We start from the raw sequence: 288,358 nt of genomic DNA, 5'->3' as shown, positions 1-288,358 counted from the left end.
AATGTTTAAAAGATAATTTTCAACATTAAACCTCAGTTATGACATCAATGAGTTTTCTCTAATTATATAGAGAATGAAATATAGTTACAGCTGATCTCATTTTTTCTTGGTTCTGCTTACCCAAAGAAGTAGGCTGTGTAAACTCTAAAGGCACCTCAACTTCTCTGAGGCCATGCAAAGCCCTCTTACCTCAGAGCCCTTGCCTTGTTGATACACGTAGTTATTTCAGCTTTTTAGGCTTCCTGCATTTCTCGGCACTCTTTTCCTGCTGCTAACTCTTTTCATACTACTATGGCCTTACTTTATACCTTTATACCTACTTAAGCAGCAAAGTCATTGAACCCACAATAAATTAGCCTGGAATAATATTCTGAAACATTCAAATAACTTATGGATCAATTCTGCTGCTGTCTTGAGTTCATTCTTACACTTACCCCTTATCAATCCCTGTCTGTTGCTTTGAAACTATGTTTTACTTCTGGAGCACAATCCTCACTCTGTCAGTTACAGGTCCATGCTTCCTCTGGTAACTCAGATTACTCCTGGCCATGTGTACGCCTCTTCTTTTTACCTCAGCACATTTGATATCAGAAAGATACAATGTAAAACTAGATTATCCATGACCCCAATATTATAAATACTACATAAGCAAAACAGTGAGTTTTGGCAGGATAAACTGAGCTTTATTTCTCTACATCATCTGTCCCATGCTACCACCCCATCATTCACACCATCTTCCTCTCTTACAGGTGGGTTGGTCATGGGAATTCATTGTAAATATAAAATGCTTTGTAATATTCTTCTAAGGAGGGGGAATACTATTCTGAGAGGAGGAGGAAATAGTGATTGGAATAAAACCAGAGCCCAAATTATTTGCTTGCAAAAAATTAATCCCAGTTAAGTTTATGGCACCACAAGGATTTAGGAAAAAATTTATTTGGGATTCTCTAGAGCAGTGTGGCCGCAAACAGGTTTTCTAATTTTTCTCTAAATCGCATTTGAAAATTGTGTACCTCCTCACATTTACTAAGTTAAAATAAAATTTGTTTCATTATAGGTTTATGAAGTTCCAAGTAATGCAATTTTTCAAGTTTTTGTAAACTTAAACATTAAGTTGTTTTTGCTTTTAAAGCTGATGAATAGAATCTAAATATCATACAGCTTTCAGCATTCATTTAAAATAGCTGAGTAAGCTCTTTTTAATATTAATTAAAGTAATTTACACTGAAAAATTAACTTTTATTTCCATACCACTTCCCTCATGAAATTTTACACTGCATAAGTTATTTATTCTATGTCGTATTCTTTTATTGATCTCTCCTTAATATTTCTCTAAAAAAACATGCATATAAGTTAATTTTTTAAAAATTTCTAATCAAAATTATAGTGTGTGTGGCAGGGTGTGGTTATTGAACACTTCCTTACTTTTTGAAAACAAAAGGTGTTCTAGGCCCTCGTCCTAGAATTAGTCATTTCTCCAAGGAGCTCTGGCCTCTTTTCTTGAAGAATGGAACCAAATTCTGAGTGCTAGGGACACTGTTATCGGAGTGTCCTTGATTCTTGACCCTCTTAGTTTAGAGCAAAAGAAAATACAGGTGTATGTGATAATTGATTTACATGCATGTACTTATAAATATTTCTATATGTAATTCTCTCTCTCACTCGCTCTCACTCTATTAAGCAGGTGTGAAAGTAATTGCAGTTTTTGCCATTATAATGGCAAAAACCGCAACTTAATGGCAAAAACTGCAGTTACTTTTGCATCAATTTAATATCTATCTATATTATGGTAAACATGAGTTCATACTGATGTTGCCAGCTCCAATACATTACCACATAAATTATTCTAGCATCTTCCCCTTGAGTCTCTGTAACCTCCTATTCCAAGAATAAGAAATCTGTTTTTTGCCACCTGCCATCAACACACTTAATTTTTTATTTACAGTATACACGCATAATTCCAGAATTGTTATTTTATACACCAGCGAAAGCAACTTTATCAACTAGATTATGGGACTTGTGTATAGTTGCATGCTTTTTAAAATGTTTTAAATTAACAGACTTTTAGAGCAGTTTTATGTTTACAGAAAACTAAAAGAACAGAGTTTACATGTTCCCTCTCTCCCTCCACACTTAGTTTCTTCCATTGCTAATGACTTGCATTAGTACAATACAGCTGTTATACTTGATGAACCAGCATTGAATACATTATTATTAACTAAAATCCATAATTTACATTATCATTAACTCTTGGTGCTGAACATTCTATGAGTTTTGACAAATTGATGACATCAATGTACCGTGACAATAATATACAGAATAATTTCACTGTCTAAAAATCCCTTGTGCTCCTATTATTTCTTTCCTCTGTGCTTTAAACATCTTGAATCCACAACCACAGAGTTTTTTCTGTCTCCACAGTCTGCTTTTTACAGATTATCAAATAGTTGAATAATACAGTATGTACCCTTTTTAGACTGGCATCTTCCAATTAACAATATGCATTTCAAGTTCCTCCATGTCTTCACTGCTGGATAGATCTTTTATTTTCATGGCTGAATAATATTCCACTGTATGAATGTATCATGGTTTGTTCATCCACTTATCCACTGAAGGACATCTGGCTGTTTCCAAGTTTTGGAAATTATGAATAAAGCTGCTATAAACATATGTGTGCAGGTTTTTGTGTGGATATGAGTTTTAAACTCATTTCGATAAATACTAAGGAGTGTGATTGCTGGATTTGTATGGTAAAACTATGTTTAGTGTTATAAAAATGGCTAAACTCTCTTCCAAAGTAGCTGTACCATTTTGCAGTTCCAGCAGAAATGAGAGTTCTTGTTGCTCCATATTCCCACCAGCATTTGTCGTCATCACTGTATCAAATTTTATCTATTCTAACAGGTGTACAGTGGTATCTCACAGTTGTTTGAATTCTCAATCCCCTAATAACATATGATGCTGAGCATCTTTTTATATGCTTATTTGCCGTCTGCTATTGTTTGTTTGTCCCTCATGAATCTCATGTTGAAATTTAATCTCCAACGTGGAGGTGTTGGGAGGTAGGGTGTAACTGTAGGTGTTTGGTTCTTGGGGATGGATCTCTTATGAATAGATTAATTCCCTCCCTCAGGGGTGAGTGAGTTCTCACTCTAATAATTCCCAACAGAGCTTGCTGTTGAAAAGAGGCTAGCACTTCTCCCCTCTCACTCTTGGTTTCTTTCTTGCCATGTGATCCCTGCACACAGTGGCTTCCCTTCATCTTCAACCATAATTGGAAGCAGCCTAAGGCCTTCACCAGATGCAGATGTTCAATCTAAAATCAGAATCATGACCCAAATAAACCTTTTTTTTAAAAAAATGAATCACCCAGATTCAGGTATTTCTTTACAGTAAGACTAAACGAACTAAGACATCATCTGTATATCTTTTTTTGTGAGCCATCTGTCTAAAATCTTTTACCCATTTTTTCATCAGAATTCTAGTTGAGTTTTAAGATTTCTTCCTGTGTTTTGGATGTGAAGCATTTTTCAGATATGTGTTTTGCAAATATTTTATCCCAGTCTGCAGCTTTTAAAAAATTCTCTTTACAGTGTCTTTTGCACAGCACAAGCTTTTAATATTTAGTAAAACCTACCAATTTATTTTTCTTTTCATAGATCTTGCTTTTGGTGCTGTATCTAAAAAGGCATTGTGAAACACAACATCACTTAGACTTTCTCTTATGTTGTCTTCTAGGAGTTTTATTGTTTTGAATTGTACATGTAGGTCTGTGTTGTATATCAAGTTAATTTTGTGAAAGGTGACAGGTATATTGTGTGGGCCCTTTATTGTTCCATATATCTTTTAACAATAACACAGTCTTGATTAACATAGTTTAATAGTAATTTTTGAATTACTGTATCTAAGTCTTCCAACTTTGTTTTTCTTCCTCTCCATATGAATTTTGTAATACATTGTAGGTATCCACTAAATAACATGCTAAAATTTTCATTGAATCAATACATCTAATTGAGAAGTATGAACAATCTTAACCATATTGACTCTTTCTAGTCATGAATATGGAATTTAACTCCAGTTGTTTAGATCTTAGATTTCTTTCGTCAGAGTTTTGTCTTTTTCACATAGATATTCTTCATATTTGTTTTTCTATACCACACTAAGTATTTTATTTCAGGGTGCTATTGTAATTCTTGTGTATTTAATTTCAAATTCTAGTTGTTCATTGCTGGTGTATAGGAAAGCAATTGACTTATGTATGTACCCATACCTCAGAGATATTGCAGTTCTGGTTCTTCACCAAGGCAATAAAGGGAAATGCAATAAAGAAAGTCACAAATTGTTTGTTTCTCAGTGTGTATAAAACTTATATTTAGACTATACTGTGGTTTAAGTGTGCAATACTATTATATCTCAAAATAATGTGCAGGCCTTATTTAAAATATACTTTATTGCTAAAAATGTGTTAACAATCATTTGAACCTTCAGTGCATTGTATTCTTTTTTTAGTGGAGGGTCTTGCCTCAAAGTTGATGGCTGCTGACTGATTAGAGTTGTGCCTGCTAAAGTTTGCAGTGGCTGTGCCAATTTCTTAAAGTCAGACAACACTGAAGTTTCCCATATCAATTGACTCTTCCTTTCATGAAAGGCTTCTCTGTAACATATGATGCTGTTTGATAGCATTTAATTAACAGTAGAACTTCTTTGATAATTTAAGTCAATACTCCAAAACCTTGCTGCTAGTTTATCAATTAAGTTGATATATTTTTATAAACCCTTTGTTGAGATTTCAAACGTATTCACACAGCATTTTCACCAGGAATATATTCCATTGCAAGAAACAACCTTTTCTTGTCATCTGTAAGTAACAACTCCTCATTGAATCCAATTTTCTCATAAGATTTCAGCAATTCAATCTTCTAATTGCCACTTCTACTTCTAGTTCTCTTGCTATTTCTACTATATCTATAATTATTTCTTCCACCAAAGTCATAAACACCTCAAAGTCATCCATGAGGCTTGAAATCAACTCATTTCAAACAATTGTTAATATTAATGTTGATATTTTGACCCCTTCTAATGATTCATGGATGTTCTTAATGGCATCTGGAATGGCAAATTGTTTCTAGAAAGTTTTCAATTTACTTTGCCCAGATGCAATAGAAAAATTACTATTTATGGAAAAACAGCTTTATAAAATTTTCTTAAATAATAAGGCTTGAAAGTCAAAATTACTCTGTGATCCATGCACTGCACAATGGATTTTATGTTGGCAGGCATGAAAACACTATGAGCCTTGTATATCTCCATCAAACCCCTTCACTGACTAGGTTTATTGTCAATGAGTAGTAATATTTTAAAAGCAATCTTTTCCTCTGAGTAGTAGGTCTCAACACTGGGCTAGAAATATTCAGTAAATCATGGTGTAAACAGATATGCTGTCATCCAGGCTTTGTTATTTAATTTATGGAGCACAGGCAGAGTAGATTTAGCATCGTTGATAAGGACCCTAGGATTTTTAAAATGATAAATGTGTATTGGCTTCAACTTAATGTCACCAGCTGCATTAGCCCCTAACAATTGAGTCAGCCTGTCCTTTGAAGCTTTGAAGCCAGTCATTGACTTCTCCTCTCCAGCTGTGAAAGTCTTAGATGGAATCTTCTTTCAATATAAGACTGTTTCATCTACACTGAAAATCTGTTGTTTAGTGTAGCACCCTTCATCAACTATCTTAGCTCGATCTTCTGGATAACTTGCTGAAGCTTCTATGTCAACACTTGCTGCTTCACATTGCACTTTTATTTTATGGAGATGGTATCTTTTCTTAAACCTTATGAAACAACCCCTATTAGTTTCAAACTTTTGTGCATCTATTACCCCTTTCAGCCTTCATAGAACTGAAGGGGCCTTATTCTAGATTAGTCTTTGGCCTATAAAAAAGTTGTGCTTGGTTTGATCCTTTATCCAGGCCACTACAACTTGCTCCGTATCAGCAATAAGGCTATTTTGCTTTCTTATCATTCATGTGTTCACTGGAAGCAGTGCTTTTAATTTTATTGAAGAACATTTCTTTTGCATTTACAGCTTGGCTAACTGATGCAAGAGGCCTAGCTTTAGGCTTATCTCAGCTTTTGACATGCCTTCCTCACTAAGATTAATAATTTCTAGCTTTTAGTATAAAGTGAGAGATGTGTGATTCTTCCTGTCACTTGAATATGTAGAGGTCATTGTAGTGTTAATTTACCTAATTTTGATATTGCTATAGCTTAGGGAACAGGGAAGCCCGAGGAGAGGGACAGAGATGGGGGACCAGTCATTGGTGAACCAGTTGGAACACACATAGCATTTTTTATTAAGTTCTCCATCTTATATAAGGATGATTCATGGAGACCCAAAACAACTACAATAGTAGCATCAAAAATCACTAATTGCAGATAAGCTTAAAAGATATAATAATAATGAAAAAGTTTGAAATATTGTGAGAATTTCTAAAATGTGATACAGAGACATGAAGTGAGCACATGCTGTTGGAAAAATGACAATGATAGACTTGCTCAGTGCAGGGTTGCTACTAATCTTTAATTTGTAACAAATACAATATCCATGAATCATAATGAAGCAAAGTGAAATAAAACAAGGTATACATGTATTAGCCTTATAGCCTACAAACTTACTATAATTGCCTATTAGTTCTAGGAGTTTGTCATTGTTGTTGAATCTTTGTGATTTTCCACAAAGACAATTATGTAATCTGCAAAAAAATACATTTTCATTTCTTCTTTTCCCATCTGTATGCAATTTTAATTACTTTTATTGGCTTGTTGCATTAACTAAGACTTCTGGTAAGATGTTGATAGAAATGGTAGAGGCAACATCTTTGTTTTGTTCCTGATCTTGGAAAAGCATCTAGCCTCTCACCATTAAGTATGATGTTAGCTGTAGTTATCTTTTGGACACAGTCTGTATTACATTAATGAAGTTCCCCCTATTCCTAGTTTGCTGAGTTTTTTTTATAATGAATGAATGTTGGGTTGTATCGAACATGTTTTCTGTACTTATTGATATGATAAAACATTTTTTGTCTTTTTTAGCTTGTTGATGTAATGGATTACATTGACTTATTTTTGAATGTTGATTCAGTTTTCCCTACTTGGAATGAATCCTACTAAGTCATGGTATATAAATATTTTTATATATTGTTAGATTTTATTTGGTAATATTTTGTTGAGGTTTTTCACATTTAGGTTCATGATTGATATTGGTCTATGGTTTTCTTTATTGTAATATTTCTCTCATTTAGTATTAGGTTTATGCTAACCCAATACAATGAGTCAGGAAGTATTCCTTCTGCTTCTATTATCTGGAAGACATTGTAAAGCAATGCCCTGATTTCCTCCTTAAATGTTTTGTGGAATATACTGGTGAGTCCATCTGGGCCTAGTACTTTCTGATTTGAAAAGTTATTGACTCAATTTATTTAAGAAGTACAGATATATTCATTTTATATATTTCTTCTTTTGTGAAATCTGAAAATTGTGAGATTGTTTCTTTTAAAAAATTGGTCCATTTCATCTAAATTATCAAATTTGTAGGCATAAAGTTGCTCATAAAATCCCTTTTAATATCCACAGATTCAGGAGTGAAGGTTCCTCTTTTATTTCTCATGTGATTAATATTTGACCTCTTTTTTTTCTTATATAATTCTTAACTTGAAATGGATTGTAGGTGTAAATTTAAAATCCAAAACTAGAAACTTCTAAGAAAAAAATAAACATAAGTAAAAATTGGTGTGATGATTTAGGCATGTTTACTGTTTTCTATAGCTGTAAGTTTCAGAGGCTAAAATGTATTCTGTTGTCATTATTTTTGTTTTTCTTTTCTTTGTGTTTCTTTAGATCCTCCTTCTTAAATAATGCTTTAAGTTTTCAGTTCTCTCCATTGTAATTGCCTATTATTATGCAGGAGTCCTAATTGATGTGGTGGTAAGGTATGGGGGGAGAGAAAGTTTTCTATTGTCCTATGATTAGATTGCAATCTTTTAATGAGCCTGTGACCCAGGGCTGTGATCTTCACAAATTCTTGCTAGTGCTTTTCCCCTCAGGAAGGAACTGGAATTAAGTATTCCCATTCCCCCATATCAGGCTCCTGTAAAACCCACAGTGGTTAGGTTATGGTAAAATAGTGTGACTTGAGGGAGGGCTTTTGTTAAGGAGAACAGAATCCTCTGGTTATATTTTTAAATGGTTACTTTTCTTCTTCCCCTGCCAGGGAATTTCCTCAGATCTTTGCCCTGAGAATTTGCTGGGACTTCTGGGGGTGAAACTTATGAAAATGTGGGTCCCCGCACAAGGCGGCTCTCCCTCTAGTTCTTAAGTCTCAAAGTTGTGCACATTGAGCTGCCAGCAATTCAATGATTACTGTTTAGGTTTCCCTATCCCAGAGCTAGCTGTAGCAATAGGTTCCTGCTCCTGGGCTTCTTTTCCAAAAAGCTGTGATTCTCTGTAGTTGCCTATGTCTCTAATTTGAAGGACAGCAGCTTGCCTTTGATGGATTTAAGAAAAGTTGAAGACATTAAAGTTTTTAGCTCTTTTTTCTTGTGAAGATGAGAGTGATGACTTCTAACTTTCTTAAGTGTCTGACCTGAGACACTTAACATTTTGGATCTCTGATTGGTTTCATTTATATTGATTCATTTATTTGCCTTTAGTCTTATAGACTCTATTCATTTCCAAAATTATGCAGGCCAGTATCTTATTCCCCATCATTCTCAGTAGATTGTTTCAAGCATTTGTAGTACAATGAATGTCTTTCATCATATTCTACATTCCATCCTATGATCCCCTGACCTCCTAAGTAATCTGGCATTCATCTGTATACATTAAAGTTCACTCATTATTCTATAAAGCTCTATGAGTTTGGACTAATGCACAGTGATATATATCCACCATTACAACATCACAAACACCAGGTTCACTACCCTTAGTAATACCCTCTGCTTCACTCATCCAACCCTTCCCCATCTGAACCCATGACAACCACTAATATGTTTACAGTAACTATAGTTTTGCCTTTTTCATAATGCCATATAATTGAAATCACATAGTATGCAGCCTGTTTAGATAGGCATCTTGCATTTAAAATTCATCCACGTCTTTTGGTGGCTTGAGTACTCATTTTTAAAGCACTTAATAATATTTCATCTATTACAGTTTTCTTAGTTCAGCTAGGTCTAAGTTCCTGTCCCATTACTGAGAAGAGGCATGTAGACACTGGAGAGTGAGTAAGGCAGAGTAGGATTTCTTAAGCGAAAGGAAAGCTCTCAGCAAAGACAGGGACCTGAAGTGGGTCACTGGAAATGGGCCTGAGTTCTGTTTTTTTTTTTTCTCATGTAGCAAGAACAAGGAAGTCTTCTGTGGGTTCTTCCCAAATGGGAAAGGTAAAGTTCCCTCCTAGGGGTGTTGCATCTGTGCATGCCTGGGGTTGGCCATAGTGTCTACATCTTGGTTATTATCCATGAGTGCATAAGTGAAACCTACAGGGGGGCTAAAGCCACAATGCTGATGTCATGTTAATGATATTATAATAAGCTGGGTCCAGTTAAAGATATTTAGGTTGATTTATTTCACCAGCACCTAAGTTGGGACAGTCCCTTCTGAGAAAACATCCCGGCATAAGAGGAAGTTCTTAATCAAATTTCTTCCCATTATCTACATGGGCAATGCAGGTGTGGTCCCAAAGTGTTTTTCCACTCCCAAGACCCTCCCTCTCTATCTACATAACTGGCCTCTAACTGCCTCCTCTGTCACATGGATGGATATGCCATAGTTTATGAATTCACCTATAAAGAACATCTAGGTTACTTCTAGTTTGTGGAAATTATGGCTAAAGTATATGTTATAAACATTTGCAAGCAAAGTTTTGTTTGGAGATAAGTTTTTAAATCAGTTGAGTAATTACCTAGGAGCATAAATGCTACATGTTATAGTGAGACTATGTTTAGCTTTGTGAGAATCTGCCAAACTGCCTTCCAAAGTGGCTGTACAATTATGCATCCCCAAGGGCAACAAATGAGCAGTATTCCTATTGCTTTACATCCTCACCAGCATTGTCAGTTTTTTGGATTTTAACCATTATAGTAGGTGTGTAGTAAAATCTAATTTTATTTAAATTTGCAGTGTCTTAATGATATACGATGGTGATTATTTCTACCTGTGTTTCTTCTCTAGTGATGTGTCTGTTCAGAGCTTTTGCCCAGTTTTTTCTTGGGTGCTTTGTTTTGTTATTGTTAAGTTTTAGGACTTCTTTATTTTGTATACATGTCCTTATGAGTTTCCCACATATATTCTCTGATATTGGGCCTCGTCTATTGATACTCTTCACAATGTCATTCCCAGATAAGTTTTAAAATTGATAAACTATCAGTTATTTTTTCTTTCATGAATTTTGTTTTTGATGTTGAATCCAGCAACTAATTGCCAAACTCATTATCACACCAATTTTTACTTATGTTTATTTTTTTCTTAGAATTTTCTAGTTTTGGATTTTAAATTTAAGCCTACAGTCTATTTCAAGTTAATTTTTGTGTAATTTATAAGATCAGGCTAGATTCTTTTTTTTTCCACACAGAAGTCTAATTGCTTTAGCATCATTTATTGAAAAAAAACTATCCTTCCTTCATTTAATTGCTTCTGTGACTTTGTTAAAAGCTACTTGACTATATTTGTTCAGCTTCATGTCTGGGGTCTCTATTACATCTCTATTCCATTGATTTATGTGTCTACTTTTCTACTAATATTCTGCAGCTTCTAATTCTGTAGCTTTATAGTAAGTCTTGAAATTGGATAGTATGAGTCCTTAAATTTTGTTCTTCTCAAGCTTTTTTTTTTTCTTTTTTTTTTTTTTAGCTATTCCAGTTCTTTTGTTTTTGGGGGAGAATTTTTTAAATTTATTTTTAAATTTTGATTTTATGGGTATGTAGTAGGTGTATATATTTGTGGTGTGTTAGGAGTATAAGGTATAATAACGTTGTGAACATGTTTTGGCAAAGGTCAAGACATGGTAAAAAAAGATAAAAGTGTAAGCATGTGTTGATCAAATAGTCAGGACATGTAAAACAAGATAAAATAGAAAGATGTTGACACAGATGTTGCCAAACGTATCTGGGACTTTGGATTTTGATAAACAAGTTTCGTAAGGAGTCATGGACATTGCAAAATGTTTTGATTTTGGACTTTGGCAAACAAATGGATCAAAACAACAAGGGATTACCACGGGCATAACCAATCAGGAAGAAGGACTCAGGACTACACTTAAGGATGAAGCACAGAAAAGAAGGACTTCACGACCAGTTGTCTGTGGCAAATCCCCAATCAATCTCTATGCCCCTTGCTGCATGCTTAACGGCAAGAGCTAGCTGTGTGGAGGCCCTCTGCCCATTCACTCTGACATCCGACAAGACCAGGATGGACAGACTGGAGGTTGTTTGATCCTCCAAGGGTACACTTGAATGTTGAATGGAACTTGGATTGAATGATTTTAACTGCCGTGGTGAGGCTGGCCCTTAATAACCCCCTTTGATTGTGTTTTTGCCTGTGCTGAGAAATGGCAGTTGGTTATAGTAATTAATAAATCATGTGATTCAAGCATCTAACTCAAGTCGCTGGTTGTTGTCATTTCCTGTGCCATAAAACCCTGGAGAAAGTACAAGTTATGTCCTCGTGACATGGTGCATGTGAGATGTTTTGACACAGGCATATAATGTGTAATAATCACATCAGGGTAAATGGGGTATTATTCCCCTCGAACATTCTTCATTTCTTTACATTATAAACATTCTAATTATACATTTTTCTTATTTTAAAATGTACAGTAAAGTATTGTTTACTGTAATCATCCTATTGTGCTATCAAATACTGGATCTTACTCATTCTATCTATGTTTTTGTATACATTAGCCATCTCCACTCTATCCCTCACTACTCTTCCCAGCCTCTGGTAACCATCATTCTACTCTTTATTTCAATGGGTTCGATTGTTTTAATTTTTAGCTCCCACAAATGAGTGAGAATGTGCAGTTTGTCTTTCTGTGCCTGTCTTATTTCACTTAACATAATGTCTTCTAGTTCCATCCATTTTGTTTAAAATGACAACATCTCACTCTTTTTATGGCTAAATAGTACTCCATTGTGTATATGTACTACATTTTATTTGTTTTCTTTTTTTCATATAAACTTTAGAATTATTGTCAACATCTACAGAGTAGCTTGCTGGAATCTGGATTGGGATTGTGGTGAAACTATTCTGCAAATTGAGAAGAACTGACATTTAAATAATATTGATTCTTTCAATTCACAAACACCAAGTATCTTCCTCACTTATTTTATTCTCCTATGATATTTCTCATCAGTGTTTGGCTGTTTTCTACAAATAGATGTAATATGTATTTTGGTAGATTCATACAGAAGTATTCTATTTCTTCTACTGCTTTTCCACAAAGGTCAAAAGTAATTAAATGAAGGAAGAATAACCGTTTCAACAAAGGGTGCTAGAGCAATTGGTTATTCATAGACCAACAACTGAACCTCAATCTAAACATCTAAACCTTACACCTCATACAAAAATTAACTCAAACGTATTACAGACTTAAATGTACAATGTAAAACTACAAACTTTTAGAGACCACAAGGGATATTATCTTCAGGATCTCTAGCTGAGCAGGGAATTCTTATACTTGATGAGAGTAAACATGACACAGAAAAAAAGAGTTAACAAATTGGATACATCAAAATTAAAACTTTTTTTCTCTAAAAAATACCTTATTTAAAAAGTGGAAAGACAAGCTGTGGACCAGGAGAAAATATTTGCAAATCACATATAAAATAAAGGACTGAAATATAGACTATACAACAGACTGAAATTCAACAGTAAAAAAGTAAACAATCCAATTAGAAAATGGGCAGAAGACACGGACAGAAATTTTATTGAAGAGGACATATGAATGGAAAATAAGTACGTAAAAAGTATTCAATAATGTTAGCCATTAGGGAAACACAAATTAAATCAACCATGAGATATCACTAAATACACATACGAGTGATAAAAATTAAATTAAAAAACGTTGACAGCAGCAAATAATGATCAGGATGCAGAGAAAGCAGATTACTCCTATATTGCTGATAGAAATATAAAATGGTACAGCCAGTCTGGAAAACAGGATGGTAGTTTTTTACATGACTAAACATGCCACTGCCATATGACCCATAATTGCATTCCTGAGTATCCCGGAGAGATGAACACATACATTTACACAAATACTTGTACACTAATGTTTACAGAAGCTTTATTTAAAACAAATAAAAGTTGAAAATGACCTATGTCCTTCCATGGATTACTTGTTATATAAACTATTATGCATAGACACCATGACACACTGCTTAGTAGTAAATACATGGAATTATTGACGTGTGATAACCTGAACAAACTGTGAGAAAATTATTCCAAGTGAAAAAAGACAATGCCCAAATCTTATGTACTGTATAATTTTATTTAACATTCTTTTTAAATTTGGGTTTTGTTTTTTTTGTTTTTTTTTGGCAGAGTATTGCTTTGCTGCCCAGGCTAGAGTGCAGTGGCACATTCAGGGCCCACTGCAACCTCTGCCTTTCCGGCTCAAGTGATCCTCCCACATCAGCCTCTGGAGTAGCTTGGACTACAAGCCCATGCCACTATGTCCAGCTAATTTTTGTATTTTTAGGAGAGATGAGATCTAGCTATGTTACTCAGGCTGGTCTAGAACTCTGGGCTCAGGTGACTCTCCTGCCTTGGCCTCCCGAAGTGCTGGGATTACAGGCATGAGCCACCATGCCTGGCCTATTTAACATTCTTGAAATGACAAAATTATGGACATTTCCAGTTAGGTAATCTTAACCACACAAGAGATGCTATCTGGAGATGGGGCCTTGAGAGCTAATTAGGTTTAGATGAGGTCATGAAAGCAGAGCCCTCATGATAGGATTGGTGCACTTGTGCAAAAAAAAAGACACCAGAGAGCTTGCTGTCTCCTGTTTCTCTCACTGCTGTACGAGGATACAGCGAGAAGGCAGTCATCTACAAGCTATAGCCTGACCATACTGGCACCTTGTTCTTGGACTTCTAGCCTCCAGAATTGTGAAAAAACAAATCTGTGTTGTTTAAACCACTCAGTGTATGATAGTTTTGATGGAAACGCAGGTGGACTAAGACATACGGTTTTTATTCTTTTTCTCCTTAAGCCAAGGAAGTTGCATTGTTCAAAGTTTTGTAATGTGTTTAAGAACTTGCTGATATCACTTACAAGCTATGTTATAGCTTTTAGAGTACATAAATACTAATTTCAGAAGCTATAAGAAGATATATTTTAAAAGAAGAAAACATTCCTAAAGTGCCCCATTTGCTTTTAGTTCATTCCACCATTAACTTTTTGAGTTAACTTGGGTTTTATTTTTCTTTTTATTTCCCTCCTTTTTAAAATTAGAACACTTTTTGCTTATTAAGAATCACCTCACAGATGAAAGAAAAATGCTCCAATTATCTTTTGGGAATGAGTTTTCATACTACATGCACATCAATTCTTCTCAAGAGGAGACATACCTATTTCAAGACTTCTTTTAAAATTACAATTTAAGCACCTCTTATTTGTGTCAAAATTATTTAGTCTGTTTGAATTGCCCCAAGAAAAAAATATTCTAAGAGGCTTTATAAAGGGAAAACTTCTTGTTATTCAACTCATATGTTCCTCCTGAGAATTTTTTAAAACACATCTATTTTAAGAACCTGCGGGAAAATTTACATTTTACCCAGAGTTGTTGTAAACAACAAATATAAAAAGATTCAAATAGAGTTGCTGAAGCAGGAGTGTGTTGAATTACTCTAGTAATTCTTTAGCATCTATTTATATATGTTTCTAATAGTTCCCTCAGAAATATTCACACAAAAAAAGAAATAGGATGTTAGAAGCAACAACGTAATGGTCCACTCATACAATATGTTCCAACAGATAAGTTATTGTAACACAAATACAAGTAGAAATACATCTAGGCATTATAGATCTGAGCCTGTTTTTATAAGACATGCTTAAATAATGTATCGATGATCAAATCACTTATGTGATATAACAACTATGTCCTGGCCCATAGTGGGTACTCATACATATTAGTAATTAAAGGAATGAAGGTACTTAGTTGTTATAAAATAATGGAATATAAGCACGACCTAAATACATTCTATATATAAGTGTGTGTATATATAGATGTAACATGTATATACTATATATTGATCTATATACATACTTTCAAGCACATATGTAAACTTGTGATTTATACAAGTTTACATATACGTAAACTTGTGATTTATACAAGTTTACATATACATAAACTTGTGATTTATACAAGTTTACATATATGTAAACTTTTGATTTATACTCTGATTTTTTTATAGAAGCACTGAATTCTCCTTACTGCCTTCATATAAGAAAACAGAGGCATTCATTTTTCTCTCTCTTTTATAAGCTTGCATGATGAATCTGATTCCTCTACCTTGGCACAGTTGAACATCATGCATTGAGATGCTGTGGTGGCATCTCAAGATCAAGGAAACTTGAATCTCTAAGTATCTGGATGTAGAAAAATTCTAACCAACCCAAATCAGCAGATTTGAAGGCTGGGAGATGTTTGGTAATACCATATAATCCTTGACTAATATACTCAGTGTTATTGTTCCTTAAATGATCCATGACTTATTCTGTTTACTTTGTTAATATAAATCAAATTTTATATAAACATATGCCTTTGTTTAGACAGAAAATGCCATTTTTAATAATAGTTCTTTATGTAGACACAGCTTAACACTGGTTTTCATTTCAAATGATATTATGAAATGATGCTGGTCCTGAATATCTGTGTGCTCTGAGCTAGAGTAAAATTAAATCTCATTTGATTTTAGCCATATGTACCTTGAGAAGATACTACTAGATAATCATATGCTATATTATGTATTATGGTTTTCCTATACCAGTTAGCTGCCATCCTACTGAGGAAAAAGACATCATTCTAATGTACTGTAATAAATTCTGATCATGAAATCAGCCTATTAGGAAGCACCTCTTGGAGATCATGGATAACATGCTAGGAAAATGCATCCTTTTTTAGTGGTGAGTGCATGAAGTCCTGTAAGTAACATTCATGTATACTATTAACAATTTGATCCAAATTATATTGTTTTTACTTTCCCTCATAGGGAAAGAAAAATAGGCACTGAGTCAATAATATCAACAAAATTGTTGTCTCTTAGAGTTAAAAAGAAATATAAAGATTCTTTACATCAAAGCATCAATTAAGAAGAAATAGAAGGTCTAAAAACTAATATTCAAATTAAAACTACCTGGAGATATCCATTCATTTGTAATATGTGGCTCTACCAGTTCTCTCAAAGTTATTTTCAGTGCCTCCCCGCTTTCATTAAGTTTAAGGCATCTATTTAATCAGAGAAAATGTAAAACTTTACTGAAAGATTACACAGAGGAAAAAAACTATATTCTGCTTTTGAGATTTTAAGCAATATTTCAAATTCATAATAGAGACAATGGTTTGAAAACCACAGCTTTTGTTTAGAACAAGTGCGCATTTTGTGGGAAAAAATAGATTTTAAGATTAAAAGGGCTGAAATTGAGAGGAAGGAAGACAGAATTTATTTAGACAAAAATAAAGGGGTAAGAGATTGGGGAAAGATTCAGATGATCCGGACCAGGTAGTCTCCATTGGGGTTTCTAGCGCTGTCAGTGAGAAACGGGCTTACTTCAGGAGGGCTGAGCGGTGCTCATCTCACAGGATGTGCACATAAAGGTGTGCAAAGTTGACCTCCAGCAGTTGGTCAGTCTCTGCCAGAGCAAAAACTATTTTTAATATCCTGATGAGACTGCATGAGAGGCCCTCATGTCCACAGTGCACATAGTCTACAGAATGGAGAGAAAATTGCACTCCCTCTCCTTGTCATATGTGGAGAGCTTCACCTTACCCAGGACCTTACATGCCTCCATGCTTATTTAATAGAATTGATACACTTGTTGAGCTCTGCCTTATTATACCAAATCGATAAACCCTTCTTTGCAATGCCCCAGATGCTCATATCTCATTGAGTGCTCCTCAAGCCTTATTGTGCATGCATTACGGGAAGATATTGTAGAAATGCAAATTCTTATTTCATAGGCCTGGAGTGCAGTCTGAGATTCAGTGTTTCTAACAAGCTGCCACATGATGGCAGTGCATGTGTCCAAAGGCCATAATTGCCCTGGACGGTCACATATGTCTCAACCCTGGATGCACATCAGACACACATGGTAAAAAGATAAAAACACCAATACTCAGACCTCAACACCCCTTTGCTAGAAGGATTTTGTTGTAATGGGTCGGGAGTGGGGACAAGACATCAGTATATCTTAAAAGCCTCCTTATGATTTCTAATATGCAAATTGGGTAAGAACACTGGAATAGGGAGTTAAGAAGTGAAATCCTCCAGCACCTACTTTTGGGTGAGATTGGAAATAAACTAATGGAGATAAGACTATTCTGCCAATTCAAAAGTAGTGAATGTAAAACCCAGTCCTGTTATATGAAGATAAACACACACACACACATTTTGATTCACAGGAAAGAATCAGATTTGCTATTTTTATTTTTATAAGATGCTTATTAATTTTACTTGCTGATAAAATATCCATAATCAATGTTTAGACTTAAAATGTCTTAGTAGATGCCAAAGTCTTTTTGAAACTAAATTGCCCTGGGATTGACATATAGAGTTTCCTAAATCTTTCAGAATCACAAAACAAAATAAAAAATGATCAAATGACAAGCAATGCTTTATAAAGTAGTAAATATATTTGTGAGTGTGTTTTGTTTTGTTTTGCTTAATGCTGACATATAAGTGATAATATTACTCTAAAGCAAAGCTTTTTAATGGACATTTCAATTATGACTTATATCTTAATTTTATGGACCATTGAGAAAACATTTGACAAAAAGTAACATTTTTAATAACATGGATTATAAATGACAATCTGGGGGATTCTTACCTTTACTTATATCAAAGAGCTTAGATAAAGCATCAAATTCTTTTGTTATGAATTATTTCAGAATTGATTCTTTTAAAACACATACTACAAAAATAATCATATATTTTGGGAGAATCTTTGAATATAGAACTTTAAGACTTTTAAGAGGTTCTTTGTTCTATATCCCTATGCTACATCAAACTACTCCTGCCAGGTGGCAAGTTAGTCTACTTTAGCACCAGAGAAATCAATTCATAATCTTCCCACACCATAATCAATTGCACTTATTAATTCTCCAGAACTATGTCTTTCTGTGTAATCTAAATATGTTTCATTTAACCCAATTTGGCCTTAACATAAGAGAAGAAATATATATGTTTTTTCTGAGTACTAAAACTAATTACAGACATTAATAATGCCGTGAAGTCATCTTTTAAGAATTTGTTCCACTGTAGAATGATTTTAATTCCCAAATGAAATGTGCACTTTTTTTTTTCATTTGGTTGCTCGGTGTCTGTCTCCAATTCTGAATAACATCAATTTCCTTTTAGGATGTACCATTTCTCCCTGACTGAGTATAGTCTAGGTGAAACTCACTAGGCAGCACTGCCCTCCTCTAGCTTGGAATTTTTGTTTTTAATTGCACAATTTATTTGGTTATTTTCAGGACGAATTGCTGTGCTAAATATCTTCTATTATTGTAAATTCCATTTTTCAAAGTGCCAGAACAATGGGACCTCCTTCAAGAGGTCACTCTTTATACAAAAGTCTGTTCACAAAACAGCTTATGCTCCTGAGCTTTTATTTCTCATTGAAAGTGAATCCATCATTCAGCCCCTTTCTTGGTAGATGATAGATGGATGGATGGATAGATAGATAGATAGATAGATAGATAGATAGATAGATAGATGGATGATAGTCATAAAGAGATATTCATTTAATTAGATATACAGTTTTATTCACACAAGCATATGTTAATTGAAATTTATTGTAATTGTACTAACTACAAAGGAATTCATTTTCAGGATTTTTATAATCAAGGACCAGTGAATATGCTAAAATCTCAAGTGTATGGATGCATCATTGTACTTATGTTCTTCCTTTCCAATTAAAATAGCCTAAAATTTGTCAACCCTGTAACAGTTACCATATACCTGAGAAACAGTCAGATTAAGGCTGCCATAGGAATTGACTAAAATGATCAGATTTTCGTATGTTATTTTAAAATACATAATTTTACATTTTAGTTTAGATTCAGGGGGTATAAGCCCAGGTGTTTCATCTGGGTATATTGCATAATGCCAAGATTTGAGTATGATTGATCCCATCACCCGGATGCTGAGTATAGTACCAAATTCTTAGTTTTTCAATCCTATTTGCCTCCCTCCATCCCCCTTTAGAAGTCCCCAGTGTCTATTGTTGCCACCTCTTTGTCCATGAATAGCCATTCTTTAGCTCCCACTTATTGTGTGTGTTTTTAAATAAAGCATTTTTTTCCTTTGTAAAAGCAAGTAGTATCCTAACTTAATAATATGCTGTGTCCTTGCAAATATCAAACCCTATTTTTATCATTTGAACTGGAGATGCTCCTTGATCTTTCTTCCTATAAAATTAAAATAATTTCTGTCTTTAGTGGTGATGCTATTTTTCTTTTAAATGCTTTAATATTTAAGAGGAAAATAAATTACCATAATGATTTTCCAAATCGATGTTATTCTAGTAGTTATGTGAGAAAAAAAATTAAAGATTTTCTTCTTAAATTTAGGCAAGGCTGATTTAAGCAAGTATGTTGATCCTTCCCAATCAAAATGCTGATCCCCAGAATCTTGGGCATGCTTTAAATTATTCCTAGGAATACACAGAAAATAGCTGGCAGAGTAACCAAAGAAACATATGGCCCAGGTCTCCACTTTCTTGCCCAATCCGTTGCCAGCTGAAATGTCACTTCTTCATCAATGCTCCCATCACAAAATGCTAATTTTCTTCAGTTATTTTCCACTATGTTTTCTTTTCTTAATAGCATTTACCACAATTTAAAAGTATTTATTCACTTTTTATGTCCTTCCTTCCTTCAATAGAACAAAAACCTTATCTATCATACACTTATTTCTACCTATATATCTTGCTGTCACCAACTTCTCTCTTCTCATAATCTTCTTAATCAACTCTAATTGAGCTTTATCCTATTTTCTCTCCTAAAACAGGGCTTATCAAAAATAGTGATGACGTACATCTTGCCAAACCTATTGCAACCTCCCCTTAGGTAAGTTCAGTCTCATTTCTTAATATATTTTTGTTTAGTGACTCCGTGTCTACATTTTTACTGCCTTACTCCTGCATTTCACTTATATCTAGTCAGTTTAACATTTACACATACATTTCTGAAAAAAAAACCTTGATTTTCCCTTTTGTCTCACACTCTTCATCCAGTCTATTAGTAAATCATGTCTATATATTTTTCAAAATACAACATAAATCTAATTTTTAAAAAATAATAATATCCTAATACCCAAGTGAAAGATACTATCACTCACTCCTGTAATACTACAAGTCTCCTCATTAGTTGCTTTGCTCCTAGTCTTGCTCCTTTCCCTAATAGATCATTTTTCACAGAGCAGCCATTATCAGGTCAAAGTGTAGATCACATTCTCACTTCACTATTTATATAACATTAAATTTAAATTTAATTCAGGCATGTTAGATACATCAAGCAAATAGTTATTAGTAATTTATTAAGAAACATTTTCAGATGAGTCAAATAAATGGGTTGGTTTAAGGAGGTAATGAGAAGTGAGACAATATACACCCATGCCATATGCTTTATTAGTGAAGAAATGGAAGAAAACAGTGATGTTTTGAAGAAAAAATGAGGGTTAGAAGTAGTTTATATTACATATTTTCTTAAGTGGCAGATAAAGAAGTGAGAGATTGAAGATGAAAGAGAAAGAGAGTGACTGGTTGTGCAAGGTCCCAGATGAGACATGAGATTGTGGCTTCCATTATGTCTGTCTCTGTCTATCACTTTATAGAGGCAGTTGAGAAGCAATTCACAGAGAGAAAAAGTGTTTAGTGATTTTTGTCATTGAGGCATGCAGATATAGAGATAGAATAAGAATTTCCTAGTGCCTGTCTCTTCAATTTAACTCAATTTTAAAATCCAATTATGTGTTTAAAAATGCATATGAAATATAATGCCTAAGAATGGATTACAAATGTTACTTTGACCTATGAAATGAGCTTAATCTAAGATATTGGTATCAATTAAAAGGTTATTCTGTGGAGGACAAAAATCCTGTGGATTAACAAAAGGCCCAGAACAAAGGGACAACAGCAACATCACCAACAAATACTAGCAAAAGCTTTAACCAGGAAAAGACTGAGCACAGGCTCTCTTAGGTATAGCATTAAAACAAGCATTTCTTCCCCTGAAATTCAAGATTAACACAATAAGCATAAAATATTGTATATTGAAAATGTTCTACTTTTGCAAGGAGAATATGCAAATTGATTGGTTAGAATACTCTACCATTTTTTCTCTCCTCTAAAATCATCATGGTTTGTATGGCTAAAAGGAAAGAGGTTACTATTGTTGCATGGATATTAACCAGTCTCTGCTATCATCTGAATATAACTTCAAAGTAAACTTTGAAGTGATTGATATCGTGGGTGAGACGAGCAAAGTATAGTACTTGCCAAACATATTGAAACCATACTTGCTTGAAAAGAGGAGAATGTAATTGTACTTTACAGTTCTGTACTATTTTTTATATGTTGACAAACATTTTTGTCAAGTTCAAGAGCCTTTCTTTACTAACTTCAAAAAGGAATGTCATTTTAATAATCCCAGTACGCTCTGAAATTCACACCTGCAGCATAATGTATGCATTCAAATCTAACTACATTTTTTGTAATTACTCTGTCAGTCATTTGATGTTTTTAAGTCTTTTTTTAAATGTGTGTATTACAGTTCCCAAAATAAGAATTATTTCTAATAATAAGCCTTACATTAAATTTTCCTCTAATTATTACTTTTGGAATTGAAATGTTATTAGTTTAGTGGCTCCACTATAATTATATTTGCCTCATTATCCAGTTGACCTTTATTAAAAGTTTAATAGAAAGGATATTTTAATAGGAGGGGTATTTTTCAACACAATTTGGTTCCAATTTTGTATATTTTTTGTAGGGATAGGTCCTATTGTATTAATCTGAGAAGAGAGATATTGTATTATAACTATGATATTTAATATAAAAATGTTCTGTATATGATAAAAGTAAAATGTAATACACCATTTATTTTATTTTATATAAAAACAAATACTGTAAATTATCTCATTCAAGTAGGTGTCTTGTTGCAATAACATTATCATTTATATCTTCTATATCTCATGAAAATAACTGATTCTAGATACCATTATTCATGTTCCAAAATAAATAGCCTTTATTTGGATTTTGAAGAAAAATCCAAATAAAAATTTGTTTATGCATCATCATGCCATTAAAAATATATTTTAAATTGTGCTAAAAATACCACAATGTTGGACGAAATATTCTCTAAAATCAGTACTCATGCTTAAAGCCTGATTTTTTTCAAAATAGAAAACTTAAAATAATTAATTAAAATAACTTAAAAGCTTAAAAGAGGCTGGGCACACAGAACCCAGGAGACAGAGGCTGCAGTGAGCTGAGATCGCACCACTGCACTCCAGCCTGGACGACAGAGCGAGACTCTGTCAAAAAAAAAAAAACAAAAAAACACTTAAAAGAATGAATGTTAAGATTAAGCAACATATGACTACTTGCAACTAGCTGTTCTCATGCTATTTTCTAATCTTAACCTTCAGCATTTGACACAGTTCACTTGCTCCTCCTTCACATACTTTTGCCACCTGTCTCTCCCAAACCACAGAATCATACTGAGTATTCTGTCACCTCTCACTTCCAATCTATCAAAAAATCCTGTTACCTTGCCTTCAAAATATATCAGCTTTCTGACCACATCTTATTCCTTCCATTGGTCTTAGATACCAACATCTCTCAACTGGATTAATGCAAGCATATTCAAATGAGTCTCTCTTGTCCACTCTACCCCAACCCCGCACCCCACTCTACACCCAGTCTAGTCTCAACAGAGCAGCTGGATTAATCCTGTTAAATCTAAATGTATCTTGCCACCCTTCTATTCACAATCCTGAAGTGACTCCCCATTTATTTTATACTTAAATGTAAATGTCCTTAAAATGCCTTGTAAGACCCTACATAATCTGGTTTACCTTTAATTTGCTATCACATCTGTATTAAGCTTTGTGCTCCCTGCTCTGGCACACCAGCCTCCTTGCTCTATCTCAAATAAACCCAGCACACTTCCTCATTTAGACGTTTGCCATATCTGTTCTCTCTTCCTGCAGTGCTGTTCCCTTAGATATTTGTTTGGCTAACTTGTCCATATCCTTCTGTATTTTCTCAAATGCACCCTTTTGATGTGATTGACTCTGACCACACATTAAATATTTCAATGAATTTCCCCTGCACTCATAGTTCTTCTTACCTTGATCTGCTTTGGCTTTTCTCCGTCTAAGTTAGCACCTGCTAATATATTTTTCAATTTTATTATTTGTCCTGTCTGTCTTGCTCCAGAAGAATGTAGGCTACATGGGGGCACACAATTTTGGTCTTATTTGTTTGTTGATATATCCCCAGCACTTAGACAAGTGAATGGCACTAGTGAGAAATTGAAAATTTGAGAGTCTGAATGATTGAATAAAATATATGTTTCAATTTTAATTAATGCATTTGACTTGTTTAGGCACAAAAATGGTGACTTTTTTCTGTCATGTAAAATTTGAAACTCAGATCTACTTTGTACATTTAACACGATGGTGAATACGGTGTTTTGTTTTAATTAATTAACTTACTTATTTGGTAAGAAACTCTGCATGGTGTTTTAAAAAAAATCTGGTTACAGAGTAATTTTGTAAGGATGGAAGAGAGGTAGAATGATCATTTGGTAAAAAATAATAATTCAGGATTGACATATTTACTTAAAATCACTCATCTATAATATTTAGGAAAAGTATATAAGATTGGGTCTCTCTACATATACATGTAGCTGATTGATAGACAACCTTTTGCCATTTCTAAGCTCTTGAAATTCTGTACTTAGTGTTCAATTTCCTGTTTTTTACATGAATAAAAATTTTTATTTTGTAACAAAGCAGTATTTCGATATACAATATTTGATCACAAATATTGACATGCAATATCTGGTATCAATTATTTATTGTAGCTAAACATAAACAAAAAATAGGATATTTCCTCTCCCATGTCAATAATATCTCCATTTGTAAAAAATAACTTCAATAATATCTGCTTTAGGGGAATAAGGTAAGAACAACATGAGTTCTTGCAAGTTAAATATTTGCTAGTGTTCTTGACATTTAAAAAATGTTTAAAATGTTGGCTATTATTTTTTATTATTATTACCAATCCAGTCCCAAAAGAATTAAAGTTCATAGAAATGCTTCATTCTATATCTTTATTTTCCATAAATATTACATAACAACTTTTTGGCTACTATTATACCTAGGAAGATAGTAAAGTTTAAATTATATAAATTGATTATTTTATTTAGAAATATGCATTTTTGTAATTGAATGTACACTATAATTATCATGCTTCACTTGAAATTATTATCTAATAAAGCATGTTTGGATTTACAAAGTCCCACGTTTTCTTTAAAGAGATTCATATGATATCACTGATTGTCATCACTAATCACATTTGGAAACTAGGAATTAAATGAAGGAATGCGTTTGTTTGGATATAGTGTTACATATACAGATCTCTTGCATTGTGAATTAGTCTAAAGTTGTTAGAGGAATAAATTGAATATGTGTGTGTGTGTGTGCACATATATGCATGTGTGTTATATAGTTATATATTGGAGGTTATCTGAAGTTTACACAAAATTTTAGTTTTTGGAAAGATTCTAAAATAAATTATTAATAATGGCAATATATAAAGATGCAATATGTTAGCACTTAATAGATCTGTTCAATAGTATCTTTCTGTTAGAACCATAAGGAGCAAAGACAGAGAAGACTGAGAGAGGTGCCTTATAAATTTTGTAGTTTATGGGATCCATACTAAATTGCATAATAGTCCATTAGTAAGATTATTATGAGAGAGACATTTAAATGCTTTTAAGACAATTAAGGTTTTAGTTTTTTTCCTGTAAGAAAGATAATTACCTATATCTTTGTTATGTATGAGTAAATAATATACTTTAAAGTTCCCCAAGATTTAGTTTTTTTAAAAAAAACTTAACTAAAGTAGAAATTGTAATAGTTTTATAGACAAGTTAGATAACAAATGTCATAAAGATACGCAGGAATTGATGTTCTTGAATAATAATCTCAGTGTACTTAATGAAAAGTAGAATATATTTTTCTCTTCTGACTTTGATTTTGAAGTAATTACAAAACACAGAGAATTTCAAAAATAGTACGGAGATGTATCCGTCATTCAATTTTTCCTCACTGGTTATGTCTTAAATATAGTACAATATTAAACTAGAAATTTTCCATTGGTATAACTTGTGTGTATTTACTTGTCTTTTAGATGTTAATATTATTGCTGGAAGTTGGACTTTTCATAGAACGTGAGAGATTAGGTGAGGTTCTCATCATATTAAAAAAAAAAACACAGATTTCTGCTAATTGTGACAAATTGCTTTGAGGATGATCCTGTGTTATCTTCTGTAAAACTTTTCTTTCGAGAATGCTAAAGGATTCGAATTCAAGTTTCATGTGACATCTTCTACTCTCTTAGGCTTTACATCTTACACCATTTATTAGGCTATAGTGGTGCGTCAGAGGTCTATTAAGGTTCAAATTACTCAAAAGATAGCAAAAGACAAGATGATATCACCTATCTTGTTAAACTTGGTCTTTCCCCTTTAAAAGGAAGTTGTAAATGACATACTCAATCTGATTTTAGAAAAATGGTACAATATACATGTATTGCACAGTACAATAATTAAAATATATTTGTGAAATATTTGCTTTTAAAGCCTTAATCAGGTTTTTCTAGAAATTCTTTTTTAGTAAACCTATTATCTCTAGATGCTCATCAATACAATCTTAAAATAGTATTAAGGTTAATTTTCTTTTACCTTTTATTCCCACCACTATCAAGGAAAGATATTATGTATCCTCTTGAGGGAGGTCCAAATAGTCATTAAGGAAGTTGAGTAGTTTGGCTTGAGAGTTATTATTTATCATTTATACAGAGCCATATATATATACAGTGCAAAAGGGAATAAAGAAATGCATTAAACTAAGAGATTTGCTTCCAACATAATCCAGTAAGGAAAAATAAAAATCCAACATTGATAGTTTTGTAATACAGGAAGATTTTATAACAATGAAAGCCTTTGAAATATCAAGAAATATTAATATAAGAGAGAATAAGATCTTAAAAACAATTGATATTGTGACATTTAAGAAACATAAAAGTAGCAGAGGAAGAATATAAAGACATCACTCCATAGAAAGGTCAAAACAGAGCTATCTAGGAATGTGAATTTAGAAAAATGTAGCCCAGTAAAGAGTATTGCATTTCAGGGAAGTCTAAGAATATGTCTCTGTGTCTCTCTATATATGGAGAGAGGGACACAATTATAAATGTGTGTATTTGCAACTACATGAAGGTTTATATATTAGTAGATTAAAAAGAGAAATAAATACAAATCTCCAATGCAGATTTGAATTAGGTGAGAAAAAACTTAAGATCCATTGTTTAGAATGAATTATTATGTCTCTACAAAATAAGAAAAGGTAGTTTCTTTTAATACTAACATTTATAAGAAACATACAACTCATCCCCAAAGCAATCAACATATTTAAAGATGCAGTAGGATAATATCTACTACATTCAATGACTTGAAATAATGTTCGTTATCACTACTAATACATATAATTAATCTGAGAATTTCATCTGGCTCTTTCCTACCTCCCAAATTTCACCCAATATACCTCTTTTCTTTTCAAATTATGTTCCTGGAACACAGGATTTTTAAATGCTCAGATAACAAGTTCTGTTCTGTATCACATTCTACTTCTTCCTTTTCAACTTTCAGGTTTCTGACAGTCTACCTAAAGTATTCCTGTCTGCTTGTTATTAACTACCACATCACTCTGTTAATTTCTCCCATAATGCAAGCATTACTTACATTTTATTATTTATTAATACTCAAATTTATTTTGTGCATTTTAATCATTCCCAGATTAAAACATATGCATTTTGAAGAAATTATTTACATTTCTTTCCTACATATTTTCTCCCTCCATCAAATATTCTTCCATTTTTATTTTACCTTTGCTTCTGTAAGGGTCAGGTGCACCTGGGATGTGCAAATTAGGATTCTAGCATGATTCTCTATCAGTTTTGCATGTAAGGTGTCGCATTCTTTATCTCAATCATTCATCATTAAAAAGTTGCTTACATGTGTGCATTGAGGTCCCAGGTAGAATAATTATTTTAGAAGCTTAATAAATATAAAATTAATAACAAACAGCATGCCTTGTGATTATCCCTTTTTCTGCATTCCCTGGGCTTAGAACTTTACTTGAAGAATACAGTCATTTATTAAATATTTTAAATGAATAAATTAATTCATTTTTGAGAATAAGATTATAAACATTCTTAACTGGTCTAAGGTTTCACAGCAATTCCTGTAAAAACCTCAGCTTTTTACTTTACATACAGACAATCTTACCCTAAACTTATATGAAAAAGGAAAGGAAATAGAATAGCTAAAACAGTACGGAAAAGAACACAATGGGAGGAATTACATTCCTCAATTTTATTTAATTATATAGCTATTGTATTCAAGACTAAGAGTTAATGGCAAAGGAATTGACACTGATTGATGAAACAGAACAGATAGCCAAGTAAAAGACCGAGACAACTACACCTCCAGCCAACTGATTTTTAACAAAAGTACTAGTGCAATTCAATGAAGGAAGGTAGCCTTTTCACAGATAGTCCTGAAGCAACTGGATACACACAGCCAAGAAAATGCATCAACATAAACCCAATACTTTATACAAAAATTAATACCAAATTAATAAGAGATTTAAATGTAAAACTACTGTAAATCTTTTAGAAAAAATAGAAAAATCCTTGGGATATAGGGCTTGGTAAAGAGTTTTTAGACATTAAACCAAAAGCTTAATCCTTGAAAAAAATTGATAAATGGGACTTCATAAAAACCAGAAATTTTAACTCTATGTAAAACTTTGTTAAGATGATACAAAGATGAGTTATAGACCTAGAAGATATATTTTCAAGCCACATCTGACAAAAGACTTGTATGTAGACATTATAACGTCCTCTCAAAACTGAACAGTATGCCGATTTTGCTGAGGGTCTTAATCACAAAGGGATGCTGGATTTTGTCAAATGCTTTTTCTGCATCTATTGAGATGATCATGTAATTTTCATGTGGTGTATCACAATTATTGACTTGTGTATGTTAAATCATCCCTGCATCCCTGGTTTGAAACCCACTTGATCCTGATAGCTTATCTTTTTGATATGTTGTTGGATTTCGTTAGCTAGCATTTTGTTAAGAATTTCAGCATCTATGTTCATCAGGGATATTGGTCTGTAGTTTTCTTTTTGGTTATGTCCTTTCTTGGTTTTGATATTAGGGTGATACTGGATTCATAGAATAATTTGAGGAGGGTTCCCTCTTTGTATGTCTTGTGGAATAGTGGCAGTAGGATTGGTACAAATTATTTGAATGTCTGGTAGAATTCTGCTGTGAATCCATCTGGTCCTGGACTTTTTTTGTTGTTGGTAATTTTTTTATTTCCATTTCAAACTCGCTGCTTGTTAATGGTCTGTTCAGAGTATCTAGTTCTTCCTGATTTAAGCTAGGAAAAATGTATCTTTTCAGGAATTTATCCATCTCCTCTAGGTTTTCTAGTTTATGTGCATAAAGGTGTTCATAGTAGCCTTGTTTCTTTTGTATTTCTATGGTGTCAGTTGTAATATCTTCCGTCTCGTTTCTAATTGAGCTTATTTGGATTTTCTGTCTTCTTTTCTTGGTTAATCTTACCAGTGGTCTATCAATTTTATTTATCTTTTCAAAGAAGCAGGCTTTTGTTTCACTTATCTTTTGTGTTTTTTTGTTGTTTCAGTTTCATTTAGTTCTACTCTGATCTTGGTTATTTCCTTTCTTCTGCTGGGTTTGGGTGTGGTTGGTACTTGTTTCTCTAGCTCCTTTAGGTGTGACCTTAGATTGTCTGTTTGTCCTCTTTCAGACTTTTCAATGTAGGTGTTTATTGCTATGAACTTTCCTCTTAGCACTGCCTTTGCTGTATCCCAGAGGTTTTGATAGGTTGTGTCACTGTAGTCATTCAGTTTGAATAATTTTTAAATTTCCATCTTGATTTCACTTATTTAATTTCCATGTATTTGTATGGCTTTGAAGGTTCCTTTTGGAGTTGATCATCAGTTTCATTTCACTGTAGTCTGAGAGAGTGCTTGATGTAATTTCAATTTTCTTGAATTTACTGAGGTTCATTTTATGGCCCATGATAAGGTCTATCTTGGATAAAGTTCCATGCGCTGTTGAATAGAATGTATATTCTGTGGTTGTTGGGTGGAATGTTCTGTAAATATCTGTTAAGTCCATTTGTTCCAGGGTATAGTTTAAATACATAGTTTATTTGGTGACTTTCTGTCTTGATGACCTGTCTAGTGCTGTCAGTGGAGTACTGAAGTCCCCAACTATTATTGTGTTGCTGTCTGTCTCATTTGTTAGGTCCATTACTAATTGTAATATAAATTTGGGAGGTCCAGTGTTAGGTGTATATTATTTAGGATTGTGATATTTTTCTGTTGGAAAAGGCCTTTTATCATTATATAGTGATCCTTTTTGTCTTTTTTAACTGCTGTTGCTTTAAGGAGATCCAAATACAAAATGGCCAAAAGATATAAACACGTATTTCACAAAAAGGATATGTGAATGGTAAATGACCATATGAAAAGATGTTCAACACCAGTAGCCAGTAGGGAAATGGAAATTAAGACTACAATGACATATTACTACACACCTACTAGAGCAGATAAAATATATTTTTAAAATGTGACAATATTAAATTCTGAGGAGGATGACAACCTAGATCTTGTATACATTGCCGGTGGAAGTGTAAAATGATATACTCATTCTCAAAATAGTTTGACATTTTCTTTAAAATTTAACAAAAACATGTACATGCCATATACCTAGCTGTCACATGGCTCTTATTCAAAACAAACACCTAAACAAAACCTGTACAAGAATGTTCATAGCAGCTTTATTTTTAATAACCCAAAACTGAAAACAACCAAAACTCCTTTAAAAGGCAAATGGCTAAGCCAACTGTGGTATATCCCTGCTGTAAAAACTTATTCAGCAACTTAAAAAGAATGGGCAAATTCTTCTAATTTTGGTCTGTCCTTCAAAGAGCTTAGAAGTCACCACATGATCCTAACAACAAATGAAAAGCTAAATAATTTTTTTAAAGTCAATAAAGCTTTTTAGGTATTTTGGAGAAGTGAGATCACAGGGCAAACCACTGTGCCCAAAATTGAAGGAACAGGTAGGTAGACAGACACACACACAAAAACACCACTTATCAGAGCAGGTGTCCCCACAGGAACCAGTTATCATAGTAAGGAAACCTAAATGGTAATTGGGCAACTGCTGGAGGCTCAGGATGGACAAGTCTGAGAGCTAAAATCTCCAGGGGGACTCAGTTATAGGGAACCCTAATGCTTTTGTGGGTTTATTTCCAGGAGTTATACCAGCTCATCACAGTGAATATCAGAGAAAAATCCCCTCCTGCTTTGAGCAGAAGAGGGGAGAAGTAACCCCTTTGAAATATACTAGAGCACTCTGTTCTTCTTAAGAAGGCCTTCCCTCAGGAGAAACTGTTTTTATCAGGGCCTTAATCTGCTAGAGCTTTACCAGAGTCTAACCCACCCAGGGCAAGTAAAACACCCTACTTTAGTTACCTCTAGCCTACTAAGTGGAGGAAGAGAAATACCCAAAATCCAGCCCTTTTACTTATCTTGTCCCACCTAAGTGGGATGGGAGGGAATAAAGAAGCACTGGTGAAATCCATAGGCCAGGAGCACAAACTCACCAAAAGACTAAGACCTAATAATAAGACTACAGATTGCTTTCCTCCTCCTGTCCCCACATTACAGCTGCATTACTAAAGACCAATTTACTGCCTTTTTTTAAAATTACCGAGTACATCATATTTATCTTCCAACAAAAACTAGAAGGCATACTGAAAGGCAAAACAAAACAAGCCCCAAACAGTTTGAGAAAGCTAAATAAGTGTTAGAACAGTGTCAGATTTGGCAGGAATATTAGAATTATCAGAGCAGAAACTTAAAATAAATCTAATTTAATTTCATTTAATTTAAACAAATCTTACAGTTAATATGCTGAGGGTTTTGATGAAAAAAGGAGACAACATGTAAGAACAGGTAGATAAATGTAAGTAGATGGAAAAATTCTAAGAAAGTATCAAATAGAAATGCTGGAGATGGAAACACTGTAAAAGAAATGAAGAATACCTTTGATAGGCTCATTAGTAGATTGGAGGAGATGAGGAAAAAGTCTCTGACTTTGAGAATATAATAATAGAAACTTCCAAAATTGAAAAGCAAAGAGAAAAAAAAAAAACTAAGAGAAAAAAAAAACTAAGAACTAACAAACAAAAAAACAAAAAACCCCTGAGAACAGAATACTCAAGAACTCTGGAACAACTAGTTCCAGAGTTACAAACAGTGTAACATACACATATTGAGAATACCAGATGTAGAAGAAAGAAACGAACAGAAGAAATATTTAAAGCCATAATGACTAAAAGTTTTCCCAAAATAATGTCAGACACCAAATCACAGATCCAGAAAGCTCACAGAATACCAAGCAGCATAAATACTAAAAAACCTGCACCTAAGTACAGCATATTCAAGCTTCAGAAAATCAAAGATTAAAAAAATTTGAACAAAGCCAGGGGAAAAAAATACCTATAGAGGAGCAAAGATAAGAATTACATCCAACTTCTCAGAAACTATGCAAGCAATTATTGTAGTAAAATATTTAAAGTGTTGACAGCTTATGTATGCTTTTGTACAAGTGAAATGAAAGACAGCAATGATATAAGAAATGAGAAGAATTAGGAATATTTTGTGAATGTAAGATACTTATGCTAATTGTGAAGCAGTACAGTGTTATTTCTAAAGTGGACTTTAGAAGTATAATTGATGTGAAAAGAAGATAAGAAAGAAGAAAAAAAGGAATTATATAAAGTGCACAATGTTTAACCAAAAAAAAAAAAACAGAAAAAGTGTGAACAACAAAATAGAAACAAAGAATAAAGGCAACAAATAGAAACCAGTAACAAATATAGTAGATATTAATCCAACTGTATCAATAATTAATATATGTGAATTAAAAGACAGAGATTTTTAGAGTGCATGAAAAAATAAGACCCAATTATATACTTTCTACAAGAAACTCACTTTAAATCTAAGGAACCCTATAGAGGAAAAGTAAAGGATGGAGAAAGATATACCATACTATCTCTAATCAAAATAAAGTGGGAGTAGCTCTGTCAGTTGCAGACAGAGCAGACTTAAGAACTAAGAATGCCATCTGGGATTATGGACAAATTTGATAATTTAGATAACGGGATTGCTGGGTCAAAAATTTAGAAATAGCTCAATTTAACAACCTAACATTACAACCAGAAGAACTGGAGAACCAAGAGCACACCAACCCCAAAGCTGGCAGAGACAAGAAATAACCAATATCAGAGCTGAACTAAAGAAGACAGAGACATGAGAAACCATTCAAAAGATCAATGAATTCAGGAGTTGTTTTTCTGAAAAAGAAAAAAATAATAATAAAATAGACTGCTAGCTAGACAAATAAAGAAGAAAAGAGAGAAGATCCAAATAAACACAATTACAAACAATAAAGGGGACATTACTGCTGACCCCACAAAAATACAAATAACCATCAGAGAATATTATGAACACCTCTATGCAAACAAAATAGAAAATCTCAAAGAAATGGGTAAATTCCTGGACACATATGCCCTCCCAAGACTGAACCGAGAAGAAACTGAATCCTGGAACAGACCAATAATGAGCTCTAAAATGGAATCAGTAATAAATAGCCTACCAACCAAAAAGAGCCCTGGACCAGACAGATTCACAGCCAAATGCTATCAGATGTACAAGGAAGATCTGGTACCATTCTCACTGAAGCTATTTTTTAAAATCTAGGAGGAGGGACTCCTCCCTAACTCATTCTGTAAGACCAGCATCATCCTGATACCAAAACCTGGCAGAGACATGATAAAAATTAGAAAACCTCAAGTCAATACCTTTGATGAACCTCAATGCAAAAATCCTCAACAAAATACTAGCAAACCAAATCTAGCAGGACATCAAAAAGCTTATCCATCATAATCAAATAGGCTTTATCCCCGGGATGCAAGTTCAATTCAACCTCCGCAAATCAATTATTATGATTCATCACATAAACAAAACTAAAGACAACAACCACATGATTATCTCAATAGATGCAGAAAAGGCTTTTGATAAAAATCAACACCCTTTCATGTTAGAAACTCTCAATAAACAAGGTATTGAAGGAACATTCCGCAAAATAATAAGAGCTATCTATGACAGACCCACAGACAATATCATACTGAATTGGCAGAGGCTGGACATATTCCCCTTGGAAACCAGCACCAGACAAGGATGCCCTTCTTACCACTCCCGTTGAAGGTAGTATTTGAAGTCCTGGCCAGGGCAATCAGGCAAGAGAAAGAAACAAATGTATTCAAATAGGAAGTGACTAAGTCAAACTATCCCTGTTTGCATATGACATAATTTCATATCTAGAAAACATTATAGTCACAGCTCAAACATCTCCTTAATCTGATAAACTTCAGTGAAGTCTCAGGATACACAATCAACGTACAAAAATTAGTAGCATTTCTGTACACCAAAAACAGCCAAGCTGAGAGCCAAATCAGGAATGCAATCACATTCACAACTACCACACAAAGCATAAAATACCTAGGAATAGGGCTAACCAGGGAGGTGAAAGATCTCTACAATGAGAACCACAAATCACTACTCAGAGAAATCAGAGATGACACAAGCAAGTGGAAAAACATTCCATGCTCATGGATGGGAAGAATCAATATCATCAAAATGGCCATACTGCCCAAGGCAATTAAATTTGTAAAAAGGAATAGGCTACTGATACAGGCAGTAACATGTTTAATCTCACATGAATTACTATATAATAAAAACCAATCCCAAAAATGTCACACTCCATATGATTCCATTTATATAGCATTCTCATAAGGACAAAATAATAAATATGGAAACAGATCAGTGTTTCTACTGATGATGGGGGTGGTGGTAAGAAGGGAGTTACATGTGACTGCAAAGTGGGCAGCCTGAAGGGGAACTTTGTGTTGAAGAAATAGTTCTATAGGTTGATTGTCATGGCGGTTACCTGAATTTACACTCACACAGAACCACACGCACACACTATACCAATGCCAAATCCCTTCTTTGATATTTTGTTATAGTTACGTAAAATATAATCACTGTAGGAAACTTGGTACAAGGTACATAGAGCTCTCTGTCCTTTTTTTTTTTTTTTTTTGCCATTCTCGTGAATTTACAATTATTTCAAAACAAAAAGTAAAAAGAAAAAGGTAATTTCTGACTATGTATTTCTGACTACTTTCAGTCTAATGAAAGGAAAAAAAAGATATAATTTTTAAAACTCTCCTTAGAGGTGTTCTGTTTGCAGGTGTGTCAGAGGTACCCAAGACTATTGGTTTGATGATTCCCTAGGGGGAATTATCACAGAATTTAGCACAAGTTTTACTCACAGCAAAAGGATACAGGACAAAATTAACTAGTAGAGAAGTTGTATTGAGCAAATCTGGGGAAAGCAGACAGTTTCCCACGGGTCCTCTCCCAGTGGAATCACACAGAATGTGCTTAATTTCCCCAGCAAGAACATGTGAAATGTTTTCAACTGGGAAGTCGGATACAGAAACATCATCCACAGTTTTTATTGGGCCGAGTCAAATAGGGGGCCTCTACCTGGTATGTACAAAAATTCCAGACTCTTAGAAGGAAAGTAGGTGTTCAGGATATACCATATTGCTTACCCAAACAGTTTAGACACAGTGAGCAATTCTTACCAGTTAGGAGTGTAGGAACATTCTTGAAATCCAAGTTCCCAGATGCCAGCCAAGAGCTCATCTTACAAGCAGAACTTTTCAAGGGTAGCAATTTAAACCCACTGTGTTAATACTTTTCTGTATAGTAAGGCCATACATATTGTAAAATTAAGCAAATAAATAAATATACGTCAAATACAAATGTATGACATTATGAGAAGCAAGTATTCATGCTATGAAAAAACAAATATGGAATGGGGGGTCTAGTAAGGCAAGGATGAAATCTGTGTTGTTAGTTGAGTATTGAAGATAACAACATAAACATGATTTTTAAAAATCTATCTATCAATATATCTATCTACCCACCCTCCTACCAACCTACTAAATTATAGTTCTCTTTGTTAAAAGGATCCAAGTGCAATATCAACCCAATAGGCATTAAGGCATCAAGCAATTATATCTGGCTCCTCAAAACTATTATTCACTTAAGGGAACAAGTAATTTTTGAAGAAATAGTTGATTTAAAGGATGGGGCAGAGAAAGTACAAAGTAAACTCGTAACACTTCATTTGCCAGAAAGTAAGAAAATACTATTAAAGGGGGAGGGACTCAAGTCAATGTGAAAATGTTCGCACTAGCCAATTATGGGACAATTTCAGCATGAAACGTATTGTAAAAAGAACGGATTATAATCCACTGACTATGAACCCATAGTGATTACAAGTAAGTATATTAATAAATAAATAACGTAGGTGTAAAAACAATAGATTTTAAAAATAACTCCCAGCACCAATTTTTTATTTATATTTCAGCCAAGAATAGTCCATGACTGCCAAAACTATCAGTTAAAATGTGATGGAGAATGGAATACTTACATAGTCTCAGAGAATCTCAACAGGCTGCTTTTTTAATATACTGATATAAAAGATGCCACCTAAATTAAATATGTCAAATTAACATACAACAACTAGGACTCATGGACATTATGCCACCCACAATGTGTTGTACTAAAAAAAATTGTGATATTATATATGTTAAATTTTTGCCAAAAATGCGTAATCTGAATCTAATCATGTGAAAACAAAGAAAAATCCATATATTCTCCTTAAAGTGCCTGTGTTATGAGATAAAAAGAAAAGGTGAGCAATTGTTTATGTCTAAAGGTGGCTAAAGAGACCCACAAATTAATAAAAGCATTATCTTGGATCAATTAAAAATATTATCTATATATATATATCTGGGACAATTGAAAGAATTGGAGTATAGATAGTGTATTAGATATAATTATTATATCAATGTTAAATTTTCTGAACATGTTAATTGTACTGTGAACATGTGATCGAATGTCCTTGTTCTTACAGGTTGAATTATTAAGGGATAATTGATCATGTCTGTAACTTGCTCTCAAATGGTTCAGCCAAATGTCAGAAATGTCAGAGAGATAGAGAGAAGGAGACAGGAGGAAGGGAGAGAGAAAGAGAAAAAGAGAAGATATAGTAAAGGTGACAAAATGATGAAAATTGGCAAATGTACATAAAGGCATACAGAACTTCGATGAACGATTCTTGCAACCTTTATATAATTCTGAAGGCTTTTTAAAAAATGGCAAGCTTTCAAATAAAAGCAATTTAGGAATTGTTTTCTATATACATGGTAAATTAATGAAAATAAAGCTACACAGTTTTTAAATGGCATTAAACACTGAATATATTGACTGGGCCTAATTTATGGGAGTGAAAGTCAAGTCATGTGGAATTTTCATATCTTTTTAAATTATGTAAATTAAATTAGAAAGTTAAAATGTTAAGCTACCACCTGGCACAGTTACTTAAAAATATTTTCATTAACTGATTAAATTAAATTACTTTATTACTTTTATATAAGTAGCTTTTGCTTTTATAATATATACAGCTGAATCAGATAATCAAAGTCCTACTGGAGTATAAGCATTAAGTCACAAGAAGGCCTAAAGAGGGCCCCATTGAGAATCTAAACCAAACCATTCTCTTGGCATCTCAAGGTATCTTAGTGCTGGATTAAGGTTGACGTCTAGGAATCTACACATAATTCACAGAAAACAAATTGTCTCATTCCTCGTTGGTAAATTTAGTACTCTTCCCATTAACTTCTTTGACGAGGATTGTAATTGGAGACCAGTGCGTGTTAAAGGGGCTCCTTAGGCAAACCCAGAGAGTGCCACAGGTCAGAATTAGCACCTTTCATAAATCTTGATATAAATGTAAAAGCATATTTTTCAACATATTCAAATGTATTATACTCTCACATTACCTCTCTAAGATTTCTCATCCAAAGTGTTTCCTATAGGAGAGAACCAAACACATTGGAAAGAACGATAGGAAAGTTCACTTGCCAGAGTTTGGAAGGGAAGTGTGCTGGAGATAGAGGGTCTGTCAAGCCCTGTGTATCCAGACTCTTAGATCTCCAGCCTGGCCTGCCAGCCTGGATCTAGTATCTAGTCTCAGAGAACATGAAGTACTTAGGTTACCACATTTTTCCTGTTTAGGGGGTCACAGCTCTGCCTATAGATTCTCCAGCTCAGACGTTTGACATTACAAGCAGCTAACAATGCGTACATATCATGCTTTAATAGCACATTTAGGTACCATCCTACTATCCTGTGTGGAACACTGGAATCGGTGGCTAGAGCATCTTAGAGAGCTCCATTTGCACACAAAGTGAGTGCATAAGTCAGGGTAACGTCTTGGCACCCCAGTCTACCCTCCATATCATTTACATGTGACAGGGAGAGCAATGCAGCAACCACCTTAAGATTACACAACAAAGGACAAACATAGAATCCTAATGAATTGTGTAATGCCAAAAGCCAGTATTTCTTAAGAAGGTATAAGTCCCAGTTAATTTCTTCACACCTAATACAGTGAAGATTAGTTTGAGGCAATCAGTGCACAAGCCTAGACAACATGATTTGAGCACAGTTTTGCCAAAACTCTTCCCTATTTATCACAAAAGGACTTCATTTGTATGATATCTACCTCAATTTGAAACAGTTTATTATGCAGGGAAAGACAGACGTAATGTAAGTTTACGTTTTATGTATCTCCCACTAATATATGTATAGGTAAAACATAAAATTCATGGCTATTTCAGGTGGATTTTCAAAAATATATGCATATCTAAAATGAGATAATAACATTGGCTAGCATGCTATGTTTTCAGCAATATAGTATAAAAACTTACTTTGCCCTATTTTGGGCTTAAAACTAATGCTAGATTTCAAAAGAAAATTTCAATTAATCAGAGAACAAAAGTTCATAATTTTCTTATGACATTATTTATTTGAAATTATCAGTGTCTTACCAGGAGTGGAGACTGGGAGGAAATAGATAAAAAGTAGAAAATGATACAAACTTGCAGTTATGTAGGATGAATAAATCTGGAGCTCTAATGTAAAGCATGAGGAATATAGGCAATAATGTTGTATTGTATACTGAAAACTTGCTAAGAGAGCAGATTTCAGAGGATCTTATTCCAGAAAAGTAACTGTTGAAGGTGATAGAAATGTTAATTTGATTACACTATGTATATGTGTATCAAAACACCATGTTGTATATCTTAAATATATACAATAACAAATGGGCTTAAATATAAATGTTTTATAAAACAAAGTATTTGGTAAAAATTATTTTACTTTAAAATTTCATCTTTCTTGTTCAAAATAGTTTTTTTAAAGCAATATTATAATGGAAAGTTTTACAACTACAATAAATGCTTCTTTGAAAACTTTAACACACCTGAATAAATAGCCACCAAGATAATATTGTAACTATGAATATAAAAATGTTGGTATCACAGCCTTACTTGAAACACAACAAAACTATTTTCTTTATGCTATTTTAACCTTTTATAAACTAATTGAGTTCTTCCCAGAAATGCATTGATTGGGCATCAAGGTGCTCAGTTAATACTCATTTAGTTTTAATTACTTACATGTATTAAAATATCAGAAAATCATGTGAATAAAATGTAGCATTCTTCCATATTTTACTACCTATCCGTGTACCTCCAGCTTTTCATGAATAAACTTGTTTCCTGTTAGTTTTTATTCCAATATGAGCTAAGAAGCCCAAGAATCTCTAAACATCCCTAGGATGCTTTCCACGGATACACCTGACAGTTTCTATTATTTGTCTCAAAAAAAATAGTATGATCACTTTATGATTATTTATATGTGGTTTTGCTAGAAAAGAATTGAACATTGTTAGTTGATATATAACAGAAATAAACATATATTAATAATTTTCAAGTAAACATTATTATCTCTGGTGATGATGCTACATCTATAAGAAACCAAGTACTTTTCATGGCTATCACCAAGCCTTTATGCACTCATCCAAATTTTGGATGTGAGGGAATTAAAATAAAGCAGAAAGAAATGCAGTATATGTAGGTAGTGGAAGCCTGAATACCTCTTTGTTTAAAGATACTTAGATTCACAGTATTTCCACGTTAATCATACTGAATTATAATTAATTTGGTGACACAATTCACAACTATAATAGTACTTGTTAAAAGTTAGGCTGTCAAAACATAGTATATGGCCACTACATTAGTAAAGACTGACATCTTCAATTTAAAAAAGCTCTATCTGAATCTGGTAAACAAATATCTCGTGAGGCAAATTTCCCCAAGTAAGTAATGACTAAAAATGAGAAATTTTTGAAATATACAACTACTGCATTCTTTTTTGTATCTTCCCCAGAGTTAAGGAGAGGTTTAAGAACAGGTTGGGGGAAAGGTAAATACAATGAAAGGCAAGTGCATTGTTTGCTATAATTTATCTGAGATTTAGCCTCCCTTCTTGGTATCGGGGAGGAGGGACCAGTGAGTGACTTGTAATTAGAATAATTCTAAATTGCAAACAAACTGAAGTGAAATATGGTATTAACATGAGTTAGTCATTAACTCTTGTTCTATTATTGATGTTTTCTCCTCATTACTACACAAAATGGCAGAATCCTGGCTTAACTTATGACATCTTTTATCTTTATCATCTTTATATATTGAAATTTTTTCTAGATGAGTCATGAAGGCTAAATGTGTGTGTGTGTGTGTGTAATATAACTGTATTTCAATCATATTACTCATTTTTGAGAAATCTAAGTGTCTAACTGAAATTTATACTTGTGTCAACTAAGGACGGTGCCTGGTTCAGGAAATTCCTTGTGATTAGATATTATGACTGTATTACAACTATATATCTTTTGCCACAACTGATTAACTATGCATTTCCCCAGTATGAAATCTTTTCAACAGGAAAAGGCAAATATTATGGTAAATGTAATAATCAGACCTTCTTAGTTAAAATATGTGAATTATATCATAAATGTAGACATTTCAAAATAGTTATTTATAAGTACTTCAAGAGAGGAAAACTTAAACATCCATAATGCTAGAGTCTAAAGCTAAGTTGGCAAACATACTGAGAGACTTTAAGTGTATTCTTAATGATACTCCATTTCCCTGAGACATGCTGAGACATTCTTAATATTTGTTCACCTTGTCTTGTATCTAAAAAATCCCCCAAATTTATCAGTGTCTTTCATATTATCCCCCCAAACCTACACATTTACATTAATATTTCATCAGTTATATTACTTTTCTAGGCATGCTATGCTCTAATGTTATTTGGCCAAATGCATGTAGCTGCTATTGAAGAATAAATTACACCGGACAAAGTTAATTAGGCAAGATGACCTTATTCAAGGTTATTGAATTATTATTGAAACAGTGGATAGAGGCAGAACTCAGTCTGAATTAAACCTGCTTAAACAAAGGGCTGAGACCATTAACCAACCTCTCTTAACCCCTCCGTTCCCATAGAAGAAGTAAGTTCTAGTGTTGAATAGCACAGCAGTGTTACTATAGTCAACAGTAATTTATCGTGTATTTCAAAATAGAAGAAAAGATTTGAAATGTTCCCAACACACAGAAAGATGCATATTTGAGGTGATAGATATCCTAAAAATTCTGATTTCATTATTACACATTGTATGCATGTATCAAAATATCACTTGAACTCCATAAATATATACAATTATTATGTATCAGTAACCAAAGAAACAAAAACAAAGGGCTAGGAGTTCTTAAAAGCTGAGGTGGGAGGATGAGTTATAGACCAGTTGTAGTGTTTGCTTACTGCCTTTACCCAAAAGAAGAGTAAACCTTCCCTTTTTGGCAGAGGTGGTTTTGGAGGCGGTTCCCTGCAGAAGTTAGACCCTTATTTTTCCATAGAATCTGGAAGATAGGGGCACTTCCTTAACATTACATTTCAAAGGAATGCCTCCCAGGTCTTTGAGAAAGACATTCTTAGGTTGTAAAACTAGCAAGAAGCTTTTAAAATGATTTACACCTCAAAGGAACAGAGGAACGAATTTACAATGACAAGATTTCTAAAGTAAATGCTCTTTAAAACAAACAAACAAACAAACAAAAAACATGGGTCAGGGACCTAGAGGCAGAAAGAAGCCTGTTTAAAGCTCGATCCAACTGAGAGAAACACTAAGGCCTTCTTGATCACTGTCATTTGGCTCATAATTAAAATTCAGTCTCCAATAATAGTAATTGGAGCTGCAGATATGATTCTGGGGAAATAAATAGCTGTGGTATGTTCAAATCACTACTCCTGGTTTTTTTTTTTTTTCTCTTACACAAAATGAGGATGTTGGACAAAATTATCTCTCAAGTTAATTCCAATTTAACTTCTACAGTCCTATTTTTCTAAGATTCTTGTTTGTTTATATTCTCTTATATAAAGAAGAAGGAGAAAGGTGGAGAAGGAATGAATATCATTGATTGCTCTATTTGATAAAAGCATAGCTGAAAAGAAAAATATATAAAAAAATTAATAACAGCAAATGATCGTGTTCAAATCTTTAACGAGAAGAAAAGCTAGGTGTCTATAATGCTAGATTCCAAAACAAATTTGTTTTCATGTAAAGTTCACGTAAATTATGACGACATAACTTGCTTGTATTGTTAATGATGATCTTTTTTCATGAGAAGTGGTGATTTCTGATCTTATGTCCTTTTCACCCTTTCCACCAGATTCTCAAGTCTCAACTAGGATAAATGTAAAAATTTATGTTAAATTTTTTTTATTAATCATTAGACTTACAGGTTTCCAAATTAACTAGACTATCATTAGCCAAATGCCCTTTTAAGGGTTTGCGCTCTTTCTAATTACATCCTGCTGCTATAGTACCCAGGTATTTCATCCACAATTTTCCCCCAATTTTTATAGGTATTTCATTTAGGTATGCCAAGTTCATTGCAAATTTGAATCAGTCTTTTGAAGATCTATAGTTTAAAATTAAGCAATACAAGCTAAGCATTTCCTTTGGTTTCTGACAGATAACAATATGAATAGGCAATACATTGTTTTCAGTTTTTTTTCTTGCTTTAAACAAATTTCATTAGACTCATATCTTGTTTCTTTTCTTAACATCTTAAACTTTGGTTTCTAGCAGAGCAAAGAATAATGGAAATAGCTGAGAAATTAAAGGTCTATATTCTGATTCAAATGCCAATTCAATTCTAAGAGCTCAGAAAGATGCAGCTGCTTTGAGAGATAAGGAATTAAAGGATACCTTATGGTATCTATTAAAACTATAATTTAAAATATATAAGTCCAAATCCTGCAACATCAAAAACTCTCTATTATCAAAAAACTTAAAGTAGTAAATGCAGTATTTTAAAAACTCATAATATAAACAATATGAATATAAATTTGACAATTTTGTAGTGCATTTTAGTCTATAAATCTCAAATAGTTTATTCCAAGTTATACTCTACTGTGTATTACAATGCTTTTTAAATAATTTTTCACCAGCAATATTTTAAAAAGCAAACAAAAAGTGTGAGTAAAAAGTTCCTTCTCTAAATTTAATAAAACCAGAGTTGTGGTATTAATTAAGAATGGATGTCCACATCACAATTTGTTGTTTGCCTCTGTAACTTCTCAGTTTCATTCATGAAAACTTTAAAAACATAGTTTATAAATCAGTGGTGCCTATTATAGTAATGCTTCATAAATTAATGACACATTTAATAACCTTAATACAATAATAACTGATAATAATTCACAGAATTGTGGTATGAATCCAGGCACTAAAGGCCTTTGTCCTGGCCTCCATAGAGGGCCTTGCATATTTGCAAACGTCTAAAAGAAATTAAGTAAAGAATGTACAGAAACATTTGTTTCTTCAGACCAGGTACCCAGAACTAGAACAACACTACTCAGAATCCTAAAACATCTTCTTTGGTGACTAATACTCTCTTGTTTCCAGAGTACTTCTCTCTATACTTCTTACTTCATATCCTTGGAAAACAGGATGACTAAGTTTCATTGCTGGGATAGTTTGTGGATTTAACCTATGCTGACATTGAAACAGACAACTGGTAGGAGTGTAGGGAAAGATAGTTCAATTAGTGGAACTGAGAAGACAAATTAACTTGTCAAATACTTTTCAACATGAATGCAATAAATTTGTGCAAAACAAAATATGGTTTCTCAATAGTAGACACAATCTTCTTGTTTGTTTCTGTTCATGGCCCACTAGGTAGTTCTGGATATAATCAAGAATTTGCATTGCACTTGTAGGATTTGCACATGGTGACTGAGAAATATTTTATATCAATTAACTTGAATTACCCTTATGTTTGTATATCTGGGGGGCCTAGATAGAAGGTGTGTGAAAAGTAGTGATAATTTTCTACATTCACAAGTAATTGTATACTGAATAATATTTTTATACAGTTTACTAACATGTATTTAATTCCCCCAAATGAATTTAAATATCCAGATTTATTTAAATAAATTCGATTTAAATATTAACTTTTTAAATTTGTATTTTATCTTTAATATTAATATATAATTTCAGTAAGCAATGAATGTTTTAGATTACAATAAAATAGTTTTTCAAATCTATATAAATAATTTTATTTTTCCAATGTGTTCCATTCTGTTCAACTTGTTTTTCAAGACACGTATAATCACATTTTAAATACAATTAAATTTTTTTGTTGCAACAATCATTTTGATAATTGAGAATAAATAAAAATCAAGGTCATTGTAGAAAGAAAAAAATGCACAAAAACACAGTTTAGGACAGAAAAATAAAGCAACAAAAGAAAAGTTGTTGTCATAAAAGCATTTAAGCCAGGATAAAGACATAATATATTTTGTTTATTCACAGTTTTTTTAAACTCGATTTATAACTTCTAAATATTGAGACATATGGTAAAGCGGGCCCTGGTGATATTCTTGTCCTAGACACTACAAATTTTAACGATGACACCGAATACCTTTGTATTTACGTAAGTCAAATTGCTTTATCTGAAAACTGTATGTTCTGTACCGGACTTTCCTTCCTTCGTCTTTTTAAATGCTGCTTTTATGGGTATGATCAAGTCAAGTGAGAGAGTCTATCAATGAAGAGAGAGTGATCAACCATGACAAATGATGCCCACAGGCCAAATAAAATGATCATTAAATTTAGCAACATAGAGGCTATTGCTGGCAATTAATAAGAATATTTTAATGGAGTAGAGGTTAGATGTGGATAGCGTGGGTTTAAGAAAGAATGGATAAAATGACTAGACACTGTGAATTTGTTTGAGTTTTACTTCAAAGGGGAGAAAATAAATAGAATACTAGCTTGTTGAAATAATAAGAATAAAGATGAGACAAAAAAGTAATAGCATGGCTGCATGCAGATGAAAATGATTCAGTAGAGCACGAGAGTTGGAGGCTATGGAAGAGATGGGATAGGATTATTATTGCCCAGTTTTAGTCACAAGTGGAAGGAGGATTTAATTTTTATAGGAGCATAGAGAGTCATTTGTGGAAACAAATAGGAAAGATTAGTATGTAGATATGAAAGCTGGTATGTGAGTTATGCCTATTCTTCTATTCTGATTACTTCAGTGCAGTTGTAAGCAATATTTTGATCTCAGAGCAAAAATAATAATTCTACCTATTTTCTAGGGCTGTTGAGATGATTAAATGAGTTTGTACATGTAAGAAACTTAGAATGCTGCATGGCATATTGGTATCATCTAACATGTTAGCTACTGTCATAGCCATTAATTTCTTCCTATAAATATGTCTGCTGTTAATTTCACCAAACTCTTTTGAAAGAGCCCAATTTTTCAAATTATTCTTGAAAGCCGTGATTTAAAAAATTTAAAAATGAGAAGTATTGTAAATGTATATCTATTTATATATAAATATAAATTATATAAATTTATAGTATATTATGACTTATATATTCAAAATATATATTTATATGTAAATATAAATTATATAAAATATATATCATATTTTGATATAATAAATACATTTTTTTCCTCTTAGTATATCTCCCTCTATTCCTTCAACATCTGACTCTTGTTATTTGCTTTGTTTTCCAGGCCTCTATCATTTCCTTTCCCTGTAACAGGTTTTGTCCTCATTGCAGTCCTATTTCTTCCTAAGTGTTGATGTCAGTATATGGCCTAAGTAAAAGCATGTAACAAGTTAAAAATACCAAATAGAGTCATCTTGTAATTAAAACCTATATATTCTGGTGCTCAAACACACAGTTTCTTGAGACTTTTTAAGGTTAATGGAAATGTGAAACAATAATGATGTTCTCCGTTGGCTTTTATTCATTTGTCACACTGAAAAAAACTATTCATTTAAATCTTGCTTCTATTAATAAAAATGGCAATTGTGCTACACTTAATTAAAGAGAATTGTATAAACAGAATATTTTTGGTGATGGGAATGAAGTAACTAGTGTTTTACCAAGCATTAGCTTTTCTACCTGTCCTCTTATAGGTGGTTTTGATTGCAGTAACCATGACCAGAAAGCATTCTAGCAGGACCACACATAGGTTAGAAAGCCCTTGCAGGTGTGTAATCAACATTTCACTTGCATGTTTCACTAACTCAGTGGGAAGACTATCAAGTGGGTGGATTTGTCCTTAATCATGACTAGTGCAGAGATGCTGATTTTCTAAATTTAATATGTGCGTTTTTGGACATATAATTTTAAGTAAAATAAGAAGTTAAGATCCTCCCAAAATTTTACCTTCTATTATTTTACATATGAAGTTGCTACACCTTTTTATGAGATGGGGTTTAGAGGCAAGCCTCCTAGATATTTTAATAATTATCTCCTAACTCTAGTCTGCAAATAATTTTATTTGACAGAATAAAAAAGACATTTTCTCTTACACGAGTTAAAGAGTTTAGAATAACTTTACTTTTATAATTATATGCATATATTCATTAACATATACTCCTGGCAATTAGTTAACATATGCCTTCTACTTTCTGGATGATATAAAATACCTTGGGTTTTGATTTATTTAATATGCTCAAAAATTCAGTTTTGTTAAAATTCTTATCATATGGTTCTACTTATCTTTCTATGCTACCTTCAACTTTAAGTCTGCTCATTCAACCTCTTTGACACATGAGACCATTTAAAATCCACCACTTGCCTGAACTTGTGGCTTCCCTTTGGAGTCAAGAGGTGTCCAGGCTAAATGAAAGTCTGAATATGCTACTGGCTACTGGCCTGAATCATTCTAATTTTTCCACTTAGGTCATTGTTACTTAAGCATAGAGAAGCAGAAAGACCAGCTTTCTTCAGATTTGATTCCCTGCATGTTTTCCTTATATAAAATGAAAATTTTAGGAAAAGAAGGTAATTATACTGCTGATAAAGTTCCTGTAGGACTTTACTCATCAATCAAAGACAAATAATCATGTCTCTATTGTTTATTCCTTTTGTAAGTATATATCTCTAATTATTTTGTTTCATGTGGAGTCAACAGTATTGATTCTTGCTTCTCTGTCTGCATTTAATATGCTGTATCTGCTCTTCGACCTAGCATCAATAATTATCTTGCTCTTGTATTAATTCGTAAACATTTTGTTCCAAGAGAAAATTTCTGCTAAACCAGTTTATAATTGAATTGCCATATAATGAATTATCTAAATGCAATGAGAAATTTCCAGTTGTCTAGGAAGACAACTTTTGATTAAAAGTATGATTAAATTTGAAATATATTTTAAAAATCATGAGTACAATGACATTACATATTAACCTGATGAAAATATTTTTTGAAGTGAAAAATAGCTCTTCCATAATTTTGTTTTTTTCTTAAATATTTCTTTCTCTTATTGCTTGCATTAAATTATTCTTGTTAATCTCTATTTCTGGATGATCTCAGATTTAGGAGATTCATAGCAGAGAAATATTTGCATCAGTAGGGACACCATAAAGATTATCTAGACTGAGGCATTATATGGGCAAAAGAACTGAGGCTCAGAGAGGATGAGAAACTTACTTGAGGTCACACTTTAAGCAGTTAAGGGAACACTGGGTCTAAAATCCAAGATTCCTAATTTGGGGACTTCTATATTTCCTTCTGTGTCATTGTGCTTTCCCTAAAGTGGAAAAGAAATAAAACAGTAGAATGGATTGTGAGAGTAGGAAACTAAAACAAAATTTTAAAAAGATGTGAAAATATTTTGAAAGCCATTTTTTAAAAAAAAACTAAAACATTCTATCATTCAATTGTATATTGTATCTCAATTTATAAGAACATGATAAAACATAAATGTACTTAGGTTTATATAATTGTTAATTAAATGATTGATAAATCTATGTGAAGAACTTCATTTTGTATCAATAAATTTAAGCTAAAAGTTACAATAATTTTTTCAAGGTAACAAGTATGTTTATACATAATTAAATTGCACACACTTAAGATAGAAATGTGAAATAGTGATAATAAATTATTATTTTGATTTTTGTTGTAATGGAAAGCCAAATTTTTATTTCTAGTTTCATCTTCAAGGAATCTTTTATTAACATACTTTTGGAAGTTTAGATGGCTGCTTTAGAGGACATGGAGGACAACAAGTGACATCACAATTAGACCCTAAGTGAAACACAATCTTTTTTTTTTTTAATGGAGGTCAGCCAGATTTTTATAATGTGTAAATTCTTCTTTGTTCATATATAACAGTGGCATGCTTAGATAGGTTCTAACTGACAAAAAGTAGCCTTTTCATCTGTCCATAAAAAATATCTTTAAACCCAAAATGATGAATCAATTATTTCATTACATTAAGGAAACGTGTAAGCTAGCAAAATTCCAGACAAGGGTAATTGTTGTATTTAAGTGAGTCTTAAACATATGTTTTCCATGCCTGTGAACATTGTAAAAATAAATTAAAAATTTAAAAATATAAGATTTTATTTTGTCAGCTGTATTACTTACCCCAGAAGTCAATTATATACCTTGAGGTACAATGGAAGTGAAATGCATTTAATGCTAGGCTAGTTGATAAAGTCAATCTGTGAGGTAAGCATTTTACACTGAAAATTAATATTTAATTTAGAACATCAAAAAATAATATTCAAAATCTCCTAAATACAGATGAAGTAAAATGTTTATAGTTTTCTGTATGACACCTTATTTAGTAAAACTTATGCATAGTAAGATTTCAGGGTCAATGAGGAAAGTTACAAAGAACAAAAGAAAAGGCAATATACAAGGGACCAGACATTCTGCTTTTAAGATAACTGTCGAAATTCGAGTGGCAAATGTGTGTGTGTGTGTGCTTGTGGGGAGCGAGCATAAATAAAGTGATTGAGAAGAAGATAATTCTGATGCCCTCCTGCTTGCCTTCAGGATTTAATCCACTCGATTTCAAAAGTATGTCTATTATAACTTTAATACATTTAAATGGTATGTTTGTTGTCAGAGTTAAATAATACATGTGAAACACATTGCGGACTATGTCAGACTGAATAAGTGTTTATTGGATTTGAACTGGTCTAAGCCTTGTTTGATCTGACTGTCATACAATATGTCTTTGGTAACTCTAAAAAAAACTACTACCTGCCTGTTCTCTCCTACTAAATCATCCAATGAATAATAGAGATTTTAAATGACACTTACTCAAGCATCAGGTTTTAAAGTCAGCTCATGATATGGTTTGGCTCTGTGTTCCCACCCGAATCTCACCTTGTAGCTCCCATAATTCCCACGTGTTGTGGGGGATGATTGAATGATGGGGGTGGGTCTTTCCTGTGCTTCTCTCGTGATAGTGAATGGGTCTCACGAGATCTTATGTTTTTCGTTTTTGTTTGTTTGTTTGCTTGTTTGTTTTTTTGACGGAGTTTCACTCTTGTTGCCCAGGCTGGAGTGCAATGGCTCGATCACAGCTCAGTGTAACCCCCACCTCCTGGGTTCAAGCGATTCTCCTGCTTCAGCCTCCTGAGTATCTGAGATTACAGCATGCGCCACGACGCCCGGCTAATTTTGTATTTTTAGTAGAGACGGGGTTTCTCCATGTTGGTCAGATCTCTAACCCCCGACCTCAGGTGATCAGCCCACCTCAGCCTCCCAGACCGCACCGGGCTTTGGTTTTTAAAATGGGAGTTCAGGGGGCCGGGCACAGTGGCTCACGCCTGTAATCCCAGCACTTTGGGACGCCAAGGCGGGCGGATCATGAGGCCAGGCAATGGAGATCATCCTGGCTAACACGGTGAAACCCGTCTCTACTAAAAATACAAAAAAGAAAAAATAAATAAAATAAAATAAAATGGGAGTTCTTCTACACAAGCTCTCTCTTTGCCTGCTGCCATCCATATAAGATGTGACGTGCTCCTTCTTGCCTTCCACCATGATTGTGAGGCCTCCCCAGCCATGTGGAACTGTAAGTCCAGTAAAACTCTTTCTTTTGTAAATTGCCCAATCTCGGATATGTCATTATCAGCAATTTGAAAATGGACGAATACAGCTCATAAATATGTAAATGATAGAATTCCATTGTACTGTATTTTTTCAAAATATTTTACGAAGAATTGTAATACATTTTCTTACAAGTAATTTGGAAATTACTGTATTACACTTCCAGTGTTTAATTCAAAACATTAAAAATGATTATACAGCCAGTGGGGTGGCTTGTGTCTGTAGTCCCAGCTGCTCTGGAGGATGTGGCAGGAGGATCGCTTAAGCCCCAGAATTTCAGCCTGCAGTGAGGTATGATCATGCTACTGCACTGGAGCATGGGTGACAAGAGTGAGACCCTGTCTCTAAAAAATACAGTAAAATGCAATACAGTACAATACCCATGTAAATGCCATTTACCAAAGACAAAATTGATATTTAAGAAAAGCCCAGAAAAACCTTCTTATTTGTTAGCATTGAATTAAGTGCATTATGTTCATTCATTTATAAACAAAAATAATTCTATAAAGGACACCTCAAATCTCCTGAGAGCTCCTTCATTGCAAAAAGACAGCAGAGATTCTGATATTGTTAATTGAATATATTTCGGAGGGGTTTATACCTGATTATTTGCTTCTGTTTCTAAGACAGACTAATATCTTATGATTTCAGCCGAAAATCCAAATTTGTTAGCATTGTGTAGAATGCCTTATGGAACCTGGCCACAAACCACATTTTTAAGTCAAATCTCTTCTCTTTCTATTCCCATCTATTTAAAAATTACAAATCTATTTAAAATATCTGTATCATTCCAAATGTTAGTCTTAGTGTATAATTTTATTTCTCAAATTCTCCTTTTTCATTAAAAAAATAAATTTGCAATAATTATAGGCTCACAGAAAATTATTAAAAAATACAGAAAAGTCCCAGCTACCTGTCACTTAGTTTCCCTCAATAATAACATCTTTCATAACTCTAGTGTGATATCAAAACAAAGACATTAAAATCAGTATAATCCCATAATTTAGTCAGCTTCTACCATATGTATATGCACTCAAATGTGTGTGTTTTGAGTGTATTCTATACAATGTTATCTCCTATATATTTATATAATAGCTACCATAATCAAAACACTTAACTATTCCATCACCACAATATCCCTCTTGTTACTCTTTTCCAATTATTTGCCTAGTAAATAGGCAGCTTAATTACTATTGTTTTCTAAACCTATCCTGAGGCTGCAGGTACTGTGTGTCCTTGTGCTCTCAGAGCTCCCTGTGTGGGCTGTTTCAAAAACTCTTACTACATTACATTTTAGTTACTCTTAAAATGTACATCTTACTAACTAAACTGACTGCAAACTCTTTGAAGTTGGAAGAGTAATGTGTGTTGAATGGGTACCTACTGGGGATAATAAAATTTGTCAAAGACGCCTCAGATAATCATACCTTGTTCAAATAACAATTTTCTGAACCTACAACTTTGAAATACTATCTCTGTGCTATAAATGAGTTAATTGACTTCTAATGTACACATGCTTTGGGCCCAATTTTTACAAAAATTTATTATAAGAGCTAGCACAAATAAGAACAAAAAGAAATGATTAAAATATAACTGCTGATGCATGGTCTACTTTTGCTGCTGAAGATGCCATAAGCATCTTAATTACTACACAGAGTCATTTTTTAGTAAAGGGAACTACAAACACTTCAAGTATCCATGGTGTTCATCAGGTAGGAAACCTGGCAGGTGGGTGGCTATTCCAAAATTCCTAGTAGTTAAGCAAGTCTCTAATTAGAAATTTCAAATTCCTAGAGGTGTTTGCACAGCTATCCAACAAAAATTTAACTTCAACACCACTGGCCCAGGATATATCTCCAGTATACAGACTACAGATGTATTTTATTACAGTTTCAAAGAAGATGCACAAAAGGAAATTAAATTCTGTCATCATTATTTTAATTTATACGTGAATATAGATACTTTATCACCTGATTTCAGTATGTTGAATCATTCTCCAACTTCTTGCACATATTAAAAGGATAGGTTTTTATACTTTACATTTTTAACTTTTCCCAATATTTTACAGTAATATTACAAAACACCAGTTATAAAGGATTGACCCTACCAGAAATGGGAAAAAAAATTTGCAGTTTTTGAAATAATGGTCTAAAATGGAATTAGTTTCTTACTTTCAAGTTTCCACTACTTCTTAAAGTCTTACACTTCTGGAAAAAGTAGACTTAGTACTGAGAGGTGACAATGTGCTGGCAGCCCTCGCAGCCCTCGCTCGCTCTTGATGCTTCCTCGGCTGTGGCGCCCACTCTGGCCACGCTTGAGGAGCCCTCCAGCCCGCTGCTTCACCGTGGGCGCCCCTTTCTCGGCTGGCCAAGGCCGGAGCCGGCTCCCTCAGCTTGCAGGGAGGTATGGAGGCAGAGGCGTGGGCGGGAACCGGGGCTGCGGGCCGCGCTTGCGGGCCAGTGCAAGTTCCGGGTGGGTGTGGGCTCAGCAGGCCCCGCACTCGGAGCTGCTGGCCGGCTGGCCCCACCAGCCCCGTGCAGTAAGGGGCTTAGCACCTGGGCCAGCAGCTGCTGTGCTCGATTTCTTGCTGGGCCTTAGCTGCCTCCCCACGGGGCAGGGCTCGGGACCTGAAGCCCACCATGCCTGAGCCTCCCCACCACCCCCCACCCCCTACCCCCTACCCCCTACCCCCCACCCCCCAACCAAGAGATTTTGGTCAAAGGCTACAAAATTTCAGTTAGGAAGAATAAGTTCAAGAGATCCATTGTACAATGCGGTAACATAGTTATTAACAATATAGTGTATTCTTGAAAAGCAGTGCCTGTTAAATGTTCTTAGCACAAAAATGGTAACGTGAGATGGTACATACGTTAATTAGCTAGATTTAGCCATTCCACTATATATATATATATATATATATACTTAAAATATCATGTTGTATACTATATACACAATTTTATGACAATTTGTAAGTAAATAAATGCAAACATTAAGACAATAATATATATTAAATGCTGAAATTACATGATGAAAAGCATACTCATTTCTCCCAAGTGGTTCACTCTCTAATTAGAACGAACTACTAGAGATCTTTGCAAAAAAAATTACAAGCCACGTGTGCAATGCTAATTTGTGTACTCATACAATGTACAATGTTTTAAGAAATTTTACTTCCACAAATGTTATAAAAATTCCAATATATTTGTATCATTTTATAAAAGTTGTTTATTATCTTTAAGAAAATAATGAGAAAATTATTTTTATACTTATTCACATATTTACTATTTCTGGTGTCTTTTTTGGGTTGGTCCAATTTTCCTTATGTTGTCATTTTCCTTCTCTGAAGAACATCCTTTAACAATTTTATTTTTCTGTATTGCAAGTCTACTCATTACAAATTCTTTCAGCACAAAAAATAAAAATAACAAAAGGAACAAAATAATAACAAATGTATAATCAATCTTTCCATTTTAACTACTTATAGTAAGACTTTTTGTTATGGTGATAAAAAGCACATTTGAGATCTGCCCTTTTAATAAAAATTTTTAAGTGTAACATATTGTTAACTATAAGCAATTTTATAGTAATGTGGTACAGTAGATCTGTAGAACTTTTTCATCTTTTGTGACTAAAACTCTATATCCATTGAACAGCAGCTACACATTTCCTCCTCCATCTCCCAGCCAGTGGCAACTAACATTCGACTTTCTGTGTGTCTATTTAGCTGAATGATTTTAGATACCTCAATAAGTAGAATACTGCAGAATTTGTTCTTCCACAAGTAGCTTATATCATTTAACATAATGTCCTTAAGGGTCTTCAATGATACAGTGTATAACAGGATTCCTTATTTTTTAAGTCAAATAATATTCTATTGTATGTAGATGCCACATTTTCCAAAGCCATTCAGCCATTGATGAATATTTGTGTTGTTTCTACCTCTTTGATATTGTGAATAATGCTGCAATGAATGTGGGAGAGCAAATACTTCTTAATGACACTGGCTTCAATTCTTTTGGATAAATATTCAGAAGTGGGATTGCTGGATCATATGGTAGTTCTATTTTTAACTTTCTGAGGAACCTTTGTACTGTTTTCCACAAAAGCTTCACCATTTTACATTCTCCCCAATAGTACATAAGGGTTTTAATTTCTCTATATCCTCGCCAACACTTACTTCATTTTTTTAATAACAGCCATCTGGCCATCTGGCCATGCTAATAGATGTGAGTTGATACCTCATTGTGGTTTTGATTTGCATTCTCCCGATGACTAGTTATGTTGAGCATATTTTTCATATACCTACTGGCCATTCATATGTCTTTTTTGGAGAAATGTCTATTTAAATATTTTGTCCATATTTAAATCAGGCAATTTGTTTTTTGGCCTTTTTTTCTATTAAGTTGTAGAAATTCCTTATATATTTGGGGTATCAAACCCATATCAAATGGTAGTTCTAAGTTCTTTGAAAAATCTCCTGATTTCCACAGTGGCTGAACTAATTTACATTCCCACGGGCAGTGTATAAGCATTCCCTTTATTCTGCAGCCCCACCAGCATCTGTTGTTTTTTGACATTTTAATAATTGCCATTCTGACTGGTGTGAGATGGTATCTCATTGTGGTTTTGATTTGTATTTCTCTAGTGATTAATGATGTTGAGCATTTTTTCATGTTTGTTGGCCATCTGTATGTCTCCTTTTGAGAAGTGTCTTTTCAAGTCCTTTGTACACTAATTTTTTTTTCTTACTGAACTATTTCATTTCCTTATAGATTCTGGATATTAGACCTTTGATGCATAGTTTGTGAATATTCTCTCCCACTTTGTAGGTTGTCTGCTTACTCTATTGATAGTTTATTTTGCCGTGCAGAAACTCTTTAGTTTAATTAGGTCTCATATTGTCAATTTTTGTTTTCGTTGCAGTTGTTTTGGGGGAGTCAGTAGTAAATTATTTGTGAAAGCCAATGTCCAGAATACTATTTCTGAAGTTTTCTTCTAGGATTTTTATACTTTTAGGTCTTACATTTAAATATTTAATCCATCTTGAGTTATTTTTTATATATGGTGAATAGTAGGGGTCCAGTTTCATTCTTTGACATGTGGCTAGCCAGTTATCCCAGCATCATTTACTAAATAGGGAGTTTTTTCTCCATTGCTTGTTTTGTTGATCTTGTTGAAGATCAGATGGTATTCTATGTGTGCAGCTTTATTTCTGGCTTCTCAATCCCTTTACTGGGTATATACCCATAGAAAAATAAATCATTCTACCAAAAAGACATACACATTTATATGTTCATTGCAGCACTATTGACAAGAGTAAAGACATGGAATCAAGCTGAGTTCCCATCATGATGTGCTGATAATGTCTTATCACAGAAGAAGAGTAAAAGAGAGTTCCTTAACAGTGGCTTCATCTTAGGAAAATAAACAATTCTATATAACCCAATGAGGGTTACATAATTTTTTGATGGCCTGTGACCTAAATCCATTATCCCTACTCTTGTATCAATTAATATTTTAAATACAAGTAATCAAACTAAATTTTAGGTAACCAGAGCATTTTAAAGAAATGACTTGAGATAATATTGTGTGTTTATAAATCAGAAGAGAAGCTTAACAATCAGATCCCAGGAAGAGCAGGAGACAGTTTCTGGGTATCTATAATATCTTAGGAAATGCTCTTATAATCTATAATTTAGTCTGCTCAAGAGAAAGTCTTATAATTTGATAATTAAAAGTGATACAATATTTTATTTTATAATACTTTTGGTTATTTTGTGACACAATATGAGTAAAGGAGTGAATCAGCTATAACTAATTTATATTCTTGTCTTAGCTCAAGAGGCAAATTACCAAGACAACAGTCTGATAGGTTTAGGTTGTCAAGTGAACTTCTTTGTTCACTCTTGACTGACTAGCTCAGGGGGATGGCACACAAAGGAAGAAGTAGAGATGATCCCCCAAAGGAAACACTTGACCTTTAAAAAGTTAGGGGATGTAACTTGTTGGGGGGAAAAAAGGCTCTTAGGTCCAATATGTTTAAGACATACTGGACTAGAAAAGCATGGGTTTTTTGTTTTGTTTTGTTTTGTTTTTTTATTTTTTTTTTAGCAGCATTTTAGGAACTTTGTGCATGTTTTTTAACATACCTTCACAGAATTGGTTGCTTTGATTTTCCTTTGGAGTATATTTTGAGAAATACTCCATTAGAAAAAAAAAAGAAAAGAAATTAAAGGGTTCCTTTCATAGAGCACTTCTACTTTCACTATAAAATACAACTCCAACTGAAACTCAGATAAAAGGAAGAATCATTTAGGAAACACTTTATTTATTAGAATTACCTGGACAGATTGGTAAGACACAGATTACTGAACCCTACTCCCAGAGTTTCTGATTCAGGAGGACTGGTGGTGAGTTCCAAGAATTTGCATCTCTAACAAGTTCCCAGGTGATGCTGATAATGCTCATCTTGGAACCACTTTGGAAAAAGTTCTGTTTTAATAATTGCTGGAATCAGTAAGTGAACATAATTGTTTAAATCTTTAAATCTTTTGTATAACACAGATAAGCCTCTGGGGCTTATGATGCAATGGAATTGCATCGTTTGCATAATCCTTTAAATTCTGTTTCTGAAAAATTGAATTCACCTGGCCATGCTAAACATCCTGAAGATGATATGAACTCCTGGGCCCTCAGCTTGCTCTGCTGACATTAGATGTAAACTCACAGAAACTTCTCATAAAAATGTAATCAATTTCTGGAATGGGCTACAATTTGGACATGTTCTCCAGCAGAGGAGAGAAACTCTTGGGTCCTTCAGGAATCCATGCCATCCTGCAATCCCTGGGAATGCTGGCCTCTGGTGTGAGTTTTCTAAAACAAACAAAACCAAATGAACAAACAAAAAGGAAAAAAAAACACAATCGAACTGTCATATTACTTTATGAAGTGCAAAACGTATTTTAACTGGTCCATTATAAGTACAGAAAGTAAAAAATAACACTCAGAAAAGTGATAGATTAAGAGATTGCACTGTGATGTGTAAGCAAGCATTTAACTTTCTTGGAACATATTGTATTTATTGATGGTTAAATTGGCATTTCATATTTCTCAAGGATTGGTATAATGTTTCAGCATGTCAGTTTAATTAGATGAAAAAAGGTATCATGCTTACAAGCTGGCCAGATAAAATCCATCAGTCTTACCAATATAAGCAACCACATTAGAGGGAAAAGAAATCACTGTTATGGACTGAATTTTGTCCCTTCAAATTTATAGGTTTAACTCTTTACCCACAACATGACTATATTTGGAGATAGGGCTTTTAAGTAGGTAATTAAGGTTAAATGTGGTCATAAGGGCGAGGTTCTAATTCAATAGAACAAGTGTCCTTAAGAATAGGAAGAGACACCAGCAATGCATGTGCACAAAGAAAAAGCAGTGTGGTCTGCAAGCCAGGGAGAGAGGATTTTGAAGAAAACAACTCTGTCAGTACTTTGATTTTTAAGCCACCCTGTCTGTGGAATTCTGTTAGCACAAGCTAATACGCTCTTCTTTTCTTCTTAGTCCTATTCAAAGCTTCATATAAGCATTTACTAAACATACACTCCATTCAGGATTTGATAGTCAAATGAACTTGTGAAATCCTAGGACAAATAATGTCCAAACAATAGTGTTTACTGAAAGGGTTAAATAAAGCTAAACAATTGCCTTTACTGAAAGATTTCTGACACATTATTTGATGTGAACCAAATAATATAAATATTATAAATCTGATGTGAAAGCTATTCAATGCAACATTTTTTCAATTTACTAGATACTGTTGCTCTTTTTTCTTTTTTATTGTCTTTTGTTTATTTGTTTAAACAATATCTCATGAGAGAAGTATTGGCAAATATTGTTTTATGTAAGTTAATTAATGACATTTCATTATTAGGACTAGCGTTTATCTTTCTCACTGACTCAAAATTTAATCTCTTCGTTTTATATTAGAATTTTACATCATCATTTGGGTTATTATTCTGGGTTTCTGCATTAAAGAAATAGCCAATAGGATGTGTTTATATATATACATTTATGCCTATATATACACACATACATATTGACTTATTTAATATATTTATGTTTACACAAACACACACACACACACACACAGAGAGAGATTTATTTTAAAGAATTTGGATGCTAGCAAGCTAGAGACCGAGGGAAAAGTTATTGTTACTTTCTCTAGTTGAAGGCTATCTGGAAGCATATTCCTTCTTCTTCAAGGAACTTCAGTCCTTTCTCTTACGCCTTCAATTGATTGGATGGGGTCCACCCACATTGTGATGAGTAATCAGCTAGGCTGTACTCAAAGTCTACTGATTTACATGTTAATTACATCATAAAAATTACCTTCACAGCAATATCTAGACTGGTATTTGACTAATACTGTGTACTATGGCCCAAACAAGTTGACATGTTAAATTAACCATGACAGTCCCCATAACATTCATCCTGATTTGTTTTTACCACATTTTACCCATTTAAAAACCAAAGTCCTCAAGCTCAATCATCCTTTTCTTTCCTGATACCTGAGTGACAGATGAGACAAATATATTGGCAGAACTTGTTAAATTCTGTGTTAAAATGCTCTGCCCAGCTGATACGAGTTTACTTACTCTGCTGCTATCAGCAAGTGACGCTGGAAGAGTCTGCTTCTTTCCCTGTTTATAGTTTTCTCCAGTTTCTGACTCTGAAATATTAGGGTCGCATAACTCATTCTTTGTTCCAGTAACATTTTAGGGCTCCATTTACCTCTCGTATATTGTTCTTTTCTGTAACAATTTTTCTTTGCTTTCTGTTTTTCACAAATGGAAAGTATCATGAAACCTTTTAAATTTATATCTTCTAATAAGTCTTTTCTAGACAGAGCCCAAGAATCGCTCATTTTAAATCTTTTATTTTTAGTCCCCTAAAAGAGATATAATGCAGTTTGCTTATTGATGGTTTTAACATTATGGTCTGTTCATTCCATAATTATATTTATAAAATGTATTAAATTATATAAACAGTCACATTTGATTTATAAACTTTTCTATGCCTAAGTTCTTTTCTCATTGTTGTACGTAATTATCAACTATTCAGAAAACTACATCTCTCCTGTCCTAAGCCTAAGAAATAATTTCATCTTGTATTTCAAGGAGATCAAATCATCTATGAAGAAATACCTTTTCCATCTTCCTCTCTTTGTCTCTCTTTGTGTCATAACGTTCTTATGTATTGTCTTGGGGAAAAAATATACTTCTGTTCTTTGGAACTACACCACTTGGCATTCAATAAATATTTGTTGATTGATTTAACAGTTTTTTTTTTTTAATTTTTAGACATACTTTTTTTTTTTCTTTTTTTGAGACGGAGTCTCACTCTGTTGCCAAGGCTGGAGTGCGGTGGCTCGATCTCAGCTCACTGCAACCTCCGCCTCCAGGGTTCAAGCGATTCTCCTGCCTCAGCTTCCCGAGTAGCTGGGATTACAGGCATGCACCACCATGACCGGCTAATTTTTTTTTTTTTTTGTATTTTTAGTAAAGATGGGGTTTCACCATACTGGCCAGGTTGGTCTCAAACTCCTGAACTTGTAATCCACCCGCCTCGGCCTCCCAAAGTGCTGGGATTACAGGCGTGAGCCACCGCACCCGGCCACAGACATACTGTTTTATATAAAGTATTTCTAATATATTCTAATGTTTTCTTTTTAATAAAATATTTTTATTGTGGTAAAATACACATAACTACTTTTAAATGTACAGCTCAATAGTATTACGTACATTCATATAGTTGTGTAACCATTCCCATCATTCATCTCCAGAACTCTTTTCGCCTTACAAAACTGAAACTATACCCATTGAACACTAACTCCATATTCCACTGTCCCTTAATCTCTGGCAACCACCATTCTACTTTTCTGTCTCTATTAATTTGACTACACTAGGAGACACATATAAGTGAAATCATAGATATTTGTCTTTTTGTGATTGGCTTATTTCACTTAGCGTAATGTCCTCAAGATTCCATCTATTCATCTATTTGGCAAAGTTGTCTCTATTATATTGCCCACATATTTCACAAATTTGTTTCCTCTTATTCATTCTCTCAACTGTTTTGGTTAAATTTCTCTGTGAAACGGCCTATTGACAGTCCCTTCATAATATTCTGTTCATTCCTAACCATCACCCACCACTGTCAGAATTAAGTGGCTATTGTGGTTACTACCTTATTTTTGTTGTTATATTTCAGATTATAAATCTAACCAAATTACTCTTTGCTTAAAATATTTTACTGTCTTCTGATTATCTATTTTTTAAGACTAGATAAATTTAAAAATGAGTGTATTACGTTCTTCTGAGTTCCATTTATTATTATGCATGTTTTCTTTTTTATCATGGACCCTGTGCTTCATTACATTCTTTTTTATGTTGGAAATTTAATTCAACTACTATGCTTCCAAATGTATATCTCATTATAAAGAAGTAACTCAAACTTTTTACACTTTTCATAAAAAGTTTACTAATTTTGTGAATCTTAAAAACAGATCTTGATTTACATCCAGATCTCATCATGGTATGACTTTTGTTGACCGTTTCTAAGAAGAAGTGTAATGATTCAGAGTATACCAACAGATAAATAAGAAAACATTCTTTGTGTCTCTTGCAGAAGAAAACCAAGAGTGAAACATTAAATGCTGTATACCAAGTGCAATGTTCTGGGCACATGTTATGTTTCCTAAATGTAATCTTTATATTAAATTTGCATTAATTTTATACTAGAAATCTTAATTAAATTACTATGATTCCAAATGTATATCTCATTATAAAGAAGTAACTCATACCTTTTATTCTTTTCATGTAACGATCATTAATTTTGTGAGTCTTGCCTAAAATAAGAGAGGAGAACATAGAACAGAGAGAGGAAGAGAAAAAAAGAGAGCAAATAAAAGGAAGAGAATGTTGATTATGTTATGTTTATTATGTTTTGGACTTAGCTTTTCAAGATGTGTGAATAAAACGACAATTGCTTGGGTAACCATGAGCCTCTTAGGTCATTTTCTATGACAGCCACACATACAATGTTCTGGAAGAGATAACTCAATAACAACTATTCCACCACTGTATACACCAGTTAATCATACAGTCTTCCCTCAAAGAGGAATTTGGCTTCAACAGGCCTATTATACTTCTTAGGAGAGTCACCCATGCATATCATACATCACCAGGTTGTCTCTCACGGAGCGTATTATATACTGCTACAGAACATCTCGAAGCTCAAAGAAGATTTATACAAACACAGCAGGGAGTGACAAGGAATCTAAGTATATATCAGGGAGCTATTATTTGTGTGAGTTTTCAAAACTTAACATGTGTAAGCAGAAGGCAAAATCACCATATTTAGATCTGTAGGATATTTTTAATCTTTTAAATTGTATCGTTTATGTTCATATGTTTAGGCTTATATGAGAAGAGCTAATAAACATAAAACAAAACAAAATAAAACAAACTTAAATAATTGAAATCAGTCAATGATGTATTATTTCACCAAATAAAAACATACAAAATATATTCTTAGACCATGACAAAATTAAAGTAGAAGTTAATAACAGAAAGATACAGGAAAACTGCCAAATATTTGGAAATATAACACATACTTTCAAACAACTGATAGGTTAAATAGAAAGTTATAAAGAAATTTATAAATTATTTTAATGGAAAAATGGAAATATCTTAGTGAAAATTTGTGTGGTATCACTAAAACAATGCTAAAAATATATGTATCATTATATGCTTATGTTGTAAGGGAAGAAAAGTCTTCAATTAATGATGTAAGGTTCCACACTAAAAATAATAAATTGATATAAGAAGGACAAAGAAAATAAATATAAAATCAGAAGTCAATGAATTAGAAAATGAAGAAAGGATAGAGAAAATATAGCAATGGTAGGGGTTTTTAAAGATTAATAAAATTGTAAACCTTTGGGCTGATTTTTCAAAAAACATAAGAAAGCACACATTACATGTATTACTGACATTGGAATGTCAACCCATTAAACAGCTGAGTTGAAATGGCTATATTTCTTGTGAGACACAAACCACCAAATCTCACTTACAAAAATAATTGCCTAATTAGCTCTAAATCTATTACAGAAAATGAGTCTTTATTACATTCTCACAAAGAACAATCAAGACAAAGATGCCTTTCCTAATGAGTTCTACCAAATATTTAATGAAGAAATAATATAAATTACATAATACTCTTCTAAAAATGAAGATGAGATGTCACACAACTAATTTTATAAAACCAGTGCTATTAAAACTAAACACATTATAAAAATATAAAAGTAAAAAAAGTATCACATTCATTACATGAACTCAAAATTTTCTAGCCCAATATCAGAAAAAATTCTAGCAATAGATATAGTAGCTGATATATCATGACCAAGTGGCTCTATCCTACTGTATGTAAGGTTGGTGAATATCTGAAGATTAATCATTATAAAGGACCATATTTATATTTTGAAGAATAACATGAAATTATCTCAGTAGATGTAGACACAGCATTTTGGGAATTTCAACAACCACTATGTTAGAAATTGTTGCAACCCAAGAATGGTAGAGAACTTCTTCGTTTTAATAAGAAGCATTTATAAAAAAATCTAGAGTTAAATTATATTTGTATAGTGAAAGAATGATTTCCATGAAAATTATGAAAAATCAAGAATGTTCACTCTCATTACTTCTATTCAGTGCTTTACAGTGGTATTATTCAGTGCAATAGGGCCAGAAAATATATCAAAGAAACAGACTGGAAAAAAAGAAATAAAACTGACTTCACTCAAAGACAATGTGATCAGTTTAGCAGATAATATTATGCAATTTTCAAAAAGTAAGTGAATTTGAAAAGGTCATAGAATGTAGGTCAGTATACAAAAATAAATTGTACTTCTGTTTTCTGGAAATGAACAACTGTTAAAGTTTAAAATTTTTACCCTTAAAATCACATAAAAATATAAAATTACTTAACATAAATTTAAAGGAATACATGCCACATATTTAAATTTCAACCGCAAAATAGAGCTGGCTGCAGTGGGGCATTCCTGTAGTCCCAGCTGCTTGGGAAGATGAGGTGAGAGGATCCCTTGAGCTCAGGAGTTTGAGTTCAGCATTCTGGGCAACTTAACAAGATGCTGTCTCAAAAAAACTGTCACAGAGATAAAAATGGACCTAAATATAAGTGATATAACGTGTACATTCTCCAAAAATTAACTTATTTAATGTATTCACAATCAAAATTCCAGTAAGCAATTTTTGTCGAAATTGACAGGCTGAACCTAAAATTTATATATAAATATAAAGGAGTTAGAATATCTGAAACAATTTTGAAAAATAAATTTGAGAGACTTGCATTACCCAAGTTCAACATTTACTTTCTAGAATGAAGAATGTGTGGCATTAGATCAATGATAGACATATAAATCAAAGGGAAAAGATAAAAACCCAGAAAGTATAGACAGTCATGTTCTACACCCACATATTTACCTGATTAATCAACTGTTTAATATTATTGTTTTGTTTAATATTATTATATTTGTTTAACATATTTTCTATAATATTTGTGATAATTAATGCCAAAACAGGAGTTACTATTGTTTTATTTAATGTTTGTTTAATATATTTTGTATAATATTATTTGTAATAATTAAAACAAAAACAGGAGATACCAAAAAAACATAATCACACTAGTTTTTATAGATTTATCAGATTTTTTTTTGTTTTGGATTTGAATTATCTACTAATGTTCATTGATTTTCCACCTGAAGGACTCTTTTTAGCATTTACTATAGGTCAGGTGTATTAGGAACTTGTTCCTTCAGCTTTTGTTGATCTTGGATGTTTTAATTTCTCTTTTATCTTTGAAGAATAGTTTTGCTGGATATTTAATTCTTGAATGACAATATATTTGTTTGTTTGATGAGAAATTGTCTTCTAATCTTTCTGAGGATTCTCTTTACCCTATGAGTCACTTCTTTTTTACGACTTTCAATATTATTTTGTCTGGCTTTCAACAGATTGTTTATGATTATTTTTGGTGTGGATCTCTGACTTCATCTGCTTAGAATTTCTAGAAATTCTTGGATATGTAGTTGCATATGTTTTATTAAATTTAGGACACTTTGCCATTTTAAAAACATTTTTTGACTATTTTTCTTCCTTTCTTCTTTTGGAAACTACCATAATTAGTATGTTGGTATGCTATATGATATCCCATAATTCCCTTAGCCTCTGCTCATTTTTGTCCATTTCTTTCCTTCTATTCTTCAGACTGGTTAATTTCAATAGACCTCTCTTCAAGTACCCTAATTATTTATTCTGGCTGCACAAATCTACTGTTGCATCTCTCCAGTGAATTTTTATTTTAATATTTGAATTTTAAGCACCAGAATTTCTATTTGGTTCTTCCTGTAATTTGTAATCTGATTAATAATCTTTACGTGTTCCTAGACATCATCTTGATTGTCTTTTTTATTTGTTAGTGTTTTCAGCATACTGAAAGCAGTTAGTCTTTTCTAGTAAGTCCAGTTTCTGTGCTTCATCAGAGACAGTTTCTGTTGATTTCTTTTGAAATGTGAATGATTCATACTTTTGTATTTCTCTGTATTCTTTATAATATTTGTTGAGAGCTATACATTTGTAATGTTGTAATGTGATAACTCTGTAAATAAAATTCTCTCTTCTCCCCAGGTATTGTTGTTGCTGCTTGTTGAGGGCCATAGTCATCCATTTGTTTAGTGATTTTTCCAAACTTCTTTTCCAAGGATTACATTCCTTGTCATATGTTCCATTTTCTCTACAGTCAGCCCGTGACATGACTGGAATGTCCTCAAGTGCTTGAATGTAGAAGAAATAAAAAGTATTCTGTCTCTTTAAATTATTTCAATGAACACTGCCCAAGAAGCTGCTTCAAAATGATGGGGTTGAAACAATAGCCAGCCTCTATGGGGCCAAAGAAGGGCACTGTATATGTTATGTGAATCGTCAATACTTGGTGAAATTTATCTGCATGTTGTTTTTTTTAATCAAGCACTTCTCTGGACACTGAAAGTGTTGGCCTAGATTCCAGAGTTCTGAAATAGTCAAATCTGACATTTCTTGTCAGCTCTTCAGTTATTTCAGTGAAGAAACTCATTCCTGATCCTCCTACTCCACCGTCTTCCATAACATCACTTGGTCACTTTTTCAAATGATAAATTTACTTTGGGAAATCTTCTTCATTATGTTTTTGATTAAATTGTAAATAATTATGCATTTGTTTATGTTTTCTAAAATCAAACTAATTCATTTTCTCACCCAACTCTCTGAAATTTATACAAACTCCTACAATGCTCTTGTTTTCATTTCTGATTTTCATCATAAAAATGATACTAAACTAATAGAAACTAAAAATGTCATAAAATCACTGTTTTTTTTCACTCTTGGTATGTTTGATATACTCTTAGATTTTTTTATCCACTAATTTCTATTACCACTGAGTAACAAAAAGTGTGAATAAATAAAATAATAATGAATGAATTATTGCTGGATGGATGTAAAAAATAAATGAAAAAGATTTACTTAGGGACCAAAGGATACATAGAAAAATTAATTGTTGACCAGGCATGGTGGCTCACACCTGCAATCCCAGCACTTTGGGAGGCCATTGTGGGTGGATCACCTGAGGTCAGGAGTTCGAGACCAGCCTGGCCAACATGGTGAAACGCTGTCTCTAGTAAAAAAAAAAAAAAATTAGCAGGGCGTGGTGGCACACGCCTGTAGTCCCAGCTACTCAGGAGGCTGAGAAAGGAGTATCACTTGAACCTGGGAGGCAGAGGTTGCAATTAGCTGAGATCGCACCATTGCAGGAGCCTGGGTGACAGAGTGAGACTCCATCTCCAAAAAAAAAAAAAAAAAACAAAGAAAAGAATGCATAAAAATAGTAACCAAACCAATTAAAGTAATGACCTGAAACAGTGCTTTATAAAAGTGATTGGAAAAGGATACTGAGAGAAAATAACCAGTGATGTAGGTGTAAAACCAGGAGGCAATGATGTCTACTAGGGGAAAATTTAAGTGAGTGCAGTTGGGTGAGCTATTCCTGCACTAGTGGTGCTGATCTGCGGCTGAGTGGAGGAATAGTTTGGCAGGGAACAAATGAAGGTTACCACATTGTTCTCCCTATTATGTAAGAGATAAAATATTTCCTACTACTCTTAAACATTTTATAGCTTGAGTGTGAAAAAGAAGATAAGTAATCAGAGCCAGAAGCACTATCAATTCTTACGGTGCATGAAGCAAAAAGAAAGATCTATAGAAAATGCATATAGTACTGTGAAAATCATAAAAATATAGCTATCTGACTCAAAACTTGGCAATGCAGTTAGAGATCTCATTTCGGAACAAAAGGTATATTGCCCATTTTGAGCTCCCTGCCAAGTTATAAATTTATCTCTTAGGTTACTAGAATTTTTAGGAAACTAACTTTTGTTGTATTTTCATTTGGATTCCTATGCTAAGAGTCTATAGAAGATAATTTCTTCCTAATGTAGGTGAGTATATGCATTTTTATATTTTGATCATTTGTCAGTGGAATGTTAAACTCAAAGTAGCAGCAATTTCAGAGAAAATATTTAAAATAAAGTTCAGCTAGTGAAGAGAAAGACACAGAGACACACATTTTGTATTACAGACATTGTAATAAAGAAACGCCAGAGGGTATACAAAAATGACATCAATCCTATCTTATATGGGTTATCATTTTGAACTTAAGAAAAATTCACAATGTCTAATCTGTAATTTAAAACTAAATGCAAATATAAGGGTATGAAATTAACCACTTTACATCGTTTATGATCTGAAAATGCACTACTATTAATAGTATATTTAATTAAAAACATTATTGAAATATATATGTGGCAAAAATTTTATCTATCCTACTAGTATGTGAGCTGAAACCAAGGAAAAAAATAATATCATGTGATGTAATTAGGGACTAACCATTTGACAAATATGTTGGAGGATCTGCAATTGTTAGGGCTGATTATTTCTTTATTCTGTGATTTGTTACAACTGAACACATAAAAATTCTTTTGAGAAATCATTATAGTGAGGATCAAGTTTATCAAACTAATAAATTACTTGATTTCCCTACCCACCACATTTAGCATAATGGTATTTAATCATCTTATTGTATATAAGTTTATCAAGTATTTCAAATTATCAGATAAAAAGTTCAGTGAAAAAAATCAATACTATTAACATTATACATATTGTCGATAAAACTATACAATAGCTATATCAGATTGTTAATAAGATTATTCAAAATTCCATAAAATGGGATGCAACTTTTATTGCTCTGTCTTATAAAATTTCAGTTACAGAGGAAGTATGAGCCTTGCCACAACATAGTCTGGCCTTATTGGAATGTTCTGATTTCAGATTGTATGGTGGAGAGGTGGAATATTATTAGTCTCTTTGCCCTTTCATACTCCCATTCAGATAACGCATTGTTCGTGAGTGACAGTTATTTTAGAAAAAGGCAGAGAGCATAAATCCTGAAATTTGCTTCTAAAACCTCCTAAGACAGTATTCGTTAACAGATTATTTCAGAATGTAACTGAAATTTGGGGGAGACTATTGTATTTTTCATGACATACTGAAAAAAACCTGCAGATAAAAAAGTACTTGTTCTCTTTCAGATTATATGTGCATAATTTTTAAATGTAGATAAATCTAGTGACTCTAACTATATTATAAAATATTAATTCCAACAAACCACCAACACAAGTGCCAATGTATGCCTCCCTGGGACAGAAGGATAGACACATTTAACCCACCGTCACTACCACTGAAGCCTGAAGATGGGCCCATTTGGCATTCCAGTCCCCAGTACAATATCACCACAGCCTCCATTACTAACCATACCCTAACACCATGAGGAAACCACAGATACCACTAACATTGTTTATGGCCAGAGAAATCACTGGAAGCTTCACTGTTCCATGTACCCAGAAGCAAAGCCAAAGGGTTTTACCCAACCAACACCACAGATGCATCCGCAGTAAAAAGGACCCCCCCGCCAACAAAAGTAAATTCAAAAACAGGAAGAAACAACTGTTACACCAGTTGTGCAGAGATCAACATAAAGACACGGAAAACATGAAAAAGCAAGGAAATATGACACCTCCAAAGGAACGCAGTAATATTCCAGCAATTGATCTTAACGAGAAAGAAATTCCAGTTCTCACATTAGCTCATCTTTTAAAAGGTTTAAATATATATTAAATTCTAGATTAATTAATTGGTATCATTATATATCTTTTGTCATTAGAGTGATAAAGACAGTTGTTTATTTAATAAAAATTAAAGTGATTATTTATGTTCTCTGCATATTTTTTTCATATTGAATTATCAGCCAAATACAAACACCAGAGTCAGGTACATACACATAGGTTTACCAAAGAATACTGTCCTCTATCATAATTCTAAATTTTAAAAGTATAGCTTTAGTTACTCTTTTTATTTATTGTCATACATTATCAGAGGCAGCATTATTTTGTTTTGTGCTCTATAAGCTAATAAATTACATCAGACATACAGATATCTAAATTTGACTTATGTTAGTAATACATCTTGGAAAATATATTCTACATTCTATCTCAGCGATTTTTAAATAATAATCCTGAAAACACTTATACAGACATTCAATTGAATTTGAAAATGAGGTTGTACTTGACAGAAAAGTCTGAATGATCTTTTCTTAGCCCATGAATTAAAGAAGATTAAACAAAGTTGTAATGAATTATAGCCTTGCCTTAGACTTTTTCCTTTCTGAAAAGTGACCTACTGGTTCCCCCCGGGACTTATTTATAGTTGGCTGAATCTGGGACACTGGGGAGTGCTGGAGGTCAATGCTGCAAGTTGGTCTCATGATGCTACTTATATTAATATTGTCTTTAATTAAATACTGTATGAGAAAAATTAAATGGATTTGGTCCAATCCTCTTTTGGTTACATTACTCGAAGTGATCAACAAAGTTCCATACTCAAATGAAAATTTGAGTTTGGTTGAAACCATGTCAGGCTGAAGGATGGATTATTAAAGGAGCAAGCTTTCTTTCCCTTGCTACAAAAGTAGTAAAACCTCCCAAATTCAGTGTTGTTCTCAGGTAATGCAGTTACCCAAATGGACACCATCTGTCCATTGTCCATCCTGTGTTGACCTCCTACCTGCCACCCCTCCATAGGCCTTGGAAGGCATGTGGAACTGCTCTAGTTGCTGCATTTTGCATGAGTAATGAAGTCCTTTGCCTCTGACCCAGGAATCTTACTTCTTCTGCCACTATCTATGAAACCATAATAGGCTAACTAGCTAGATTGTAAGTATGTCCAAATCCCAGACCTTTTATAGTTCTTGACAGTGTTATAATGGTTTATTTTCCAGTTCCCCCTAAATAATGCCCAAAAGGGGTGACTGTGAAAGAGACATTCCTGCATCAACGTAGCTTAACAGTCAGTACTAAGAACTGAGATTACCTATATCATCATTACATTATTATTTTCTCCAGAAAATTTTTTACTGAGGAAGATACTGCTCTAAACCTGTCAATAACTTCATTGTATGTGACAGCAATTTTCCAAAATTGAATTTTTTAAAATAGATTGATCACTTAGCCTTTTTATCAGGGCACTGATTTACTAAACTGAGTGAAGTATTTGCTTATTAAACAGTTCTTTACTTATCCAGGTTTCCTCCAAGACCTTAAACTTCTGGTGTCTACCAATCTGAAAAATATTATAAAATTTGCCCAATCATGTTCAGATTTCCTATATGGAAACACCTACCTTAAGCCTCTCAATCCTACAACCAAAGACCTCATAAAATTTTCACCTCACCTCTCTCTGTTGGGACACTAGTAAGATCCTGTGAAGTGCGTGCTCTTTCTTCATGTAGGAAGTAATAAACATGACTCTGATTTTGCAGGTTATTATGCTGTGTATGCATGTGTGTGTATGTGTTTAGGAATTTGGGGATTAACGGTATGTAATGGTGACTTTCAGATAGCTACAATTCTACTAGGCTTAATAACTACTCTGTTAGGTATTTTTCCCCTAATCTTTCAGAATTTCTGTATGTATTTGATTAAAATGTTTAGTATTTATAGTTTAAAACTGCTTGAAATATCACAAAATTGAATTTATCTGTATTATTGCCAATGTGCTATATGCAAATCCACATTGTTGTAGTTATTAACTGCAACATAAATAATGTGACAGCGCTGATGCCTTATTGATATAGTGTCAATGAATCAATTGTGTGAAATGGTCATTTGCTATTTTGTATGAAATAAATAATAAGTACACTGGGAGATTTTCTTTTCTGTACATTAAGCTAATGTTACCCAATTATGAACTTTAAAAAACGATTAAACAAACTACTTCTGGATAAAAATACCTCATCTATTGCATAAAGTCCACTTTGCTTCATATGTTTCAAATTTAATATAATCATCTCCAAAAGTCAAAAAAATGCATTTGCAGGATTTGGGCTTTCTTTCATTTCATCTTTAGCAGTAAGAAGAATCTGTAACTGTAACAGCCATCGCTGAATAACTATATAATTTAATATTATCTCTTTATTCTATTTTTTGAATTACGAAGTCTTCATTTATTTCGAAGTTGTCATATTGCATAAAATATACCCACCGATTTATCTTTTTCTTGAAGTTACTGGTGGCAGAAAGATGATTTTATTGTTTTACCAATGTGCAATCAAATGCAAAGGCTCTCTACATGAATTCTGCAGGTCAGATTTTTCTTTACAATAGCCATCCCTGCTTTAAGAGAAATAATGTAGTTATAGCTGTCTTTCTAAGTACGTTGAACTTTGATTACAGGCTGCGGCAGTAAATGGCTTTGACTAATACAGAAAAAAATGTACAAATACAGTTTGAAAGTTATCCAATAACTTCAAGTAGGGAATATATCTGCTACCTTTCTGCCTAGAAGATTTTAAAGAAACATTCAAGTAATTTAGATAAAATTAAAATTAGTTGGTAGTTAATTTTAGTGTATACTTAATAATTAAATACAATGATAATATTTTTTAAAGGAGGGAAAAAAGACTGTAAAAAAGGCCATCAAAAATTTTCTTTCTGCTTTGTAAAACAATAACAATTTTATCACTCTAGGTATAAAGCTTATTTAATAATGAATATGTAGCAAGAAATAAAATTTCACTTAGACTCAGTGCCAAAGAAAGGAAACCAAATTAATCATGAGATACAAAATTATCTCCCAATATTGCTAATTGAATAATTAGATTTTAAACTGGATCATATGTGTGTGTATATATATATATACATATACATATATATACACACATACACATACATGTATATATATACATGTATATATACACACACATATGATCCAGTTTATACATATATGCAGACATATACCACAACATATACATATATGTGTGTATAATATATGTGTGTAATATATATTATATAATACATTGTATAATATATATATGCACAAACACGATTTTTAAGCAAAAGAAGAAAAAATGGTATGTTCTGATGTTAAATATTTCTAACCAGTTTTATATATGGAAATAACAATTTCAAGTTATGAATCATGTATTACAGATAATGAATGTTAGAATCAGGTAATCCGTGAAGAAATGTATAAGTTGGCAAAATCAAAATTGTGTCACTAATGTTAAGAAAACCCTGATAGAGCCAGGAAAAGCCATGAAGAGAGGGTTCTCATGCTTGCATGCCTGATAACAAAAACAATCACAAAAGACTACAAAAACCACAAGCTTGTACAAAGGCCATGGCAGCCTTACACAAAAGAATACCTCCACAAGGACATCTGCCCAGCACCTGCCTGTCCTACTTCAGACTGGCATCACTTCAGACTGGTATTAATCTCTGTAACCAAGGATAATTATTTCAAAATAATTATGTAACCTTCCTTATTTTTTTCTTTAAAAACATTTGTCTTTCTTTACCTCCCTGAATGTGCACATCGTTTACTATGGCATGCATATTCCCATTGTAAGGGTTTATTTCCAAATAAACAACTTTTCTTTTGGAGAGCCTCTCTCTGTTTGTTATTTAGGTTGACAGAAGCAAGCCCAGTAATCTGTTAAAGCAAGCACATCTATAGATTGTTGGTAATAGAGACAGTTTAAAACCCCTGATTAGGTAAGAAATATGCTGACATGACAAAAATCTAAATGGAAAGCCTATGAAGTCAAGGAGTTAGTAAAGTTAGATAGAATAACACAAACAGACCCATTCTCAGTATTCAGATTAAGAAAGTACAATTGTGTGCTGCATAACAATGTTTCTATGAAGGACAGGCAGCATATGTGATAGTGATCCCATAAGAGACTAAAAAATTCCATCACCTAGTGACATTGTGACCATCATAACCTCATTGCACAATGCATTACTCATGTGTTTGTGATGATGCTGATGTAAAGAAATCTACTGTACCGCCAATCATATAAAAGTATAGCACATACACTTATGTGTGGTATATAATGATGAATGACTACAGACTTACTCCCGGGTTGGTTCAACATATGCAAATCAATAAATGTGATGCATCACATAAACAGTACTAAAAGCAAAATCCACATAATCATCTCAATAGACACAAAAAAGGCTTTTGATGAAATTCAGCATCCCTTCATGTTAGAAACCCTCAACAAATTAAGCTTCAAAGGTACATACCTCAAAATAGTAAAATCCATCTATTACAAACCATAGCCAGCATTATACTGAACGGGCAAAAGCTGGAAGCATTCCCCTTGAGAACAGGAACAAGGTGAGGATGCCCACTATCACCACTCCTATTCAAAATAGTATTGGAAGTCCCAGCCAGAGTAGTCAGGCAAGAGACAGAAAATAAAAGTCATCCAAATAGGAAGGCAGGAAGTCAAATTATCTCTCTTCATAGATGATATGATACTGTACCTAAAAAAAACCCCTCATAGCTTCCAACCAAATTCTTCTGATTAACAACTTCAGCAAAGTTTCAGGTTACAAAATCAATATACAAAAATCAGTAGCATTTCTATACACTAGTGATATGAAACCTGAGAGCTGAATCAAGGATGCAATCCCATTCACAATAGCCACAAAAATAATAATATCTGTAGAAGTACAGTTAACAGGGAGGTGAAAGATCCCTATAGCAAGAATTATAAAACACTGATGAAATAAATCAGAAATGGCACAACAAATGAAAAAAACATTCCATGCTTATGGATAGGAAGAAACAATATTGTTAATATGACCATACTGTCCAAATGTATTTATAGATTCAATGTTATTCCTAGCAAACTACCAACAACATTTTCCACAGAATTAGAAAAAACATTCCAAAATTCATTTAGGACCACAAAATAGCCTGAATAGCCAAAGTAATCCTAAGCAAAATGAACAAAGCTGGAGGCATCACATTATTTGACTTCAAACTATACTATAAGGCTACAGTTAACTAAAACAGCATGGTACTGATATATCTATCTATCTATAGATAGATTAGATAGATAGATAGATAGATAGATAGATAGATGCCAATGGAACAAGTTAGAGAACTCAGAAATAAAGCTGCACACCTACAACTGTCTGATCTTTGACAAAGCCAACAAAAATAAGCAATGGAGAAATGACTGTATTGAATAAATGTGCTGGGATAACTATCAAGCCACATGCAGAAGATTGAAACTGGACCTTCACATCTCACTATATACAAAAATCAACTCAAGATGGATTAAAGACTTAAACATAAAACCTAAAACCATAAAAGGCCTTAGAAGAAAGTCTGGGAAATACCATTCTAGACGTTACCCAGGCAAAGTCTTCGTAACAAAGTCTCCAAAAGCAATTGCAACAAAAACAAAAAATGACAAGCGGGACCTAAAGAGCTTCTGCACAGCAAAAGAAACTATCAACAGAGTAAACAGACAAATTATGGAATGGGATAAAATATTTGCAAACTATGCATCTGACAAAGGTCTAACATCCAGAATTTATAAGGAACTGAAATAAATTAACAAGCAAAAAACAAATGACCCTATTAAAAAATAGGCAAAGGACACACACAGACATTTCTCAAAAGAAGACATATATGGAGCCAACAAGCATATTAAAATATGCTCAATATCACTAATCATTAGGGAAATGCAAATTTAAACACAATGAGATACTAGTCAGAATGGCTATTTATTAAACAGTCAAAAAATAACTGATGCTGGCAAGGTTTGAAAAGGAAATGTTTATACACTGCTGGTGGGAATGTAAAATAGTTCAGCCATTGTGGAAAGCAGTTTAGTGATTTCTTAAAGAACTCAAAGGAGAATTACCATTTGATCCCCAAACCCCATTATTGGGTATATACCCAAAGGAATATAAATCATTTTATTGTAAAGACACGTGCAATGTGTATGTTCATTGCAGCACTGTTCAGAGTAGCAAAGACATGGAAATAACCTAAATGCTCATCAGTAGCAGACTGGCTAAAGAAAATGTGGTATATATACACCATGACATATTATGCAACTATAAAAAAATGAGATCATGGCCCTTGCAGCAAAATGGATAAAGCTGGAGGCCATAATCCTAAGCAAATTAGTGCAAAATCAGATAAGCAAATAATGCATATTCTGTTATAAGTGGGAGCTAAACACTGAGTACACGTGGCAACAAAGAAGGGAACAATAGATACTATGGCCTATTTGAGAGTGGAGGGTAGGAGGAGGATGAGGATGGAGAAGCTATATATCAGGTACTATGCTCATTACCTGAGTGATGAAATAATTTGTACACCAAACCACCATGACATGCTATGTTACTGGTTTATGTATTTACTATAGTATACATTTCATTGTTATTTTAGAGTGTGTTTCTTCTACATATACATAAAACATATTAACTGCACAACAGCATCAGGCAAGTCACTCAAGAGGTATTCCAGAAGAAGGTATTGTTATTGTAGATGACAGCTCCATGTCTGTTATTTGCCCTGGAGATGTTCCAGTGGGACAAGATGTGGAGGTGGAAGACAGTGATATTGATGATCCTGACCCCATGTAGGTCTAGCCTAATGTATGTGTTCATGCAAAAACAAAAGCATTAACAAAGAAGCTTAAAATAATAACAAATTTTAAAAATGAAATAATTGTTATAGAATAAAAATATAAAGAGAATATTTGTGTATAGCCAGGTAACATGTCTGTGTTTTAAGCTAAATCTTTTTACAAAAGAGTCCAAAAGTTAAAAAATTAAAAACATTATAAAATAAAAATATAGTAGGCTAAGGTTAGTTTATCATTGAAGAAAATTTTTAAAATAAATTTAGTGTAGCCTAAGCGCACAGTGTTTATGGTCTACAGTAATGTACAGTAATGTTGTAGACCTTCACATTCATTCACCACTCACTCACTGATTTACCCAAAGCAACTTTCAGTCATGCAAGCCTCAATTATGATAAGTGCTCTACAATGGTGTACCATTTCTTCTGTTTTATACCATATGTTTACTGTACCTTTTCTATGATTAGATATATTTATATAAACAAATGCTTATTATGTTACAATTCCTACAGTGTTTACATGTAGTACAGGGTTTACATGTAGTACACAGTGTTTACATGTAGTACAGTGTAACATGCTGTACAGGGTTGTAGCGTAGGAGCAACAGGCTCCTAGCCACATAAACTCCATGTTTAGTAGGCTTTACCAGCTAGGTTTGTGTAGTACACTCTGTGATGTTCATATAATGATGATATCACATTTCTCAGAATGTATTCTTGTTAAGTGATGCATGACTGTATCTACGTCAGTAGTATAAATCTGAAAGGTCAGGCTGATAGTGGCTTTCCAAGTAAGCATGCTAGATGGACATAGAGAGGCTCAGGGGTGAATAGATTACTGTAAAACTTATGACCTGTAGTTTGTAACTGGGAAGAGGTACGAGATTTGCTTACAAGATATGGAAGTCAATAATCCTTCTTTTACTCCAGAATTATACTAATTATACTAAAATATAATAAGTGCCCATTAATTATATACATAATGTATGTATGTATATTATATGTAACATATATGTGTGTATATATATCCTCTTAAAAGGAGATTTAAATATACAGAACGAGCAATAAACATCAAGATACAAAGAAAAGAAAGGCTGAGTAAAGATAAACTCTTTCTAATGATCTAGATGTCAATTATAGGAAGCCATACCAAGAATGATTTTTGAAACTGGGTCAGCATCTCTTCAAGCAAAAAATTATTATGTAATCTCTTCAAGAATCCCAAAACCGAGGTTAGCGTACAGGTGGGACAATAACTGTGGGCAAGAGGGTGTTGCTGCCAGGTAGAGTAGTGCAGAGTGAAATTGGGTATTTGTTAATGTATTGGCTGTTCAGAATAATTTACTGATTTCTGCCCAGAAGCCAAGCTATAGTTTATTAGGCTTTTGAATGCCATTTTGATAAAATATAAGTAATTGGGATATATCTAATGTCGGTACATAATTCTAAGGTGAGCTCAGCAGAAATATCTCTTAATGGGATAAATTGTAGTATATCATCCCAAGGACTAGGAAGATTTTTCTCAGGGTAGTTGAAGTCAGAGGAACTGAATTCTAAATTGTAGACCACGAGGAAAGTACATCATAGGTGGTAAAATGAACCTAAATGTCAGAACTGTGGGGGTGGCAAAACTGACACTAAAAAATAAATCAAGAAGACAGAAGCTCAGAATGTGGGGAACAATTCAGGATGAACTGTATAAAAAAGGTTCAAGCAAATGGTTTTATGAGTAAGCACAAGGAAATGTTAGAGGTCCATTTTTAGATTTGCTAGCTACATGGTGTAGGAGTGTGCTGGATAGATCAAAGGAATCATGCAGAACTGGTCAGAATGTATGGCAGGATGTCAAACTTTATTCACACAAAAATGTAATATGTTTGAGCACTTAAGTTTAGACCATCCCTGGAGGCCAGGTTACAAGATGTCTTAGATTTGACATCTCTAGTAATTATAGTATTCTAAATATAACTTTAGTTTTGAACTTCAAAAATGTCATATATATTATATAGGAATATAATTAATGTGTGCTTATTCTAAGTCAATAACTATGTACTGAATATTATGTGAAATTTCTCTTTTAAAACATACAAATTTTGGAGTGAATATCATTATAACTCTCGTTTTAAAGAGGAAGATACTGATCATTAGAAAGATTTAAAACATCCTATTTCAAAGTGCTAATAAATGGCATCTAGAGGATTCTCTTCCAGAACTATCAAATTGAACTTTTAATTTTCATATTGTACCATAATTTTATGATAAAATTCTATTGTATTTTTATCTGTATTTCTTTGGGCTGAGAAAGATAAACCTAGAGAATTAATAATCATAGCAAGAAGTGACTTTTTGTTCAGCCAATGAAATATTTGTTCTCATAAAAAATGTCAAAAGAGTTGAGGTCACATTAAATTACTTGTACACTGGCATAAACATAAAATTTTAATTTGAAATAATTTCATGTATTATCTATACTTATTTTTCTGAAAGACTGAGCCAAGTTCATATTACTGCTATAAAATAGAAATAAAAGTTCTATTCAGTAAATATGAAAGCATACTAAGAAAACAACAAGCATACATTTTTGGGTTCCAAGAAATGCTCAAATTCATTACCTTAGTGCCAAGGATATTATACTTCTGAGTTTTACAATCTGAAAAATTAAACACATTTTGAATAATTACAATTATGGAAGTTACATTTTTATTCAAAATTTTATTCTCTCTCGAAATATACAAAGACTTGAAAATAGGAAAATACGCAGATAGATGAAGCCTCTAACTCCTTGGTTAAACTCTTGTTTTAAGATGTACAAAGGGACCTTAGAATGCAGTAACATATATCCAAGGATTAGTAGAGAACAAGTTTATGCACAAAAAGGGATCACAAACAATCTGCTTTAAGCATCATTTTTGTTGCAATGATAGATAAAATATTTGGGTAATGAAGGTGTAGAAAACAGTAAATTAGATTTTATTTTACATTTTACAGCACTTTTTTGCATTCTTCACAGTGTAATCAGCATTTTGATGAAAAAGAAAAATATTTCCATAAATGCAATAAACATATTTCACCAATGAATTCTGTGATGTCCTGGAGGAGTTCTTTTCTGTTTTTTTTTTCCCCAAGATCTGTAGTACACTGTCCCCCCATTTATCTGTGGTCTTGCTTTCTGCAGTTTCTGTTACTTGCAGTCAACCTCAGTTTAAAAGTATTAAATGGAAAACTCCAGAAATAAACAATTTATAAGTTTTAAATTGCAGCCATTCTGGGTAGCATGATGAAATCTCCCACAGTCCTGCTCCATCCTTCCCAGGCTGTGAATCATCTATTTGTCCAGTGTATGTATCCACGCCATCCACAACCCTTAACCTTTAGAAACTTAGGACTATTGTAGTATCATAGTGCTTATGTTCAAGTAACCCTTATTTTACTTAATAATGGCCCCAAAGCACAAGAATGGTGTATCTAATTTATAAATTAAAATTTCCATAGTTATACAGGTATAGGAAAAAAAAAAGTATATACAGGGTTCCATACTATCAGAGATTTCTGGCGTCCATTGAGGATCTTGGGAGGTATCCCACAAGGGTAAGGGGATACTCCTGTAATTTGAACTATTCTGGTTTTGCTTTATTATTTGTGGAATGCTTACTATATGCTATGCACTTGTCATATCTTATATAATTTAATCCTAATCAAAATCCTGTGAGATAGGTATTATTTATCCCTATCTTATATATGAAGCTTATGAACAGATTACTCATACCCCACAAGTATAAAATGTAAATCCAGAATTAAAAACAAATCTTTTTACTTCATTTTGCAGCTTTTCTTGTCTTTATGTATTGTGTGCTAAAAGCATATAACTCTCTCTTCTGGTAAATATTTATTCCTAAATTAGTTTCCTTGATTTATTCCACAGGGATTCCTGTCCATGTGATTATAAAATAACCAATGTGTTCCCATCTACATTATATGATTTGTGTTCTCTGATTCAAATAAGATGTATTAGGTCAACATACTTTGTAAGTTGATATAACATATAAAACATAACTAGTAGGTTATGTAATTAGTACAGATGGTAAAAATTGAAAACATTTTATTTTCACTTTGCTGTATTAATTTATTTTCTGCTCAGATTTAGATAGTAATGATTATCCAAATTTTTGAGTTTGGAACCAGTCAAAAAGCAGATATTATATTCAGAAAAAAGAAACAGCAGCTTCAGTACTGACTGGGCAAGATAATGAGGCACAATCAAGATTTCTAATTCTTCTAAGTCTAGGCATTGGAAGAAAGTGATGGTATAAGGTTTCACCTTTGCTCAGAACCAATACGTCACACATATTAAATCTCAATAATGTGATTAGAGAATAGTTGAGCCGCAGACTTAACTCAGGCAAGATGAGCACTGACTCTTTCTCATGAGCTTATTTTAGGACTCATTATCAAAACACAACATGCTAAGCCTTTATGGAAGCTCATCTGAAAAAGATCACAAAAGCACATTGTCAGTTCTATCATAATTCAGCTAAAGAACTGAGCTATGCACACCACTTGCATATCAACACAAGTCAAATGGTAAAGCAGTCTTATATGAAATCATCTTGAATCTACCCTTTCAGTGACCTGCCTTCATTCATTCATTTCTTCAACAAATATTTATTAATCTTCTGCATGCCAGACACTTTTTTCCAGGCAGTTGGGATTTATCTGTGAATGAAATAAACAACGCTTTGGCAGATACACAGGTACACATACCTGTGCTCCTCTGTCACTACTTTACAGTTTAGACTGCTTACCCTAAGTTTCAGGATATGGTATTATCTTGCTTCCTAAATATGAACATCATTTTCTCTTCTTTTGTGTATATGTTTCACAGATAAATATATGATATGCAAATTCCATTGCCTCTGTTCTCTAAACTTAGCATTTTATCTAAATTTTGTATTTGATTAAACATATTCAGATAATCAAATTGTTTAAATGATGCTAACAGGCTATAAACTATGTTTTTCCCATGGAAATATAATGAGAACTGATTATAAATATATGAGTACCATTACAAATAATTACAAATTCCCAGAGCACATTTTCATCAAAATGGCCTTTTGTGTGCTAAATAAGTATATGTAGCTATGTATGTATATATTTGCTTTAAAATATAACTTTGACATACTTCTCCGGATGTTTGAATACAAAAGTTAAAATTTTGTTTTCTTCAACTACATATTTAAATGTATATGATATTTTATAATATTTATTAAAGTAGTTTTTTTAGAAAATACGTACACATTTTTATTAAGCTTGAAAGTGGTTCCTTAAATTCTTAGCACATAATTTTTATTTTATGCTATTTATATAATGTAGAAAAGAAAAAGAAAAGAGAAATCATATGGTTATTATTCTAGATATAACTGAATAGAACCAAAATATCAACAATAACCATCTTTCTTGCTCTTATTTTTATTTCAAGGATATTATACAATTTTAAGTAAACTATTAAAAAATTGAGTTTAAAAGAATATTGTAGCTGATTTATTATGTACATATTGTATTTAGATATGGTGAAAAGAGCAAAAAGAAAATAAAATGAATGGTAGAATAAGAAAGAATATTAAAGGTGAAAATATAAACTATTCAATGCTTGGATTAGAGTTCCAATTGAACCTATGAGTGTTCAAAGCCTCTGTCACTCTATAGCAAAAACACATAACATAAGCTCTTTTTATACCCAGGCTGAATGCTTTCACAAAGTACAAAAATGCCTTTATAATTTTATCAACGTTGCAATAAAATTGGCTGAAATTCTGCTTGCTGAGTTCCATCACAAGCCTATAGCCATTGAACTTTAATCTTCACAAACTCATTGAAATTTAACCTTTTTAAAAAAAATTTAAGAATGAGAAAATTTAGATTCAGAAACACTGTGACTTGGGGATTTGCTGCAGTATTATTATAAGAATTAGAGCTTCCTGTGTTTGAATTCATGCCCTTTGCACTATAATAGACTGATATTTGGGGATTTACAAAACCCAGTATATTTATCACATGTAGCAAAAATAGTTCAAAAAATTCACTAAACTAAAAGCAAACTAGAATAACTATTAACATAAAGAACAGAGTAAAAGAATTAAGAAATAAACTAATAGTGCATTTAGATTTTGCTTTGGTATTTCATGTTTCACAGGATATGCTCTAGGTCTGTTACAAACTATAGCAGTAAAATAAATTTTAATTAAACATAAAATAAAAGCTAATGAAGAAACTAAATAAGAAGTAGCATTTGCAAAATGTCATTTCCTCTCCTGTGCTTCCACAGTACACTTCATACAAGTATTAAAGCACTCATTACTTTTATTGTAATTATGCTTACAGTATCCTTCTTTGGATAACAAGCCTCTAAAGGACAAGTACTCTATTTTCCTCATTTCTGTGTCACAAGTTTCTGGTACAGTGACAGTATAGGATTAGGCATCAAATAGATACTTTTGAATAAATTAAGCAGTACATAAGTGTAAAAGATATGTAAGTGCATCTCTTTCACAGAGATATATGTGATTTGCAACTTAAGTTCTTAAAGTATGGCAAAGTTAATTTCAAGAATAACTTTTCCAGCTATGTTTATGTCACTTAAATGAGTCAAAGGGCATTCTTTCAAGGTCTCTTGCATCCTGAAAATAATAAATTGTGCTCCCCTGAGTTTAGGCTTGAATCTTTTAAACTTGGTAGCTGAACATTCAAATACCAATATTTCTTGGACAGGTAAATGACTTCCTGGAATATTTTCACCATGATCCTTGAGAACTCTTGTTAAGTAGCAAATTTCCTTCATTGAAGAATGGCAGTACTAGTGATTTTCTTGTAAATAACCAATTATCAGGTTTAACAAATGGATGCCCAAGGAGTTGGCACTAGTGTTGTTGTTATGTCTAACCTAACTAGAATTCACTTATAAATTGTAGGTTATTTATAATAACTGATTCAACAAGTGTTTGCTACATGCTGTTTCCTGAGCTACTACATGTAGTAATACGCATTTTATGCACTGAGTGAGCTATCAACCTTGGAACAAATAATTATAGCAGAGTCATTATTTGTATCATTAAAATACATCATTAGAGCATGGTAAGCATGCCATTAGTGTTCTTATTTTGAAATGATCAAAATACTTTTGAAAATCAAATAATTTATTTGATACATTTATTCTTCCTTCAGCAATATCTACTTTGGTTAGTTTTGATCATTTTTTAAAAGTGTTTTCAATAATCAAGCATAAAATGTTACACAGAAGAGTCATATGATTTTTCTTAGTTCTCTAAAATAAATTTTTAAATTAATTTGTAGCTTCTTAATGAAGCCATTTTATTAGAAATGTATATCTTTGCTTCCATCTAAAAACTGAGACTGAGTTAAGGACTAGATACAGCTATGCTATTTGGGGAAGTGATCTTGAGAAAGAGTAGTGGATGACTGGAAAGACTGAAACGGGAAAGAAGAAAAAGTTATCAAATGGTAGGTTTTCAAGTTGACCAACATTGCAGGAAAACTGGGCTCATTCTCATTAGGGAAATTCTGAGGATATTTATACAAATAATAATGCAATTGTCTGTCCAAAGAAAAGAAGTGAGTATCTCCCAGATCCCATCACCTAATAGTCTAGGTTTGCACCATGAGGGATTAGCACATCCACTATTGTAGATTTGCATACATGTCAGAATCTCATATCATAGTGGACAAGAATCCCAGAGCAGAAAGCTAGATATACATGATTCAGCTAAGCAAGTTGAAGCTGGATTACATTTGCATACAGCTGGTTTCCATTGCCATTGCTAGAATAAAAAGGTGAGATGAGAGGATATGCGTTGGAGTGTAAGTGGTACGTCTGATATGGTCACTAATGGTTTTACTTTACATTTGAGAATACTATCAAACATAGGCAATCCTCTTCGTATATGTTGCTTCATAAGCAGAATGTTGATTTCTTGTGATGGAAAGATTTATGTCTAATAAACATAACGAGACTGATTATCTTTCTAGTGACAGGGTCATAAATAGTATCTTTAATCATTTTTCCAATGTGCACATGTCTTTTCCCCAGTTTTTTGCAAATAAAAAGGCAGAAAATAATATGAGTTTTTTTGTTATTCTTTAACTCTATTTATACATACTCTTATACCAATAACTTAACACTGATGTAATGTTGGTTACGAAAGCCATGTGTTTCATCTTAGCCCTTTTGTTGTCTCTGCCCCCACCACAGTCAGAGCTACTACTAATGTTGGCCCAGCAATATTCAGGGTCAAGCGGTCTGGTGTATCCAGTGAGGGTGACAGCGATATTTTGAAATCACTTGCTGAGAAGACATCTTGCACTGTTTTGCTTGAATTATTAGAATTTCTATTTTACCTTCACAATAAGAAGCATTCTTAGAATTTATATAAAAACATTCTCTATCTCCAGTCCATAATGATATAAGGTGTGATACACAACTCCCTTCTCAAAATGCCTTCTTAGCATTGTCGATGAAATGACAGACTTACGAATAAATCCTTGGTAGACTTGGAAAATAATTAATCACAATTGGTCATAAATGCAAATAGTGTTGTAAAAGTTATGTCATTTCTGGAATGCATCATTAAGTCAAATTTTATTCATATCCAGCTATGTCCAATATATTTATTAACCTGAAATATCCACCACACAGCCCTGAGCCTTGTTTGTATTCATGCACTGATTTATGAAAGTTATCTGAGGAATGAATAATACTGAGCAGCATAACTGTTTTGAAGTCCAAAACTATGTGCATGCTTGGGAAGTTAAGGTAAACATTTCCCTTCTCTTATGTGTCCCATCACCTAGTTGCCTTTCATTTTCAATAACACAACTGAAGATTTGGAGACAGTTTTACATTAAATTTATCACCTGTGCAGCAATAATTAATTTTTATTTTTTATACCCTCTGAAAACTACTGGTGAATATATAATTCTTGACCTTCTGGAATCCAAAGTTCACTAGAGGACTACTGTTAGGCATACTCAGTTGCTAGTTGGGGACCCTTACATTAACAAAAATGCTATAATAATTTAAAGATGTATTATGTTGAAAGGAGGCGGAGATAAATATGAGCATCGATCTTCATTTTGATCTCTCATAGTCAACATAATTTTTTCTCTTGTAAGGACATATCTCATCTCAGAATGTGCTATATAAACAAGAATGTCACTTGTAAACTGCCAAAGATATATTTTCTCTGTGATATGTACACTGACTGCCTTCTAGACTAAAATTTCCAAAATTCCAGTATAAGTGGTGGATTGCTGGTGTATATAAACGAGAGTCTAAACAAAAATAATCGAATTGCTAATTTGATAAAGACTACTTTAAGAGTCCTTATACATAGCACATGATATACTCTGTAGGGGAACAAAAGAAGAAATTATGTGCTCTCTATTTTGATGTAGCCATCAATCTGATAAAATACTGTGAAATGAGGAAGGAAATAATGAAGTAACACAAATTGATACTGATTGTAACTGCAATGCAGGTTGCAAAAAGTAAAGAACAGTAGCTCAAGGAGAATTACATGAAGAAGGCAGAGTTTAATCTGGGATTTAGAGAATGAATAATGTTTCAATCAGGGAAAGAAAACATCTAAAGGCTTAAAAATAAAAAAATGCAAATATCTTGTAAGACATGATAATGTATATACTGAGCAAAAGAGATGAGTTGCTGAGTAATCTCTCCAAATAAGGCAGCTCCCATATAGTATAGGATAAAGGTGAATAAATACCAAGGAACACATTTATAGAGTCTTAAATGCCAGACAACAGAGTTTTTATATCTTCAGAAGGGAAGTGATAGGGTAAAGGCATATTTAGAAAAAAAAATTCACTAGTTCTTTCAAATAAGTTGGCCTAGGAACTTTTTCTAGGGGGCTTGAAGAAGAATCATAGGATGGGGTTATGAAAATGAGAATCAGGATGGTGAAGAGAGAGGAAAGACAGGGGCACAGCCCCAAAAGGTGCTGAAAGGAAAAAACATTTTACTTTCCTCCAGAAATATTTAGGGGAAAAAAATGAAAGCAAGGAAAGGCAGAAAAGATGTGAGGATCTCTAACTTTGAATAATAAAGTATGCACCAATGACTTAAGTGGGGATAATTATAGAATAAAACCAATATGGGCAGGAAATACATTAATTTCACTTTTGGACATGATCATCTTAGGCTGAGGACAAAACATGTAACTGAATAAAAAGTAAGTACCGCATGAGAACAGAAGACGTTAAGTTTGGAATTCATCAGCAACATTGGGAGAGTAATTGAATGTTTCCTAGGATTTATTTTAATGCAAAAATTTGCTAGGAAGAAAATCTTGAGAAACACAGAAAGAAGTAGAGTAGAAAGAATGGTCAGAAACCATACAGGAAAAGTAGAAAAACATGTAAAATTAGATTTTAAAATGTAAAAAAAAAAAAAAAAAAAAAATTAAAAGTGAGGCAATCAGCTCTAATGTAATATACTTCATTTTATATCATGCTTAAAGTGATTTTTAGAGTAACTGCTATTTGCCATGTGATCTTTTATCACAGGAGCACTTAAGGAGAGGGGAAAGAGAACTAAAGAATGATTTTTAAACAATTGGCAAACCCCAAATCAGAAGACACAGTCAACCCCCTGACATGTGCACTTGGAGAAAATGAAAAAAAGAAAAAAATCTTAAAGCAAGTAATGCCCATTTCTACTTCCAAATTCCCACTTTATATTAGAGACCAATTTACTGCATCAGCCAGTGAGTGAGGATTTGGTACAATTTGAAACTGGTCCTTAAAGTGCATAAAATAATAATGATGATTAAGTCTAATTCTGAACTACAGTGTACTGTATGTACTTTATAAATCCCACCCCCACGAGTAATTAAGGAGAGAATCAAAGAAAACACAATGCGGAATTGCTATTACTGGGAACATCTGGACTAGAAGCAACTGAGCAAGTCTCTTTAAAGCCATGGCAAAAAACCAGATGACAGTTTTAAAGGCTAGCAAGGAAAACTGTGTTCTTATATTCACGTTTACTGGATTTGGCTCACCAAAGTTTTAATCTCAGGCAAACAGCTTGCTGCATCTTTGCTTAATACCTTCTGGGTGGAAACTAATTTTACTGTTGATTAGTTAGAAACATATTTGGGCTTCTACCACCACTTAAAGGGAAAGAATCAAACTATTATTTTTTTCACTTTACCAATCGTTTTATACCCAGACATATACATATATGTATATAAAATAACAGACAAATACATAAAAAACTATATATATAAGCTATATCATTATTTCATATAAAATGATAACATTTCCAAATAAAATGGAGTTATAACTTTACATGAAAATTTATTTACTTCAATGGAATAAAAGAAAGGAATAACAAGATTCCTAAAATTTTATTTTTGAAATGATGCAGCATTGAAGTTCAACCTGACTCCCTTTACATAGTTATTACATTTCCATAGTTATCCCACATAACTCTTCCCACATAAGCAGATTTTTTGCTTCTCTTCTTTCTTTTGCTTTATTGTTCTTCTTCTAACCTAAATTGCTGTAACTTATAAGCACCTGTCCAACACGTACCAGTTAATTGTCAAATGTTAACTTCACAATGTGTTTTATATCTAAGAAATGCACTTTCTCAATGTAAGCTTTGTTACCATTTATTAAAGGTAAAATTCTGATATTTATAAAAGAATCATAAAAGAAAGAAGTGTCGTACCACGTGGCATCTCCAAAAAAATACAGTGATGCCACCAAATTGATTTTTATGTGTTTACCTCTCTTCCCACCCAAAAAAAATAAAAAAGAAAAAAAACTCTACAAACTGATAGAGCAAATTTGTATTTGTCAAATCTTTCCCATATAGGTGATCTCTCTCATTTTTCCACTAATCTATAATCTCAAAATGTAATAAACTCCTTTGCTATAAAAGCTGTCTTCCAATGGTTTTTATAAATCAGCAAATACAACAAACTTCTCATTGTATAGTATATGCTAAGCATATATTTTCAGATTTAATATGATTTAAATTTAAAAATAAAAAGTGCTATTTAAAAGAGATAGTTTTAACATAGTTTTTATAGTCAAAGTTCAATAAATACTAGCTGAAAAACTAACGAACTGAATAAATAAATAAAGCTCCAAGAATTTTATTTTGCTATTCACTATTTTTTATCCAAATTAGGCTTTTCTATACATATTGCTTAGAGAATATCCAAACTAAAGTTATCAGCACGAAAATACACACTATTATGTCTTTAATAATAAATCACCAAATTACTCAACTATTTCAAATCAGCTCCTTAAACAATATTCCCCTGGTCCTTTTCAGTGTTTCTGAGGACCTCTAAGGCAAGGGAAATTTAGAAGCTCGGTAACAGTGGTGAATAATATTTCACTGTGTGTCGTATATGCCACATTTTGTTTATCCATTAATTGCTTCCGGCTTTTGCCTGCTGTGAATAACGCTGCTATGAACACGGGAGCACAAATATCTGTTCAAATCCCTGCTTTCACTTTTTTAAGGTATACACCCAGTAGCGGAATTTCTGGATCACATGGTAACTCTATGCTTAATTTTTTGAGGAATTGCTGTACCATTTTCCACAGTAGCTGCATCATTTTACATTACCCCAGCAATGCACATGTTCCAATTTTCTAAAGCACTGCCTTTAAATAAACATTTCTTTTTAAATTAAGGTGCAGTATACTTTTAGAAAAGTATATGTAACATAAATGGACAACTTAATGAATTTTCTCAAAACACACATAATGCTGTAAACAGCATGAAGATGAAGAAAGAGGACATTTCAACACTCTAGAAGCCAGCCTCATATAGCTTCCCAGTTATTTGACCCTCTGAAAGGTAACCATTATCATAACAACTAATTGCATATACAAAATTGCATATACAATTTATTTTTATTTTTGGGATTTTTGCAGTTTAGACTCATTTGTGTCTGATTTCATTTGCTAAAAATTATGTTTGTGGTAGTCATTTATTTTGTTGAATGCAGTAATTGCTTGTTCATTTTCATTGTTATGAATATTTACATGTATAATATTATACATAATTATACATACATCAACATATAAAATTACATATATAATTTTATGACTACTCCAAAATATGTTTACCCATTCTAATGTTTATAGATCTTTGGGTGATTTCTGTTTCACGGCAGCATGAACATTCCTCCTTTGGTGAACATATAAATGAATTTCTGTTATATATGAGAGTTGAATTGCTAGTTCATAGGATAGGCAAATGTTAAGCTTTATAGGTACTTTAAAAGAATATTCCAAAATTGTGCTACTTTTTTGTTCTTAACAGAAGATATGTAAGTGTTCCACTTTTTCCAGATTTTTGACAACATTTGGTATTGTTTTTATAATTTTTTTGTTTATAATATTTATTTCCCAAATGATCAATGAAGTCGGGAATCTTTTAATGTAACTATTGGGTATCTACATGCACATTTAAGTGCATGTCCAAGTCTCTGGCTCATTAATAAGTGCTGTCTTTGTCTTAATAACTTTTTTCTGGATATGAATATTTTGTTAAATATGTGTATGCCAAATGTCTTCTCCTACCTTTATGATTTGAATTTTCCCATGTTTAATGTGTCTTTTAAGTAACAGATGTTCTTAATTTTAGTACCGTATAATTTATGAGTTTGTTTCTTTATGGTTAGTGAATTTTCTGTCCTATTTAAGAAGTCTTACAGAAATTCAGAAGACAGATTTGTACATATTCTTCTGGGAAAAATGTGTGTTCATCTTTATGTGCGTGTGTCTGCATATATTATTATTCCCTTCACATCTAGGATTTATTGTTTGCATATAGTATAAGGCTATGAGGCAGAGGGTTAAATTTGTTACTCTGACTTATGGATTCAACTGATCTAGCAAAGTGTGTTGAAAAGATGTTTTTTTGTCTCCACAGCACTGTAGTGCCAAATTGTCATAGTGAGGAAAACATATATGTGTAAGTTGATTTCTGGACTCTATTTTTTTCTGTTAGTCTGTATATTAAGCCTTTCAATAATACCACATTGTTTTAATTATTATAATATTTTATTGTCTTAACATCTAATAAGAGTATGTATTCAAAATTATTCTAATTTCACATTATTTTACTTACTATTGGCCCTATTCTTTTACATACAATTTTTAGAATCAGCTTATATATTTTCACAAAAAAGAACAATAAATTAAAATTTATTGACTTTGTATGAGATTGTATTAGTATATAGGTCAATTTAATATTTCTACTATTGAGTTTCCAACCCATGGTTATGGTATATAACTGAATCAGTCTAAGTCATCTCAATATTTAATTCCTCTCAATGATTTCTGCTTATTTGTTTCCTGTATGGTGATCCTGTACATATTTTGTTAGATTCCTATGTTTTGAAGCGTTTAATGCTGTCATAAATATGATATTTAAATATCCTTTCATATTGCTATGTATATGTCCAACTTGTTACTTCTAAACACAGCAAAACATTTCATGTTTATATTCACTGTGTTTTACTATCAACTGTCCCAGTTTAGCAAGATTGTCTTCAAAGCTTAGCCACCTTTAATAGCACTCCAATTAATATTGATGTATATATAATTTTCAAAATCCAAATAAGATTTTCTTAATATTTCATTCTACCTGGGTATGAGATTACTGTATCCCAGGGTATGCCTATCTTTAATTTTCCTAAGATGTTCCCAATTGGCATAGCGATGATTGTACCCAATACAAAGGCACAAGGAAATATGAAGTTTAAAAGTCTTTCCTCTTTTATTGCAGAGCTTTAAATTAGTCATAATCCGGCTTTTAAATTTAAAATGAGTAAAGTAATATCAATGTTTTATTTAGCACTTTTGAAAAATGTAGTATCACTATAAATATCCATTTATTTTCTTGTTAGTGTTCTGTGTCCTTTTTCCTATAAACTACGTGTTTACATCTTTTGCCTAATACTTATCCTCTTTTTTGCATTTTTGTAAGAGTTTCTTGTATAGGCTATATATTATCCCTATGTCACTATTACCTGTTGGAAATATTCTTCTCAGTATATGTCACCTATGAAACTGATCTACAGTGTCCTTCAATAATTAATGTGTGCTATTAACCACTTAAAACACTTAACTACTCAACTCTAATGACCACTCATTGGTTTTTCCCTTATTCTAACTTTCCAAATATTTATGGTCCCACATTTATGAGCCCATAGTTCCAACTGTTTTCTAATATATTGAGACAGGCACTTTGATACCTACAATTTCTGTCATGGAATCTTGGTGAAGGGGATTGAGAATATGAAGACAGGTAGATTTTGTAAACTTAGGTATATGCAGGGGACAGATTTTTTGACATAAGGCACCTTGTAAAATGTAAGTACTTTTAGAATTTTATAAAAAGTTTGCAGTGAGGATAAATCTTACTATACAAAATGTAGATGAGCATATACCTAGACTCCATTATTAAATAGTCCACATGATATTATAGAAGGATATTAGAAATAAAGTGCTTGCATGTGAAATATGCTATTAGAGTTTCTGCTTCTTTATTTTTTCAGTACTATTCCCAAGGTATTGATTATCATACATAATTTATGCAAAGCACTTCAGACAAATGCATAAAGTAAATTAAAAGTAAATTGCATTAAAAATATACTGGATTATAGAGTATGTGCACTGGAAAAGATTAATAGTCTATTCTGCTATGTAAGCCTAAGGACCACATATTGATTTTTAACTCTCCTTGACTAAAAGAGATACTAGAGCACCACAGACAATGGTTGATTTTATATTTAGGTCAACATTCACATTTACATTTATATTGTATGTGTATAGTATACAATATATATGCACATGTATATTATATTCACATGTGCATTTATATTGCACAAAATAAACATTACTAAAATTTTTTGAAGTAATTTTGAATAAATTAGTTTGGTCTGGAAAAAAAGTACAAAACTAAAACCTATGTCTCAAAACAATTTAGAAATATCTAGTACTATTTATCAGGTTTATCTTATTCAAATATATTATGCATATTATTATATTTAATCATTTATTCAGAATGAGTAAATGTCTCTCTATGCACAAAGGTTATAACAGCATTTTATGGTGAATGCTATTCTGAGGTTCAAGACACTTGTATCCATCAAAAGCAAAAAGTAGGCTTATTTTACTAGCTGAATTGTGCCATGGGTATACAAAGCATAACAGATTCAACAAGTTACCCACATTAGCAAGTAGTATAAATTATTAAAATAGTATTTAAAATAACCTTTTTTAAACTAAAGCAATTGTGTGAAATATAAAGCCAAGTGGATTTGTCTTTTACATATTTCTTATGAGGAAAGAATCTACACTATCTAGAAAAATGGAGGTCCTTCTTTAGTTACATTACCGTGTATTTTTCTAAGTCTCTCTGAACAGTTCAGAGAGCAACTTCTTCCACACTACAAGTGCGCTATATAGTATGTTGCAAATGTTATAAATAATAAATGGCCTATAAAAAGGAATCACATTCATATAACACCCTACAAATGACTTGAATAAACCATTCAAGATGAACAAACCTAAAGCTTTAATCCACATAAGTGATGCATCGGAATAAAAACTATGGTTCACTTGGATCTTAGAGAAAGAAGTTGTAATATAACTTATTCACCATTAACATAATAGGCATCAAGAATTCACGAAAAATGATATAGAAGGGGGCCTATTTTCTAGAATTTACTGTTTCTGCTCTGAAACAGAGAGGCAAGTCAGAAAGCAGGGTATATATTTTGTATCATAATATTTATTATATACAATATATAACTATATTATAATGTATATTATATTTAATAGATATTTTACTATTTGTAATATTTTCTCCTAATAAGTCATAATTTTTATCTTCCTCCCATGGGCTTTAGTGGTATGTGTCTATGATCTCTTTGTACAAAAATATCTACTCACAGTAATTTTAAAATGTATTCATGACTCGATTAGTCATATTCAGGAAAAAATAACATCAGATCAAAAATTGTAACTTGGTAGAATATCTTCCATTTGCTCTTTCAGATGTATGATCCATCCTTCTCCACCCTACTTTCTGCTCTTGAGACTGACCTGATCATTAACAGGGCTGCTGTGCTTCCTCGTTTCTGATCAGATTCGGTTAAAAATAGAAATATAACAGAAAAGTGCCAATGATATTTGTCAACTCATTAATTAAAATGAAAACCAGTAAGAACATCATACAGGGAAATACAACTAGAGGTTATCTTTGCTATCAGACAAAAATAACTTGATCTCCACCAGACAAAAATCTGCAACTTAACATCCAGATTCACATAGTCTGGGCCTATAATTAGTAGCAAATAGTAAGATCAATTACTGCTCTATGCTCCTAAAAAAATAAATAATTCTTAGAAGGACTTGTTAAATAATACCCCAATATGAAATTGAAGAGATTCTCAGTCTTTCTCTTGCTTAATTTCTAAGTTTTGGATAATTCTTACCAAAAAGTTAAGAGAGGTTCAGTCTGGAGAAGATGAAGAGTGAAGTCAGGGTATTTAACCCCCTTTGTTTCTTCTCTGTGGTGTCACCTTGGTTGACCTTGTCCTCAGCAGAATGATTTGGTCTCTCAAAGGTGACCTTCTCTAAACAAGTCTTTTTCTTTCCAGTTTCTGGCAATTTTTCTTTCCCTGTCCTATCAGGCAGGGGTTGGGGGTGACAGAAAATAATTATTTTTTTCTTCAGTTTCTCCTGAGATTACATCATTAGAAATGATTCTTTGTTAATAAACTCTCACTTAATCATTCAATTTCGAGTGTGCTGTTTCCTACTGGGACCTTAAAGAATACAGAACCAAACTTCCTCAAAGGACTAGAAATATTGCATAATGATATACTTAGTAGTAGCAGAAATATTGACAAAATGCTGTGCTTAATTTGTATTGCTAATAAAGTGGAAATAAACTAATCATGTTAAGGTGTTGGATAAATTATATTTGATATGTAATTGAAAATAGAATGGAAAAATAAGTTGAAATAAAAAATAATTATGTTTGATATAAGATAGTGCTGACAAACAAACCAAGAAGTTAATGGGGGTGGGGCGAGGAAACTGTTTAAGAAGAAATGTACAAAATCAAAATCATCTATTTTCACTTAATAAGGAAAATCAGCTTTTCTCTTTAGTAAATTATCTTGCTGATTTGAGTTTTTAGGCAAAGATTACAGGCTCAATTGGCATTGCATATTTTCTATATGTTTTATCTCTTACCTTTCCCCCCGCTGTGTCCTCCCACAAGCTTCTGATACCTGAAGATAAGGGACCTTGAATATGCTGTGTAGCTTATTTTTATCCATGCTTGAGTTAGTTTCAAGGTTTATAAAACATTATTTTATATATTTTTATAAAGTCATAAAACAATGACTATACTGAAAATTAAAGAGTAAGTGATGGTTTATACATATTAACCTGTCAAGTACTTAAACATCATTTTACAGTCAGCACAGTGTTGTTTTATTTTGATTCCCCTCCCCCACGATGTGGATTTTGTTTACCAAACAAATAAATCAATGTAATTCTTAGTGTTTGAATTTCATTTATTTAAAATAAAGTGTTCTTAAGATTTATCTTAACCTAAATACACCAAAGATTTGCTTAGTTGTTTATTTTACATGTTTTTAAATCTTCTATACATATATACCTATTTTAATGAAAAAGCGTTTTCTTAATTATGTGGAAAACTCTATATCTTCTAATTTTAACCAAATACCAGAGGTATGAAAATATTGATCTACTAGAGTTTTGGAAAATATTTGTTGTCTTTTCCTTTTTGTATACTCTGATAGGGGTAGTTACTACATTGTTATCTATAACTTCAGAAACCTCTGAAAAAAAGCATATTAGTTTTCTTAGAAATACTTTATTCTATCACAATTGCTAAGCAGTTTAACACAAACTTCCCTGAGACCCAATTTAAGAATGCCCCCAAAACTTAAATATTCATTTTGTCTTTATTTCCCTCTAGCTGGACCCCTAGGATCAGGCCCCTGGGACCTACATATGTCTCTCAGATAAAACACCTCAGCCAACATGGACAGGAAGTTGAGTGAAATGCACTTGCTATGCAGAGACTGGCAGATGATCTCACACAGATGTGGTGTACTTGGATTTTACCTAAATCCTGGTCAGTCATGCAATCCAGTTTCTCAGCTACACAATCCTTTATGGGATATAAATTTCCCAATATATAATTTTCTCTGTGGCTTAAGAGCATCTGCAAAACACAGATAATTCCAAAAATATTTTGCAAGTCTCTTGGTGACTACAAACCTTTCTGATAGCCTAGGATCTAAGGATTATTGTGATTTTTGTCTAACTAGTAAGCACTTTTGAGATACACTGTGGGACACGCATTTTAAAAAATACCCTGCTCTCCTTTGAGTTAGCAAAAAAAAAAAAGGAAAATTATTTATAGCTATAAAATATGTTAATATCAGAAATAACTGCTTTAATTGATCAAATAATGGCACGCAGCTTGTCTTACATGAATGTTAAGCATTTTCTAAGTGTTTCTTTCAATACAAGAAGAGACTCTTAATGCAATTTCATTTCTTTGCTTTTCACATTTATCACATGCTCTATCCTGACTTAAAAGTGCAGCAATTATTTGTATACATTTTTCCTTACCCAGTTGTGACACTTCTCCACTCAAACCTAACATCCCACCTAGTTATGAACCTCTAAAATGATAGAAGAGTAGTAGTTATGATTCAAAAGCAGTATTTATATAATTTCTGATAAAAAAGAAAACCTTGGAGAATTTACTAATTTCAATAATAGTTAAATTGATTTTATATTATACCACTGATTTTCTGTGGTAGGAGAGAAAGTGGCATTTTGTGTCTGAGGAATGTTAACAAGAATGGCGATGAATATTTCATAGCAATACTCTTTGCCTTTTTGGATTTCTCTTTCAGGTTAGAACAATAATACAATTTATGTTTGCTCTTCTGTTTATCTATCTTTAGTGGCCTTGTAAGAGGAAAGTATCATGTAATGAGTTTATTCATGCTTTCTACTCCTTGAAAGATCCTAGGTTTTCTTTGAAAATATAAATAAATGTCTACTGATCTGAGATACCATCCTAGCATTATTTAGCAGGAAGCTTAAAAGAAATAAAGATCTTTGTATAAGGTGTAAGGAAGGGGCCTAGTTTCAGTTTCAATTTTTTTTGCATATGGCTAGCCAGTTTTGCCAACACCATTTATTAAATAGGGAAGCCTTTCCCCGTTGCTTGTTTTTGTCAGGTTTGTCAAAGATCAGATGGATGTAGGTATGTGGTACTGTTTCTGAGGCCTCTGATGTGTTCCATTGGTTTATATATTGGTTTTGGTACCAGTGCTGTGATGCTTTGGTTACTGCAGCATTGTAGTATAGTTTGAAGTCAGGTAGTGTGATGCCTCCAGCTTTGTTCATTTTGATTAGGATTGTCTTGGCTATATGGGCTCTTTTTTGATTCCATATGAGATTTAAAGTAGTTTTTTCTAATTCTGTGAAGAAAGTAAATAATGGTAGCTTGATAGGAACAGCATTGAATCTATAAATTACTTTGAGCAGTATGGCCATGTCCACAATATTGATTCTTCCTATCCATGAGCATGGAATGTTTTTTCCATTTGTTTGTGTCCTGTCTTATTTCCTTGAGCAGTGGTTTGTAGTTCTCCTTGAAGAGGTCCTTCACATCCCTTGTAAGTTGTATTCCTAGGTGTTTTATTCTCTTTGTAGCAATTGTGAATGAGAGTTCACTCATGATTTGGCTCTCTGTTTGCCTATTATTGGTGTATAGGAACACTTGTGATTTTTGAAAATTGATTTTGTATCCTGAGATTTTGCTGAAGTTGCTTAACAGCTTAAGGAGATTTTGGGCTGAGACAATGGGGTTTTCGAAATATACAGTCATGTCATCTGCAAACAAAGACAATTTGACTTTCTCTTTTCCTATTTAAATACGTTTTCTTTCTGTTGCTTGATGGCCCTGGCCAGAACGTCCAATACTATATTAAATAGGAGTGGTGAAAGAGGGCATCCTTGTCTTGTGCCTGCTGTCAAAGAGAATACTTCCAGATTTTGCCCATTTAGTACAATATTGGCTGTGGATTTGTTATAAATAGTTCTTATTATTTTGAGATACGTTCCATCAATACCTATTTTATTGAGAGTTTTTGGCATGAAGGGATGTTGAATTTTATCAAAGGCCTTTTCTGCATCTATTGAAAGACCTACACGTAAGACCTAAAATTATAAAAACCCTAGAAGAAAACGTAGGCAATACCATTCAGGACATAGGCATGGGCAAAGACTTCATAACTGAAACACTAAAAGCGATGGCAACAAAAGACAAAATTGACAAATGGGATCTAATTAAACTAAAGAGCTTCCACACAGCAAAACAAACTATCATCTGAGTGAATAGGCAACCTACAGAATAGGAGAAAAATTTTGCCATCTATCCATCTGACAAAGGGCTAATATCCAGCAAAGAAATTAAACAAATTTACAAGAAAAAATAAACAACACCATGGAAAAGTGGGCAAAGGTTATGAAGACACTTCTCAAAAGAAGACATTTATGCGGCCAACAAACTTATGAAAAAAAGCTCATCATCACTGGTCATTAGAGAAATGCAAATCAAAACCACAATGAGATACCATCTCACGCCAGTTAGAATGGTGAACATTAAAATGTCAGGAAACAACAGACGCTGGAGAGGATGTGAAGAAACAGGAATATTTTTACACTGTTGGTGGGAGTGTAAATTAGTTCAACCATTGTGGAAGACAGTGTGGCAATTCCTCAAGGATCTGGAACCAGACATACCATTTGACCCAGCAATCCCATTACTGGGTATATACCCAAAGGATTATAAATCATTCTACTATAAAGACACATGTACACATATGTTTACTGCAGCACTATTTACAATAGCAAAGTCTTGGAACCAACCCTAATGCCCATTAATGATAGACTGGATAAAGAAAATGTGTCACATATACACCATGGAATACTATGCAGCCATAAAAAAGAATGAGTTCATGTCCTTTGCAGGGACATGGATGAAGATGGAACCGTCATTCTAGAAAACTAACACTGGAATAGAAAACCGAACACCTAATGTTCTCACTCATAAGTGGGAGTTGAACAATGAAAACACATGGACACAGGGAGGCAAACATGACACACTGGGGCTTTTCAGGGTGTGGGGGGCAAGGTGAGGGATAGCATTAGGAGAAATACCCAGTTTAGGTGATGGGTTGATGAGTGCAGCAAACCACCATGGCATGTGTATACCTATGTAACAAACCTGCACATTCTGCACATGTATCCCAGAACTTAAAGTATAATTTAAAAAATAAATAGAATAAAATAAAATAAAGTTTTTAAAAAATAAAGATCTTCTCTACAAAATATTTTTATTTAAGTGAGTAGAAAAGGAATGAGAGGAAGTAAGATTCCTAGTGAGATACATATATGATCAGATGGCCCCTGAGAGACACATTTTGAGTATTTGCTTCCTTCCTGGGCAAGTCTCAGTGCCAGCTCCAGTTTTGAAACTCAGCTGTTCTTCATTTTTCATTCCATGCTAGCTATACATGTTTTGCTTCATTTTGTTTTAATTTTTTTTTTGTGGTTTGGATTTTTTTTTTCATTATGCTTTAAGTTCTGGGATACATGTGCAGAACATGCAGGTTTGTTACATAGGTATACACATGCCATGGTGGTTTACTGAACCAACCTGTCATCTACATTAGGTACTTCTCCTAATGCTATCCCTCCCAATAGCCCCCCAACCCCTAACAGGCCTTGGTGTTGATGTTCCCTTCCCTGTGCCCATGTGTTCTCCTTGTTCAGCTCCCACTTATGAGTGAGAACATGTGGTGTTTGGTTTTCTGTTCCTGTGTTAGTTTGCTGAGAATGATGGTTTCCAGGTTCATCCATGTCCCTGCAAAGGACATGAACCTATTTTTTATGGCTACATAGTATTCCATGGTGTGTATATGCCACATTTTCTTTATTCAGTCTATCATTGATGGACATTTGGGTTGGTTCCAAGTCTTTGCTATTGTGAATAGTGCTGCAATAAGAACACATGTACATGTGTCTTTATAGTAGAATGATTTATAATCCTTTGGGTATAAACCCAGTAATGGAATTGTTGGGTCAAGTGGTATTTCTGGTTCTAGATCCATGAGGAATCACCACACTGTCTTGCACAATAGTTGAACTAATTTAGACTTTCACTCATAAAAGCGTTCCTATTTCTCCACATCGTCTCCAGCATCTGTTGCTTCCTGACTTTTTAATGTTCACCATTCTAACTGGCATGAGATGGTATCTCCTTGTGGTTTTGATTTGCATTTCTTTAATGACCAGTGATGTGAGCTTTTTTTCATATGTTTGTTGGCCTCATAAATGTTTTCTTTTGAGAAGTGTCTGTTGATATCCCTTGCCCACTTTTTGATAGCATTTCTTGTTTTTTTTTCTTGTAAATTTGTTTAAGTTCTTTGCAGATTCTGGATATTAGTCCTTTCTCAGGTGGATAGATTGCAAAAATTTTCTCCCATTCTGTAAGTTGCCTGTTCACTCTGATGACAGTTTCTTTTGCTGTGCAGAAGCTCTTTTGTTAATTAGATCCTATTTGCCAATTTTGTCTTTTGTTGCCATTGCTTTTGATGTTTCAGTTATGAAGTCTTTGCCCATGCCTATGTCCTGAATGATATTGTCTAGGTTTTCTTCTAGGCTTTTAATGGTTTTAGGTCTTATGTTTAAGTCTTTAATCCATCTGGAGTTAATTATTTATAAGGTATAAGGAAGGGGTCCAGTTATATTTTTCTGCATATGGCTAGCCAGTTTTCCCAACACCATTTATTAAATAGTGAATCCTTTCCCCATTGCTTGTTTTTATCAGGTTTGTCAAAGAGCAGATGGTTATAGGTGTGTGGCATTATTTCTGAGCCTCTGCTCTGTTTCATTTGTCTATATATCTGTTTTGGTACCAGGACCAGACGGATTCACAGCCGAATTCTACCAGAGGTACAAAGAGTAGCTGGTACCATTCTTTCTGAAATTATTCCAAACAATAGAAAAAGAGGGACTCCTTCCTAACTCATTTTATGAGGTCAGCATCATCCTATTACCAAAACCTCGCAGAGACCCAACAAAAAGAAAATTTCAGGCCAATATCCCTGGTGAACATCGATGCGAAAATCTTCAATAAAATGCTGGCAAACCGAATCCAGCAACACATCAAAAAGCTTATCCACCATGATCAAGTCGGCTTCATCCCTGGGATGCAAGTCTGGTTCAACATATGGAAATCAATAAATGTAATTCTTCACTTCAACAGAACCAATGACAAAAACGACATGACTACCTCAATAGATGCAGAAAAGGCCTTTGATAAAATTCAACATCCCTTCATGCTAAAAACTCTCAATAAACTATGTATTGATGGAATGTATCTCAAAATAGTAAGAGCTATTTATGACAAACCCACAGCCAATATCATACTGAATGGGCAAAAACTGGAAGCATTCCCTTTGAAAACCAGCACAAGACAAAGATGCCCTCTCTCACCATTCCTTTTCAACATAATATTGGAAGTTCTGGCCAGGACAATCTGGCAAGAGAAAGAAATAAAGGGTATTCACATAAGAAGAGGGGAAGTCAAATTGTCTCTGTTTGCAGATGACATGATTGTATATTTAGAAAACCCCATCACCTCAGCTCAAAATCTTAACCTGATAAGCAACTTCAGCAAAGTCTCAGAATACAAAATCAATGTGCAAAAATAACAAGCATTCCTATACACCAATAACAGACAAGCAGAGAGCCAAATCATGAGTGAACTCCCATTCACTATGGCTACAAAGAGAATAAAATACCTAGGAATACAACTTACAAGGAATGTGAAGGACCTCTTCAAAGGGAATTACAAACCACTGCTCAAGGAAATAAGAGAGGACAGAAAGAAATGGAAAAACATTCCATGCTCATGGATAGGAAGAATTAATATCCTGCAAATGGCCATACTGCTCAAAGTAATTTATAGATTCAATAGTATCCTCATCAAGCTACCATTGACTTTCTTCACAGAATTAGAAAAAAACTACTTTAAATTTCATTTGGAACCTAAAAAGAGCCCATATAGCCAAGACAATCCTAAGCAAAAAGAACAAAGCTGGAGGTATCACGCTACCTCACTTCAAACTATACTACAAGGCTATGGTAACCAAAACGCATAGTACTTGTTTTATTTATATGCTTTTAATACAACCCAATCATTGGGCTGCAATTAACTGAATGTTTATGTACCCTCTGCCCTAAATTCATACATTGAAGCCCTAATCCCTGGATAATGGTCTTTGGGAGTAAGGCCTAGGAAGATTATTATGTCATGAGAATAGAGCCTTCATGGATGGAATCATTGTTCTTATAAGAAAAGTCCAGCTAGCTCCCCTTCTGCTGTGTGAGCATATAAGAAGTCAACAATGTGAAACCTGGAAGAGGACCTCACAAGAACCTAACCATGTGGCACACTGATATCAGACTTCAGACCATTAAAGATAAGTTTCTAAATCACCCAAGTCTCTGGTACTTTATTATAGCAGACCAAGCTAACTAAGACACCTGCTAGCTTATGGGGAATCTGCAAGGTACTTCCTCCTGGGCACCAGAGCTCTTTTTATGTCAATTAGTTCCATCTTTGAAAGAAAGAATATACCACTTGTTTATGAGATCTCTGATCTCTTTATACGTTGAGAGGGATCCTTCTTGGCTACATCTCTCTTTTGCCACTAGAGCCATTGTATTCTATCGGTCATCTCATAAATCCCTGTGGTACGGAGAGTGTAACTGTACACTGGGAAAAGCAAAAACTTGAACATTCCAAAGGCTTTTTGACTCCGAGTCTGAATTTCAATTGATATTCAGAAAACTGAGGTCTTATTATACTCACCCTCACCCTCATCCCCCTATCATACTGCCCGTTAGGGTTAAAGTGTATGAGAGCCTGATAATAAATGCAATACTGATCTGGGTCCAGCTTACAGCAATCCCACTGCCTCTGCACTTCCACCTAGTGACCACTTAGCCATTCCCTGAATAAATGATTGAAATATGACATACCTGAAAGTTGACTTAAGCATTTCTTTGGACCCTTGAATGTGGAGTAAGAGTTCTTGTAAGACTAGTGGAAAAAGAAAAGTGGAGTCCCAAACTCAGCAAATATATTCAAATAATAAAAACATTAGATTCTGATAAAAATGACTACCCTTGATGACCTACAGGATACATGGGTGATGGCCTTCATCCAGTCTCCATTTAAAGAAGATAAGAAACAGTAAACATTCACATGAAAACGACAATCACATATATTTAGAGGTTTCAGTTTCATCACATTTCTATGTTAAGTCTTTTTTCCCTCTATCATAATATAGCTCAAACAATTTTGGATTATTTGATATCTCTCAATATGCTAGCATGCTCTATCACTGAAATTGTGTTAACCAGACTGGATGAGCAAGACATTGAGGTCTTGGGAAGACACATGTGCTACCTAGAGTTTGAGCTAAGTCCTATGATGATTTAGGAACCTTTACCACATAAGTAAAGATTTTAGGGATTTAGTAGTTTGGGACATACTTGGACACACCCTTCAAAGTAAAGAACCATCTGGTGTATCTTGAACCTTCCACTACTAATAAGGAGTAATAATACCTAAGTAGGCGTCTTCAGGTTCTTGAGACAGAATATTCTATAATTGTGAGTACTCTTCTGGGCCATATTTCAGAAGACAGAAAATGAGTTGTTACTGAATATTCATATCTTCCCAAAATGTATATGTTGAAGCCCTAACCCTTACTGTGGATCTATTTGAAGATTGGACCTCTAAGCAAACAATCTAGGTTAAATGAAGTCATAAGGGTGAGGCTTTGATTCGGCAGAATTGTTGTCCTTAAAAGAAGACATACCAGACAGCTTGTTCTTTCTCTCTGTCTCTCTGTCTATCTTTCTATCTGTAGGTGCACAAAGAAGAGGTCTTATGAGCATATGAAGAGATAGCAACCACCCACAAGCCAAGAAAACAGCTCTCAGAAGGAAACCTACTTTGCTAGAACTCTGATCCTGGATGTCCCACCCTCCGGAACTGAGGCTGTTTAAGCCATGCAGTCTATAATATTTTGTTAGGGAAGCCTGAGCTGAATAATACAGGAGTGATACTCAGAATAGAAAAGGGCTCTGCCACAAATCCAAACTGCTGAGCAAATGGCTTTGCTAATTGACCCATACTGACATTAGTGGTATACATTAAGGAACCTATGAAATCGGAATATAAGTTATGGGAAAAGACGTCATATGTAGAATCACAATAAAGACTTGTAGAGTTGGACAGAACTTCCCCTCATTAGCCAGCTTCTGTCAAACCCATGATATAAGTAGTACAGATAATAATCCATTGTCAGGTATAAATGGTACATCTTTAATTTCGCAGAAGGAGGATTGGAGAGAGCAAGCAAGTTCCAAAAACTCGCAGCCCAGAACCTCATGTCCTCCACCAAGCTTGCACCAAAATTTTTCTCTCTCATGTCACAGCTATGGCCATACATAAGATCATGTATGACCAGATGACAGAAGAGGAACACCTAAAGCTTAGTTCACAGATAAGTTTACTCTGTAAGTGGTGCAAGCCAAAAATGTATGCTAGTTGTACGGGAATATAGCTGCCACATATTCCCACTCAAGGGTGGGCTTGAAAGAGAATGGTAAGGGAAAATTCTCCTAATGGATAGAATTTGGGCATTTTACTTGGGGATCAATCTTGTATGAAAATAGAAGTGGTTAGAATATATACACACTCTTGACCAAAGGCTTGGTCAGGGACCTGAAAAGAGAAAGACTGGAAGATTAAGGTTAAGCAAACTTGGGCTAATGATATGAGTGGATGCAGGAAAATTGATACAAAGTGTGAAAAATCTTTAAATAATATATCAACTTTCACCAGCACCTTGGAGGGCTTAAGAATGTTTAATGTAGGAATGTAGATATAATTGAATAAGATATGGAACCTACTTTACCACAAAGGAGGTGGAGGTGAGGCCCCAGGATCACAGAATCCACTTTTATATCATATATATGGTACCACTCATAAGTGGTCTGATAAAGTGATGTATCCTAATTTTGAAGGGAGTCAATTAAACATCATTCTCTAGGACATGATAGTACACATTTTAAAGAACTTTATATGGTGCTATTCCCCAATACGTAAAAAATATGAATCAAATAGTGGAAGCCTATATTACAAAAGCATTACAATTCAACCTCATCCTTTGCCCAATCCTGCTTCCTTCACAATGCACAGGTTCTGAAAATATTCACCAATACTTTTCTCACAGGTAAATCTACATCTCAAAGTCTGCTTCGCAGGAATCCCATTCTGGGATGGGTAGTTTCTAAATTACTCAGATGGCATGTGTTAGTGATGGATATCCAAAATCCTTTAATATCTCAAAACCATCTTTCTTTTGCTGTGACAGACGAATGCTATCTTTGCTGCATGTAATATTTTTCATCCATAATTATTTTCCCTTTTGTATTCTATACATATTCCACTGCCTCATAGCTTTCAATATAGATGATGAGAATTGTGATATGGTTTATTTTATTTCCTTCATTAGTTGGAAATCATATATTCTAGCTATTTTGTATATATTTTATAATCATCACTACTATAATATATAGTAGTCTGGATCTAGGAGAGTGTACTGATAACATCAATTTTATAAGGAATTTTCAGTGTTTTTACTTCTAGACTTGAAAGTTTCAGCAAGTGAAATAAAGTTTTATATCAGTTTATTTTGTTATACCCTATGCCTCATCTGTTTCTTTTGCTCCAATAAAAGACCAAGTATTTACACTTTTGAAATTTGCATATATGATATACTGAATCTATCTGAAAAGTTTTCATTTTTCCATTACCTTATATTTTGTGTTGTGAGATTATTTTTTTCACTTCATTTGCAAGTTGCTGTTCTGTTTTTAGGTTTGCATATTAAATCTTTAACCAAAAATCTATGCTTTATTTCCACAGTATTAATCTTTAATTGAATCTCCTTTGTATTCTGTCATTATATTTTCTTATTTGTTTATTGTCTTTTGTCCACTCCAGGAATTTTATTTCACTTAGAGCTGACTGTTCTACTGGATCCCCTAAGGAGATCTTCATTTTCTTTGCATACTCATATTTCTGGTCACTCTAGGAGTCTGAGCAGTAGGAAGCACCCATGTGGCAGGAAGCAGAGCAGTCCATTCTCCTAAAATCTATGGATGTACTAGAAGCAACAGTTGAGCTCCTAGGAAGAAGCCTGGCTGTTCCCAAACTTTCCATTTAAAGGTGTTAGCACTCTCTTAGCCTCAGGAATAGGGACGCACCTAGAAAACCCGTATGACCTTCATGAACATCTTTTAGCACCAAGTTACCCCATGTGACCTGCTAGGATCACACACAATAAATACCTGCAGTGAAGTGTTCCCTGAGAAGCATGAAACCTTCATCTTTACATGACTAATCCCTGAAGTTTGACCTTCTTTTTGTCAGGATAAGAGCTTGCCAGCATCTGTTCTTCATATTGCAGCAGAGCTGGTCTATATACCACATGTTCTTTCAGTGTGCATCCTCATGATCATGGGAGATTTTCTGAGAGGTTTTGTTTCATCAGAATCGAGCTTGAATAGAACTTTAGAAATGCTTTTTCAGGCCATTGCCTTCAGACTAAAAATAAATTGAAATATACTTATATGGTCATAAAATGTAAACTATGATATTTGATTTCATATATTGAACATTTAGGTTCAATATATAGACAACGTCCCCTAAAACAAATAGGAGCTATAGACTTGTCTACCTTGAAAGTATAAAAGTAAAGGTATATCTTTCCTTTACAATGTGATGCAAATGTGAAGAGCAGAGGTAGAAGGAATTTAAGTATGTTAATTTTCAAATCTTACAAAATTAAAATTCTAAAGGTACAGAAAAATAGTTGAACTATAAAATAGATATGATATTCATTATTTAAAGTTTCAAGGACCATATATGGAAAAACTGCTAGGGCTGTTATCACTAATAATTGGAAGCAGAGAGAAGGTACAAGTAAACTACAACCTCATGTTACTTAGTAAGAATTCTGAGAACAAAATAAAAATTCAAATATAGCATTATCATAAGGTATAGAAATAAAAAAATTACAATTGCAAGTTTTCAAAAAGTGGTAGCCTCTGTGCAGTGGTGCTGTGGTATGGATTGGGGAACAGTTGCTTTTCTCTGTGAGGTCTTCTGTATTTGTTCATGAGTTAATTTGACTAAAAATAAAAGAATGGCTTGTAATAATTAATGACGATTTTCAGGTGAAGTAAATCTCTGTGGTGGAATTTCAGAAAATGTGGCATCAAGGTGGGAAAATATCTTTACAGGAAGTTATCTATTGTGCCTCATAAGCCAGCCCTTCATCTTAATGATTGAGATTAAGATAGGTGTAGAATTAGTAGAACTTTTCTTAACTATAGCTTTCAGTTTAAATTTTTGAGGTTAAAAGTATATTAGAAAATTTCTAATTAAATTTATATTTAGTAAAGAAGAAGATTTTAATTTTAGTTACTAATTATTACTCCAGGTGTATTTTCTATATTTTTTCAAGACAGAAAAAATGTTTGCTTATAATCGTGAAACCAAACTTATTAATATAAAAAATTAACAAGCTCTGGGGGGAAATGTGACTGAGAAGTGTCCTGTGGTGACTGGTCTGAGCTTTCTAAAGTCATTTCTAGTTAAAATAAAATATTGACAGTTGAGACAGTTATTTTTTTAAATTACAGAATAGTAATAACCAAAGAGCATAAATAAAATGTTCAAAGACATGGGCATTATATTTTATGGAGAAAAAGTGAAGTCATGGAAATTGTCTATGGAGTTTCTATACATGGTGCCTATGTATTGAAATTTTAGTCATGGGCATTGCAATAATCAGTGGCTTGTTCTGTAGTTGAAGCATTATGGCAATAAATACTACCACAGGCAATTCACAATTACAGTATTAATCTATATGACCAAAGTTGTGTTTCTATGTAGACTATCAGTAGAAGGACAAATTGCCACTTTTTAGTTTTCGTGGTTGCTCTGCCCTTATAATGACTTTGCACTTTACTGTTCTAAATTCCCACAAGCTTCATTTAAGCTAATTTTTGTTTGTATTTCTTTTTCTGGTTGGTTTTTTCCAACTTCTTTAGAAGGAAAAAAAGTCATAACTAGGATACATTGGAAAACATAAAGCATTGACATTGATGGCTTTCTAGATGAGCATGTGTTATTTTGTGAGAGACATATAATTCAATTCATTTTGTGAAGGTAATATGTTGTCAGTATATTTTATTTTCTGTATCATAAATTTCAAATATTATAAGTGGTCATACTTAGCTTCTTGTGAACTGATACTGAATGAATATTATAAAGCAAGTTTAAAGTTAAGCATATATCATCACTTGATCTGGAGATTTTGAACACTAAAATCTCTACTGAATTATAATCGCTAAAAATGTAGGCACTAAATTATAGATGCAATCAACAGTGTTGCCTAGACTTAATAATTGCTCAGTGAAATCTAGGCACTAAAGAAAATGTCAAATCATTCAATTCACTACTAATAATCTGAAAAATTTTTATTTAAAACCATAGCAAAAGTAACAGCACAAGACAAAGTTGGAATTTTAGGTGTGAGTATTGCAATAATCAGTGGATGAAGAGAGCTTTGGAAAATTATTACAGTAAAATAAAATACTCAGAAATAGGAATATTTTGCCCCAAATTGCGCCATTTCTGAAGACTTCTGAGTTGACTTTTGATTCAAAAGATTAGGAATGTATGAATCATGTAACAATCAGTAAAGTAGAGAACCACTCTGTGAATATTCTGTGACTCTTTATTAATTGAAATAATAATAGCTAAACTTGAAGGCTTTTTGTCAGACACTTCTCTAAATTCTTCCCAAAATAATTTTGTTAAAGTAAAGCATAAATAATTTCAATCACCTAACCAGGGTCATACAACTTGTAGGAAAGTTGATATTCGAACCCAGGCAATCTGACACTAGCACTCATACGTCCAACAATTCAATGATTCCTTGAGCCAAAATGAAGTATTATTTAACCGCTGAATTATTGTTGTGAGTAATATATAATAGTTTTATTTCTTTATATGTAGAAAGAGAAACACAGTGTTTACTACAAAGCAAAATATGGAATGCTTGTCAGTCAAATGCTCATTTTATATGAATACATTGTCGTATTTTACATAAAAAGCATATACATTTCAAATTTGTTTTCTATTAGAACTGAATTTATTTTTCAGGTCCTTAGTGTTTTGTAAGCTCCTGTCTTGCTCACACACACACCCAATTTAATTGCACTATTCTTATTATTGACACTTACAGTCAATAGCAGGAATCGCTCTAATTGAGTGAAGGTGACAAAATATTTAGAATATTACTGTATTTTAAAAGCTGATACTTTATAGGTTAAGCAAAGGCAAAATTGATATATTTAGTATTCTTTACAATTGTATATTTTGCTTTAGTGATAATTTTATGTGAATCAAATATATTTGAGAAAGAGCAGACTAATACGTAGGCAAAGTAGGTCACTATCAAAATGTTAAATTTGATGGAGTGTTCCAAAGTATCTCTCATATGATCAATAATCCTCTCAGTCAGCATTTATTAATATTTACTAAATGCCAGGTACAATCCCAGAAAGTAGAGATTCCAAAATTAGTAACTAGTCATAAGATAACAAAATAGTATGGAACATATTGAAAAGAGTAATTAGAATGAAGCAAAATCTGAAACTTCTATAGAAGTGGCAGGATTTAATCTGGGCCATGAAGAAGGGATAGGCATTTGCTAGATAGAAAAGCAAAGGAAAAAGAAATTTAGAAGGATAGGACAGTGTAAACCAAACACAGAGGTAAGAAAGTGTGGCTCACGGTCTGGGAGTCCAGGATAAACAGTAAGATTCAGAAAGTCTGTCTCAGAAATAACAAAACAGTGAGAAAAAAGATTTGCAAGAGAGTCTAGACAGTAAAAAATTGACTAGTCAAGTAATCTTTAAACAATACAGTAGTATTTAAAGGACAACAAACACAACATCTTCAATACTGCTGGATCTACAGCTTGTCAGTTCATGTTGGAAAAACTGGAATTTTCTCACGTGATTATTACACTGACCAAGTTCATCATCTCTCTTTTGATATTAACAATTGGAAAGTCAGGGGAAAATGTATTTTGTGAAGGAATCAGCAAATCACGAGAAATGTGAAGGTGTCATTTATTAAGACAAAGTGACCCTCATTTTTGTTGTTGTTGTAGTTATTATTCATTTCAGGGTACAAAGTGCCTCTTCTTCTAACTGTGGAATGTGATTTATATGCCCATCCTTAGTGGCAGCAGGGCAAGATGTCAGTTTTGTTTTTTCAGGAACACTTGTCATTGTTGTATTAATAAAATGAATAACCAGCGATTGGACTGGAGAGGTATGTTGATACCAGATTATGAAAAGCCTACACTTCAGATTCCCAGTCTCTGGATGCCTTGCAATTTTCTATTATTAGAATCATTATCCACATGCACTTTACCTTTATGCTGCCATCAGGTTTCTGCCCCCTCCCCCTTATGTTAGCAGATTACAATGAACTAGTTTCTAGTTTAGTGAAACAACATATTGGGGCCTGAAGATAACATATATGAAAATGAGTGTGACTCCAATGGAACCCTGAACTGTGCCTCACAGGATGGTTTCAGGTTAAGAACAACCCAAAGTAATAAACCCCTTCTGGAGTCCACCAGGGAAAACAACCAAAATGGAATGACGAGATCTCACTTACACTTCAGTTTGTTTGTTGAGAATGTGTTTGCCATGAAACTAATGTTTAATTTACACGTGGCTTCTTCATTAAAATCACCTTTTGAAACTATATAGTCTTTTCCCCTTTTCAAATCATACTTGTGGATAAAGGTTAAGAGAGCCTAATATATGAGAGTAAATGTGTTCTATTTATTGCAAAGAAAAAAAGTTTTGTAAACAGGTATTTTTTGTTTCTCTGAAGTGTTTTACTAATGTAATGTTCTTAATTCTCTCCACCCACGAGCCTCAGCCCAGCTATTCTTGTACATTACTTCCTGATCCACAGGAAACAAATGTAAGTTCTGGGATAAAGCAGGCCTCTGCTCACTTATTAAGGTCTTTCTCTGTTAATGGTAACTTCTTATTTTCTCCTGCTGCTTTGCCTCGCTCCCTTATTTCTAGCAGATTTTCAGGTTTCTGTTTGCCTGGATACTTGGCAGGGCAGTTTTCTTTACTTGTAGGATTTTCAAACACATGCTTCTTATGTATTTGCCTGAACTCTGCCTCACTTGTACCTTCCTGTATGTATTTTGTTAGCTGCTTCTCTACTTAAGAGCAACCTGTTTCCTACCCTGACTCCCATACTTCATCCATTAAAATATGTTTTTCTCTTCTAAACTGTGCTTCTGACCTCTTCCACCCATGCCCGTGAATGTTACAAAGTCAGGTTCTATTATAGATTCTTTGACCTGATGAAGTGAAAAATAGAGCAACAACATACAGGAGCTAACGTAAATGTTTATCATGAATATGTTTAAGAGGAGAAAAGAACAAACCACTTGGGATAAGAACGGCAAATAGTAATGCTATTATTGCTCTGTGGATTTACTTGTATTATTTTGCTGTTTTGCTATTTTGTCTTTTTATGTCTCTTCCTAGGCTTGTGACCTGCCAAGATGCTTATTCTCCCTTCTTTGCAGGCCTGGATTCCCAAAGGGATCTAGTGGCACATTTGCCAACTCTGCGGAAAGGCAATTCCCATCTCCCTTTCATTAGAAACTCTCCTGTTATTCTGTCGTGAGCTTTCCTGCCTCTGATGAAATGCCTTCAAATCTCTCTTTACCATGTGTTCAGTGGCCCCTTTAACTGATCTCTACATGAGTGATTCCAGCTGAACTATAGACATTAAGGAAGAAAATACTGCCGGCGTATCCGGGAGAATAATTCTTCCCACAATCAACAAAGACCCATCTGGGTATTATGTTCTTGCCTTGAATCTGCCATTCTCACTACAAAGGAAGTGGTTTAAATTCCCTGTTAACTGATTTCACAATTACCTGTATTCTCTCTAAAGAAGCTAAATATCTTTGTTTTCTCTTTTCTCAATTTCATGCATTTTTAAAAATTCAATGCAACACAACCCTTTTTAAGCATCATTCTACTTTGTCATTTCTGCAAAGGTCTTCAGGTTATTCATACTTTAGTTTCACTTTTATTAAACGGACCCTAAATAAATCAGACAAAATCTATATCATATATATTTAACTGAAAAGAGGATTTCATTAGTATTCAATATTTAGTCTCTGTAAAATGGTAGAAAATAAACAAGGTAACAGGCAGTGATGTCTAGCAGGAAACCTTTGAAACCACTCACTGCTCAATCAAGATCCATATCCTTTCTGTGGAGGCAGACAGTTCACCTAGTCTCCTACCGTGGCTAAAAATGAAGCCTCTAGAATCAGACTCTGGGTTTGACTCTTCCTCCACTCTGTGACCCTGAGCAAATTACTTAATTTCTCTGTGTCTCAGTTTCCTCCTCTTTACAACAAGCTTCTATTATGACTGTGTGAAATAGATGAAGTAGAGTAGGGATACCCAACCACTCCTGGGCCACGGACCTGTAGTGGTCCCTGGTCTGTGAGGAACCAGGCCACACAGCAGAGGGTAAGCAGTGGGCCAGGATCATTACTGCCTGAGCTCCATCTCCTGTCAGATCAGTGGCACCAATATGTTCTCATGAGAGCACAAACCCTTCTGTGAACTGTGCATGTGAGGAATCTAGGTTGTGTGCTCCTTATGAGGATATAACTAATGGTTTCAGGTTTCCATTCCTGCCCCCACCCCCATCCGTGGAAAAATTATCTTCCACAAAACCAGTCCCTGATGCCAAAATGTTTGGGGGCTGCTGAAGTAGAGCACTTAGAGGAAGGCATACCATGCACAAAGTGGTTGATGAATGCGTTAGTAGTAAACCTCTTTTTGATCAAGATGCCAGTAGAAGTTCAGGAGTATATAGTTATCATCAAAAAAACTGGATTCTTAGTCTTCTTTTGCTCTCATAACTGAATGTTTCCCCCACAACCTGACCCCAAAAAGTTTGCCTTCTGTTACAGGTTGAATTGTGCCCCTCCAAAATTCATATGTTGAAGCCCTAATCTTTAAAAATTGTACTTCAGGTTGTGACCTTATTTGGAAATAAAGTCTTTACAATGGTCTTCAAGTTAAAATGAGGTCATTAGGGCAGGTCCTAATCCCAAACAACTGTTGTTACAAAAAATAAATTTGGAGACAGACACAAATACAGGGAGAGCTGCATGTGAACATCAAGCAGAGATCAGGGTGATTCAACTACAAGCCAGGGAACATCAAAGTTGCCAGCAAGCCACCGAAAGCCAGGAGAGAGGCCAACAGTTTCCTTCTTCAGAAGAAGCCAACCCTGTCAACAGCCTGTCAACTTCAGATAGAAGTTTGATCTCAGATTTCTAGCCTTCAGAACTGTGAGACAATACATTTCTATTGCTAAAGCCACCAGTTTGTGGTATTTTGTTATGGCAGCCCTAGCAAACCAATACATCCCGTTGCCCCATCTCCCTTAGTGTTCAGTTTGTTTGTTTGTTTGTTTTGGATCTGCCCCAGCTACCCTGAGACAGCAGCTGCCCAGTTATATGTTTCTATATTGGGAGTAAGGGAGCAATGCTAGGAGACTGAAAAATGGAGAGTTCAGTCTGAATTGTAATATGCAGGTTTTCCCTCCAAATAACACCATATGTTATGGACCACAGACAGGCTCCAGCTAAGTGCATGGATTAAGTCTGAGATCAATAATGTTGAAAGTTCACTTTATGCCAGATGGTTTCCATGGCTATTAATGATGCCTCATTTTATACTCATTGAAATTAATTTGTTTGGCTCAAATTTGAAAATTATTGGATTCAAGTAATACAAGAAGCTGTAACAGTCCCCAGGTTGCATATTTTACATGTATTAATAGTAATTTTATAATTTACCTGAAAATAGGGCTTAGAGCATGAGAAGCATGAGAAAGTCCCAGTCTTCTGAAGAAAGGGAATGTCAGAATCAACACTTGGCTAAGTGAAGGGAAAGAGAAAGGAAGTTGTATTATAGACAGACTTAAGCATTCCACTGTTGATTGACACTGTCACGTACAGAAGGTTTAAGAATAGATAAACCTGCCATATAAAAACAAAATAATCATTAAAATAATTTAACCAACAACCTTTACAGTATATTTTCCTGAGATGGCTAAGATAAGTTGGTTTTGTTTTCATTTGGTTTTTGTTAGTGGTTTTGTATTTAATGACTTTGATTCTCTACCATCAACACACACCTCCCCGCTTTGGGCTCTGAAAACCATAATTGCTAATTGGGTACATAGGGAAAGAATCAATTTAAACTAACTGGGTCATAAACCACATACAGGTTTCTAAACCGAGGGAGCAACAGTTTAAAACTGCACTCCAAGGAGATGTCTAAATCGCAGGTACATTAAAGTTGTGCAAATGGTTTCAAGAAATATTCAGATTTAGTACAGTTATTACCACACAAAGTATTCATTTGCTACTTTTATGCTGATCCACCTACTGATGTCTGCTAATGATAGAGAAGGAACAATGGGCATTATTAGCTTGATCCTAAGGGTCAATTTGTCTCAATTAAAAGTATTATTTGCCCAAAGCATGCTTTTATTTCAAGACTGTGCTCAGGCTTTAGAGGTATTCTTGTTTGCAAGGCAACCATTAAAGGTATATAAGTTCCAGGCCTCCAGAGCCCTGAAGTAGAACTTTTACAATTTCAGTAACCAGAACTTCACGAAAGTTTGTGAAATGTTCTAAATTATTGCTTCACTCTTGAGTACTGGTTCTCAACCTTTTGTTGTCCATTAGATTACCTGAAGACACTTTAAAAATCTCAATGCCAAGGCCTTGCCACAAACTAATTATTCCTCAGAATTTTCAGAGGCATAGTATCAGTATCCACAAGCCAACACCAAAGTGTGAGATGCAATGCTCTAGAACCTTGGGACCCAATATGGCCCCCAGACCAGTGGCTGGCATTGGGATCACCTGTGAGTTTATTGGAACTACAGACTCTTGGGTCCCACTCCAGACCTACTAAATTAGCATCTTCTCTTTGGCAAGATCCCCAGGTGATTTGCATGCATATGAAAGTTGGAAAGGAATAGATTTAGTTTAGAGGGTCTTGTAGCATCCTTACCCAAAGAGTTCACTGGCATAATCAGAATACCCTAAAGTAGCAATTTACCCAAGAAGTTATTTTTTTTCAAGTTTGTGTTGCTTGCTGCTTTAGTCAACTTGTCAGAAGTGTAGCTGTTTAAAGGATTTTTTTTTCAGATATCATAAAAGGTAAATTCCCCTCTAATATGAAAATAGAAAGTCAAATTATAAGGAATTTGCTCTAATCTGAAAGAAGATTTGACACTGACTAATATCCAGGGACACCGTCAGAAAATGGAGCTAGCATGTACCTCATTGGGTATTTCCAAGACACTAAAGCTATGTATTTTAAACGTGAATTTTCCTAACATATCCCAAGTAGAAAATGTTCCTTTTATTTTACTTACCTACCTGGGGCATATTCTTATCAATATGGATAAAAATATATAAGTGATAAAGCTATTTAATGACAAGATAAAACCAAGGTTACTGACTGACTTATTGCTCATTAATAGTTGGCTATGTAAAAGACTGAGTAAAGTAAAGGTGTCTTTAAACCTTATTCAGTTTTAGGTAAGAGTTAAAAATTTGCTGGAGGATTAAAAATGTATTAGGATTTACATTAATGTTACTAGAAAAGTGATCATCTGATGAACTCCTGTTTACATTTTGAGTAATGTATTTATTCAAAAACCAACAGCAGAATGGACAAAGAATTTATTTTTAATAAAGAATATCAAAGTTTTGAGTAATTAGGATATTATGACAACTGTAAATGATTCCTGCTATAATAAAATTGGCCTACATTCACCTAGCAAAATGTGTTCATATGGTCCCATTAGTGTAATTAATAATTTCTGAGAAAAGAGCTAATCTATTTGACAACTAAATAAAATTATGAGTTATTGACTATTTCTCCAGAATACTTAATTGTCCTGTAATTAAATGGCAGTAAAACATTTACAGAATAAAAATACATTCCATCAGTACCTAGTTTATTGAGAGTCTTTAGCATGAAGGCATATTGAATTATATCGAAAGTCTTTTCTGCATCTATTGAGATAACCATGTGTCTTTGTCACTGGTTATGTTTATGTAATGCATTACATTTATTGATTTGCATATGCTAAACCAACCATGCATCCCAGGGATGAAGCCAACTTGATTGTGGTAGATAAGCTTTTTGATGTGCTGCTGGATTCAGTTTGCCAGTATTTTATTGAGGATTTTCGCATCGATGTTCATCAAGGCTATTGGCCTGAAATTTTCTTTTTTCGTTGTGTCTCTGCAAGGTTTTGGTAACAGGATGATGCTGGTCTCATAAAATGAGTTAGGGAGGAGTCCTTCGTTTTCTATTGTTTGGAATGGTTTCAGAAGGATGGTACCAGCTCCTCTTTATACCTCCAGTAGAATTCAGCTGTGAATCTGTCTGGTTCTGGGCTTTTTTTAGTTGGTAGGCTATTATTTACTCCCTCAGTTTTAGAATTTGTTATTGGTCTCTACAGGGATTCGACTTCTCCCTGGTTTAGTCTTGGAAGGGTGTATGTGTCCAGGAATTTATCCATTTCCTCTAGATTTTCTATTTTAATTGCACAGAGGTGTTTATAGTATTCTCTGATGGTAGTTTGTATTACTGTATTGACAAATGGTATCTAATTAAATTAAAGCGCTTCTGCTCAGCCAAAGAAACTGTCATCAGAGTGAACAGGCAACCTACAGAATAGGAGAAAAATTTTTGCAATCTATCTGTTTGACAAAGGTCTAATATCGAGAATCTACAAGGAACTTAAACAAATGTACAAGAAAAAAAAACACCATCAAAAAGTGGGTGAAGGATATGAAGAGACACTTCTTAAAAGAAGACATTTATGAGGCCAATAAACATGAAAAAAAGGTCATCATCACTAGTTATTAGAGAAATGCAAATCAAAACCACAATGAGATACCATCTCATGTCAGTTAGAATGGCCATCATTAAAAAGTCTGGAAACAACAGATAATGGTGAGGATGCAGAGAAATATGAACACTTTTACACTATTGGTGAAAGTGTAAATTAGTTCAACCATTGTGGAAGACAGTGTGGTGATTCGTCAAGGATCTAGAACCAGAAATACCATTTGACCTAAAAATCCCATTACTGGGTATGTACCCAAAGGATTATAAATCATTCTACTATAAAGACACATGCACACATATCTCTATTGCAGCACTTTTTACAATAGCAAAGACTTGGAACCAATCCTAATGCCCATAAATGATAGACTGGATAAAGAAAATGTGGCACATTCCATGGCTGCATGGAATACTATGCAGCCATAAAAAAGAATGGGTTCATGTCCTTTGCAGGGACATGGGTGAAGATGGAACCATCATTCTAGAAAACTAACACTGAAACAGAAAAACCAAACACCTCATGTTCTCACTCATAAGTGGGAGTTGAACAATGAGAACACATGGACACAGGGAGGGGAACATCACACACCAGGGTCTGTTGGGTGTTAGGGGGCAAGGGGTGGGAGAGCATTAGGACAAATACCTAATGCATGAGGGGCTTAAAACCTAGATGATGGGTTGATTGGTGAAGCAAACCACCAGGGCACATGACTATGTAACAAACCTGCAGGTTCAGCACATGTATCCCAGAACTTAAATTAAAAAAAAAAGAATAAAAATAAAATGTTATTGATACTCTATCTGTAACAACATATTAAATTCTAATAAAACAAAATGTTAAAATAGAATATTAAGATCTATTATTATAAGATTTTAAAAAATAGCTACAGTTCTTTTCCTCAATGAGACTCTTAAGCATGCTCTTTTCCACCTTGTAAGCCCACTCTCCCTAATATTAAGTTACTCTGATATATTAAGTAAAAGTGATTATCACAGTTACAATTTTTTTCTTATTTTGAGTTTTCCTTATGTAATTGAGTTGGTTTTGTGAATACAAAGCTCTTCATTTTTTTTCTCCTGTTCATATGCAAAGCCACTTTCATTTTGTAGTATTCATTTTCTGTCTCAAATTTTCTATCCAATATAATGTGAACAGTTAAGCAAGTTATTTTACTTTGCGCTTGTCTTTATCTACTTCCTCCAAATTGTCTTTTATCCACAATACTTTGTATATTTTCATCTGCCTCACCATTTTAATAATCCTGGTGAATAAACACACAAACCCACACACATTGAATTTTCTGCTGGAATTGGAAATCTTTGGCAAACAATCCAGCAATTTATTGAATTATGTGGGTCATGCTCTTGTTGTTGGGACTTAATAGTACTTGTTTGAGGAATATTTTTTCACTATTTTAATGGAATTTAAAAATACTATAATAACAATTACAAATGTATTGTTTATTACAGTTGTGGTTATGTGTTGCAGATTATTTAATTGTATAATTCCTACTACAAATCCACAAACTATTGCAGCCAGTTGTGATTCATAATTCAGAATTCCTCAACTTTTTAAAATATTTAAGTATGTGTATGCCAAATATTGCATAAACACCCTGAAGAGTCTGAAGTATCAGTCTATAATCAACACATTACTATTCCTGCAGCAAAACATGAAAAGTTACTCTAAAATGTGTTGATATTGAGTTTTATCAATATTTAAAATATCAATATAAATATCTCACCTCAGCATAGTAAGCATGCCAACTGAGTGTTGCATATTTACAAAAATCTTTCAGTTTTCAGAACTTTTATATTTTAGAATTGCAGATAGCTATATGATTTTACATGTTTCATGGAAGACATTTAATACTCATAGATTAATGTTTCCCATTTATAAGAATGTAAGCACCAGAGTATTGTTTTCATTTTCCTTTGCTGTTCTTGATGAGTAGTTCATTAATGTGTATTAATAATCAGATTTTTTTCTCATAAAGATAAACTTTTTTTACAATACTAACTTTGCCATTTTACATTTTGAATGGACCTGTAATATTTAATTGGACATAAAATCTCATGAAGAGCTAAAACATCTGTCATTAAGAAAATAATCATTTTATGATTCGTTAATGAGGAGTCATAAAATATTTTTAATATAATAAACATGCAAATTTACATATAACAATTTTAGTTTAAGATTCAAACTACTTTTTGAAATTATGAAGTTTTTTAAGGATTTATTGGACATAGTGCCATGATAGAAATTATAATCACAATTCTGAACCCCAGAATTTATATAGATTATTGCTATGGTTTGAAAGTGTTCTCCAACATTTGTTTGATGGAAACTTAATCCCTAATGCAACAGTGTTGAGAGATAGGACTCTTAAGATGTAAGCAGGCGATAAGGCTTGACCTAATAAATAAATTAATGCCTTAATTTTAGTAGTGGGTTAGTTACCTCCAGACTGAGTCGCTTATAAAAGGATGAGTCTTGCCCCTTCTTCCCTCTCTTGGGTATTTTCTCCTCATGTTATACCTTCTGCCATGGGACAATGCAGCAAGAAGGCCCTCACCAGATGCCAGCAACTGGATATAGGATTTCCAGCCTCCAGAACTCTAAGAAATACATTTCTTTTCTTTACAAATTATCCAGACTGTGGTATTCTGTTATAGCAACAAAAAACAGACTAAGACATCTATTTTTTTCAGTTCTCTGAAATGATAATATCTTAGATGAAACTGAGCTACAAGTTTCCAACAAACATCAAATATTAACAGCATATTCATTACTACTAAAGTGGAATAATTTGTTGACTAGAGGAACAAAACTAATGAGAATCTTTCCTGCAAAAGGCAATTTTTAAGAAACAATAATTTTTATTACTGTTATATTTGAATTCTTTACTAAATCACTCATGAATATTAATGATTAGATAATGAATAGTAAAAACCATATTCCATTTCTCACATGTGCCCACTTAAAATATTAGAAATGTAGAAAGTAAAACAAGCTTTGGACTTACTACCTATATTCTTTTAGGAATGAAGAGGATTATCTGAATTAGTGAAGTTTGTGTTCTAGGGTTGCTTTTCCCAAAGTTATTGTGTTCTTTTTAAGTGTATAATTTAACTTTAACATGGAAATTAATGCTTATATATCAGGTACATTCTGATTTGATGGACACATATCATCAGGTGTCATGTACAAAACTGAGAATAAAAAGTTTATTGGAAATGTTTTAAATTTCAGGAGAAAATCAATAAAATTAGGTTGAATGAATACCTTTTACTTCATTCACTCTGCGACTATTTACTGTGTGTTTCATATTCATTTGGAAAAATATGTATCTATACACAAATGTACATATTTATATATGGATATAATATATATTATATATATTATGTTATCATAAATCATATATGCCAACATAGCCACAGCCTTGTGTCACAGTTGAAACCCATACATCCCAAAGTTGGTCACCGTTACTTTCCCCACTGTTACCACAGCACAACTCTATGTCTGATAGCTCTTACCCTACTTGGCTAGGACTTTGGCTCCTGCTCCAGGCATGGTCATTGCCTCTTGGCTGAGGCCAATGACCTCTTCCCTAATATAACATGCAGAAAGGCATGTCCCAGGCCCAAATTGGCCAAGTCTCTCAATATTACAGCTCCCTGAATTTATTCATACACTAGTGTTCTTTGGGACTAAATCTGAGAAGGCTGGGCTGGATAGAATTAGGAATCCATTACCTGGACTCAAAAGTGCTATTTTTCATTAACTTTCCCACTCAAAGAAAGTTGGTATAGGGTATTTCTACTGCCATGATCATTTATCCTCAGTGATATCATAGCTCTTACCTACAATTATACCTTATTTACCATTTCACAACATTATGTTTTTCCTTGAAGTTTTCCCAAAATTGGGAACAGAAAGTGACACATAGTGGGATATAGAAATATAGATGGATAGATTAATAGACAATAACTGAATAAAATTTCCAATAAATTTAAAACAATTTGCTAGAAAAGCATATTGATTCAATCCCTTGCTGATTTAAGGACAGTAAATAAAGAAACTTGGCAGACACTCAATTTTTGGCCAATTTGTGAAAAACAAATTTTGCTTAAACAAGTATAATAGGAATAGCCAGGTGAATCTCAGGTATATGTTTTCTCAATTTTTGCTGGGTATAGGAATTATTTGGGAAGCTTGCTTAAAAGTCAGATCCCAGGCCCACCCCTGTCCTCTGATTCTGGTTGCTAGATTCAGGAAGCTGTATCTTTAATAGTAATTCTTGGCAGTTCTAACAAAAGAGTTCTTATGAATGACACTAAGAAAAAATGTTCCAAGAAAGCTGGAATGAATTGGGTAGGTCATAACATGAGCAAAAGCTTAGGGTTAATGGTGAGAGTCACTGGCAAAAAAAAATTATTATTGGCATATCCGTTAAAATAATAAAAATTCAAAGTTTTGGATAATCATGAACCATGAAATGCATGCAGTATTAGCGTAAAAAAGAAGTTAGTATGTGAATAGGGAGTATACATAAAAACACAAAGGCAATTTGGAAGTGACATTACTGCAGAGTCTAAAGTAGAGTTCTACAAACTTCATATGCTGAGGTCTTCAGAGCTGCCTTGGGTTTGAAAAGAATGTCCAGTTCCAGTATCTTGAAGTGAAGCTGTGCTATGATTCCTGCTTTTTCATTAGTCTAATTCTGCATTCTTGTGTGACTGAGATTCTTGCTTTTCTTAGACCTTTTATCTTATCAATTGACACCTACCTTTAAGTTTTTCCCCAATTTTCGAGGGGAGGTAACCTGAGTAAGACTCTGTTACCCAAATAAAGCTATGTTAGGCTATAAAATAGTCATCCCAAAGATGTCCACATCCTAATCTCCAGAACCTGTGAGATAAACAGATTCTTTAGTTACTTTTAGATATCAGTCTTAGCTTCATCAGCTACACTAATTATCAGCTATATAAACTTGGGCTGTCTTGTATTTGAAATGAGAATTACACAAATTTCAGAAACGGCATTTTTGAAAGTTTTGTATCCTTAATAGGTGAAAAATAAATGCATTATATTCTTCTTGATCAACATATTTAGTTTGCACATTACATGTGGCATATGACTGTGTGTCTTTCTCACTTTTAATAATGTTTAAAATGCTTCCTAGTTCTAAAACACACCTCATACTTGTGGAAGTCATTAATCTCAGATTGTTGCCTTGATTATCATCTCAATTTTATTGACTGACACAACCAGTGGACTTTAAAACACTGGATTCTTTCAAGTCTCAAATTTGTTGAAGGTCTTCCTTTTTCCCAACACTGTCTGGAAACTGAGAACAACGTTTTAAAGATAAATATTTTTTAAATACTTTGACGTTTCAAAATTCTTTAATTCACTCAAATGAAGACAAAACACAAATGTAAGAAGGCATTTTCTGAAATTTTAGTTTGAATTTGAAATTTGTTATATCGGTGGCTCACGCCTGTAATCCCAGCACTTTGGGAGGCCAAGGTGGACGGATCACAAGGTCAAGATATCGAGACCATCCTGGCCAACATGATGAAACCCTGTCTCTACTAAAAAAAAAAAAAAAATACAAAAAATTAGCTGGGCATCATGGCGTGCACCTTTAATCCCAGCTACTCGGGAGGCTGAGGCAGGAGAATCACTTGAACCCAGGAGGCGGAGGTTGCAGTGAGCCGAGATCGCGCCACTGCACTCCAGCCTGGTGACAGAGCAAGACTCCATCTTGGAAAAAAAAAAAAAAAAGAAGAAGAAAGAAAGAAAGAAGGAAAGAAAGAAAGAAAGAAAGAAAGAAATTTGTTATATCATTTATTTCATTCACTTAAATAATTTTATTTCTCTCAAAGGACTTGAAAACATTTGAAAAAATCAGGCAGCAAGTAACATGCCTTATACTAAAATATTTTATATTTGTGTCAGCTAAGGGAAAATGGCCTTTCTCTTATGTTGTATACCTGCTTTTCTATTTTTTTATTAATTAAAATACTATTATTTTAAAAATCATGTTTAAGAAAACAGCAAAAGAGTGCAGGAGTGCAAGAGTAAAAGGGATGTCTAATATGATGAACAGATGTAAAAGTTTAATTAATTTTGTTTATTTAGTATCAATCTGTTTTTAAAATATTGGAGAAAATTATATTTGTTGACATTTTATTATATTTTATTTTTATTGACTAATATAGTTACAAAGAACCAGAAAAGATATCATTTAATTATTATATAAATAATTATATCATTATATATTATTATATAAATATCATTTAATCTCCTATACATACATTCGTTGATTATAATTTTAAAGTTCTTAAATATACATATTGTATTTTGTTTCCCACAGTTGACTGAACTCATTCTTCTAACCTAAATCTATAATTCCTACTCTTGTCAGCAGAAAAAAAAAATTCTTCATATGTCCAAATGCATTATTAGGCCACATATCAAAAGAAAACAAAAATAAACCACAGAGATTTTTTGAGAGATTTAACCAGAAATAATTATCTCTCTCTGCTGGATAGAATAGACTTTTTCCTTCCAATTAAGGAGTTCTTAACTCTACAAATCCATGGGTTTATCATAATAATTTATTTTTTTCTCTCCTGACTTAACAAATTTTAAATTTACTTTCTATACTTTTGTTGTTGCATTTACTGAAATCCATCAATCAAATCAGTAGGTCTCTACCAGGGGACATACTGGTGAGCTTTAAAAGAAAATATTGATGCTTGTCCCAAGACAAATTATAATAAATTCTGAATATTTTGAGTGTGTCCCCGGTATCTGCATCTCATAAAATTTCCTTTAGTGATCCTAATAATCACATAGGGATTTAGAAGTGTCCATGTTATCAACTACATTAATTCATTTTGTAATATTATTTTTCATACCATAATATAATAATTATATGTAGAGTTATCTGATGAATTTATCATTAAATCGCTGTGGTAACCACAGTTTAGTCACCAAATAAAGGTTTTGGGAAGAATTATAGGAAACTTTAGCTGAGTAAGATAAATATATAAAGTCTATATAATAGAGAGTTATTTTGCATGGGAAGCTTAGTTTTTAGTCAATGCTGTTAATTAACTAACTTGGATTATTGTTCCACCATAACTTATTTAGACACAGATATGTATTTTCCGCAAATGTATCGCTTTTCTCTATATTCTGAACTGAATTTTAATGTGTGATTCCGTTTACCAAATTCTCTGTTCCATATGAACTAACATTGAACAATTCATTATTAGAAACCTCAGAATTAAATATATACATATGCGAGTAATAATTGGTATCCAGTTCTATTTGAAAATTAATTGAAAACACTTAATAGGCAAACCTCAATATGTGAGGTAATAAAATAGTAGCCTCTTGTTTATGACTCAATTCAAATGGGCATTAATCTTCAGACATGTGTTTTTTCATATAAATTCAATAACAGTGGATCTAGAATTTCCTATCTCCATCAATAATACAAAATAAGGGCAGAGAGTAAATATTCTGATTTTCTTTTAAATAAGTGCCACTCTTGCTACCTACTGAACTTTCTTACCAGCATAGCTGTTTACTCTAACTGACCACCCTGCAATTGAAACCTGCTTAGAACTGTCAGCTTGTGTAAATGGACACATAATCTGGAAACTCTGATTTACATCTCTGGTATTGTCACCCATGTCTCAGCTTCACCTGCTTGAAATCTGTTTTAATTTAAATTCTACAATTAAGCATTTAGTGAGTACCATATGCTGTGCTTTGTACTGGGTATGAGAAGGCATTATTAATACCTACATAAATAACACCGTGACTTCCAAAGCAAAGTGCTGTGATTTTCAAGTTTTTCATGTTAGATTTTATTTGTTTCAATTATTGTTAAGAGTATTTTTCACACTTGACTAAAAGCTCCAGAATTCACAGGCTTAATAATAAGAAAGATTTTATTTTAAACTTGCAAAGCTTCATTACCACCTTGTCACTGCCTTTAGTGACATATGACAAGATAATTATGATCAATGCATCAGCAAGGAGTAAACAGAGTTTTAATAGATTGCATCCTTAATCAAAATCAAATGTTACTTCTATTGGCTTGGTTTTTTTTTTTAAAGAGATTGAGGAAAAATGTAAATTAAATTTAATGAAACATTTGTAATTGGGAAATAGAATGAAGAGTCTGCATCCTCAAGAGTTACCTTTAATTTTTTGAGACTAGGTTATTTTTATTATACTAGGCATGGGGTAGGTAATGAAAATGGCATTGAACATTCATTGAGGGCTTCTTACATGGTAGACATTTTGTTCAGGACTTTGTATATATTACTATAATAATATAAAGCCTTGTATGTGGATGCTATTTTATGCCTACTTTACAGAGAAATATATTAGGCTTAGAAGGAAAGGTTGAAAAAATACTAAAGATAGAGGTTGCAAACTTAGGATTACAATTTAGGCAACATGATTATAAAGCTAGATATTAATCATTATCAGTACTTCTTCCACCATTTTAACTAATATTTATTTGCTTTGATTCATATTTTCTCTGAAGGTCAAGAAGTATTATTTAGCTGAAATTCAATTCTTTTATTCTAGGAGAAAAAAATGAAATCAGAAGATGATAAAAACTTATTATGTGAGAAACTCACTTCAATAACTTTCTCTCTTATCAGGTATCAAGTTAATCCTGACATGGTGTATGATTTTCTAGGGAGTCTGGCAAGAGGATTTTCCTTTCATATCTAATACCATTGACCTGCTTTGTTGCTTTGATATTTTTCCTCCCTAGCAACTTGGTATTCATGCAGAGAGAAAGTCATGCTAAAAATTAGCATTACATTCCCAAGCTTGACCTTAGTTCCAAAATAAGAGATGGCATTCTTAAGTAAGGAAAAAATAGAGTGGAAGTGACTCTATACATTTCAGAGTTCCTCGACTAAATTCTATGAAGAAATTGCATTAATAAAAGGAGAAGAAAAAATATAGATTATAAGTACAGATAAAGACATATGTACCTGTGTACTTTGGATAAGAGTAGAACCCCAGAATTTTTAAGACCCTAATAAACATAAGTTAAGAAAACTAGCAGCTTAAAATTATATGTACTATTCTCTTTGTGTAACATTTGTTTACTTTATATATCTGAAAAAACACTATATTATATTCTTTAACAACACAAATATAAAAATTTATATCAATATGTGTTTTTTGGAAAAATATGAGTCAAAGTTTAAAAGAATGGAAATGTTTAGACTAAATGTTCAAGAGATCTGTTTTAGTAGAACTATATTACACCACAGTTAGTTATTTCTCTAGTAAAATGTGGACTGGAGACTTAATGACCTATATAAAATGCTATTTAAAGCCAAATTTCCTCTGGAAATAACAGACTGTCTTGTATCTAACAAACTCTCGTGGAGAGAAAAATAATACAATCTCAATAAAATACAAAACCAGCTACCCAAGCAACAACAACAAAAAACTATTTAAACATGTAAGAGAAGACCAATACAGCTAGCAAACTGGAAGTTGTGAAAGTGAATCACATGGATAATCTCAAACAGAAGTATATAATATATATACATTTAGAATTTTAGAGATAGGTTTTATAATAGACTAAACATAGAAGAAGATGAAGTAAGGGAGACTAAATTCCAAAAGAGAAAAGAAACATTAAAGTGAACTCATGTTTCTCTCTGACAATTTCCAATTCACTGTGCTGGAAATAGAGGTCAATTAAAAAGAGGTGGCTTAGGGTTTGCTGGGTTGAAGAGACAGTGTTTAGAGTTTTGTGTGCCAAAGCAGCTGGGACTCAAGTGGCCAAAATACAAGATAAGATAGAGTCTTAACCCAATATTTTGCCTGAAACATTTTCTCAATGTGATTGCCAACTTGCATTTTTTGTGACCTGAGACAAAAACAAAAAAGGAGCTGGCAAGGTGCTAAGGGTCTTAACAGAAATTCCTATAGTCTACTGATGCTGAAGAGCTAGTGATGAGAGTTCAGAGCCTGAAGTTAAAAGTCTTAGGAAGCATTCCAGTCTTTAAGTTGAGAGTAAAAGCATATCCTTGACCACTTTTTGATGGAGTTATTTGATTTTTGCATGTTGATTTGTTTAAATTCCTTATAGATTCTGGATATTAGACCTTTGTCCGATTCACAGTTTGCAAATATTTTCTCCCATTCTGGAGGTGGTCTGTTTACTCTGTTGATAGTTTCTTGCTGTACAGAAATGTGTTAGCTTAATTAGGCCCCACTTGTCAATTTTTGTTTTTGTTGCAATTTCTTTTGAGGACTTAGCTTATACATTGTTGATGGTAATGTTAATTAGTCGAGTCCCTATGGAAAAGAGTTAGGATATTTCTCAAAGAACTAAGAGTTAAGCTACCATTTGACCCAGCAATCCCATTACTAAGTATATGCCTAAAGGAAAATACACTGTTCTACCAAAAAGATACATGCACCCATATTTTCATCACAGCACTGCTCAAAATAGCAAACACATGGAATCAATCCAGGTACCCATCTGTGATGGATTTGATAAAGAAAATGTGGTACATATACACCATGGAGTACTATGAAGCCATGAAAGAGAACAAAATCATATCCATGCAGCAACATGGATGCAGCTGGTAGCCATGACTCTAAGTAAACTAACCAAATACCACATGTTCTCATTTATAAGTGGGAGCTAAACATTGGACACACGTGGTCGTAAAGATAGGAACAATAGACATTAACGATCATTAGAGGGGAAGGAGATAGAGGAGATGCAAGAGCTGAAAAACTACCTATGGGTAATATGCTCACTACCTGAACGATGGACTCACCTGTACTCCAAATCTCAGCATATATACCTTTGTGGTAAAACTGCACATGTACATTCTAATTCTAAAATAAAAGTTGATAAAAGAAGAGAAAGAGCAAACCAGAGAAAGAACATTCCTCACAAAATCTTAAACTAAGTCTTCATTAGATGAAGAGGACCTACCAGTAGCACAGCTGCATCAGAAAAGTAAATTCTTTCTGGAGGAATATACAGTCATTTAGCAACTTAACATACTCTCATACAGAATATTTGAAATTCAAATAGAATATGTGTACTACCACACATAGAGAACAGGGATGAATGATTAAAATACAAGGAGTAAGTTGAAAAAAGTAAAACCATAGGAGATTCAGATATTGAAGTTATTAGACTCCAATGGTCTATAATAACCAAGTTTGATGTGTTCAAGAAAGCAGTACATATGGAAATGCTAACCAAAAAACTAGAACTGGTAAAAATGAATCAAGTGGGTATTCTTAAACTGAAATACACAATAGATAAACTTTGAATTGGAGAAATAGGTTTGACAATAGATTAAACACAGAAAAAGAGAAAATTGGTGAACTGGAAGAAGTCAGAAAAAAATATACAGATTTAAAGTACAGAAAGAAATTATAAAAAGATGAACAATACAGAAAGAGCACACGTTACATAAGGTGAAATGATCTAATATACATGCAAGTTGGAGTTTCAGAATAAAAATGAAAGGAGAATGCAGCAATTTTGAAGAAATATTAGCCTGCATATTCCAAAGAGACTTGGATACAGACTTCAAGGAAAATAATTGTGAAACATTACATGTCAAGTAGTGCAAATTCAGAGAAATAAGCATTTAAAACATCACATAGTAAAACTGCTAAAATCTAATAACAAAAATATTAAAAATAGCTCAAGTGGTGAGGAAACTTTTTCCAAAAGAGAAAAAATAAGAGCAAAAGTCAACTTTTTAATAGAAATTGAGGAAGTCGAAAGATAACCTTTAAACTGCTCAAAGAAAACTAATGACCTACCTATAATCTTATCCCACTAAAAATATTATTTACCAAAAGAAGCAATATACAGTGGTTTTCAGAAAGAGAGAGATAAAATTGCCAATAAATCAGGAATAATAACAATATTAAATGAACTTTATCAGGCTAAAGGAAAATAATCCCAGTTGCAAGAAAGAAAAGCACAACAGAGAAGGTATTAATGTAAATGTAAACAAATTCCTGTTTAAAGTACAAATCATAATTCTTTGTGGGGTAGAATATATATGTAACATTTAAGTACTTGACAAGAATAGCACAGGGTGGCAAGTAGAGCCAAAATATTGTAAGATTCTGGCATTGTTCGTGAAGTGGTACAATTATGAATTTATAGACACTAGTAAATGGTAAATATAACAGATAGTCTCAGGGATAATAGTAAAAGAATGTATAATAATAAAAACAATATTATCCCAGCTACTTGGGAGGATGAGGTGCCAGTATCACTTGAACCCAGGAGGCAGAGGGTTGCACTGAGCTGAGATTGCGCCACTGCACTCCAGCATGGGTGACAGAGCAAGAGACTCCATCTCAAAACAAACAAACAACCATATTCAACTAATTCATATTCTAACTATAGTCAAATTCAGCAGGCTCCTGTGTATTTTATGTCCTGTTGATTAATATTCAACCTTCAGTAAACTAATGTCAAATGCCAAAATCTAATCTCTGTTCTATTGTCATGCTTAAAAAGAGGTAGGAGTGATTGAAGTAGCAATGGGAGTCCTCTTTCTTCTTCTCATTTTTTTTAAATTTTAGTGGGCACATAATAGGTGTATATATTTATGAGGTACATGAGATATTTTGCTACTGGTATGTAACCACAATGCATAATCACATTGTTGACAATCGGGTATCCATCCCCTCAAGTGTTTATTCTTTTTGTTAGAAACAATCCAGTTACACTATCTTAGCTTTAAATGTACAATTAAATTAGTATTGACTATAATCCGCCTGTTGTGCTGTCAAATACTAGGTCTTATTCATTCTTTATAACTATTTTTTGTATTAATTAACCATCCCACCTCCCTCCCCCATGCCCCACGACCCTTCCCAGGCTCTGGTAGTCGTCCTTCTATTCTCTATCTCTATGAGTTCAATTGTCTTGGTTTTTAGATCCCACAAATAAGCAAGAACATTCAATGGTTGTCATTTCATGCCTGACTTATTCCACTTAAATAATGACCTTCAGTTCCATCCATGTTTTTGCAAATGAAAAAATCTCGTTCTTCTTTTTTTTTTCCCCCTTTGGCTGAATAGTAATCCATTGTGTATAAACACATTTTCTTTTTCCATTCACCTGTTAATGGACACTTAGGTTGCTTCCCAATCTTAGTTATTGTGAACAGTGCTGCAACAAACATAAGAGGGCAGATATCTCTTCAATCTACTGATTTCCTTTCTTTGGGAGATACATACCCAGCAATGGGATTGCTGGATCATATTATAGTTCTTTATTTAAAGATTTTTGAGGAGGCTCCAAACTGTTCACCGTAGTGGTTGCACTAATTTACATTCCTACCAGCAGTGTATGAGGGTTCCCTTTCCCCCATATCCTTGCCAGCATTTGTTATTGTCTCACTTTTGGATGGGAGTCTGCTTTCTGATATTAATGTGTTACTAATCTCGTAGTCTGAAGCAGTAGTTAGCCAAACAGAAGATAATAGAATATTCTCTTGAGAAGACACCTGGAGAACTCTCAGGACTACTAGTGTGTTTCTTTGAGGAGCTCTTCTGATAATTATTCAGTCATTTATTTCTTCTTTTAACAAACATTTATTTGAATGCCTATGATATACTCTCTCATGACCTACAGAGTTTGAAATGAATAAAATCTCAAACAGAAGATAGGGTCCAAAAATAAAAGAACAATTAACTAAATATTTAAATGTCTGTTGGACATAACCATCAAGAAGTACAATAAGACAGGGTGAGGAAACATTGCACAGCGAGCAGGGGGAATTGTGCTTTTAGATGAGGTGGTAGGTAATGCCTCTCTGATAAGATGGTGTTGGTGTGGAGAGGCCTGAGTCAAAGAGAAGTTTTAGTCATGGGGATGTCTGGAGTACAGCACTCCAGGAAGAGTGGAAACAGCAAGAACTTAAGAATGTTACACTCAGTGCGTTTGTGCTGAGTACAGTGCTGGTGTGTCTTGGCTCAGTGTGCCTGTGGGGAACTGGAGAGGGTAAGATTAAAAGAAAGGTAGAAGCAAAAACACGTAAGGCCATGGAGGTGGTGCTAAGGGTTAGAGTTTATATCCTAAATGAGATAGCAAGCCATTGAAGGGTTTTGTATAATTTGTGTAGTTGTTCAGACCATAGACTGTGGAGGAAATAACACTGATATTTTTCTGGATGTTGGAAGTAAAGCAAGTTATAGGATACATAAGGTCTCTGCATTTATCAAGCTTTCTAAGACAGACAGCCCTATCAGTATATAAAGAGCTTACAAGTAAATAAGGCAAAGTCAGACATGTAGATCATATGAAAGACACCTGTAAGCCAATTAAGTCTAAGCGAGAAGGACTTACTACTTAATTTACTTTTTGCTGTTGGTTTTTGATAATTTCTAGTATTTTGATAATGATCCTGTCTTAAAAAAGCCTGCAATTTGAAAAACCAATTCTGTAGATTCATTCAATAATTAAATTTTAAACATTATGCTTTTAACTCAACACTGAATCAATTTTTCAGTATATTTAATATATTTATGGTTATTATTTCAAACTTTTAATTTTTTAAGTTTTTCATTGATCACATTAGTTCAAAGTATGGAGGGTAATTTATATACATAAATAAAATCTACAGATCACATTTAGAAAGATTTCTGATCTTGATGAGATAAAGACAAAGATTTGTTAAAAGAAAGTTTACCTAATAAACATAAAAACAAACCAAACAAATATTTATCCTATTTTTTGTGGAAACTTCTCTACTATTATATACAAGGTATTAATATCACATCCTTGTGTTTATAAATGCAGATATTTTGTTTACTATGAGAAAAATGAACTCTTATTTGGGATGTATAACATGTACCAGAAATGTTTCTTCAGTGGCCATCACAGTGCCTACATGATGCAGCAATATTTTCTCCTCAAATGGTAAGCATATTTTTCAGCTTTACCTAATTTTTCTTTATAAAATTTGTGATAACCTATAAATACATAAATTTGTTGTGTGTATGTTTATACTTTAACCATGTCTTTTTTTAAACTCTCAACATTAATTTTTTGGCTGAGGAAATAGGCAACAGGAAATGCCAAGATACTATTAATGCAGACACTGTCTTAAAGACTATAACTTGAAACTAGGATTTTCAAATGAAATTATTTTACTTCTCTCATTCTACATCTTACTACTGAAAATGTTTTAGAGAGCATATAACATCTCTTATCTCCTGAGCATGTAGAATTATTTTCACCAAGGTAAAGTGAGGACCTCAGTTATTTCAGAAGCGTGTCCTTAAAACTAACACTTTTTCTTTGGCATAAATTAGGATGCATGCCATGGATGGGACTGGACAGAGTGGAAGGGGACAGAGATAAGAGGAGGCTTCACTTTGTTTTCTCATTTCTCGTTGCCTCTAAAATCTGCTTCGAAACCTTCAAACAGAATATTTTTAAATACAAAATAAGAGATACGAAGTGAACATGCAGAAGTAGCCACATATAACATTCATACCAAACAAAAAGCAGGAGTGACTCCCTTCTTGACAGGCTTTTTATTAAGTAATTGTTTCTAAGTATAAAGCATCAAGCTGATGGCTGATAAATCCATAAAAAAACAGAAGTTAGATGCTAATAAATATCTATTTTCTGCATTGAATTTTAGTTCTTTTGGATAAGATTTCATTTCTACTCCTATGGCCACTGATATAAATTTTCCTGGAGGGGATCACATTCTAGTAACAATAATGATGCTTCAGAATCAATAATAGAGACGACCAGGTAGTACAAAGGTATGCTAGTATACTAGGTAAATAGCATCCATTACAGCACATCCATTATAGAACATTGTCTTTATGAAGCTTATTCCTTTCTGCACTTCTATATTAGACCAATCCTTGTTGACTCCTGAATTAGCCCTCTCTTGATAATCATTTTAAACTTTAAATGTTCAATGGGCCACTGTAATTACACACAATAATGTCTCATTCTTTTTTATTAAATTATTTTTCTTTTTTAAAATTTATCATGCCAGGACTGGGTAACTTTATTCAAGACTTTGACAAAATGATCCCCAAAGTAATATAAATCTAGACACTTTAAAAAGTCCAGATGTAGAATTTCAAGAAAACTTTGAATTCAGTCCAAAGTCAATATTAAGTAAAAAGTTGAATCAATTCTACAAATCATAAATACTATTTCCCTTCTTAAGTACATATATTTTCTGAGATAGATTACCAACTTAGTTTTCTTTGATATGGTATTTGGAATAATTTTAACATGATTTAACATCTTTAAGTTCTAAATCTATACTTATCCTGAATATCTTATTATAGTTAAAAATATAAATCCAGAAGTGACAACTCTTCCTTACAGAAGAATTCCAATAATAAATGTAGAAGGATTGAGAGAAACAGAATATCACCATTAGAACACCACAGTAGTAATTGCCACAAGCAAGATCTGCCAATGGATAGTAAAATGAGCAAAAGTTTAAGCAGAAACGGGACATTTGCATAGTCTCAGGGTATCTCCAGCAAATATTCAATAATTACAAGGAAAACACAGTAAGTTTACAGTAGCAAATCCTAGCAGACACCACCTTAGCACAGTGATCAAAGTTAACAACACCAAAAATACATTACAACATCAGGTATCCCCTGTTATGATACACATCACAGGCTGGAAGACACAACATAGACATGACAGCTAAATGCAAGGCTGGGTCTTCGAATAGTAAAAGGACATTAGTGAAAAGACTAAAATCTCTACTTTTTAAACTTTCTACTTTAGTTGGTATTATATCAAGGTTAATTTCTTAATTTTGACAAATGTTCTATTGTTATGTAAGATGTCAACATAAGGGCAAGGTGGGTGCAGAGTATACAAGAACTCTACTATTTTTACAACTCTTCTGAAAGTCTAAAATTATCTCAAAAGCTTAAAAAATAACTGTTAGAAAACACACACATATATGTGCATAACGTTTACTATATAAATCAAGACTTCATGGAAATTGGCATCTTGGGCACTCAGTCAGTAAAAGAGTAGTGTTCTCTTCTGAATTATTCATTGTCTTACTGGTAACTCAGCTTTAAGGTCCTCCCCCTTCTAGATTTTAATCTCAAGTATAAATTTATAATTTTCATAGAAAAGCCTTTTTTAAACATTCCTATATTAGGCCAAAAATAAAATCCTAGAATAAAATCATCACCATAATATGTTATAAAATCACTCATCCCAACCATAGGACTCAGACAGTATTTTTACTACATTTCCTCTCCTCATCTAGTATCTCTGTATTGGTTTGGTTTGGTTTATGAGTGGAGACAGCTAATAGATTTAGTATTTACTCATAGGCCTGACAGTCTAGGGGAAAAAAAATTAACATTTGGGTATCTTATGAAGAAACATTTAATTTTCTATATACCCATTTAGCATTCTGCATAATTACAAACTATCAATTGGATTGATTTTCTATAAATTTCATCAGAAAATAAATGATGTAACCTTTTTTAGTATCTTTATAAATTCAGTAATTACCATAAGACACCATGAGAGATACCGCTGAACTCAAGTTCAATAAAACCATGATTTACAGTTTATTTCTTACAAGATATCTTCAGATGATGATGTGATAAATTTGATACGATTGGACATGACACCAGGCAATTTTTAGTGAGTTTTCACACAATAAATTGCTTCACATTTTTTGTATGTATACATATATACAAGAAGTACATTTTTATTCTAAAAGTTTAAAAACAAATTTCTTATAAAGCTATATAAAAGTCATGTTATATTATTCTTTATTTTTTTCATAATTACTTTACTCCCTTCTAATTACATTTTTCATTAAGTCTACCAAAGTAAAAATTTTAATTGTCAGAAGCTCCTCCCACCCATCCTTTTACCTCTATGAAAACATTTTTCAATAATCTTAATTTTTTTCTTCTTCCCTTTTTAGTAATACTTAATAGTACTCTATTAATATATGTTTTTGTCCTAAATAACATGTGGATTTTCCTGGAAGTCACTTACCTAATTATTAAATGTTGTTTTCTTTTGGTTTGTTTTGTTGCAGAGATTGTTTCTTGTCTTCTGAAACACTGACAATTGAATGTAACTCTTTAAGGTGATACTGCATATCTTTTTAAAGATTTCTTGCCTTTGGTCATATTTCTTATAAACATTTAAAATCATGTTTATACATGAAAATTACTATTAAAAATAAAATTTAAGTACATTTGATTGGTGAGATATTTAAATCGAAATGAAGCAGCATAACAATATAAAAATTAAAAGCTCAGATTGAGTATCATCTTATTTTTGTAGAGTTATCTTAAATATATTACTCTTCCCACTAAAATTTCCTTTGCTAATAAAATCCCTTCAACTTTTTCAATGTCTTTCTGGTTTTCACTTTTCTGCCCTTTTAATTGCATTTTGAATAATTTCTACAATTTCTAAAAGACAATCCATCCTTTCCTGCAAACAATCCCTTTATTTTTACTTTCTTTTCCTCATTAGTTGCGTCTCTATTCTCCTAATATCCTGGATCATATTCCTCTTTTATCCTCCTTCTCTTAGTCTTTATTTCCTTTAATAGCTATATTATTTCATTTTATTACCACAATGTGATGTTTTTCTTTCACTTTACCTGTTTCATTTCATTTCAATGAAATTACTTGGATCCTAGGAATTTTCTCTCTATGGTTAGCCATTTTCTTTCTTTATTTTTTTTAATACTTTAGGGTTAAAAAAAAGTTTTAGGATAAAAAAAGTTAAAAAAAAGTTTTAGGGTACATGTGCACAACGTGCAGGTTAGTTACGTATGTATACATGTGCCATGTTGGTGTGCTGCACCCATTAACTCGTCATTTAACATTACATATGTCTCCAAATGCTATCCCTTACCCCTCCGCCCACCCCACAACAGGCCCCGGTGTGTGATGTTCCCCTTCCTGTGTCCATGTATTCTCATTGTTCAATTCCCACCTATGAGTGAGAACATGCAGTGTTTGGTTTCTTGTCCTTGCAATAGTTTGCTGAGAATGATGGTTTCCAGCTTCATCCATGTCCCTACAAAGGACATGAACTCATCGTTTTTTAAGGCGGCATAGTATTCCATGGTGTATACGTGCCACATTTTCTTAATCCAGTCTATCATTGTTGGACATTTGGGTTGGTTCCAAGTCTTTGATATTGTGAATAGTGACGCAATAAACATACGTGTGCATGTGTCTTTATAGCAACATGATTTATAATCCTTTGGGTATATACCCAGTAATGGGATGGCTGGGTCAAATGGTATTTCTAGTTCTAGATCCCTGAGGAATCACCACACTGACTTCCATAATGGTTGAACTAGTGTACGGTCCCACCAACAGTGTAAAAATGTTCCTGTTTCTCCACATCCTCTCCAGCACCTGTTGTTTCCTGACTTTTTAATGATCACCATTCTAACTGGTGTGAGATGGTATCTCATTGTGGTTTTGATTTGCATTTCTCTGATGGCCAGTGATGATGAGCATTTCTTCATGTGTCTTTTGGCTGCATAAATGTCTTCTTTTGAGAAGTGCCTGTTCATATCCTTCACCCACTTTTTGATGGGGTTGTTTTTTTCTTGTAAATTTGTTGGAGTTTATTGTAGATTCTGGATATTAGCCCTTTGTCAGATGAATAGATTGCAAAAATTTTCTCCCATTCTGGAGGTTGCCTGTTCACTCTGATGGTAGTTTCTTTTGCTGTGCAGAAGCTAAGTTTAATTAGATCCCATTTGTCAATTTTGGCTTTTGTTGCCATTGCTTTTGGTGTTTTAGACATGAAGTCCTTGCCCATGCCTATGTCCTGAATGGTATTGCCTAGGTTTTCTTCTAGGATTTGCATGGTTTTAGGGCTAACATATAAGTCTTTAATCCATCTTGAATTAATTTTTGTATAAGGTGTAAGGAAGGGATCCAGTTTCAGCTTTCTACATATGGCTAGCCAGTTTTCCCAGCGCCATTTATTAAATAGGGAATCCTTTCCCCATTTCTTGTTTTTGTCGGGTTTGTCAAAGATCAGATGGTTGTAGATATGTGGCATTATTTCTGAGGGCTCTGTTCTGTTCCATTGGTCTAACTCTCTGTTTTGGTACCAGTACCATGCTGTTTTGGTTACTGTAACCTTGTAGTATAGTTTGAAGTCAGGTAGCATGATGCCTCCAGCTTTGTTCTTTTGGCTTAGGATTGACTTGGTGATGCGGGCTCTTTTTTGGTTCCATATGAACTTTAAAGTAGTTTTTTCCAATTCTGTGAAGAAAGTCATTGGTAGCTTGATGGGGATGGCATTGAATCTATAAATTACCTTGGGCAGTATGGCCATTTTCACGATATTGATTCTTCCTACCCATGAGCATGGAATGTTCTTCCATTTGTTTGTATCCTCTTTTATTTCATTGAGCAGTGGTTTGTAGTTCTCCTTGAAGTGGTCCTTCACGTCCCTTGTAAGTTGGATTCCTAGGTATTTTATTCTCTTTGAAGCAATTGTGAATGGGAGTTCACTCATGATTTGGCTCTCTGTTTGTCTGTTATGGGTGTATAAGAATGCTTGTGATGTTTGCACATTGATTTTGTATCCTGAGACTTTGCTGAAGTTGCCTATGAGTTTAAGGATATTTTGGGCTGAGACAATGGGGTTTTCTAGATATGCAATCATGTCATCTGCAAACAGGGAAAATTTGACTTCCTCTTTTCCTAATTGAATACCCTTTATTTCCTTTTCCTGCCTGATTGCCCTGGCCAGAACTTCCAACACTATGTTGAATACGAGTGGTGAGAGAGGGCATCCCTGTCTTGTACCAGTTTTCAAAGGGTATGCTTCCAGTTTTTGCCCATTCAGTATGATATTGGCTGTAGGTTTGTCATAGATAGCTCTTGTTATTTTGAGAAACATCCCATCAATACCTAATTTATTGAGAGTTTTTAGCATGAAGGTTGTTGAATTTTGTCAAAGGCCTTTTCTGCATCTGTTGAGATAATCATATGGTTTTTGTCATTGTTTCTGTTTATATGCTGGATTATGTTTATTGATTTGTGTATGTTGAACCAGCCTTGTATCCCAGGGATGAAGCCCACTTGATCATGGTGGATAAGCTTCTGGATGTGCTGCTGGATTCAGTTTGCCAGTATTTTATTGAGGATTTTTGCATCGATGTTCATCAGGGATATTGGTCTAAAATTCTCTTTTTTTGTTGTGTCTCTGCCAGGCTTTGGTATCAGGATGATGCTGGCCTCCCAAAATGAGTTAGGGAGGATTCCCTCTTTTTCCATTGATTGGAATAGTTTCAGAAGGAATGGTACCAGGTCCTCCTTGTACATCTGGTAGAGTTCAGCTGCGAATCCATCTGGTCCTGAACTTTTTTTGTTTGGTAAGCTATTAATTATTGCCTCAATTTCAGAGCCTGTTATTGGTCTATTCAGAGATTCAACTTCTTCCTGGTTTAGTCTTGGGAGGGTGTATGTGTCAAGGAATTTATCCATTTCTTCTAGATTTTCTAGTTTATTTGCATGGAGGTGTTTATAGTATTCTCTGATGGTAGTTTATATTTCTGTGGGATCGGTGGTGATATCTCCTTTATCATTTTTTATTGTGTCTATTTGATTCTTCTCTCTTTTCTTTTTTGTTAGTCTTGCTAGCGGTCTACCAATTTCGTTGATCTTTTCAAAAAAACAGCTCCTGGATTCATTGATTTTTTGAAGGGTTTTTTGTGTCTCTATTTCCTTCAGTTCTGCTCTGATCTTAGTTATTTCTTGCCTTCTGCTAGCTTGTGAATGTGTTTTTTCTTGCTTTTTTAGTTCTTTTAATTGTGATGTTAGGGTGTCAATTTTGGATCTTTCCTGCTTTCTCTCATGGGCATTTAGTGCTATAAATTTCCCTCTATACACTGCTTTGAATGTGTCCCAGAGTTTCTGGTATGTTGTGTCTTTGTTCTCGTTGGTTTCAAAGAACATCTTTATTTCTGCCTTCATTTCGTTATGTACCCAGTAGTCATTCAGGAGCAGGTTGTTCAGTTTCCATGTAGTTGAGCAGTTTTGAGTGAGTTTCTTAATCCTGAGTTCTATTTTGATTGCACTGTGGTCTGAGAGACAGTTTGTTATAATTTCTGTTCTTTTACATTTGCTGAGGAGTGCTTTACTTCCAACTATGTGGTCAATTTTGGAATAAGTGCGGTGTGGTGCTGAGAAGAATGTATATTCTGTTGATTTGGGGTGGAAAGTTCTGTAGATGTCTATTAGGTCCGCTTGGTGCAGAGCTGAGTTCAGTTCCTGGATATCCTTTTTAACTTTCTGTCTCGTTGATCTGTCTAATGTTGACAGTGGGATGTTAAAGTCTCCCATTATTAATGTGTGGGAGTCTAACCATTTTCAATTGCACTTCTTATTTTATGATGTTTACCTTCATTTTAATCTGCTTCCTTTCTAGTCATAGCCTCGGAAGTTTTTTGTTTGTATTAACTGACTTCCACACCTCTGGCTAAGGTTACCATATATTTTATTTCTCAAATAGGGACATTTTTGTGAGTGAAAAGAGGATAACAGGAATTAATTAGATCTGTCTCAAATCTGTAATACAGTCACATTACATCCGGAAGAGTAGAAATTAGAGTCAGAGCTTATTCTTGCTTTGTCTCTTTTGTGTTTACTCACCAATAAGTGGAAAAATGGTTTCTTCTGATTTAAGTGGGAAAAACCAACCCTAAACATGGAGAAAGTAGAAACTTCTCCTTTCTTCTTCCCATCTAAGTAGATTTAGAACAAGGAGTTTGTTGGGTAGAGAAGGAAAATTAAGGAAGAGCTGGAGATTAAATGATCACAATGCAGAGAAAGCCAATAGTAAAACTTTCCTTATTAGGGAAGAGTAGGGAATCATAGCAAACAGATGAAGCATTTTGGAACTCTTAAGCCAGGTATAGTCATATATCTAAAGCAGTAGGTTCTCAGCATGAGAGAATTGTGATATATGTCTTGCAAGGGTGGGAAGCAGCTTGATTGGACATCAGGTGATGACTGATTTTTAAAAAGAATATTGCATGAAGAGAGTAACAATTTGTCTATTAAGGTAAGATAATAGAAAATAAGAAGGTGGTTTGGTTACTAAAACTTACCAAAATGCAGAAAGGCAGCCATGGGATCACCACATCATTTAATGATGAAAAATGTCCATTAGTTTTGTGAATTTAATAGGAAGCTATAGAGCTATTGAACGAAATTTACTCTGACAAAACAAAAAATTTTCATAGGCTGGAATGGATCTAAGTCTGCAAGTGGTGGCTTAATCATGGAAAGTATCTGAAGGACTGAGAACTAGACATTATAGTACAATGAAGCTTGGCCACTTGAAGGTACAAATTTCCTATCATATCTCTGGAGTTCTTGGGGGCTTAGAAAGATTAATTTTCAATTTATTTTTAAGTACATATATATGCCCAGGTCAAATCTATACATCTTTTATTTCTCAGTAAGCTTTTTCCTGTTGAATTCTATACAAAACAATTAGGGCTTTGCTCAATATTTTGCTCAAATCCTTATTAATATAACCCAAAATATCTAAAAATGGTACATTATACAACTGCTGTATAATCTGGGACAGTTGCATAGATATGTTTACATTTATACATGTATATTTTATTTTATGTTTATATTTAATATGTATTTAATTGACAGTTATTTCCAATACTACAAAAACTTAAGAAAGATTGTTTTGTAGTTTTTCCAAATGCTTTAGAACTATGTGGGCTTTACAGGTGTTTTTCTGTTTTGCCTAAAAAAGTGTGTGGATTTGTATAATGCAAAACACAAAGCAGAATACAATAGTATTTATTATCCTTAATCAAGAGCACTGAGTCCTACAAAAGTAGATCTTGGTAGATACTTAAATACGAAATAACACAGGTATAATGTTTTGATGAGTACAAAAAAAAACACAGTGAAAATCTGTTCTCTACAAATTGACCCAATTATTGATGTCAAAAACCCCTAATCTTTATTTCAAAAAAACCCTAATCTTTATTTATTTATCTCACTAATATTCATAAAGTATAAAAGCTTTAGTCTCTTCATTTGAACATCCATGTATAATACCATCTGGGAACTTCTTTCTTATTTGTGTAAATCATTAGATTTTCTATAAAGATAAGCAAATGTTTAGTAATATCATATCACTTGTAATGGAGTTAAGTATGATGGAGAAATAATGAATAAACAACCACCATGGGTTGTTAAACAAGTGTATTCTAAAATTTTGAAATAACTCTAGTCAATGTGCCTGGTTAAAACCTGCATATAAATAAAACAATGTAATGCTCAATGTTGGGATTTATAAGATTTCAATTTGGGCAGTACAAAAGGAACCACACAAATTTTAAATCTTTAGATTTAAACAGGAACTCAATGAAAATTAAATTCAAAAACCTTTGTTCCTAGTTGAAGAGACAGATCTGGAAATTCAAAGAGGCTTGATAATCTGGTAAAAATCACACAGTCATTTAGTACTTGGATCAGACTCAACATCTGGGTAACGACACAGCTTCTCCTAGTTTCTTTATATTCACATTTTAGCTGCTACATCACATTCAATTTTGATTGATATGAACTGAATTTTGACTGATATGAATTGAAATTTCATTCTGCTAATGCCAACCCATTGCAGTATAGCTTATTTAAACATCACACACAGAGGTACATACACTCAAACACAAACACATATACCTAAAGTGTCAATACTAATAGGCAAATATTTTAATGATACCTGTTGTATTTGCTTATTAAAATATGTTTATATTTATATTACTAGTTTATAGTTATTTTAGTGGAAAAACAAATATTACCTTTTGAACTACTCAGAACATTGGTTTCTGTTCCTCTCATTCCAGTTACCATTAATAGTATCTGAAGTCTTTATTTCATCTTCCTTAGGTATGCTAAGGATAATATCAGATTAATCAATTCACTGTATAAAGACAATATACAGTTCATTGATGGTGTAGTAAATGATCACATTTAATATACCCCATATCATTTTTATTTTAAATTTTAAATAGAGGGAAACCACACAGTTGGCACTGAAACCTTAGAATATTAAATGTAAATGTTAAACTTTTTTCAAACATATCCTAGTTTATATTGCTATACTTTGTATATGTGTGAGATGTGGAAACATACATATTTATAATTGTTGAGACATATTACCAAGGAATAATATAAGGCAAACTCTACCAGATTCTGATAAAAATGTAGCTGCATCAACAACATTTTGAAAAAAAAAGTTAATTTTCTAATAGGAATATGTATCATAATCAGAATCTCATTAGTTGTGGTGTAAAGTGTCTTTATCTTAAGGTTGTTATGGAAGTGGATGTCAATTTTATTTAAAATTATAAAGCCTATGCAAGTAGAGAGAATATCTGCATTAGAATTGTGAAAGTTTCATTCTTTTAACGAGTAAACCTAAACAGTTGAAACAGTGTTTCTTGAATTATGCAATAAATTGAACTTGCTGAAAATTTGTTTTAATATTATTTTTACTGTGAGGTGGATTGAAAAAGTGGTAGAGACTAAACCGTAATTGTTGAATTTCAAAAGGTACCAGAAGGGTTTTTCACTATTTGACAAATAGACAATTATATATTACTTGGGAATTTACTACGTGAAGAGAAAGCGTTAACAAATGTTTAGAATGTCTTTTCCCTAACTGCAGGAATTTCTAAAAAATTTGCACTTAGCAGTGTTTTTACAATATCAATTCACAGAATTTACAGGATTATCCCTAGGTTGGTTCCAAGATAAATGAGAATTCCGCCTAAATTACTAGAAACCAGACCAAACATCCATATTTCATTATCAACACTATTTGTTGAGTAACAAGCAACTATCATTGTTGAGATGCAACTACACTAGAGAATGAGAACTACCCCAGAGAGGACTACTAGAAATGTATAAAAGATATAGGACTGCTGTGATAATGGATTAATCTTCAGCAGATGACCTCTTCTCATCCACTCTCTTAACATATGATTATGTACATTCTGAGTACAAATCATCAGTGGCTACACCCAGGAATTATGAGAACAGTGCTATGCTGTAGACATGTAATCTGTGTTACTACCTGTCCTGTTCGTTTCTTAAAACCAAGTACATTTGTTGCTGGTGAACCTTAATTTGTCAGGAGAGACTGAGTTTCAATCTGAACCCAAAATCACTGCTTCAGGTTGAGAATAATGTGTATTGCCAAGTGGTGTTTCAGATCCATGACCTAAGATGGCAAAATCTTTTAATGGTAAAGAAAAAGATGAAAGGTAGGTCTGGTGAGATTGATGAGGTTCTTATTAATCCACACATTGAAGAATGAAAGCTCTGTGTCAGATTATCAGATACAATTAATTTGATAAAAAGCTTTGAACCCCTAAGGAACTGTATAAATGGCTAGTTTTGCCATACCTCTGCATTGGAAGGATTTGTTTCTTCTCCCATAACTCTGCCAGGGATGAATGTAGATATGTGTCTTTTATTTCCTAAGAAACGCTAGTCACTTTATGGAATTAATTCATTTCAGTTTCTAGAAAATCTTCAACTCACTAATGAGTTAAAAATAACTATCAACCATAACTTATTTAGGTATTATTTTTGTTAGATTAGAAATTGTAGTATCTTGTAAAAAATTATAAAGAAATTGAACTACCAAAGATAGAGGGTTTTATAGCTTTTATGCTTCAAAAATAGTTACATATAGGCTTTACTTTTCCACTTAGCTTTGTTGGGGTATAAGTTGCATAAAATGAAGATAATTAATTTTAAGTGTATAATTTGAGTTTTAAATGCCCCCATAATAGTTAGATAACCCCTGAAACTAAGAATATTTGCATCGATTTGAACTGTGTCCTAACACCCCTTTACAGTCAACTAATTTCCTCCAAAATGACCAGGGGCAACCACTGTCTTACATTTTGTCACTATATATCTATAAATGGATATAGATATCATTTTGTTTCCTTTAGATAAATAACTTGTAGAATGTAGAATACTGAGTTCTAGGGTATCTGTATATTTAAGTGTATAATAAATTGAGAAATTGTTTACCAAAGCAGTTCTATACTATTTTCGATACCCAACAGCAATGTATGAATTCCAGTTGCTGTATTTTCTTGCTAACATTTGGTATCGTTAATCTTTTTTATTTTATTTATACTATTGGGTATATACTGTTATCTCATTGTTTTTTAATTTGAATTATCTACAAACTAATAGGGTTCAACTTTTTTTTACATTCTTACTTGCCATTTGTATATTTTCTTTGGTGAGTTGTTTCCAATCTGGTGTGCATTTTAATTGACTGCTTGTTTTCATATTGTTGCATTTTAAAAGTTAACAGCACCTTTTTCAGACATATTATTTGTAAATATTTTCTCACAAGCTGTAGCTTGAGAGTTTTTTTGTTTTGTTTTGTTTTACTTAGCTGAAGTTAATATGCTTAAAATATTTAAGTTAATCATTCTTTTCTTCTATAGTTTTTTCTTTTGTGTACTACTAATAAATCTTTGACTAACTTGAGGAATCAAATATTTCTCCAGTGTTTTTCAAATAAGTATTATAGATTTCACTCATATATTTAGATCTAGAATTCATCCTGTAATTTTTATGTGATATAATATAATATAGTTTATTTTTATTAACAAAGATAAATATATGTTCTAGCGCAATTTTTTAAAATATATGTCTCCAACTTAATTACTTTGGTGTCTTTATCAAAAATTAATCAGTCATTTATATGATGGTTTCACTGATATATATAAATATCCAAAGCCAATACTTCACTACTGTTATTGAAGAAGTTTCATCTTAACTTTGAAAATTATGTATTCAGAGTTGCGTAACTCTGTTCTTCCTTTCAAATATTGCTTAGGTAGTTTGTATTTCTATATAAATTTTGAATCAGCTTATTAATGTTTAAAAATATCTGCTTGGGTTTGATTGGAATTCATTAACTCTATAGATCAACTTGAGGAAAATGGACATCTTTTCTATATTTTAAATAAGTGGATTATATAGTATGTGAATCATATTTTGATAAAGCTGTTTAAAAATAAAAACTTTGTAAGATAAATGATAAATTGTTAAATTTATAAAAGGGAAAATATTTGAATGGCCACTTCTCCAGGAAACATAAATGAATGACAAGTTAACACATAAAAATATGCTCACTATATGCATATCATTCAAGCAGGAAAGCAAATATGTCAAAGTTCTTCAAATTACATATTCTAGATAGGAATATTTTTTGCACATCAATTATTCTTCAATAAAGCTGGGAAAAAGAAAAAGATATAATTTGTAAAAGAAGGAGAAAACTGTGTTTATTGATATGCAATATTACTATAGGTAGAATAATGAACCTCCAAAGAGTGTCACATTCTAGTTCCCAGAATATGTTACTTGGCAAAAGGGAGTTTGCAGATGTGATTAAGAATCTTGAACTGCGTGATTTTCTCAGATTATCTGAGTGAGCCTAATATAATTTCAAGGGTCTTTAAAAGATTAAGAGGGAGGCAGAAGTGTCAGTTTTAGAATGTTGTTAAGACAGTGGAAGGGGTGAGAAGGTGACCCTGCAGGTGGAAAGACTCAACTGGCCATTACTGGCTTTGAAGACAGAGGAAGCCATGAGCCAAGGAATGTGCACAGTCTCTAAATGTTGGAAAATGCAAAACACAAGCCAAAAAATTTTTCATATTTTGAAATGAAAAATCAGCTCTGATGACAACTTGATTTTAGTGTAGCATAACTCATTTCAACTTCTGATCTTCAGAACTGTCATATATGTTTGTGTTGATTTAAGCTCCTAAATTTGTAGCAACTTGTTACAGCAGCAAAAGGAAATGAATGCAAATATAACTGTTCACATATAGTTAAGAACTATAAAAAGACAGCTAGGAGTCATAAGTGAGTTTAGCAGATTAAAGGTCAATATACAACAATCAATTGTATTTCTATATGTTGTGATGAAACAATAGAAACAAAATTTGAAAAACAAATATCATTTAAACTAAACATCAAGCTACATCAAGTACCAATGAATCAAACAAAATAGGCACAAGGCTTATACACTCCTGAGATTATGCATACATTTTTGAGAAGCATATCAAAACCAGGATATTAGCATTGGTACTATTTGCCTATATAGTGCTATGCTATTTTGTCACATGTGTAAATCTACTACCATTGCAAACACTGCATTCAAGACAGATTCCATCATCACAAACATCTCTGTCTTAATATCTCTTTATAGTCAACTCCTATTCCTAAACCTTGCAACCACCAATCAGTTTTCTTTCTCTCTATAATTTTGTCATTTTCTGAATGTTATATACATAGAATCAGACATTACATAATCTTTTGAGACTGGCATTTTGCTAACAATAATTAACTTGAGATCTATCCAAGTTGTTGAGTGTATCAGTGATCTCTTGGGGACTTTTAAGATGGAAGGGACCATGAGCCAAGGCATGTGAGCAGCCTCCTACAGTTAAGAATGACCTCTGTCTGACAGAGAGCAAAGAAATAGAGACTTCAGCTCTACGACTTCACAGAATTTAATTCTATCAACAACCTGATTAAGACTGGAAGTAGATTATCCTTCACCCTTGAATCTCCAGATAAAAACCCAGGCTGACCAATACTTTGATTTCAGCCTATTGAGACTTTAAGCAAAGTAACTAGCCAAACTCACTTAACGTCTGGCCTACAGGAAATAGAAAATGAGTATTAAGCCATTAAAACAGCCCAGTGAAGCTATCTGGACCTGATTTATTATAATTGAGTTACAGCTATTTCTTCTTGAGTCACATTTGGTAGGTTATGTCATCCAAGAAATTTGTCCTTTTCACCTAACTATTATCCGTAGCAGTCTACTCGTCCATGCTTGATATTGGTGATGTGTATCTGCAGTCTGTCTCAAGGACTGTCACTGGTCCATCTGGGGGTTGATGAGGAATTCAGCTGGGGTTCTGGGTTGAAATATTTCCGCATATGAACTCACCGTGAACTGGGTTTCCTCAATGCATAATAGCCTGGAAATTCTTACATGGTGCCTCAGGGATTCCACGGCTGCATAACAACAGACCCAGGTGAAAACTATGTAGGCTTATATAACCTTATCTGATAAGTCACAAGCCTGCCTAGATTCAAGCAGAGAGAATCTAGACTCTACTTGTTGATGGGAGGAGTGTCAAAATCACATTTAAGAAGGGCTTGTGGGATAGAAGTTATTATTGTGGTTTGCTTTGGAAAAAAATAGAGCCTGTCACAGTCATAAATATTTTCTTTAAAACCATACTAAATCAGAACACATGATTTGATTTCCAGCTGCACTAGGTAGCATCTATTTGAGCATAAATCACCTTATTCAATAAACGGTTCTTGAGTGCTTAAAATAATGACTGCTTAAAAGTTCTAGGTTCTGGGATACATCAGTTAAAAAAAAATAGACAAAGAGGCCTACTGTTATGGAAATTATTTTCTGGCAGCATTACATTTATATAGCATTTGGGAGATTTAACATTCTGAGAATTTTGTGAGCTACCATAAATAAAAATATCTGAAGCGATAAAATAGGAGTGTTGAATACACAGAACATGTGCTACCACTATCAACTCTGAGCTCAAAATCAACATAATTAATAAAACCAATCCTCAGACTCCTCAATAGTAGCATGTTTGGTGCTGATTAACTTTTTTACGCAAGTTGCAAATTATTGGTCAATGCAATTTTAAGGTATCAGTGATGGAAGATGAAATGAATGAAATGAAGAGAGAAGGGAAGTTTAGAGAAAAAAGAATAAAAAGAAATGAACAAAGCCTCCAAGAAATATGGGACTATGTGAAAAGACCAAATCTATGTCTCATTGGTGTACCTGAAAGTGACGGGGAGAATGGAACAAAGATGGAAAACACTCTGCAGGATATTATCCAGGAGAACTTCCCCAATCTAGAAAGGCAGGCCAACATTCAGATTCAGGAAATACAGAGAACGCCACAAAGATACTCCTCGAGAACAGCAACTCCAAGACACATAATTGTCAGAGTCACCAAAGTTGAAATGAAGGAAAAAATGTTAAGTGCAGCCAGAGAGAAAGGTCGGGTTACCCACAAAGGGAAGCCCATCAGACTAACAGCAGATCTCTTGGCAGAAACTCTACAAGCCAGAAGAGAGTGGGGGCCAATATTCAACATTCTTAAAGAAAAGTATTTTCAACCCAGAATTTCATATCCAGCCAAACTAAGCTTCATAAGTGAAGGAGAAATAAAATACTTTACAGACAAGCAAATGCTGAGAGATTTTGTCACCACCAGGCCTGCCCTAAAAGAGCTCCTGAAGGAAGCACTAAACATGGAAAGGAACAACCGGTACCAACCACTGCAAAATCATGCCAAATTGTAAAGACCATCGCGGCTAGGAAGAAACTGCACCAACTAATGAGCAAAATAACCAGCTAATATCATAATGACAGGATCAAATTAACACATAACAATATTAACTTTAAATGTAAATGAACTAAATGCTCCAATTAAAAGATACAGACTGGCAAATTGGATAAAGAGTCAAGACCCATCAGTGTGCTGTATTCAGGAAACCCATCTCACGTGCAGAGACACACATAGGCTCAAAATAAAAGGATGGAGGAAGATCTACCAAGGAAATGGAAAACAAAAAAAGGCAGGGGTTACAATCCTAGTCCCTGATAAAACAGACTTTAAACCAACAAAGATCAAAAGAGACAAAGAAGGCCATTGCATAATGGTAAAGGGATCAAGTCAACAAGAAGAGCTAACTATCCAAAATATATATGCACCCAATACAGGAGCACCCAGATTCATAAAGCAAGTCCTGAGTGACCTACAAAGAGACTTAGACTCTCACACAATAATAACGGGAGACGTTAACACCCCACTGTCAACATTAGACAGATCAACGAGACAGAAAGTTAACAAGGACACCCAGGAATTGAACTCAGCTCTGCATCAAGTGGACCTAATAGACATCTACAGAACTCTCCGCCCCAAATCAACAGAATATACATTTTTTTCAGCACCACACCACACCTATTCCAAAATTGACCACTTAGTTGGAAGTAAAGCTCTCCTCAGCAAATGTAAAAGAACAGAAATTATAACAAACTGTCTCTCAGACCACAGTGCAATCAAAATAGAACTCAGGATTAAGAAACTCACTCAAAACTGCTCAACTACATGGAAACTGAACAACCTGCTCCTGAATGACTACTGGGTACATAACAAAATAAAGGCAGAAATAAAGATGTCCTTTGAAACCAATGAGAACAAAGACACAACATACCAGAATCTCTGGGACACATTCAAAGCAGTGTGTAGAGGGAAATTTATAGCATTAAATGCCCACAGGAGAAAGCAGGAAAGATCCAAAATTGACACCCTAACATCACAATTAAAAGAACTAGAGAAGCAAGAGCAAACACATTCAAAAGATAGCAGAAGGCAAGAAATAACTAAAATCAGAGCAGAACTGAAGGAAATAGAGACACAAAAAACCCTTCAAAAATTAATGTATCCATGAGCTGGTTTTTTTGAAAGGATCAACAAAATGGATAGACCACTAGCAAGACTAACAGAGAAGAAAAGAGAGAGGAATCAAATAGATGCAATAAAAAAATGATAAAGGGGATATCACCACCAATCCCACAGAAATACAAACTACCATCAGAGAATATTATGAACACCTCTACTCAAAAAAACTAGAAAATCTAGAAGAAATGGATAAATTCCTCGACACATACACCTTCCCAAGACTAAACCAGGGAGAACTTGAATCTCTGAATAGACCAATAACAGGAGCTGAAATTGTGGCAATAATCAATAGCTTACCAACCAAAAACAGTCCAGGACCAGATGGATTCACAGCCGAGTTCTACCAGAGGTACAAGGAGGAACTGATACCATTCCTTCTGAAACTATTCCAATCAATAGAAAAAGAGGGAATCCTCCCTAACTCATTTTATGAGGCCAGCATCATCCTGATACCAAAGCCTGGCAGAGACACAACAAAAAAAGAGAATTTTAGACCAATATCCTTGATAAACATTGATGCAAAAATGCTCAATAAAATACTCATAAACCGAATCCAGCAGCACATCCAGAAGCTTATCCACCATGATCAAGTGGGCTTCATCCCTGGGATACAAGGCTGGTTCAACATACACAAATCAATAAACATAATCCAGCATATAAACAGAAACAATGACAAAAACCATATGATTATCTCAACAGATGCAGAAAAGGCCTTTGACAAAATTCAACAACCTTCATGCTAAAAACTCTCAATAAATTAGGTATTGATGGGACATATCTCAACATAATAAGAGCTATCTCAGACAAACCCACAGCCAATATCATACCAAATGGGCAAAAACTGGAAGCATTCCCTTTGAAAACGGGCACAAGACAGGGATACCCTCTCTCACCACTCCTATTCAACATAGTGTTGGAAGTTCTGGCCAGGGCAATCAGGCAGGAGAAGGAAATAAAGGGTATTCAATTAGGAAAAGAGGAAGTCAAATTGTCCCTGTTTGCAGATGACATGATTGTATGTCTAGAAAACCCCATTGTCTCAGCCCAAAATCTCCTTAAGCTGATAAGCAACTTCAGCAAAGTCTCAGGATACAAAATCAATGTGCAAAAATCACAAGCATTCTTATACACCCATAACAGACAAACAGAGAGCCAAATCATGAGTGAACTCCCATTCACAATTGCTTCAAAGAGAATAAAATACCTAGGAATCCAACTTACAAGGGACGTGAAGGACCTCTTCAAGGAGAACTACAAACCACTGCTCAATGAAATAAAAGAGGATACAAACAAATGGAAGAACATTCCATGCTCATGGGTAGGAAGAATCAATATCATGAAAATGGCCATACTGCCCAAGGTAATTTATAGATTCAATGCCATCCCCATCAAGCTACCAATGACTTTCTTCACAGAATTGGAAAAAACTACTTTAAAGTTCATATGGAACCAAAAAAGAGCCCGCATCGCCAAGTCAATCCTAAGCCAAAAGAACAAAGCTGGAGGCATCATGCTACCTGACTTCAAGCTATACTACAAGGCTACAGTAACCAAAACAGCATGGTACTGGTACCAAAACAGAGATATAGACCAAAGGAACAGAACAGAGCCCTCAGAAATAACGCCGCATATCTACAATTATCTGATCTTTGACAAACCTGACAAAAACAAGAAATAGGGAAAGGATTCCCTATTTAATAAATGGTGCTGGGAAAACTGGCTAGACATATGTAGAAAGCTGAAACTGGATCCCTTCCTTACACCTTATACAAAAATTAATTCAAGATGGATTAAAGACTTACACGTTAGACCTAAAACCATAAAAATCCTAGAAGAAAACCTAGGCAATACCATTCAGGACATAGGCATGGGCAAGGACTTCATGTCTAAAACACCAAAAGCAATGGCAACAAAAGCCAAAATTGACAAATGGGATCTAATAAAACTAAAGAGCTTCTGCACAGCAAAAGAAACTACCATCAGAGTGAAAAGGCAACCTACAAAATGGGAGAAAATTTTTGCAACCTACTCATCTGACAAAGTGCTAATATCCAGAATCTACAATGAACTCAAACAAATTTACAAGAAAAAAACAAACAACCCCATCAAAAAGTGGGCGAAGGACATGAACAGACACTTCTCAAAAGAAGACATTTATGCAACCAAAAAACACATGAAAAAATGCCTACCATCACTGGCCATCAGAGAAATGCAAATCAAAACCACAATGAGATACCATCTCACACCAGTTAGAATGGTGATCATTAAAAAGTCAGGAAATAACAGGTGCTGGAGAGGATGTGGAGAAATAGGAACATTTTTACACTGTTGGTGGGACCGTACACTAGTTCAACCATTATGGAAGTCAGTGTGGTGATTCCTCAGGGATCTAGAACTAGAAATACCATTGAACCCAGCCATCCCATTACTGGGTATATACCCAAAGGACTATAAATCATGCTGCTATAAAGACACATGCACACGTATGTTTATTGCGGCACTATTCACAATATCAAAGACTTGGAACCAACCCAAATGTCCAACAATGATAGACTGGATTAAGAAAATGTGGCACATATACACCATGGAATACTATGCAGCCATAAAAAACGATGAATTCATGTCCTTTGTAGGGACATGGATGAAATTGGAAATCATCATTCTCAGTAAACTATCACAAGAACAAAAAATCAAACACCACATATTCTCACTCAGAGGTGGGAATTGAACAATGAGAACACATGGACACAGGAAGGGGAACATCACACACCGGGGCCTGTTGTGGGGTGTGCGGAGTGGGGAGGGATAGCTTTAGGAGATATACCTAATGCTAATTGACGAGTTAATGGGTGCAGCACACCAGCATGGCACATGTATACATATGTAACTAACCTGCACATTGTGTACATGTACCCTAAAACTTAAAGTATAATAACAATGCAACTTTAAAATAGGCAGCAAAAATTAGGAATTTAGACAATTTCAAGTGGCCTCTAATTTTAGAAAAAGAGTCATGTTATTCATATGAGATAGATTTTTTAAGTTAATTTTTTAAGGAATAAATGAAACTCCATGTGACAGTCTGTACTTTAGGCAGAACACATGAATGTCATATACATACATAATACATTAAAATATATTTACCTTGGAAAATGTGCCAATCTGTAAATTGTTCAATTGATATAGCCAAATTTGAAAGATTAGTTTAATATCATTCAAATAGTTTAGGATTAGAGTAAACATAGCTTTTGCTTATAAGTGGAATTAAAATAGTCAAAAAAGGAAATAAAGTACATACTCTTTTTTAGTAAATGTACCAGAGGGCTGCTACATTCTTTTGTATTTAATTGAAAATTCCATGACTCTGAGTAATAAGTTTCACAGGAGAAAAGCAGAATTTAAAAATCTCTACCTGTCTAAAATTCTCAGATCCTGAGCAGTTTACAAATACAATAGGTATGTGTTCTTGGTTCCTTTTTTTCTTGCATAGCATAAATTACAGGTAAATGAACATTTGCAATTCAATAGTTATTCTAGAAATAAACTATATTGTAGTGAGTTTTTGCTGGACTTACATGGTTTAAGCTATTCTAAATACAGACCACACTCGTATGTATGTATATTTATATACATGTGTTTATTTATATATTTTTAAATGCATTTCTATTTATGCAAATGAATAACTCTATGAACAATTCATTTCTGCCATGCACAGCCAATCAACCTTCCATTAATAATGGAGAAAACTAAGTTCTTAATGGCAATTCTCCACAGGAATGGAGAAAGCTATAGTTTAAATGTGACAAAATGTCCCAAACTATCTTTCAAGCTTTTTAAAAAAATTACCACACAACATTTTTTGTTAGACCAATTAATTTCACAAGACAACTCAGTTTTTATGCTTATCCCTGATTCTCATATAATTATTATGGTATAATTTAAGAGAAGTTTGATATTATAAAAGATATATTTATCTATAAAATATTTTTGGACTGTATGTTTTGGGTCATAATCAGAAATAAATAATAGAGAAATTTGAACAGGTATATCTATAAATTATATTTTATATGTGGCATAGTGATCTTTTATTAATATCTCAAATCTTATTTCTAGTTATAGTAAAGTTAATTGTTTATGTGTTGTAAAAGAAAACAATGTGTCACGATTGTAAATGAGCACCAGGAATAAATGCAGTATTGTTTTATCTTGGAGTTACAATTAAGAAATGATGTCTGACATATATTTATTGCAGCACTATTTACAATAGCAAAGACTTGGAACCAACCCAAATGCCCATCAGTGATAGACTGGATTAAGAAAACGTGGCACATATACACTGTGGAATACTATGCAGCCATAAAAAAGGATGAGTTCATGTCCTTTGTAGGGACATGCATGAAGCTGGAAACCATCATTCTCAGCAAACTATCGCAAGGACAGAAAACCAAACACCGCATGTTCTCACTCATAAGTGGGAATTGAAAAATGAGAACACTTGGACACAGGAAGAGGAACATCACATACCGGGGCCTGTCATGGAGTGGGGGGAGGGGGGAGGGATAGCATTAGGAGATATACCTAATGTAAATGACGAGTTAATGGGTGCAGCACACAAACATGGCACATGTATACATATGTAACAAACCTGCACATTGTGCACATATACCCTAGAACTTAAAGTATAATAATAATAATAATATAAAGAGAAAATTATCTGAAATCTAAAAAAAAAAAAAGAATTCTGACATCCAAAACTGGGAGAAAAATAAAAAAATAAAAAGCGAATACCAAGCCATTATCATATAAGGAGGTAATCAAAATATATATGGCCAAATAATGTAGGAAAAGGTGTTGTAGAGGTATGTCAGAAAGTTTAATTAACTTTAATTATTAATTATTTTTTCTGGAAAAAATTGATGTGTGAAACACAATGTATCAAAGGATGATAATTATATAAATATCATATTAAATAGCAACAGCAACTATTTATTTAATGATTAATACAAACGCAGTCATAGCTTCTTCCTACACACTATATTTTGTAATCTTTATAGTAACCCTATGAGATAGGAAATTAGTATTATGCCCATTGTCAAGATGAGGAAACTGTGGCTTACAAAGCTTAGTAATTTTATCAGCATATACCTCATAATTGATTAAGGCAGAAATCAAAACCTTATATCTTCTATTCCAACATCAGAGCACTGCTGGATTACAGTGTTTCTTCAGCTGACTGAATTGCTTACGAGACTTCTTTCATGGAATGGGTCTTATGCAGGTAATATAATTGGTTGAGAATTTAAAAAAAAATGGGAGATAAACTTTAATAAAGAAAAATTACCAAAAGGCCAAGTGAATAGCGATTAATGAAAACTGAACTCTATTAAACCATGTTATTTAATAAAATATTGATGTTTCCCCTTCATCTTTATTAAGAATAATTTTCTTTACAAAGAGTCATGATCCCATATTAATTAAAACAGTTTATGATTTTGATAGGTGTTATTTGTAGTTCAATAGCTAAGTTATATGGAAGAATAAAAAGTAAAGTGGTAATTTTGTTTCAAATAATATATGGCCATTCATAGTTTTCATATTTTAAATGATGTTGTTGCCTACTCTTCTGTTATCAAACACATTTTGCCAGTTTGATTGATTGTGCTTGAAGTGGCTGCAGAATAATAGGTTTTATCTATCAGTTCTAAAACATAAGGGTGTCCGCTTATTTGGCATTATATTTAAAAATCCTTAAGGCCAAAAATTTATGTTTGTATAAAAATGTTCAAGTTTGAAAATTACATTTTGAAGCTTATTACAAACACCTTTGCATACTCATCTTTATTGATGAATAATCAAACACTGTTAGGAGAAAATTACATTCAGTGACTATTTCTCATTCTGGTGAGACAAAAATGTGTGGCACTGTTTCATACTGCCATATGGAAAAATAGATATTTCAACTACAGCTGTCTCTGACAATTTATTTTCCTAAATCATTAAGTTATTAGGTTTGGTTTTCTGTATTTATCAGATTAATAATATAATTAACAACTTTCTACTTCATTTTATAGATAAATTTAATGCTGTCTGCGTATGTCCAAACATTTTACACCAGAAAATTAGACCAAAAATAGAATTTTCTACATCAGGGTGTGTGTGTGTGTGTGTGTGTGTGTGTGTGTGTGTGTGTGTGTGTGTTAGTCCGTTCTCATGCTGCTATGAAGAAATACCCAATACTGGTAATTTATAAACGAAAGAGGTTTAATTGACTCACAGTTCCGCATTGCTAGGGAGGCCTCTGGAAACTTACAAACATGGTAATTCTATTCCAAGTCTAAAGACAAAGGAGAAGCAGGCACCTTCTTCACGGGGTGGCAGGATAGAGTGAGTGCAAGCAGGGGAAATGCCGGATGCTTGTAAAATCATCAGATCTCATGAGACTCACTCACTATCACAAGAATGCCACGCAGCAAACTGCCCCCACGATCCAATTACCTCCACCTGGTCCCACCCTTGGCACGTGGGGCTTATGGGGATTATAATTCAAGGTGAGATTTTGGGTTGGGACGCAGCCAAACCCCATCAGTGTGTGTGTGTGTGTGTGTGTGTGTGTGTGTGTGATTTTTGAAGCTTAGTGTGGGGTGATAATTTTTAGACAGTCTAGAGAAGACAAGAGATTATGTCACAATGTTACGGTAAATTGGTTATTGGAATTGTCTGAGTCACCTGCGAGAGACTGAGCTGTTTCCAGTCGCAGTTCACATCTTCATGAGAGACAAATGGTGGTAGGCATCTTTTAAAGTTCCCGAAAGTGTCTGAAAGAACAAAAATGCATTGACTTTGAATTTCTTTTGTGAACTGTATCTTCCTCATCGGCAAGAAATAGATCCCTTTATAAGAAGCCTTAGGTATAAATACCAGCACGTTTACAGTCATTTGCTAGCTATTTTTATTTCTTCTCACAAGCTAACATTAAAAATCTCTAACATGTTTTAGATGTACCATAATCAGGAGAAAAGGAAGAACAATATTATTCCACCAAGAAATAAAACCTTTTTTTTTTTTTTTTTTGGAAGGAGTCTCGCTCTGTCACCCAGGCTGGAGTGCAGTGGCGCGATCTTGGCTCACTGCAAGCTCCACCTCCCGGAGTCACGCCATTCTCCTGCCTCAGCCTCCCAAGTAGCTGGGACAACAGGCGCCCACCACCACCAGGCTAATTTTTTTGTATTTTTAGTAGAGACGGGGTTTCACCGTGTTAGCCAGGATGGTGTTGATCTCCTGACCTCGTGATCCACTCGCCTCGGCCTCCCAAAGTGTTGGGATTACAGGCGTGAGCCACCGCGCCCAGCCAAAATAAATCTTAAATTAAACATTTTATATATTAGCTCTTGCTGAAATAGCAGGCAATATGATTGATATGTCCCCACTTGCATAAAGATCACATAGCTACTGGTGTATAGTTTCAATCACTCAATTCTATTCCAAGTCTAAAGAGACTGCATAAGTAGTTCCAGTCACCTTTTGCAGACTCTGCAGGTAACGTTAGTTTTGTCTTGTTTGTCCATTTCTAATTTTTGAAACATGGCATCTCGTTAAACATTTCACCAGTTTTTCTCATAGTTCTGGGTTCTTAGTGGCAAACGGGACAGTGCTTGTTAAATGCCCAAAATGTAGTTAATGAATCAAATAAATTATCTTAAGAATTTGTAAAATAACTCTAGAAGGTAAGTACTATCATTCACATTTATATTAGGTAACTAAGTTATAATGCGTTTTAAAAATTGTCAAAAAATAAAGCTTCCAAGGGTCATAGCTGTGGCTTATTTCCAGGACTCTCTTGCCCCAATCTAGACAATACCACATCATTTGAAAATATTTTAGGTAATTGTATGAATTTCAACTTTATTTGCAGTGGATAAAAATGAATCCTAGCAAACTGAACAAATGACAGTGAGCTATTTAAATTCATTTTAGTTGTTCATGCTTAGCTGAAACCAATATCTAATGGAAACATGACTTTCCACTTTGAGATGCTTATGTTTGTATGATGTTATAAAAATTGGATTAGTCTAATTTAACTTAATATTTTAATTACAAACAATTTCTATCAATCTTAACTTTTGGAAAAAAAAAAAAGACAACCTAATTGTCTTGCAGTTTGACAAAGTGTGATAAGGCAGTTTAAAGAACCAGGGAAACCACTCCAGGAAGTCCAGTCTTTATAAAATTCAAAAAAATCTGACTTAGCCTGCTCATTCTAGAAAGGGTTTGATCATTGGACAAATTGAATATTTTTAGTTACTCAATTTTACATTATCTAAGAACTGACATTCCTGTGATTTACTTCCACTTTCCCTTCAGTTGTTGGACACACACCCATTGATTTCGCCTTTCCCCAGTGATGTACTAGTTCAAAGCAAAGCTGTGATCGATATTAAATTTTTTTTAATTTTCTTTTTTTGTTTCAAAATTATTTTAAAATAACTGAGTAGGTATCTCCTCAGGTCATACCTACTCTGAAATATCATGATCTTTTGTCTTTTTGTATTTTTACTTCAGACTACAAAAGACTTTCAAACTCTATATTAAAAATATTTCCCTACATTTATAAATGACAACCTAAGGTCAAGAATTTGCCTTCATTTTTATATTAATTAGATAATGGAGACTTCCGGTATTCTTTCTCAAAGATGGGATGATACATAGGCCAGCACTTTTGAATCCTAAAGTCTTCCAAGTCTAGTCATTATTGCTATTCAAATTACAGTTCTTTTTGTTGGCCACATACTTTCTGCAGTTGTCTCATTGTTTAAATCCGTTGGTAATTTTTGGTGTAACTTTAGATAACTAACTCTTAGAACCTATGCACAGAATCGTTATTTTGCAATGTTTGCTCAAAAGGTCAACAGCTTTCAGAAAATTCCTATAGAACCCAAAGGCTAAAATACATTCAAGATGCCTTTAGTATCTCCGAGCGTCACTTTCCTTATATCTACCTATTGATTTGTTGCTAACTTGATAACATTAGATGGTCATTGTTGAACAGCTCAGGAAGACATGAACTTTACCTATTTTGAAAAACAACCATTTCAATGAAACTTAAACAGCAAAGTTAAGCATAGGCTGGCAACAACTGAGGAGGATTCCTCCTTGATAAACTGCTATGTCATTGAGCAAGAATGAAGTTAATGTACTTCTTGCTTATAATGGCTCCCATTTTCCCTACTGCCAGCCCTCCAGGTGAACACTATGTATTTACTCCTTTATGGCTGGCCACAAAACCAGCAGCTTTGTCACCAGAGGTGGAGGATTTAATCTGAGAAGAAGTAGAGTGACCCATGGATTTCATGGCTTCCAGTGAGGAAGAACTATCTCAGAAGCCACAGCTCTGTTTTTCAGGACAGGACAAGCAGCAGAACAAGTAAAAATTAATTTGGAAATTGTGGAAGTGAGAGTAGCATAGAAGTTGTTAAATAAGGTCTCTGTATATCCCGAGCTAACTTTAAATTATAAATGCTTGAGAGAGATCTGAGAGATTCTGGTAAAAAAAAAGAAAAAAAGAAAAAAGAAAGCCAACGGAGACTTGAAATTTGGCTGCAACTTTGAATAAATGTCTCCAGGTACATATAATTGAGTTCACAGAGAAGGAAAGCCTTGAGGCACGAATGTGTTATCAAAATTTGCCCACATTATTGGCTAAAAACTAAACATAGTCACACGTGTGACTTTTGAGAACTATAATTAAAAATAAAAATGTTAAAAAAATAACTGAGCAGACACATCAGTGACAGCATGCTTTGAAAGACAGAGATTTTTTCATTTAAGTTTAAAAAAAAGAAACAATTACCCTCACAAAAATAAAACAATTCAAAGTTGTTACCATTAAACATTATTAAATTTGTTTAAGCAACACATAATTGATGGATAATATTGCACAGTATTTTTGAATTTTTAACAAATCTAGATGAAATATAGATGACAATAATAGCACAAAAATGACAAAATACAGCTATGCTAGACATAATTCCTATAATTTACCAGAATTAAGAGACTGCTAGCCTAAAATAAACTATGATTAAATCAAAGAAGCATATTGCAGTCCCTGCAAAAAAAAAAATTCAATTTTATATATATATATATATAGCTAAAAATTCAGAAAATAAAAGGATACACTAAAAATATTTGTTTAACACAAAGCAGAAACAAGAGTAAAAATGTTAGGAATAACAAAGATATGAGACATGTCATAAATTTCTTTAATGAAGTTACTTCCTTGACATCCATTTTTCAGTTTGATATAAGTTGCTTAAAACTCAGTTGTACCTGTAACCTTTGGCTTAAAACTTCCCCTCCCCATGTGATTGTTTGTAATATAGTCCACTTGTTCCTTGTCCCATTGACTCAACAACCAAACCACCCACAGCTACTACTGAATATGATAAAACCTAATGTTTAATGCCAGAATTATGTAAATGACTTCTCCCTTCACACTCCATCTTTAAAACAGCTAATCACAACTCCTGTGTGAATGTCTAAGCGATAATGATCATGGACCTTAATGAAGGTGTAGTTCCACAGGTCCTCTCCTGCTTCCTATTCACTGCTTGAGTTCCCTGCCACATCTGGACTTCCCATTGCCCCCCATATCATCACCTCTAATCTTTCTGGGAACTGTAAGTAATATCTTTCTTCAGTGTCATGCATTTTGTTTTTGCCTCCTCATTGTGTCTCATTTAACCAACCCACCTAAATCTAAACCTAACCTTTCTGGTCAGTGTTATCTCTTAGAGAGTAGTTTTATTCTTGGAAAGAAGAAATTGAACACAGGTCAGACAAAAGCTACAAAGGGGTCTGACAGTATAAACAATTTTCCTGTGAGAAAGACACCTGGTTATGGGTGAGACATTTAAGCACTGGGCCATCTGCCAGGTTTAAAAAAAAAATCTCATAAAAGACATATTATAAATGATCCACAACAAAATTCCTGGAATTTCTCATTAGGACAGGGCTAAATCATATGGCCAGTCTCAAGGTAGAGGCATCAAAACCAAAATAGAAACTATAATGACATAAATCACAGCAAGGCATCTAGAAACCAAATAAAAAATGGCAAAAACCTTATTTCAAAACTTATATTAATTATCTTGAATGTAAATATACTAAATGCTTCAAAATGCCAAGTCAGAGATTGCCAAACTGAATAAAACAGTCAAGATACAATTATAGGTAATCCGAAAAAGAAGCATTTTAATTTCAGAGCCACAAAAACATAAAACAAAGGAATAAAAAAGACATCATTCAATCAAAACAATAAGAACTGGTGTAGATATATTAATGTCAGACAATGTAGACTTTAAGACAGGAATATTTTTACATGTATAGAGAGATATTTCATAATGACAATATCATGACAACAGTTCCAAAATAATGCAGTAAATTTGACAGACTAAAAAGACAGAAAACCAGTAAGAACATGGGAAACTTTAACATTATTAAAGTTGATTGAATTGATTTATATAATAAAATCCACATAATGTTCAAGTTTACCTAGAACATTCTTCAGTATAGACCATATAAAAGGCATTTAAGATTTTTCAATATCTTCAATAAAAGACATTCTGTGAGCACAATGAAATTAGGTTAGACATCAATACAGAAAAATGGGAAATCCCAGAAATTTTTTAAAAAACGATATACTTAAATACCCTAGGTGTCAAAGAGGAAATCATAAACAGAATTTTAAAACAAGCTTTGGAAATATTAAAATGCAGTTCTATTCTAAAAGCAGTAGACAAAAACATCCGGTAAACTGCAAGGAAAAACCTATCTGCAGACTTCTCAGCAGGAGCCAGAAGGAATTGGAGTTCTGTCTTTAACCTCCTTAAACAGAGCGACTGTCAGCCAAGAATTTTGAATCCCACAAAACCAAGTTTAATAAATGAAGGAGAAATAAAATCATTTTCAGACAAACAAAAGCTGAGGGGATTTGTCACTACTAAACCAGCACTACAAAAATCCTAACAGGAATACAAAACCTTTAAACAAATGCCTAATATGCACAAAATAGAACATCTTGAAAGGTTGAAATTCTCAGGGTCTATAAAACAAGAACACAAAACAGTAAAAAGCTAGGTAAAAATCAATTTAATGAAGAGAATAGTACCTCACATCTCCATATTACCGTTGAATATAAATGGCCTAAATACTCCATTTGAAAGATACAGAAGGGCAGAACTGATTAAAAAAAAAAATCAGAATCCAAACAGTTACTATCTTTAAGAGACTCACCTAACACAGAAGAATTCATATAAACTCAAGGTGAAAGGGTGGAAAAAGGTATCCCATGCAAACAGAAGCCAAAAGTGAGCAGGGGTAAGCAAATTTTTTTTTTTTTTTTTGAAACACAGTCTTGCTCTATCGCCCAGGCTAGAGTGCAGTGGAGCGCTTGGGTCACCACAACCTCTGCCTCCTGTGTTCAAATGATTCTCCTGCCTCAGCCTCCTGAGTCACTGGGATGACAGGTGCATGCTACTGCACCTGGCAAATTTTTGTATTTTTTAGTGGAGACGGGGTTTCACCATGTTGGCCAGGCTGGTCTTGAACTCCTGACCTCAGGTGATCCACCTGCTTTGGCTTCCCAAAGTGCTGGGATTACAGGTGTGAGCCACCACACCCTGCTGAGTAAGCTATTTTTATATCAGACAAATCAGACTTCAAAGCAACAACAGAAAAAAAAAAAAGACAAAGAAAGTCACTATATAATGACAAAAGGATAAATTCAACAAGATGATATTATAATCCTAAATTTATATGCACCAAACACTGGGGATCCTGGATTCATAAAACAATTACTACTAGGCCTAAGAAATGAGATAGACAGACAAACAATAATAGTGGGAGACTTTAGTACCCCACTGACAACACTAGAGAGATCTTCAAGACAGAAAGTCAACAGAGAAACAATGGACTTAAATGACATGCTAGAACAGATGAACTTAATGGATATTTACAGAATATTCTACCCAAGATCTGCAGAATATACATTCTTCTCATCAGCACATGGAACATTTTCCAAGACAGACCATATGATAGACAACAAAACAAGTCTCAATAAATTTTCAAAAATTGAAATTCTATCAAGTATCTTCTCACACCACAGCAGAATACAAATAGAAATCAACCACAAAAAGAACCCTCAAAATCATACTAATATATGGAAATTAAATAATCTGCTTCCAAAAGATTCTGGGTTAACAATGAAATCAAGATGGAGGGAGGACGTGGGCCAAGATGGCTGATAAGAAGCAAGTTATGACAGAATCAAATTTACACATAACAATATTAACCTTAAATGCAAATGGGTTAAATGCCCTAATTAAAAGACACAGAATGGCAAACTGGATAGAGTCAAGACCCATTGGTATGGTGTCTTCAAGAGACCCATCTCACTTGCAAAGACACACATACGCTCAAAATAAAGAGATGGAGGAAAATTTACCAAGCAAATGGAAAACAAAAAAAAAGCAGGAGTAGAAATTCCAGTTTCTGACAAAACAGACATTAAACCAATAAAGGTCAAAAAAGACAAAGAAGGGCATTACATAATGCTAAAGCATTCAATTCAACAAGAAGAGCTAACTATGCCATATATATATATGCACCCAATATAGGAGCACCCAGATTCATATAGAAAGTACTTAGAGACCTACAAAGAGACTTAGACTCCCACACAATAATACTGGGAGACTTTAACACCATACTGACAATATTAGATTATCAAGACAGAACATTAACAAAGATACTCAGGACCTGAACTCAGCTCTGAATCAAGTGGGCACAACAGATATCTACAGAACCCTGCACCCCAAAACAACAAAATATAAATTATTCTCATTGCCACATGGCACTCACTCTAAAATTTGTCACATAACTGGAAGTAAAACACTGCTCAGCAAATGCAAAAGAAAAAGGAAATCATAACAAACAGTCTCTCAGACCACAGTGCAATCAAATTAGAAATCAAGAATAAGAAACTCAAAACCACAAAACCACATGAAAATTGAACAACCTGCTTCTGAATGACTCCTGGGTAAATAATGAAATTAAGGTAGAAATCAAGACGTTCTTTGAAACTAAAGAAAACAAACAAGACAACATACCATAATCTCTGAGATGCAGCTAAAGCAGTGTTAAGAGGGAAATTTACAGCACTAAATGCCCATATCAAAAAGCTAGAAAGATCTCAAATCAACAACCTAACATGACAAATAAAAGAACTTGAGAACCAAGAGCAAACAAACCCCAAGGCTAGCAGAAGAAAAGAAATAACCAAGAACAGAGTGGAACTGAATGAGATAGATACACCAAAAACCCTTCAAAAAAATCAATGAATCCAGGAGCTGTTTTTTTTATTAATAAAATTGACTGCTAGCTAGAATAATAAAGAAGAAAAGAGAGAAGAATCAAATAGACACAATGAAAAACGAAAAAGAAGATATTACCACTGACCACACAAAAATATGAACAACCATCAGAGAATACTATAAAAAACACCTCTGTGCACATAAACTAAAAAAAATCTAGAAGAAGTGGATAAACTCTTGGACGCACACACCCTCCCAAGACTGAACCAGGAAGAAACTGAATCCCTGAATAGACAAATAATGAATTCTGAAATTGAGGCAATAATAAATAGCTCACAAACAAAAGAAAGGCCAGGACCAGATGAATCCACAGCCAAAATCTACCAGGGGTACAAAGAGCAGCTGGTACCATTTCTTCTGAAGCTATTCCAAACAATTGAAAAGGAGGGACTCCTCCCTAACTCATTTTATGAGGCCAGCATCATCCTGATATCAAAACCTGGCAGAGATACAACAACAACGAAAAGCTTCAGGCCAATATCCCTGACAAACATCAATGCAAAAATCCTCAACAAAATACTGGTAAACTGAATCCAGCAGCATATCAAAAAACTTATCTACCATGATCAAGTTGGCTTTATCCCTGGGATGCATGGTGATTGGTTCAACATACACAAATCAATAAATGTAATTCATCACATAAACAGAAATAAGGACAATAACCACATGATTATTTCAATAGATGCAGAAAAGGCCTTTGATAAAATTCAACATGCCTTCATGTTAAAAAATCTCAATAAACTAGGTATTGAAGGAACATACCTCAAAATAATAAGAGCTATCTATGATAAATCCACAGCCAATATCATACTGAATGGGCAAAAGCTGGAAGCTTTCCCCTTGAAAACCAGCACAAGACAAGGATGCCCTATCTCACCACTACTATTCTACTTAGTATTGGAAGTTCTGGCCAGGGCAATCAGGCAAGAGAATGAAATAAAGTGTATTCAAATAGGAAAAGAAGAAGTCAAATTATCCATGTTTGCAGATGACATGATCCTATATCTAGAAAACGCCATTGACTCAGCCCAAAAGCTTCTTAAGCTGATAAGCAACTTCAGCAAAGTCTTAGGATACAAAATCAATGTGCAAAAATTGCTAGCATTCTTATACACCAACAAAAGGCAAGCAGAGAGCCAAATAATGAATGAACTTCCATTCACAATTGTTATAATTCAAAGAGAATAAAACGCCTAGGAATAGAGCTAACAAGGGAGGTGAAGGACCTCGCCATGGAGAATTACAAAGCACTGCTCAAGGAAATCAGAGAGGACAAAAGCAAATGGAAAAATACTCCATGCTCATCAATAGGAAGACTCAATATCGTGAAAATGGCCATACAGCCCAAAGTAATATATAAATTCAATGCTATTCCCATTAAACTACCATTGACATTCTTCATAGAACTAGAGAAAACTACTTTAAAATTCATATGGAACGAAAACAGAGCCCACATACTCAAGGCAATTCAAAGCAAAAAGAACACAGCTGAAGGCATCACACTACCTGACTTCTAACTATACTACAAGGCTACAGAAAGCAAAACAGGCCAGGCATGGTGGCTCAAACCTGTAATCCCAGCAATTTGGGAAGCCAAGGTGGGTGGATCACGAGGTCAGGAGATCAAGACCATCCTGGCTAACATGGTGAAACCCCGTCTCTACTAAAAATACAAAAAAAATTAGCCGGGCATGGTGGTGGGTGCCTGTAGACCCAGCTACTCCGGAGGCTGAGGCAGGAGAATGGCATGAACCCAGAAGGCAGAGCTTGCAGTGAGCCGAGATCGTACCACTGCACTCCAGCCTGGGTGACAGAGTGAGACTCCAACTCAAAAAAAAGGAAAAAAAAAAAAAAGAAAGAAAGCCAAACAGCAGATACTGGTACAAAAACACAAACATAAACCAATGAAATGGAATAGAGAACTCAGAAATAAGACTGCACACCTATAACCATCTTATCTTTGACAAATTTGACAACAACAAGCAATGAGGAAATGATTCCCGTTTAATAAATGGTACTGGGAGAACTGGCTAGCCATATGCAGAAAATTTAAACGGAACCTCTTTCTTACACCTTATATAAAAATTAACTCAAGATGGATTAAAGACTTAAATGTAAAACCCAAAACCATAAAAACCCTAGAACAAAATCTAAGCAATACCATTCAGGACATAGGCATGGGCAAAGATTTCATGAGGAAAACACCAAAAGCAATTGCAAGAAAAGCAAAAATTGACAAATGGGATCTAATTAAACTAAAGAGCTTCTGCACAGCATAATAAACTATCATCAGAGTGAACAGACAACCGCAGAAAGGTAGAAAATATTTGCAACCTATCTATCTGACAAAAGTCTAATATCCAGTCTATAAGGAACTTAACTAAATTTACAAAAAAAACCCAACCCCATTAAAATGTGGGCAAAGCCATGAACAGACATTCCTCAAAAGAAGACATTTATGCAGCCAATAAACATATGAAGAAAGGTCAACATCACTCATCATTAGAGAAATGCAAATCAAAACCACAGTGAGATACCATCTCACGCCAGACAGAATGGCAACTATTAGTAAGTCAAGAAACAACAGATACTGGTGAGGTTTCAGACAAAAAGCAATGCTTTTAGATTGTTGGTGGTAATGTAAATTAGTTCAACCATTGTGGAAGACAGTGTGGGGATTTCTCAAAGATCTAGAGGCAGAAATACCATTTGACCCAGCAATGCCTTTACTGGGTATATACCCAAAGTAATATAAATCATTCTATTATAAAGATACATGCACGTGTATGTTCATTGCAGCACTAGTCATAATAGCAAAGACATGGAATCAGCCCAAATACCCATCAACAATAGACTGGATAAAGAAAATGTGGTACATATATACCATGGAATACTATGCAGCCATAAAAAGCAATGAAATTATATTCCTTGCAGCAACATGGATAGAGCTCAAGCCGTTATCCTCAGCAAACTAATACAGGAACAGAAAACCAAACACCACATGTTCTCACCTATAAGTGGGAGCTGAATGGTGAGGAAACATGAACACATGGTGGAGAACAACATACACTGGGGCCTGTTGGTGCAAAGTGGGAGAGGGAGAGCTTCAGGAGGAACAGATAATGGGTGCTGGGCTTCATACCTAGGTGATGGGTTGATCTATGCAGCAAACCATCGTGGCACACATTTACCTATGTAACAAACCTGCACATCCTGCACATGTACTCTAGAACTTAAAATAAAAGTTGAAGAAAAAAATCAAGATGGAAATTTAACAAATATTTTAATTGAATAATAATAATGTGACAAGTTATCAAAATCTCTGGGATACAGCAAAAACAGTGCTTAGAGGAAAGTTCATAGCACTAAATGCTTTAATCAAAAGTATGAAAAAGCACAAATTGACAAGCTAATATTACACCTCAAGGAACTAGAAGAATAAGAACAAACTTAACCTAAAGCTAGAAAAAAAAATAAAAAAGATCAGAGGAGAACTAAATGAAATTCAAACAAAAAAAGAAACTACAAAAGATCAATGAAACACAAAGCTGTTTTTTTGAAAAAATAAATCAGCAGATCATTAGCTAGATTAATCAAGCATAGAAGAGAAGATCCAATAAGCTCAAGAAGAAATGAAACTGGGGACCGGGTGTGGTGGCTCACGCCTGTAATCCCAGCACTTTGGGAATCCTAGGCGGGCAGATCACCTAGGTCAGGAGTTCGAGACCAGCTTGGCCAACATGGTAAAATTCCATCTCTACTAAAAATACAAAAATTAGCTGGGCGTGGTAGCAGGCACCTGTACTCCCAGCTACTCAGGATGCTGAGGCAAGAGAATTGCTTGAACCCAGGAGGTGGAGGTTGCAATGAGCCGAGACAGTGCCACTGTACTCCAGCCTGGGTGACAGAATGAGACTCCATCTCAAAAAAAAAAAAAAAAAAAAAAAAAAAGAAAAAAGAAAAAGAAAAGAAAAGAAAAGAAAAAGAAACTAGGGACATAATAATTGACACCACAGAAATACGAAAGATCATTTGAGACCACTATGAACACCTTTATGTGCACATTCTAGAAAACCTAGAGGAAATGCAAAAATTGCTGGAAACATGCAATCTTCCTAGATTAAATCAGGAAGAAATAGAATCCTTGAACAGACTAATAACAAGCAATGAGATAGACTCAATAGTTTAACATTGCCAACAAATAAAATTCCAGGACCAGATTAATTCACAGCTGAATTCCACCAGGCATTCAAAGCAGAATTGTTACCAATCCTATTGAAATTATTCCAAAAGATGAAGAAAGGAGTCCTCCCTAAATCATTTATGAAGCTCATATTATCTTGATAACAAAACCAGAAAAAAAAAACACAAAAAAGAAAACTACAGACCAATCTCCTTGATGAACACAGATTCAAAAATTCTCAAAAAAATACTAGCTAACTGAATCCAACAGCACATTAGAACTATAATTGTGGCCAGGTGCAGTGGCTCACGCCTGTAATCTCAGCACTTTGGGAGGCTGAGGCAGGCAGATCACCTTAGGTCAGGAGTTTGAGGCCAGCCTAGCCAAAATGATGAAACCTCATATTTACTAAACATACAAAAAAAAAAAAAATTAGCCAGGCATGGTGGTGTGTGCCTGTAATCCCAGCTACTCAGGATAGTGAGGCAAGAGAATAGCTTGAACTGGGGAGGTGGAGGTTGCAGTGAGCCGAGATCACACCACTGCACTCCAGCCTGGGAAACAGAGAGGGTCTCTCTCTCTCTCTCTCTCCCCCCTCTCTCTCTCCTCTCTCTCTCTCTCTCTCTCTCTCTCTCTCTCTATATATATATATATATATATATATATATAAAATTCATCATGATCAAGTGGTTTTCATCTCAGGGATGCAGGAATGATTTAATATATGCCATTCAATAAATGTAATATATCACATAGACAGAATTAAAAACAAAACCAAATGATCATCTCCATGGATGCAGAAAAAGCATTTGACAAAATCCAGCACCCTTTGTGATAAAAATTCTTAACAAACTATGCATAGAAGGGACCTACCTCAAAATAATAAAAGCCATATGTAACAAATCTACAGTCAATGTCATACTGAATGGGGAAAAGTTGAAAGCATTCCCCCTGAAAACAGGAACAAGACAAGGATGCTCACTTTCACCACTCCTACTTTACATAGTTCTGGTAGTACTAGCCAGAGCAGCTAGGCAAGAGAAAGAAATAAAGGGCATCCAAATTTGAAAAGAAGAAGTCAAACTATCACTGTTTGCAGATGATATGAATACATACTTAGAAACTCCTAAAGACTTATCCAAAAGACTCTTAACATTTGATAAATAAATTCAGTAAAGCCCTGATTACAAAATCACTGTACACAAATCAGTAGCATTGATCAATATTGTAAAAATGACCATATTGCCAAAAGCAATCTACAGATTCAATGCAATTCCCATCAAAATACCAATATCATTTTTCACAGAATTGGAAAAAACAATCCTAAAATTCATATGGAAACACTAAAGAGCCTAAATAGACAAAGCAATCCTAAGGAAAAAGAACAAATCTGGAGGCATCACATTACCAGATTTCAAACTATACTACAAGGCAATAGTTACCAGAACAGCATGGTCCTGGTATGAAAGTAGGCACACAGACCAATGGAAAAGTAGGCACATGGACCAATGGAGCAGAATAGAAAACCCAGAAATAAAGCCAAATACATACAGCCAACTGACCTTCAACAAAGCATACAAAAACATAAATTGGATAATGGACACAATATTTAATAAACAGTGCTGGGAAAACTGGTACGCCACATGCAGAAGAAAAAAACTAGATCACTAACTCTCACCATATACAAAAATTAATTCAAGATGGATCAAAGACTTAAATATAAGGCCTGACACCAAAAAAATTCTAGATGACAACATTGGAAATGTCTTCTAAACAAGGGCCAGGGCAAAGAATTCATGACTAAGACACTAAAGTCAATGCAACAAAAACAAAAATAAATAAGTGGGACCTAATTAAACTAAAAAGCTTCTGTATAATGAAAAAAATAATCAACCAAATGAAAGTACACCCTACAGAATGGAGGAAAATATTTGCAAGCTATGTATCCAACAAAGGACTAGTATCCAGAATCTATAAGGAATTTAAACAAATCACCAGGAAAAAATAAATAAATAAAATAACCCCATCCAAAAGTAGGCAAAATACATAAATAGATGTATTAGTCTGTTCTCACATTGCTAATAAAGACATATTTGGGACTGGGTAATTTTTAAAGGAAAGAGGTTTAATTGACTCACAGTTCCACAGGGCTGGGGAGGCCTCACAGTCATGGTAGAAAGCAAGGGGGAAGCAGGCAGAAAAGAGAGAGCTTGTGCAGGGAAGCTCCTATTTATAAAACCATGAGATCTCATGAGACTTGTTCACTACCAGAACAGTAGGGAAAAGATCCACCACCATGATTCAATTACCTCCCACCAGGTCCCTCCCATGACACATGGGAATTAAGGGAGCTACAATTAAAGATGAGATTTGGGTGGGGACACAGCCAAACCATATCAATAGCTATTTCTCAAAAGAAGATATACAGATGTGTGATAAACACATCAGTTCTGAAGAAATGCTCAACATCACTAATCATCAGCAAAATGCAAATTAAAACCACAATGAGATATCACCTTACTCCTGCAGTATCCAGTAGCCCAAAACTGGAATAATGCAACTATTCATCCGATGTCAAATAGATAAAATATGGTATGTTCATGCAATAAAATACTACTTAGAATAAAGAAATAGCAAACTATTAATAAGTGCAGCAATATGGATAACTTTAAAAAATATTGTGCTAATTGAAAGAAGCTAGAGACAATCACTTATTAAATAATTCCATGTATATGAAATTTCTAGTAAAAGCAAAACTACTACAGCAAAAATAGATCAATGTTTACCTAGACATGGTGGTGGGGTAGAGATTAAATATAAAAGGATTGAAAGGCATTTTGGGGGTGATTTAATTATTCTGAAAAGTGGTTGTGATTGTAGTTGCAGAATTTTACAAATTTACTGAAACCCCTTGATGTGTAAACTAAAAATACATTGTTTTATAGTTGAATGTAAATTATACTTCAATTACAATGGAAAAAATATTAAGGGGATATTAAGGATATGTAGATAGTTGTGGTTAAGCTTTTTACATATATTTTTTGGAATAATCATTTGACTTTACAGAAGTAGAGATAAAACTAGTAAAAGTGGCGATATTTGGATAAATCAATTTGTATTCTCCCTTACCTCATGTGAACATTTATATTGACAGGAAACATCAGCTCACCTAACTAAAAGCACTTAGTATGTAAAATAAATTCAGAATCTTAGTCATTAATGTTTCGGAATTACATTTCCTTCTATATCTCTTGTTTTTTCCATTACAGCTGCAGTTTAAACTAAAAACAGAGATTGCACTGAATTATTTTCTCTAACGCCTTCTCTGGTTATTGCTTTTGCCTCCAGTAGAATTAATATGAATCATATACCAAGAACAAACATTTTAGAGTGCATGAAATAAAGACATTTTCCTAGAATCTATATCTTTTGTTAAAATTAAAACTTAGAACGTTGCCTATGTTTAGAATTAAATCAAAAGCTGAAACTTTCAAAATGGAGGTTATTTTTAATATGAAAAAGAATGACTCATAAATAAAGCTCTGAATATCAAAGATTGCTTTTTTATACTTATGTTCGAAAAACCAATTTCAGGTGTTTATGCCCACGTAATATGACCATATAACTTCGTGGTCAGTTTTCTCTACAAAATGTGAATGTGTTTAAACCCAGCTTAACATAATCTTGTTTGCCAAAATTAGATCATTTATGTTTTCAGCAACAGGAAACAACTGTGGCATACACAGGGATGTTCTAAGTGCTCATTCAGCAGTTTACTTAAAGGAATAATTATTCACTTTAATATCTGAAATTACTATTTTTCTGGTACCTATATTTATTAAATGATATAATAGCTATAAACAACCAAATCTACAGTAACACAAATATTTAATAAGTACTTATGCGCTAAGTTCTCTATATGCATTGTTCCATTTAATTCTTAACACCAATTTTTTGAGGTAGGTGACAAAAACCTCACAGTGAGTTTTCTTAGTGGAGTCAAGGAATAACCTCAAAATCAAAGCCAGTGGAAGATAAAGGAAGATTATTTTCTTTGGGAAAGTAATTAATAGAAGAAAAATCAGCTGGGAATTTTTCCACACTTACAGTAAATGACTCTGATATTTGGACCTCCCCAAATCTAGAAGCAAATATTGTAGGTATATCACAAAAATATAAGAAAAAACTAAAAATGTGCATTGGGTCAAACTAAAGGGCAGTCTCTGTCAACTCAGCTCACCTGAAGAATGTGGGCCCTGTCACCATACCCAGAAAACAAACTGGCTGACTAAAACATAATAATGCATCCAGACAGCATGTAGGTCACCCAATACTCATTCCTGCCAACAATCATCACTACCATTCCCCACACCCCCACATCCCCACTCTCATGCAGTTTTTAGAGGCAGAGCTCTTCTAAACAGAATCTGACATTCACTGCAAGAGACAAAACTTTCTTTCTTTGCCGAAGTAAATGCTCTGTAATTACAGAAAATTTTTAATTTATTTCTTCAAAAAGAAATGCTAACAGAAAAATCAAAGACCAGCAGTATTTAAGAAAATTCAGTTGCTAAGATTGGCAAATTGCCCTGAAGATAGTTAAATGCTGATTAAAAGACATTGAAAAACACTTAAAACAATAAAGAAATCATACCTACAGAGGTTACATTTCCCTAAAAATGCTGCTATGAAAAAGAAAACAAGAAGTACTGAAAATTAAAAATATAATTGCCAAAATGTACAAAAAATAAACAAGATATGGCTAAATGTAATAGAAAAGACACATCTAAAATTAAATTAATGAACACAGAGATTTAGCAGAGGATCCCAGAAATCGCGCATATAAAGACATGGGGATCATTTTAAAACTATTTAGAAATTTGAAGGCTAGATGAATGAGCTCCACAATCTGGCAGCAATTATAGAATGAGAACAGAGGGAAGGAGGAAGACCACATTGTAAAATAATAAATAAATGAAAATTTCCCCAAATCAAAAAAGTCCAAGTTTGAAAGCAGTAAGTACCTAAGCCACAAAGAATCAAAAGTCCATTAGGCCCGGCGCAGTGGCCCATGCTTGCAATCCCAGCACTTTGGGAGGCCAAGGCAGATGGATCACCTGAGGAGACTGAGGAGACCAGCCTGGCCAACATGGTGAAACCCTGTCTCTACTAAAAATACAAAAAAATTAGCTGGGCCTGGTGGTGGACGCCTGTATTCCCAGAGCTACTCAGGAGGCTGAGGCAGGAGAATTGCTTGAACCCAGAAGACGGAGGTTGCAGTGAGCTGAGATCTTGCCATTGCACTCCAGCCTGGGTGACTAGAGTGAGACTGTCTCAAAATAAATAAATAAATAAATAAGTACGTGAGGTTCACATCCCAAATGTATGTGAGTACGTGCACGCGCGCACACACACACACACACACACTTGCATGTGTTATTTAATAGAATAATTTTTCTTTTTTTTGTTTTTGAGATGGAGCCTTGCTCTGTCGCCAGGCTGGAGTGCAGTGGTGTGATCTTGGCTCACTGCAACCCCCGCCTCCCAGGTTCAAGCGATTCTCCTGCCTCAGCCTCCTGAGTAGCTGGGATTACAGGCAAGTGCCACCACGCCCAGCTAATTTTTGTATTTTTAGTAGAGATGGAGTTTCACCATGTTGGCCAGGATGGTCTCGATCTCCTGACCTCGTGATCCGCCTGCCTCGGCTTCCCAAAGTGCTGGGATTACAGGCTTTAGCCACCATGCCCGGCCAGCAGAATTCTTTAAAAGAACTTTTCCTGGTCTGTGGCTGAGGCTTTCAGTGCCCAAACGTAGAACTTTTATTTTCTACTTCCTGAACAGTTGTTTCTACATCTCTATTAGTTCAGCAGGTGTCATGGTGTTGAAAAGCTTGAGACATCAGGATATCTATACCTGAATAACTGTCAAAGTTGGTAGCTAACCTAGGCTAGCTAATAATTAGGTGCTTGTAAATTGGTTCAATGTCCATTGATAGCAACTGAAGAAAAAAAAATACAGGAATGTTATTTTTATGCTCAAAATAATGAGAATTTGGCATGCGTTTGCCATCTGAAGTTCTATGAACTGATAGTTTTATGAATTATATAACCGATATACAAGGTTGTTGAAACATTACTGCTTTCATTTTCTAATTATAATGGCTGCCATTTTTCATTCCCACCAAAATGTATGAGGGTTCAACTTACTTCACAACCTTGTCAATACTTTGTATTGTCAGTTTTTAAACATTTGTTTCACTTAGAAATTTTAGTACCCTGGTAGGTTTTTAGTCGTATCTTATTAGGAGTTAAATTTGAATTTTCTAAATGACTAATGATGTTGGGCATCTTTTCATGCATGTGATTACATATGCTATACATATATATTATTTGATCAATGATCGTGTAAAACATTTGCCCATTTTTAATCTGTTTGCCATTTGTTTTGAGAATTTCTTATTTATTCTATAAATTATATATCAGATATATGATTTTTAAACATTCATTCCAACCTGTAGCATTATATTTTTATTATAATATCTTTTAAAGAGCAGAAGTTCTCAATTTTGAGAAAGTACAATTTATAGTTACTTAACAGATCATGCCTTTAGTGCTGTATCTAAGAAATCGTTGCTAACCAAGATCACAAAAGTTTTTCTCCTGTTTTCGCTAGAAGTCTTATAGCTTTAGATATTATACTTTGTTTTACGCTTCACTTTTTAAAGATTGCTTATGATGCAATGTAAAACAATATTTTGACAAAAATGTAACCTTTTCTCAATAAAGAATAGTATTCCATATTGTCTTACTCCATTTTGGCTTCTAGTACAAACTACCACAAACTGGGTGGCTTATGAACAATAAACATTTATTTCTCACAGTTCTGGAGGCTGGGAAATCCAAGATAAAGGCAACAGGAATATTTAGTATCTGGTGAGGGCCAGTTCCTCACAGACAATGTCTGTTTGCTGTATCCTTACATGTTCTCTTTTATAAAGGCACAAATCCCAATTTTGAGGACCATCCTGATAACCTAATCACCTACCAAAGGCTCCAGCTCTTAGTATGATCACTTTGGGAGTTAGGATTTAAATATATGAATTTCAGGGGAACATAAACATTCAGACCATAGCACATACACTATCACAGAAGTTTAGCTGACAATGATAGTCACCTGTCAGAGACTATCAAGTTATTAGTGTTTATACAGAGCATTGGGTATAGCTACACCACACAGATTGCACTTCTGTATAGCCAAGTTCTCTTTAGACAGAGACTAGTGGTCAATAACTAAGACTGCTTTCTTATTTTTATTTTCAAGAGTTGTCCATCACTGTGGTAATGGTCAATTTTTTTTTTAGTGAAAACATAAGAAATATTGACTCTAGGCCGGTCGCGGTGGCTCACACCTGTAATCCCAGCACTTCGGGAGGCCGAGGTGGGAGGATCACGAGGTCAGGAGATCAAGACCATCCTGGCTAACACGAAAAAACCCCGTCTCTATTAAAAATACAAAAAATTAACTGGGCATGGTGGCGGGTGCCTGTAGTCCCAGCTACTCGGGAGACTGAGGCAGGAGAATGGCCTGAACTCGGGAGGCGGAGCTTGCAGTGAGCCGAGATTGTGTCACTGCACTCCAGCCTGGGCAACAGAGCAAGACTCCGTCTCAAAAAACAAACAAACAAAAAGAATTATTGACTCTAAAACTAAGAGTTATGATTTAGAAAAGATTAAAATTGATGATCATAAGAAGTAAATATAGTACCACAGCAATAACTCTGGCATTTAAAGATTTTTTTCATTCTCCTTAACTATGAAATATTCCAAAATAGTAGTAATTGAAAGATAATTTACTGAGAAATGTAGAGATAATCTTTAGGAAACAATACTACTGTCTCTACAACTTGTTTTGTCAATTGGATTAATTTATTGTTTTGTATAATGAACGAATCTTTATTTAACTTTGCTAAATTGACTTAAATTACAAATGCAATCAACATCTTTGTATTGCCACAGAATATTCCTAATTATTGCATTTGTATCAACACTTAATTGTGCAATAACTGAAAACTAGTCAGGAAAATAACATTTAAATTGATGCTTTATTTGTGAGATTTGCAGGTTTAAGACAGAGATGAGACATCTGAATGAAAACGTTTGATTCTTGGTAAGTTGTATCATTGTATCACTCATTTCCTAATCAACCAAGCTCAATATGGAAAAACAACAACAACAACAAAAAACAATTGTGTACCATTTGCTTGATTGTTATAAGTTTAGACTTTTTCTTAAATATTGGAAGCATATGCCTACGGGGGGAAGATAAATAATATAATATGCTAAGTTAGATTCTTTTGATGAATTTTTATCTATGAAATTACTTTTTAAAACATATTCTGATATGTTTAATATGTTTTCTATTTAAGATTCTCCTGATTCAAGATGAATTTAATTTGTTTTTTATATACATATGAACCTTTGGGTAACTTGGATAAGGCTTATGAGATTGTCTTATTTTTAGATAGTATTTTTATCTTTTCCTCTGAAATTAGACTTTTTGTCCTCTCATTTCTTTATTTTTCTCTTATACTATAATGTCATCCTGGTTTTATTAATAATTCAAAAACTGGAAACAACTTGAATGTCCATCAACAGAAGAACGAATAACTAAATCACGTCATATTTACATTGTGTAATCTTCACAGAAACTATGTTAAGAAAAAAAAAGTTACCAACCAGTAGATATCGTGTTATTCCATTTATATAAAGCTCAAAACAGGCAAAATTAATTTACTGTGATAGAAATGGAGAAAACAGACACGAAATTACAAATAAATATTTGTTTCTATGGGGCATTGCTTGAAAAGATGCTGACAGGAATTGTTACTCATGATGCAATTTTTTTCATGATTGCAGTGGATGTATTTGTGAAACTTAAGTCTGTACTTAAGATCAATACATTGTGCTCCATGTAAAATACACCTTAACTTCAGATGGTGAAGAGAGGAAAACAAAAAAAATGAATCAGAATTGCATGTCTCAGCATTTTTAAATTACTGCCTCCATAGAGTCTTTTTAGACATTGTTTTCATTATCCCCCCCATGAAATTTCAATACCACAAACATCTGTTTTTATATCCTCCATATATCAGTATTTTATACATAGCAATAGTATGAACATTTTTACCCCCCTCCTCCACTGAAGAACCCATTTTCACTCAGTTGGAGTGATATTAACCCCATTAAGCATACACAGACTGGAGTAAGTGGTTTAAACAGTAGGTTGTCAGAACCATCAAAATGATATTTAAAAATTAATTGTAACCCCCCTACTCCAGATACACAAATAAGAAGTGGAATCAATAATTAAATTACTTCGTGAGAAATGCAATTAATTTCTTTGAAAAATTTAAATAAAGAAACAGTATATATGAAAAACTATTATTTAAACTTTTAGGACAAATATTAAATATAAACAATGATGCATAAATTTTTACAGATAAAAATAAAATTTTATTCCATAGTGGTCATCTGTATTAAATATTTTGAATATATTTAAACTGGGAGTTTATGCTGTAACAGAAATTATACCTCAAGGCCGGGCGCCGTGGCTCACGCCTGTAATCCCAGCACTTCGGGAGGCTGAGGCAGGCGGATCAGAAGGTCAGGAGATCGAGACCATCCTGGCTAACACGGTAAAACCCTGTCTCTACTAAAAATACAAAAAAAATTAGCCGGGCATGATGGCGGGCGCCTGTAGTCCCAGCTACTAGCGAGGCTGAGGCAGAAGAATGGCGTGAACTCGGGGGGCGGAGCTTACAGTAAGCCGAGATCGCGCCACTGGACTCCAGCCTGGGTGACAGAGCGAGACTCCGTGTCAAAAAAAAAGAAATTATACCTCAAAAAAGGTGCAACAGAATTTTATAATCTTAAAATATAACATATCGTTTCTTTAATTTACTTCATCAGGTATTTATGTATCCTTAATTATTTCCGCCATCTTCATTGCAAATTTTTCCTGAAAAAACTGCTGAATGAAAAGGCTTTTCCAACTTTTATATTACTGAGAGCTCTATATGTTCTCCCAATATGAATAACCTTTTTAACCATTTGTTTACAATAAATAGCTTTAGCTACTCATTGGCTATCAATGTTAAAATTATTTATTCCGTATTTGTCTTTTATTAGTTGAATATCACTGACAAAGCTATACTTTAAACTTTTAAGCTAGTTTATAATGGTGTATCAGGCAAATGAGTATTTGGTGGGGTGTGCTAATGCAAGCTAAAAATAAACCCCATCTGTTCACCTTTCAGACTGCACTGCATTAGTACCCTGCATATTGGGTACCACATAACTTAATGAAACAAAAATAAAAATATGCTTATTTCTATATCTCTAACAGTAAAAGCAAGCTGCTTTTAAAAGGGAACAATTCATGTATTATTTCCTGGAGTGTAATACATTTGTGTATTTGTCAAGATAAACTGTACATACATTAAAGCCAACAATCTAGGGTCTGTTTTAGGTCCAAGAAATAGAAAATACTTAAGAATGTATACCTTAAAATGTTGGTCATTTCTTCCAAGTGCTTGAGTAATGTAACACATTTTAAAGTAAGTGTATACCCATATATTTTTACATCAAGCATATACTAATTGAATATTTTATCAATTCGATTATATATATCTTTATTTATGAATCATTATATTTTGTGGCTAAGTAAATCCTATTACTTCATTCATTGTATTCTTACAGTTTCCATATCCTTTTATGCATCAAAACAATTTCCTAAAATTTTCTATGCCATGAATGTTATTGTCGGGTTTTGCTGCGTAAACAAGTCTAAAAATAAACATAAAGAATTGTACTTTTAAAAATAACTTTGATAGAATTAAATAATAAACATTTTGTTAAAAGCATTTTACAATTAATACTCAGATATGCTGTATATGTCTACATTTATATATTCAAATGTATTCATATATTATTTCCTGTAGACATCTAATTATTCCATGATCAGGAGACAAATTTACACTTAATTCGTCACAGGTTTTTCATCTGTTTATCATCATTTATCAATGCTGATAGCATTTATTGAACTACTGAGATCACAACTATTATTTGAAGCATTTGATTTTGAGACATAACATCACTCAGTGTAAGGAAAGGACAGTACTTTCTGGTTTATGCTTAGTATTCCCCTGGATGTCAATTTATATTTATTTTTGTCTCTCAAAAAAGATTTATTTTCTTTTGCAGTGACTACATTCCTTTCTTTGTCTTTGACAAGCCTAGGTATAATCATATTCTCTAGAACTTCTCCCTTCAATTTTCCTATTTATTCATGCACAGATATTTTAATAAAAACTCAAATAACCTAAGATGCCATTGTGCAAGACATTGTAGGAAATACCTGTACTCTAGTAGTAGAAAGATTCTGAATCATCTCCTGTTAACTTTTGCTTCTGTACGAAATTATTTGATTCCTCACACCACATTGCTTGGACTACGTAACTTATATTTTATTCCTTACCCAAGCCACTTGTCCAGTGGCTCAGTTTGACTCTTTTATTTAGTTTAATAAGTGCCAAAATAATCTATTTTTCAAACAAAGACATTTTAATGAGTTAAATGGAGCACTAAATATTAAATAAACTGAAAAAAATAGTATAAATTATCAAGACTGTCCTGGAAAAAACTTGGATGCATAGTCAATTCAGGCTATAATCACATGAGTACAGGATTTTAGATATCCGTTCTTCAGCCCCACACAGAGTGATGCCAATTGAATCCCAGTACTTCTCTCTTGACCCAGAGACAAACCAAATAATCCACCATTAACTGTATGTACCCCTCAGAGAAATGATTGTAATGTTTCTCAAATTATCATTTATCTACTACTTTTCTGTTCTGTATAATGAGAACTTTAAGTCAATTTTCCTTCCTTAAATAGGTCAAATACACTCCTCTGATTTAGACTTTTCTACAAGCTCTCAGCAGTGTTCAAAATTCTATCACTTATGTTCTTACCTCTAGAAGTCTTGAGGAAACAGTAGATAAATCCCTATACATGCTATGCTTCAATAAGAAGATTATCAATGAGTAGGAGAAAGGAGAAAGATAAGTTTTTCTTTCCGAGCAAATATTTATAATTTTTATTAAAGATCAAAAATGCTTATATTTTGAAGGAAGTGTCATTAATTAAAAATCCTTATTTATTTTATGAGTATCATAGGATTTAAGATTTCTAAGCTTTAAGTGAAATATAATCAAACTGAAAACAAACCAAAATGGAATCGATTGCCTGAATGGACAATCTCTTTGAGTGCCATTCTAAATGCATGATAAGCATTTAGAAATGATTCCCACTGCTGTGGTAACAGCCGCAATATTTCAAGGCAATGAATTTTAAAATCAAAGCCAAAGATGTAAATAATTTTGTGTCTAATGTTTTGTGAAATAGAAAACACTTAAGTCTTTAAATAAAAAAAGAGTGGAGAATTGAGACAAATATTTTTCACCAGTTAGACTATATTATAACATAATTACAGCACTTAGGATAATATAGTTTAGGAAACAATACTATTTTATTGAATTATCTAAAGATTTCTGAGGGTGTTTAGAACTAAGCTGAGGTGATGTCCAGGTGAAAAAAAGAACACATTATTATTATTGTTGTTGTTATTTTAGAGACAAGGTCTTGCTTAGTTGCCCAGGCTGGAGTGCAGTAGTGTGATCACAGCTCACTGTAACCTCAAACTCCTGGGCTTAAGTGATCCTCCTTCTTCAGCCTTTCAAGCAAGTAGGACTGCAGGCACATACCACCATGCGTAGCTATTTTTTAAAATTTTTTTTGTAGACATGGGTGTCTCACTATTTTGCCTAGGCTGGTCTCGGACTCCCGGCCTCCAGCAGTTCTCCCGCCTAGGCCTCTCAAAGTGCTGAGATTACAGGCCCAGGCCAAAAGACAGGTTATTTTCAAAGAAACATAGCATTATACAATTTAGCGTTCAATGTATAAAGTAGTATTTATAAAGTACAGAGCAGAGCAACTTTTCAATGCCCATCTTAAGGTGAGTATATATATTACATATTTACAACTGGTGTATAATAGTTTAGAAAGTGGTATTTACTGATAAGTCAAATGCCAGTTGCCAGTGCCATTTCATGACAGTCATTGTCTGTCAAAGTATTTTTCGTTTTAGTAAAAATACGGATTTTTTTCAAAAATAAAAGAATTTCAATACAATATGATGGAGTTTATTTGAGATGTTTTTCTTTGACATGAACCAGCTCCTTCATTATCACTCTTTTATTGGGCTCAACCATTTTTCTATCTTTTTGGATGTGTCTTCTCTTATTTTATTTAGTAATTCTATATATTATTTCAAACTTCTGTACCTTGTAAAATTGCAGCCTATCAAATGTGTGCTATCCTGCAGAACTTAAACATTTTATTGTAATTGAGAAACATTACCTTGTATCATTTTCTTCTTTCACAATTTTGATGTTATTAGAATTAGTAGCCATGTGATTTTACTGAAGAGTTACTTAAAAGCACTTTCCTTTATACAACTTTCATTTTATAGAAAAGAATATGTGTATTAAAATTATTACTTACATCATATGAAGTATTTCAATCAGAAAAATAGATAAAATCATTTTGTTGGAGGCAACTCATTAGGTAGACAAGATCTGCCAGTAACAAGTGGACAGTCCATTTACCACATAGAAATCTTCCATAAATGATGTGCTTAAGAGGAAAAGTGTCCAGTGATAAATTTATATATATATGGAAACATTTATATATGGAAAAATTCTACTGTATTAAGATATAATTTAATTTAAAATACATGCATATATATTTGCATCTGACCTAATTTAATAGAGCTTAAGTTATGCCAGTAAAGCTTTAGTATTTTTGTGTTTCTTCTCTGAAGCCCTGAACTGCTATTTCTAGTGGATAGTAGCAAAAATAAAAGTTAAGTGAAATATTCTTATATTGCAGTTGGACAACCTGCTATTGATTTATGGTATGACTAATGAACCAACATGAAGTGGTGAATTACTGGAATAGAATTGAGATAATGCTGTGTTATTCTTGGATGTGAGTTATAATAAAACTACTAGTATTAAAGGAAATTGGATATTTTGCATGTTTTAAATTGAAGGGAAACAACATTTTAAACCATCAAGAGCAAACCAGCTTTTTAGTAAAACTATATTTTGGGACATGGTATTGTAAAACATATGCCATTGAATAATATCATAGATTGTTGCATGTTGTTGAGTTCCAAACATTTAGTTCAAGAGTGTGTGTGTGCATGTTTAATGTTACTATAACTTAGAAACCATATATGTATATGTATATACATATACAAAGACATGTTGCACTTATGTACAACATATGTATATACATTTATTATCTGTGAGTATGAGTATGCATGAATTGGCTAAAGTTGTATTTTATTACCCTGATACAGAGCAACTGTGAAATAGAACACTATCTTTGAGCTTGTTAATAATCTGCTCTGGCTGGGCACAGTGGCTCACTCCTCTAATCCAGCACAAGAGGATCGCTTGAGCCCAGTAGTTCAAGACGGGGCAATATAGGGAGACCCTGTCTCAAAAACAAACAAACAAACAAACAAACAAAAAAAACAACTAGCAAGGCATGGTGTCTTACGTCTGTAGTACCAGGTATTTGAGAGGTTGAGGTAGGAAGATTGCTTGACCCCAGGTGTTTGAGGCTTCAGTGAGCCAAGATCACAGCACTGCACTTCAGCCTGGGCAAGAGAGGGAGATCCTGTCTCAAAATAATAATCATCATCGTCTACTAAATAATATTTTATGTAAGTGAATTATACTGGCTATAATTTTAGATCAGGAGGGACAGATTTGAATTCTGTGACCTTTGATGCTTTGATGAGATATTTTTTCCGTGTGAAGAGACCACCAAACAGACTTTGAGCAACAAGGCTATTTATTTCACCTAGGGGCAGGCGGGCTGAGTCCGAAAAGAGTCAGCGAAGGGAGATAGAGGTGGGACCGTTTTATAAGATTTGGTTAGGTAAAGGAAAATTACAGTCAAAGGGGGGTTGTTCTCTGGCGGGCAGGAGTGGGAGTCACAAGGTGCTCAGTGGGGGAGCTTTTTGTGCAGGATGAGCCGGGAGAAGGAACTTCACAAGGTAATGTCATCAGTTAAGGCAAGGAACCGGCCATTTTCACTTCTTTTGTGATTCTTCAGTTACTTCAGGCCATCTGGGCCTATATGTTCAGGTCACAGGGGATGCAATGGCTTAGCTTGGGCTCAGAGGCCTGACGTATTTAGCTACTCTGTGCCTTACTTATCTGCAATATAAGTATATAGTATGCATATAGAAAGATGATTTTTCCAAGATTTGAACTTTTATGGCTTTTTACAGCAAAACATTCTCTGTGCTTTTTTTTTTAAATTACCTTTTCTACTGTAACTCAGTTTCTTACAGGGCTAGATTAGAAATTGGTCTTCTGTAGTCATTAGCATAAAAGCTAAAATTAGAAATCTCCGTGAGGGAACATAGAGAAGAATAGATCACCAAAGAAACAAGAGTTTAGTTATTAGCTTTATCATCTCCTTATTTGACCAAAAATTTTGCTGAACATTTTAAATTTTATGATACCATAATTATGTTGGCAGTTGGGAACAAAAAATTCCAGTGCCTGTCATTGTTTAATTGCAAATTAAAATTATGTTCTGAGTTGTATTTAAATCTATTTTTTAAAGGAATGGTAATGATAGATAACATTTACTGAGTGTATACCATGTGACAGGTACTATGCTAGGTATGTAGCAAGGTCAATCATATTTAATTATCAGAGTAACAGTACAAATTTGGTTATATTATATGAGCCTGGAAACAGACTTAACTCTGGAAAACTGACACTTTGAGCAAAAGAATTAAATCTCATAAAATTATTGATCAAGAATATCTTAATCTATTTCTCTGCCTCAAGTCTTGGCTCTACATAAAAGCTTCCAGAAAAATAAAGATGTATTATTAAAAAAAAAAAAAAAGAAAAGAAAAGAAAAGAAATGAAAAACCTTCAGGGAAAGCAATTAACTTTCTTCCCTTAGAGCTCAAGCAAGTTCTAATATAAGCAAATTATTTTTCTATCTAGATCTTTTACTTTTTCTTAACCACATTCTAAGACTATAGCCTTTCTAACTTTCATGAAAATCATAAAATATCCATTTATCAGATTTTACATGACAAATTGTCATATATACATATATATATATGAGATTTGAAAAATATCAATGCACAATAATTGGCAGCACTGCCTTTATTTAAACTAATGGCAAGAATAACCCAGTTATGAGAAGTCAGAATGTTTAAAACCCTGGTAAACAGTTACAGATAGTTTAACTGATTGTAATGAAAATGCAGAAGGTAATGGTCATAGCACATGGCTTTGCAAATAAATGACCTGGAAAAGAATAGAAGGGAGAGGAGGGAGAGGGGTAAGGGAGAGGCCCAAGTTACAGGCAGCCTGGACACTGGAGGTACTAAATCCATTGTGGTAAATGTCCCACAGTGCAATACTTCAATCTTCTTTCTTTCTTTTTGTATATATATATATATTTTTAATCGAGACAGGGTTTCACCATTTTGGCCAGGCTGGTCTCAAACTGCTGACCTCAGGTGATCCACCGGCCCTGGCCTCCCAAAGTGCTGGGATTACAGGAGTAAACCACCGTGCCTGGCCAAATTTAGGGGCAGAAACCCCACGTTTCAGCCCCAGTCTTCTTTCTTGTTTCTCCCTTGTCACTGCCTCAGATTTGTCGTTTTGTTTGATTTATTTTATTTTATTTTTTGTTTTTCTATTTGGCTATTTTCAGGAACAAGTACTATTCAAGTCTTTATCTTTCCATTTTGTCCCTTTCACTTCTTATTCTACCATTTCTGAAAAGAAATCAGTTTCTACAGTGGAACATAGGCAGTAAGCAAGGTTTTTTGTGGTTACTAAAAAAGGAAAGGTTATTATTTTTTTTAAATTGCACAAGGCAATACCCAAAATAGCTCCTCCCTTTAATAGTCTAAACGCATATAGTTTTCTGGTTGAGCTGTAAGATATTATTGCCAATAACCTTTGCTTTATTTCCAATAAAAATGTAGTAACTTTAAGAGTTTCCCTTGCAGGTTTCACCTAAAGTGAGGATTAAATAACGAATCCTCCAGATATGGAGAAAGAGGGCAAGCACTATAACTGATATGTGTGTGTGTGGTACACACACACATATCAGTTATTATTTGACTGATATATTTTACAATATTTAACTTTATAACTAAGCCATAGTTTTTCAATAAAAATAGAAAATAAGCAAAATAAAAATAATAAAAACAAATAAAACCTGGAAACTCCGAGAATATTTTAAATGATCTCTATGTAAAGCAGAAAAATAACTCAAAAATATCAAAGCATAAAGGTATTAATACAAAAAGGAGACTATTCAATGTCAGAAAGTAAATGCTGAAACAATAAAATTGTATCTGCATACTATTTTACAGAGTTTCTTTGATTATCTACAACAAAAATAATGAAAATGAACTAAGTATGAGACCTAAATTGGAAAAGAAATAATAAAATAAGTGCAAAGAAAATAGAAGGACACAATTACAATTCTGATCTTGGTAGAAAAAATAAACAGAAAACATACACAATTGAGAATAAGAAATAAAAGACCACTAGAAGGGAAAAGGTATATTTAAGTGTGGAGCTAGGTGAAGCTTAATTATCCTTTTCTTCTGCCTTCTAAATGCAGAAGAAAACTTGAAGCTATGTCTTGTGATTTAAACCTTGTAAGACCATTTGGATTTAACTGAAAAATACAGATTAGATTTCAAATATTCTCTGAGTAATTAAAAAACAATAACAAAGTTTTACTTTGCTTTCTTTCACAACTGTGGAATGTCATTGTCAATTTCAGTTGCATATGGAATAAATTTTAAATTTAAAAGTTAAAATGAGGATAACAATGTGCATTTCTAGCTTTGCCCATTATTATTATCCTGCAGATATATACAGCAAAGTATACACAAATAAAATACATAAGATCAATCTAAGATTGCTTGTTCCTGAAGGGAAATTAATCTACTTCTCAAGTTGTTATTTTATTTTTTGAGGGAAGAAAATGTCCTTCAATAGGAAGAATAATGGGAGCCATTCAAAGGAGAATTTAATGTTTTGAACTACAAAGGTATTATGGTGTATCCTTAATGCCTACCACTACATACCCTTCACTACTGTGAAAATATGTGTTCAAAACACATATTTTAATGTCAAAATCATCCAATAGTTTTCAAAGCAAGTGCTTCATTTTATGTCAGAGAACATTTGCTTAATCTGTGAGGTTTGGTTATTTATACTGTATTTGTGCATGTCTCAAGAAATACAAGGTTCATATGATCAAGTGCAATACTTTCAATTGAGAAAATTGCACAGTGTTTCTTTTCTTTATGATATCATAAAGTATATGCAAAAGCTGTAAACCTAAGCCCTAATTAGCATATTGTATCAATTAAACAGTGAAGATTAGATAATAAATGAGTCATTACACATGTCAGAAAAATGAGAGAAAGGTATTTGCATCAGGCCCTTCCCTACAGACTCTTTTGATGTCTATCTGAAATAAATATGATGAGATAAATTCCATGTTGATCATAAAAGGGAAATGATTTTTTTATTTTTATTTTAGTGTTCTTCCTTGTATAGATACCTTGTAAAAATGTTATAGTTATATTTTACACAGAATAATGAATAATCTATAGTTATACATACCAACCACATGGGCATTGTATTGGCAAACAAAGAAATCTTTGGTCAATTGACTTAAAATACATGTAAATAATACTTTTCTGGCTTTGATCTTCTACAACAATCTGGAAATTGTGTTATATAATTCTCAAATTATGTGGCAATTCTAAGAGATAGGTGAGAGATTTAAAACAATTTTATTTGTAATTTATATATTAAATATTCATGTCTAGTTCACTAAAGTTAGTAAAATTAACTTTTGAAGAGCATCGCACACTCAAGAAGTGTACTTTAATAATCACTAAAACAAAAAAATATGTAAAGGTGTAAATGACCCTTTGGAAAAGAACTTCAACTCAAGAAAATATTTTAATGGCTTTATATTTTCTTGCATTTCAAAATGGTTTGTAGACACAAAAACAAAATATGAAAACATGTTAGTGTATTTATAGAATTACATTTAATTTTTGTAAATCTGATTCAAAACCAAAGACTTGTAGTGCTGAAGAGGATCGTTTTATCAAAACTGCATGCAATTATTTTTTACATTTTCTTCTAACTTCCTAGTCCAATTGATAATACACATCACCTACACAAATAAGTTTTTAAACCATTTAAAACATGTTTCATACATTTTAAATACATAACACATGAAATGTATTCAATATAATGCAGTAGTACTATAGAGTGCTTGAGTAAAATACAGATAGTGATTGTAGAGCATTATCGGAAAAACTAGAACAGTAATCAAATTGTATGGTTTATAAAATCTAACGTGCAAACATTTCAAGGTGAGGCTTGCGAGTTTTAATGTATTTTCTTCTTTTTCATGAAAATAATTATTTATTTAAAGAGAGGTTCACATTACACTGAAGTTTTCAATGTTTAAGGTCTAGAAAACTCTCAAGACTATTTATAAATTAACTTACTGCCTAAAACAAGCAATCATCCAAATAACCTCAAACATATCAAATGAGTTTATCCAAATCTTAAACTGTTGAAATGATGATCCTCAAAAGGACTTAACCAGACCCTTGCAAAAGGAAGGGAGGTGTGAAATATTTAGAGAAGAATGTGATTTTCTTAGTAAATCAAACTTTGAAGACTCTTCAGTTGTAGCCATTGCTAGAGAGTCGTGGTAAAGCTTCTTTTTAACTTGGAGATCACAAACTTTCATAAAAAATAAAGATAATTCTTCAAGACCATAGAGTCTCAGTTAACTGTGATAATGATGTTAACCACATATATAATTTAACATTGTTGAGTGGCATATTTATAAAGGTGAAAGGAAACAGGTGAAATTAATTTTAGTATTCAAAATATCATGTTACCATATAATCAGCATAAAAATTATTGAAGCTATATGACATACATTTTCAACTAAGTTTTGAGATCTAGTGTGTATTTTACACTTACACATATCTGAATTTGTATTGGACAATGTGTCACTATGATGTATGAGTGAAACTTCAGTGTCAAAAAGTTACATATCATATGCATCTGAAATTCTCTGATCTGAGAGAATGAAGCTCACTCTCACTTTGACTGTTCCATTACTTTTCTTTTGTTAAACATGTTTGGATTATGCTCTCTGTTTAGAAGTTATTTCATTAAACTAGTGAATTTTTGTCATTTGCAGCCTTTGATAGATTAGAGGATCCTTCAATAATTCAGATCTACTTTAATTTCATTATTTATCCATATTTGATTCTGCATATCTTCACAAGCAGCCTAGACACTGGATTTTCAGTGTAGTTTCCTAAAGCCTAAGGGTCATTGCTAAAATCTCCAAACATCAAAAATACTGAGTCACAATGTCTAAACTTTTCTGATTATAGAAGATGCCAGTTTCAAAGACAAGTTTTTTCATAGAGATGAAAGCCAAAAAAAAAAAATCCTATAATATTTCAATATAAATATTTTGAGAATTTTTCTCTGAAGATAATTGTTTATAATTAAAAATTGTCAATATTAAAAAATTCAATTACCATGGATTAAAAATAGATGATAAATCTGAATACTAAAATACATTAATGTATGGAATAGTTATATGTCATATATTCCCAGCAAAGGAGATTCTATTTGTTGATTTTGATTATGAATGGTTGAAATTTCCCGTTTATTCTTTACCTCAAAATATTGTCCTGTAATTACAATTTTATTGTGCTAGCCTTAACTGTTAGAATGATTTCCAAATTTGTTTGCATGCTACTAGGACATAAGATGTCATGAAAGTTACAATCCTTTGAATATAATTTTATTCAATTTATTTATTCAATTTATTCAATTCTATTTAAAATGTTTTATTCATAGTAGTATTTTTTGAACATTATAGATAAGAAAAAGACGTTAAAAAACATGACCTTTCATTTGTCACTGTTTGGCTTTTGCATTGTGAAAGATGTGTTTAACCTTTTATTTCCTAGAGCAGAAACTATATAAAGGTATGTGAGTTGTGTAATAACTATAAGTGAGCTCCTTACGCCTCCAGGAAAGTACTCTGACATTCACTATTTAAGGCTTCAAATTTGTGCTCTTGTAAAGGTCAGAGACCAAAGAACATTTTCAAGGCACTTAGTAAGTGGAGGACAATTTTTGCAATTTGTTGAATGCTTCTTTTAAAAGAAATTTGATATTTTCTGAGCGTTAAACCAATAAAAATGCATGTAATTTGTTAACATCACAATAAAAATGTCTTTCAGGAAGAGTTGATCCATAAGGAATCTATGTGACATGTAAACTTAGAATCAAAATTTTAATTACAGAGAAAATATTAGGCATCTCTCAAAAGTCTGTATCACCATTTCTGGGATTACAATTTCAATTCCCAAACATACCCAAAGAATTTAATATATTCTACACTATTAATCAAGTGCTTGGTCACAATGATAATACAAACCAATATGCCAGAAAATCTTTGTTAGTATATTCCAAATCCATTTTTTCTTAGTAATTTTAGGCTTTCAAAGACAAAACAAAACCCCAAAACCCTGCCAACAACAAATAAGCCATCAAGAAAAAAAATAAAAACATTTTCAGATTGTTTATGAACACACGGTGCTAGCCTTTCAGGGAATAACTCTATTAAATAGTTGCTCTTTTGTTTTGTTTAAACATACTCTTAGCTCAACTATATGTCAAAATATTCCTTAAGATTAAAATAAGGTAGTGTTTTATATTTCATTTCTAATAAGAAAAAAATATATAACTTTTTGTGTTTAGCAGTGGTGTTTGCATGAACAATTTAAATTATAACAAAAGAACTTTGTTTCCAGAAGAAATATATACACATTGGAAGGTTCCATATTTGCCCATCAAAGGAAGTAGCTGCCATATTTTATTATATACACCAATCTCTCTCTTTCTATCTATGCCCTGGTCTCTAAATGCATATGTACATGTAAATTACAATAAATGTGAATAAAATTCTTTTAAAAAATTGCAGGTTTGAGTGATACCATTACCTTGCAATATTATTAACACAAAACCATGAAGTGATTTTTAATTGTTCCCTCTAAATTTTACCATTTATGGAGATTTTCCTCAAGTAACTGATTCTTCCAACTAAAGTTTCTAACATTAGTTGTTTTCATTTATTTTTCAATCTTTTCACTGACAGTTGATTAACTCACTACTTCATGTCATTTCCTTTAGTCCCCAGTTTTGGAAAATTATAAAAAATAAATTTATATTTTTAAGTATATACAGAAGTGGCAAAATATAAAGAAAGCAAGAAGTAATAAGAAAAGTTAAAGTATTTGTTGTCATTCCAGGAGGAGAAGAGAGAAATAATCTTATAAGGCCTCTTGAAGGGCAGGCTATAAACCTGGCAATATTGTATTTTTCAGGCTGGAAGTTTGCTTTGTAATTATTCATTACATCATCCTTTATGTATTGTGTACTTTTCTATATGCGTAAAATATGTCTTAATACAAAGAATTTAAACACTCATGTTCTCTCCAGCAGAAAAGAACATCAAATATAAGAAGAAAAATATCACACTATTCTCAGTCTTCTCTAAAACAGAGCTCAATGTGAAAAGAGTAAAAAAAATTTTAGAGTTCAGAAAAATAAAACAAACCTAATCACTGTATTTCCTTCATTTATAAAGAGTATAGATATGCCTAAAAATGCACAACATTGCATACTACCTTTTAAAAAGAAAGCTATTTGATAATAAGTTAAATAATACAAGATAAAGTGATTGAGATAGATTGGTGATGGAGATGAAATTGTAGAACTAAAACATGTGGAAGCTACAGATACAGATCAAATTGTACAGTTTTGTACATACATCCAGATGAGCTAACTTATACCATAGTAATATTTGCTGAAATATCTCAATGGCTTAGCACAACAAACAGTATTCATTTCTACCACATTAATACATAGATATAGGTCGGCAGGGGACAGTGCCTGTGGAAGTTCCTCAGACCACCAGCCTGAGGAAAGTCTTCAGTGGAGCTTTGGTCTTATGTTATGGAAGCCCGAGTTGACTGAGGCCAGAATAGAAATTACAATTGTACCATATGTTTGGAAAAGAGTACTAGAAATACTTATCAGTGTTACTAACGTGTACCATAATTGTGAAGATTTAAAATGTAAAATTAAAAATATAAATAACAAAATTTGGCAGAACAATAGGGAGATGAAACTAAAGCAAAACATGTTAATGTCCTCATTTTTCATAGCCGAAAAGCAGTAGAGCTTGTAAAACTGGAAAAAAATGAGTTACAAATGAAAACAATTCCAAAAGTAATAATTTATACATTCTTCAAGTTCAGAGAATTCTGTTGCAATATAACATCTCGTTTTCAAGAAACGTCATATTTAGTATTTTAATATTTAATTTTGATTACAAAATGTATTTGCCAGTATTCATCTGCATTATCAGAAGCACCAGAGACATTTTGATAATTTTAAAATGAGTTTTCACAAATATTTTATTATATAAATAAAAAACTTTTACTTACATTTAGAAGGATTATGATAAAATGAAGAAAGGATTCAGCGGGGAGGCCGGGCGTGCCGGCTCATGCCTGTTAATCCTAGCACTCTGGGAGGCTGACGGAGTTCAAGACCGGGCTGGCCAACATGGTGAAAACCCGTCTCTACTAAAAATACAAAAAAAAAAAAAAAAAATTAGCTGGACATGGTGGTGGGCACCTGTAATTCCAGCTACTTGGGAGGCTGAGGCAGGAGAATTGCTTGAACATGTCAGGCGGAAGTTGCAGTAAGCTGAGATCGCACCATTGCACTCCAGCCTGGGCAACAAGCGAGAAGCTCTGACAAAAAAAAAAAAAAAAAGAGAGAGAAAGCGAGAGAGAGAGAGAATTCAGTGTGAAATTCTGAGCAATAGTGCTAAAATTATGCAATATTTTCAAGAAAATAATGTTCAAGATTAATACACAGAAATTCATTATAAAATCATGGAAGCTTAATCATGTTTGCAATATAAAGTCCAAAATTCTATCTTTGCCTATTCACTGCAGTTTTAGCAATCAGTGAAGACTATGACATCCTTAGAATATTTTTCACCCAAAACGAGTTCTTAGATTATCAAGATAAAACAAGAAAAATTAGAATCAAATGTGTATTTGAGAAGATCAATAGAAGAACATGGTTTTAAATTATCATCCCTCTGTGAGAAATACCCACTTTTATCTGTCTATATTTTTTCAGCTTTGTTAATGCAATATTTAAAATCATGCAACATATGCCTTGGATTATGTTAACTGGATTATGTGCTGATGTGTCTTGGAAAACTATGATATATTGATAAAAATTTGACTTTTCATTTTGAAAAATAATACACTCAGGAAAAAAGTTTTAAGTAGCCTATATTAAAATGTCAATTGAAAAACAGAAAATTCTCTATTTTCTTTGGTCCATTAATGTTGCCATTTATATTATAAAGTTGTCTTGAATTTTCTGTCATTTTGATCATGCCTTTTTATTACCGTTATAAAGTGATTAAAAAAATAAAGTGATTGACTTTTTTCAACTGTATTGCTATAATTAAAATACCTTTTATTACACTTTTTAGTGTACATGTGAGTGTATTAATAAAAACTCTTTAGGTACTTTTAATTAATTTGTACTTCAATGAAAAGATGTTGCTGAAATTGTAATTTGTAGTGTAAGGGGCATTATAAAGTTTGAAAAGCATTTTCTGAAAATAATAATAGACAATAACAATACCGCTCTACAATAGTACAAGTACAATATTAATTGCAAACTGAAAATTAATGAGACAAACTTAAGGTTAAAACTTAGTAGTATAAATTAGAAATTCAGCAATTTCTTAATAAATATTTCCAAAATTTTGATCTTTTCACATTTATGCTCATGCCTCAAAACAACATATGTCATTTTATATAACCTCTTTTTCTACTCCAAACATTATTCTGAATGATAGACTATTCAGTATATATGTGTACACATATCTATACATGTGTGTAATAACTGTCATGTGTATATGTATGTATTGTTTACTAATACAGCTATAAGAGCCATTACCACCATGGGTAACATAATAAGGGCTGTTGTTTTTTTCATTATTTTCTGTATGCCTACTTACATACTTTATAAGTGCTTAATTGATATGGCTTGGTGTGTCCCCATCCAAATCTCATCTTGAATTGTAGCTCCTATCTTTCCCATGTGTTGTGGGGGGGACCTGGTGGGATATAACTGAATCATGGGGACGATTTCCCCATACTCATCTCATGGTAGTGAATAAATCTCACAGATATGATGGTTTTATCAGAGGTTTCCCCTTTCCCTTGGTTCTCATTCTCTCTTGTCTGCTGCCATGTAAGACATCCCTTTCGCCTTCTGCCATGATTGTGAGGCCTCCCCAGCCATGTGGAACTGTGAGTCCATTAAACCTCTTTTTCTTTAAAAATTACCCAGTCTTGGGTAGGTCTTTATCAGCAGCGTGAAAACAGACTAATACATTAATATACAATTATTAATAATAATTACTTTCTATATTCTCATGAGAAAAACAGAAAAAATCTGATATTCCAGGAGATCCATGTTGATTCAAACCCGTATGCTATTGCAGATCTTGAGACTCTCTTCCTACATGCAAAAAAGTACAATGAAGAAATGTGTATGTTATATAGAGAAAGACATGCAAGATGCATGATTTACTAATACGTTTAAAGATTTCTGGTTTATATAATACTAAGGGGAACAACCCCTTGACACCATGCATAAATTTGGAGTAGGATAATATCGTGATGTGGGCAAGATGTATCTTAATCCATGAAATGTAAACTATGGTGGGAGAATCAAAGAAACTCAATCAATGAAGAAAGATGAAGCTTTGATAGTAAAATATATTGTACCTGAACTTTAGCCAATATATTGTCACTGTTAATAACAATGCAGGCATCCCCTAAACTTGGTGAACATACATTTTACAAAGATGATATTTTCCTAGTGAGTGTAAATTTCTAGGTTCTGCTTCAGATTAGTGAGAAGGCTTTAGCTGTGCTGACATGTTGTTTCACCTCTCTCCAAACTTATCCTCTAGCCCAGTGGTCCCCAAACCCTGGGCAACAGACCAGTACGGGTCCGTGGCCTGTTAGGAACTGGGCCACACAGCAGGAGGTGAGCGCAGAGTGGGCATTACTGGCTGAGCTCCACTTCCTGTCAGGTGAGCAGGAGGCGGCAGACGGGGCAGCAGCAGATTCCCATAGGAGCTGGAACCCTATTGTGAACTGCGCATGCGATTGAACTGCGCATGCGAGAGATCTAAGGTGTGTGCTCCTTATGAGAATCTAACTAACGCCTGATTATCTGAGTTGGGACAGTTTCATCCCACCCCCACTCCCATATGTGGAAAAATTGTCTTCCAGGAAACTGATCCTTGATGCCAAAAAGTTTGGGGACCGCTGCTGTAGCCCCAACATCAATTTTGACCATAGGAAAGTCTGCTTGGTTTCAAGACTTATAGTAAAATCCCTCTTTACTCTTTACAGCTCTACTCTCATTGGTATGTTGACCTCTAGTTTCCTGAGTCTTCACTGCCGAGTCATATAAGAGCCCAAATGGAATGAAAGGCCAGGACCCAAAACCTAACAAGTGTCTGCAGACCTGCAACTAAATTCCTCAAGGTTTGTCCTATAAAGTTTATGTTCTTAGGTGCTGGCAAATTTGTTTGAAAGTATTTATTCAATTCTTGGGCATCTATTAGTTAGAATTTATATTACCAACTTAATTTACCTTAACCTAAGGCTGCCCTGGAAAATATTTTGTGTGTTTTTAAAATACTTCAAGCACAATGCAAAAAGTTATCGAGTAATTTTTTTTTTTTGAGTTTTTGAAAATCTTTTAAAAACGTGGAATTTTCAGGGAACTGAAAACATAAAGAGAATTTCCAAACCATAACATGGAAATTACCATTAAAATCTGACCAAAGACAAAAAGTTATTAAATAGCCTAATATGATAAAAAATAGCAATGTATTTTGGTCTTTAATATTGTTGTAAAGTAACTATTTTGGAGGGTCAAGCTATGAAATATCCTTATCAGGAGACTGCCTTATAATTAGTTTAAGATCTCTGCTAAATCAATTTATGGATACTCCATTCAAGAGGATGAGCTCAACAGTGTAGTCAAATACTACCTACTTGAGTAACTCAACTTTGGAGCCTGCCCTGTGGCTCATCAGATTTCCAGCCTTTTGAAAACAAAGTTTCAGTCTTTGGTCCTCAGTTTTGCTGCGTCATTGATACTTTATTACTCCATCCCATCTTGACCCTGACGTGTGATCAGTTCTCACCAGATGCTCCCATGCAACAGTACTTGCATTATTTCAAAATGGTACTAAAAGTAAACCTCATTTTAAATGAATCTTAGATAACCATATGTCACAGGAGGAATGATAACAGATTTTTATAAAGGTCTCCGTAATTTAAGAAACTTCTTCAGTTTACTAGGAATAATTTATTGAGTGATAAAAATTAATTTTATTAAAAACATGCTATTCATTTTATCTTATTTATAATTATGCATTTTAGTTATGTAATTAGGTCTGCCTGTAATAAATGTTTAATAAATTATTGGATAACTTGTAAGATAATAATCACTTCAGCCTATGAGAGAGACGATTGAAATTGAGTATTCTCTCTGCTGTCTTCTACACATATACACATGCTCTTTTTTTACACTCTTACATGTTGGTTAAGAAGGAATAAAGAATAATATTCCATGAGGTCAATGAATCTATTTTTCCTGCATTTAGCTAATGCTTTCAGCAAATATCTGTTTGAAATGATATGACCTCAATTTCCATTACCCTTTAGATACATAATAGACACTCAGTTTTAGAAATGTTAATCTAAGGGATGCTGCAATGAGAAAAGTATTAATATTCATGTGGGAAGAAAAGTAAAAGAGGGGGCTGGGCACAGTGGCTCACGCCTGTAATTCCAGCACTTTGGGAGGCCGAGGCGGGCGGATCACGAGGTCAGGAGATCGAGACCATCCTGGCTAACGCAGTGAAACCCCGTCTCTACTAAAAATACAAAAAATTAGCCGGGCGTGGTGGGCGCCTGTAGTCCCAGCTACTCGGGCGGCTGAGGCAGGAGAATGGTGTGAACCTGGCAGGCGGAGCTTGCAGTGAACCGAGATCGCTCTACTGCACTCCAGCCTGGGTGACAGAGTGAGACTCCGTCTCAAAAACCAAAAAAAAAAAAAAAGAAAGAAAAGAAAAGAGGAATACAATCAGATGTCTGTAGTTTCTTACTAAAACTGCTTGAAACATATATTAATATAAAATTCTATCTATGAAAATCTATTACACTGCTTCCTGTCACTACACTGCCCCTTTCTGATTAATGCACTCATTATACATAAATATTGAATTATTTATCCCTACTGTCCTTATCAATATGACTCCAAGCCATCCTTAAATTATTTAAGATGAATTAATGACATTTACTGTGAATGTACAGTTAGTGAAATAGCCTTATCCTCTAAGTCAAAAATCACATTTTGTCAACAAACAATTGTCTAAACTTTACCATGACATTTCCTGCAAAGCTTTCAAGTAAATTACACAAAGTACTTTTTTTGTTCTTTTCACAAACTGTTGACCTATTAGACTCAAAAATATTTCTTAAAATTCTCTCTTAGATACTGAAAATAGAGATAGCTTAAAGTGAAAATGTCACTAAGTAAGTGGTTGAACTTTGACAACACATATAATGTTTGTCAATGGAACAAGAGTATGTAATAGTTTGGGAAAGAAAAGGCCCTAGGTGAACTCACATCACCAAATGAAAGAACAAAGTCATTTTATTGAGTATTCAAAAGTTGTTGAAAATAATATATAATAGAGATATTTTTTATTTTAGAAAATTTAACATTAATATTAAAAACATGCAATTGGAATACTCTACTATGGCATTTTCTCTCATAGCTAGGTAAAATTATTTATAAGAGTAACATTTTCTGAAATCCACCAAACTAGACAACTCTAGAGGCAACTTTTAGAAGTGAGTTTTCCTATTTAATAGCTACATGTGAGGTGTGGGAAAAGATGAATTACATTTCTGTATTAAGGACAATGAATTCCAATGCTTATGTGACAAAGACATTTCAGTCTTTACTAGTGAGATAGTAAATATCTTTCTGAAGAGAAAAACTTTTAGGTCCATGAAGACAAGGCATGGCTGACTAACAAAAATATAGAATCAATTAAATACATAAAACTATATTTAAAAACAGAATGTTCTTATGGATTAAAAATTGCTTTTTATTATAAAAGAAGTTTTTATTATAAAAGAAATTTGTATTATAAAAAGAAATTTTATTATAAAAAGCAATTTTTAATCAATAAGAATATTCAAGGGAAACTATATCACCTACCTTTAAAGAGCCTAAGTTTTTAAGCAGAGATCTGCATCTGAAGCTCCGCTCCTTCAGATAACTCACAATGTCACCTTAATAAATTTACATAACTTCTGAGCTTTGCTTTTTAAAAATTATTTCTAATTGACAAATAAAATTATATACATTTATTGTATACAACAAGTTTTGAAGTATATATACATCGTGAAATGGTTTAATTTAGCCAATGAACAAATGCATTACCTCATATAGTTATTTCTGTGGCGAGAACACTTCACATTCACTCTTCGAATTTTTCAAGAAAATAATATATTGTCATTATAGTGACCATGCTGTACAATAGATCATTTGAATTTATTCCTCCTAACTGTAATTACGTATTTCTTGATCAATATCTCCTGTATTAGTCTGGGTTCTCTGAGGGACACAACTAATAGGATAGATGTACACATGAAAGGGAGTTTATTAAGGAGTATTGACTCACACAATGACAAGGTGAAGTCGCACAATTGGCCAGCTGAAGCTGAGGAGCAAGGAAGCCAGTCCAAGTCCCAAAACCTCACAAGTAGGGAAGCTGAGAGTGCAGCCTTCAGACTGTGGCCGAAGGCCCAAGAGGCCCTGGCAAATCACTGGTGTTAAGTCCAAGAGTCGAAAAGCTGAAGAACTTGGAGTCTGATGTTCAAGGGCAGAAAGCACACGGCATGGAAGAAAGATTAAGACTGGAAGACTCAGCCAGTCTAGTCCTTCCACGTTCCTCTGCCTGCTTTTATCCTAGCTGTGGTGGCAGTTGATTGGATGGTGCCTACTCAGATAGAGGGTGGGTCTGCCTCTCCCAGTCCACTGACTCAAATGTTAATCTCCTTTGGCAACCCCCTGGCAGACACATTCAAGAACAATATTTTGCATCTTTCAATCCAATCAAGTTGACATTCCATTTTAACCATCACTTCTCATTATCCCCTATTCCCCCTCCTCCCCAATTTCTCTAGTCCCATGTAACCACCATTCTATTTTCTACTTCTATGAGATCAATTTTTTTAGATTCCACATACGTGTGAGATCACATAGTATTTGTTTTTCTGTGTCTGGCTTATTTCACTTAAAATAATGCCTTCCAGGTCCATTTATGTTTTCACAAATGATAAAAACTCCTTCATTTTTTATAGTTAAATAGATTCCATTGTGTACACCACAGATTTTCTTAATCCACTCATCTTTTGATGAATTCTTAGGTTTATTCTATATTTTGGCTATTGTGAATAATGCTGCAATAAACATGAAAGTGCTGATATATCTTTGACATACTGATTTTATTTCCCTTTGATATATACCCAGCATTGGGAATGCTGGATTATATGGTAGTTTTATTTTTAATTTTTTGAGGAATCTTCATTCTGTTTTCTATAATGGCTATAATAATTTACATTTCCACCAACTGTGTAAGGGTTCCCTTTTCTCCACATCTTCATCAACACTTATCTTTTGTCTTTTTGATTATAGCCATTCCAACAGGAGTGAGGTGATATCTCATTGTGTTTTTAATTTGTATTTCTCTGATGATTAATTATATTGAGCATTTAAAAAATATACTGGTTGGACATTTGTATGTCTCTTTTTTTTTTTTTTAGAAATGTTCAGATCCTTTGCACACTTTTAAATGAGTTTATTTGTTTACTTGTTTCTTTAGTGTTGTGAATTCCTCATGTAATTTGAATATTATCCCTTTATTGGCTATAGAGTTTGCAAATATTTTCTCCCATTCCTTAGGTTGCCTCTTCACTGTTGTTTCTTTTGCTGTGTGAAATTTTTAAATTTTAAATCAACCCACTTACCTACTTATGCTTTTGAGATGATATCCAAAAAATACTTCTGAAGACCAATATGATAAAGCATTTCCCCTGCATTTTATTCTAGCAATCTCATACTTTTGGCTCTTACATTTAAGTCTTTAATCCATTTTTAGTTGATTTTTATATATAGTGAGATTAAAGGGTCTAATGTCATTCTTCTGCAGGTGACTATTTAGTTTTCCCAACACCATTTATTGAAGAGACTGTCTTTCCCCATTGTGTGTTCTTAGCACTTTTTCCAGAATTCAGTTGCTTGAAAGCGTGTGGATTTATTTCTGGTCTCTCTTTTCTGTTCCATTGGTCTGCTGTCTGTTTTTATGTCAGTTCCATGCTGTTTTGATTACTATTGCTTTGTAGTATATTTTGAAGTCAGATAATGTGAATTTTAGGATTTTTTTTTTTCTATTTCTTTGAGGACCATTTTGAAAAGATTATACTAAATCCCTAGATCACTTTAAGTAGTATGGGCATTTTAACAATATTAATTTTTCCAATTTATGAATACAGAATATCTTTCATTTCATTATGCCCTTAATTTTTTTTATCTATGTTTTATAGTTTTCATTGTAGAAATCTTTCACCACTTTGGTTAAATTTATTTATAAGTATTTTATTTTTCTTTACCTATTGTAAATGGGATTGTTCTCTTGATTTCTTTTTCAGATAGGCTGCGGTTAGTATATAGAAATGCTACTGATTTTTGTATGTTGATTTTGTATCCTTCAAATTTACTGAATTTTCTTATTACTTCTAACTATTCATTGGTGGAGTCTTTAGAGTTTTCTATTTAAAAGATCATGTATTCTTCAAACAGGGATAATTTAACTTTTTAATTTCCAATTTGTATGCATTTTATTTCTTTCTCTTGCCTAATTGCTCTGCTAGAACTTTCATATACATAGAGTACAGAGTATCGGTATTAGAGAGTTGTTGGAAGCTCTTAGAATTGTCCTTCTTGGGCTACCTTATGGCTTCACCGTTTACTAGCTTAGTAATCTTTGGGAAGTTACTTGATCTTCAGCCTCCATTTCTTCTACAAATGATGAAAATGGCATTAACTACCAGATGAAATTTCTGTGATTATAAAAAAATTAAACATGTGAAACACTTAGAATGATGTCTTTCACATAGTAAGTTTTCACCAAATATTAGGTCCCATTTTCATTGTTCAGAGGATATCTTAATTTTGATTTAGGTACTCTTGCTATATATTCTAACGTTGTACTTTTCAATTTGTTAGGTAATATTTTCTATTAAATGATCCAACCTATCTTTGTAATTAGATTTTTAGAGCCAACTTTGAATAGCAGATGTAAAGCACAATATAATCAAGCACCCATATGATTAATAAATGTTTTAACTTATTGTCAGATGCTTTAATATCTTATAGATACTATCTCTGCCAAATTGGACAAAGTTGAGTGCTAATATTACATAGCTATTATAATTCAGACAATGAACAAACAGATATAGGCAGATATGAATGTGTAACTTATATGCTCATATCAATTGGCAAAGCTATTGAGAGAAAAATTCAACATGGGTGTTTAGAATAGAGAAATATAAAGATCCTCTAAATATATAATTATTAGTTTTATTTGTTTACTCCAACGATCTGAATTTAATATTTTTATAAATACATTTCACCTTATTATATTCTTTTCTAATTTAACTTACTTAGTTGCCTAAAAGTGCTTTTTCCTCTTTGAGTTTATATAATGTTTAATCCATAAAGTGCAATTAGGCCAATGAGGTAAACAAAATGGCTTAAACAGTTCTTATGGCACTATACGTGTGTGTACAATTTGTATAACAAATTTGAGTTATATATTTAAAGTATCTGATAATAATCCATTACAACTAAGTTTGTAAAATTTCTACACTCTCATAAAACTCTTTAATTCACTGAAGCACAAAATTGTTTCCCATGTTGTAGTCAACAATGAGCTCAGCATAAATGTGCTACTGAAATTTTATGATAGCCGGATATAACAGTTGTCTTTCATTTTAGATAGCTTAATATATCAGAATACAAGTGTAAAAGCAGCACCTGAGGTTGTAATATATTTCTGAACATCTATCAATCAAAGCTTTCAACCTTATAAAATATTGTGGAATATAAGAAAATACATTAAATTATACTTTATTAATAAAAGGTGATGAAATATTGATAAAGTCATAAATTTTATAGGAATTTGGAATCTCTAAATATTTCTCATTGTTTTAAACAACATAATAAACAAAGCATGTATTTTTACTGGAAGATAGAATCTCAGGCTAGATCATATCCTTTAGTTATGATTGAAAATAGACATTTTACAGAAATTAATTTGAAAAGCAAAATTGGTTTTGATATTAGAAAATTATCTAATTAAACAAAACACATAATGTTAAAATTAAATTGCATTTAGCATCTGTGTCTAGTTAGTAATGAAATTTCTCAAACAAAAAATTGTCATTCACAAACAGCTAAAACATTCAGTAATGATCCAACAATTGTGGTCCTTGGTATTTACTCAAACGAGTTGAAAATTTATGCCCACACTAAAACCTGCACATGAATGTTTATAGAAGCTTTATTCATAGTTGGCAATACCTGGAGGCAACCAAGATTTCCTTCAATAGGTCAATGGATAAACATACTGTGGTACACATACATAAAAGAAAATGTTATTTAGCTGTAAAAGGAAACGAGCTATTCGGTAGACAAAAGACATGGAGGAACCTTAAAAATGTATTGCTAAGTTAAAAAAAAATTCAGTCTGTAAAAGCTTCATAGTATTTGATTCCAATTATATGACATTCTGGAAAAGGGAAACCTATCGAGAGAGTAAAAAATAAGTGGTTGCCAGGGGTTCGGGAGTAGAGGTGGGAATGGATGAATGAGAGGAACACATGGGGTTTTTAGGACAGGGAAACAAAACAATTTTGTATCATAATGCCATGGTGGATACATGATATTATGCATTTGGTAAAACCCTTAGAATTGTATAACACAAAGAGTGCAACTTAATATAAAAGATACACTTTAGTTAATAAATAATGTATGGGTCCATAAATTGTAACAAATATGCCGAGCTAATGCAGTATGTTTATAGGTGAAACTGTGGGTGGGGGAGGATATGGCACTTTCTGTACAATTTTTTTTGTAAATCTAAAACTGCTTTAAAATTCTATTCATTTTTTAAAAATATTAGTACGTAAGGTTGCGCTAAAGAGAAGCTGGGTTTTTACGAGATGGGAAAGATTGTTATTCTTCTCAAGTGAAAGGACAAAGTAATTCAGGTTTTGAGTTTATTTTTTAATATTGTATAATTTTTTACTTACCAAAATATTTTACATTCTTATAGATATGAAAATGAAATGTGTGTGAAAGACAAGTATAAATTTTAGCTAATTTTACACAACTAAAAAATAAAACATAGGTTTTTCTATAGCTCTATAATTGCTACTTGAATAGTTGACCATTTCCTTGGTATGTAAAAGTGTTCTCAGAAAGCGTTCTATAATTACTCCTTATCTACTAATGGGGAAAAAGTGAAAGATTTTCATAAACTAGGAATGTTCATTCTTTTATTTATATGAAAAATGTGACTGTGTTTTTATAATATACGTTTGCTTCTGCAGACTAATTCTCACTTCTCTTGCATTATATTCTGTCTCTTACATAGCATTCCCCTTGAACTTGTAAGGTATACTGGAAGAGACTATCAGAAGAATCTTTTCCATAGCTTTCTCTCAATTATTTTATCTAGGTTTTATAAAAGCATAGTGCACACCTGGTAAGATAGCTTTTATCAATCACAACAGAAAATTTAAAGTGTGATTTATATTTTTAAAACATTTCATCCACAAGTGCTTTTTTCCCTATCCAGAAAGAATGTCAACATCTTTACAAGTATATTATCTCCCAATTTTCTAATCAAAACAATCCAGACTGGGAGACAGTAGGAGCTGTTTAAAACAATGAATATCACTGTAATGCATTTTTAGTTGGATCATTTGATAGATGCAGAAAACAAAAAAAAAAGGTCATTTCAGTGAAATCTGAACTCATGTAATAGACATGCATCTTTATATTCCACACACTTTGTTAATCATTGACTGAACAACATCGTGCCTGGAGCCAACTGACAAGAATTTTAACCTGATTAAATGTCCCAGTATGCCTTAATACCTTTAAATGGAATTTTTATGGCCTGTTCTGCACGCATATTATTAATACAGTGCCATCAAGAAAACCACAGACACGCATAATAGCTCATCAATTTGTAACTAAGCACTTTTGACCTTGAAAAATCAGCTGTCTTTCAGATTAATGTAGTTACATTTTAGGCAGAAAAAGAAGCCATATAATTATCATGCTTATTTTTGTAACATGTCAGGATAAGAATTAGGAATAACGTCCCTGCCGATGGCTTCTTATTGATGTTGCCTCCAACCTCTGACATCTGAATTAGAAACTCTGAGACCTCATCCTAATAAAAACCCACTTAAACGTTAAATTTCAGCTAAAGGGATGAATATACTATACTGCTGATAAGTTAAAGGGGTAGAGTATAAACTACCATCCCCATTGATGTTCACATTTCTTAGAAAATTAAAAGAAAGGAAAAGTCTCCAGATTTGTTTCCTCTTGAATGTGCACACACACACACACACACACACACAATAAAAATGAAAATAATTAGTGTAAAAGAAAAGCTCACCATGAATATAGCAAGGTCATACCAGTCAATAATAAAAAAGGAGTAAGAAATAAAAAGGACATCATGTGAACATAGAAGCAATTTGAAAAATAGTGGAAAACTATCTTTTATTCAAGAAAAATATATATCTGGAGTAAAATAGGTGATATTAAATGAATTTGGTTATTTTTTCAAAAATAATTTTTGTAGCTAATGCTAATTTAATCATTTCAGAAGCTGCAAGATGAAATTGTGTATCCTACCATCTAAAACAAAGCACCTAAAATATTAGAATATCTGCCAGGTGCGATGGCTCATGTCTGTAATCCTAGCACTTTGGGAGGCTGAGCGGTTGGATCATCTAAAGTCAGGAGTTCTAGACCAGCCCGGTCAACATGATGAAACCCTAACTCTACTAAAAATACTAAAAAAAAAAAAAAAAAAAAATTAGCCAAGCATGGTGGCGGGCACCTGTAGTCTCAGCTACTGGGGAGGCTGAAGCAGGAGAATCAATTGAACCTGGGAGACAGAGGTTGCAGTGAGCTGAGTTCATGCCACTGCACTCCAGACTGAATGACAGGTGAGAGTCCTTCACAACAACAACAACAACAACAACAACAACAACAACAAAATCTGACCATAAAGATACTGTTTATTTTATCGTCAAATTTATGAGCTAATATCAAGTAGACGAAAGCTTTGGAAGAAGTTTCTGAGAATAGAGAGAATTTCTAAAAGCATATAGTGTCAGGGCTGGAATAAATCATCATCATATAGTCTACACAATCAGAAGAATCAACTCCTAGATAAAGCCAGAGCTACCTGCTGGCTTATAGTCAGTTTCAGCCTTCTTTCAAGTATCCTTAGCATAATTTTATTTCTTACAATATTTTGCTAACTTATAAACTAGCTCAAATGTATGTAAGAATGTATTCATTTATTTTTAAATAGTTAATCAATACATTCCTTTTCCTCTAAGAAATATGAGATATGCCATGCTACAATTAGGAGGAATCATATAAGGCTGGAATCTGATTGTTAATTACTTAAAAATAACATATTTAAAAACTACTCAAGAATAAAGGTAGTTCTCAGAATTTGATTTGCAGCAGCCCTCTCTCAGTACAACCCTAAAACAAACCAACCATTACAAAAGTCAAACTTCTCTATGTCAATGAATACTAAAGAAGGGTCACATCCTTGCTGAAGCCTTTTCTGGAGTAATTGCTACAAATCAAAATGACATGATAAATAAAAGGAAATTAGGCCAATGGTAAATAGAGTTTCTTTCCTTTGTCACTAACATCTCCTTCATTGCAACTGTAAAAATCTCTAATTGCTATCTGGTCTTTCCCGTTGAGATGGGCTGGACATAGATGGTTTTGTGCAAAAGTTCTATCAAATTAAAAAAAAAAGTGGTCTGCATTACATCCACTGCATAAGGGGGAAGGAAACACAAAATCTTTTCATGGTCTATAGTAAATCTGTTAGATAAACCTGGCAAATCCCAAAATCCTACAAATTACAGTAGGATGTTAGATACATCAATATGGTCAAAGTTAACGTGACATGATTATGTATACTTTATTTGGGGAATGTATAGATAGAGCAATCCTGGGTGTCTATTAATGTAATTTATCATATTAATTCAATTATAGGTTCAAGAAAAAAATATAATCTCAGTATTTACCAAAAAAGAAGCCATTTTACAAACATTTATTTTTGTTCTAAAGTTTACTTAGTAAGCAAGGATTACAAAGATATTTATTTAATGTAACAATAAGTGCTTATATGAAATTAACATAAAATATTATTTTTAACAATGAAATGTTAAGGAAGGCTTCTTAATATTGATTTAATGGAGACTATCAACTTCAACATTTAAGTATTTTTTTGGGGAGAAAGTCCATGATTATTATTAGATTTAGTTTATTGAACCAAAGAAAATCTGAGAACCATTGATCTATAGGCATGACACTGGGCAAAGACACCAACTACAAATTTTGAAAAGAGAAAAAAAGAAAGAGAAAGAAATATGCCTATCAGAAAAGAGGAAAAGTAATTATAAACATTTGTAGACAATGTGATTAAATCTAGAAACTCCCCTCCTAAAGAAGATAAAAAATCTGCTTAAGTGTTGTTTGTATTACATTCTATAATTGTTTCTAAAGTCTGCATGTCTTCATATACCAGCACTTGAAGATATTACAAAAATAGGCAATTCAAAAGAGCAAAAATATTCAATTAATACCAATAATCTTAAAAATATGATTACATAATATTTAAGATTACATACGTAATCTTAAAAATATGATTACATATTACATACATAAAGAACAGAAAACATTAAGGGGTATATATGAACATATAAATAAATAGAAGCCATATTACTGATTTAGAATATCAGATATTAAAATATGTCTGTTCAACTGATAATCATCTAAAAATTTAGCAGTCATCTAAAATATCTAAAAAGTGAGGTTTTTTTTGTTGGAAATTCAACATATGATGTAACAGTTTTATATAAAATGCAATTAGGATAAGATGTGTTTAGAAAGAGCAATGGCCAAAGGATTTCTCCCAGTAGATAGCAAAATATATTAAATTACAATAATTAAAACTTTGTGATACTAACATAAGCATAGATGAGCCGCACATAGAGCAAATGTAAATACTATACAATCTAGCTAACAAGTTAAAATAAAATTCCATTAAATTCCTGCCTCATATCTTAAACTCAAATTTCAGCATTATAAATGTTGAAATAATGAAAACAGTTTTCAAAAAGATAGTAATCTTAAAGTGGAGATGTCTTTCTAATTCCTGATATCCTCGATCCCTTTCATATCGCCTATTTTGGGATTTGGTATTCTGTAATGTTTCTCTGAGCAGTCAAATAATAGACATTTCAAAGATCTCTTACGTTTTGTACTTCAATTCCACGGTTTCTGCAGCCCGACTTTGCTATTTCATAGTGTTGTATTTCTTTGAAAAGCTAGTGATTCTTGCTGATTCATGTGAGGGCATAAATTCAGCAATATTGGTGACGTGGATAAACTTTCTCCATGTAAATGAATCTTACTGTGCTGAAAGTCTTAAATCCAAAGGCTGATTATAAGGATCTTGCCTGTGGTAAATCCCAGCTAGATTTCCTTGTCAAGTTTTTCCTATGGAAAGGGATTTGCATTTTGGATTCAAGGCCACCCGAACTATTTTAGAGATTGGAGTTACACAGAGATTAACCTTTTGTCTCTCTGGCCTGCCTCACTCTAATCCCCTCTGCAGGTCTTCAAATTTTTGAGAGTATTGTGTTTCAGATATCAAAATCTACTCTTCAATACTAGAGTAGCTGTTCCACAAACATTTGACAAATTTTCCAGTGACTTCCCAAACCCGCATTTGTTTCCATTCCCTACTCTAAACTAAATATTATCCCAAGAATTTCATGGGAAGACTCTTTCATAGGAGTGGGGGATCTTTCTTTGGCTTCTATTTTCTTGGGAGTTTCTCATCTCTATATAATCCCTTATCTATACTCTATGGTTAGTTTGATATTTCAAGACATTCTTCAGTATTCTAGTAGGCAGCTGGTGATTCTCTTGACTTGGGAGTGTTGTAATGTTTGTTTTTATTTTTATATTCTTCGAGCAATGCAAAGAAACTTTGAAAAAGAGACCTTATTACATATAGAGGAAAACCAGAAATTATTTTTAAAACATATTGATATTTGACCATATACTTAAACATTTCTTTGTAACAAAATTAAATGATAAATACAATATGAAGGCCTTAAACAAAATTAAAAGAAAAATGACTAGTAAATAAAAATTATAGGGAAGCAATAGATTAATAATTTAATGTCCTTAATATGTAAATAAAATTTAAAAACGATTATAAGAAGACAAAACCACAATTGAAAGACAGACAAAACATATTACAAATGATGAAATGCAATGGCCCACAACAAATGAAAGATGTTCAGCATAAGCAGTAATAAAAGCAGTGCAAATTAAGATAATGGGCCTCTCTCCCCTCCCCTTTTTATTTTTGCCTAGAAGCTTAGGAAAGATTTAAAAAGAAATACAAATACGCTGAAACAAAAAAAGATAGCGGAGAATTGGTATTCTCCTATACTAGCAGTGAAGGTGATGACAGAAACGTCCTACAGGTCAATTTAAAATGTGCCTCCAAATAATTGCTAAAAACATATTAAAAAAATAAAGCCACTTTTAGAAATTCTTTCTGAGAAAACTATCTGGAATCAAGTAAGGTGTAAATATAGGGTTGTATACTGTAGCGTTGATAGTAACTATAGAAAATGATTATAAATTTATTAAAAATATTACAAAATATTGAGAATAGAAGCATTCATCAAGGGACATAAATTTCACAAGAGCCAAAGCTCTATGTCCATTTATTGACTGAGAAAATTGTCGATATGTTAAGTTGAAAAGTTACAGAACTATTACTAAGATCATGTTAATATAGAAATTATATACACACTCATTATTTATTTGGATATACTTATGTGACACAGAGGTATGTGTGTATACATACATAGAAAATTATGTGGATGTTTATAAATCAAAATATCAATAATGGTTACCTCTTGGAACCATATTATATATATTATATTGTTTTTGTATTTCACTTTATTTTCAGATCACTTTCCTATACCTAAATGTTAATTTTCAAATTTTACAAGTAGAATAATGTCATATTTTGAAACATGCTAAGTAGGAAGTCATTTCAATTATATAGAAAATTACTTCCCCTAGAGAAATAACTAAGAATATACGTGAAGAACATGACATTAAAAGCTATTTTTTCTGTTTTGGGTTAAAGTAGACATATTTTCCTCATCTTTTATTCTTATTACAAGTGTTTCTGTTTTTAGTTTTATTCTGTCAGGTAAAAGTGTCTCTGTCTGATCCCTCACAACCAGCCCTAAAAATAGGTCAGTGACTCTGAATTATAATAAAGTTACTAGTTTTTCCTTTCTTTTTCTTCACATTTTTCAGCACAATTTAACAGTCAGATATAATTTGGGTAGTATGATATAAAACTGAGTTTTGGAAAACAGGTGATATAATCAACAGACACATTTTATTTTATTATTTTGTTATTTGGTATACTTCATTTGATTTGTTCAATTAGCCTGCTTTTTTGTAATGATCCATATTAACTTTGCATTGAAGGGGCCAGATTTCTTATTAACTGAAAAAACATAATTGACAAAACTACTTTTAGCTTTGTTAATACCTTCTAATACCATAAAACAAATAAAAAGTGTTTTTAATCACATTAAAAAATAATGTATAATAATATTGACATTTTATAAAAACTGAATTTGCAAATTATGACACTTTTATAATTAACTTTTAGCTGAATGAATCACTAGAATATTTTCTATATATGAAAGACTGTTTTTATGTAAGAGTATTTTAACTTTCTTCACCAGGCTATAAATAACTTGCAACCCCTTATAATTTTTATTGCTTTTGAGAATACAATATTATTTTACAGAGTCCTGGTAGACAATCTCCAAAGCTAAAGCAAATATTCAATACACTATTTAAATAAATCTCAGGAATTTCTATTTTCTCACATTCTTTCTGTAATTAAATATGAACTTTGCACTCTAAATGTCCATGCTTAGATTGATTCTCCTTTCTCTCTCGCCCTCTGTCCACCTCGCCACCTTTCTCTCTTTCTCTCTCTCTCTCTCACACACACACACACACACATACACAATTGGTGTGATTTGGAACACATGGAAGACATCATGATTGAATGTAGAAGATTTAGTGCATCATGGCTGATCTTTGGAGATTTCTGTGTATAGAGATATTGTAGTGTGACACTCACTTTGCCTATTTCCTCAGCTGCCAGAAGTGCTGACTGCTGATGGTTCAACTCTTGACTTCCCATTACCTCATTCAAGTTTATGTGCCCCTCTTGGGTACCACGATATCAATGATTAGTTGATGCAAAAATACAAGCCTGATTCTCATTCCTCAATCTGGGACATCTCTGGAAGGCCATCCGAGCTTAAGAAGGCCCAGTAGGATTGTAGTACCTTTGGATCATGTGATCCCTTTGTACAACTGCATTATACTTGACTCCTTTTGTTTTGCATTCTGCTGCTGCTCCCTTACAGTTATTGCTGCAGATATCACACCTCAATAAACTTCCTGTAAGTACATCATAGACTCAGGGTCTGTTTCCTGGAAAACTCCTGTTAAATAGTCTGTGATTTTTAAAAATACTTTTTAAAGAGTACTTATAGTTTGCCTTCTATAGCATCTTTTAAAAACTCTTTTCTTACAGGGACATGAAAAACTACCTCAAGTTTTCTGTAGTGGAAAAATACCTCAAGTTTCCTGTAGTGAAGGAATCATCTAGTTTACATAGACAATTGAGAAAGGAAGCTGTATGGAACCTCATGAATGAGTGAATAAATCCATCATCTGTTCACATAATGATTATCACCAAATGGATCCATTCCATTGCTGATAAAATGGAAAGAATGTTCTCTGTGCATCTATCCCTATTATTATATATACAGCCAGATGAGCTATGATTCTATTAGTTCCCAGAATCATTAGGGTCAAGTCAGGTTACCATTCAGGAAGAAAGTATAATGGAAAATCATGCTGCTACAGCAGTATTAATGATTCATTAGGTGACATTCTACCCTCTGGATGTTCATGAAATAATCTAAATCCAAAGTGTCATAGAAGCTACACCAAAGCCATGACACAATAAAACAAAAGAAACGTTATGCCAAGTTATATGAGTGGAGAACTCAGCCTAACATACTATGTATTTTTTTTGCATCAGTAGTGCTAAAGATGAGTGTAATTTTTTGAAAATTCAAAATTACATGTAATAGCCCATATCTATCTGTTGTTTTAAATTAACCTAAGAATTTTGATTTAATTTATAAGTCCAGTTTATGGTCCTAAAGCCTTGTCTACTGATTATGCTTTTTATAAGCATAATAAGAAAATACAGCATTTTGTCAAGTTCCAAGGTCTTTCTTCAAACTACAGCTGTTCTACCTTTAAGCATAATATTTGATCTTCAACCTAATAGGAATAGCTATTTAGTAATAGTAATAATAATAATAATAGTAAGCTTTTATGCAGTGTTTACAATGTGCCAGGCATTATTCTAAATTCTTTACATATTTGACTTCATACTATTACTATCCCAACTTCATTTATTTATTGTTAAATAACTTCAGTTTTTATTTTAGATTCAGAGGATAAATGTGAAAATGTGTTACAAGAGTATATTGTGTGATGCCGAGGTTTGCTGTACAAATGATTCTGGCACTCAGGAAGAGCACATAGTACTGGGCAGGTACTTTTTCAGGCCTTTTCTCCTCCCTTCCTCTCCCCTCTAGTAGTCCCTGATGTCTATTATTCCCACCATTATGTCCATGCGTATACAATATTTAGCTCCCACATGTGGTATTTGGTTTTCTGTTGCCAAATGAATTAGCTTAGGATAATTACCTCTGGCTGCAACCATGTTGCTGCAAAGGGCATTATTCCATTCTTGTTTATGGCTGCATAGTATTCCATGATGTATTTCTTTATCAACTTTATTTTGTTTATCCAATGAACCATTGGTGGGCATCTAGGTTGATTCCATGTCTTCACTATCATGAATAGTGCTGTGATGAACATATCAGCACATGTATCCTTTTCGTACAATGATTTATTTTCCTTTGGGTATATACCCAGTCATGACATTGCTGGGTTAAATGTAATTCTGTTTTAAGTTTGAGAAGTCTCCAAACTGTTTTTCACAGTGGCTGAACTAACATACTTTCCTGGCAACAGTGTATAAGCATTTCTGTTTCTCCACAACCTCATCCACATCTGTTATATTTTGACTCTTTAATAACAGCCATTTTGACTCATATGAGCTAGTATCTCATTGTGGCTCAGTTTGCATTTCTCTGATAATTAGTGATGAGAATTTTTTCAGATGTTTGCTGTTTGTTTGTATTAGTCAAGTTTCTCCATAGGGACAGAACTAATAGGATATGTGTATATGTGAAAGGAAGTTTATTAGAGAGAATTGGCTCATACAATCACAAGGTAAAGTCCTGTGATGAGCTTTCTGCAAGCTGGGGAAGGGAAAGAAGCCAGTAGTGGCTCAGTCCGAATCTGAAAGCCTCAAAACTAGGGAAGCCGACAGTGTAGCCTTAGTCTGCGGCCAAAGGCCCAAGAGCCTCCTGCAAACCACTTGGTGTAAGTCCAAGAGTCCAAAGGCCAGAGAACCTGGAGTCTGATGTCCAAGGGCAGGGGGAATGGAAGGAAGCATTCAACATGAGAAAGAGAAGACACCCAGAGACCCATCAAGCAAAGTTATCCTATCTTCTTATGGCTGCTTTGTTTTTGCTGGGTTGGCAGCTGATTGGAAGGTGCCTACCCACACTGAGGGTAGGTTTTCCTCTGCCAGTCCACTGACTCAAATGCCAATCTCCGCTGACAACACACTCACAGACACAGCCAGAAACAACACTTTACTAGCCATCTAGGCATCCTTCAGTGCAATCAAATTAACACCTAATATTAACTGTCAGGCCTCTGAGCCCAAGCTAAGCCATCATATCCCCTGTGACCTGCACGTACACATCCAGATGGCCGGTTCCTGCCTTAACGGATGACATTCCACCACAAAAGAAGTGAAAATGGCCTGTTGCTGCCTTAACTCATGACATTATCTTGTGAAATTCCTTCTCCTGGCTCATCCTGGCTCAAAAGCTCCCCTACTGAGCACCTTGTGACCCCCACTCCTGCCTGTCAGAGAACAACCCCGCTTTGACTGTAATTTTCCTTTACCTAACCAAATCTTATAAAATGGCCCCACCCCTATCTCCCTTCGCTGCTGACTCTCTTTTCGGACTCAGCCCTCCTGCACCCAGGTGAAATAAACAGCCTTGTTGCTCACACAAAGCCTGTTTGGTGGTCTCTTCACACAGATGCGAGTGAAATTAACCATCACACTGCTTGAATGTTTTATTTTGAGAAGTGTCTGTTCATGTCCTTTACCTGTTCTTTAATGGGGTTATTTGCTTTTTGCTTGTTATAAGCTTCTTACAGACTCTGCATATTAGACCTTTGTCAGATGCATAATTTTTCAATTATCTCTCTTTGCTGATGATATGATTCTATACCTATAAAACCCTAAAGAGTCTTCTCCTAGAAATGATAAACATCAGTAAATTTTAGGATATAAAATAAATGTACAAAAATCAGTAGCATTTCTGTACACCAATAACATTATAGTTGAAAACTAAATCAAGAACACAATCCCATTTACCATAGACACACACACACACAGACACACACACACACACACACACAAATATCTAGAAATACAGCTAGCCAAGGAGGTAAAATATTTCTACAACTACAAAACACTGCTGAAAAAAATCAGGACTATCGCAAGGACAGAAAACCAAACACCACATGCTCTCACTCATAGGTGGGAATTGAACAATGAGAGCACTTGGACACAGGGCAGGGAACATCACGCATCAGGGCCTGTCGTAAGGTCGGGGGAGGGGGGAGGGATAGCATTAGGAGATATACCTAATGTAAATGACGAGTTAACGGGTGCAACACACCAACATGGCCCATGTATACATATGTAACAAACCTGCACGTTGTGCACATGTACCCTAGAACTTAAAGTATAATAAGAAAAAAAAGAAATCAGAGACAAGACAAATAAATGGAAAAGTACCCCGTGCTTATGGATTGGAAGAATCAATATGGTTAAAATGGCCATACTGCCCAAATCAATTTAAAGATTCAACACTTTTTTTATTAAACTACCAACATCATTTTTTCACAGAATTAGAAAACCCTATTCTAAAATTTATATGGAACCAAGAAAGAGCCCAAATAGACAAAGCAGTTCTAAACAAAAAGAACAAAGCTGCATGCCTCATATTACAACTTCAAACTATACTATAAGGCTACAGTAACCAAAGAGCATGGTACTGGCACAGAAACAGGTACATGGAAAATGGAACAGAATAGAAAACCCAGAAAGAAAGTTGCACACCTACAACCATAGGATCTTTTACAGTGTCGACAAAAATAAGCAATGGGGAAATCAATCCCTATTCAATAAATGGTGTTGGCATTACTGGCTAGCCATATCAAGAAGAATGAAATTGAACCCTTAGCTTTCACCATATGCAAAAATTAACTTCAGATGAATTAAAGATTTAAATGTAAGACCTCAAACGATAAAAATCCTAGAAGAAAACCTAGGAAATACCATTCTTGACATTGGCCATGGCTAATAATTTGTGGCTAAATCCTCAAAAGCAATTACAACAAAAACAAAAATTGACAAGTGGAACCTAATTAAACTAAAGTTTTTCCGCACAGTAACTTTACATAAATGGAAACTAAGCCTAAGAGTGTTTAGGTGACTTGTTGAAGTCACACAGCTAGTAACTGTCAGAGCTAGGATTTTATACCAGACAATCTGGCTCTGGGCTTTCTATTATTGGAATCAATTTGTGCCTTATAATGAACTAAGCATTGGAGAAGGATATAAAAGAGAAAACTTGGGGGCTCAAAATATTCTAGGCTAAGAGCTAAACAAACCAACAATTAGATAGTTCATCCTGCAGGTAAATATAAGATGCAGCGACATCTTTGGGGCTGAGAAAGTTTCTGAAAGAAGATGAGTTTTGATCTTAATATTAGAAGAGGATAAGGAATGAGGAGTGAACTGGGAAGGGTATACCATGTAGACAGATATGTTTTACAAGATTATAGATGTATGCCAGCATATGGCATTTTGGGAAATACAAGAAATTTAGTATGGCTGGAATAAAGGGGCTTGCTGTGTTGCAGTAAGGGAGGTCAGAATGGGAGATAGGAACAATCATTTTATAAAGTGCCTTTCATGCCTTGTAATAAGCTGTGGCCTGATACACCTTCAAGAAAGGTAAATATCTATTTATATAGTGAGTTTATATCTGTGTCTTATATCTACTGACCCAACCACAAATGGTGTCATGGGTTCCCACGATTGTGGCACTGAGCTAGGATGCCTTAAATGACTTTGTGGCTAACAATTGTCTGGTTAATGAAAACAGTGAAGATATAATTCCTATTTCAGGGGAGGCCAGACCAGATATGCCTCATGGTATTTAGTGGGCTAAGTATTGTGGAATACATGAAACTTGTCTCATGAATGAAAAAAGTAAAATCACTGAGTGAACCAAAGGGAATCCTCAAGTGGATAAGAAATAAAAGAGAAAAGGCAATAGTGGTGGAAAATGTCTATGATTTTTGAAAGCCCTAGTTGTGAATTTGTAAAGTTCCTAAGCCTGCAGCATAGTGGGAAATTCTACATTAAAAATTCAGGCACTGGGTCCAGATGCTACAGTAGTTAAAGTAGATATTTAAAGATTTACAAGTTGAAATGATGATGCACCATTCCTCTTTCTCCCTGGAGTCAGGAAAACAAAGTGCTGTAGAGCTTTCAAAAACGAGTTTAACATAGAATGCTCATTAGAAAACTGAGAAGGGCTCAGAGAACAAAAAGGAAACAGTGAAATAACTCAGAGAACATTATCCATAGCAAACAGTTAATATCTCTCAGGCTGGGGGAACTAAGTTTGAAGTTGTGATCAAAGTTCAAAAATCTTGGATTAGGAGCTGGCAGTAGTGGCAGGACCATCAACCACCAAAGGAGCATTGGGATAAAGCTTGGCCACCACATGCAAGTGTCACATAGTGAGTGCTGGACCACTGAAATTGCCACCTGGTTGATCTGAGGACTGCCTTGGAGGTGGGGGTAGGGTGCTGAGCCTTCTGAAGGAATGCTCAGAACTAATACTAGGATTGAGACTGAGGAGATGCTTGACCTTGCATTTGCTAGAACTGCTGAAAAATGTTGGAATCAGCTGCTGCCCATTACTGGAAGATACCCAAATAAAAGACAATGACCCATCTGGGATGGACACAGAAGCCATAAACATAAGGCAGATTATCTCTTCTCCCTTTATTCTGACTTTTAGTCTAATACTAGTGCTTCAGTGGCAGAATCTAACTAAAAGTCAACAGGAAAGAAGTCTAGAAAGTGTAGCTCAATGTTTGTAGACCCCTAACACACATAAAAGGATAACACACAGGAGGATAGTAATGGAGGCTGAGACCAAACAAGAAAATTACCAGTACTTGGCAGGCATTTTCTTCCAATGAAAAAATAAAGTCAATGTGAAAAAAAAAAAAAAGTCTGTGAGCCAGGAGACTGAGTATTCACCTTAGTTTGTGGGACTTCCACTCCACAATGGACACATCAGACCCCATACCCAGAGACCGCATTCACAAAGTGAAAAGAAGAAGGAGGGTCCTTCCACCACTTAAATGAACTCTTCTAAAATTACCAGCTGTGGCTTTTTTGTGTTGTTTTTACCCAAGAAAGGTAAATGCCTGTTTATATGGTGAGTATGTATCTGTGCCTTATTTCTACTGACCCACTCACAAATGGTGTCATGGATTCCCATGTTTGTGGCACTGTGCTGGGAAAGCTTAAATGATTTTGCAACTAACAATTGTCTGGTTTATGAAAATAGTGTGGATACAATTCTTATTTCAGGGAAGGCCAGACAGGCCTCATGGTACTTGGTGGCTTAAGAGTTGTAGAATACATGAAACTTGTGTCATGAATAGAAATAGCAAAATAACTGAGTGAATCAAAAGAAATCTTCAAGTGGATAAGAAATAAAAGAGAAAAATCAGTAGTGGTGGAATCCCATCACACTACTATTGACAATTTTAGAAGCAGTAGACTGAAAGGAAAATAAATATAATACTAATGTTATCAGAAAAGGCAAGAAGCAAGCTGATGGTGCTGTACTTTTTTCTTTTTCTTTTTGGAATGAAATAGGGGAGATTGCTTGTTTTCTTTTGGCTTCACAATATTGCCAAGACTATTTCTTTTTCTTTGTTCCTATGTTTGTCTGTTTAGCTGCTATTCTTCCAGTAAGTCATCTCCTTCCTTCTAGTAGGGTAGAGAAGTTGAGAGGAGGGATAGTGGAAGGCAGTCACTTAAAAATTTGAGAGGTCTTTTGTGTACCAATACTTTATTTTACTTTAAAGGAATAAATTCTCACTAGCTATAGAGACACAGACACACACATACACAGACATACACACACACAAGTGTACACATGTTATTAACACATAAATCTTGTTATATATATGTTTTGTATGTTGTACAATCTTTATTCTAATCTTTTTTTACTTAGTTCATCTCCTTTTCTATTCTGTCTGCCCACCATCACTACTATGTTCCAGTTATTTTTCCATGCTTATGTAATTATATGTGAATATATATTAAAAATGTCATTTTAAAATGTATGATTATATTGTATATGATTTTTTATCTTTTTTCTCAAATAAGAGTATTTTATCAAAATACTCAATTTTAAAGGTTGAATAATATTTCATTGCACATATATATCCCATTTTATTTATTCATTAATCCATTGATGGACATTTAGGCTCTTTGCATATCTTGACTATTGTGAATAATGGCACAGTAAGCATTGGAGTGCCAATACTTTTTCATAATACTGATTTTAATTCTTTTGACTGTATACCCAGAAGTAGAATTTCTGGTTCTTATGGGAGTGCTATTTTTATTTTTTTGATGACTTTCCATATTCTTTTCTGTAGCAGCTGCACAATTTTGCATTCCTACCAACAGTGTTGAAGTGTTCCAATTTATCTATACCCTGGCCAACACTTATTATTTCCTGTTCTTTTGATTGTGGCCATCTAAATTTGTATGAGATAATATCTCATTTTGGTTTTAATTGGCATTTCCCTGATGATGAATGACATTGAGCATCTGTTTATATACTCAATGGCCATTTGTATATCTCCTTTAGAAAAGTGTCTGTTCAAGTCTTAGCCCATTTTAAAAATTGGGTTATGAATGTTTTGCAGTGGAGCTACATGAGTTCCTTATATATTACGTATTTTGGAAATTGTCTCCTTATCCGATAGATGATTTGCACATATTTTCTCTCATTAAGTAGGTTCTCTGTCAACTATTGTTTCCTTTGCTGTACAATTTTTTTAAAAAAAGGAAGAAAAAATTTCCTTTTTTAAGGAAAGCTTTTAAAAGAACATGACATAATCTAAACAACAATTTCCCTGTTAATGGCAAGAATATTTGTTTTTGCCATTATAAGCAATGCTACTATAAACATACTTACACATATAGATTTACTACAATTGCTTTGAATTCTAAGAGAAAGTTTTCCAGAAGTGGTATTACTGCATTAAAATATATTGGTATTTTTAATTTTAATAGATATCTCCAGGTGGGTCTCCAAAAAGCTTTTAACAATTCACATTCATTTTCAATATGTGAACATGTTTTTACCTTAACCCCTCCCAGCAATAGACTGTAGACATTAACAACTTCTTATGCAATCTACATTATAATTATTTCTCAAGTCAGTCATTTGCTTATTAAATAATTGTAATATATTTTCTATACAAATATTATACTTAATCACATATGCATATATTATTTTTATAAAATTAAAGTATCCTCTGATTCTAGATTTATTTTTATACACAAGCCTTAAATCTACGTAAAATTATAGTGTATAAAACAGAAGAATGGAGTCAATTGTTATCTTTTCCCATTGGTTAGCCAGACATTAAGTATCATTGGTTTAATAATGTCATTTCACACTGAATTGACTATCAGTCTCTTCTTGTTTTAAATCCTTACATATGCTAGAATATATTTTGTAAATGCTTTCCTCTGTTTTAACTGATTTTACTGTGGAGTAGTAACTGACACCAGATAAGGTGCATACCCCTCCACAACTACAGATATACAAACACAAACCCAAAAAGACCTTTTGCATGTGTGAATGTCTGTGTATGTGTGCGTGTGTAATTTTCTTGATTTTTCTTAAATACATATCTAAACAAATATTTTTTACTATTTTGTCCAATATCCCCACAATCCCTACTGTCTCTAATTGGAATTACACCATTAATAGTGAATGTAAATGTACAACAAATATTATTTGGAAATATAAATATACATTTGGGACAATTTTAGTGTTATCACAGTAAGTTTTTCATTTCAAAACATTATATTATTTGTTTAGGTCTTTTTGTTTGCTCAGATTTTATACTTTTTATGCTAGGGCTATATCTGTCTTATTAAGATGATTAACAATTTTATATACTTGTATAGCTTAAATACTTTAAAATAAAAGCTTTATTTCTTCCATGTAAACTAAGTTCAGTATTTTATACTGTATCCTGTGTTTTCCTCTGGTCTTTTGATTACTTTTTCTAGTTACAGCAAGATGTGATTTCTTTCATTTTCTTTTTTTAATTTGAACATTTTATTGTACCTCCTCATTCTATGAATGGCCATCTTCCCATATGTGCTCTTCTATTTAGATAAATATTTCTCTATTTTTATTAGAAAACAACATACCAACCCTTTCCCTATCTAAATGCTGTCTTGCCAAGACACTGTATTTCCCCAACTTCTACTTCAAGATAAGTTTAGAATATTCTGACATCCCTTCCCCGCTGCAACTCTCTACCCTTGTTACCTGCCCTGAATGAAACTTTTTGAATGATTTCACTTAATTCTCTTTATTTTCCTCTGTTTAGTTGGCATTATTTAGTAATTTCAAGACAATGCTTTTCATCTATTTGGTTTTAAGTATGTGTGTGTGTATGTATGTGTGTGTGCGTGTGTGAATAAAGAAGCAGAGAAAGACAGAGACAGAGAGAAAATGAGAGAGATATATGTTTTGTTAGAGAAACCAAAGAGCATTGATTAGCATTGTTTCTTTTCTTCTTCGTCTTCTATACCAAGTTCTAAACTATTATATTTATTGTTATTTAGAATCCTTCTTTGTGTTGTTTTTCTCAGATGTCATAAATAATTGCATTTCTTTCAATGTTTTCATTCCATCCTGACAGATGATAAATCACATTTATCTTGAATATAATATTGTTGGGTTAGTCCCCTTCTCCCCATAATCAGCAGATGCTATTCCACTGACTTAAAGCATAAAAAATTATAGATGGAATACATGAATTTTATTCCTTTTCTGTAATTTTTTATTTGAAATCTAAAGTTATTAAAATGTTCTTTTTTTTCAGAATGTAGAGTTTTTAAAACTATGTCATTTTAGAAAAACCAAATGGAGGATGATGGACTAGAAGCCTCCACCAATCATCTCCCTTTCAGGAAACATCAAGTTAACAACTATTATCACAGAAAAAACAAACAAACAAACAAACAAAAAACTTCCTGAGAGCCAAAAACCAGGTGAGCCCTCATAGTACCTACCTGATTTTAACTATGTATTACTGAAAAAGACACTGAACAGTTAGAAAAAGTCTTGAATCTCGAATTGCCTCCAATGGAAACACAACATGCCAAAACCTATGGGATATAACAAAAGGTATACCAAGAGGGAAGTTTATAGCTCTAAGTGCCCGCATCAAAAAAGAGAAAAAACTTCAAACAAAATATCTAACAATGCATCTTAAAGAACTAAAATAGCAAGTGCACACCAAACCCAAAATATTGGAAGAAAAGAAATTATAAAGATCAGAGCAGAAATAAATGATTGAAATGAAGAAAATAATACAAAAGATCAATGAAACAAAAAGTAGGTTTTTTGAAAAGTTGAACAAAATCAACAAACCTTTAGCCAGACTAAGAAATAAGGAGAGAAGATCCAAATAAATAAAATCAGAAATGTAAAAGGAGACATTGCAACTGATACTGCAGAAATTCACGGGATCATTACTGGCTACTACGAGCAACTATATGCCAATAAATTGGAAAATCTAGAAGAAATGGACAAATTCCTAGAACACATAAAATCTACAAACATCGAACCAGGAAGAAATCCAAAACCTGAACAGAATCTAATTCACCAGTGAAGCTATCTTTACTGGGATAATTTTTTGCTGGGAGAATGCATCTTTACTGAGAAAACATTCACCAGATATTTAAAGAAGAACTAATACCAATCCTACTCACACCATTTTGAAAAATAGAGAAGAGAGTACTTCCAAACTCATTCTATGAGGTCAGTATTACCCTGATACCAAAACCAGATAAAGACATATAATAAAAAGTAAACTACAGGGCAATATCTCTGATGAATATTGATGCAAAAATCCTCAACAAAATACTAGCAAATCAAATTCAGCAAGATATTAGAAAGATCATTCATCATGACCAAGTGGGGACTATCCCTGGGAAGCAAGAATGGTTCAACATAGGCAAGTCATTCAATGTGGTACATTATATCAAAAGAATGAAGGCTAAAAACCGTATGATAATTTCAATTGATGCTGAAAAAGCATTTGATAAAATTTAATATCCTTCTAAGATAAAAACCATCAAAAAACTGGGTATAGAGGGAACATACATCAACAAAATAAAAGCCATATGTAACAGACAAACTCACAGCTAGTATCATCCTGAATGGGGAAAAACTGAAAGCCTTCCCCCTAAGATTTAGAACATGACAAGGACACCCACTTTCACCACTGTTATTCCACATAGTACTGGAAGTCCTCACTAGAGCAATCAAGAGAAAGAAAGAAATGTCATCCAAATTGACATGGAAGAAGTCCAATTATCCTTGTTTGCAGATTATATAATCTATATTTGGAAAAACCTAAAGACTCCATGAAAAAACAATTATAACTGTTAAATTCAGCAAAGTTGCAGGATACAAAATCAACATACAAAAATCAGTAGCATTTCTATATCCCAAACGTGAGAAATCTGAAAAAGAAATTAAAAATGTAATGCCATTTACAGTAGCCACACAAAAAATTAAAAACCTAGGAATTAACCAAAGACGTGAAAGACCTCTAAGATGAAAACAATAAAACACTGAGAAAAGAAATTGAAGAGAACACCAAAAAATTGAAAAATATTTTGTGTTCATAGATCGGAGGACACAATATTGTTAAAATGCCCATAACACCCAAATCCATCTACAGATTTAAAGCAATCCCTATCAGAATACCAATGACATCCTCACAGAAATAGACGAAACAATCCTGAAAGTTATATGGAACCACAAAAGATCCAGAATAGCCAAAACTATCCTAAGCAAAAGTAGTAAAACTGAAAGAATCATGTTACTGACTTTAAATTATACTATAGAACTATAGTAATCAAAATAGCATCCTATTGGCATAAAACACACACACATACACACACACACACCCCAATGGGACAGAAAAGACAACCCATAAATAAATCCACACACTTAACATTGAACTTATTTTTGACAAATATGCCAAGGACATACACTGGGGAAAGCTAGTCTCTTCAATAAATGTTCCTGGGAAAACTGGATATCCATATGCAGAAGAATGAAATTAGACACCTGTCTCTCACCATATTAAAAAATCAAATCAAAATGGATTAAAGACTTAAGTCTAAGACCTCAAACTATGAAACTCCTCCAAGAAAACATCGGAGAAAATCTCCAAGACATTGGTCTGGGCAGAAATTTATTGAGCAATACTCCACAAGCACAGGAAACCAAAGCAAAAATAGACAAATGGGATCACATCAAGTTAAAAAGCCTCTGCACATCAAAGGAAACAATCAACTAAATGAGGAGTTGGGCCACAGACTGGGATAAAATATTAGCAATCTACCCATTGATCAGGGGCGTAACCAAAACAGAATATATAAGGAGCTCATACAATCCTATAGAAAAAAAAATCTAATAATCTGATTAAAACATAACAAAAGATTTGAATAGACATTTCTCAAAAGAAGATATACAACTGGCCAACAGACACATGAAAAGGTGCTCAACATCATTATCAGAGACATGCAAATAAAAATTACAATGAGATATCATCTCACCCCAGTTAAAATGGTTTACATTTTACATTTAAAAGACAGACAATTATAAATGCTGGTGAGAATGTTGACAAAGGGGAACCCTCAAATACTCTTGGTGGGAATGTTAGTACAACCACTATGCAGAACAATTTGAAGTTTCCTCAAAAAACTAAAAATTAAGCTACTGTAGGATCCAGCAATCCCACTGTTGGGTATATACCGCAAAGAAAGAAAATCAGCAAATCAAAGAGGTATCTGCACTACCATGTTCGTTGCAGTACTCTTCACAATAGCTAATATGTGGAAGCAACCTCAGTGTCCATCAAAAGTTGCGGGATACAAAATCAACTTACAAAAATCAGCAGCATTTTTATTTCCCAAAAGTGAGCAATCAGAAAAAGAAATAAAAAACGCACTCCCATTTGTAATAGCCACACACAAAATTAAATACCTAGGAATCAACCAAAGAAGTGAAAAAGACCTCTATAATGAATGAATGAATAAAGAAAATGTGGTACATATACTAATGGATTGCTGTTTAGCCATAAGAAAGAATGAGATTCTGTCATTTGCAACAACATGGATGGAACAGAAGGTCATTATGTTAAGTGAAAAAAGCCAGACAGAGAAAGACAAACATTGAATATTCTCACGTATTTTTGGGATCTGAAAATCAAAACAATTTAACTCATGGACATAGAGAGTAGAAAGACAGTTACCAGAGGCCGCAAAGTATAGTGGAGGGCTGGCAGGGAGGTGTTAATGTACAAAAAAAAGAAAGAACGAATAAGTCATATACTATTTGATGCCACAACAGGGTGACTACAGTTGATAATAGCTTAATTGTATATTTCAATTGTATATTTCAAAATAACTAAAAGAATTGGATTGTTTGTAACACAAAAGATAAATGCTTCAGGGGATGGATATCTCATTCTCCATTTATGTGATTATATCACATTGCATACCTGTATCAAAATATCTCACATTGCATACCTGTATAAAAATATCTCCTGTACCCTACAAATATAGCCTACATTTAAAAAAAATTAAAAAAATAAATTAATGTATCTTCTTTTTTTTCACTATTTCTGTTTTGTTGTATATATGTTATCATTGCTCTGACAAATTTTCCTGTTTCCAATTTGTTGGGCTTTCTTAGATTCATGAATATTTGTTTACTTAGTTTGTCTCTATATTACCTGAGAGTCCTATTGAGAACTGGTGATAAAGCAGGCCCTACTGTTAGAGTCCTGATTCTATCTCAAGTTCAGGGCAGAGCTGGATCACCCCACTCACTCATTTCCTATCTAGCTTCCTTAGCCTCTTCTGGTCACAGAGAGGCCAGAAAGATCAGACATGTAAGGTCAATGTCAACTTTCTCTCAGTTTCTATAGATACTTGCAGAGCTCTTCTGGTTCTTACACTTGGATTTCCAAAACTAGTTATGAGGAAACAAAGTGAACCAGAGAAGAGAACCCAAATTCTCACTGGTTATCAGTTGTAAAAAGGCCTCAGCAGGCCTCCTGTTTTGCTCTGGAGAGGGTTAGTGTGAAAACATTCAGATCACTGTGAATCAGTTATTTATATAATCAACTAAGAGAGTATTTGATTGTTTGTTAAACTGTGATTGAAGCTATTTCTCAATATAGATTTATGTCTAAAACATAATTATTCATACATAAAATGTACCATTTTCTTTCATGTCTCTATTCAAGGACAGATAAAGAATAATTATGTATGTATAATATGTTATATAAACATATATATATACACATATAAATCTGGTAACTAATTTACATTTAAATCTCAGTTTCTTAGTCTGTAAAATAAAGTTAATTTCTCCTATCTTGTAGAATGATAGGGTGTGTTGGAAATGATGGATATAAAGCAGAAAGATTGTGAATATAAATCAGTACCTGGCTGAGAGTTGGCTCTCAATTAATGTAGACTGTTATTTATCATTATTAATATTAGCATAAGCCACAATAAATGAGGGAATTCCAGTTACATATATTCATAGCCGCAGCAAAAGTAAGAGCATAATATTTAATTGATTCTCAAATATTATTATATAATGACTATGTCATGTGCCGCATTCAGTGAAAACAAAAGTTAGCAATAAAGGATTTTAGTTCTCAAGGGTTTGATCTTTATTTTGAAGCATATCAATTTCTAATTCAAAAGGCTCCAAATTATTGTAGTTAATTACTGTTAAATATTATTACAGAATAATAATTAATATTGTAAGAGACTTTAATGTATGGTAGATACAGATCTAACTACTGTGTGTCTGTGAGTGTGTGGATGTATGAATATGTATATACTGATAACAATTTTACATAATAACATGTACTGTGATTGCTTCTATTACCTCCACTTTGCTGACAAACTGAGGCACAGAAAGATTATCATCAATTACCTAAGATCCACAACAGATAAATTACAGAAAATCTGGGTTTTGAACTCAGATATCTATCTCCAAAGTTCACACTGAAAATCATTTTATTCAATGTGTTCTGAAAAGAGAACACACACATACACTTAGAAATTAAGTCTTAGATTGAATGAATTCCCAACCACAACTAAGCTAGTTAAAGAGTAGAGTAGCGGATTTAATTGCAACATTGCAGCACGCACTGATTATGGTTGTTAAAAATTATTCAATACCAGATCCATTGTGTTTTTGGTAACGATCTTACTTAGCTGAACATTCTATTCATAGCCCTGACCACAATGTAAAGCAGAGATTTGCTTTAGCATTGTATTTAATCTAAGGGGATCAAGGATCAAGATAACAATCAAAATGCTAAATACACCATAAGTGAAGGGTCTTATTTTGTGTGTGGGCTGAAGATGTTTCTAATAAGTCCCCTGAAGAACTTACCTTCAATCAAGTGTTTCTAAATGTTACCATTTTTAATAGAATGCTAAAATAAAATGATAGTTCTAAATAATGATATAATTACTACTTTTCAAATAATTTATGTTAGAGATACATTCCCAAGCCCATGTCTGCTACGCAATAAATGTTTAATGAAGTTGCTATTCTTCAGATGGGACACTTATACTAAAAACCATTGTATTAAAACACACCATCACTAACTGTGTATGAAAAAAATAATGGAATTTCAATACATTTTTATAATGCAAATTCTTTTTTTTTAATTTTGTATTAGGAAAGTTTAAGTTACTATAGATTATTTCTGTGAATCTTTGCTTAATATGACTCTAATTTTCAGATTTAATAAAAAAGTTTTACAAATATAGAGTTTTTCTTAATCTTCATAGTCCCCCTACAGCTAACTGAAAGCAATTTCTACCATATTTATTTCCCATAGCAATTGCATTTATTCTATGTTGTGTGTGTGTACATTTAAAAAATCTGGGAAGAATATGTGGGAGATTTGCAAATATCCCAACATGAAATAGCTACACATCTCTTCCTCAGGAGGAATATTTCAGAGGCCAGGAGCAATTAGAAGTCTGTATATAGTTGGTTTAACAGACTTCACATGATCTGGCAGTCACTAAAAATCAAAGTACTAAGAGAAATGCCTTTCTCCATCATAGGTCTAAAACTTACCCACTTCTTCCATGTGGAGCATTGAATGGAAAACTGTTTGGAGTAACATTTTCTCACTCTTTTTTGTAATAGTGAAGACATAAAGTTTATTATGCTCTTGAGCCAGCTATTTCAAATGAAGCCAACTATTTCTGATTTCAGAGCAAGAACTAGAGGTCACAAAGAACCTTAATTGTTGGATGTGGGCCACAATGTGCTGTCTTTCATAAATAAAGATACTATCAATATACTGGCAACAAGCCAGATATTGTCATTTTTTCCCCTCAGCAATGGTGACAGGTTTGTACCAATGCACTCATACTACCTTGTCTGGCCCCTCTTGTGACCAGTAGGATACTATTTGTCAGACTTCTAGTAGTGCAGACTGCACCCTGCGGATGTGAATCAGAGCACAGCCATGAGCCCTAAAGTGGGAAGTCAGCCTTGACTCAGTGCAATGCACTACTTAACAGAGCTCACCAGCTAGAGACTCATATGCTGTCTAATCAGGCAACAGGACAAAAGGGAACATGTCAGCTTAGAACAATTATGTCAGAGAAGTGTTAATCTGCTGCTTAAACTTTTGGAAAAAATAAAACTTAAAATGAAATCATCTAAATCACATTGTAGCAATTTGAAGTGAGCCATATGAACAAAAGTATATAATAAATCACTCTATGTGATTAAAATCCATTTATGTTATTAATTAGTAGGAAAATAAAGAGAACTCCTAAAATACCAGCAGTTAACTAAAAGAAAACAATGTATGATTAACAAATACAGTGCATACTTCTACTAAATTCCTCTACAATTTTGAAAAAGTGATGTAACAATGCATGTCCTTCCTTAATTCTTTTTGTGTAAATATATTCATATACATCTCTATAGAGACTGTTCCAAGCAAATAAGACTAGCTATGAGAAGATTGGAAGTATACTAAGAGAAGAATGTTAGAGGAACTCAAAATGTATTAACATAATTTTAAATTCAAGCTTTACTCTTTTCATTTTTTATTCCTTTCCTTGATCCAAATATTTGAGTTACTTATTTGAGAATAACAGTGATCACTTACATTGAAGTTATTTTCTAGGTACTATCATAACTTATTAAATGTCCCTAAAAATCCCACGAGATTCTACTATTATTGCCATGTTACTGATAAAGGAGTTGAAGCAATAAAAAGTTAATTAACTTGTCCATGTTCACAAAACCAGTTAACTGGTGAAGTTTATTTTTAAATCAAAGCAGTTTGCCTCTATACTGTGTTTTTAACCACTGTGCTGTAGTTCATTGTTAAAACACAGAATGTGTGTTAAGTAATTTTATGACTAAAGGACAGCACAAAATGTATTTATTGAGTTAAAACAAGACTTGTGTTCCCTGATTTTGCCATCTCTGACCCTGGTTAGATTCCCCTTTTTTTGCTTTGATAGTGCTCGTTACAGTCTCTCTCATTGATTTTGCCATATTGGATTTTCTACCATTAGTGTTGATGTGTGTCGCTCCCACTAAACAGTGATCCTTTTAATGGCTGGAGACTGAAATCAAATCTTGTCATTTTTTAAAAAAAAACATCATGCCTGATACAGAATAGGGAGACAATATTTATTTGTGGAATTAATGAGTAGATTATTTACCTTATACTTAAATGTCTACTTTAATATAGTTATACCATGATTTCCGTTTTATTTCATGAAAGGAGAACTCCAAGTTTTGAGTGGGTTTTTGAAAATTTTAATTTCAAACTCAGTTTCAGATGGATAAAGTTATTATAAGCTCATAATTCTGGATAAAGATAGTGGATAATTTCCACACCCTGATTTGGAAGTCTAAAAATCAAGAGTTCAATTTTAGACATGGTAAAATTGGAATGTAAATAAGCAAGCAGTTGGATATATGGGCCTAGATGGGAGATGCACAAATGTGCAAACAAACAAAAGCTATCCAAACACCATTCAAAAAATACTTTTCTAAGTAACTATGGCATCAAAAAAAGGAAAAAACTAATAATTATGATATCACTAAGAGGAAAAATACTTCAGGGAGCTAAAACGGTATACAGTGAAGTATGTATAAATATTAAACTTTCATTAAAACAAAATAAGGAATTGGCCAGGTGTGGTGGCTCATGCCTGTAATCCAAGTACTTTGGGAGGCCAAGGTGGGTGTATCACCTGAGGTCAGGAGTTTGAAACCAGCCTGGCCAACATGGCAAAACCCCGCCTCTACTAAAAATGAAAAAAATAATTAGCCAGGCATGGTGGCACATACCTGTAATCCCAGCTACTTGGGAAGCTGAGGCAGGAGAATTGCTTGAACCTGGGAGGCGCAGGGTACAGTGAGCTGAGATTGTGCCATTGCACTCCAGGCTGGGCAACAAAAGTGAAACTTCATCTCAGCAACAACAACAACAAAAAAGGAATTAAGGAAAAGGAAATAAACATGCCATGCAATTCAAGAAGTATGGTGATGACTTCGCAGATATACGCATATATTCAAATCTGTTAAATTGTACACACTAAATAACTGTAGTTTTTTTTCATGTCAATTATACCTCAATAAAGTGGTTAAAAAAAAGTAGAAAGAATATCACAACAAACTCAGGAACAAAAGAATTAAAATGATAAATCAAAATGATGTTTTCTAAAACAGAACAAAATCAGAAATTATGACACAATGAGATCAATTGTTATAAATAAAGTTTCAGTGCTGCAAAAGACATAGCACTCAAATATAAAATTTTCTTTTCAATTCTCAGCAAGGCAAGGTACTTCTATAGAAGAGTACGCCCTTACAGATGGAGCAATAGGGAGCGCACACTTGGACAAGGGAGGGGAAGGGGTTCTTATCCCTGACACATGTGGCTCCTGCTGCTGTGTCGTTCCCCTATTGGCTGGAGTTAGACCACACAGGCTAAACTAATTCTGATTGGCTAATTTAAAGAGAGTACAGGGTGAGTGGTTTGGTGGGAAAAATGGTTATGACAGAGCAGGTAATCGGAATGAGTCAGGATGGAGCAGGTAATCAAAAAAAGTTGCATTATGAAGTTAAGTTTAAAAGTAGAAGGTAAAAAATTGAACATACTGACATATTGATTCTTTGAAAATAAATTTAGAACTCATATCTAATGTCAATGAATGCAATAATAGAAACGAATACAAAATTAAACAATTTTAGAACAGTGGAAGGGAGTATAATCACAACAAGAGGAATTGAAAGTAAGAAATAATTACTGTTTGTGATAAGACAAAAGCATACACCATCTAATACTTAGGAAAAAAGCTGGACATAGATTTTAGGAACCAGACCCTATTAAAGAGATGCACACATATGGTTTCATAAGAAATATATTTCTCATATTCAAAGAAGTAATATACCATATGCTATTTCAATATTAAAACTCAAATCTTTTACTTTTCAAGTAAAAGGAAAAAGTGATCTGCAAATCATATTATAAAGCACTGTAATGCTAATACTCAGGTCTAACAAAACAGGTGAATAACTTACCTCAAATGAGTCTTACTTACATGTTATTAAATGAATAATACTATGGAAGGCAAAATAATGGATCCTCAAAGATTTCTTCACCCTAATCTCTAGAACCTGAGATTATGTTACCTTACAATGGCAAAGAGACTTGCAGTTGTGATTAAAGATACGGATTTTGAAAAATGGTGATATTCCTGAATTACCCTATCCCAGAGAGGCCAATTAATCTACATTAATCCTTAAAAGCAAGAATCTTTCCTGGCTGTGGTCAGAGAATGAGATATGGTAGTGGAAGAAGAGTCCAAAATATGCTATGTAGCTGTAGCTTTGACAACAGAGGAAGGGGGCCACAAGACAAGAAAGGCAAAGATATCTAGAGGATGGAAAAGACAAGGAAACATATTCTTCCCTAGAAGCTTCAGAAATAAACTCAGTCCTGCCAAAAACTTAATTTTAGCCCATTGAAACCTATGCCAGAATTCTAAACCTCAGAACAAGAAGCTGATAAATTTGTGTTGTTTAAACTACTATTTTTGTGGCAATTGTTATGGCAGCAATAGAATATTAATACAAACACTAAATGAAATTTATCTTAATATATATAGTACAATATAAAACAACCATGAGTAAAATATTTCCAAGAATAAGCTAATATGTTTTGGGAAATCAGGTAATATACATCATAGTATAGGCTTAAAGGAAAACATTCATACAATCATTAGAAGTGATACTAAAAATAAGCATGAAACATAAATATACCTATTTTAAAATGCTAAAAACAATTTATTGAATGATATTACCTTAATAGAGCCTCATGCTCTGATATAATATAGATGGGCACTTATATGGTTTGGCTCTGTGTCCCCATCCAAATCTCATGTTGAATTGTAATCCCCAACATGGGGAGGGACCTGGTAGGAGGTGATTGGATCATGGGGGCAGATTTCCACCTTGCTGTTCTCATAATACTGAGTGAGTCCTCACAAGATCTGGTTGTTTAAAAGTGTTTAAAACTTCCCCCTTTGCTCCCTCACTTGCTCTGCCACGGTAAGACACACTTGCTCCCCCTTCACCTTCCACCATGATTGGAAGTTTCCCAAGGCCTCCCAGCTATGCTTCCTGTATAGCCTGTGGAACTGTGAGTCAAGTAAACCTCTTTTTTAATAAATTACCCAGTCTCAGATAATTCCTTATAGCAATGTGAGAATGGACTAATACAGAGAATTGTTACCAGGGGTGGGGCATTGCTATAAAGATATCTGAAAATGTGGAAGCAACTTTGGAACTCGGTACTGAGCAGAGGTTGGGACAGTTTGGAGGGATCAGAAGAAAACACGAAGATAAGGGACAGTTTGGAACTTCCTAGAGGCTTGTTGAATGGATACAACCAAAACACTGATAGTGATGTGAACAGTGAAGTCCTGGCTGAGGTGATGTCAGATGGAGATGAGGAACTTATTGGGAACTGGAGTAAAGGTTATACTTGCTATGCTTTAGCAAAGAGATTGGCAGCGTTGTGCCCCTGCTCTAGAGATCTGTGAAACTTTGAACTTGAGATGATTTAGGGTGTCTGGTGGAATAAATTTCCAAGCAGCAAAATATTCAAGAAGTGGCCCGGCTGCTTCTAAAAGCCTACACTCATTTGCATAAACAAAGAAATGACCTGAATCTAGAACTTATGTTTAAAAGGGAAGCAGAGCATTAAAGTTTGGAAAATTTGCAGCCTGACCATGCAGTAGAAAAGCTGATGTGAATAACCAAGACAATGGGGAAAATACCTCCAGGGCATTTCAGAGACCTTCATGGCAGCACTCCCATTACATGTCTCAAAGCCATGGAGGAAAAAAATGGTTTCACGGGCCAGGCCCAGGACCCCACTGCTCTGTGCAGCTTCAAAACATGGTGCCCTGAATCCTAGCTGCTCTAGCTGTAGCTGTGGTGAAAAGGGTCAAGGTACAGTTCTGGCATTGCTTCAGAGGGTGCAAGCCCCAAGTCTTGGTGGCTTCTATGTGGTGTTGGGTTTGCAGATGTGCAGATGACAAGAGCTGAGGTTTGGGAGCCTCCAGTTAGATTTCACAAGATGTATGGAAATGCCTGGATGTCCAGAGAGAAGTCTGATGCAGGAGTGGAGCCCTTCTGGGGAACCTCTGCTAGAGCAGTGCAGAAGAGAAATGTGGGGTTGGAACCCTGACACAGAGTCCCCATTGGGGCACTGCCTAGTGGAGCTGTGAGAAAGGGCCACCATCCGCAGACCCCAGAGTGGTAGATCCATTGATGGCTTGCACCCTGTGCATTGAAAAGCCACAGAAACTCAATGTCAGCCTGTGAAAGCAGCCATGGGGCTGTAATCTGCCAAGCAACAGGGGCAGGGCTGCACAAGGCCTTGGGAACCCACCCCTTCAGTGTGGTCTGAATGTGAGACATAGAGTCAAAGATTATATTGGAGCTTTAGGAATAACATCTGCTTTGCTGTGTTTTGGACTTTCATGGGGCCTGAAGCCCCTTGGTTTTGGCCAATTTCTCCCTTTTGAAATGGGAATATTTACCCAATGCTTGTACTCTCACTGTATCTTGGAATTGACTAATTGTTTATGATTTTACAGGTTGACTGGTAGAAGGAACTTGCCTTGTTTTAGATGAGGATTTGGAGCTGGACTTTTTGAGTTAATGCTAGAAGTGTTAAGACTTTGGGGGACTGTTGGGAAGACATGATTGGTTTTGAAATGTGAGAAGAACATGAGATTTGGGAGTGGTCGGGGCAAAATGATATGGTTTGGCTCTATGTCCCTGCTCAAATCTCATGTTGAATTGTAATTCCCAATGTTGGGTGGGACCTGGTGGGTGGTGATTAGATCTTGGAGGCTGATTTCCCCCTTACTGTTCTCTGGAGAATGAGTGATTTCTTGTGAAATCTGGAAGTGTGTCACACTTCCCCTTTGGCTCTCTGTCCTGCTCCGCCTTGGTAGGACATATTTGCTTCCCCTTTGCCTTCTACCATGATTGGAAGTTTCCTGAGGTCTCCCAGCCATACTTGCTATAGAGGCTGAGGAACAGAACTGTGAGTCAACTTGAGTCAATTAAATCTCTTTTCTTCATTAATTACCCAATCTCAGGTAGTTCTTTGTAGCAGTGTGAGAATGGACTAATACAGGCACAGACACTTCTGAAGAGCAATCTGGTACAACAGAGGCAATGTGTATCTGTCACTTAGATAGGTAGGTAAAATGTGGTAAATTCAAACTATAGGATGTTATATATCAAATAGAGCCAACAGGTTTGAGGTACACATATCAACATAAAATGTTCTTAAAAACTTAATGCTTAATAAAAAATTGTGAAAGCAAAGTAATATCTTAAGCAATTAAATAGATGTGTTTGATATAATAGCTTTTTCATAAAAACACATAAAATAGAAGGATGGTCCATGGTGGTCCATGGGGAGAAGGACGAAAGTGGGATAGGAGGAAAAAGAGGATGAATTATTCAATTAACTTAACAGAATACAGTCCTTTTCAGACCAGTCCTCATAAACTAAAATGAGCTAAGCAGTATGATTAATTCTATCATCAACGGTAGGAATATAAACAACATTATAACAATTTTAAAATACAAAAAAGGAAATAAGTTTTTAAAATCTGGAGTCTTATCACCCAGAAACACTACTAATCTTTTTTTTAATAATAAAAGCATTACATTTAAAAGTCTATATATTATTTTAATATAACTCAAAAATGCTCACAATGAAGGACACAGTTAATGAAGTGAACTCACTTAAAATTAAGAATTCCTATTCATCAAAACACTACTAAAATTTTAAGTGTAATCTGCATAATAGGTGAAGTTATTTTTAATACAAATATTGAACATGGGTTTGTGTCTAGAATATATACAATTCAGTAAAAGAAAATATGGAAATGATTTTAAAAGGAATCTTATAGGGAGATACAGAAATGCCTATAAACACATGTAAAGTGCACATATTGTATGCACATGTAAAGTGTGTACCATGTAAACTGCAAATTATACATGTAAAGTGTGCACATGGTAGCTTATATTTACAATGCTTCTCATTGGCATTACTCATCAAATAAATGCAAATATAAGCTACAATGATATATAAAAATATAGCTTTAGAGAGAAAATACATAAAAAAATAAGAATTACAACATCAATAAGAAAAATGAAACAGATACTAATAAAATAGAACCCCATTCTCTTTATTTTTTATTTTGTTGAGATAGAGTTTTGCTCTTGTTGCCCAGGCTGGAATGCAATGGTGCAATCTTGGCTCACCGCAACCTCTGCTTCCTGGGTTTAAGTGATTCTCCTGCCTCAGCCTCCCAAGTAGCTGGGATTACAGGCATGCAACACCATGCCTGTCTAATTTTTTGTATTTTTAGTAGAGATGGGGTTCCTCCATATTGGTCAGGCTGGTCTCGAATCCCTGATCTCAGGTGATACATCCTCCTTGGCATCCCAAAGTGCTTGGATTACAGGCATGAGACACTGTGCCTGGCCAGAATCCCATTCTCTACTGGTGGAAATAAAAATATATATAAACACTTTGGAAATTTGTTTTGTAATACCTACTAACATTCAAAATACACATACCATTTTGTCCAGCAATTTTATTCCTATGTATACATTCAACAGATATATGTACTTATATTTATAAGATATATGCATAAGAATGTTCATAGTAGCTTTATTAATTAGAACTCCAGGCTGGGCCTGGTGGCTCATGTCTGTAATCTCAGCATTTGGGAGGCCAAGGCGGGCAGATCACTTGAGCCTAGGAGTTCAAGACCAGCCTGGGAAACATGGCAACACCCCATCTCTACCAAAAATACAAAAAATTAGCTGGGTGTGATGGCAGATGCCTGTGGTCCCAGCTACTTGGGAGGCTGAGGTGGGAGGTTTGCTTGACCCTGGAAGGCAGAGGTTGCAGTGAGCTGAGATCATGCCACTGCAGTCCAGCCTGGGTGACAGAGTGAGACCCCATCTCCAAAAGAAAAAAAAAAATCCTGAATTATAAATATCAAAAATATCCATCAAGAGTAGAATGAATAAATAAATTATGGTATATTCATACAGTTGAATGCTAAACAATAAAGAATTTTCTGTTACATGAGCCAATATAAGTGAATCTGACCTAGTTCTGAGCTAAATAAACCATTTAAGTAAAGTTAAAATATAGGAAAAATAAGTAAAGTAAATAAATACATATTAATAGAAGTCAAAATACTGTTCGCCTTTTGGTGAGATGACTGAGAAGTGTATAAAGATATTTTCTAAAGTTTAGGTGACATTCTTGAGTTGGGTACAGATGCACTTAGAGTGTGAAAATTCTTTGGGCAATGCATTTATTATTTTTACTTTTTTTCTGTATCACAAAACCCAGTAAAATTGTTTCAGTGTAGGGGAGTTAAAATCTTCAATAATAATTGTACATTCATCTCTGTCTCCTTGGTCATGTCTACTTTGCTTCATCCATTTTGAAGTCACATCATTAGGGGCATGACCTTTAGAACTCAGGTCCCTCTAGAGAACAAGATTTACCTTTATGTAATATTGCTTGGTATCTCTCATAACAATATTTAGAACAATTTGTTTGATATAAATATGATCACACCATAGAATTGTGGTTAGTATTTGGTGGTTGTGTTTTCTATTTCAATGCCTTTACTTTTAATCCATGTGTGTCTATTTAAAGTGTAACTCTCCTGGACATCTTAGAGTTGGATCTTTTTTGTTTTGTTTCACTCCAAATAACAATCTCTGGTATTGCTTAGACTGAATAGTCTATTTACATTTAATGTACTTGCTGAATTGTTTGGGATTAATTCTCTCATTTATTATTGATTTTCTTCCTATTCATGTGTAATTTATTTTGATATAGTTTTACCACTTTATTGAAAATAAATCCTTACAACCATGCATATACCTATGCATATACACATACACACATACACACACACACACACGCACAAACACACACACACATAGTTAAGCTGGCAGGTGTTGAGGTAATCAATTAAGACAAGCCAAACTGAAAAGGCTGTTATTTTCTTATGACAACAGGGCAGGCAAGAAGCAGAGGGGAAAGTACCACACTTTGGCGTTCCATATTTTGCCATGGAACAGCACCAGGTGAAGGTCAGATGACAAGGAGCACAGATTGAGGGAATCACGTCAAAGTGGAGGAGCTCCTAGAAAAAAAACCTGCTGCCATTTTATGGACCTGGGCTCCCACAAGGAAAGAGCTGGAGAAGGACCTGGAGTGGAAAAATACTGAGTCAAAGCGGGGAAAACTCTATCAGTTAGGGCCTGACTGGTAAAGAGATCTCAAAGGAGGTGCCTGGAAATTGCCTTAGCTGAGGCCCCTAATCAGGAAGCCTTCAAATAGAGGCACAGGGCTAGGAATGCAGATATGCATATGTACATGGTTTTGGGAGTGAGCTAGGGGATAAGTCTTTGACTGTATGTCCCTCAGAAAGTTACAGTGCACTGACTATGTGCCATATCTTATACAGGCAGGCAGCTTCCCACATGAGGCTTGATGAGCAAAGCACTGTAATTGCCTAGGGTTGACCTAAAAACAAATCACATATAGAAGTTTTGGCCTGGAGGCAGACTCTTCATGTACTATATATATATATATATATATATATATATATATATATATATATAAATATATATATAAAATATACCCCATGATACAGTAATGTTACTATGTTTTCTTAAATTTTAACTTTTAGTTAGGTTTAGGAGGTACATATGCAGGTTTGCTACCTGGATATACTGCATGATGCTGAGGTTTAGGGTACAGATAATTCCATCACCCAGGTAGTGAGCATAGTACCCAATAGGTAGTTTTTCAGCCCTTGCCCACTTCTCTCTCTCACCAACAGTAGTTCCCAGTGTCTATTGTTCCATCTTTCTGTCCACGTGTACCCAATGTTTAGCTTCCACTTATAAGTAAGAAAATGCAGTATTTGGTTTTCTATTCCTGCACTAATTCACTTTAGATAATGGCCTTCTGTTGCATCCATGTTCTGCAAAGGATGAAATTTCATTTTTTTTATGGTTGTAAAATATTCCATGGTGTATGTGTACCACATTTTCTTTATGCAATCCACTGTCGATGGAAGCCTAGGTTGAGCCTACATCTCTGCTATGGTGTATAGTGCTGCAGTGAACATACAAGTGCCTATGTCCTTTTGATAGAACAATTTATTTTCCTTTAAATATTTACCCAGTAATTGGATTGCCAGATCAAATGGTAGTTCCGTTTTAAATTCTTAGAGAAATCTCCAAACTGCTTTTCACATTGGCTGAAATAATTTACATTCACAACAATAGTGTATAAGGGTTTCCTTTTCTCCACAACCTAGCCAGCATCTGTTAATTTTTGACTTTTTAATAATAGCCACTCTAAATTACCTGGTATGGTTTCTTATTGTTGTTTTGATTTGCATGTCTCTGGAAATGCAAATTAGGAACGTTGAGCATTTTTTTTTCATATGTTTGTTGATTGCTTGTATATTTTCTTTTGAGAAGTATCTGTTCATGTCCTCTGTCTACTTTTTAATAGGGTTATTTGTTTTTCACTTGTTGAATTATTTAAGAGCCTTACAGATTCTGGATATTAGATGTTCGTTGAATGCATAGATTGTGAATACTTTTTCCCATTCTGTAGGTTGTCTCTTTACTCTGTTGATAGCTATGTTTGCTCTGTAGAAGCTCTTTAGCCTAATTAGGTTAATTCTTGTTTTACTTGCAATTGCTTTTGTGGACTTTTAGTATATCAACAGTCTTTTCAAATGGTTTCTTAAATTTAAAAATACAGTTTTTACATATGCTTATATATCCATCATTTCTTTTCCCTTTCATTCTCTCCTGTAGATCCATGTTTTGATCTGGGATCCTTCTAATTTATTTTGAAAGATTTTTTGAAATTTCTTAGTGTTTTTTGTAATGTGTTCCCACTGGTGAAGAATTGTCAGCCTTTCATTTTTAGAAATTAAAAAAAAAGATTTCTTTATTTTTAAAAGAGTTTTGTTGTGCATAAAATTCTAGGTAAACTTTTATATTCTGTCCGTTTTTTTAAGGCATTATTTTATATTTTTCCAATTTTATGATGTCTGGCATAAATCACTGTTATTTTTCTTCTGAATGTAATGTGTCTTTGTTTTTCTCTAATTTTTTTCTTTTCCCTCTAGTTTTTAGCATTATGTCAACAATATATTCTTATTTGATTTTATTATTTTTATTTTTAAGTTTTCTTAATTTCTCAAATTACAAGAAATTCTCCCTCTTCTCTTTATCAACTCATTATGTTACCTCATTAAATCTTTCTCAACTTTTATAACTCCAGTTTATATTTTTGTTAGGATTTTGATATGGTCCATAGTTTCTTCACCAGTCTTTTCTGTTATTTGATGTTTCTCCTATTTTTTACTTTGGTAATTTCTATTACCTGTCGTATGTTCACTGTTTCTTTTTTTCCCTGTCCTGTATTTTATTAAATCAATTTCTGATACTATATTTTTCAGTTCTAGAATGTTATTTTGTGTCTTTATTAGAAATTCTATTTATTTGCTAAAATCTTTGTACTTTTCATCATTTTGTCCATTTTTTCTTCTAATTTTTTAAATATATTTATAACTGTTATTTTAAAGGCCAGATGCGACTTCCAACATCTGTATCTACTTCTTATGACTATTTTTCTCTTGATTATGGCCAATTTTAATTATTCTTCACATATCTGATTTATATTTCATGGTGACTATTTTTGATTAAAGAATCAAAGAGATTCAGATAAATATTATTTTCTTCAGAGGGAAAAAGTCCCTTTCTCTGTTCATCAGATAGTAAAAGAGGCTAATCATTTAAATTTAATTGGGAATTCTGCTAGATTAAACTATGTTGCAATTAAATTAGTTTAAGTTTACCTATGCTTTAAAATTCTTGGGGTCAAGTTATGCACTATGTATATTATAGAAGTCTTCCTCTAGCATAATTCTTATATATAAGAATTGTAATAACATGGAGTTTCTCTCTCTCTCTCTCTGTCTCTCCCTCTCCCCCTCCCCCTCTGTCCCTCCCTCCCTCCCATTTGTAGAACAGATCCCAGCCTGTCATACTACTACCATCACTATATTCAGCAAAAGTCCCATGAGAAGTCTTGGCAGGTAGGTAAAATAGCCTTCTTCGAACACAAGAAACCAGTCCACCAGGCCAGCCCACATAGCTTTAAAACCTCTACTGATTTTGCTTACTCACAGCAGTCTCCTTTTCTATGGCAGATCCAATCCTTCAGTTCCATGATCCAACAAATGCTTCTGGTGATTTAATCAGTACTCATTTAGGAAGGGCTCATTCTTATTTGCTTCACATATCTTTTTATAGATTGATTTTGTGTTTATGAAATACATATGTAGTTTGTTGTTGTTTGTTGCTGCTGTTGCTGTTTTTAAGTTTCTTGGTTATTCTCCAGTTATTAGCAAAGGAACAGCTGCGTGTTGTAAATTTCTACATCTTAAACAAAAGTGAAACTTTCAGTTATGACATTCCAAAGAGCATTGTAGATTATTTAATTTCTAGTTTGGATATATTGACTCTCAGCATTCTTTCTTGTTTTGTTATAATTTTAATATATTTTTTAAAATGTATGGTTCCAGCATAGATGAAAGTGTCTTTTTATTTTATTTCATTTTGTTCTGTTTACTGGATTTTGAGAGAACAATTGCTTATATTTTACTGATTTTCCTGGAAATATGAACAGCTCTGTTTGTAGTTATTCATAACTTTCATTATCTTATCTATATTTATTTTAAGGCCCTAAATAGGTTATATTCTCTATTGGCATGAGTTTTTTTAATCATAAAAATTGCACCTCATAGCCCTAGACTGACCAAAAGTGAGTCACTGTGTCCACCTAAAACAGTAGCAATTAAAATTCCTTCAGTAATGGAAATGTTTATATTCATGATGAACGATATGGTAGCCAAAAGCCGCAAGAGACTATTGAGAACTTGAGAATGTCTACTGCAGAGTCAGAATTACATTTTAATTTTAATTAATTTAAATTTAATGCAAATAACTATATGTGACTAGTGGCTATCTTATTGGACAGAACAGATTTAATACTTAGACCTCCCTAGAAAGTATATTAAGATTTGTATTTGTATTGATTTGTAAATCTATTACATTGTTTGCCAGAGGCAATTACTTGCCACCTGTGCTCTAACCAAGCTTGCCCATATTTCACATGTCGAGTTTGTTCATTTTAAGTGTCAATTGGCCTAATTTTCCCATTTCTAGCATTTTAATTTCTCCAGAGCTTGCATACTACATTGAACACCAATTCAGTGACCTGGAACAATTCCACTCGCATTTGTTCCTTTTAGACCATTTCACTGGGAGTATGTTTCCAATCCACTTATATATAGATTCTCATCCTCTTCCCAAAGTGTTACTGTGAATCCACTTCCCAGCCCAGGACCATGATATTACATTTAACCTGTTCTAAACTGTAGTCCTATATAGAAACTCTTTATATATTGATTGGTTTCAGACACCTTTTTAGATAGAGAATATGGGTTATAGTTTGTTCTTGTAATCGACCACTTACTATTCCTATAGAATCCTAATATTTTTTCTCATTGCAGTTACTCCTGTTAAATTCAAATTTCATCATGATTCACTGTGACTTCTTCTTGATTATTGAAACTGGGCACTAGGCTAGCATTCACTGCAGTAGTTTTGATTGATAGATGTGAAATCAGAAAGAACAAAGAATAAGGTAAACTATTAAGTACTACAGAGTTTTGATGAATGAATTGGTTACTTTTAATAGGAGAAAAACATTATTGCGGTGCCAATATTGAACTTGGGAAAAACACATTTATTAAAATTATAATTTTTTCTCAATTTTCCTATTTTAGGCTTGAATATTTAATGTCTTTTATTTGCTTTTTTATCAAAAGATTGCTAATTTAAAGTTTGACAATAACCATTTCTACTACCTGCTATGCTGGTTGCATAAATTTCCTTTTTCAAGAGTACAGTTCAACCACTAATATCTAAAGTATCTATTCAGTTAATATTAATTATGCATACCTTTAAATTTCACTAGAAAAAAGAAATTCTTTATAGATATTCTGAACTCAGTTCATTAAAAAAAGTAATTACTCTAATAATGCTTCGAGTTTATTCTCTTTCATAAGTGAATAAAATTAGGACTGAATTATTTATTTGAAAAGAATGATTTATGGAGCTTTAAAGACACACATATAATTTTAAAGGATTTCATTCTTCAGCTTTTGAAAGATGTTCCATTTTGGTTCAACATTTCAGATCTGCAATTTTGACACTAAAAGCACGAGAACTTTATTAATCTCAACTATAGACTTCAGTTTCCAAAGGAGTATTTCATCAACTCAAAGCCACGATCATTAAAAAAAAAATTGGAAATTTTACCTGGAATTAAAAAGAATTACTTTATTTGTAAATGTCTTACAAAAGATACAATAAATATCTGAACCTAATTTTAGGCACATACTTTCAGCCACTTCAAATGCATGGTTTTCTAATGCCACTAAGCTGAAACAACATATAGGTTATATTTTTAGGCAACCTAAAATTTTTGAATGATAAAAAGCATCAAATATAAGTGGAAAGTATAAATAACAAATTTTCTGTCAATGCAGAAGGTGTTACTCTCTCTTAATAATAGTAAGAAATGTAGTGGGAGAACAGTAATTCAAAGATACACAGGAAAAATTTACACATGAACTATAGATTTGGAGAAATAATGCCTGTTCATTTACATGATATCAACTTTCATACTTTGAGATACTCATGAGATACTTTGAGATATTCATGAGATTTTTTTTAACATGAAAATAAAGTCTTTATAATAAACCAGATAATTGAATTTAAAAACCTCATGTCTTCAGTTCTGTGAATATATTTTTTATTTAAAGGTTTGGATATCCAAGTCAAAAATCTCTATCTCATAGATATGTATAAACACAGTAATGAAAATAAAAGTAAGTTTATTCAGTGTTAGTGGATGATTTTACAATGAACATCTGGCTGAGAGAAAAGTGCAACCCTAAAAGCCCTGTGATTATATACTTTTTATTGATTAAAAAGTAGTGTTACTATCTCAAGGAACTCACCTGAAAAGCCATTCTCAAAATCATAACCTCAAAACGATAGTATGTAATAGGCAGTGTACAAATTTAGACAGTCTTTCAAAACACTCATTCTATTTTGAGAGAAAAAGTAAAACTTGTAAAGAAAATGGGGTTTGGGAGAAGTCGTGTTTACCTATAAAAATGGTAAATTAAATATATTAGAATGGGACTGGGCAAGAAGGCCAACTAGATGCAGCAAGGTGGAACAGCTGCCACCAAGGGACCTAGATGATTAGTGCACTCCTAAAACATCTTCAGAGGGAAAGCACTGAGAGTGTCCAGAGGGAGGACACAGAAGCTGGGCTAAAGGAGGAGGAAGCTCGGAACCTTGCATGGGCTACAGCAGCGGGACTCCTTCCTGGACCCCAGTGACTCCGGGGGAATAGATGAGTTGAACTGGCAAGGAACAACCTGCTCTCACCATGGCCCTCTGGAATCCTGACAGGAGAAGACCCCTTGACCACCATAGAGACTTGAGCTGGCAGGGAGAGCTGCTTAGAGAGGTGGTAGGGACCGCACACCAGCTGGTGTGGAGCCCAGAGGGTTTGATGCAGGAGCATCTGTTGTGGAGTATGGCCAGGGACACCCAACCCTCTGGGCTCCACTTGCTCCCATAGGAGACTTTAGCTCTAGAGGAACTGTTGGACCTGAACTCTGCAGGGTGGTCTTGCCCTTTAGATGGAGATAGTTCAACCTGACCTCTCCAGGGGCCCCAGCCTGGCCACAGCTACTTGTAGTGCAGCTTCAGGTGACCTGGGGACCTGTATCATAGCTACTACCCTGGGGACAACACCTGACTGACAAAGAGTTTCAGTGGGGCAGGCCCCACGGCCATGTGCCAGCCCACCAGCTCCCTCCCCCACCTTCAACTTCTCTGGGGCTCACGGCCACCCTCCACATCACTTTGAGAGTGTGTATGTGGGCAGGCAGATCTTAGTTTCCCTGCCCCGCCAGTGCACATGTATGCATGCATGCTGCCCTGCCATTGCTGCTGGTGGGAGTGCACTCCAAGCTCTCCCCACCCCCAATACCCCCACCATACTGCCATTGTAGTCAGAGCCTTGGTGGACACAGAGCCCATAAGCCCCACTCCCAGCAGTGGCCCACCCCTGTGCCAACACTTCTGCCAGAGTGAAACTAGGTACAGACAATAGCAGACCCTGCTGCACTGCAGCTGCTGCTGACACATGCAAATGATGATGGATCCCACTGCCACTGCCCTGTGAAATGCTTCAGCTGGTGCCACCCTTCAGAGTGCTGGGACCAATGGTTACAGAACATCTCAGGGCCACCCCCTGCCCCCCAGCTTAAGGAGTTCCTAACTTTGAGAAGCCAGAGAACAAACTCAGGGCCTGATACCAGTGTCCCAGAGTTAGAATATGCAGTCTAGAAGTTGTGAGCTGAGACTTGGCCCCCTAAAATCTTCCAGAAATAAAACCAGTTGACTGAACCCACCTTATATACCACATTCAAACCCTCAAGGGTTTGATTTATCCTATCAAATAGGATTTTAAAACCCCCAAAATCCATCCAAAGGACAGCTACTTCAAAGATTGAAGAACATCAGCGCACAAAGATGAGAAAGAAACCAGCACAAGAACTCTTGACAACTCAAAAAGCCAGAGCACCTTCTTTCCTCTAAATGAGGACACTAGCTCTCCAGCAAGCGTTCTAAACCAGGCTGAAATGGCTGAAATTACAGAGACAGAATTCAGGATACGGATAGCAATGAAGATCATTGAGATGCAGAAGAACAGTGAAATCCAATCCAAGAAAGCTAAGAATCACAATAAAATGATACAGGAGCTGACAGGCAAAATAGCCAGTATAGAAAAGAATAAAACTGACCTGATAGAGCTAAAAAACAAACTACAAGAATTTCATAATGCAATCACAAGTATTAATAGCAGAATAGACCAAGCTAGAGAAAGAATCTCAGAGCTTGATGACTGACTTCCTGAAATAAGACAGAGAAGAATAGAGAAAAAAGAATGAAAAGGAATGAAAAAAAAAAACACTGAGAAATATGGGATTATGTAAAAAGACCAAATCTACAACTCATTGATGTCCCTAAAAGAGACGAGAAGAATGAAAGCAACTTGGAAAATATATTTCGGGATATCACTCGTGAGAACTTCCTCAACCTAGTTAGAGAGGCCAATATTCAAATTCAGGAAATGCAGAGAACCTTCATAAGATACTTCACGAGAAGATCATCCCCAATATGTATAATCATCAGATTCTCCAAGGTGGAAATGAAAGAAAAAATGTTACAGGCAGCCAGACAGAAAGGTCAGGTCACGTACAAAGGGAAGCCCATCAGACTAACAGTGGAATTGTCAGCAGAAACCCTGCAAGCCAGAAGAGATTGAGAGAAAATATTCAACATCCTTAAAGAAAAGAAATCCCAAACAAAAATTTTATATCCAGCCAAACTAAGCTTCATAAGCAAAGGAAAAATGAAATCCTTTCAGACATGCAAATGCTGAGAGAATTTGTTATGACCAAATGTGCCTTAGAAGAGCTCCTAAAGGAAGCACTAAATCTGGAAAGGAAAGACTGTTACCAGCCACTACAAAAACACAGTTAAACACATATACCGGAGACACTATAAAGCAACAACAGAAACAAGTCAGCATAATAACACAAAATCTACCAAGAAAAAGGGAAACAGAAGAAAGCAGGGGGTTGCAATCCTAATTTCAGACAAAACAGACTTCAAACCAACAAAGATCAAAAAAGACAAAGAAGGACATTACATAACGGTAAAGGGTTCAATTCAACAAGAAAATCTAACTATGCTAAATATATACACATGCAATACAAGAGCATGAAGATTAATAGAGCGAGTTTGTAGAGGCTTTCAATGAGACTTAGACTCCCACCCAATGGTAATGGGAGACTTCGATATCCCACTCTCACAGTATTAGACAGATCATCAAGGCAGAAAATTAACAAAGACATTCAGAACCAGAACTCAGTGCTGGATCAAAGAAACATAATACATATCTACAGAAATCTCCACCTGAAGACAACAAATATATGATTTTCTCATTGCCACATGGCATATGCTCTAAAATCCACCACACAATCGTACATAAAACAATCCTCAGAAAATGCAAAAAAAGAAAAAGTGATATTGAAGCACAGCAAAATACAATTACAAATCAAGGCTAAGAAAATCACTCAAAACCACACAATTACATGAAAATTAAACAACTTGCTCCTTAAAGACTTTTGGGAAAATAATGAAATTAAGGCAGAAATCAAGAAGCCCTTTGAAAGTAATGGGAAAAAAAGATACAACATATCAGAATCTCTGAGACACAGCTAAAGCAGTGTTAGGAGGCAAATTTATAGCACTAAATGCCCACCTCAAAAATTTAGAAAGATCTCAACATAACAACCTAACATCTCAAACTAAAAGAACAAGAGAACCAAGAGTAAATCATCCTGAACGCTAGCGGAAGACAAGAAATAAGCAAAATAAGGGCTGAACTGAAGGAGATTGAGACACAAAAACCATTCAAAAGATCAACAAACCCAGAAGTTGTTTTTTGTTTGGAAAATTTAATAAACTAGATAGACTGCTAGCTAGAGTAGTATAAAAGAAAAGAGAGAAGATCCAAATTAACACAATTAGAAATAACAAAGGGATATTATCACTGAGTCCTCAGAAATACAAATAACAATCACAAAATATTGTAAATACCTCTATTCACACAAACTGGAAAATGGATAAATTCCTGGACATACACACTCCCTAGAATGAACCAGGAGGAAATTGAATTGCTGAACATACCAATAATGAACTCTGAAATTAAAACAGTAATAAACAGTCTACCAATAAAAAAAAAAATCCCAGGACCAGACAGATTCACAGCTCAATTCTACCAGATGTACAAAGAATAATCAATACCATTCCTACCAAAACTATTACAAAAAATTGAGAAGACCTCCTCCCTAGCTCAGAATGAGTTATTCTGAGTATTCTATGAGTTATTCTATGAGTATTCTAAGAGGCCAGCATCATCCTGATACCAAAATCTGTCAGAGATACAACAAAGAAGGAAAACTTCAGGCCAATAGCCTTGATGAACATTGATGCCAAAATCCACAAGAAAATACTTGCAAACTGAATCCAATAGCACATCAAAAATTTATCCACCACAACCAAGTAGGCTTTATCCGTGGGATGCGAGGTTGGTTAAACATATGCAAATCAATAAATATGATTCATCATGTAAACAGAACTAAAAACAAAAAAACACATGGGTATCTCAGTAGATGCAGAAAAAGTATTTTGATAAAACTCATCACCACTTTATGTTAAAAAACTCTCAAAAAACTAGGTATTGAAGGAACATACCTCAAAATAATAAGACCCATTTATAAAAATCCCACAGCCAACATCATACACAATGGGAAAAAGCTGGAAGCATTCCACCTGAAAATTGGAACAAGACAAAAGATTCTGTCTCTCACCACTCCAATTCAACATAAAATTGGAGGTCCTGGCTGAAGAAATCAAAGAGAAAGAAATAAAGGCATCTAAATAGGAAGAGAGAAAGTCAAAATATCCGTATTTGCAGACAACATGACTCTACATCTAATAAAACCCATAGTCTTGCCCCAGAAGCTCCTTAAGCTGATAAACAACTTCACCAAAGTCCCAGATTACAAAATCAATGAATAAAAATTATGAGCATTCCTATATACCAACAAAAGTCATGCCAAGAGCCAAATTAGGAACACAATTCTATTCACAGTTGCAACAAAAAGAATAAAATGCCTAGGAATACAACAAACCAGGGAGATGAAAGATCTGTACAATGAGAACTACAAAACAGTATTCAAATAAACCATAAATGACACAAACAAATGGAAAAACATTCCATACTCATAGATAGGAAGCACAAATATGGTAAAAATGGCTATACTGCCCAAAGCAATTTATAGATTCAATGCTATTCTTATCAAACTACTAATGACATTCTTCACAGAACTAAAAAAACAAAAAAACAAAAAGACCCAAAAAACCCTATTTTAAAATTCGTATAAAAACGTTTCAAGAAGCCTAAATAGCCAAGGCAATGCTAAGTAGAAAGAACAAACCTGGAGGCATCATATTACTGGTCTTCAAACTATCCTATAGGGCTACACTCATCAAAACAGCATGGTACGTGTACAAAAATAGTCATATAGACCAAAGGAACAGAATAGAGAGTCTAGAAATAAGACCACACACTTATGAACATGTGATGTTTGACAAAGCTGACAAAAACAAGCAATGGGGAAAGAACTCCTGTATCAGTCTGTTTTCACACTGCTATAAAGAACTGCTGGAGACTGGGTAATTTATAAAGGAAAGAAGTTTAATTGACTCACAGTTCCACATGGCTGGGGAGGCCTCCTGAAACTTATAATCATGGTGGAAGGCAAAGGAGAAGCAAGTACCTTCTTCACAAGGTAGCAGGAAAGAGAGAGAGCCAAGAGGGGAAAGCCCATTATACTTTTTTTAACTTTTTATTTATTTATTTATTTATTTATTTTGAGATTGAGTCTTGCTCTGTCACCCAGGCTGGAGTGCAGTGGCATGATCCTGCCTCATTGCAACCTCCACCTCCAAGGTTCAAGCAATTCCCCTGACTCAGCCTCCCATGTAGCTGGGATTACAGATGCACTCCACTATGTCCAGCTCACTTTTTTGTGTGTATTTTTAGTAGAGACGGGGTTTCACCATGTTGGCCAGGCTGGTCTCAAACTCCTGACGTCAGGTGATCTGCCAGCCTCAGCCTCCCAAAGTTCTGGGATTACAGGCATAAGCCACCACACCCGGCAGGAAAAGCCCCTTTAAAACCATCAGATCTTGTGAGAACTCTCACTATCACAAGAACAGCATGGGGGAAACTGCCCCCATGATCCAATCACCTTCCACCAGTTCCCTCCCTCGACATGTGGGGATTACGGGGATTACAATTCAAGATGTGATTTGGGTGGGGACACAGACCCAAACCATATAAACTCCCTATTCAATAAATAATGCTGGAATAACTGGCTAGAAATATGCAAAAGTTTGATACTGGACCCCTTCCTTACACCATACACAAAAATCAACTCAAGATGGATTAAAGACTTAAATGTAAACCCCAAAACTATAAAAACTCTGGAAGACATCTAAGCAATACCATTCTAGACATAGAAAGTGGCAAAGATTTCACGACAAAAACACCAAAAGCAATTGCAATGAAAGCAAAAGTTGACAAATGGAATCTAATTAAACTAAAGAGCTTCTGCAAAACAAAAGAAACTATCAACAGTGTTAACAGACAATGTACACAATGGGATAATTTTGCAAACTATTCATCTGACAAAGGTCATTAGACAAAGGTCTAATGACAAAGGTCATTAGATATTAATCTGGTATCTATAAAGAACTTAAATTTACACACAAAACAATTCGTCCAAGGACATAAATAGACACTGTTCAAAAGATGACCTACATGCCGCCAAGAGGCATATGAAGAAAAAGCTCAACATCACTGATTATCGGAGAAATGCAAATCAAGACCAAGACCACAATGAGATACCATCTCACACCAATTATAATGGTTTTTTATTTTATTTTATTTTATTTTATTTTATTTTATTTTATTCTATTTTATTTTATTTTTGAGACTGAGTCTCACTCTGTCACCCAGGCTGGAGTGCAGTGGTGCGATCTCAGCTCACTGCAAGCTCCGCCTCCCGAGTACACGCCATTCTCCTGCCTCAGCCTCCCCAGTAGCTGGGACTACAGGCATCTGCCACTGTGCCTGGCTAAATTTTGCATTTTTAGTAGAGACGGGGTTTCACCATGGTCTTGATCTCCTGACCTCGTGATCCGCCTGCCTCGGCCTCCCGAAGTGCTGGGATTACAGGTGTGAGCTACTGCGCCTGGCCAGTTATAATGGTTATTATTAAAAAGTAAAAAAACAAAAACAATAAAACCAAAAACAGATGCGGGAGAGATTGTCGAAAAAAAGAAACAATTATGCACTATTGGGAGTGTAAATTAGTTCAACCACTGTGGAAAGTGGTGATTCCTCAAAGAGCTAAACTCCCAGCAATCCCATTATTGAGTATATACCCAAATGAATATAAATCTTTCTATCATAAAAACACATGCACATATATGTTCATTGCAGCACTATCCACAATAGCAATTACATGGAATCAACCTAAATGCTCATCAGTGGTAGACGTGATTTAAAAAATGTGGTACGTATACACTATGGAATACTAGGCTGTCATAAAAAAGGAATGAGATCATGTCCTTTGTAGAAGCACGGATGGAGCTGGAGATCATTATCCTTAGAAAACTAATGTTGAAACAGGAAAACAAATACTACAGGGTCTCACTTATAAGTGGGAGCTAAATGGTGAGAACACATGGGCACATAAATGGGAGCAACAGACACCATAGTCTACCAGCAGATGGAGGTTGGGAGATAGAAGAGGATCAGGAAAAATAACTAATGGGTACTAGGCTTAATAACTGGGTGATGAAATAATCTGTACATCAAACCCCAGTGAAATGAGTTTACCTATCTAAGAAACCTGCACAAATACCTCTGAACCTAAAATAAAAGTTAAAATAAATAAATAAAAATATTAGATACATTATATGAAAATATAAAGATGTGTATGCTCTTATAATTCAAAAATTCTTTAGTAATACTTAAATTTTTAACAGAAAATTTGTATTATAACACATATATTACATATAAAATGTTATAATAAGTATTATTTAGCAAAATCCACATATTATGAAAGACTTATGAAATAATAAGCAAAGGCCAAGATATTTTAGCATAAAACATTCATTTATTTATGTATCAGAATTGAGCATCTGCTGTAGACAAATTACTTGACTAAATACTATGGGCTTTTCCAGATAAGAATAACTTGATATTGCTCTTTAGTTTGCAATGAAGAAGTCTCTTCCTCAGGCAACAAAGTTCAGTTCTAAAACTTGCTCAAATACAGACACCTGGCAAGGGATTGTGACACTCCATCACCACTGCCATCTTACTGCCACTGTCAGTTCAACAGTACATCTGCTTTTCTCAGGAGCCAGACAAGTAAATTAATGGGATTATTCTGAAACATATGAATCCTATATCCTTTAATTCTCTGATAACAGTTTTGAGAATAGTTTTTGAATTTATCTGCATGTAGTTTCAGGGTCTTCTCTGTGGTCTTCACAATTATCATGGCTTTTATGATGGTTCATACAGGGCAAGTAGCCAACCTAAAAGTTCTCCAACTGCTAAGTGTATCTATCTCAATTATATACTCAGAGAGAGGGAGAAATGAACTGCAGATGGGACTGTGTACCCTTTGTACTTTATTTGCACTCCCACCTGAGCAGGGATGTCATGACAGCATTTCAGATTCAGATCAAATCTTCTCATATATTGTATCTAATCTCTTTGGATATCTGAGTAACCCCCTTTGCCCCAGTGTAAAATTATTCATATGAATGACCATCGATTCCCTTTGGGAAATGATTGGAGGAATCACTACTGTATATACTTTCTGTGGCATTGCAGGGACCTCTTTCAAGTGAGCCAGCCTCCACTCCTGCTAGTAAGTGGCTCTGGGTCAGAGAATAGGCCTCCATCTGGAAACTAATAAAGAAATAGCCTTTGGATGGTTGACATAAGCCTTCTGCTCATGCACTTTGGTCTTTATGTATGTGTGTGTGTGTATGTAACATATAATACACACTATGTATCTACAGTTACATTATTATATATGAGGCAACATCCTTGTTGGCCATCCTTAGAAAACCATGGTCTATTATAATCCCCTGCAGCTCAGAGCCCCCTTTTCATTGTTCCATCTTTGCTGTTCATTACCATAATTCTCTCCACCTTACTCTATTAAGTACTGTGCTCCTGGCCACGGGCATTCTGGATTCGATCATCTTTATTGAGACTAAGAAAGCAAATTCCATAAAAATCTCTGGACTGTCAATCATGGCCCAACAGGACAGCAATTAGTGAGCTCCTTAGTATGATGGTGCAAACTGTACAGATACATTGCTCATCTTGGTGAAGGAAATCTCCTCAGGGGCCATCTTTGTTTGTTTGTTTAACTGGTTAAAGTTTTATTAAATCCACAGATATAAAAATTATATCATTAGGCATTGGGGGATAGTGCTGTTAGGGACAGAGGGATATGGACAGAACAGAGAACAGAACCCGGACAGTTTGGCCATGGGGGCCCTAGCCTTAGAGACTGTCACCAGAGCAGCTCTAGTGCATACTTGAAAGTACTGAACAGGAATCAGTAGTGGAGTTTTCATCAACACCGCCACTGAGAATTTGGTATAGCCATAGGCCTCATTCATGTGTGTTTTGAAGAAACACTGCAAGCTGATAATGAACTCATATTTGCCTTGTCCTCAATTCAATCAATTGAACACGTCCTCCATGGACTAGGCAAACTCCTGGGTGGAGAGTCCTACAAAGCAGCAACTTCTCCTGAAGGTGGGCATGAATAGTGCTTATTCCAGGGTGACTTTGGGCTACTTCAGGGGAAGGTGGAGTTGATGGCCAGCAGATTCAGGGGGCAACAGGGCCTATGGCAGAACAGAGCAAACAGCATACCACTCACACTTTCACTGGTTGGCCAACAAGAGCTTCACAGTTTGTATATAATAGGTCTCTTCTCACGTGTATATTTCTGTTAGCCTTTTGATATGCTTCCTCAACATTCTTACAACAAAGTTCTTGCAACAATGTGCGTCATTAAAAAACTTCTGTCAATCATGGCCCATTAAAAACTGGACTTCTTTTCATTTCAGGATTTTCAAAGCTACCCTAGCAGAATATTACGACTAGGTGCAATTTAAAGCAAAATCTTTTGAAGGGCAGATAACTTTGCCTCACACTTGCATGGCAACTCTGAGCGCTAGTCAGTTCTGCACCAGTCTTTGGTTAGCAGCCAACATGAACCTGTAAATATCAGGATGCTTCCATGTATCTGTGGGCAACTCTTTGTGCATGTAGGCAAAACAGACTGTGGCAGCCAGGGGACAGCCCTCTGACAAAGAGAAGCAGTTGTTGCTTCTGGGAGAGCTAATGCATCATGGCAAGTACATGAAAATGGGAAATAGATCTGAGAGTACATGAGTGGTTGCAATAGTGCCTGCTATACACTCTCTCTCTCTCTCTGTGTCTCTCTCTCTCTCTCTCTCTCTGTGTATATATATATATATATATATATACACACACATGTGTATATGTGTATGTATATATTTAATAAATGTACACCCTTGTGTATATACCATATTTTTCTTATAAAAAGTTTCAAAATTGTTTTGTTCATTTAAATGAATTGCTTATATTGCAATATTGTCATTTTCAATAAATTCGACTTTTTTTTACATAAGTCCATATCTAGAAGGGGGAATCCAAAACTTTTATGTGTGGATATCTGTAAGTATGAGCTTACAAAAGAGATGTTTCTTGCAATGAACAAAATTGAAAAGAATAATAAAAATGATTGCATTAATATAAATTAATTTACTTAATATAAGTAAGTGACTAAAAGTGCACTTAGGAATACCTTGGAGTACTACATAACAATATGTGACATAAATAGAAAAAATACTATATAATGAATATGAGGAAATGAAAGTTCATTTTACAAATGCCATTCTACAATTAAATCAATATTAATGCATTATATGAAGTCATATGAAGCATATAATCCATAAATAGTAAATTAAAATAAAAATTCACCTATGTTTTTAAAGTTGAATTTAACATGTAAAGATCTTGCCAAATCAATTATCATTAGTGATATCTATCGGGCTAGGAATTATTTTGTAGGCCCCCTAGCTTAATATATAAATTGGTCCAATTTAATAATGTAATCACATTCTATACAAGGAACATTTAACCAAATAGAGCTGCCACAAATTATTCTTGGTGGATGCAGGTGTGTGAGCTTAGTATTTTAAAAGAAATTTAAAGAAACACAAATGTAAATAAAAATACTGATAAGACTATTAAGTTTTTAGAAATAATAAAAACAAGAAAGCCAGGTAAAAATTAATGCATCATCATTCCTCTGGAAGATACTTTAAAGTCCTTTGCAAAATCAAGATTTTTTGAATCACCTGCATATTACAAACGATTAGCAGCTGTGAGTGAACTACTTTCGAATTGCCTAGAATATATTTTCTGAGTTGACATGTAATCAGCAGTTCGGCTGTGGTAACAAAGAGAGAACTACTTAAATTGTAATTTATGGGAAAGGGGAAACATTGTGGAATATCTAGAAGTGCAATGGTGTCCTTGCTGCTGCAACTCTTTTGCCTACTATGGTAATTCAGCTCTCAGAAAATTATAACCATTTTCTCATAATATATAAATTGAACAATTAAGAACAAGTAAAAAAAGCTGATAGAGAGATACATAGATAGATAGATAGATAGATAGATAGATAGATAGATAGATAGATAGATAGATCTAGATTTACTATAACCAAGAAATCCAGACAGTGAGTATCAGATGGGTGGACAATGGAGGAGTAATTCGTAAAAGGCCATTTTGTGACACTGGGTAAGTTACTCTTCCTTTGTTTAGGTGTGATGCCTTACTTTCTAGTAAGGTAAATGGTGCATTAAACTGCATAGACATTTGGAGTGCTGGATTTTTTTTTTTATGTCTAGACAATACTCTCTAAATAAAACCAACTAACAACATATAACAATAAAGATATTTAAAAACATATGAAAGGTAAATAGCCCTGTGCAATTCGAATTTAGATAAAAATTTTAATGTTTAATTTGAATTTAGTTATTTGTTAAAATAAAACTGCAATGTATTCAGTATTTTACTAAGATATTAATTTGTGTAAATTTGTAGGTAGTATTCACTTGTCTTAATTTCTTAGTGCAATAACAAAAGCAAAATGACAATTATATTAAATATGAAAAAACACTATGGTCATTATGTTAGAAACTAAATCTCAGGTTGGAGAATCTAGCTTGTTACAAATTTTTTACAAATCCAAGTTGTGTAAATTTTAAAAGTAACAGAGAATATAACAAATGCTATTTGCTATTTGATAATGTCACAAAATAGAACCAATTGCAATTTCCCTGGCTAAGTTCTTTTTCTCTGTTCAATTCTTCATGTATGAGAACTTATAATTATTTCATTATAAATACAGAATTCTAGCTGCATTTAAAAATTACTTAATTAGAATTTCTAATAAATAGCATCACATAATATTTAAGATATATCAAGGTTGAGAAACATCACCTTAACAATTTCTAGAATTTAAAATGCACCTATATTCATTGTTTCAACAAAGATTTACGAAATGCTCAGTAAGTTCCAGCCAGCCTTCTAGGCACTAGAATATGGCAGTGAACAAAACACACACAACTTCCTTCATGGAATTAATAATATAATTTAGAGATGAAATGGTAAAAAAAAATTTTAAATATAATATTTCAGATAATACAAAAGCTGTAAGTACCAATAAGTATTACAAGGAGAATAGGACAATGTGGGATGGGGTTGAATGAAGTTAGTCATTGTAGAAAAGGTGCTTAAGGAAGATGCTATAATTTGGATATTTGACACTCCAAACTTCATGTTGAAGTGTGATTCCCCAATGTTGTAGGTTAGGCCTAATGGGAGGTGTTTGGGTCATGGTGGCAGATCCTTCAGGAAAGAAAGGCTTGGTGCCATTCTTGCAGGAATGAGTGAATTTTGACTCTATTAAGTCTTGTGAAAGATAACTCCAAGAGCTAGTTTTAAAAAGAGCCTGGCACCTTCCCTTTCTCATTCTTGCCTCCTTCTCTTTCCATGTGATCTCTGTACATGTTGGCTCTGCTTTGCCTTCCACCGTGAGTGGAAGCAGCCTGAAGCCCTCACCGGAAGCAAATGCTGGCACCGTTCTTCCTGTATAGCCTGCAGAATCATGAGCCAAATAAACCTCTTTTCTTTTTAAATTGCCCAGCCTCAGGTATTCTTGCATAGCAACACAAACAGTCTAAAAGAGAAGACAATATGGAAGTGAAAAACTGAACCACACAGGAATTTGAAGAATAGGAACCAGAGAGTGTGCAAATGCTGTGGGGTGGGAGTGTGCTTGATGTTCCTTTGCGTGTCCAAGGAACATCAAGGAGAACCAGATGATTGGAACAAAGTGAGCAAGAGGCACGATGATACACAGTGAACCTGAAGAGGGAGCAAAGAGATCACAGAGAAATTGCTGCATCATTCTAAGGGCTTTTGTTTTACCATAGGATTATGTAAAGAGAAGTGACATTATCTGAGTTAACTTTTAAAAGACAGATAGCCTGCAAGTCTACTACTTGCAGCACTATTCACAATAGCAAAGACTTGGAACCAACATAAATGTCCATCAATGATAGACTAGATAAAGAAAATGTGGCACATGTACATCATGGAATAAATACTATGCAGCCATAAAAAAGGATGAGTTCATGTCCTTTGCAGGGACATGGATGAAGCTGGAAACCATGATTCTCAGCAAACTAACTAAAGAACAGAAAATCAAACACCCCATGTTCTCACTCATAAGTGGGAGGTAAACAATGAGAACACATGGACACAGGGAGAATAACATCACACACCAGGGCCTGTCTGGGAGTGGGGGTTAGGGGAGGGATAACATTAGGATAAATACCTAATGTAGGTGATGAGTTAATGGGTGCAGCAAACCATTGTGGCACATGTATACCTATGTAACAAAACTGCACGTTCTGCACATGTACCCCAGAACTTAAAGTATAATTAAGAAAAGGAAAGAAAATCTACTGAACAGAATTCCCTAACACAATTTTATTAACTGAAAGAAAAAAAAAAAAGGAGAAGGATGGACAATAGAAGGGCGAGAGTAGAAATAAGAGAGACCATTTAGAAGAGGTGTTAGTCAGGGCTCTCCAGACAGATAAAACCAATAGGAAATAGATAGATGATAGATAGATAGATAGATAGATAGATAGATAGATAGATAGATAGATAGATGAGAGGAGATTTATTAAGGGAATTGGCCCACATGATTATGGAGGCCAAGTTCCATAACAGGTGGTCTGCAAACCAAAGACCCTGGGATGCCAGTAGCATGACTCATTTCAAGTCAAAAAACCTGAGAACCTGAGCGGCCAATGCTGTATGTTTTGGAGTCCAAAGGCCAGAATTCCTGAAATTCTGAGGTCCAAGGGCAGGAGAAGCAGAGTGTATACTAGCTGCACAAGACAGCTAGACTAATTCACTTTTCTTCAGTTTTTGTTCTCTCTGGGACCCCAGCCAATTAGATTGTGCCCACCCACATTGAAGGAAGACCTTCCCCACTTAGTCCACACAGACTCACATGAAATCTCCTCTGGAAATACCCTCACAGATACACCCCAAAATAATACTTTCCTATTCTCTAGGTATTCCTTAATCAAATCAAGTTGACACCTGAAATTAATGACCAGAAAAGACTACTGAAAGATACCATAGACAAAAAATATAACAGTTTGGATAAAGGTGGTAGTAGAGTGAGAACTGGTAATATTCTCAGCATAAATGGAAGAGAGATTTGCAGATAATTTGGATTTGGGATACGAAAAAAAAAAAGAGAGAGAACAATTAAAGTAACTCTAAAGTCCTTAACCAGAAGCATCAAATGAATAATGTTGATATTTTCTGAAGTGCAGAATAGAGTTGGTGGAATTTACAATCAACTCAGAGATTTGATTTTTAACATATTAAAATTTTTATTAGTTATCAAAATAAAGATGTTGAGTATGTAGTTGTATGTTCATATTTAGAGCTCTAGAAAGTTGCCCAGACTTGAAGTCGAAATTTATGGTTTATAGTGTACTGAAGGTATGAGAAATTAGTGTGGATAAATAAGAGAAGCTGTCTAAGATAAAGACTGAACCCCAATATACTCCAAATGTGTAAGTGTAAATTAAGTGGAACTAGCAGAGGAAACAGAAAAGAAGCACCAGTGATTTAGGAAATTCTCAATAAGGTGATAATCCCAGAAGCTAAGAAAGAAAATAATCAATTACTGGTTGAGTTTGATCACATTGAGGTCTCAGGTGACTCTAATAAGAATTGTTTCTCTAGCTAGATGGAATAAGAAATCTGACTGGAGTTGATTCAAGAGAGAAATGGAAGAGTATAAGTGAAGCCAGGGAGTACAGAGAGCTGTGTTTGTTGTTACTGTTTTTCTTTTTAACAACTATTTGTTAAACATTTACTATGTAGCAAGCAGCATACTACCAAATATTGGAACGGTAATTAATGAAACATAGTTTCTACTTTCATGAAATTGATAGTCTAAAAAAAAGGTAAAACATACAAAAAGTAAATATGTATTTATAAATTGAAAAAATGCTATGAAGGAATAAAGTATGATGTTATAATAACAAGTTCTATTTAGGAGGATTTAGGAAAGTCCTTTCTAAGCCTTGAGAAATGAAAGGAACCAGTGATGCCAAGAGGAACAGTGCATGCAAAGGCCCCATAGTGGAAAAAGGCTGGGCATGAGAGGAAAGATAGTAGTGGGACTGCAGCAACAGAGAGAAAGCCTTACAGTGAAGACGGAAAGATGAGAAATGTAAAACAATTACATTTACTTTTTACAATGCAATGGGAAGTTATTGTGAAGGGGGTTTAGCAAGAAAAATAACATAATCAGACTTATATTTTAAGAGTATCAGTAACTCCTCTAGGAAAGCAGGAAATTCATATAGGGAAACCAAATGGTGTCAATTACAGGCTGAGCAAAAGAAAATAATGGGTTGATCCAGGGTGGTATTAGTTGAGATGAAGAGTAGTCAATGAACTAGGTATATTTTCTGAAGGTAGAAGCAATAAAGTGCTACAAGAGTGTGAAATAAATAGAGGGAGGAGTTAGGAATGGCTGGTAGGCTCCAGAGAGCTCTTGTAAATTATTTTGCTAAATGCATTGCCAGAAATATGAGGTGATACCTGAAGGAGGATGTAGGCTCAAAGAGGAAGAATTTGATTCATATCAGGTGTAACCACATGTCAATAGGCTAATGAGGATTATTTAAGATGAGGGGAAAATATTGATGGAGAAGACGGGAAAATTCCTGGGGCAATGTCATTGAATTGCTGGGGGACAGGATTCATTGCACAAATGGATGAAATGGCTTTGTCGTGAGCATGGAGAATATTCCATAATAATAGGAGAGATGGTAGGGTATATGGATAGAGGTTGGTAGATTTGAGAGTGGAGATTTCCAGATTATTTTCTTCTAACTTTATATATATAGTTTTGCCCTCCAAAGAAATATAAAGCAAAGTTATCAGCCCAAGTCTGAAGGAAAAACAAAGGTGTTAAAAGTTGGAAGACATAGATAGTGTTGAAGAATTGTCAGGAACTGTCAAAAAGTGAACTGGCAATGGAAATTCAACAAGTTCCTTAAGGACCATCTGAACTTAGTGAGTATCAAATTTAAATGGAAATACATACACATGATTGCTTATTCCTAGCCACATTTAATTACCCAGAGTTAGGCATAGAATGGGGAAAAGGTTGGATTTAACTTGTGTTTAGAGTTTGACTGGCAGGAAACATAGAGGGTTAAGAGGCCAAACATGTAAAGAACAGATGGAAGGAAGTGATTACAATGATGGATCATTATGAGAGTCTTGGAGGAAAAAAGAGGAAGAAAATCTATCAAATATTAGTGAGAGAATAGCTGGAATCTAAGTACAAGAGGGACCATGAGAAAGGCAGAAGATGGCTGTTAGGAAATAGGATGCTCAAATTTGAGTCTGTGGAGGCAGTGGCAAGATCTAGATGGTAAGTGACTAAGTAAGTAGGTATGTTGGGGCAGAAGATTATTACAGATCATGAAACTCTGAAGCTAGGGTATGAGAATGATTGCCCATATGGATATTCAGAATTAAGACTATGACAAGAGTAGTATTGGAAAGAAATCATGCAAATTGTATCCTAAAATTTTCAGGGAAGAAGAACAACTTGAGAATCTGTAGAGGGGTACATTGAGGAGCAGTAGTATAGTCTAATAATATGTGCTGTAACTTGGAGATGTTTAAGGATGATGGAGAAAGAGGACTCTGAAAGCAGCAAAACAACTCTCCCCCTAGATGTTCCATATACCTAGAGGTACACTTCAAGACATGCTGACACAGTGCTAACTAAGAAAGATACATGTATAGCTCTGATTGCTCCTCTGACTTGCATTGTTTTATACACTACTACCTTCTTGACTCTTTCCCAGGAATTTTAGATGACTGTCCCAAACTTCTTTTATGGCCAAAATAGAACTCTGGATTATCTTCCCCCACCCAACAAAAATTTCTACTTCTTTTTGGTTCCTTCTCTATCTAAATAAAGTCCATTTCTATTTAACAAATTACTCAAGCCAAATCTCAGAAGTTATTTTTCACACTCCCTTTCCCCTCATCCCTAAAATTTATCCACCAACAAATTCTTCAACTTTGTCTCCAAAATATGTCCAACATTATGTTCTATTTCCAATATTAAAATTCTAGTCCAAGCCACCATTTAGCTTGCCTGGACTCCAAAGCAGTCTCCGTAAATATATTCTTACTCCCCCTTACCTTTCCTGCCAGGGTTATCTTTCCAAAATACAAATAGGATGATGTCACTACCCTCTTTAATACCCTAGAAAATTATTTCATTATATTTGGAACAAAATAGCAACTATTTTACTCTGGTTTACTAAACTTTTTATAATCTGGACACTGGCTACCTCATTCCATAAGACTCTCCTCCTTGTCAAATCTACTATTGCCACCATGGTTTTCCTTTTATTCCTTCACACATGAGGATCATTTTCATTTTAAGGCCGTAACACTTTGTGTTCCTTCTGCCTGAAATGTTCTCCCCAAGACCATGTAATGGGATGATTTATTTTTACTATTAAGATATCAGCTCAAATATTATTTTCTCAGGAATTCTTTCTTTTACCACTAAATCTAAAGTAACCTTCCCATCCTCTCTTCACACTGGCTATTTGATTGACTGAATAATTTAGCAATACTTTTCTTCATCTGAAAGTATTTTGTTTTTTTTTTTTACTTACTTATTCTGTGTCTCCCCACCCTAGAATTTAAGCTCCATAAACCCCTTTGTCTGACTTACCTCTTTATCTTTAGTTCCTAGGTCAGTACTTGACGTACCATTAGTCTCAAAAGATATTTGCCAAATAAATGAACAAACTACTAGTTTAACTCTCTGCAGGGTAAAGTCAGTCACTTTTGTGCAGTTACAAGAGTTCATAACCCAGGGTTTGAAAACCTAGATTACATTTTCAATATTTTTATTCTATGGACATTATATTTAATTTCTCTAGATTTCTGTTTTCTCATCCAAATATGAGAAACTTGAAGTAAATTTATGTCTCGCTTCCTCTTGTCCTAAAACTCAATCATTGTACATCATAAATGATTTTGACTGGATTTCAAAAATAAGACATTCTAATGACCTAGAATTCTGTCCTTAGTTCAGATGTGAAGTTAATGAAAGGCTATTTTGCTGTTTCATTTACCATTATGGTAAATTTCCAATGCTCGCGGTGCTCATGGCTAGGCTGTTTGAGAGATCTGGCAAATCAGTACTTCATTGGAAGCACATATGGAGCAACCTTATGCTGGCCTGCATTTTGCCAAAAGAGCTAACACTTCTGGGTCATTATATTGCCAACCACTTTGACACATTTTTGCCTACGTAGGGCCATGATTAAGACCTGGACACAATGGAAAGTCCCAAGATACTGGCTTCTCTCACTGCTGTTACTTCAGCAAAGAGGAACGGAAGACTCCAGGCCAAAGCTATGATCCATGATGAGAAGACAAGTATTATAGCTGGAATGTGCTTTCCATGTGGTTGGGGTTCATTTTTCATGTCAGAAGCAATGTGCCAGTTGTTTGTCTAAAGCTTGTGGGTTGCCTAATGTTGTTCGAGAAAATGTACATTTTTACAGAACTAGGATTTTTATGCTAATTTTTTGGCCCTGAATAACTAAGCAGAGGGTACTTTTGATGCTTATTTAAATAACATCTCCACCCTTCTTGTCTCTCTTGGAAAGATAATTTCACAAGCTGCCAGACAGAGCTTATACAACCCATCTAACATTGACAGGAACAGGGCACTTTATCTAAGCCTGTTCTGTTGGCTTTAGTATACAGAAGGTCCCAGAACATTAGCCTGCACTTCTTAATTTGACATCACTAGCAAGCTGTCCTTAGAAAGACCTCCAGTGAGCATGCCTCTGATCAAAATGTTTATCCAGCAACAATTCTATTTAAAAAAAAAGAACAACTTGAACTTGCCTAGCTACTGGTCAATTTATTATTTTCATAAACATTGACACTCTCTTCAAAAGAGAAATAAGAGAACGCATTTCATTAATTTTGTGTTACATTATTTTATGCTTTAGGCAATACCTATAAAGTAGATATGCATATTACCTAAGATGCTTAGAGCAGAATGAAACACTGAATGTAAAACAGAGATTTATTTTTCAATAGCAAGAACAGAAAAATAACCCTCAGTTTTTCCTACTGTCTCTACAGGAAATAACCTACAGAAAAGAAAAAAAGAAACAAAAATAAAGCTTAGACAAGCCAATGGATCACAGGGGAGGGAAATTTACAAGATATCATCATCACACTGTTCCAGTTGTTAGATTTTCCCTTCTAAGCCTATGTTCAGTTCCTTAAATAAGTTGGTCCATTTAAAACTGTAAGGCATAAAATAGAGCTGCTTTAAATGGGTCACACTCACAATGTAACTTAATTTTCTGCTTTTAGACAGGCATGAATTTAATTTTATTTCTTAGGAAGGAAAAGAGTTTTATATACAGAGTTGAATGCTTTCAATTAAAAAAAAATGAAGAAAATGAGCCTAAATTATAAGTTTCATGAATCTTGAATATTTAGTTACATATAGAAGTGTCAAGCTTGCTGTGTTAGAGAAATTCTAAATTCCAACAACATGGAGAAGTTAAAGATAATTAAAACCTATTCATTGATTGATTGCTCATATTCACATACGTATTTCCTGAAGTTTAAAAGATGTAAAATTTATATGAAGATGTATAACATAATAGATCCATGCATGTTAATGTGAGTTTTCATTCAAAACAGAATGCTTGAGCACCTCTCTCCATGGGAACAAGTAGAACACATCTGAGATTGCTGTCAGTGCTGATTATAGGGGCATTTATAATGCAATTGTGGGCTCACCTAGAGACACTAAGCAACTTGCCATTATATAAATTATAAATTTCAACTAAATTTTTCAAAATGAATAATTTGATTACATTATTAATTATATACATACAGAATATTTATCATTTCCTTAATGTGAGGAGTAAGAATGTCAAATGGTCGACGTTCTAATAGTTATCTTCCCTCCATTACACAAAAACAATCCATGATAACCATTCTGACATTGTAGTCAATAATTTTTGGAGTTTTAGACAAAATTAAAATGAGAAATTTTGCCTCTTATAGACTATTGCAAATTACAATTGAAGAAAAGTAAAAACCTCAAAAATTGGAAAGAATACACAATTGAACATTTAATGCTATATTTTATATGCCACCAAAAGAAGTGCAAGTGCCTAAAAAGACCAATCTGCAAGTAACTCTCACAGATTAATTCGATATTCCAAAATAATAATGTGGAAAATGGAAAAAGGAAACAATGAAAGGTGAACAAAATGGCAAACAGCCTGGTTATTTTCTTATTTCTAATTAAAATGGCTGTTTTTAATCAAGCACAGGTTCTGTCCTGATGAATCTGAGCCTGTAGTCACCCCAAAAGTGGTGGCAGAGGTATTCCCAAGAGGAGGTGTCCCAAACCATCTTGAGAGAGGTTGGTTCTGGTTCCAAAGAAAGAAGCACTAAAAGGCAGGGTGAGCAATTCAAAGCATTTATCAGAGGAACTTACTTATATTGGGAGCAGTGGGGCTGCAGTGTATCCTCCAAAGGAAAGTGATACAAGGGATATTCTATCTGAATATATTTACAAGGAGGGGCTAAGGTGCATGGAGTTTATAGGAAACTTAAAGGAACTTGGCTCAGGGCCAGGGCAAGTTTCTGTCAGTGTTTTGGCCAAGAACCTGAACATCGTTATTAGATTCAGCCTGCAGAGGAAAACATGCAGCTGGCTGGGTCACAGAGCAGCCAAGAAACTCTTATATTTTTCTGTCGGGACAAGGAATAAAATAGGGAAAAGTGAAGGACCTTATAATAAGTATGTTTTAAAATGGGTTAAATAAGTTTAATAAGTCAGCTTCTGTAAAAACCAGAACTAGATTTTACCATACACTAATTTGATACTAGAATACGAGGTAGGAATATTGCTGATATATTTTCACTATTAACAGTAACATCACTATTTCTACCAAAGCATTATTCTGTATATAAACAATCTTATCTTTAAAATATGAATCATTATTTACATTAAACATAATAAATGTATAGTACAATTGACTTTGTATAAATTTAATGTCCATGACAAGTCACTTCCAACATAAAACAGCATGGAAAATATTTAAAATACAGAACTATATGTATGTCTCAGAAGAATTAACTACTACTATTAAAAATAATTACACTTCATTTTGGAATTGCTTTGGTATATAATCTACTTCCTGAAAAAGCATTTATCCTTATAACTATTCTTTCCACAACTCTACTATTTTTTTATTTTATATTTATTTTTAGCATGCATTTTTGCTATTTTGTGTTTTTAATCTTGCATCTCCATAATTTTTAAAGAAAGGTACATCTTCCGTTTTAAAGTCAATAGTGATCAAGGTTAGAAATGAAACCTTTTAGTACAATCTTGTTATAATTTTCATTGCATAAATGTGCTATGTGTTAAGTTTATTCTAACCCAGGTTTTACACATTAAAAAACTGTTATGTGGGTGGTAAAACAAAATTAGAAATGCTAATATTGTAATAAGATGATTTTAAAATAAACATCAAAAATTAAGTTATTTAAAATAGTCAACTGATATTTTGTAATGTGTATTTATCTATAAAAAGGGTTGCTATTTACACAAATGTCTTAAGAGTATTCAAATAAGAGACACAATTTTAAAATAAATATTAATAATATAATTTAACTTAATCTTTAAAAAAAAAGTATCCTAGGGATTTAAAGACTATAGTAAATGATCAAGAAATATTTGTGGAAAAAAATTAGTAGATTAATGATTTGACCACCTTGGTTTTGTCCAAAGGATTTCTTTAAAAACAGAGGCTGCCCAAATGTCAAGCAAATACACCCATGTGTGGCTGGACACAGTGGCTCACCTCTGTAATCCCAGCACTTTGGGAGGCCGAGGTGGGCAGATCACCTGAGGTCAGGAGTTTGAGACCAGCCTGGTCAACACGGTGAAACCCCGTCTCTACGAAAAATACAAAAAGTAGCCAGGCGTGCTGGCGAGCGCCTGTAATCCCAGCTACTCGGGAGGCTGAGGCAGGAGAATCGCATGAACCCGGGAGGCGGAGGTCGCAGTGAGCTGAGATCATGCCATTGCTCTCCAGCTTGGGCGATGGCAACAGGGCAAAATTCCGTCTCAAAACAAACAAACAACAACAAGAAAGGAACAAAAAGAAAATACACCCATGTGCTTAAATCATTGAGTAATATAATCTGTCTTATAAAATTCCACAAAGAAATTGAAAGTCATTTAAAGCTATACAGCTTACATTTCAAGGTAGGTGCATGCATTCTCTCCTCCCACCACCCCTCCACCTCTCCAAGATAGGTTCTCTGCCTCCTGCCTTATTGCCCACACCCAGCCATCACTGCCACCTTCTGCACCTGCAAGGGGCCTGGGTGCGGGTGTAAGGAGGGTTAAAATTGGAGGCCTGTGCCCTTTGCTGCCAGGTGGGGGGACCTGAGTGTCTGTGAGGATGTGAACTCACTCATTGAAAGAGAGAGTGCTGAATTAAAAAATGGCTTTTCTGTCTTTTGAACAGGGTATTTCACATTTTATTGCCCTGGATCCCACCTATTATGTAGTTGGCCCTGCTTTCAAAGCTGTTGATTTCTTCAACTTCCAAACAGAAATCTACAGCCCATACCTATCTCCATAACTCAAAACTTCTTTAACATACTGACTTTATACCATCCCCCTTTTAATAATATCAAATTCTCAAAATCATATTGTCGAACTTAATTGATTTTTTCCCAGAGATTTGTTTCTCCAATAGCTTTCCTCATCTCAGATGATTAACAGTTCTATACATTCAAATATTCAGGCCGAAGCTTGTCATCATTTACACTCCAAATCCATCACTTTAGGAAACCCAATATTCTCTACTTTTCAAATATATCTAGAACCCAGTGAGTCCTCACCATTTTCACTGCTACCAACATAATGTTTTGTCTGGATAACTGCAGTATCTCTGGTGTGATCTCTTCATTTCCATTTTTGTCCCCTAGCCCCATGGACTTCTCTGAACATTGTAGCTGGAGTGAGCCATTTAACAAAGACAGTCCATTCACTTAGTCCTCTACTCAAAACCCTGCTATGGCTTCATTCCCATTTCCTCACAGTGAAAGCCAGAGTCCTCTCAATGATCAGAGACCCCTCTCTGATCTCATCCATTACCTTTCTTACCCTTGTTGCCTCTGCTCAAGCTACACTGGATTCTACTTTCTTTGAACATAAGAGGTTTGCTCTTGCCTTAGGAGCTTTTCACTGGCTGTTTGCGCCACTTAGATTATCTTCTTCACCCTATATCCACAAGGACAAAGCCTTTACCACATGTAAGTTTTGTTCACTAAAGACTTCCCTGACCATCCTGTTAAGCACTACAACTTGCCTGCTCTCTCCTCTTTACATCCAACCTGCTTCATCTTGCTCTATTTTTTTTATTTTTTTCCAGAATACCTACTGTCTAACATACTACTCAATTTTCTTCTTTATGATACATACTTGTTTACTTTCTCCCCATGTGAAAATATACTTTCTAATATGACAGAGACCTTATCAATTTATGTATTCCAAGCATCCAGCATAGCTTCTGGAATGTAGCAGAAGTCAAGTAAACATCTGTTGGATGAATGCATGTTCAAAATAGCAGATGAAAATATTAATCCTAGAAACATGAAGGACTATAAATAAATCTGCATTCTAACAATGACTGTAAGAGTCTTTGAAATTAATATAAAGTATTAATAAATCAGTGAAAGGAACATCTATAGATATACATGAGTGTATTATCATCTGAGCATAAGTATGAATGTGTCTGAATGTGGACATTTTTCTTTAAGGCTATGTGAACACTTAATACAATTTATTTCCCAAGTATATTTCTCTGGAGACAGGGACTAAATGTCCATCTACAGATGAATGGATAAACAAAAGATGGCATATGTGTATGATGCATTATTTAGTCTTAAAAAAGAAGGAAATTCTGTCACATTTTACAACATGGACGAATCCTAATAACATCATGCTAAGTCAAATATGCCAATCACAAAAAGACAAATAGTATTGATTTCACTGATATGAGATATCTAAAGTAGTCAGATTCATAAAAACAGAAAGTAGAATGGTGGTTAACAGGAGCTGGGGGAAAGAGAAAATGGGAAGTTGTTGATTAATGGGTACTGAGTTTTAGTTTTGCAAGATGAAAATGTTCTGAAAATCTGTTGCTCAACAATGTAAATACAATGAACACTGTTGAACTATGCACTTAAAAATCATTAACGTGGTACAATTTATATTATGTGTTTCTTACCACAATTAAAAACAAAAAATACTTTTAAATAATTAATAGGAAAAAGTACAATTGTCCCATGACCTTTAAAAATTTTTTTTGTCAAAACATTAAAAACTCTCTTTCAGTTATAAATGTATTGGGAAATGAAAAACTAATAAAACTAATATTTACTTAGTGCACCAACTTAAACCATTGAACATTAAACATTAAGTTGTATTTTGTAAAAAAAATTAAAAAAGAACAAGAGTAGTTTAAACAGTACTTCCTACTCACCGTAACTTGCAGTATGGAACAATAGTCTTTTCTATGCCATGATGATTTGTCATACAGCTCTTTAGGTTTGAATCATCTAACAACATGTTATTCTTTTCACTTTCAATGTCAGGAAATATCTCCTAGAGTTCCTTTAGTGTAATTTTTTTTTCTTTTTTTTTTTTTTTGCCAGCATCATTCCTTCTGAGACTTCCTGATCCGTTTCATCACAACTATTTTCCTCATTTATTCCAGTAAGTTTATCTTCACTGAGTTCCTCCGGCAATATACCTAGATCTATGGGCAGTGTCAGTGTTTTATCTTTACACTATGATTTAAAGTGAATGCCTGCTTTTGCTGAGGACATAGTGAGAGGGAAGGAGGTAATGGTGCTGGAATCTGATAGCTGAGATCAGTCATGCTTAGGTGACTAACTTCCAGTAGTAATCCTGAAGAAAGACTCCTGTGAACTTCCCAGGTTGGCAACACCTTACACATGTTGTCAACTTTTATTTCTGGGAGAGTAACTACATCCATGTTTGACTTCACTGGGAGGAAACACCTGGAAGCTTACTCTTGGTTTCTCCTGGACTTCACCCCATGCACTTTTTCTTTTTGCTGATTTTGATCTGTATTATTTCACTGTGATAACCATAAACATGAATATAGCAGCTTCTGAGTCCTGCATGTCCTAGTAAATGATCAAGCCTGAGGGTGGCTTTGGGGATCCCTGACACACCATGCTACAAGGTAAAATTATGTATGAAAATGAATAGACATTGTTTGGAACACTGCATTCCATGCACATTAGGCCCTGCCCATGTGCTATTATATTCTAATGAAAAATGATACTTGAATGCAAGTAAGGGAGCCCCAACACAGATCTTATTTACCATGATATGATCGACCTCACATAGTGTGATGGTTAATACTGAGGGTCAACTTGATTGGATTGAAGGATGCAAAGTATTGATCTTGGGTGTGTCTGTGAGAGTGTTGCCAAAGGAGATTGAGTCAGTGGGTTGGGAAAGGTGGACCTACCCTTAATCTGGGTGGGCACCATCTAATCAGCTGCCAGTGCAGCTGGAATATGAAATAGGCAGAAAAATGTGAAAAGACCAGACTGGCATAGCCTCCCAGCCTACATCTTTCGTCCGTGCTGGATGCTTCCTGCCCTCGAACACTGGACTCCAAGTTCTTCAGTTTTGGGGCTTGGACTGGCTCTATATATACACTATATCTTCTGAGCTTCTTTAAAGAATTGTAGTGTATACACTATATTGTATTGTTCAAGACGCTTCAAACAGAAATAACCAGAAAAGTATTTCTTTAAAGTTGCTGCTTAAATATATTAAGTATTGCATTGAGAAAGCAGAGAAAAAAATTTTGAAAAGAACATTTAAAAAGTAATTAAAAGACAGTTGTTTTAAAGCCTACTTTATGGTTTTTAAGTGTTTAAGTATTAAAATATTTTAGAATATTTTATTACATTTTCCCCTAATAATCTGATGTTTTAAAACCAACATTTTTTGCAGTGCAATTATAACAAGACTATTATTAGAGGTGAGAGACTAAGTCACAAACATATGCTCCATTGCAGTAACTCAACAATATTTAGCTTCACAATTCCAACATGAGAATCTGCTATGCTCTGTGGTCTACAGATTGTAGTAATGTGTGGGTATTTAAAATATTCAGTATAGAAACTCTTTAAAAACTTTTTTCTCATTTCACAGGAAGACTCATTCTTAGTAGATCTTTTTTATTTCAGTCAGGGAAATTAAATAAAATTATCCTAAGCCCAAAACCCACAGATTTTAAAAACGTACCACGTATACATATTGATTAAAAACCTTCTTTATATTTTAATAATTATATTTCAAATATCTTTATGCAAGTATCAAAACAGTCTTTCCATTACTTATGTAGATTATTACAGTTATTACTTGCCTTACTTATGTCCTTAAAAATATGAATATAGCTCAATATCTAAATCCATGGTGAATTTTCTACACCAGCCTACTTTCATGTCTTATTTTCCTCTACAAAAGTTATACAGTGATACCAAAGTGGATGATTTTACTGGCAATTATGCCATCATTGAGAAATATTAATTAGTATTTGTTACATTTACCCATTTACTTTAAAATTCTCAGAGCTGGAAAAAGATGCTAAGAAAAGATGGTAAGGTATTGTCAAACATGGCTAATGTTAATAAATACCAAATTCCAGGCAGGTCTATGTCAAGAGCTTTGAAGGGACTGAGATTTTACTGTACTTGCAAGTTGTCATGTGAGAGTGCCACAGTTTCATAGATGATGGTAGAGACACAGGACTCCTCAGTCAGAGACAGAAAATACTTTATTACACAGATCAATATCAGTAGCTAGTATGTCATTATTCTTTTGTACTAGTCCCCTTTCCACAATTTATAAAGGGTACTATGAAGAGGATTAAATGATATACACAGTGAGTTGCTTTACAGAAGTTCCTAGGGACCTTGAACTTAGAGAACACAAAAGTTTTATAATGGGAGTTTTATATAAAATAAATGTTTTATATAAAGCAAATGTTTGTGGCCTAATGCCGGTCAAAGATTGTATGCATGAGACTGCCTTTTCCAAAAGTGCCTCATTCTTAAGATGTGCACAAATAATAGTTATCCATGAATAATTATTGCCCAACAGTCTAATGCTATTATATTTTATTTCAATTTTGAAATATGTTGTTCTATAGTAATATTTATCTGTTAAATTCCATAAAACTTATTTAAAACCGCAGTAATTCATTTTCCCACAAGTGGTATTTTTCCAATAGTTTCTTCTCTTGCAGTGTTTTTCCCCTTTATGGGCATCAGACTAGCAGATACTAAGTCCGGCCAGACACTGTGAGTCTGCTACTATCTGCACCCATTTCCAATTATACCAGTCCTTTCACCCTCAGAATGGAACAAATGGGTCTTTTTCTTTTTCTTCTAGCCATCAAACATGAAGTATTAACTCAACTTTTATTCATTAATTTGTTAATTAGTTAAGGCTACACTGAGTAGTTACCAAAGTGCCTAGCATAGAGAAGATACTCAATAAATTGTAAGTAGAATTATCATATGCAAGGAACTGCGGTAAGTGCTAGAAGACAAAGATGAATTATTCAACATCCTTGACATTGGAGTGCTTCACAGTCAGGTTACAGAGAAGGACAATTAAAATGCATAGATTCCTACAATATGTTATGAATCAAATTCCTACTTAGCTCAAATATAAGAGGCTAGGGTTTGGTAATTATTACAACAATATGTTCTATTTGAAGAGTCGGCTCAAACATGGTGATGATGATGTATTCTGACTAAGGTGTAAGGAAGAATACTGGGAAGCAAAAATGGCCTGATTCATATTCATGCCTCAAAACCTTCTAGAAAAGTCACACTGAGTAGAGAGAGAAGATTGTATATTCACAAGAATCACATACAAGTGTATGCCTTTGTATTCTGAGTCAAAAAATAAGACTTTTTTCAAATAGAAACATGTGTTTAATCCCAAAATTTGCCACTTCACAAAGAAACTTTCAAAATGGTAGTAAAGAATGATGTAGAATTAGCAAAGTGATGGGAACAGTGTATAGATGACTAGCAGAATATTTATCTTTTAAAATTCTAATTCCAATGCATTTAGGAGGAGACGTGTCCTTCACTTGGGCATAAGTACTATCACTCTCTATCATTATAAAAAACTTTTTTTTAAGACAGTCTCAGTATGTTGCCCAGGCTGGCCTGGAACTCCTGGGCTCGAGTTATTCTCCCATCTCAGCCTGCTGAGCAGCTGGGACTATGGGTGCACATCTTTTTTTTTTTTTTTTTTTTTTAACAGAGTCTTACTGTGTTACCTAGGCTGGAATGCAGTGGCACAATCTCAGCTCAATGCAACCTCTGCCTCCCAGGTTCAAACGATTCTCCTGCCTCGGCCTCCCAATAAGCTGGGATTACAGGCACCTGCCATCATGCCCGGCTAATTTTTGTATTTTTAGTAGAGACGGGGTTTCACCATGTTGGCCAGGCTGCTCTTGAACTTCTGACCTCAGGTGATCCACTGCCTCTTCCTCCAAAAGTGCTGGGATTACAGGCGTGAGCCGCCGAACCTGCCCTGGTGCACATCATTTTTACCTGGACATCTCATTCATATTTGTGACATATTATTTATTGCCCACAAAGGATTGTGTGAACCTGGGTATAATTTTATATAATTATTTGAAAATTTTAACATATTATCAATATATTTCATTATACCTATCATGTGATAGTTACGCCGTTTCAAGTCCATGAACCCTGTCTTTGAGAGTTAAATTCAAGAATAGATTTATTTTTTCAAAAAATTTTTAGTTTACAGAGTCTCAGTAACAGAGATAATAAACATAGACATGTTTATTAAAGTGACATTTCACATGAATAACATTTGTTCAGGTTGGAAACAAGGGGGATTTAGCATTTTTAAGGTTAGAAGAAGTATTTCCGTCCAAATACCCTAAGTAATAACACTTAAAAATATAATATGTAAGTCTATTATCCTGGCTTTCCTAACTGGTTGCTAAAGTTTTTAAATTTTTGTTTTATCAGGATTAAAATTTTAAATTTTTGAAATTAATTAAGCTTTATTAATTTCTAAAAAAAATTAGAAATTAATAAAGCCAGTGCCACTATACTGATGACAAGCACATAGTATTTTAAAGAGCATGGAACTATTTCTTTAACATGAGTACTTAGGAGAAAATAAATGACCATTTTATGAAACTGCATTTTAATAAGAAATCAGGAACATGGGTATATCAGATAATTTAGGAATGTTCACATAATCTCCCCATTTTCTTATATATAGATATCCATGTATACAGATATTTAATAATTTTATTATTCAATTAATAAAATATGCAACAATGTAATATAATAAAAGGGAAATTGAGTGTATTCTGTGTTTCTTAGAAAAAAATACTTTTTCCCTTGGAAATTTTTCAAATCCCTCTAAAGTATCACATATAGCAGAAGACAGCAGGAATATGAGATTCACCACTTTGGAAAGAATAAAAACTCTGTGTACTAATCTAAGTCATTATTCACATTATGACTATTTCAAGTTGCACCTTGATTTTCAAGTAGAGATCAAATACTTCTCAATGCTGGAGAAACTTCACAAAAAAATCTGACTATATGCCATAAGATGGGAGGGTGGCAATATATTTTCTGCCCCTTCTCTGCCCACTCCTCATATACACAGGTATAGATTAAGAAAAAGGGAGAGAAGAGTACAAGAAAAAGTGGGAGTAGAATGGAAAGATAAAGCTGACTTGATTATCTCCAAAACAAAGTATTAAAATAACCAACCAGTACTTTGTTAAAACAATATTTTGTTACCCATTAAATAAATAAATAATTTTTACCCAGAAAACTTCCAATCAGCTAGTTTACATCATGAAAGAAATATTAAATCAATGGCATGAAAATGACATGGAAAAAATGTCTCATCATTCTATTCAAAAATTTTATGAGCGTCAATGTAAGAAAACAAATATGTAAGAAAAAATTAAGCCACACAAGTTTCTAAATACCTACAAATGAAAACATTAGCATATATTCTATCTCATATTGAAGATTCACTGGAATATCTTGCACAAGACTCAATATGCTTGCCCAAGTAACAGTGTAAAGAGATGTAGACCTTTAACTTTTCCACCACCTACTATTAACAATGTCTCTAAAATATAGAGTCAAGTTCTTGCAGCTTCCAAAACAAATAATAAATAATTCTGCTCCCACCCCTTATTAAAATTCAGACTGCTATAGGAATCATAAACAGTTAGCCTTATATCCATGGCATTAATACATTGTATACACTTTTTTAAAAATTAAGAAGGAGAATTGTCTTTCTCTGAAAGTAGTTAATTTCTTTTTTTTCTTTTTTTTTTAATTATACTTTAAGTTCTAGGGTACATGTGCACAGCGTGCAGATTTGTTACATACGTATACATGTGCCATGTTGGTGTACTGTACCCATTAACTTGTCATTTACATTAGGTATATCTCCTAATGCTATCCCTCCCCCCTCCCCCACCCCACGACAGGCCCTGATGTGTGATGTTCCCCTTCCTGTGTCCAAGTGTTCTCATTTTTCAATTCCCACCTATGAGTGAGAACATGCGGTGTTTGGTTTTTTTGTCCTTGTGATAGTTTGCTGAGAATGATGGTTTCCAGCTTCATCCATGTCCCTACAAAGGACATGAACTCATCATTTTTTATGGCTGCATAGTATTCCATGGTATGTATGTGCCACATTTTCTTAATCCAGTCTATCATTGATGGACATTTGGGTTGGTTCCAAGTCTTTGCTATTGTGAATAGGGCTGCAATGAACATACGTGTGCATGTGTCTTCATAGCAGCATGATTTATAATCCTTTGAGTATATACCCAGTAATGGGATGGCTGGGTCAAATGGTATTTCTAGTTCTAGATCCTTGAGGTTAAGTTCTTTTTTTTTTTTTTTTTGAGACGGAGTTTCACCCTGTCATCCAGGCTGGAGTGCAATGGCATGATCTCGGCTCACTGCAACCTCTGTCTCCTGGGCTCAAGCGATTCTCCTGCCTCAGCCTCCCAAGTAGCTGGGACTACAGGCATGTGCCATCATGCCCCACTAATTTTTGTATTTTTAGTAGAGACGGGGTTTCACCATGTTGGCTAGGATGGTCTTGATCTCTTGAGCTCATGATCCGCCCATCTTGGCCTCCCAAAGTGCTGGGATTACAGGTGTGAGCCACCGTGCCCGGCCCAGTTTAGCCAATCCTTCCTCCTCAGTGGGCCTAGGGGGTTTTTCTCAAGAAACTCAAGTCTCTTGTTACTCAAGGACTTTGGTCAACAGTTCATTTCCAACTTCCTGTCAGAGAGAGGGGCACTTTCACATCAGTATGTGCTCCATAGGCTTAGCTCCTTGGAAGCCAGGACCTTGTTTGCCTTGCTAATTGTTGTAACTGTAATTTCTACAACAGTGTCTGGAATAGAAGTATTTAATAAATATTCATAATGATTTAATGAATATAATAAAAATTTCCTAGGTATGTGCTTTTGCTAATTATGGTGAGGATCCTGTAAAATAATTAGCCCCATTATTGCTGCTACCAGGGTGAGGGACATTTTCTCAACAAAGGTAAAATTTATCCCATTTCTTTAGAGAATGATGAAGAAGTACTTACTTGTAAAGCCAGATCACTAGAGCAAACCTCATGTCAACACCATCCTTGGCCATTTTCCTAAAGTAATTCCCCTGACTGCTGACATGTCCATCTCCCCATGCATTCATCTATATATGGCCTGTGATTTCTTGTACCTAAGCCAGATTTCCACTGTCTGCCTCCTTCCCAAACTTTCTTCTTTGTCCTCTGATACAACTATCTTCAAAAATACATTGTGTAGACCACTAGTTTGTGCATATACTGTTTCTTCTTCTCATAAATGAATTCTAGCTTTTTTTTTCTGAGGGATTACTTTCCTATCCACCCTCTACATTGGACTTCACTTATTCTTCTATACTCCATTAATTTGGGGCTTGAAGTGGTCTTAGCATGCCCCTGAATACTCAGTGCAACTTCCAGATCACTGGTGCTCCAACAACACTAGATAAAACCTCCTTTGAAATTAAGCTCAATCTAATAAATGAGATCGTTCTCTTATTATCATTTTCATCTGTCAATTGCATGGCTTCTCATTATTCAAATACTTCTTTTCTAACTTAAATCTTGCCATCATTCTGGTGTCCTTTGATAATGCAAAATAATACGTCCAGATTTTCAGCTATTTACTGTTTACTTTTGTAACACTAACAACATTGGTTATATTTCACCCATCCATGCCCATTCAGTCATCTCCCAGAATTACTTATGAAATCCTTAAACTAGCATTCATTCTTCCAACTCTCACATTATCTATTTGTTCTTTAAGCATACTGAAATCTTTAGTTCCTTTACCCCTCTACCTTTTCCTATTAATTCCATTTAGTTTTCACCTGCTTCCCTAAATAACTCAAACCTTGGGTCACATTGTTTCAACCAACTATTCTTTGGCCAATATTCTCAAATCCTTTGCTCCACCCAACTATTCTTTTGCCAACACTCTCGAATCCTTTGCCCCATTATCATCTGTAGCCCCAGCCAGGTAAAATCCCAGCCCTACAGTAATCCATTCAATACTTCAAAAATTGATGCGTCCAACACTGATTTCATCATCTTCTCCCCAAAATTGCTTTTGGCTATACTATCTATTTCAATAAAGAACTCCAAGGTGCTCAGTTCCAGAAATCTAAAAATTATTCTTAATGCTTCCTCTCTCTAATTCTATATCCAATCAATTATCGAGTCTTTGTAGTTGTAAATGTATTGCTATTCATGGTAGACGTCTTCTTAGTTTGCAAGTCATAAAAACGTGTTTGGGGTGATAAAACAAATGGCCCCATTTACATAGTGTAGAAGAAGGAAGTTTGTATTGGGAAAAATAATCCAGTATTTTGTCGATAATAAGAGGAGAGAGGTTCCAATTTTTATCCTATTAACTGTAGAGCCAAGAGAAGAACTTATGTAAGGGGAAATATAAAAGAAAGGCCTTGAAGGAGAAAGCAGGGCTAAGGAAGATAATCACAGTTATGGAACTTGGGGCTTCATAGTTTGTACAAGGTTCTCTATAAAGAATAAAGATCAATAAATTTTTTTAAAGTTATCTGGTGTTCAGTTAAAAGCTGCTCCTTTTTCATTTTCCCAACTACCCTCTGCTGTTTTCTAACCTTTAGTAAAAATATATTATGAACCACAGCACTTTGTTGAAGTCATTTGTTGCCATATTATGTAAAATTACTTTTATTTTCATAGAAGATATCTGAAACGTAAAACTTACACAATCCAAATTTAAAAGAAGGTAAATAAAATTTTACAAAAAGTGTATTCAGTTAAATAGTGAAGCAAAACATTTACAGTGACTATGGAGAACCAGATTGTGTTTACATTTAACTGTAAAGTCCATTTAAAAAATTTCAATGATGACACCTTAAAAAATAATTCTCTATGAATATGAAATGTGATGTCAGGAAAGATAACGATTCTCTGATCAAATAGGATAAGAGTGAAATCAGCAAACAAAAAAAAGTCTGTAAAGAAATGCTGTGTCATTTTCTCTGTCTCATAAAATAGTCAATACTTTAAATGAGCATAAAAGTCAAAGTGTCATTGTATTCAGCATCCTGAAAGGTACAGAATAGTACAGGCTAGAATATTATATTCCTGAGGCAATAATTCACATATTATATAAAAAGGGGTATTTAAGGACAAAGAGTAGTAACTATCTTTTTACCGATCTAATAGAGAAATTTGGATATTAATAAAACAATGTTTAAAAAATATTTGGGAAGAATGTTCAATATTTATTTCAGTTAATTTGGATATAATTTTACCCAAGCAGCAACCACAAAGAAGTAGAATAATCAATAACATTTTGAACAATTCAACATTAATATATATTTAAAAATATCTACTTACTAGTTATAGGATCCTTGGGGTCCTAGGGTAAGAAGAGAAAGCTAGTCTGATTTGCAGAAACATAGACAAGTTTATTGACATCAAGATGGTGTCCTCCAATGTCACAGGAGAGAGCAATGAAATATTGCAAGCAAATGTCATAGCAAGAAGTAATCACAAACCATCTGATTTCTTTCTGAAACAATACCAAGATGAGGCTGGGTATATTTCTTATCTTGGTACCATGAGTTTTCTTACTTTCAGCAAAATAGTGAAATTAAAAATATACATATATAAAATAAATCACAAAATATAACCTAAACATATCAAATTAATACTTATATTAAAAATAAAAAATAAGCATTTTATATTAGAAAATATAAAGATAAAAAGTTGATATTTGGACATTAAAAATAGCAAGTTGTTCAGTACATATTTGCAAGATACTTTACATCTTAAGCTTTTTAACTTCCAAATATGAAGATTAGCTCAAATATGGGCTCTAGAAATGCTTCCTAACGTAAGTTTGAAATAGCTTACCCTAATGAATGGACAGAAATTATTTGTCAGTAGCTAGTACTGTTAATTTTAAGGGTTCATTATGCTTACAGATTTTTGGAAAAGTTGTCTTCTTGAACAATTTTAATACCCCCAACAAAATGACATACATTATTTTATATATACAAAATAAATTTGATTAAAGAAAATAAGCACACATGATTCATGAATGATTACCGTCTAAAAGAACTTTAGCTATTTGAAATATTTATACTCCGAATAGTATAAAGTAATATTCCATAGACTTTTTCTTATTCTAAATTCCAACATAGGAGGAGCTTTGATTAATTAAAAATTGCATATCAAACTATTATTCCAGATATAATAGTTTGGATTTGTATTTAAATCCAACATTAGTGCTTGGTAGATAGTAAGTTTTGTTGAATGAAAACTAAATAAAGAGATGACCCACAATAAAAGAAAGTATAATATTTTGGTCACTAACATAAGACAGTGATTATGTGTTTATTTTCTAGTTTGAAAACAATGGTAAAATACAAAAGAAAAAATATTATTTATTTTCACATAAAAGATTTTATATGAACTGTATGAATCCTCTTATCCCTTTTCTCCAACATTCTAAACCCCATCCCTGAAACCTACCTAAAAATAAAATTCATGTAAAATGAAGAAGAGGAAATAGTGCCTTAAAAATTTCTAGCATCGATTCATATTACTCTTTTGAATTACTTTTAAAGTGTTCAGTTAAACCACTGTTTTGGAATTTTTTTAGCATATGAATTTTCTTGACAAATCATGTTGTGACATTTATAAAAAATATTATACCAGAAATCCAGAGTTGGGATGTGTCAGAGGGATGGTTATCAAGTAAGTGTACAAAAATCTGTCCTTTACCCTTAGGTGTTCTGTGTCATCAGTCCATTTCTCTTCACTGCCGCCCCATATAACCAGCAAGCAGTTTATCAAATTATTACTACCAAACATACTCAGAACTCTTCTGAGGGGAGGTCTCATCAATTTTCTCCATTTCTTTACAATTGAGTGATATTTGACTACTCCAGACAAATGCCCACTTAGCCTGTTCCTTTAACTAGTTCAGATAGGAGTTGATGAAACAGGTTGAGCACAAATAGTGACAGTCCCAGTCATAGATGGAGAATAGGATAAATGTGATTTTTGTGACTAATAATTTAAAATCATTAAGTAGGCTTAGTTCTTATTTCTTTCAATATATCAAGGTAATCTTCATAGTAGGAAGTACAGTGTACTTGGCTGTTAGTGTAACAGTTCTTTTGATTTCTCATTTGTTTTCCATCCTAAATGGGTTACAGTAAAGCAGCAGTACTCAAAGGACATTCATGCATAAGAGTTTGAAATACTGAGGTGGAATAAAACTACATACAATATCTGGGTACCCTCTTTAATAATCCTGATTCATTAGGTTCAGGAAGAAGACATAGAATATGTATTTTCTGATAATTTGGTGGAAGCCAGATATTAGAAGTTGTGTTTTAGAATCTTTACAGACGTATAAGATGCTCTGCCTCTCGGAGTGTTACTTTTGCTTTGCAATAAACTTCTTTGCTTACTCTTACTTTGGACTCACAAATTCTTTTGTGTGGCAAAGTCAAGAACCTGAACTGACCACCTACAATACTGGTTTCTTTGCTTTTTAGTTTATTTAGGTTAGTTTTTACTATCCAGTAGCATATAGGCCACAATGAAGTTTTTGAGGTAAAAAGAGGTAAACTTAGTATACTATATAACTTCTGTATTGATCCTTGCACCTGTTACAGAAGTTATTTTCCTGTCAACTTAAGAGAAAAATTGGTGTTTCACTTTCCAGGTGATTAGAGTCTGAAAATGTCTTAGACTTTGAGAAGAGTTACTGAAAAGAGTGATATTTCTACGTCATGGATAATCCTCTCCCCATATAATAATGTACACTGGTCAGTACATGAAAACTACAGGAATGTAATTGGCTGTCTACCTACTCATGGATATTTTAAAACAACTTTTGACACTGCAACTCTGGATTTCTGGTATAATATTTTTTATAAATGTCACAACATGATTTGTCAAGAAAATTCATATGCTAAAAAAATTCCAAAACAGTGGTTTAACTGAACACTTTAAAAGTAATTCAAAAGAGTAATATGAATCGATGCTAGAAATTTTTAAGGCACTATTTCCTCTTCTTCATTTTACATGAATTTTATTTTTAGGTAGGTTTCAGGGATGGGGTTTAGAATGTTGGAGAAAAGGGATAAGAGGATTCATACAGTTCATATAAAATCTTTTATATGAAAATAAATAATACTTTTTCTTTTGTATTTTACCATTGTTTTCAAACTAGAAAATAAACACATAATCACTGTCTTATGTTAGTGACCAAAATATTATACTTTCTTTTATTGTGGGTCATCTCTTTATTTAGTTTTCATTCAACAAAACTTACTATCTACCAAGCACTAATGTTGGATTTAAATACAAATAAGATACAATGGCTACTATCAAGATACTCAATTACTAGACACAACAATTACATGTAAATATACAAATTCTACAGTAGAAGCTTAAAAGTATGCTCTGTGGTCAAGGGGATGTAATAATTATTATTGCAAGAGAAGAGGGGAAATACAAATGAATTTACAGGGGAAAAACTGTATGAGTTGGCACTGGAAGTGACTAATATAGCTTATAGTAAAAAGTATGAGTTCAAATACAAATTTTACTACACGATAATGATATGCCCATGAACAAGGTTTTTATCCACATTAGTCTGTAGTTCCCTCTTCTGTAAAATGGAAATGCAAAAATGTTTTTGCCATAGGGTAGTTTTGAAGATTAAATAAGAAAATTTATGTAAAGGGCTTTATAGAATGTTAGGAAATTAGGAGCCTTTCATAAATCTTGTGTTTTAACATGAGTAGGAATTTTCCACGAGGCCAAGTAAAGACAGGGGAATCCACATGGAAGAAATGGTAAAGAGAAAATGATAGGGCTTAGTTAGGTCAAGCATATACTTTGGTAGAGATCACAATTGGAGGAAAAGCAATGACAATAAATTTGGAATGTCAGGTTAGGATTAAATGGTTAAATATCTTATAAGCCTAGAAAAGGGTAAGAATTTAGTGGGGAAAAAAACCGAATCAGATCTGTGCTTTAAATACAGTAAGAAGAGTTAATTTTTACTGAAGAGATGAATATCTGTATGGAGGCACTTGTAAGTACCCTGAATGATGGGCGGTATGTGAGAGATTGAAATGATAGGTTTTTATCACCAATTGAATATGAGAAATAAGATAGAATCAGGATTGCTCTCACCTCTAAAGTTTGTGTTCAGGCAACTCTGTGGACTCATTTAAGTGAGCTGGAGAAAGATAAAATAAAAACGTTTAGTGAAAGGTGTTATTTATAAATATAGACACACAAATGTATCTAACATATGTATATATAACTACATATTTATATATATACATATATACAGAGAGAGAGCTTTATCTCTATCTATCTATCTGTGTTAGTCCATTTTGTGTTGCTATAAAGGAATAACTGAGACTAGATAATTTATAAAGAAAAGAAATTTGTTTGGCTCATGGTTCTGCAGGCCTTACAAGAAGTATGCGGCCGGGCACAGTTGCTCACACCTGTAATCCCAGCACTTTGGGAGGCCGAGGTGGGTGGATCACCTGAGGTCAGGAGTTCAAGACTAGCCTGGCCAACATGGTGAAACCCCGTCTCTACTAAAAATAGAAAAATTAGCTGGGTGTGGTGGTGCACACCTGTAGTCCCACCTACTTGGGAGGCTGTGGCAGGATAATTGCTTGAACCCGGGTGGCAGAGGTTGCAGTGAGCCGAGATCAGGACACTGCACTCCAGCCTGGATGACAGATCCTGATTCCGTCTCCAAAAACAAAAACAAACAAACAAACAACAACAACAACAACAAAACAAGAAGTATACTACTGCACTGGTACCTGCTCAACTTCATGGTGAGCTTTCCTTCATGGCAGAAGGCAAGGGGAGCCAGTGTGTCATGTGGCAAGGAGGGGCATGCCACACTGAAAACAATCAGCTCCTATGTGAACTAATAGAGTGATACTCACTCATTATCTCAAGGAGGGCTCCAAGTCCCCATGACCCAAACACCTCCCACCAGGCACCATTTGAACACATTTCGACATGAGATTTGGAGGGGACAAATGTCCATACTAATATTACCTATTTATCTATCTATGTATGAAAAAAAAAGCCTGCATGGAATGCATGTGGAATTGTGTAATTGGCTCCTGAAAATGCAGAACTGGAGCTCAAATGCACCCTCAGATGTGATGATATAAAGTTGGAAAGATGGGGAGCAAATGAAATTGCAGGAGTGAAATTATACAGGGAGAAAGAATAAAGGAGAAGACTTAGAATGAAGGGTAAAACTTGAGGAAACTGTGATTTTAAAAAAATGAAACAAGAAGGAAATAAAGATACAGGAGGAGAGCCAGAGGAGCAACTTGGATGACATGCAAGCCATGAAAGCCAGTGGAGATGAGGGGTTTAAGATCCAATACTGGAGATTATTGAAGGAAAATGGCAGTCAGGAGGCAGGACTAGCTTTCAGCACCCACTGCCTGAGCAGTGTGTGGAGATCTACACTGTGAACTTTTGTTCCAAGAATTACCATTGGAACGTACCTGAAAAGCCAAGAGAATCCATGGCCTTTTGAAGGGGGTGGATTGCTGTTGTAGACTCTATGGTACAGCTGAGGAACTCTGAAGGCAAAGAACATAATCTCTTGGGAGCTTTATGGCCCCACCCACTGCCTGATCCTCCCTATACTACTGCAGCTGATGCACTCTTGAAAGTGCTACCTCCTGGCTGGAGGCCAAGCAACACAAAACCAGCACATTTAAAAAAATACAAACAAGGACCTTCACAGAGTACACTTCCCTCCCCTGTTATCTTCACCAGATCAGGTGCTGGTATCCACAATTGAGAGACCCGAAGACAGATCACATCACAGGACTCCTTGCAGACACTCTCCAGTGTCAACCCAGAGCCTGGCATCTCCACTGGGTGCTAGATCCAGAAGAGAAATAACAACCACTGCAGTTTGGCTCTCTGGAAGCCCCCATTCCTAGGGGAGGGAAGAGAGAACCACATCAAGGGAGCACCCTGTGGGTCAAAAGAATCTGATCAGCAGCCCTTGAGTCCCAGAGTTTCCCTCTGACATAGTCTAACCAAATGAGAAGGAACCAGAAAAGCAATTTTGGTAATATGACAAAACAAGTTTGTTTAACACCCCCAAAAGATCACACTAGTTCACCAGCAATGGATCCAAACCAAGATGAAATCTCTTAATTTCCAGAAAAAGAATTCTGAAAATCGACTCTTAAGTAGTTCAAGATGACATCAGAGAAAGGTAAAGTCCCACTTAAAGAAATTAACAAAAAAGATACAAGATATGAATGGAAAAACCTCCAGTGAAATAAATAGCATAAATAAAAAATAATCACAGCTTCTGGAAATGAATAGAGAATTGCAAAATTCACTGAAAAGTCTCAGTGATAGAATCAAATAAGTAGAAGAAAGAACTGCAGAGCTCAAAGACAAGGCTTTTCAATTAACCCAATCCAACAAAGACATAGAAAAAATAATTTTAAAAAATAAACAAAGCATCCAAAAAGTTTGGAATTACATTTAAATGACCAAACCTAAGAATAATTGGTGTTCCCAAGGAAGAAGAGAAATCTGAAAGTCTGGAAAGCATATTTGAGGGAATAATCAAGGAAAATTTCCCCAGCCTTGCTAGAGATCTAGACATCCAGATACAAGAAGCTCAAAGAACACCTTGGAAATTAATTGCAAAAAAATCATCACTTAGGCACATAGTCACCAGGTTAAGTAAAATCAAGATGAAGGAAAGAATCTTAAGAGCTGTGAGACAAAAGTACCAAGTAACTTATAAAGGAAAGCCTATCAGATTAACAGCAGACTTGTCAGCAGAAGCCTTACAAGCTAGAAGGGATTGGCATCCTATCTTTAGCCTCCTTAAACAAAAAAATTATCAGCCAAAAATTTTGTATCCAGTGAAACTAAGCTTCATAAATGAAGGAAAGACAGTCTTTTTCAGACAAACAAATGCTGAGAGAATTCGCCATTACCAAGCCAGCACTACAAGAGCTGCTCTAAATCTTGAAACAAATTCTCAAAATATTGCAGGATTTTTTGCTCCTTAGTTCAGCTAAAATCCATGTTCTAGTCTCAAGACCAGGAAAAATTAGGCATATTGACACATTGAAAGGTGAGGAGAATGGAATTCATTAAAAGAAAGCTCTCAGAGAAAAAAAAAAAAAAAAAAAGCCAAGGGGGTGGGTGGTGGGGCTCCTGCCAACAGTCTCCCACCTCACATACTGAATACCAGGCCACCACACAGGAGCTGAAGAGGCCAGGATCCTCTCCCTTGCATAAAACACAAATTCCCGGTGGCTCCACCCCATTCTCCCCATGCCCAGGCAGGCCCTTAATCTGAGCCACTCCACATTGATTTATTTTCCTTCCTGTGCGTGTGTTAAGGGGTGGAATTTTTCACTGTGGCCATGTTTAGGCCAACCCCCTGTTCACAATGGCCTGGGTGGCACTTGGGTGTCTACTGTCTCTATCAAAAATATACAAAAGTAGAATCTCCTTAAAGCACAAGTCTCACAGGACCTATAAAACAACAAAACAATGAAAAAAAAGGTATTCAGACAACAAATAGCAAGATGAATAGAATAGTACCTCACATCTTAATACTAACATTGAATGTAAATGGACTAAATACTTCACTTAAAAGATATGGAATGGCAGACTGGATAAGAATTCACCAACCAGTTATCTACCATCTTCAAGAGACTCACCTGATACATAAGGACTCACATAAACTTAAGGTAAAGGGGTGGAAAAAGATATTCCATGCAAATAGACACCAAAAATGAGCAGGATTAGCTATTCTTATATTAGACAAAACAAACTTTAAAGCAACAGCAGTGTTAAAAAAGACAGAGGGACATTATATAATGATAAAAGGACTAGTCAAATAGGAAAATATCACAATTCTAAATATATATGCATCTAACACTCGACCTCCCATATTTATAAAACAGATACTACTAGACATGAGACATGAGATAGATAGCAACATATTAATAGCAGGGACTTCAATATTCCACTGACAGCACTAGACAGGTCATCAAGAAAGAAAATCCACAAAGAAACAATTGGCTTAAACAATACCCTAGAATAAATGGACTTAACAGATATTTACAGAACATTCTACCCAACAACTGCAGAATATACATTCTATTCATCAGCACATGAAATATTCTCCAAGACAAACAATATCATAGGCCACAAAACAAGTCTCAATAAATTTAAGAAAACCAAATTATAGCAAGTCCTCTCTCAGGCCACAGTGGAATAAAATTGGAAATCAACTTGAAAAGGAACCCTTAAAATGATGCAATTACATGGAAATTAAATAACTTGTCCCTGAATGATCATTGGGCCAACAATGAATTCAAGATGTAAATTACAAAATTATTTGAACAGAATGATAATAGTCACACAACCTATCCAAACCTCTGGGATACAGCAAAGGCACTGCTAAGAAGAAAGCTCATAGCATTAAATGACTACATCGAAAAGTCTGAAAGAGTACAAACAAACAATATAAGGTCATACCTCAAGGATCTAGAGAAAAAAGAACAAACCAAACCCCAACCCAGCAGAAAAAAAGAAATAAGCAATAACAGAGCACAACTAAATAAAATTGAAACAAAAAAATACAAAAGATAAAACAAAAATCTGGCTCTTTGAAAAGATAAATAAAATTGATAGACAATTAGCAAGATTAACCAAGAAAAGAAGAGAGAAGATACAAATGAGCTCAATTAGAAATAAAACAGGAGATATTACAACCAATACCAAAGAAATACAAAAGATCATTAAAGGCTACTATGCACAGCTTCATGTGCATAAACTAGAAAATCTAGAGGAGATGGATAAATTCCTGGAAATATACAACCCTCCTAGATTAAACCAGGAAGAAATAGAAACTCTGAACTGACCAATAACAAGCAACACGATTGAAATGGTAATTAAAAAGTTACCAAAAAAAAAAAAGAAGTCCAGGACTGGATGGATTCACAGCTGAATTCTATCAGACATTCAAAGATGAATTGATAACAATCCTATAGACACTATACCAAAGGATAAAGAGGGAATCCTCCCTAAGTCATTCTATGAAGCCAGTATCACCCTAATACCAGAACCAGGAAATGACAAAACAAAAAAATAAGAAAACTACAGGCCAATATCCCTGATGAACATAGATGCAAAAATTCTCAACAAAGGCTAGCAAACCAAATCCAACAGCATATCAAAAAGATAATCCACCATGTTCAAGTGGGTTTCATACCTGGGGTGAAGGGATGGTTTAACATCCACATGTCAGTACAAGTGATGCACCACATAAACAGAATTAAAAACAGAAATCACATGATCATATCGATAGATGCAAATAAAAAAGCATTTGACAAAATCCAGTATCACTTTATGATTGAAACTCTTAGTAAAATTTGCATGGAAGGGACATAGTTTAAGGCAATAAAAGCCATCTATGACAAACCCACAGGCAACTTTAGACTGAACGGGGGAAAGATGAAAGCATTCCCCCTGATAACTGAAACAAGGAAGGATGCCCACTCTCACCATTTCTATTCAGCATTGTACTGGAAGTCCTAGCCAGAGCAATCAGACAAGAGAAAGAAATAAAGGGCATCCATATCAGTGAAGAGGAAGTCAAACTGTGGCTGTTTACTCATGACATTATCTTGTACCTAGAAAACCCTAAAGACTCATCCAAAAAGCTCTTAGACTTGGTAAATAAATTCAGCAAAGTATCAGGATAAAAAATTCATGTACACAAACTAGTAGCTCTGCTATACATTAATAGGACCAAGCTGAGAATCAAATCAAGAACTCAATCCTTTTTACAATAGCTACAAAAATTAAATAAAATACTTAGGAATATACTTAACTGAGATGAAAGACGGCTACAAGGAAAACTACAAAACACTGCTGAAAGAAATCATAGAGGATATAAACAAATGGAAACACATCCCATGCTTACGGATGGATAAAATCAATATTGTGAAAATGACCATACTGCCAAAAGAAATCTATAAATTAAATGTAATTTCTATCAGAAAACCACCATCATTCTTCACAAAACTATAAAAAAAACCTAAAATTCATATGGAACCAAAAATAAGCCTGCATAGCCAAAGCAAGACTAAGCAAAAAGGACAAATCTGGCATTACATTACCTGCTACAAACTATGAAATATACTATAAGGCCATAGTCATCAAAACAACACGGTATTTGTATTAAAACAGGCATATAGACCAATGGACAGAATAGAGAAACCAGAAATAAAGTCAAATCCTCACAGTCAACTGATCTTTGACAAAGCAAACAAAACCATAAAGTGGGGAAAGGAACACCCTATTCAACAAAGGGTGCTGGGCTAATTGGCAAGCTACATATAGAAGAAGGAAACTGGATCCTCACTTCTCACCTTATACAAAAATCAACTCAAGATGGATCAAAGACTTAAATCTCAGACCTAAAACAATAAACATTCTAGAACACAACATTGGAAAAACCTCTGTAGACAATGGGTTAGGCAAAGCCTTCATGACCAAGAACCCAAAAGCAAATGCAACAAAAACAAAATTTAATAAATGGTACTCAATTAAGCTAAAAAGCTTATGCACATCAAAAGAAATAATAAGCAGAGCAAACAGACAACCCACAGAGTGGGAAAAAATCTTCACAATCCATACATCTGACGAAGGGCTAATATCTGGAATTTATAAGGAAGTCAAACAATCAGCAAGAACAAAACTTACAATCTCATCAAAAAGTGGGCTAAAGACATGAATAGACTATTTTGTAAGGAAGATATACAAATGACCAACAAACATATGAAAAGATGCTCAACATCATTAATAATCAGGAAATGCAAAACAAAATCTTAATGCGATACCACCTCTACTCCTGCAAGAATGGCCATAATCAAAAAATAATGGATGTTGGCAAGGATGTGGTGAAAAGGGAATATTTTACACTGTGCATGGGAATGTAAATTAGTACGAACACTATGGAAAACAGTGTGGAGATTCCTTAAAGAACTAAAAGCAGATCTACTATTTGATTCAGCAATGCCAGTCCTGAGTATCTACCCAGAGGAAAAGAAGTCATTATACGAAAATATACTTGCACACACATGTTTCTAGCAGGACAATTTGCCATTGCAAAAATATGGAAACAGCCCAAATGCCCATCAATTAATGAGTGGATAAAGAAATGTGATATATACATATATATACACACATATACATATATGTGTATGTGTATGTATATATATATACTATGTGATATATATACAATTATTTTGTTCCTTTTTATGGCTGAGTAGTATGCCATAGTATACATAGTATGCCATAGTATACATAAATACACACACACACACATATATATATCACATAGTGTATATATATACACATATATATGTATATGTATATGTATATACACATATACATATATGTATATGTGTATGTATGTGTGTATATATATATACTATGTGATATATATATATGTGTGTGTGTGTATTTATGTATACTATGGCATACTACTCAGCCATAAAAAGGAACAAAATAATTGCATTTGCAGCAACCTGGATAGAATTAGAGACCATTATTCTAAGTGAAGTAGCTCAGGAATGGAAAACCAAACCTCTTATTTTCTCACTCATAAATGGGAGCCAAGTTATGAGGATGCAAAGGCATAAGAATTATACAAGGGACTTTGGGAACTCTGGGGAAAGGGTTTAGGGGGTTGACGGATAAAAGACTACACACAGTGGTCTGGGTGTGGTGGCTCATGCCTGTAACTCCAGCACTTTTGGAGGCCGAGGCAGGTGGATCACTTGAGTTCAAGAGTTCAAGACTAGCCTAACAAACATGATGAAACCCCATGTGTACTAAAAATACAAAAATTTGTCAGGCATGGTGGCACGTGCCTGTAATCCCATCTCCTCAGGATGCTGAGGAGGGAGAATCACTTGAACCCAGGTGGCAGAGGTTGTAGTGAGCCAAGATCATGCCACGGCACTCCAGCCTGGGTGACAGAGCAAGACCCCATCTCAAAAAAAACAAAAAACAAAAAAAAAGACTACACACAGGTTATAGGGTACACTGGTGTACACTGGTTGGATGATGGGTGCACCAAAACTCTGAAATCACCCCTAAAAATGTTATTCATGTAAACAAATACCACCTGTTCCCCCAAAACCTATTGAAATTTAAAAAAATAAAGTAACTATTAAAATATAGTACAGAAAATACATAAACCAGTAACAGCCATTTATTACCATTATCAAGTTTTATGTACATAATTGTATGTGCTGTACCTTTATATGACAGACAGCACAGTAGGTTTGTTCAAACCAGCCTCATAACAAACAAGTGAAGAATGTGTTGCGCTATGATGTTAGGACAACTGCAACATCACTAGGCAATAGCAATTTTTCAGCTCCATTTAATCTTATGGGACCATCATTGCATATGCGGTCTGTCATTGGGCAAAATGTCATTATGTGGTGCAAAACTGTACTTCCTTTAAACCTTTAGAGAGTTTTAAAATGTGAAATGCCCCAAACTACCTCAAGCTTCTTGTAATTGATCTTTTAAAATCTGATCTAAAAATTCAATCATTAG

At 33.9% G+C, this 288,358-nt stretch overlaps 1 long non-coding RNA gene across 2 annotated transcripts; it reads right to left on the bottom strand.

The window, feature by feature from the left end:
- Positions 1-47,756: 47,756 nt before the first annotated feature.
- Positions 47,757-279,914, bottom strand: LOC129143319 (uncharacterized). 2 transcript variants are annotated; one of them, XR_008546666.2, is made up of 4 exons: positions 279,869-279,914; positions 276,044-276,218; positions 190,791-190,931; positions 155,138-155,226 (listed from the first exon to the last, which is right to left on the bottom strand). It is a non-coding gene; the product is annotated as an uncharacterized LOC129143319 (long non-coding RNA). The 2 variants fall into 2 exon arrangements; XR_010149816.1 differs by lacking the exons at positions 190,791-190,931; positions 276,044-276,218; positions 279,869-279,914 and adding exons at positions 47,757-47,856; positions 176,608-176,812.
- Positions 279,915-288,358: the final 8,444 nt, after the last annotated feature.

Source organism: Pan troglodytes, chromosome 13 (assembly GCF_028858775.2).
Source record: "Pan troglodytes isolate AG18354 chromosome 13, NHGRI_mPanTro3-v2.0_pri, whole genome shotgun sequence".
Taxonomy (NCBI): Eukaryota; Metazoa; Chordata; class Mammalia; order Primates; family Hominidae; genus Pan; species Pan troglodytes.
The sequence above is the reverse complement of the archived record's forward strand: the minus strand, read 5'-3'. Positions and strand labels throughout refer to the sequence as shown.